Source organism: Mauremys reevesii, linkage group 4, assembly GCF_016161935.1.
Source record: "Mauremys reevesii isolate NIE-2019 linkage group 4, ASM1616193v1, whole genome shotgun sequence".
NCBI lineage: Eukaryota > Metazoa > Chordata > Testudines > Geoemydidae > Mauremys > Mauremys reevesii.
In genome coordinates this window covers 28,262,472-28,501,285 of record NC_052626.1, presented here as the reverse complement: position 1 = coordinate 28,501,285, position 238,814 = coordinate 28,262,472, and the positions used below count along the sequence as shown (strand labels likewise).

At 42.1% G+C, this 238,814-nt stretch overlaps 4 protein-coding genes across 7 annotated transcripts; 1 reads left to right on the top strand and 3 right to left on the bottom strand.

The window, feature by feature from the left end:
• The first annotated feature begins 38,354 nt into the window (after positions 1-38,354).
• On the top strand, positions 38,355-146,970 carry PPP4R4 (protein phosphatase 4 regulatory subunit 4). 4 transcript variants are annotated; one of them, XM_039537868.1, is made up of 25 exons: positions 38,355-39,416; positions 39,906-39,979; positions 76,358-76,460; positions 89,262-89,409; positions 90,376-90,449; positions 91,000-91,106; positions 99,042-99,149; positions 104,660-104,781; positions 112,834-112,956; positions 114,072-114,241; positions 115,981-116,100; positions 118,273-118,350; positions 120,360-120,443; positions 122,332-122,514; positions 125,090-125,195; positions 126,051-126,198; positions 129,015-129,159; positions 132,234-132,275; positions 132,381-132,455; positions 135,911-135,986; positions 136,402-136,482; positions 136,839-136,932; positions 138,610-138,680; positions 140,998-141,148; positions 145,843-146,970. In XM_039537868.1, the coding sequence occupies exons 1-25, from the start codon at positions 39,327-39,329 to the stop codon at positions 145,865-145,867; spliced, it is 2,598 nt and encodes an 865-aa protein (XP_039393802.1). In that variant the 5' UTR covers positions 38,355-39,326; the 3' UTR covers positions 145,868-146,970. The 4 variants fall into 4 exon arrangements, with proteins under 4 accessions (XP_039393802.1, XP_039393805.1, XP_039393803.1 ...); XM_039537871.1 differs by lacking the exon at positions 38,355-39,416 and adding an exon at positions 86,274-86,374 and having other exon boundaries at positions 39,954-39,979; XM_039537869.1 differs by lacking the exons at positions 38,355-39,416; positions 39,906-39,979 and adding an exon at positions 44,022-44,040.
• A 2,454-nt stretch (positions 146,971-149,424) lies between these two features.
• On the bottom strand, positions 149,425-164,466 carry SERPINA10 (serpin family A member 10). Its single transcript, XM_039533474.1, has 5 exons — positions 164,377-164,466; positions 158,378-159,112; positions 154,074-154,347; positions 152,579-152,726; positions 149,425-150,011 (listed from the first exon to the last, which is right to left on the bottom strand). The coding sequence occupies exons 2-5, from the start codon at positions 159,084-159,086 to the stop codon at positions 149,820-149,822; spliced, it is 1,323 nt and encodes a 440-aa protein (XP_039389408.1). The 5' UTR covers positions 159,087-159,112; positions 164,377-164,466; the 3' UTR covers positions 149,425-149,819.
• Positions 164,467-187,559: 23,093 nt separating this feature from the next.
• LOC120404702 (alpha-1-antitrypsin-like) lies at positions 187,560-203,268 on the bottom strand. The gene is made up of 5 exons (XM_039537627.1): positions 203,160-203,268; positions 196,434-197,094; positions 193,358-193,628; positions 190,715-190,862; positions 187,560-188,414 (listed from the first exon to the last, which is right to left on the bottom strand). Exons 2-5 carry the CDS (start codon positions 197,077-197,079, stop codon positions 188,223-188,225), a joined length of 1,257 nt encoding a protein of 418 aa, XP_039393561.1. The 5' UTR covers positions 197,080-197,094; positions 203,160-203,268; the 3' UTR covers positions 187,560-188,222.
• A 23,851-nt stretch (positions 203,269-227,119) lies between these two features.
• On the bottom strand, positions 227,120-237,490 carry LOC120402807 (alpha-1-antitrypsin-like). The gene is made up of 5 exons (XM_039533188.1): positions 237,388-237,490; positions 235,041-235,731; positions 232,450-232,720; positions 230,880-231,027; positions 227,120-227,494 (listed from the first exon to the last, which is right to left on the bottom strand). The coding sequence occupies exons 2-5, from the start codon at positions 235,711-235,713 to the stop codon at positions 227,291-227,293; spliced, it is 1,296 nt and encodes a 431-aa protein (XP_039389122.1). The 5' UTR covers positions 235,714-235,731; positions 237,388-237,490; the 3' UTR covers positions 227,120-227,290.
• Between the last annotated feature and the right edge of the window lie 1,324 nt (positions 237,491-238,814).

Below are 238,814 nucleotides of genomic sequence, written 5' to 3'. Positions count from 1 at the left end.
TAGGAGGTGGCAAGGAAGTGGAGCGAGTGGTAAGAGTTAGTTTGTTCTGCAAAAGGGGTTTGAAGGTGGCCCAGAAATGGGCTGCAGAGATGTTGGTTGCCACTAGGGGCTGCTGGACCAGGGAGAGCCCAGCTCGCAAATAGAAGAAGACAGAGGAGAGGGAGGGAACTGGAGGCTTCCCAGCAGTTGCAGTTCCCAGCACCCCCTGAAGGAAGGAGGTGGGGGTGTGCAGGAAACTCTGTGCAAGCCCAGGATCCAGCATCAGGCTGTTTCTCCTTTAGGGTCTAGGAGGGTAGGATCTGTGTCTGGGGCAGGGGGGGCATGCAGCTGGCCTCTGTGGGGGAGGCAGTCTGAGTGTCTGGGCTGGGGGGGGCATGGCTGGGCTCTGGGGGGAAAGGAAGGAAGTATGAGTGTTTCCCCCCTGGCTGGAGGGGAGGGTGAGGGTGTGGGAGAAGCAGGAACTAAGTTGTCATATGAGGTTTCTTTAACTCTCTATTCCTGGGGGAATTTTTGTGTGTTTGTATTATTACAGATATACTTGCTGACAGGTATTTTGAAATAAATTAGCAAAATAAAGAAACTGGTGTGATTATATAGTGTTATTTTGATAAAATTTGCAGAATTTTAAAATATGATGCATAGAGTTTTTTAATTTTTGGCATGGAATTCTCCCAGGAGTATTTACTCCAAAGATGTCACAGACACACAGCACTGGACTGAGATTCTCAATGCCCACCAGGAATGTAGTTACACAGCTCCCATTAACTTCAGTGGGGACTGTGTGACTAAACCCCTTAGTCAGCTATCACAATCTCAACTGAGAGGCTTGGACCAAATAATGCTTTGTCCTGAGCAGTGAAGAGTTGGTGCAAAGCCTGAACTTGAGTTGAATGTTTGATCTAATGATGCCAACCATAAAGAAATAGGGTTGAGGGTAAGAGTAGAATAAGGGGTCTGGAGAAGTAGCAGGGAAGAAGGGTTCAGGTTGCCTACTTTGCCAGCTGTCGATATGGAAAAATATTATATTGGCAGTAGTTGATATCTTATGCATTCTGATTAATGAATGTGTAGGCAGCCAGTTGTTGGAGAAAGACTCTGGTGGTGTCTGTAGGGCAGGTCAGTTTATAGGCTATGTATATTGATAGCAAAGTCTTTCTGATTCAATAATTTGTAGTTTCAGAGATGCTGTCTACAAGGCATATCCATCTAAAGCGAACAAACATATGGATTATAACAATTACAGAACGTGTGCCGACCTCTTCTGTACTTATGTGAATGCTCTCATATGTGCTCAGAATGAGATTTCCAGTCATTCCTAATTTAGTTAATTACATTTGTACGTGATGGGGTATAAATGTAGATGAGGATTATTTACACACCACCTTTGAAGTTTAGCTCTTTTTAAATGATTGTTTATGTAGGGGTGGGAAAACTTAGTGCAGCTGGTTAAATATTTTTTCCACCTCATCATAACTCAAACAGCTGATAGTATTTTGTAGAGAGGGATCAGTTGTAAAATTTGGACACACATTTAAAAAAAACCCAGAGAGGAGGAGTGAGGGGAAGTTTGAGATCTGAAGTATTGATTCAGCCTATCTTCAGTTTAAATATAAATATCTTCAGTAAAGAAGTGTGACAAGAAAAAATTATGAAAGTTAAATTGATTTTTTTTTAAACTTGCCAGTTATCTTTGAAAGTATTTCCCAGTATGATGGTCTGTGTAGTAGGAGGAGAGCCGGAGACATAAGCCCTTGTAGTAGAAGCCTAGTATGAGGCAGGACCTGCTCACAGAATTTGGCAAGAACAGAGCTGATATTGCAGAAATACGTATTCCCAAGAAGTGCTAGTCACAGAGTGCTCATGCAAACACATCCCAATATCAAGGATGGTACAAAAACATTCCTCAAGGATAACAGAAACACACGGACCCCTCCTAAAAGATAAGGTCAGGATGATACTACATAGTAGAGAGATTTTCATCAAGCCAACATGTACAAAATGATGGATAATAACTAGCAATGGCAGGAGGTGGTAACTAACTATGTCAAAGAGGTAGTACTAACTTGTTTGTATCAGGGTATAAAAATGTATTTCAGAGGGAATATCTTTGGGCTTAGGGAGGAATGGAAAGTCCCACAATTCACTGAGTTGGTCCGTTGTTATGGGAATACATGTATTAGTGGTCCACTAAAGTCTGCAGGATAATAGTACTATACTTTGTCAACAATAAACCTGTCTGGGTGGCTTCATTCCTTCACAGGTCTTGTGGTCACTGGGTGGTTCGCTTGAGGTCTGCCATGCCAGCTGTCTGTGCAGGGCTGGGGTGGCACACAGAGGGAACACATACATGCAACCAAACATCTATCAGTATCTAACCACAGTCTGAGAGAGGCTATTGTGTAGTCTTGTAGTAACAGGACACATGGGGAAGCGGGTAGAGAGAAACAAAGACAAACATTTTACCCAGGTTATCATTTAAGTGTGGCATACCTGTAAGCCTCTGCACAACACCACATGTAAACTTAAGGCACTTTTAAGAGGGGTGATTTTGTTTTTTTAGTTGACACCTAAAAGTTGCAATTTTTTCCCATCAGGATTTGAGTTAGGGCATTTGGTGGGAAATTAGAAGAAATGTAGTAGTGTAGGCAAACCATAGGCCCCAATTCAGGGAAGCATGTAGGCCTGTGGTTAACTTTCAGCATGTTCTCATAAGCCACTGTCTTCACTGAAAGTTATCAGTCCAGTGGAGAGAATAGGCCAGTGCAACAACAGTACAGGTTTTCCCACACCACTTAACAAATATGCCTTGATCTAGAGCTGAAGAGAATATCTCTGAGTAGAAAAGGACACTTCAGACTCCACGCCTATTCAGTCCTTTGGCTTTTCCACTGAGATTGCCAACAAGACTGCTGGTTAATTTTAGGTGCGATGATGGATTTTGTGATGGGGCACCTGCTTATTGAGTTGAGGCCACCAAATTACTTCACATTGTTGGAGAGTAACAGCTGCTGTTCACTATCAATTTAGGCAAAAGTGAAAAGGAAATATACCATGGAAATGAAACAGCTTGCAATTCAGTCTGTCTTATTTTTAGTAAGAAAGCTAAACTGGGGGCAAGAAAAAGACACCCCCTTTTCTGACCAGGTGCAATCTGCATCTTTCACAAGCCTGTGAGCACCTAAGGTGCTGTCTGCATAAATAAGAAGCTCTGATGCAGTACTGCAATACAGCGGAGGGAGCAATATGCAAATCTGTTTACTTTTGGTATTTTTATTTTGTAAGAAGCTTTTCAAAACCCACAGTGAGAGAGAGAGAGAGTGTGTGTGTGTGTGTGTGTATAATTTAAAAAACCTTCCATCCTCCATTAAGAAAGCATGCATAAAGGGTCCTTTGGATCTAGTATCTAACATCAGCAATACTATGGGTATAAATGTCACCAGAACCGCTTCTGCAACAACAGCCGTGTTATTTGCGCTTACTTTTCTATTACTCAGTTCTTTTCCTATTGTGTTCCATTTAAAAGAGTGTCGTGGACCAAGTAACATGATTTGAAGAAATAACTGTAGATGGAAAGCATACCACAGAGGTCACAGTGTGCTATTTTCTCCCCTATGTGATCAAGTGCTCTTTGCAGGTTGGTAAGGAAAAAGTACTGTATAAATTCTGTTTTAATAATAGAAGATTTTTAGTTCTACTTGAAGATTGGCAGATGGTTGGAACAGCTTCTTTTGCTATGAGACATGCAGGCAGATAGATAGAAAACAGGAGGTTTCTGGGTGAGAGAGACCAGAGCTAGAAAGTGAAGCACAATTATTGCAACGATTGTGATTATTTCCTCTCAGCAGTGTCTGCAGGTGCTTGTTGGCTATGGTGAGAGGACTAGAATACTAGAGGATTATTTTGAATGCATAGTGGCAGAGGGCAGAAGTAAGAGAGGCAAACTCGGTATCTCAAGGACATTTCCAGTTCCAGGGAATCATTGTGTTAGTGGATTTGCAGTTGCACAAGGGGATTGATTTCAATTAGTTTCCTACAGAATAAAAGTATGAAGTGTCAAATTCTGCTTGGCTTGCTCACAGGAGTAGCCTAATTGGAGACAATGGGAGTCCTTGTGTGTGCTAGGTGAACAGGATTTGACCTGATGACTGTAGGGCTTAATCCTGCAAACCTTATACATATGCGACAGTCCTTACTCACAAGTGTAGATACACTGAACTGGGAACTTCTTGGTGGCTTACACATAATTGCAAAGGGGTAGCAGGTGTGGAAGCTGGGGCCCAAATGTGATGGCCCTCCTCATGAGGAGCTTCATTGACTTCAGTGGGACTACATGCATTTGTACGGAACACTTGAGCATTAATGGTTGCAGTGTTGATCTATTGTTTCATTAAAAGGTATCCCTATAGTTTCTGCATCAGAGGGATACCTTCATTAGCTCACGATCTTCTAATTTTAAAGACATAGAACTGGTGTTTTTTAATTTAGTCACATTTTACATTCTTGAACTTCCTATTATGGCAGCAAATGAGAGAGATGAATTGATGAGCCAAATCATCAACTGACACTGCCAACAGGAATCATAGGACTGAAAGGGACCTCAAGAGGTCATCTAGTCCAGTCCTCTGCACTCATTACAGGACTAAGTATTATCTAGAGTCTAGACCATCCCTGACAGGTGTTTGTCTAACTGCTCTTAAAAATCTCCATGATGGAGAATCCACAACCTCCCTAGGCAATTTATTCCTGTTCTTAACCACCCTGACCTAATGTCCAACCTAAACCTCCCTTGTTGCAATTTAAGCCCATTGCTTCTTGTCCTATCCTCAGAGGTTAAGAAGAATAATTTTTCTCCCTCCTCCTTGTAACAACCTTTTATGTACTTGAAAACTGTTATCATGTCCCCTCTCAGTCTTCTCTTCTCCAGACTAAACAAGCCCAGTTTTTTCAATCTTCCCTCATAGGTCATGTTTTCTAGACCTTTAATCATTTTTGTTGCTCTTCTCTGGACTTTCTCCAATTTGTCTACATCTTTCCTGAAATGTGGCTCTCAGAACTGGACACAATACTCCAATTGAGGCCTAATCAGTGCGGTGTAGAGCAGAAGAATTACTTCCTGTGTCTTGCGTACAACACATCCCAGAATGATATTCGCTTTTTTTGCAACACTGCTTTTTTTTTTGTTACACTGTCGACTCATATTTAGATTGTGGTCTGCTGTGACCCCCCAGAATCCCTTTGCAGAGTACTCCTTCCTAGGCAGTTATTTCCCATTTCGTATGTGTGCAACTGCTTGTTCCTTCCTAAGTGGGATACTTTGCATTTGTCCTTATTGAATTTCATCCTGTTTACTTCAGACCATTTTTCCAGTTTGTCTAGGTCGTTTTGAATTATAATCCTATCCTCCAAAGCACTTGCAACCCCCTCTCAGCTTGGTATTGTATGCAAACTTTATAAATGTGCTCTCTATGCCATTGTCTAAATCATTGATGAAGATATTGAACAGAACCCAGAACTGATCCCTGCAGGATCCCACTCGTTATGCCCTTCCAGGATGACTGTGAACCACTGATGGCTACTCTCTGGGAATGGTTTTCCAACCAGTTTTGCACCCACCTTATAGTAGCACCATCTAGGTAGCATTTTCCTAGTTTGTTTATGAGAAGGTCATACGAAACAGTATCAAAAGCTTTACTAAAGTCAGGATATACCACATCTACTGCTTCCCCCCCAGCCACAAGGCTTGTTACCCTGTCAAAGAAAGCTATCAGGTTGGTTTGACACAATTTGTTCTTGACAAATCCATGCTGACTGTTACTTATCACCTTATTATCTTGTAGCTGTTTGCAAATTCATTGATTTATTATTTGCTCCATTATCTTTCCAGGTACAGAAGTTAAGATGACTGGTCTGTAATTCCCCAGGTTATCCTTATTTTCCTTTTTATAGATTGGCACCATATTTGCCTTCTTCCAGTCTTCTGGAATCTCTCCATTCTTCCATGACTTTTCAAAGATAATGGCTCAGATATCTCCTCAGTCAGCTCCTTGAATATTCTAGGATGCATTTCATCAGGCCCTGGTGCCTTGAAGACATATAACTTGTCTAAGTAATTTTTAACTTGTTCTTTTCCTATTTTAGCCTCTGATCCTACCTCATTTTCACTGGCATTCACTATGTTAGACGTCCAATCACCACCAACCTTCTTGGTGAAAAATGAAAAAAAAAAAAGTCATTTAGCACTTACGCCATTTCCACATTTTCTGTTATTGTTTATCCCCCCTCATTGAGTAATGGGCCTACCCTGTCCTTGGTCTTCCTCTTGCCTCTGATGTATTTGCAGAATGTTTTCCTGTTACCCTTTATGTCTCTAGCTAGTTTGATCTCATTTTGTGCCTTGGCCTTTCTAATTTTGTCCCTACATACTTGTGTTATGTGTTAGGAAGGAGACAAGTAAAAAGACAGAATCATGCTACAACATTATCAGCATTTTAACTCCATAAAATGATCAGTTTAAACACTAGGGTATGACTGTTCTCAGGGAACCCAGGACTGAGAGTCACTTTTTATCCCCTGACAGTAGCCTTGCCCATATGGCTGGGTGTTAGCTCACCAACACCACCAGCCTGTCAGCCACACAAGCACTTTCTGGGCTATGCCAGCCCTGTCTTCGCTTTTTAGGGTAACAGTATGTGCACTCCAGTCTGAGTCTCTGAAGCCTTCCCCTGTGATATCCAGCCAGACACTGGCTACTCACAGAAATCCCAAATTCTCTGCCCCCTTGTCACCAGGGCCACTGCTGCCCCTGTTTCCAAGCATACACTGCTAGACCCAACCCCAGTCAAGGAGGTTTATTCTTTTATAACAAAGGTTAAAGATATAGAAGACAGTCTTAAGTCAATACCTGGCTCCCAGGCTTCTGGGCCACTGCTCCCAGGGCTCTCTGGCTCTCCAGCTCCTGGTAGCATCTTTGCCTCCTCCAGTTCTGCTTCCCACTTGGAGCCACAGCCACGGAGTTGCTTCCTTGAGCTCCAGTGACCCACCACAGGAGTTAGCTCGATTCCACTGTAGCCTCTGTTGACCAGGGATCAGCCTACTTCAGTTCTTCCTCCCCTCAGCTGCCTACTACTTTCTAGGCCCAGGTGTAGCCCAGCTATCTTTAGTTAGCTGGATTAGGCTCACCAGGTCCAGGGAAGCTGGGCTCATCTGTCCACAGACACCAGCTACCCTGTGACACGCCAAAGTAGCAGTGTACCCCAATTTACTAGTGTTACCTTAAATCGCTACTCCTGTATAACACACAGCATCTGCGGGCACTTTTAATAAAACAAAAGTAGGTTTATTTAAGAAAGAATAAAGATTTAAATAGAAACAAGAGAGAATGGTGGAAACAAATTATTACAATATAAAACAAAATCCTAAAACACAAACTAGGGCCTAGGCTTAATTGTTACCTTTCTATCTAATGAAGTAGGTTTTTCTCCCCAAAGTTCAGTCTGTTGCAGAGCTGGCTGGTTTTACAGGAACCAGGATCCAAAGTTTCATGAGAATATTCCCACACCATGGTATGTTTACTCAGTGAATGGATCCAGATTGCCTCTCCCCATTCTGCTATACTGAAACAATCTATTGTCATAGACAGGGCTATCCCCTTCCTCTTGTAAAGTTCCTTTTTTCCGCCAAATAGTTTGATTGTTTGCAGTTGTTTCTGATAGTTTTCCATTGATAGTCCAGGGATGGAACAAGGGTAGACAACTGAGCCTTGCCTTATATCGCTGGTTAACCAGAGGGGTTACTCCCTACTCCATCCTGCTTGAATGGGCCATTGCTGAGACATAACCCTTGATGACCAACTTTTACTCCAACACCATAAAGCATACATTCAATATAGTTACATTATTCCTTAAATATTACCCTGGACATACATCCCACAATGACTAAGTCTTGATAAGTTATGAGCTTTCTATAGGTACTTTACATATTAACTTTTATGGATAAATGCCCTCCAAGATGAGTTTGGTGTAGTGAGTTTTTCATGTCTGAGACAAGAGTTATTTGCAAAGAATAGGATCCTTTGCCAAAGGGCCTCTGTGTCACAAACGGTATTATTAAATATTTGTATTTTGGCAAAGTACAGAGACCCTGATGAGAACTGGGGCACTGTTGACATAGGTGCTGCTGTAAAAACACTGGGGTAAGGCACTACTGCCTCTCTGTTTGTGTAACATCTAGCCCATCAGTCCCCAACGCGGTGCCCGTGGGGGCATCTAAATGTGCCCGCGTCCTGGCCAGCAGTCGAGCATCCGCCGAAATGCCGCCCAAATTCAGCGGCATTTTGGCAGATGCTCGACCGCCGCCACGGTCCTTCGTCTGGTGCCCGCCAGACGAAAAGGTTGGGGACCACTGATCTAGCCCAACAGGGCCCCTATCCTGACTGTGGTTTTGGGTGGTACAACAAGATAATGGTACTATTATTATTTTACATTAGTTAATAATACTGTTGTGAGGTTCAAATAGATCATTTTTAGGGCAAAAACACTGTTAATGCTGTTTTACCTCATTCTAAAATTATTAATAATGCACAGAGAATCCATGTTTAAAAATCCTCAAAATTAAAAGGAAATTTTGAAACAAAAAGTCACCTTCAATTCAGGAAAAAAAATCAAAATGTTTCATTTTGACAATTTTTCAGTTTGTTTTTAGTTTCTTTTCCAACCAAAACAAATCTAGAAAACTGACACGAATTCATGAAATGTTAGTATTACCGAAACTTCCAGTTTTTGCTGAAAAAAGTTTGAGTTGAAACATTTTGCTCAGCTTTACCTGGAACCTTTTATTGACACTAAAACTTTGGGTTCAGTCCTTCGCTCACAGAAATGGCTTAGTGTGACACAGACGCTGATTGGTGCCAACTGGCAAAGAGTTCACTGCAACTCCTAACAGGCCTGGTATACTCTCTACACCAGATGTGGGCAAACTTTTTGGCCCGAGGGCCACATCTGGGTATGGAAATTGTATAGTGGGCCATGAATGCTCACGAAATTGGGGTTTGGGTGCAGAAGGGGGTACATGCTCTGGGGTGGGGCCAGAAATGAGCTCAGAATGTGGGCTGGGGCAGAGGGTTGGGGTGGGAAGGGGTGAGGGCTCTGGCTGGGGGTGCGGGCTCTGGAGTGGGGCTGAGAATGAGGGGTTTGGGGTGCAAGAGGGTGCTCTGGGCTGGAATCATGGGGTTTGGAGGGTGGGAGGGGCTCGGGGTGCAGGATCCAGACAGTGCTTACCTCAAGCAACTCCTGGAAGCAGTGGCATGTCCCCCCTTCAGCTTCTACATAGTGGCGCGGCCAGGCGGCTCAGCCCACTGCCTCATCTGCAGGCACCACCCCTGCAGCTCCTATTGGCTACAGTTCCCAGCCAGTGGGAGGTGCAGGGGCAGTGCTTGGGGCAGGGGCAGCATCCAGAGTTCCCTGGTTCCCCCTATGCTTAGGATCCGGAGCGGGGACATACCATTGCTTCCGGGAGCAGCACGGAGCTGTAGCACGCACATGTGGAGTGGCCCCCGGGGCCCCAACCCCCATCCCCGTCTGGAGTGCGGGAGCAGGACAAGCCCCAGACTCCACTCCCCAGCGGGAGCTTGAGAGACGGATTAAATTGGAGACACCCCTTTATTTTGCATTGAGGAAAGTAAACAGACAGCATGTTTACATTCATGAAAATGGGATCCCAACCAGTCATGGTTGAAAACACTGCAAAGGACATTTGGGATGAGATAAGCTTCTTTAGACAGATGGTTAGCCTATTAATGTTTACATTTAGTCTCTAGGAATTATGTTATGATTTTGTTTTATTTGCAACCCTTCTGTTTCCATTATCCTTACTCATTGTCTCTCAAATCTTAATCTTTGATATTAAATTTATTGTTGTTTTCACTATAAACATATCTCAGTGCTGTAATGTTGCGTATGAGCTGACCCTGAGCTGAATCAAACAAGCTGGCTATTCCTTTGGGCACAGCATACCTGGTATTACTGTGAGTGTTCGGTGGATAAGGGGCTGCACACTACAGGGGGATGCTTAAAAGAGGCTAGAGGAATGGGGTACACCTACTGCTAATCTGCAAGGCAAAGTAAGGGCTGGCATAGCCCTGAGGAGATTGTTAGGGAGCTGACACCCCATTAACCATCAGCACCCTCTCTTGTGCTGGAAGCTGAGAATAACAAGGTGATTCACAATCCTGGGCACCTTGAGAATCATCACACTTAGATATAATGGAACTTTCATGTGAATCAACCAACCCTGGCTTTGATTTGGCCTCCTTGGTGCATCTCTTGTTTCTTCTCTTTTGTCAGGGAGTTGTATCTATGCCTCTTAGTTTAAACTGAACCACAAGGGGCTAATAAATCATGTCGTACACAGTGAAATCCCTTTGTATTAATCTTAAAATTTTCTGGCTTGTTTCAGACAGAAAAGACCTAGGCATCCACTGGTCGTTGAAGCCCTGCAAGCCTCCTGTGCTCTGCAGGCTGTAAAGGCTGTCCCCCTTGTGAGTTTCTGTGGAACGGCAGATTAGGCCTATGATGGATTCATAGATTCCAAAGCCAGAAGGGGCCATTGTGATCATCTAGTCTGGATTCCTGTATAATATAGGCCATAGAACTCCCCCAGAATAATTCCTAGAGCACATCTTTTAGGTAAACATCCAATCTTGATTTAAAAATTGTCAGTAACAGAGAATCCACCATGTCCCTTGGTAAATTCTTCCAATGGCTAATTACCCTCACTGTTAAAAATTTATGGCATATTTCCAGTCTGAATTTGTCTAGCTTCAACTTCGAGCTATTGGATCATGTTATATCTTCCTTAGCTAGATTAAAGAGCCTATTATCGAATATTTGTTCCCCTTGTAAGTACTTACATTGTGATCAAATCACCTATTAATCTTCTCTTTAACTTAAATAAATGGAGTTCATTGAATTAATCACTATAAGGCATGTTTTCCAGTCTTCTAATCATTCTCATGTCTCCTTTCTGAACCCTCTCCAATTTATCAACATCCTTCTTGAATTGTGGAAACCATAATTGGACACAGTATTCCAGCAGTGGTTGAACCAGTGCCAAATACAGAGGTAAAATAGCCTCACTACTCCTATGTGTTTTTGCATTCAAGGATTGTATTAGCCCTTTAGGCCACAGAATTGCACTAGGAGCTCATGTTCAACCCCCCGAATCTTTTACAGTCATTGCTTCCCATCCTGCAAGTATGGCTTATATTTGTTGTTCCTATATGTATATGTTTACATTTAGCTGTATTAAACCACACATTTTTTGCTTGCACCCAGCTTACCAAGCAATCCAGATCACTGTGTACCTATCCTCTTCATTACAGACCACTCTTCTAATTGTTGTGTCATCTGCAAACTTTATCAGTGATGATTTTGTTGTTTTTTTCCAGGTCATTGAATACAAAAGTTGAATAGCATATGGCCAAGAACCAATATGTGCATAACTCCACTGGAAACAGATCTGCTTAATGATGATTCTTCATTTAGAATGACATTTGGAGATCTATCAATTAGCCAGTTTTTAATCCATGTACTGTCTGCCATTATAAAAACTAGAATGATGTAAAATTATCATCAAAATGTCATGTGGTACCAAGTCTAAGTATATTACATCAGCACTATTACCTTTACCAAACACACTTGTAATCTCAAACTTGTAGCTCTCTGCCCACTACTGGGGGCATTGGTTCCCTGACACAGCCCCGCTCAAGCCGAAGTACCAGCATGTGCCAAACACACACTGAAAGTAGCTGTCTTTGGTAAAAATGTGCGACACTGCAACATAGCTCAGAGTGAAACTCAACTGCACTTTCACCTTCAACGATCACCTTGAGAAGGTAGCTGTGAAGATAAAAACAAGAGCTAGCAGGTACAACTTGGGGTGCGTCGGCATCAGAGTTGCGAACAGCTGCAATAGCACTTTGTATATTCAATAGCTGAATATTGTGCACCAGTATGGAGCAGACACAGCCACATGTGACTTGTTAACACCCAGCTGAATACAGTAATGTGGTGCATCACAGAAACCCTTAAGTCAGCTCCAACTCTAATACCTATTGTGTCTAACATCGCTCCCCCACCAATACACCGAACTGCTGCGACACTTCGCGAAGCTCAGTGAATCCAGCAAACAGATGTCTTCTTATATAACACTCCCCAACATCTTAAGTACTGCAAGCTTTTCTGGGAACATTCACTTAGCCTCATGTAATCGGGCTACAATCAGAAGGAGGCTTGGAAAGCAGATTGGTCTGAACAAGACTTAAATAAATACCTTGTGGTGGATCTCACGCAGAAGGTCATCTTGGTCAACTCAGAACTGAATCCGAACCAGCCATGGTAGATGCAGACATCTAATGCACATATGGAAAATCAAGGAATCCCTGGCATGTGAGTGTGGTTTCCCATGACAGACCATCGAACATATCACCACCTACTGCATAATTTATAAATATGAAGGAGGCATTATAAGAACATAAGAACATACGAAAGGCCGTACCGGGTCAGACCAAAGGTCCATCTAGCCCAGTATCTGTCTACCGACAGTGGCCAATGCCAGGTGCCCCAGAGGGAGTGAATCTAACAGGCAATGATCAAGTGATCTCTCTCCTGCCATCCATCTCCATCCTCTGACAAACAGAGGCTAGGGACACCATTCTTACCCATTCTGGCTAATAGCCATTTATGGACTTAGCCACCATGAATTTATCCAGTCCCCTTTTAAACATTGTTATAGTCCTAGCCTTCACAACCTCCTCAGGTAAGGCGTTCCACAAGTTGACTGTGCGCTGCGTGAAGAAGAACTTCCTTTTATTTGTTTTAAACCTGCTGCCTATTAATTTCATTTGGTGACCCCTAGTTCTTGTATTATGGGAATAAGTAAATAACTTTTCCTTATCCACTTTCTCAACATCACTCATGATTTTATATACCTCTATCATGTCCCCCCTTAGTCTTCTCTTTTCCAAGCTGAAGAGTCCTAGCCTCTTTAATCTTTCCTCGTATGGGACCCTCTCTAAACCCCTAATCATTTTAGTTGCCCTTTTCTGAACCTTTTCTAGTGCTAGAATATCTTTTTGGAGGTGAGGAGACCACATCTGTACACAGTATTCGAGATGTGGGCGTACCATGGATTTATATAAGGGCAATAATATATTCTCAGTCTTATTCTCTATCCCCTTTTAATGATTCCTAACATCCTGTTTGCTTTTTTGACCGCCTCTGCACACTGCGTGGACATCTTCAGAGAACTATCCACGATGACGCCAAGATCTTTTTCCTGATTCGTTGTAGCTAAATTAGCCCCCATCATGTTGTATGTATAGTTGGGGTTATTTTTTCCAATGTGCATTACTTTACATTTATCCACATTAAATTTCATTTGCCATTTTGTTGCCCAATCACTTAGTTTTGTGAGATCTTTTTGAAGTTCTTCACAATCTGCTTTGGTCTTAACTATCTTGAGAAGTTTAGTATCATCTGCAAACTTGGCCACCTCACTGTTTACCCCTTTCTCCAGATCATTTATGAATAAATTGAATAGGATTGGTCCGAGGACTGACCCTTGGGGAACACCACTAGTTACCCCTCTCCATTCTGAGAATTTACCATTAATTCCTACCCTTTGTTCCCTGTCCTTTAACCAGTTCTCGATCCATGAAAGGACCTTCCCTTTTATCCCATGACAGCTTAATTTACGTAAGAGCCTTTGGTGAGGGACCTTGTCAAAGGCTTTCTGGAAATCCAAGTACACTATGTCCACCGGATCCCCGTTGTCCACATGTTTGTTGACCCCTTCAAAGAATTCTAATAGATTAGTAAGACATGATTTCCCTTTACAGAAACCATGTTGACTATTGCTCAAGAGTTTGTTTTTCTATGTGTCTGACAATTTTATTCTTTACTATTGTTTCAACTAATTTGCCCGGTACCGACGTTAGACTTACCGGTCTGTAATTGCCGGGATCACCCCTAGAGCCCTTTTTAAATATTGGCGTTACATTAGCTAACTTCCAGTCACTGGGTACCGAAGCCGATTTAAAGGACAGGTTACAAACCTTAGTTAATAGTTCCGCAACTTCACATTTGAGTTCTTTCAGAACTCTTGGGTGAATGCCATCTGGTCCCGGTGACTTGTTAATGTTGAGTTTATCAATTAATTCAAAAACCTCCTCTAGTGACACTTCAATCTGTGACAGTTCCTCAGATTTGTCACCTACAAAAGCCAGCTCAGGTTTGGGAATCTCCCTAACATCCTCAGCCGTGAAGACTGAAGCAAAGAATCCATTTAGTTTCTCCGCAATGACTTTATCGTCTTTAAGCGCTCCTTTTGTATTTTGATCATCAAGGGGCCCCACTGGTTGTTTAGCAGGCTTCCTACTTCTGATGTACTTAAAAAACATTTTGTTATTACCTTTGGAGTTTTTGGCTAGCCGTTCTTCAAACTCCTCTTTGGCTTTTCTTATTACACTCTTGCACTTAAGTTGGCAGTGTTTGTGCTCCTTTCTATTTGCCTCACTAGGATTTGACTTCCACTTTTTAAAGGAAGTCTTTTTATCTCTCACTGCTTCTTTTACATGGTTGTTAAGCCACGGTGGCTCTTTTTTAGTTCTTTTACTGTTTTTCTTAATTTGGGGTATACATTGAAGTTGGGCCTCTATTATGGTGTCTTTAAAAAGGGCCCACGCAACTTGCAGGGATTTCACTTTAGTCACTGTACCTTTTAACTTTTGTCTAACTAACCCCCTCATTTTTGTATAGTTCCCCCTTTTGAAATTAAATGCCACAGTGTTGGGCAGTTGTGTTCTTCCCACCACAGGGATGTTGAATGCTATTGTATTATGGTCACTATTTCCAAGCGGTCCTGTTATAGTTACCTCTTGGACCAGCTCCTGCGCGCCACTCAGGATTAAATCTAGAGTTGCCTCTCCCCTTGTGGGTTCCCATACCAGCTGCTCCATGAAGCAGTCATTTAAAGTATCGAGAAATTTTATCTCTGCATTTCGTCCTGAAGTGAAATGTTCCCAGTCAATATGGGGATAATTGAAATCCCCCACTATTATTGTGTTCTTAATTTTGATAGCCTCTCTAATTTCCCTTAGCATTTCATCATCACTATTACTGTCATGGTCAGGTGGTCGATAATAGATCCCTAATGTTATATTTTTACTAGAGCATGAAATTTCTATCCATAGAGACTCTATGGAACATGTGGATTCGCTTACGATTTTTACTTCATTTGAATCTACACTTTCTTTCACATACAGTGCCACTCCTCCCCCTGCACGACCTGTCCTGTCCTTCCGATATATTTTGTACCCTGGAATGATGGTGTCCCATTGGTTGCTCTCAGTCCACCAGGTTTCTGTGATGCCTATTATATCTATATCCTCCTTTATCACAAGGCACTCTAGTTCACCCATCTTATTATTTAGACTTCTGGCATTTGTGTACAAGCACTTTAAAAACTTGTCCCTGTTTATTAGCCTGCCTTTTTCTGATGTGCCAGATTCTTTTTTATGTGACTGTTTATCATCTGATCCGGCCCTTACATTATACTTTTCAGTCCTCTGCTCCTGACTATAACCTGGAGATTCTCTATCATCAGACTCTCCCCTAAGAGAAGTCTGTGTCCGATCCACACGCTCCTCTGCAGCAGTCGGCTTTCCCCCATCTCCTAGTTTAAAAACTGCTCTACAACCTTTTTAATGTTTAGTGCCATTACTGCAATAAATTCTGCTGCTCCTGATGTAGCCATTTGGCTTGATCAACTTCAGGTGAAGTTGTAGGTGCTGCTTCATGGGTGGTGTGTGAACCGCTGGCTGGGGGAGGCTAGCCTCCAGTCCTGCTGCTTCAGCACCTCGCCCCCACAGGTCCCTACCCCCAAGCTAGCACCCCCAGCCCTAGAGAGCGGGAGGGTGGGTGACGCGGCCCCAGCGCCAGGAGGGAAGGCAGACGGTGCGGCCCCAGCCTCCCTAGTCCTGGAGCGCCGGGAGGGCTGGCGACGTGGCCCCAGCCCCAGAGCGCCAGGAGGGCAAGCAGTGTGGGCCCCGGCCCCACTAGCTCCAGAGCGCTGGGAGGGCAGGCAGCAGCTCCAGTGGTGCGGCCCCAGTGCCAGCCCGAGCCCTAGCTGGGGCCATTGTGACAGCACAGGGACAGGGGAACTGGCAGGAGGAGGCCTGGGGGCAGAGCATGGATGGGGTCACACCTGGCTGTTCGGGAAGACACAGCCTCCCCCAGCCTATGACACTCACCACTCGTGCTGCTTTATGCCAGCCATATGAAAGAAGACGACAACCAGCGAGATTTAGGCCATGTCTACACTACAAACTTTGGTCAAAGCAAGTTATGTTGGCGTAAAGCCATCACGGTTAATATATTGCTTATGTCTATGCATACTTGAGTCCTTGTGTTGGGTGCTGGTTCAACCACTGCTAGACAAAGTTGAAACTAGACATACTCACAAGGAGTGCTTGTGTCGATGTGCAATGCGGTGCCCATGGGTAGGCATTCCAATGTGCAGCTCACAATTGTCTGGTGCACTGTCTTTTGGGAAATGTTGGCAGTGCATGGTGGGTCAGAAATGAGTCACACAAGGGTGACTGGGAACAAGGGGTCAAGTTCCCAGCATGCAGCGTTCTCCATCCCACAACGTCATCCATATCCCATTATTTTTGTGCCTTTTTAAAAAATCCCACAAACCTGTGTGGCACTTCTTGCTGTCTGCCATCTCTGACAGAAGCATGGAACCCACACAGCTCTGCAGTATTGTCATGAGTGTTGCAAACACAGGACGAATGATCTGGTGTTTGCAGAGCTTCAAGAAGAACCCTAGCAGTGGTGGACATGATGATTTTATGGAGGACAGATTGCTATGGGACAGAGCAAAACCTAAGGATGTTCGTGGTGTTCATGGAACAGCTGCAGACAGTGGAGTGCCACCTCAGGCCCCGAGAAACAAGCACTGACTGGTATGATCGTATCATAACACAGGTTTGGAATGATGTGAAAGGCCACATTCCTAAGTCTGTGTACCAAACTCAACTCAGTCCTCCAGCACAGGGACTCTAGAATGAGAGCTGCACTGACAGTGGAGAAGCAAGTGATGATTGCATTGTAGAAGCCTGTAATGCCAGATTAATACTAATCAGCAGAAAATCATTATGGAGTTGGAAAATCCACAGTTGGGACCATTGTCATGCAAGTGTGCAGGACCATTAGTCATCTGCTACACAGGACTGTGACACTCAGTAACATGCAGGACAAGGGGATAGATTTGCAACAATAAAGTTCCCTAACTACAGTGGGGCAGTAGATGGCATGCATTTCCCTGTTTTGGAATTGTGTGGCCCAAAGCCCATCAATAGGAAAGGCTACTTTTCTATGGCGTTGCAAGCACTGAGAGATTACCGGGGATGCTTCACTGACATCAGTGTTTGGCGGGTCAAGGAAGGTGCATATGATGCTTGCACTATTAAGAACACAGGACTGTTCAGAAAGCTGCAAGCAGGGACATTATTTCCTGACAGCTGAATTAGCATTGGTGATGTTGAAATGCCACTAGTGATCCTGGGGGACCCAGCCTACTCTTTGCTCCCCTGGCTTATGAAGCTGAATACCAGCCAGCTCAACGGCACCAAGGAAAGATTTAAGTACCAGCTCACCAGGTGCAGAATGACAGCTGAATGTGCTTTTGGTAGATTGAAGAGATGCTGGCGTTGGTAATCATCAGATTGGATCTCTGTGAGAAAAATATGTCTGTGGTTATAGCTGCCAGTTCTGTTCTGCATAATACCTATGAAGCAAATGTTGCAGCAATGTGGAAAGCTGAGGTTTGAACAACCAGACCAGACAAAAGGATTATTAGTAGAGCTCAACGCAGAGCTGTGTGACTGAAGGAGACCTTGAAAGAGCATGTCACTGTCTGCATTTACTCACAGCGGTGGGCTGTGCTGTACCTGGCCCTAAAGTTTTGGGTGGCTGTTAGAAATTGTGTGGTGCTTGCTGTCTGTTAATGCAGCTATTGATTGTGTGGTGCCTACAGTACGTGTATAATAATTACGTATTTGTCACTGATCCTATGAGCTCTGTTGCCCTGGACAATAACAAGTAGTGGGCCCTTTCAGTAGTGCTTGGCATTCTGCACCATATGATGTAATAGAGATTTATTATTGTCCCCTAAAAAAAGGATTTTTATTTCATACCAAAACCAGTACTCTTCCATTTGGAGTATCTTTCCACCTCATTTGCTCTCCATCTATTTTTAAGCCTAATCTAAAAACATCCTTTCTCCTTTGCCTGTACCTCTTACTTTCTTTCTCCCTACTTTTGTTCTTTGTTTTATTTTTGCAACTAAGTTATTTATTTAACTTGGTAAAGCATGTTGGGATACAGATCTCTTTGTTAAAGATTCAACATGCTGCCTCCTTTAGCTAATGGCTGAGAAAGTTCCCAATCTACTTCTCTGTAGGCCTGATTCTGTACCATTGAACTCATTGGACTTTCACTATTGACTTCAACAGGAGCAGAATCAAACCTCTCGGTCAGGGGTAGGCAACCTATGGCACGCGAGCTGATTTTCAGTGGCACACTCACGCCTGGGTCCTGACCACTGGTCCAGGGGGCTCTGCATTTTAATTTAATTTTAAATGAAGTTTCTTAAACATTTTAAAAACCTTATTTACTATACATACAACAATAGTTTAGTTATATATAATAGACTTATAGAAAGAGACCTTCTAAAAATGTTAAAATGTATTACTGGCACGCAAAACCTTAAATTAGAGTGAATAAATGAAGACTTGTCACACCACTTCTAAAAGGCTGCCAACCCCTGCCTTAGGTTCTGCAAGGGAGAGCTCCAGCAAAAACAGGAAAGACAATAGTTGACATTTATATTATATCTAAAGAAAAAATATGCCATTAAAACAAGAAACAACCTTCTTTATACTGGTATGTTTTAAATAGGTAAACAAGGATTTCCCTCCCTTCTTTTGCAGGTGATTTTTTTAAGTAAGAGTTATAATTTCACCAGGACTTTATTCAAGTAATCTGATGATAGATCCTTAGAGATACCATAATCAAGCAAGCAAACAAAACCCCCAAAGAAACATTTTATGAAATGAAATGAAAAGAAATTGTTTGGCATTTTCTGTGCTAGTATAAACAATCTTTTCGTTAACATCTTTCCTCTTTCATGTTATATTAGAGGGTACTAGACTATAGAACAGCAAACAGCAAGCCAACAGTACAGGTGATGAAAATTTAAATTATATGTTCCGTTACTTTCCATTATGTTCATTCTAATTATGCTGTTATAATGAGCTAACACAAAATGGCAAAGGAACAACCAGAATTCTGCAAATGACAATAAAACTTTGAAGCAGCAGTTTCTTAGCAACAAACTGGAAACTGTGTTAAGTAGTATTTTTATTTTTATCGAGATGTGTGTGTACTAGCTTCCAGGTATTTTTCTAATATATATGCAGAAATTTCTATATGTTGTTTTCTTCTAGTTTAACATCCCGAATATCTATTTTATTCTGTTGTATGGAATGTAATGTGAAAACCCAAGGGCTCAAATCTGCTCCCATTCATGGATTCCAAGGCCAGAAGGGACCATTGTGATCATCTAGTCTGGACTCCTGTATAATATAGGCCATAGAACTTCCCCAAAATAATTCCTAAAGCATAGTTTTTAGAAAACCATCCAATCTTGATTTAAAAATTGGAGTCAAAGGATAGAGTGAATAGTGACATGGTGACTGGGAGAGGTGGCTCAGGACAAAAGGTCAAGAGAGAAGACAAGGGGAAGGAGGTGAGGCTTAATGAGAACTTTAAAGCAAAAGTCAGACAACGAGGAAGATGGATTGTAAGAAGACAGAGACAGGTGTCAAAATCAGAGGAGAGAGGCAGGGGAAAAGTCCGGGAGAGTTAGGTGGCAGAAGACAGCTGTCACAGGCGTGGCTGTGGTTTCAGTCACCCTCAGGTTACAATCACAAGGATATGAACAAAACAAAGGGAATTCATAAACCGACCTAAACAAATGCCCCCAAACTGTCACCAGTTGGGAAATCTCATGTAGTGTGTCTTGGAAGAAGAAAATGTCTGGAAAGGATGAGGAGCAGGAAGGAAGTGCGAAGCCTCCCTGCAGTCCTGTGGGGACAATTCAAGGTGAAGGAGTGAGAAGAGGACAGACCATTAAGGGAGAAAGTGACTGAAGAGTGAATATCAGATGGGGAAATGCTGTTTTGTTTTGTTTTTGTTTCTGATTTTAAATTAGAGGTTTTGGAACAAAATGTGGAAGCTTCACTGTTATATCTGGCAAATGTACAGAGTTTTCATTCAGAATAACAACATAAGAATGGCCCTACCGTGTCAGACCAAAGGTCCATCTAGCCCCATATCCTGCCTTCCAACAGTGGCCAATGCCAGGTGCCCCAGAGGGAATGAACAGAACAGGTAATCATCAAGTGATCCATTCTCTTTCACCCATTCCCAGCTTCTCGCAAACAGAGGCTAGGGATATCATCCTTGCCCATCCTGGCTAATAGCCATTGATAGACCTATCCTCCATGAATTTATCTAGTTCTTTTTTGAACCTTGTTATAGTCTTTGCCTTCACAACATCCTCTGGCAAAAAGTTCCACAGGTTGACTGTACATTGTGTGAAGAAATACTTCCTTTTGTTTGTTTCAAACCTGCTGCCTATTAATTTCATTTGGTGATCCCTAGTTTGTGTGTTATGAGAAGGAGTAAATAACACTTCCTTATTTACGTTCTCCACACCAGTCATGCTTTTATAGACCACTATCATATCCCCTCTTAATCATCTCTTTTCCAAGCTGAAAAGTCCCAGTCTTCTTAATCTCTCCTCATACGGAAGCTGTTCCATACCCCTAATCATTTTTGTTGCCCTCTTCTCAATCTTTTCCAATTCCAATATTTATTTATTTTTTGAGATGGGGCAACCACATCTGCACACAGTGTTCAAGAGGTGGGAATACCATGGATTTATGTAGAGGCAATATGATATTTTCTATCTTATTATCTATCCCTTTCTTAATGATTCTCACCATTCTGTTTGCTTTTTTGACTGCCGCTGCACATTCAGTGGATGTTTTCAGAGAACTATCCACAATGACTCCAAGATCTCTTTCTTGAGTGGTAACAGCTAATTTGGACCCCATCATTTTCTATGTATAGTTGGGATTATGTTTTCCTATGTGGATTACTTTGCATTTATCAGCATTGAATTTCATCTGCCATTTTGTTGCCCAGTCACCCAATTTTGGGAGAGCCTTTTGTAGCTCTTCGCAGTCTGCCTGAGATTTAACTATCCTGAGAATGAGAGAGATGTATCAACTGTGGCCAAGCTAAAGCATTCTTAGGCCTGGTCTACACTAGGACTTTAATTCGAATTTATCAGCGTTAATTCGAACTAACCGCTCAACCATCCACACCAGGAAGCCATTTAATTCGAACTAGAGGGCTCTTTAGTTCGAATTTGGTACTCCACCCCGGCAGGTGGAGTAACGCTAAATTCGACATGGCTAGCTCGAATTAGGCTTGGTGTGGATGCTAATCGAACTTAGTAGCTCCGGGAGCTATCCCACACTGCACCACTCTGTTGACGCTCTGGACAGCAGTCCGAGCTTGGATTCTCTGGCCAGCCACACAGGAAATGACCCGCGAAAATTTGAATTCATTTTCCTGTCTGGGCGGTTTGAATCTGACGTTCTGGTTGCACATCGGGGCGAGCTCCGCAGCACCTGCAACGATGCAGAGCTCTCCAGCAGAGGAGTCAGGGCAATCCCAGAATAGAAAGAGGTCCCCAGCATGGACTGACAGGGAAGTCATGGATCTGATCGCTGTCTGGGGCGAGGAGTCTGTGCTCTCGGAGCTGCGCTCCAGCAAGCGGAACGCGAAGACCTTCGAGAAGGTCTCGAAAGCCATGAAAGAGAAAGGATACAGCCGGGATGCGATGCAGTGCCGCGTGAAAGTGAAGGACCTAAGACAAGGGTATCAAAAAGTCAGAGCGGCAAACGGACGCTCCGGAGCCCAGCCCCAGACATGCCGCTTCTACGAGGCACTGCATGCCATTCTAGGTGGGTCTGCCACAACTGCCCCAACAGTGACGGTGGACTCCGAGGACGGAATAGTGTACCGGGACAGTTCCTCCTCGATGTTCGCCGATGGGGAAGATGAGGAAGGGTCTTTTGAGGACGGCGCAGGCGACAGCGAACCCACTCCCGCTTTCCCTGACAGCCAGGATCTCTTCATCACCCTCACAGAGATCCCCTACCAACCGTCCCCGCCCGTTAACCCGGACTCGGAATCAGGGGAAGGATCAGGCAGTAAGTGCAACACACGTATAAACATTTATTTTTTATAACATTGTTATAGAAAAAATAGAAACAGTATTTACAAAATTCTAAATATTAAACTATAATATATATTAAATTATATGAAGAGAAGGTCCACACAAATGGACTTTAAAAAATTCTAAATATTTACAATTTAAAACATTCTAAATATTAAACTATAATATATATTAAACTATATAAAGAGAAGATCCACACAAATGGGGATAGAAAAATAGTCCTCTAGTGACATTTCCACGAAGGTGTCATTCAGTTCCTCGCAAAGCCTCCGCATAAGGTTCGTCGGAAGAGGTGCCTTGTTGAGCGCTCCGTGGAAGCAGACTCTTCCACACCAGGACATCCGAATATAGAGTGGAACCATTGCCTCGACTAGCATTGCTGCATATGGTCTTGGTCTGTGCAGTGCGTCCCGTAACATGCGGTCTTTCTGGGCACGAGTGACCCGCCTCAGGGTGATCTCGTTGTGCAAATACTGCATCTAAGTAGGGCAATTAGTGTAGTGTTACTATTGTTAATGGTTTACAATTAGGTTTCATAACAATGACCCTCGCCTAACAGCCACGTGCGAGAGGCCACAGAGAACAAGCATCCATTGATCGTTCCCGTGCACTGGCGGGAGGGGCTGCAAAAGGCTCATCCTTTCTGCTTTGCACATTGCCTTTAGCAGGAGAGCACAGCTAACCACTAACTGATAAGCAGTATGTACTGTAAGGCTTACCAGGACTTTGTGCAAGAGGGATGCAGCTGTTTTCCTCTCTTGTGCGCTCTCCAGTGCAATGGCGCCGCCAATGAGAGCGTATTCCGAAATCTCGGACTAGTTCTGAGATCTCCTGAGACTTGGTTCCCTCTTTGGTCTTGTTAACTGAAACTGACTAGACTGTGTTTACTGTTGGCAAACATGTATGTGTTCAAGGAAATCACCTACTTTTTCGCATCACACAGCTTCGGCTCTTTCCCGGACTGCCCCGGCATCCCCCTCGCAGAGGCTGGCTCAGATTAGACGCCGAAAGAAAAAGACTAGGGACGACATGTTCCAGGAACTGATGGCCTGCTCCAGAGCGGAGGCGGCAGAGCAGAGACAGTGGAGGGAGACCCTGTGTCAGCAGCATCGCACACACATGGAACGGGAGGATAGGTGGCGGCAGGAAGACCAGCAGGCGACTCAAACGCTGCTTGGTCTAATGAGGGAGCAAACGGACACGCTCCGGCGCCTTGTAGATGTTCTGCAAGACCGCAGGCAGGAGGAGAGAGCCCCCCTGCAGTGCATCTGCAACCGCCCTCCAACGCCAAGAAGTCCTGTCCCCCCCTCACCCAAAGTTACAAGAAGGAGGGGCGGTAGGGGCCGTGAGAACTGTCCCTGCACCGCAGCAGACCGCTAATGTTCGAGACAACTCTCGCGCTGTAAATTTGTACAAGTTCTTTCCTTACAGCATCAACCAGTCCCAACTCCAAGTTTAAACCCCCCACTGTGTACTACATTATTAAAAGCGGTTTGGTGTTACTCACTGTTTCCGTCACATTTCTCGTGTCAGAAGACTTTCTGTGGGTGTGTGTGTGGGGGGGGAATTGTAATTGCAGTGCATAGCCCACAGTGCCATGGTACAGACTTGGGTGCAGGGTCAACTGCAGGGCACACACAGACTGCAGTCACCAGGCACCAGGGACAGTCTGTGTGGTGTATGCTGCCCCGGGTCTTTCCTTGATGTGTATGCTTGTCCAGGGTCCTGGTGCCTGCCATCCCCGAATGTAAAGGCAGGCTTCCCTTCACATGCACTTCGACCGTAGCCACGATCCTCCCCGGTGCCCTGAGCCCCAAAAAGAGCCCTCATCCAGGGGCAGATACTGACCCTTCCCCCACACCCCTCACCCCTTCCAACGCCCAAACCCACAGCCCACAGCCGTCATGTAAACCCCTATCCAAAGACGGCACCCCTCGCCCCTTCCTGCAAACCCACCCATTCCTGCAACCCTCCCCCTACATGCACAACCACCGTAAACCGTCCCCCACCCCACAGACCTATGTAGGAGCAGGAGGCTCTCCGTCCTCTTTTGGACAAGTGGTCTGTACATCAGTGCACACCTTACCCAGCACAGAATGCTTCCATGTTTCAACCAAGAAACAGAAATGCAAAGTCAACGAAAGATTTATTATTAATTCCTGAAACATTTCCTTAGTTTTAAAACGTCCTTTGGAAGTGGGGGAAACTTGGTTTGTGATCAGGCTCTCTTAAAATCAAGTGGACAGTCACAGGTTACCCTGCTCTGCGAGGAAACTCGCTTTCAAAGCCTCCCTGATGCACATCGCTTCCCGCTGGGATATTCTCTCGGCATGGGTGTCTGGCTGATCGTAAACAGCAGCCAGGCGATTTGCCTCAACCTCCCAAGCGGCCAAAAAGGTCTCGCCCTTGCTCTCACATAGATTGTGGAGCACACAGCAAGCAGCAATAACTACGGGGATATTCTTTTCGCTGATGTCCGAGCGAGTCAGTAAGCTCTGCCATCTCCCCTTGAGATGTCCGAAAGCACACTCCACCACCATTCTGCACTTGCTCAGCCGGTAGTTGAAGAGTTCCTTCTCACTGTCCAAGGCGCCTGTATAGGGCTTCATGAGCCAGGGCATTAGCGGGTAGGCCGGGTCCCCGAGGATCACTGTAGGCATCTGCACATCCCCAACCATTATTTTGTGGTCCGGGAAGAAAGTACCTGCCTGGAGGCGTCTAAACAGACCAGAGTTCCTGAATACACGCGCGTCATGAACCTTGCCCGCCCACCCGACGTTGATGTTGGTAAAACGTCCCCTATGGTCCACCACAGCTTGCAGCACCATTGAAAAGTAGCCCTTTCGGTTAATGTACTCGCTGGCCTGGTGGGCTGGTGCCAGGATAGGGATGTGAGTCCCATCTATAGCCCCACCGCAGTTTGGGAATCCCATCGCGGCGAAGCCATCTATGATGACCTGGACATTTCCGAGAGTCACTACCTTTGAGAGCAGTTGCTCAACGATTGCGTGGGCTACTTGAATGACAGCAATCCCCACGGTAGATTTTCCCACGCCAAAGTGGTTCGCTACTGACCGGTAGCTGTCTGGCGTGGCAAGTTTCCAGAGGGCTATGGCCACTCGCTTCTGCACACTCAGGGCTGCTCGCATCCGTGTGTCCTGGCGCTTCAGGGCAGGGGACAGCAAGTCACACAGTTCAAGGAAAGTGCCCTTACGCATCCTGAAGTTTCGCAGCCACTCTGTGTCATCCCAGACCTGCAGCACTATGCGGTCCCACCAGTCTGTGCTTGTTTCCCGGGCCCAGAATCGCCATTCCACACCATGAACGTGACCCATTGCCACCATGATCTCCACTGCCCGGCGTACCCTGTTTCTGAGAGGTCTGTGCCACTCTCCTCACCGCGCTGCCGGAGCCTCCTCGCCCGGTTTCTCAGCAGCTGACTGTGGAAGAGGTGGACGATAAGGTGCGAGGAGTTGACAACGGCCATAAGTGCAGCGATGATCGCAGCGGGCTCCATGCTCGCAGTGCTGTGGCGTCCGCGCTGTAACCGACCAGACAAGGGCGCGAACAGATTTCCCGCCGGCGCTTTCAAGGAAGAGAGGGAGGGCGTGATTGACGGTTCAATGACGACACTAACCCAAAACCACCCTCGACACATTTTTTCCCCCAGCAGGCATTGCGAGCTCTACCCAGCATTCCAATGGGCAGCGGGGACTGCGGGAACTGTGGGATAGCTTCCCACAGTGCACCGCTTCCAAAGTCGACGCTGGCCCCGTGAATGTGGACTCAGAAGTTCGAATTTGTGTATTTAGTATGGATACACAAATTCGACTTCATAAGGTCGAATCCACAAATTCGACTTAAGTAGATTCGAAATAGTCCTGTAGTGTAGACAAGGCCTTAGATGACCATTGTGGCTGGTATTTATTTTACTATGTTATTTCATCATAAGAAGTTCTATTATACTCTCTCACCTACTGGATGTTCATACAGTCCTGTGGAAAAAAACCTATTCATTCTAAAGTTAATGGGAATTATAGTTGCATAAAGTTTATAGGACTTGACCTTTAGGGCCAGATTTTAAGAGGTATTTAGGCACCTAAAGATGCAGATAAGCGTTTTTGCAAATTTCACTAGACACGACACTTTGAGATAGGCATCTCTCTGCGTCTTTAGGTGCCTTAATGCATTTAAACAGCTGGCCCTTAGTGTCTCATAACATTTTATAATAAAAGTAAATTGAAAAGTCAACCACATTATACATTTTAAAACTTTGGTCTTTAATTCAGTCTTGAAAACTGGGTTTTGAAATGCCAAATATTAAAAGGCTGCAAGTTCCAAAAAGGGAATAGTCTTAGTCTCAGAGTAATCTTTATAAGCTGAAATAACTGAAACTTGGCTGTGAAAGAGCTTACAAAAGGAGTTTCTTAATTAATTAGGACTGGACTCTGAAGATACTTTTCTAATACTTTATCATCAGCAGAAGCCTGGATGTCAGAATCCTCAAAATTTGGGAACAGAACATTTCATGTAATTTATTTTCTTTCATTGGCTAATTAATGAGCTACACTGCAAAGGACTTAAATTAGGTGCACCTGTATTATATTTGATGTTATTAATTTTCCTTACTTAAAAGGACCCCATCAAGGAATTTTTTCAAACACCATCAAAAAAATTTTCAATTTTTTTCTAAAGGAATGTTCTTTATTATACTGCCTTGTAACCATGACATTGAAATCTGTATCCCTGTTGGATGGTTTGGTCGTCTGCTGCAGCTACACAATTGTTTATTATTTTATTTTTGCTGATAAGTGCTTGAGATGTGGGCATCGGGCCAGAATCTCATCTCAGTTACCCTGGTGTAACTTTTGAAGTCAGTGAAGTTATTCCAGATTTTTACTGGAGTAACCGAGAGAAGAATTTGGTCCATTTATTTTATACAGAGAGCCAAGAAGCACTGTGGGTTTTTTTGTTTGTTTGTTTGTTTTAAATAAATACAGAATTACATACAGAAGAACACACAAGATAAAAAGTAGATCAGATTTTGAGCAACACACTTTCACACTTATTAGAACATAAAACACCAATAGATTCTTGGGAATTATTGTCACATTTTTCTTATATTAAACAAAATCTAACAGATGGTACCTTTGTTTTCAAAGTAATAGTAAAGTATTATCAACCATTCAGTTGTTGGTAGGTAGAGCTTTGTGCAGTATCTTAAAAAATGTTTTTCATTCCGATCGCCATTGGCTGTTTGGATCATATGAATTCTTTGTAACTGTTAAGACAGTTACACTGAAGTCAATGGGACTAATCGGGTTAGCAAGTATTGCACCCAGTAGTAAGTGTATGCAGAATCTTGCCCTCAATACATATCCTATCCCTATCAACTGTATATAAAACACATTTTATCATATGAAAATAATTTTTAAAAGACATTTTTCTGTAACTCAGACTGATAGACTTTAAGGCCAAAAGGGACCATCATGATCATTAGTCTAACCTGCATACTGCAGGCCACAGAACCTCACCCACCCACACCTGCAATAGGACCACAACCTACAGCTGAGTTCCTGAAGTCTTCAAATCTTAATTTAAAGTCTTCAAGTTACAGTGAATGCAGCATTTACTTTGGTTTAAACCAGCAAGTGACCCATGCCCCATGCGGTAGAGGAAGGCAAAACCCACCCAGGGTCTCTGCCAATTTGACCTGGGAGAAAATTCCTTCCCAATCTCAAACATGGTGATCAGTTAGACCCTAAACATGTGGGCAAGACCTACCAGCCAGACATCTGGGAAAGAATTCTCTGTGGTAACTCAGAACCCTCCCCATCTAGTCCCCCATATCAGGTTGTTGGAGATATTTGCTAATAGCAGGTGTGAAAGGGCCACTACTATTGTAGGCAACCTCTTTGTACCATCTCCTCCATAAACGTATCAAACTCTGTCTTGAAACAAGTTAGGTTTTTGACCACACTACTCACCTTGGAAGGCTGTTCCAGAACTTCATTCCTCTGATGGTTAGAAACCTTCATCCAATTTCAAGCTTAAACTTGTTGATGGCCAGTTTATATTCATTTGTTCTTGTGCCAACATTTGCTCTTAATGTAATTAACTCCTTTCTTTCCCTGGTGTTTATCCCTCTGATATATTTATAGAGCGCAATCGTATCTCCCCTCAGCTTTCATTTTGTTAGGCTAAACAAGACAAGCTCCTTAAGTCTTCTCGTAAGACAGGTTCTCCATTACTCTGATCATCCTAGTAACCCTTTTCTGCACCTGTTTCAGTTTGAATTAATCTTTCTTGAACATGGGAGACCAGAATTGCACATACTGTTCCAGCTGAGGTCTCAGCAGTGTCTTGTATAATGGTAATAACACTTCCCTATCTCTACTGGAAATAACTCACTTAGTGCTTCCTAGGATTGTATTAGCCTTTTTTCACAGCCGCATCACATTGTTGGCTCATAGTCATCCTCGATGGACCAATACACCAACATCTTTCTCCTCTTCGGCTTCCAACCGGTAAGTCCACAGCTTATAGTAAAATCTCTTGTTAAGACCCACAATGCATGACTGCACTGTTAAATTCATCCCATTTATATTACTCCAGTTTTCAGGGTTGTCCAAATCTTCTCGTATGATATTCTGGTCCTCCTCAGTATTGGCAATAGTGCCTAACTTTGTGTCATCCACGGATTTTATTAGCCAACTCTCACTTTTTGTGTTAAGGTCATTAATGAAAATTAGGGGTGGTGATTAATCACAGTTAACTCACACGATTAACTCAAAAAAATTAATTGCGATACAAAAATTCATTGCACTGTTAAACAATAGAATGCCAATTGAAATTTATTTAATATTTTGGATGTTTTTCTACATTTTCAAATATGGTATATTGATTTCTATTACAACACAGAATACAAAGTGTACAGTGCTCACTTTATAGTCTTATTTTTTTATTTCAAATAATTGCACTGTAAAAATGATAAAAGAAATAGTATTTTTCAATTCACCTCATACAAGCACGGTAGTACAATCTCTTTATCATGAAAGTGTAACTTACAAATATAGATTTTTTTTTATGTAACTGCACTCAAAAACAAAACAACGTAAAATTTTAGCGCCTACAAATCCACTCAGTTCTACTTCTTATTCTGCCAATCACTAAGACAAACAAGTTTGTTTACACATACGGGAGATACTGCTGCCTGCTTCTTATTTACAGTGTCACCTGAAAATGAGAACAAGTGTTCACATGACACTTTTGTAGGTGGCATTGCAAGGTATGTACGTGCCAGATATGCTAAACATTCGTATGCTCCTTTATGCTTCGGCCACCATTCCAGAGGACATGCTTCCATGCCGATGATGCTCGTTAAAAAAATAATGCTTTCATTAAATTTGTGACTGAACTCCTTGGGAGAGAATTGTATGTCTCTTGTTCTGTTTTACCTGCATTCTGCCATATATTTCATGTTATAGCAGTCTCGGATTATGACCCAGCACATGTTCATTTTAAGAACACTTTCACTGCAGATTTGACAAAATGCACAGAAGATACCAATGTGAGATTTCTAAAGATAGCTACAGCACTCGACCCGAGGTTTAAGAATCTGAAGTGCCATCCAAAATCTGAGAGGGACAAGGTGTGGAGCATGCTTTCAGAAGTGTTTAAAAGAGCAACACTCTGATGTGGAAACTACAGAACCCGAACCACCAAAAAAAGAAAATCAACTTTCTGCTGGTGACATCTGACTCAGATAATGAAAATGAACGTATGTCGGTCTGCACTGCTTTGGATTGTTATTGAGCAGAACCCGTCATCAGCATGGAAGCATGTCCTCTGGAATGGTGGTTGAAGCATGAAAGGACATAAGAATCTTTAGCACATCTGGCACGTAAATAACTTGTGACGCCGGCGACAACAGTGCCATGCAAACGCCTGTTCTCACTTTCAGCTGACATTGTAAACAAGAAGCAGGCAGCATTATCTCCTGCAAATGTAAACAAACTTGTTTGTCTGAGCGATTGGACGAACAAGAATTAGGACTGTGTGGACTTGTAGGCTCTAAAGTCTTACATTGTTTTATTTTTGAATGCAGTTATTTTTTGTACACAACTCTACATTTGTAAGTTCAACTTTCATGATAAAGAGATTGCACTATAATATTGTATTAGAGTAATTGAAAAATACTATTTCTTTTGGTTTTTACTGTGCAAATATTTGTAATAAATATAATTATAAAGTGAGTGCTGTAAACTTCATATTCTGTGTTGTAATTGAAATCAATATATTTGAAAATGTAGAAAACATCAAAAATATTTTGGTTTTTCTTCCCTATGAGGAGCATCTTATAGTTGTCTTTGTTGAATTTCATTGTGTTGTCTACAGACCATGTGATGGGTTCTCCCCAAGGTGCCACTTGGAACTGGGGTACCACTGAGCCCACCTGACCCACCAGCCTGGGTTCCCATTGCACTGTATTGCTGAGGCTAGCCAGCCAAGCCCTCCCTCAGGCTTCAGACTGCACTTTACCAGCACACATACAGGTAGGGACACACCCAGCTGCAGCTATACATACAGATGCTGAGATCAGCCCTGCTGCATGGGAAGGCTCAGCTAAGGAATTTCCCAGAACTCAAGTGCACTCCCCCTGTGGAGTGCAAACCCAAAATTGTACTGTCTGGCACTGCACATAGAACTATACAGCATAAGCTCATGAACTTTGCCCCCTCCCTCAGTGTGGAGGAAGATATGCAAAACATTTGCCTCCCAGTTATGAATTCCACAAACTACTTTTAGAGAAAACAAAAACAAGTTTATTAACTATAAAAGATAGATTTTAAGTGATTATAAGGGTTAGCAAACAGATCAAAGTAGATTACTTAGCAAATGAAACAAACATGCAATCTAAGCTTAAGATATTAAAGAAACTGGTTACAAGTAGTAATTTTTCACCCTAAAAGTTGTTTTAGACAGATTGCAGAGATTTTTGAAGTCCTGCTGTACTTGCTTGCAGCTTAAAACTTCAGATATTTCTTTCACAGGCTAGACAACCTTCCAGACTGGGCTCAGTCCTTCTCCCCTTGCTCAGTCTTTGTTTCTTAGCTGTTTCCAGCAGTCATCTTGGGCAGGGATTCAGTGAAGAATGACCAAGATGACGTCACTCTCCTGCCTTAAATAGTTTTTGCATATAGCGGGAATCTTTTGTCTCTGTGTGATTCCCACGCCTGGTCAGTGGAAAAATACTAATATTACCATGGAGTCCAGTACCAGGTGACTTGATCACATGACCCTGCAGTGTCAGAGCAGCCATGAGACAGAGGCTGGTTGTAAGGTCCACAGAAAGCCTCCCCTGCTGGAGATAAACATCTTCTAAGACCTATTGTTCTCTCTAATGGCCCTTCCCAGCCAGCCAGCTAGTCTGGTAGTCTTTTGCCTAGTGGGTGTTCACCAGGTGAAAACACTTTTGTAACACAGATGTATAGTCAATATTTCTAACATCAGATACAACAATGATGCATGCATACAAATAGGATAATCATATTCAGTAAATCATAACCTTTCCAATTATATCTCATATGACCCATCTTGCATAAAACATATCTTAGTTATACCATAATCATATAGTATTTCTATGAAGAATATGGGGTGTAATGTCACAGACCAGTTCTCCAATTTATCAAGATTCCTCTTAATTTTAGCTTTATCCTCCAAGGTTTTGGCAACCCACCTTGCTTTGTGTCTTCTGCAAACTTGATCAGTATGCTCTCCATAACTACATCCAGGTCATTAATAAAGATGTTAAACAACACCAGACCCAGAACAGATCCCTGTGGAACCCCTCTCCAATCTGACATCATTCCATTAATACTCTTTGTTTGTAGTTGTTAACCAATTATGTATCCACTTAATGGTCATTCTGTTGAGCCTGCATTTCTCCAGCTCACTTATCAGAATGTCATGTGGGACTGACAAAAGCCTTGCTGAAGTCCAGGTATATTATGTCCACCGCCTTCACCCATCCACCAAATCAGTTACCCTGTCAAAGAAAGAAATCAAGCTGATTTGGCATGATTTGTTCTTGGTAAATCCATGCTGGCTGCTAGTGATTACCCCTTCATCCTCCAGGTATTTGCAAATTGAATGTTTGATACATTGCTTTAGTGGCTAACCAGGAATCAAAGTAAGTCTGACTATAGTTCCCCGGCTCCTCCTTCCCCCTCCCCCTTTTAAAGATGGGCACTGTGTCAGCTCTTTTCTAGTCTTCCAGGACCTCTCCTGTCATCCATGAGTTGGTAAATATTATTTCCAGTGGCTCCAAGATTTCTTCAGCTAATTCCTTCAGTACTCTCAGATGAATAGCATATGGCCCCACTGATTTGAATTCATTCAAATTGGTCAGAAGATCTCTGACGTGTTCTTTACTTATCCCAATCTGCATCCTTTGCCCTTTATTGTCTAAGGTAACCTTGCTAGTCGTCCGGTCACGTGTTATTTTTTGTGAGAAGACTGAAGTAAAGTAGCATTGAGCAGCTCTGCCTTTCTGTCATCTGTCATCAGCTCACCTTCTCCATTGAGCAGCAGACCCACGCCATCTTTGATATTTCTTTTTTGGCTGACATATTTGAAGAATGCCTTCCTGTTGTCTCTAACATTTCTTGCCAGCTGTAACTCATTCTTTGCCTTGGCTTTCCTGATTTTGTCTGTACATGCTCGTGCTATTCCCATGTATACTTCCTTGGTGATATGCCCCTCCTTCTATTTCCTGTATGTATCCCTTTTGGTTTTTAGATAGCTAAAAACTCCTTGTGCAGCCACATTGGCCTCCTGTAGCTCGTCTTATTTTTCTTCTGCTACAGAATAGCTTGATGTTGAGCCTCTAGTATTACATCTTTTAAGAACTGCCAGTCCCCTTTGATTCCTTTTCTTCCTAATTGGTCTTTCCATGGGACATTGCCTACCATTTCTCTGAGTCGGTTGAAATCTGTCTTTCTGAAGTCCAATGTCCTTGTTTTGCTGTTCTCATGTCCTCCTTTCCATAGGATATTGAATTCTATCAGATCATGATCACTTTTTCCCATGTTCCCGACCAACTTCACGTTCGCAACTAATTCATCCCTCTCAGTTAAAACCAGATCCAAAATGGACGATCTCCTACTTGTTTCCTCAACTTTCTGAATCAGAAAGCTGTCCCCTACACACGCTAAGAATTTGCAGGATGTATTATGTTTTGCTGCAATAGTATTTCAACAGATATCAGGGAAATATACTTCCGGGGGAATTCTGTGCCACTGTGCTTGTGCAGAATTCATGTCCCCCACAGATTTCTTTGTTTCCCTGCAAAAAAAATGACTTTCTGATTGGAAAGCAAAAGGAACCCAAAAGAGCAGTCAGACACCCCTCCCCATTAACAGCTGCCAGAGAGGTAAATCAGTGGGGGGCGGCAGGACTGGGATGCTCCGGCCAATGGCTCCTACCCTTCATCGGGCTCAGCTGCAGTCTTGGCTGGACTGGGGGTGGGGAAGGACAAGACTTCCTTTTTCCTTGCAAGGAGCGGCAGGAGCTGGGTCAGACCCACCCCAGAAACCTCCCCTAGCTGTAAGAAGCTCTGCACTTCCCCCCGCCCCCCGACTTCCTGCCCTCATCGCTCCTCAGCTATGGAGGGGAGGGGTCACTGTATGGAGAGCTGCTCCCCCATCCGCCCAACTCCCGGGCATCTGGACACCTCAGACCCAGACCTCCCACACTGAGTCTCACCCTCCTGCATCCAGAAATCCCCCACTGTACCAAGCCCCATCCCCTGCACCCAGAACCCTCCTGCTGAGCCCCAATGGTCTGCACCCAGACCACCCCCTGCTGAGTGCCCCTCACTCAAACTCCAACCCCAACAAGCCTCAACCAGCTGCACCTGGACCCCCACCAAGCCCCACACCCCCAGCACCCTCCTGTTAAAACCCAAAAGGAAAATCCCTCCTGGCAAGCCCCAAACACCTTCACCTGGCCCCCCTGGCAGAATCCCATTGCCCCTGCACCTGGAACTCTGCACTGAGCCCCTGTGCATCCAGATCCCTCCCATACCCAGACCCCCGCATCAAGCTGCCCACAACCAGATTGCCCCACACTGAAGCCTCTCACCCCCACTAAGCCCCTCCACTCTTGGATCCTGCTAGGCTGAACTTGCCTGCCTACACCTGGTGCACCTGTCGCAGGGGGGCAAGGCCACAGGGTATTTCTGGGGCAGGCTTGGCCTTTGCGCTGTGTCAGTGTCGGGTGCAGCCTCACCTCTGAATCTGTGTCCTGGTGGGAGGGCTGCAGGGTGATCTCTCACCTTTGTGCAGCCAGTGGCCTGTGCTCCCCACTATCATGCTGGAGCCTCCACATTTATTTATTGACAAATAAAATTTGCAGAATTTTGCAGAATTTTTAAATACTGTGTGCAGAACTTTTATTTTTTTGGGGCAGAATTTCCTCAGGAGTAATTCATACTAGCTCATGTGTGTTAGCTAATCTTGTTACCTGCTTGTAGAATGGCTATAACAGACCCCCACCATAATGTTGCTACTATTCTTTTCCCTTGTTATCCTCACCCAGAGACTATCAGTAGGTCTGTTGCACACTTCTCCTTGGACCGTGGAGCAAGTGTATACATTCTTGATGTCAGCACAACACCTCCTGCTTTTTTCCCCACACCAATCCTTTCAGAACAAGGCTAGATCCCTCAGTACTGATACTCCAATTATGGGAGTTGTGCCACCAAGTCTCTATGATGCCAATTAAGTCATAATTTTCTTCATATACCATGACTTTCAGTTCATCCTGCTTGTTCCCCATACTCCTTGCATTTGTGTACAGGCATCAAAGATATTTTGCAGACTGCCCTGGAATACCTGTATTCTAGTCATGACTACTATTCCACCATATTTCCATTCTACCTATAATATCTGATTTCATTTCCTGCACTACAAGTTCTAGTTCCTCCATTTTGTGGCCTACGCTCCTTGCAGTGGTATACAAACATCTTTGTTGGTTCTGCTTGGCCTCACCCAGATTCCTGGCTAGATTAGGACAGTTATTTTACTGCCAGTATTGCCTACCTGACTGTTTCTGTCATTGGTACTATCTTTCCTCCTATAGTCCATTCTGCTACATTCTGTAATTCCTTTCTCCACTTCTGTATACTCTGACTTGCTTTTTCTTCTGCTCAATATTAGAGTCAGACATGGAGATTACAAGAGCATCTGTCAGTCATCCCCCCCCCTCCAGTTTCCTAGTTTAAAGCTCTTGTAATCATTATGCCAACCTGCATCCCAGATGTCTATTATCCTTCCTACTCAATTCAGATGGAGTGCATCCCATGAGAACAGTCCTCTATCATGAATGCCTCCTTGTGATCGAACGTCCCAGAGCCCTCCTTATAGCACTATTGTCTGAGCCATCTGTTGGTCATCATAATCTTGTCTTGCTTTGCTCTCCTTCTCTAGTGACAGGTAGAATCCCACTGATGTTCACCTGGGCCTCTGTTACTTTAAGCATCTTTCCCAGCCTGGTGTAGTCTTCCTTGATGTATCCCAGTGAGAATGTAGCAGTATCATTTGTTTCCATGTGAAGGACAAACAGTGGTTCTTAGGATCTTATTCAGCATCAGGTCCTCATCCTATATTTTAGATACCGGCAGACAACACACCCTTCTGTTCTTTGGCACAGCTCTGGTGACAGGTCTATCTGCACTTTGTAGTAGAGAGTCCCCAATTACATCAACTTGTGATTCTCAAGCCTTCCCACTTCTCTTATAAAAATCAAGTGGTACAATAATAAACTCTGCCTTATTATTTTATGATTAAATATGAACAGAATCTAACCAGAGCCAAGGGGAAAAATTAAATAAGGAGCTGAATAGTACAAGGTATTATTACTGGAGATCCCTTCCATTCTCCATTGCAGACCCGGTGCCAAGTCCCGTTTATCTGAAGATAAATTTCTTGAATAGAGATTAATTTTAAGGGAGCTTTTAAAAGTTTCTAGCATAAAAGGAATTTGCTGCATATTTCATATTTCATATTTGCTGGGGGATGTGAGGGGTGCTGGGGAGGGGCAGTAGACCGCGGCTACTCCAGTCAGTGGGCCAGCTGGCTTGGGACCGCTGCCCGTGCCAGCGGCCAGCAGCTGCTTTGGCTGGCTGAGGACCACTGCTCGGGCCAGCGGATCGTGGCTGCTCTGGCTGGCCAGCCAGAGACCCCTGTAGGGGGCCGCCAGAGCAGCAGCTGGTGTGGCTGTCCACTGGACCACTCCAGCAGTGGCTGATGTGACTGTCCCAGGGGCCACCTGAGCAGCTGGCCCCAGAGTCAGCCAGACTGGCCCTGCAGAAGTCACGGAGGTTGTGGAAGTGACAGATTCTGTGATTTCCATGACTTCTGTGACAGACACACAGGGGCAGCTCCAGGCACCAGCGCAGCAAGCACATGCCTGGGGTGGCAAGCCACGGGGGGTGGGCTAACAATTGCTGTGAGGGCGACAGTCAGGCAGCCTTTAGCAGTGTTTCTGTGGGAGGTCCGCCGGTCCTGTGGTTTCGGCAGCAATTAAGCGGTGGGTACAACGAAGGCGCGGGACTGGCAGATCACCCGCAGAACTGCCACTGAATCCGTGTGACTGGCGGACCTCCTGCAGAAATGCTGCTGAAGGCTGCCTGACTGCCGTGCTTGGGGTGGCAAAAAACATAGAGCCGCCCCTGCAGACACGGAGCCCTACTTGTGAGGAACACTCTGATGTTGAACAAAAGAATGACCATACTGGGTCAGACCAATGATCTAGCTAGCTCAGTATCCTGCCTTCCAACAGTGGCTGGTGCTAGATTCTTCAGAGGGAATGGACAGAACAGGGAAATGTATTGAGTGATCCAGTCCCTATGGTCCTGCCCCAGCTTCTGGCAGTCCAAGATTTAGGGACACCCAGAGCATGGGACACTAGGTGTGTGATGGAGGAGTACTGCCATTGGGGGGAAGAGGGGTATGATGGGTCAGAGCCCTGCCATTGAGGACATGAGTCCTATTGCTGGTGGTGGAGTGATCTATAAGATAGGACAGCCCTGATGCTCTATGTGTATATGTGTGTTGGAGGAGAGAGCCCGGATGTGTTCTGTGTATAAGTGTGGGAAGAGAGCACTCACACTGGTGTGTGTGTGTGTGTGTGATGGAAGAGAGAGCTCTCACTGTGAGTGTGTGTATGTGAAAGAGAGATGGAGGAAAGAGCTTTGACACTGGATATGGGTGGGTGTGTGTGTGACATGGAGGAGAGCCGTGAAATAGGCGTTTGTGATGGTGGAGAGCTCTGTCATTATTTGTGGGTGGTTGTGAGGTGTGTGATGGGGGTGAGAGCTCTGACACTGTGTGTGTGTGTGTGTGTGTGTGTGTGTGTGTGAGTGAGAGAGAGAGGTGGGGGTGGGAGGAGGAAAGAGCCCTTACATTTTTCTTGGGGGGAAGGAGGGAGAACCTAGACAATATGTGGGGGAAGGAGGATGGGACCGAAGGAGGAAAGAGCCCTGACACGGTGTGTGTGTGAATGTGAGATGGCGGAGAGAGCTCTGCCACTGGGGTGGTGAGGGAGAAGAACCCAGACACAGGTGTGTGTGGGTGTGCGATAGAGGAGAGCCCCGTCATCGGGTGTGGGTGGCATGGAGGCGAGCCCTGACACAGGGCTGGGGGGTGGGTGAGTGTGAGAGAGACGAGCGCTCTGCCATCGGGTGTGAGGAGAGCCGTGACACGGGGCTGTGTGAGACAAGCGTGAGCCCCGCTCCTGGCCGCCTCGCTCCTAGAGATCGAGCCCTCGCATTCCGGGGTGACCTGCGGCGGGGTCGTGCCGCCGGCGCCCCTCCCCGTATCCCCCAGCGCGTTCGGATATTGCCGTGCTCGGGCAACTCTTTTGCCCCGCGAAGGCTGCTGTAGCGGCGCGTTGCCCCGGCGACCAGCTCCGCGGTGCTGGGGGCGGCTCCTGCCCTGCTCTCGGTAGTTGAGCGGCGGCTCTGCGCTTCGCGGAGGCCTCGCCGGAGAAGGGAGCGCAGCCCGGCGCCTGGAAAGCCACTGTCCTGCCCGAGGGCCGTCCCGGGGCGATTGCACCGCATCCCCCTCACTGGTAACCTACCCTGGCGGATAACGACCCGGGGATGCGCAAGGGGAGCGGGGCCTAACCGCGCCCGCCAACACCTCCTCTTGCAGGAACTGCTCCCCGTCCACCGCTCTTGGGGGGCCTGCGGCAGAAGGACCCACTGCCCCCCAACCTAGCCGTTTAGGGGACTTGCCCCCATCTGCCCCCTTTACACAGAGGCTCCACAAACAACTGCGCCCTTCAGCCCGATCCCTTGAGGGGGCGACACCCACGGGCTGCTGCCTACCGGAGGAGAGGGGCCGCCGCCCCCGATACAGCTTGCCTCCTCCTCCGCCTCCCCCCGCCTGAAGACACGAGCATCGCTTCTGCGTGGAGGAGAAAGCCGAAGCAACCGCCCCCCTTCCACCTACAGCAGGGCACGCGGAGCGAAGGGTGGGAGTGCTGGTGCCTGCCGCTGCCTGCAGACGCTGGAGGGACTAAGGGAAGTAAAGCAGCTGGAGAAAGTTTCCTTCCAGGAGGTTGTGTTCAGAGTCGAGTGATGCTCACCGAGAAGCAGCAGTAGGTTGTGCCGGTGCCGCATTGTGTTTGCTGAGGCCCCTCCTGGGTGGTGTGGGCTCAGCGGCTTCCTATGAGGAAGAGGCAGTCACTGCTCGACACTCAAGTGCATCGGTGGAAGGGGTGTTGTGTGGACTCCTCTCCTACTGAATGCAATGTGAGGCTTGGATGGATCATGGTTTGCCAAGGGCTGTAGTTATTACGTGCATCCTTTAATCATCTCCTCCAAAATGGATTTTAGTCAGAACAATTTATTTGGATACATAGAAGACCTGCAGGAACTTACTATTATAGAAAGGCCGGTGCGCAGGAGTTTAAAGGTATAGACTTTAAAACCAGAATGATGCTTTAAAATCCTGTTAGAATTATTTCAGGCTTGTATTTATGCATAGCTGGCTGCTCTGGGAGCACCTTATTTTTAAAAATTGTTTTCAGTTGTGGTGAAATTAACATTCTTGAATTCTGTTTAGTTAATGTTTCTAGGTATAAACAAAAACGTAAGTAAGAAAACATAGAGAAAAGGTAGTTGATGTTTACAGTAACTTTCATATGTCTATGTTAATTATAAATATATATGAAATATATTATAAGAATAAATGTTAAAACAGAATCTTATTAGAATCACTAACATATTTCTGGCTAAAGATTTATCTGACTGAATTTGAAGCCTTATTTGAAATGTTAAGGGTTAAATTCCTATTAACCATGTAATTATCTCTGGAGGTTGGGAGAAAGGGTTATTATAAGGCAACTAAAACAGGGAAATAGTAATGTATTTAAAATCATATTTTGTATTTCACACTTGATAGACACCAGAAGAAATAGAGAGATTGACAGTTGATGAAGAACTCAACGATATTGAAAGAGCTGTGTATCTACTCAGGTATGACCTAAAATATTGTTGTGAGATGTTGCTGTCCATATTGACAATGTCCAGTTTTTATTTTAGTACCCCTATTTCTGTTACCTTGTGTTTTCTGTCTCTAACATTTCTTGGTTTTATTCTTCTTACTGTTTGGATGATTACAAATAGAGGCAAGATAAAATAGGTGTGTTGCCCTATCATTTTGTTAAACTTACACAAACTGGCATTGGATAGTATACCGCTATAGACCTACAAGTGTTTATTTGCTGAGTATGTTCCTGAGATGTCCCTCTCCATTAAGGAGTTGTACCTCATTTTTTTTTCCTTGTAATTGGTTTTGCAAGGTTCACTGAGCTGAGTGTTGGTATTAAAGAGAGCCATCAGTGACTAACTTCATATTCACTCCATAGCAAGAGCAATGATTATGCAGACATGGAACAGAGCTGTTTGAGTGTATTGCATGCTTCTCGGCAGTATAAAGAGGGGGACTGTTTGAGAGATCAATCTCACAGTCCTAAGAAAATAGTGTGTAACAGATTATTTTAATATTTAACTATGTTCTTGTTTCTCATTTTACCCTCCTCTTCCAGTTCCCTAAAGTGTCTAGTTACTGTTGCTTAATTGTTTTAAATTATAATTGTTTCAAACCCAGATCTCTTTTGACTCTACTGCAGATGTCAACTTTGAGGGGATAAGTGTTCTGAAGGATTTTGATTTGAATATATACTTTTATACAATACTCAGTAATTGGAGAGCCAGCTGCTAGCTTCCTCACAATTTATCTATCAGCTATCTTTAGTGCTCTCTGAATCCATGCTTGTTTTCAAAATTTTCAGTATGTTTTTTAGTTCCCTATTTTTTTTTTTTTGGTCTAGTCTGCTTGGCAGTATTGGTAGGCCTGCATTTTTGGCCATCTGCTGTACTTTTGGTAATAAATTTTAGCTATGGCTTATTTTTTTATTTTGAATGTTCTAATTATTAAAGGTCTGATTTTGCAATGTTTACTAATGCAATTATATGAGTAGTCATATTGATTCCAATGGAAGTACAAGAGAATAGGGATATTTAAACAATCACTAGTTTCTTTTCTGCATGATGGCAATTTTTTTTCATCCTTTCCTGATTAAAGATCGTGTTTCCAACAATATGTCATTATTGGAACACTGTCTGGCTAAAGGGTAAAGAAGGAGCCTAATTGTCATATCTTTCATTTTGCTAGTTGCTTTTCAACCTGGCCTTGGACTCTTCTTGACTTTCTTATCTCCTTTCTCTGTGACCTGCCCAGCTGTGCAAGGCAAAAAAATATGCCCCTGGAAAAGATGTTTGTATGTCTATCTAATTGTAGTCCTTATATTGTTGAAAGTAACTTTCATCTATACTTGATAAGCTTTTTTATGAAATGGTTTCTCATTGTAATAAAACTGTCTGGGGTATACATGTTAATCCAGTGGAAGCTTTTGTCATTTGATACCATGGAAGAAATTTCCTCTCTCATGCTGGGTGGGCTGTAAGTGGGGAAAAAAGGAGCTGGAATGGCACCCAGCCTGTAGCAGAAGTGGTATCCTGTCTATATCACACAATGATGTATTTTTGTCTCCAATATTCTTATCTATTATATCACATTGTCTCCCTCCCTCCCCTGTCCGCACCTATTCCTCTTTGCCAGTGATGTCAGCTTCTTACCCCGAGGTCTATGTACCTTCTTCCATGCTGGTCCTTGTGCATGCTGGTCCTTGTGCACTGATACCTATGAAAAATTGATCAATTTATTGAGGACTGGGTTGAGTTCCAGATGGAGAAAGTTGTTGCTTTGTCTGTTCATAATAATTTAAGAAATTCCATTTTTATGTGTGTATATATGTAAAAGTATATTTTATATTATGGTTGTATCCCACTTGCTCTATCTTTCCTATTGTCAACTTATCATCTTAGGGCCCTGATCCAGCAAACATATATGGATGCTTAACTTTATTAAAGTGAGTAGTTCTTGGTCCTTAAAGTAGTAATGTGTTTGTACAACACCTAGCACAATAGGGCTCCGATGCTGCCTGAGGCATTTAGATGCTGCAGTAATATAAATATTTGATAATAATAAAAAGCACCTGAAAGCGAGAGTCCTGTCTGAATCCTCACATTACAACATACCTTAGTCTCTTAAAACAAAACAAACAATATTTTAATATTATTTCCTACATGCTAATGTAATTTTTGTTGTGCTCAGAGTTATTTTTCTCAAGTCTTTTGCTACTGAATCACTAGTCTGCAGTTAGATGTTGTCACCTTTCTTGTGGAGAACAGTAGTAACATTTTAGTTGTCTGAGATTTTTGATGCATGAATTACTTTGTTTTCTTCTACTGAATTTCCTCGCATACTCTATGATGATGTCTTAATTCCTCAGCTTTCTTATCTATCTCATCAATCAGTGCCTATTTTTCAGGTCTTGTACTTGCTCTCTTCATATTTTAGGCAGAACTGATAGGGGTAACATTAATATGGGTTTCAAGTGCAGAACTGATGTTGGACTGTAAAAGCCAGGATTGATTTTTCGGGTGCAATTAATCATGTAGATGTGTGGTTAATGAGACACTCCACACACTTTTTTTCAGGCCTCTTTCAGCGCTGATTGTGTGTATATAGTGTATAATATACTGGAGCCCCAATCCTTGATTGGAGCCTCTAGGTGCTACCGCAATTCAAATAACACTGATCTGCTTTTGGTGATGTATTACTTTCATGAGGATCTTGTTTTATTTTAATTCTAGTTTGATCACTGCCTGTGAACAGATTTTTGTTTTGTTGACTCAATAATACTGGGTTGTTGTTTTTTTGTGTGTAACTTTGATTGTCTTGTCCACATTGTTTCTACACAGGGAAAACTTGTGCTCTAAATTTATATATATATATTTATATTTGCAGGTAAATCCTCCCTTACCCAAGTGACTTTTGAGAACGGTCAAATTTTGAAAAATGAAATTCTGGTGTTAAGCGGATGTTTTATAATTTCAGATAATCAGTGTTTTGGAGAACTGGGTTTGAATAACTGGTGCAATAATTGAAAGGCAGCATGGTCTAGTGCAGACATGGGCAAACTATGGCCCACCGGCCACATCCGGCCCACAGGACTGTCTTGCCCGGCCCTTGAGCTCCCAGCTGGGGAGGCTAGCCCCCGGCCCCTCCCCCGCAGCCTGAGCTCTCTGTTCCGCCAGTGCTCTGGGCGGTGGGGCTGCCAGCTTCTGTATGTAGTATATTAAATTGCTCCCCATAGGAATGTGCTACTTACAGTGTACAACTTACAACTGCCAGTCCTGGTGCTCCGTAAGTATCACATTTCTACGGAGCGCAATTTAATACACTACAGCCTGGGTAGGGAAGGCTGATCCTCCCCAAACAGCCAGGCCCCCACCCCCTCCCACTTCCCGCCCCCGACTGCCCCCCTCAGAACCGCAACCTGTCCATCCCACCTGCTCATTGTTCCTTGATCGCCCCCTCCCGGGACACCCCACCCCCCTCCACCCCCCCACGGCCTCGGACTGCCCCGACCCCTATCCACAACCCCACCCCCTGACAATACAGTTTCGGAACCCGATGTGGCCCTCAGGCCAAAAAGTTTGCCCACCCTTGGTCTAGTGGAACGATCATGTGGCTCCAAATCAGGAAGTCATTAATTGTAATAACATCTGACACTGATTCCCTTTGGGCAAGTCATTTAACTCCCCAGTCTAAGTTTGCACACCTGTAAAATGGGGGAAATAAAACTTGTCTGTCTCACAGCGGTGTTGGCAGCTAAGTAACATCCTTAATTACTTTGGGGCATAATGTCAGTAGCAAAATGATGATAATTATTATTTATTGTTTGTATTATTGTAGCAGTTAGAAGCCCTAAACATGGACCAAGACCCCCTTGTGCTAGGTGCTGTACAAACACAGAACAAAAAGACTGGCCCTACCCTAAGGAGCTTACAATCTAAGTTTGATACAAGAGACAACAGATGGATATAGACAGACAAGAGAGCCCAGCTAAACAATGAGACCGTATTGGTCAGCATGATATGCAGTGATGGATTATGACTGTTAAAAGGTACATATTATTTGTTGCAAAGATATTTGATTTGGTATTGGGATAGTATCTATCACTGGCATGCACGCTGTTCTGTGATTATTTTCTGAAGCCTTCTGTGATAAATTTCCCTAGTGGTCTTACTTGCATGTATAGCAGGGGTAGGCAACCTATGGCACGTGTGCCGAAGGTGGCACGTGAGCTGATTTTCAGTGGCACTCACACTGCCTGTGGCCTGGCCACCAGTCCGGGGGGCTCTACATTTTAAATTATTTTTAAATGAAGCTTCTTAAATATTTAGAAACCTTATTTACTTTACATACAACAACAGTTTAGTTATATATTATAGACTTATAGAAAGAGACATTCTAAAAAGGTTAAAATGTATTACTGGCACGTGAAACCTTAAATTAGAGTGAATAAATGAAGACTCGGCACACAACTTCTGAAAGGTTGCTGACCCCTGATGTATAGTATTGTATTCCGCTACTCTGGTTTGTTTCTTTATGCTTGCTTATTTTTGAAAGCTTCCAGGACTTGCCATTTCTGTTGTACTGAAAATGACAGAGGAATAATATGTTATCAAGTTAGAAGGTTCAATTATTCACCGTTTTGGGAACATGCTTTGTAGTAGGAAGCATCTTGTCTCACAGTTTTAAAAAAATCACTATATTTTAGCAAAGCATTTAACACTGAAGATTATTGTAGACTAAGTAAAACCTGTTATAGATATGAAAGAATGCAACTCTTAGAACCTTAGCATGTTTATATAAGCACAATAACTGCAGAAACACTACCTTATCACAGACATCTTAGATCAACTGGTGTATTTGCAAATTTTAGTGAACTTTTATAAATTTACATTGTTGCTAACATCAAGCAGTTAAAAATCATGAGATTTTACTAATAATAAATCTTGGGTTTTTTGTTTGCCTTCTTTTTGTTGTAGATGAGAGCTGAGATTTTCATTTAAGTGTACAACTCCAGGAGCTGAAGTTTTTAAGATAATTTCATTGCAAGTCTTGCAGAATTTGAGGTTATGAGAACTGCTAAAACTGCTTCAAAACATAGGACTTCACATTTTGTGGCCATGGTGCCTACGCAGGATTTTGAAATATCCAATTGTTGTATTCAGCAGTGTAGCAAAATAGTTTTTTATCTGCATCATTAAGTTGCAAATATTAACATAACGAACAAGACTTTCTTTCTCTTCACTTTTCTTTTATGTTCTTAGGCATGCTTGTGATTGTAGCTTAACAGCTTTTTGTTCTTATTTTGTAAACTGCAATATTGAAGTTGCATTATTGATCCATTTATTTGCATAAATTAGTTGTCTGACATTGTTTCTGTTATGCAAATAAATTCACTGATAAGAAATTAGTGAAGCAAAAAATCCAAAAAGAGAACTTTTCCTGAGTGCTAAATAGCTTTTTATTAAATTCAGTTCTGCGAAAATATTATCTTTGCTTATATTGACTACTTTAAAATATTTTAAATGCAACAAACGAGTCTGTAAAAAGTCAAAGGTAATTAAACATTTGTCATATCTGAACGTTGAAAGGTAGTTGAGAGTGACTCAGCTATACAGAGTGGAGGGTAGCACCATGCTCCTGAGAAGCCTCTTAACCCTGAGGACAGGGAAGAGGTAAAACTGTTGCAGACTCCCCCGGTTCACACAGACATTGGATGGCCTTCTGTACAATCAGGAACTGGTGAGATGGAGTGGGGAAGATGGGGCAGCAGCTGCTCTGTACGCCACTAAACCCCTTGAGAGAGAGAAGCTTTCCAGGCTTGAGAGATAAAAGAGCGTCTAATAAAAAAATTAATGCTGCAGTGACATCTTTAGCAAAAGATATGGTTATTCCCTCAGAGGAAGACTTGTACAAATACCATATTGAATGGAAGGTAGAAAAAGAACTTGGCATCTAGATGCCACTGTGATGGGAGCACTAGAAATGTGTAAAACTCTGCAATGTTATTTCCCAAAGTTAACATTTTAGTGGCATTCTAAATTTAGATTTCAGAGCTCTTTCAAAACATACTCATTTTTCCATATCAGCCTTTGCATAGAACTTGCCAGTCTGAGACCTAGCCTATGTTCTTCAGTACTTAGCCTTGCCAGTCTTTGGAAATATGGGACTACTGAGTCAAATGTCTCAATTTATTAAAACTTGCTTTCTTATGGCTGTCATGTGCAACAGAGTTTATGAAATCACTGCTCTCGCTATAACTAACTCTGCTGTATCGTCCATAAGAAGATCATTTTAAGAACACACCTTTGCCATTTATTTGCCATTGAATGCTAACTGTGGGTACAAAGAGTAATTTAAATTGTGTTGAATGTCAAGTAATTCCCCTCCCCCAAAATGCTCAAAATATTTAGTCTAGAGAAACAATACACTGAAATAGACTCTTAACATCTGGCTGAGTTACTGAAGTCCTCAAAATAGAGACTTCAAGTTGCAGAGAATTCACCATTTACACTAGTTTAAACCTGCAAGTGACCTGTGCCCCATGCTGCAAAAGAAGGCGAAACCCCCCTAGGGTCTCTGCCAATCTGATACAGGGAAATTCCTTCCTGACCCCAAATATGGGAATCAGTTAGACCCTGAGCATGTGGGCATGACCCACCAGACAGATAACTGGGAAAGAATTTTCTGTACTAACTCAGAGCCTCCCCATCTAGTGTCCCATCTCCAGCCACTGGGGATTTTTGCTACTGGCAGATGCCGATGGGCCACATGCCATCATAGGCAGTCCCTTCATACCATTCCCTCCATAAACTAATCAAGCTCAGTCTTGAAGCTAGTTAGGTTTTTTGCCCCACTGCTTCCCTTGGAAGGCTGTCCCAGAACTTCACTCCTCTGATAGTTAGAAACTTTCTCTTAATTTCAAGCCTGAAGTTGTTGATGGCCAGTTTATAGCCATTTGCTCTTATTTATACATTAGTACTTAATTTAAATAACTCCTCTCTGTGATGGGTTTCTCTCCCACCCCTCCCCAGGGTGCCACTTGGAACTGGGGTACCACTGAGCCCACCTGATCCACCAGCCTGGGTTCCCTTTATACTGCACTGCTATGCAGCTTGTCAAGGCCTTTCCCAGGCTTCAGACTGCACTTTAACAGCACACGTACAGGTAGCGACACATCCAGGTGCAGCTATACACACAGATGCTGAGATCAGCTCTGCATGGGACAACTTAGCTAAGGAATTGCCCAATACTCAAGTGCACACACCTCTCTAGATGGTAAACCCAAAATTGTACTGTCTTGCATTACACAGAGAACTGTACAGCATAAGCTCATGAAATTTGCCCCCTTTCCTCAATGTGGAGAGGGATATACACAGCATTCTGCCCCAGTGTATGATTTCCACACACATTGGTTTTAGAAAAAAACAAAACAAGTTTATTAATTACAAGAGATATTTTTAAGTGATTGTAAGGGATAGCAAACAGATCAAATAAAACAAATATGCAATTTAAGCTTAGTCTACTAAAGAAACAGGTTATAAGTAGCAAATTCTTACCCTAAATGTTGTTTTAGGTAGATTGCAGAGATTCTTGAAGCCGAGCTGCACTGGCTTGCAGCTTAAAACTCCAGATATTCCTTTCACAGGCGAGACAACCCTCTTGCCTGGGCTCAGCCCTTCTCCCCTAGTCCAGTTTTTCTCTTCTCAGGTATTTCCCACAGGTGTTTCTTGGCTGGTGAGTCAATGAAGAATGAACCACGATGATGTCAATCCCCTGCCTTAAATAGTTTTTATATATGGCGGGAATCCTTTGTCTTCCAGTGTGATTTCCACCCCCAGTCGGTGGAAAAATACTAATATTATCATGGAGTCCATGGAGACCAGGTGACTTGGTCACATGTCCCTGAAGCCATAACTCAGAGGCTGTTTGTAGCGTCCCCAGGAAGACTTCCTGGTGGGAAATTAGCATCTTCAATGACTTATTGTTTTCCCTAATGGCCCTTCCCAACCGGCTATCCAGACTGATTTCATTCTGTCTAGTGGGTGTTCCCCAGGTGTAAACACATTTGTAATAGATGCATAGACAATATTCCTAACTTGAGATGCAAAAATGGTCCATGCATACAAATAGGTTAATCATATTCAGTAAATCATATCCTTTCCAATGATATCTCGTATGACCCACCTTGCATAAAATACATCTTAGTTATGCCATAATCATATCATAACCATATTTCTATGAAGAATATGGGGTGTAGTGTCACTCTCTCCTTCCCTGGTATTTATCCCTCTTATGTATTTATATAGAGCAATCATATTTCACCTCATCCTTCTTTTGGTTAGGCTAAACAAGCCAAGTTCTTTGAGTATCCTCTCATAAGTTAGTTTTTCCATTCCTAGTAGCCCTTCTCCTCACCTTTTCCACTTTGAATTAATCTTTCTTAAACATGGGAGACCAGAATTGTACACAGTATTCCAGATGAGGTCTCACCAGTGCCTTATATAAGGTTACTAGCACTTCTCTATCTCTGCTGAAATACCTTGCCTGATGCATCCTAGGACAGCATTAGGCTTTTTCCCGAATCACATTGACGGATCATAGTCATACTGTGATCAGCCAATACACCCAGATCTTTCTCCTCTCCTGTTGCTTCCAACTGATAAGTTCCTAGCTTATAGAAAAAAATCTTGTTGTTCGTCCCTAAATGCATGACCTTGCACTTTGTACTATTAAATTTCATCCCATTTCTATTACTCCAGTTTACAAGATCATCCAGTTCTTCTTGTATGATATTCTGGTTCTCCTCCTTATTGGCTATACCTCTCAACTTTGTGTCATCCGCAAATTTTATTAGCACACTCACACTTTTTGTGTCAAGGTTATTAATGACAGTGTTAAATAAGATTGGTCCCAAGACTGGTTCTTGAGGAATTCCACTAGTAACCTCTCTCCAGCCTGACAATTCATCTTTCAGTATGACCCATTGTAGTTTCCCCTTTAACTAATTTCTTATCTACCTTTCAGTTCTCATATTAATCCCCATCTTTTCCAATTTAACTAATAATTTTCCACGTGGAACTGTATCAGATACCTTACTGAAATCCAGGTAGATGAGATCTACTGCATTTCCTTTGTCTAAAAAATCAGTTATCTTCTCAAAGAAGGAAATCAGGTTGGTCTGGCGTGTTCTACCTTTTGTAAAACCATGTTGTATTTTATCTCGAATACTGTTCACTACTTTCTCTTTCAAACTTTGTTCCAAGATCTTTCATACAACGGAGGTCAAACTAACAGGCCTGTAGTTTGCTGGATCACTTTTTTCCCCTTTCTTAAGCATAGGAACTATATTGGCAATTCTTCAGTCATAGGGTACAACCCCCGAGTTTATAGATTCCTTGAAAATCCTTGCTATTGGGCTTCCAATTTCATGTGCCAGTTCCTTTAATATTCTTGGATGGAGATTATCCAGGCCCCCTGATTAGTCCCATTAAACAGTTTGAGTTTGACTTTAATCTCAGATGTGGTAATTTATATCTCCATATCCTTGTTACCATTAGCCACCCTGCCACTACTCCAAGCTCTTCATTAGCCTCATTAAAAACTGAGGGGAAGTATTTGCTTAGGTGTTGGGCCATGCCTAGATAATCTTTAATCTGCACCCCATCCTTAGTGTTTAGGGGATACTGTGATTGAAAGCAAATAAAATAATCACCGTTTGGGCTATTTTATTAATATTATATTAAAGAAAGAAAAATAAACATTAAACAACATAAATAACAGAACACAAATGATTAGTTACTTTGGTTACAATCTCTTTTTTGTGTTTCTCTGCGGAGAGCTTTTCACGTGGATTACACCTTTGAGAATGGGCCTGCTTTTGGTGGAGCACTTCTTTCTTGGTAAATCGAAACCAAAGTCTTATTTCCCAAAATTATTGAGAATAAATAGCCTTAAATAGAATATTTATAAATAGAATATTTATTGAGAAATAAATAGCCTTATTTCACAGATAAGAAGGCTATTTATGGGTAAGCAAAATAATTGTTTAAGAACATGTGGATCATGTTGGTTAATTATTAATAACCAGAGAGTTTATAGGTGGGCAAGGTAAGCAATCTTAACTAAATTGTATGAAATTGAAAAAAAATATTTCAGTCATTTATTTTAGAAGAAGCTATTTAAAGAGCTGTCTTAAGAAAGGCCAATTAATAAAGGAATCATAAATCAAAATAAATCTCACTATTCTCTGTTTAGTAGTGTTTAGTCCCTGTCTCCTTTCATATTTAGCTCCTCTGTGCTGTCCTCGCATACAGGTCTAAACATTTGGTGATTAACAACAGTTAATATTATTACACTGACTGGAGTGGCTCACAGCTGTGAGTTCCTACCTCAGGGCAGATTTTCAGAAACAGAGCATATATCCCAAACTGATGTGTTCTATAATTTGATTTCACCAAGCCACTACCAAATGTGAACTCCTGGATCACTATACCATTCTTACCATGGAGTAACAGACAGTCCCCTTAGGCTGTCCATCCTATCTTGCCATTCAGAGAAACTGGATTTTGTGATAAAAAAACTTAAGCCAAAAATTACACAACATCATGTTTCTCCCAGTCTCAAGAGACCAGTCACTTACCCAGATTAATTGGTACTCCAGATCTTACACCAGATAATACTAGTAAACTAACTAAAGATTTATTAGCTAAGAGAAGGAAATGAGAGTGATTGAGAGATTAAAGCAGGTAAAATATATATACAGGTGAATCACAGTTTGTAATTCCAAATGATGGCAGAGATGTAATAAACTGCCAGCTTCCCCAAAGTCTTTACAGGGTACCCAGATTGTCTCTGGGGATCTCCGCTTTGCATCTGGTACGCACCCCTGTAAGAGTCCAAACAGTTCAGAGATAAAGGATCTTTCTTTGAATCTCTTCTTATAGCTTCTTCTCACAGAAAAGAAGCTGACAGTCTTTCTCTAGCCACGTGGGCTTTTCCTTTGATAATGGTGAGCGAGGAGTGCACTTTGTGAGTGATGGCCATTTGCTTTGGAATTAGCACTTTTTCTGATAAAGTCCTTCATTAACATACCACAAGGCTTCTTTGATGTCTGATGGTATTTAGTTACAGGGGTATTTATAATGTAAATATTTGCTATTACATTATGACAGGACACAGTTAAGTAAAAACAATGCATATAACATCTGTGACACATCATGTGCCAGCAGTGCCCCTCTGCCGTGTACATTGGCCAAACCAGACACTCTCTACATGAAAGAATAAATGGACACAAATCAGACATCATGAATGGTAACATACAAAAGCCAGTAGGAGAACACTTCAATCTCCCTGGACATTCAATAATGGATTTAAAAGTAGCCATCCTGCAACAAAAAAATGTCATAAACAGACTTTAAAGAGAAACTGCAGAGCTACTGTTCATTTGCAAACTTAACACCATTAATTTGGGCTTGAATAGGAACTGGGAGTGGCTGGCTCACTACAAAAGCAATTTTCCCTCTCTTGGTATTGACACCTCCTCATCAATTATTGGGAGTGGACCACATCCACCCTGATTGAAATTGGTCTTGTCATCACTGGTTCTCCACTTGTAAAGTAACTCTCTTCTCTTCATGCGCCAGTATATTTATGCTTGTATCTGTAATTTTCATTCCATGCATCTGAAGAAGTGGTTTTGTACCCCCAAAATTTATGCCCAAATAAATCTGTTAGTCTTTAAGGTGCCACCAGACTCCTTGCTTTTTTTGTGGATACAGACTATCACGGCTGCTCCTCTGATACTTGACAATGAATACTGTTCCTTAGTCATTGCATCACTGCAAAAGGATTGGAAAACATGCCTTATGGTGATAGACTCAAGGAGCTCAATCTGTTTAGCTTAACAAAGAGAAGATTAAGGGGTAACTTGATCACAATCTATAAGTACCTACGTGGGGAACATATATTTGATAGTGAGCTCTTCAGTCTAGCAGATAGAGGTATAACAATGCAATGGCTGGAAGTTGTAGCTAGATAAATTCAGACTGGAAATAAGGTGTATGTTTTTAACAGTGAGAGTAATCAACCATTGGAACAATTTAACAAAGATCATGATGGATTCTCCATTACTGACAATTTTTCAATCAAGATTGGATGTTTTTCTAAAAGGTATAATCTAGGAATTATTTTTGGGAAGTTATATGATTTGTGCTCTACAGGAGGTTGGACTAGATCGGAGTAGGCAACCTATGGCATGCGTGCTGAAGGCAGCACGTGAGGTGATTTTCAGTGGTACGCACACTTCTGGGGTCCTGGCCACCAGTCCGGGGGGCTCTACATTTTAATTTAATTTTAAATGAAGCTTCTTAAACATTTTAAAATCCATATTTACTTTACATACAACAATAGTTTAGTTATATATTATAGACTTATAGAAAGAGACCTTCTAAAAACATTAAAATGTATTACTGGCACGCGAAACCTTAAATTAGAGTGAATAAATGAAGACTCAGCACATCACTTCTGAAAGGTTGCCAACCCCTGGACTAGATGATCACAATGGTCCCTTCTCACCTTAGAATCTGTGAAAGCCACACTGTGAGTGTTCATAGGAACATGGTACAGTGTGGATTTAATACTAAAATTAAAAAGTAATATTGTATAATGCTCTTTGTTCATCTCTAACTTTTACTCTTCTTTCTAGCTAGAGGGCATGGAACATCAGATTCAAGCCTGATGCAAACTAATTCACATGAACAGAGTTGTACCTACTTAGAGGAGGTCTGGGTCCATAGGATAAAGACTATTACTAGATATCTTGTAGCGAAACGTCCAGTTTTGTTCTTAGTTTAGCTAGGAAATTGTTTGCACTTGTGCAGACCTTTTCTTTCACTTTCTTTTATTTGAGTTATGTATTCTTAGGTATCCATCACTATGGAATCTAAATAACTTGCAAAAACTAGGGAGCATTTACTACACCCTCAGAGGGTGGTAATCTCATTCTCTCCTTTCCCATCTTATTATTTTTTGGGAGGGATGGGGACGGGAAAGGAGAGGAGTTATTTATCCATCCTTCTGTCTTCTTCTCCGCCCCGCTCTCATGGATCTGCTAGTTCAGGTAGACCATTTGTTCTCATTTTGCAAATTGGTCTCTGTAGCCAGTTTTCTTTCAGTGAAGCCTGTTTGTCATTGACTTTTGGAGGCAAGCCACCCATCTCAGAATGGATATGCTTCCCAGACTATTTCCCAGTTCCTCTTTACTCAGAAGCATGTCATAAAGGTTTTTGGGTATTTTTGTTGTTGTTTTTTTTGAGTAGAGATGCACTAAAAATTTTTTTTGGGGGGGAAACTACATTTGAAGCTGCTATAGTGAGTACTCACTTCTAGTGCAAGTTCAAATTACTGTTTTGTTCCTTTCATGTTGGAAAGAGAGACAGTTAGTGTTAGTTGACCACAGTTGTTTGGCCTGGGTGTGCTTGGACCAATGGTAATGTAATACTTGTTGTGTCTCCTTGGGACACTGTAGGACAAGTTCAGAAAACAGGTGACTTATAACCACTCTGGCTAGTGGCTTTAGCTCTAATCATTCTATATGTCGCCTGAATATTTACTGAGAAACAGCCATGAATTTTTTCCAAAGGAGAATCTTCAAGTAAGCATAGATGATACACCTTTACCAACAATAACTCGGGGATATTGGAAAGTTTTCTTTTGTGGATTTAACCTGGTGAGAAATAACTCCAGCTCAGATTCTTTTTCAGAGAAAAAAGAGAACTCTGTGGATGCATCTTAAAAACCCACCTTGTCAAGACAGTAAAAAATATAAAAAATACTTCAAATATTTAAATCTTGAGGATTTACATAGAAAGAGTTCTAGGAATCTGGTTTATGAAAAAAGAACATATCTCCTGGTGTGTCTTCAGCTAACTTAAGCAAACATCCCTCCAAGAGAGGCAGAAGTGCCATGATATGGGAAATATGTGAATGTTTCTGTTAATAATAATAAAAAATAGTAATACTCTTTCTGTAATTTTATTAAATAGCTCATTTTAGATTAGGGAACACAGCTCCTTACCATATCAGGAGCTGGAAGAGTTATTTAGATTATAAAATCTTCAAGGCAGGGATGTCTGTTTTTTGTGGTTTTGGTTGGGATTTTTTTTTGGACTAGATCAAGCACAGTCTGTGCTAAATAAATACATAACAGAGAAAAGGAAGATGACAGTTTAAATAGGGGTTTTAATCTGTTCTGTGTCTTTGTGTAACTATATGGTATGCATCTCATATTATCTTTATCTCCAGATTAAAAACCTCACTGTAACTGCTTTTTAAAGGTGCACTGCAAGTTTTTAGACCTCACATGTTTATAGTATTCTACAAGAAAACAACACTTATAACATGATTTCATAATGGATTATCCGGTGGATTTAAGCATGGGCCACATTGCTATGGGCAGACATAATATAGTCCTTGCACTTTTATCTCTTAATATTTCAGCCATTTGAAATGAAGTTTTCCAAGAGTAGTTTGTTGTTAGGGTAAGAGAATGGTAATTAGGATTCCTGGATTTTATTCTTTGCTGTTTCACTGTATCTCTCTTTGATCTAGCGTAAATTACAAAAGTTCTCTTTGCCTTGATTTACCTGTCTGTAAAATGGGGATGATGATCGTCCTTATAATGGTATTGGGAGGTTTTCTTCATATTATTAACAATTCTTTCAGATCTTTGATGAATGATATTTTGTAAGTGTAAAGAATCCATTGTTATCCTATTGCTCAGGCTCTACAGAGAATATTAATGTTCTTTTCCTAAACTCTGTTCCTTCACTGACTACTGCTTAATTGTTGTTTTTCCTTTCTCTCTGTCACCTGAGCACTTCCCTCTGCTAGTGAGTTTGGTTAAGCTGATGCTGTTCAAAGCAGTACCTACAAAATGCTAGTTATAGGACAGTGTGGAGAACCCTTTCTGTCAAGTCTCATGGCTATAACAGCACAAATAAATATTTTATAAATAAATGAAGGTCTCTTCAATGCACACATGGAACTCTGGAGCTCTCTATGCATTGAAATAAGACTAGACCACGAAGTACAGTATGTCACTTCTGAGTTAAATCCTGCCTCAGAAAGTCCACCGGCAAGCGTGCCTAGTCAGATCCCAAATACAAGTTTTCTGCATTACAGCATTTCTCAGTCCTGAATATGTATCATTGTGCTGTCTCAGTGGCTGTTTTACTGGATTCTCTCCTTTTTTCAGTGCTGTTTTTCCTCCTATAGACAGATGTTGATATTAGCACACTGAATATGTGGGCCAGATCTTCAGGTGGTTTAAACTGGCATAACTCCATTGAAATCAATGGAGTTGCACCCAGCAGAGGATTTGGTCCACTGAACTTTATCATGATGCATCCAAAGGAAAGATGCAATCCTTTTAAAGAAAATGTCCATCTAATTTTAGTATATGTGGGTGAGAGTACGGTCTATGCTTTATTTATTCTTTCCACTGTAAAATGTCACGCTCCTTTTAGGATAATCATACTGTTAGGAATAATTTAAAATAAGGCATGTGAGAGGAAAATAGTTTCACAAAAGACCATTTAAGATCAGTGTAGTTGACATGTGGATCACACTCAAGACCAGGGCCTGAGATTAGGACTGTTTAAACTTGGTTGGTGCTAGACAGATTCTGGCATTGTGTTCATCACCACTGTGGATGGGCTTAATGGCAGAAAAGTTATATACATTTCTATTTCATATTCTTTTAGGTGAAGCTCCTCAAGGGAGAGATGGGAAGTTAAAGTATATTTGCTTGTTCCACTGAATTTCTGTCTGTTCATTCTGTTACCTGCTTTGCGGCCTGATCCCAAGTCCAGTGAAATCAATGGGAAGACTCTTGTTAACTTCAATGGGCTTTGGATCAGGCTGTTGCACCATCTGACTTCCAGAGTGAATATGTATCAGGCACCCCACTCTTTCTTTTTGAGCTAACATGAATCAGCTGCAGCAGGAAATGGAAGTAATTGTAAATGATTCACACTTTCCTGAGGAAAAGCTGTCCTTGATCTATGTGCTTCTGACAGATGAGGGAACATAATTGCAATCAGCTGTTTGATACAGTGTATCTATTTCTCACTGCTTGAACCTGACCTGGGTAGCTAAGACTATTGAAATGATTTGAATAACAATTAGAGGATGAGAAAGTCGTCTTATTTACATTCTGCTTAGCAGGTAGTTTATGCAAGATCCAAGTTCACAATTTTTCAAAATTCCGAGCCCCTTTTTGGTTTTGGGATCACTATAAAGACAACATATTGTACCTGTAATCCTCAGGAGCTGTTTCTGGGTTCAAAACCCTTGGAAGTCCTATCCAATTCTCTGAATAAAGGTTGTTTCACTCCACCATCTCTAGGGCCAGAGTTTCAAAAACAGCCTTTAAAATGGCAAGGCTCTGTTTTCAATACCCAAGTTTTTGCGCCCACAATTTTGGAATTTAGATTGAGATCAGTGTTCCCTCTAATACTTATTTTCTCCTGTGTGGAGGGGGAAAATGGCTGTCCGAGCTCAAGTTTTTAAACTTCTGAGTACAGTCTCTACCTCTTCCATTCTTTTCCCCTCCTTACTTTAACCCTCCCTTCATTTAACCTACCTCTTCATTCACTCATTGACCTGCTGTCTCTCTTCATTCATTCCATACAAAATATCCATTATTGCTGCCTTACCATTCACTTTCACTTTTTCACATTTTCTTCCCCTTTCTCCCTCTCTTTTGCAGCAGTGAAAACAGGATGTCCAAGTGTGTGCAGGCGACATTTGGATACAGTACTCATGTTGTTATGCACTGTGTCAGCCACCACAACCTATTCTGGATTGTAAAAATATGTTCTCTATCTTAAACTGTAACATTTCAAAGCATCGTTCAAAACTCATCCATACATTTTAGGTCCCAAAAAATAGTGTCGGTATCAAGCTCTGGTTGTTGCCCTTGAGGTTACTGTCATATGTTTTGGAGATATCTTCTATATGCACTGGGTTGTTCATCAGGCCAGTGAAATCTTTGGAAAGACAAGTAACAGTGGAAGCCTGTTGGTCCAGTGTGTATAATGGCTCACATTTGTGCAGTGCCTTGAATTGAAAAGGACCCTAAAATATATTTAGCAAGCTATAGTGATTTTGTTTCATTCATGACTGAAATGGAGCCACCTCTGTGGATAAACTTATTGGTATAACCATTTGGACAACAAGTGAAAACAGATGCTTTATGTAACTCATTCTGCAAGATGAAATTTATGTGCAGAATATATTCACTGCTGCTAGAATTTGTGTATGAGCAGGGATGCAACCAGAATTTTCCTAAGGAGCGGTCCCAGAGCACTTCCTCCCTGGGCCTGAACCAAGCCTCAAGCTCTCTCCCCCTGCTCCCAGGCCTGCATTCCCTCCACTGTTGCCTCTGTGCCCAGCCCTACACTCTCCCCTCTGCACCCAACTCTACACGTCTTCCTTTTCTTGTGCCCCACACCCAGCCTCACAGTCCTCTTTCCCCCTACCCCACACATATAGTCTTGCACCCAGTTCTGAGCTCTCTTCCCCCTGCAACTAGCTCCATGGTCTCCCTGCCCCACATCCAACCCCAAGCTCTTACCCAGAAAGGTGTTCAGTCTGAAGGGCACTATCCTCACCGAGGGACAAATGGCTATTGGAGTCCCAGACCTCATCCTCTGGCATCTCCTCTTCCCCAGGAAGCACCCAAAGCCCAGATCCAATCCTCCCACTATCCTGGGGACTGAGGTTCCTGGTGCTTCCACTCTGCTTCTCTCCAGTGGCTGGGGGTGCTTGGTTCCAGGGGTGCTGGAAGGACTATACGGGTGGGGGGAACAAGCAGGCTCACAGGGTTGCAGAGCCAATCAGATTTGCTGACAGAGGGGCAGCCAGGCTAAATTTGAGTGAGTGGCATTGCGACTTGCCATGTGTGTCCTTTTCTACACATTCACATTTATGATCCTGAAGGTTTTTCTAAATTACAAGTTTTTGAAATGTTACCCCATAGTAATTAATGTTTAAAGTTAGTTAAAGAAATTCATGACTCTTAGAAGAATGAGGTTACTGTAGTACATTTGTTTTGGCAGGGTCACAAAATGGTCACTTGTCTGAATTATAATTCCTTTTGGCAATTCTTCAATAAGAAAACGAAATAAGAATGTTCAATTGAGCAAACTGATCTTGGTAAACATGGTTACTATGAATACATAGCTACAATATTATCCAGTTAAGTATTGTTTTCTAATCATATTTAAACTCCATTGGATTGTTCATATTTAGTAACACAAGTTAAATTAACCAAGGCACTGAAAGTTAGTTGACTCATTTATTTTTTCATAGTTTAAAGTCAATGTAGATTTTATCAAGATTCCCTGTAAAACAACCCAGAGGCACATTTAGTGGAAGAAGTAGACGAGCAGGAAGGGAAAGTGTTTTTGGAAAACCAGATATTCCATGGAAAAAGGGTTGCAAATTCAAATGTAAAAAGGCAAACATGGCTATCATAATTGGGACATCTGTGTTTCTTATAATAGAGCTCAACTATAGTTTATAGTTTCAGATTTTTTGTTGTCTCTTATTTACAACACCATTTTAGAAGCTTAAAAATACAAGTCCAGATTCTTTTGTCCAGCTGAGCTTCTCATGGGAGGACAAGGTGGCTTTACACCATTTTAGTAACATAACAATCCTGGGGCTAGCTGGAGACATGTTTGGGCCTCAACCCTGGAAATACTTGTGTGTTCTTAACATTGTGCATTTGGGTAGTTCCAAGTTAATGGGACTACTTGCATGCATAAAGATAAGTGTGTGTAAGTATATGCAGAAATGGGCCCTTGGCTCCTGGAGTAACTTAAAGCAGCTTTAAGGGTGCTTTAAATTATAATTGGCTGTTGATGGCCCCAAAGGACTGTTCTGGAAGCTAGGAATCGCTGCAGTGCCAAGGTGATCTGATTCTGCCTTCTGTCTTATGAGCACACTCCTAATGCCAGGGAAGCTGGATCTCAGGGGCCCATATATTTAATACAGAAGTATAATATCTCTTAAATTTGATACCAATTTTATATGAAGACAGAGTCTCTTCTATTTCTTTACTATCATTTACCATCAGAAAATTCTGTAATTTGATAGATATATTGACATCTGTCTTTTTAATAATTTGCTCCCAAATCTCATGTATAGCCTCACTTTCAAAATCTATCAAAAATTCTTATTAAATTCCCTTTTTGTCGGGGTTGTTTTTCTTCTATCCCCAGATGTCTATTTAGTATCACGGTACAGCTTGTGACATGGTAGGGCATAACCCACTTACTAGTTTCCTTCAAGAGCTGTATTGTCTGTAGAGTCTCCCTGGTAAAGGGTGTGTTTAATTTAGCAACTCAATTTGTAGTTCTGCTTCTTCTCATTCTTTGCCCAACTTGTGGTCTTAAGGTGAAGTGATTGTATCAGAATGATAGTTCCTTCTATGGGGTTGGGTCCAGTTTTCATATAGTTATTACAATGTCAGCTAAGTAAATTATTAGATACTTTTATTTCTGTTGTTACATAATAACTTCTATTTATAGCACTATAATTAAAATGTGAGCATAGTTAACGTTTCCTGACATGAAAGCAAGAACTACTGCATATCAGATATGCATTGCGGTGGTGGAAGGAACAGATGTCTCTTCTACAGAAAAGATCATTTTCTTATGTTAAAGGAACACTAGAAATCTAGTCTTTTGTTAAAAATAGTCTAAAGCACCACATCTGTCAATAACTGCAGGCTGATGACAAGCATATTTTCCTACTTTTTAAAAAGTTTTTCTTTCCGCTATTAAAAATAAACAATGTCAAAAAAAACCTTCTACTAGTTAAGTAATGTTAGATGTTACTTGTAATAATAGTAGGTTTAAAAATTAGACAGAAGTGTAATGATTTTTAAATCATTGTAAATGTTATATCAAAATTTTAAAATTAAAAGTAAATGAAGACTACATAGAATCATAGATTAATTTTACATAACTAGTAACTAATCCTTGTACTGCATGAGGAAGCTTTGTTGACCATGCGGTTGCTATTATTGACAGTGATATTTATCTGCTTTTGTTGTTTGCCTTGGCAACCAGTGTACTTTACAGGAGGAGAATTGAAAACTTGGAAAGGGAGTTGATGTTCAGTAATCCCTATAAGGGCTGAATCCTGCAAGGTACTGAGCCCTCTCAATTTCCCATTTTTATAAAAACAGAAGTCAAAGGGGTTCAGCACCTTGCAGGATTTGGCCCTTAAATCCTAACACCTGGAACAAAGTAGAAATTATGATGAAGGGATCATATAGCAGGATACACAGTCATAACGAAAGCTGTACGTACAGCACCCCTTGAATGCATTGAGGCACTAACACTGGAGCACAATTCTTTAAAATAATTTTACATGTAAATGTTAGCACTTGAATGGTGACAGATCAACAGCCGTGGAGACTTAATGTCCTACATGTATACACAAAACAGACACAGTGTTCTACCCATGTCCTCACCCTTGAACTGGGTTGGCCACCGTTCAGTGTACAAGAATAGTTGAAGTTCATTCTCCATGCCCATTCTGTTAAGGATTGCCAGTTGTGATGGTGTATGGGGTTTTTTTTTGTTTACTTTCTCTCTTCTTTAGTGGATGCTTGTCTACCAGCAATTTGACTGAGACCACCAAACTCATTTCCGATATGCCACTGAGCAGCCATCAGAAAAAAATACAACTTTTGGTTACTACCTGCTGTTTAACAATGTCTTCCTTTACAGGTGAGGAGTCAAAGCAGATCTCGTGCCCTCCTTATGTTGAGAACTATAGTTTTGGGCCCTAAACAAACAAGGCAGGCCTCTGGATCATGCCCCATTACTCTTTCTACCACCTTCCTCAAGCCTACTTCTGTCATTTCTCTTTCCCGTATAGCCAACCCTGTCCCTAAGTTTCTTCAACACAGGAGTAAAGACACAGTTCCATAAGGTTTCTTCCCTCTTGGTACAGAGTAAATAAAATGCACAATAAAGCTCCCTTTCCTCAAAGTTCAGAGGTAGACCAGGTCATAGTCATTCCAAAAGACATCCCTCCAACGATGGCTTTCCTCCCTCCTCATATTGGTCTGGCTGTCTAGCCACATCTATATCCAGGATCTTCCAAGTCTCTGGGCTTGATTTACACAAATAGCCCCCAGCTGTCTTTCTATTTCTCTTTTAATATTGTTCAGGCTTGTTCCCTGTAGGCGTGTCTGATCTTTACATCTTCACCCCCTTCTTTCCACAAAAAGACTGGACCAGGATCTCTGGTCTCCCTGGCAGGCTCTAGATGACACTGTGTACCCCTGCTTGGATTTGAACTGGTGTTTTAGAGACAAAAGGTGTGAGTGTTTACAGTTTGACACAGTTTTTACAAATTGAGTAGAACTGTCAATCAGTAGGCATGCTTGCAAATTGCACTATGCTGTCATAACTGGTTGATTTGCCAGTATCAGATTCCTTCACATTCAATGCTTCTTTTGCAGAAGTGCAAATTAAATAACCAGGACACAAAATACACAACACATGGCTTCAGAGTCTTCCAAACATGATATTCTCTCATCCAAGGCACTGAATCACTATTACAGGCTACACGCGCATTTGTTAAAGCCTGTGGGTTTATAAGGGTTACTAAATTTAAGAAATAACAATAGACGTTCAGCACAAAGTAATTCATCCGTAACCAGCTGACAAATCTTTTGAGCTAGGTTGCAGCATTTAGCCACAGTCCTAAGTAAGGGGCAGTATGCAGTTGCACTGGCTAAGTATGAGCTTCGAGACATTGTGCATCATCATTCTCTGGTATGCAGCATAAAGCAGAATGCACCGCACTCTTCAGGCCAGTGCAGAAGGGAGGTAGGGTCATGGACCTGCCCTCACTTTATCTATCTTTCTGCTTTAGGGTAATATGTACCTCTTGGGGAGCGTATGGGGAGCAGTTCTTGGCCTTTGCATGATGCCCAAGAGAGAGATTTTGCACCCTCTCCTCCTTGCGAGAGACACGTGTACCTGAATGAGGGCCAGGGACTATCAGACTATTAATTTCTTTAAAAAAAATTCTGAATGCACTTTAAGTATATTTTAAAAGATTAACAATACAATTAATATAGGACTGATTGCTGCAAACCTTCTCTCATGTGGGAGAGGACTACTCCCCATAGGAAAGATTTGTTGGATCTGGCCCAAATTTCCAAAGATTAATACAATATGCACACTAAATGTCTACAGGGGCTGATATTTAGTAGTACTGTATTAGTAGATACAAATATTTAATAGTTCTGATGTTCATTTTCTAGATAACAGGTGCATTTAGTTTCTCTAAAGACTTTATTTCCTTTAAGTTTATGCCCAGGTTTGCTGTTTATTTTTGGTTAAACACTAACAGTGTATTCAACACTATTCAAGACACGAAAGAAAACATATTTTGTGCCCTGAGGGGCTTCCATAGTAAAGGTCCAAACCTGGAAACACTTAGTATGAGTGTAGACTATGATTTCAATGGGACTACTCAGGTTAAAAGCGGTTATTTTTTATGTCCAGTAGAAAGTGTTTGTAGCATCTGGCCTCAAATAGATAACATAGAAAATACATGGAGACCCAGCAGAGGTTGTCTTACTTTTTAAAAAGCAATGTATTTGGTGATGGGTGATTACCTTTTTTTTATTATTAACATTCACATTTGGGGGAATCACAGGAGAAGTGTGAGTTAAATCTTGATTTTGTTTTGATTTTTGTGAACTATAAATATATGAACATATTAGATATTCTAGATTCAGTTTCTTAGCCTTTAGTACAGGACATGGTGAAGAATGTACTGGTTATCTGCAGTATACAGTGGTAATCCACAATTATTAATGAGCTTCCTATGTAATTTTGCTTTTCTTATTTTCTTTCTTATTTAGGGCCAGATTCTGAAACCCTTACTCACATCAATAGGATTTTCTTGTGTGGTTAAATACTGTTCAGCATTAATAAGGGTTATAGATCTGGCCTTTGATAATCTGACTCTTCTAGATGTTTATTTTCCTTAAGCTGCTTCTTTAAAAATTTCATATCACTTGCTGTCATGTCAGGAACTTTTTCAATCTTTTCAGTAAAAAAGAGCCCTATCTCTTAAGTTCTCCCTGTTGACTTCAACTGGAGTTCCATGTGAGGTGGGCTTGCAGGATTGGATTCAAAGTTCTTCTGCACATGTCCCAAGTAGTAACAATACAATAGTTTCAAGTTCTAAACATTTTCTGTAATTTTGTTTCTCTAAAATACATGGTGAAACAAAACAGATGATGTGATAGAAAGATTTTTATCGTTACTTTTGATCATTATATTTATCATTACTGAAGTGATGTCATTCCAAACTCAGACTAATAATAATATTATTCACACAGTCACATTATGTTATATACACATAAGGCTGTACAGTTGTGCCAAGTTTAAATTTGGCCATATTTTCTGTCTGCACAATCTGCATGCAGGATTTTTTTTATTTATGTTCCCAACATTATATTTTGAAGATGCAAATTTAGAGATTTTTTTTTTGAAAATGTGACCCACAATGTTGTGAATATGTCCATGATTACAAACTGAAGAAAGATGGGAAAAATACCCAAAGATTTAGTTCTGAATTTTTGTACATAAATGATATTGTCTGCATGAAATTTGCTCACAAAAAAAGGGTGATCTAAATTGCCTTAAAGTATAGGGCTCTGGCAGAGCTTTTCTGCAGTTAGTGCTATTAATAAAGGAACAGTTTCTCTATAACATTGCATTTACTGTGACCTCTGAAGGAAATAACTATGTAGCATTTATTTTGGTACATCATACAGTATTAAAACTGTCTTAATCTGAACATTTAGAGATAATTCACTTTAATTCTGGAGACCTGAGTAGCTAAAGAAAAGCATCCACAATGCTACTGCTTCAGTAGTAATATAAGAAAAATCTTCCACAGTTGGAAAATTACAGGCTGTGTGGAGGTGTTGAAATGCCTCCAGCTTCAAATTCTAAATTGGCTGTGAGCCAGTCACTATGAGCAGTTCTCATTTAAAGGGGAAGGCACTCCTTTTCTTTAAATTTCTTATTCACAAAGCTGATTGTATTTTGTCATAGTATCTGTTGATTAAGATGTACCATTAAATTCCATTTTGCTGAATTTCAGAAAGCAAATCACTGTCCTTCAGCCAGGTAATGCTTTTGTTTCTCTAAGATTTTGTGGGAATTGTGCAAGTAATGTGATTAGCATGTGAGCCTTCGAAGAAGTATTAAACAAATCACTAACATGCACATAATGAACGTTAGATGCATTAGTGTTATTGCTTGAAATAAAATAATGAAATATTGATGTTTGATTTAAAAAAAACCCCAAAGCAACAAACCACATCCATCACAAAATAACTAATCATTTAATGTAAACTCATTCATGGTAACTGAGTTAATAACATCCTTTCATTCAGTTTTAAATAGAGGTTTAAAAACATGTTCTAGAAACTTGTAAAATTGTACTTAAATTTTCTGTTCTCTAATCTAGTTCACCCTAATTTTGAATGGTTTAAAAAAAAAGATTTGGATTTAGCTGTGAGCTGTTGAAACTGGCTAACATAACTGTGTTTGTGGACAACGTTTTTAAAGCAGGGAACACTAGTGCAGATGAGACACTTAATGAGACCTCCTGCCTTCTACTGGAGCATTATGTATTTAACAGTGATATGATAATTAGCCGTACAAGTGGGTTGTAATATTTTAAAGAATGCCATCCTAATTTCAGTTAGGGAAGTAGCCTAGTTATCTTAATAGATGTATTTTTTTAAAAAGCCCAAAATGTTGATGCACTTCTCAAGTTGGATGTTATTGTAAACTACAGTTTCATTCTTGGTAAAATTACAGTCTATATTCTTGAGATAAGGTAGAAAGAAAAAAAGAGGGAATGAGAGAGGAAGAGAAAAGGAGAAGAGTTGGATAGCCAACATGCAAAATCTTTATCATGTATGTTATTTTTCTATATCTTATTTGTTAAACTATCTCTATTAGCGTTTAGACTAATTTGGCTCCAAAAGAGTTTGCAGATGTCACTAAAACTGTCTGTTATTCTGAAGATTAATTGTCAACCTTTAATGTGATAACATTTTAGTTAATATTCTCGTCTATACTCATGTTGTGGAATTTCAGTGTCCTTTGTATGTATTTCAATGTGGTATTCTGAAAGATCAGAAGATGAAAAAAAATATATACAACTGAATATTGTAAAATAAAGTTTTAAATTACAATCAACATTCTTAAACCTGCTGCTGTGAGAGGAAAGTGACATGATGGACTCATAGAATCATAGAATATCAGGGTTGGAAGGGACCTCAGGAGGTCATCTAGTCCAAACCCCTGCTCAAAGCAGGACCAATCCCCAACTAAATCATCCCAGCCAGGGCTTTGTCAAGCCTGACCTTAAAAACCTCTAAGGAGGAGATTCCACGACCTCCCTAGGTAACCCATTCCAGTGCTTCACCACCCTCTCAGTGAAAAAGGTTTTCCTAATATTCAACTTAAATCTCCCCCACTGCAACTTGAGACCATTACTCCTTGTTCTGTCATCTGCTACCACTATGAACAGTCTAGATCCATCCTCTTTGGCAGGGGCGGCTCTAGACACCAGCGCGCCAAGCAGGCGCTTGGGGCGGCCGTTTCCCGGGGGGGCGGCATTTGGCTCTGGTGGAGCTCCCGCCGGCATGCCTGCGGCGGGTCCCGTCTTCCCGCGGCTCCGGTTGAGCTCCCGCAGGCATGACTGCGGCAGGTCCGCTCGTCCCGGGCTCCGGTGGACCTGCCGCAGGCATGCCGGCAGGAGCTCAACCGGAGCCGCGGGAAGAGGGGACCCGCCGCGGGACCGGGGAAGGGCGGCGCAGCGCTGCTTGGGGCAGCCCGATTTCTAGAGCCGCCCCTGCTCTTTGGAACCCCCTTTCAGGTTGTTGAAAGCAGCCATCAAATCCCCCTTCATTCTTCTCTTCTGCAGACTAAACAATCCCAGTTCCCTCAGCCTCTCCTCATAAGTCATGTGCTCCAGCCCCCGAATCATTTTTGTTGCTCTCCTCTGGACTCTTTCCAATTTTTCCACATCCTTCTTGTAGTGTGGGGCCCAAAACTGGACACAGTACTCCAGATGAGGCCTCACCAATGTCGAATAGAGGGGAATGATCACATCCCTCGATCTGCTGGCAATGCCCCTACTTATACAGCCCAAAATACCGTTAGCCTTCTTGGCAACAAGGGCACACTGTCAACTCATATCCAGCTTCTCGTCCACTGTAACTCCTAGGTCCTTTCCTGCAGAACTGCTGCCTAGCCATTCGGTCCCTAGTCTGTAGCAGTGCATGGGATTCTTCTGTCCTAAGTGCAGGACTCTGCACTTGTCCTTGTTGAACCTCATCAGATTTCTTTTGGCCCTATCTTCTAATTTGTCTAGGTCCCTCTGTATCCTATCCCTACCCTCCAGCATATCTACCACTCCTCCCAGTTTAGTGTCATCTGCAAACTTGCTGAGAGTGCAGTCCACACCATCCTCCAGATCATTAATGAAGATATTGAACAAAACCGGCCCCAGGACCAACCCTTGGGGCACTCCACTTGATACCGGCTGCCAACTAGACATTGAGCCATTCATCACTACCCATTGAGCCCGACGATCTAGCCAGCTTTCTATCCACCTTATAGTCTATTCATCCAGGCCATACTTCTTTACCTTGCTGGCAAGAATACAGTGGGAGACCATATCAAAAGCTTTGCTAAAGTCAAGGAATAACAACACATCCACTGCTTTCCCCTTATCCACAGACCCAGTTATCTCCTCATAGAAGGCAATGAGGTTAGTCAGGCATGACTTGCCCTTGGTGAATCCATGCTGACTGTTCCTGATCACCTTCCTCTCCTCTAAGTGCTTCAGAATTGATTCCTTGAGGATCTGTTCCATGATTTTTCCAGGGACTGAGGTGAGACTGATTGGCTTGTAGTTCCCCGGATCCTCCTCCTTCCCTTTTTTAAAGATGGGCACTACATTAGCCTTTTTCCAGTCATCCAGGACCTCCCCCAATCACCATGAATTTTCAAAGATAATGGTCAATGGCTCTCTAATCACATCTGCCAACTCCTTTAGCACCCTCGGATGCAGCACATATGGCCCCATGGACTTGTGCTCGTCCAGCTTTTCTAAATAGTCCTGAACCACTTCTTTCTCCACAGAGGGCTGGTCACCTCCTCCCCATGCTGTGCTGCCCAGTGCAGTAGTCTGGGAGCTGACTTTGTTGGTGAAGAGAGAGGCAAAAAAGCATTGAGTACATTAGCTTTTTCCACATCCTCTGTCACTAGTTTGCTTCCCCCATTCAGTAAGGGTCCCACACTTTCCTTGATCTCCTTCTTGTTGCTAACATACCTGAAGAAACCCTTCTTGTTACTCTTAACATCCCTTGCTAGCTGCAACTCCAAGTGTGATTTGGCCTTCCTGATATCGCTCCTGCATGCCTGAGCAATATTTTTATACTCCTCTCTGGTCATTTGTCCAATCTTCCACTTCTTGTAAGCTTCTTTTTTGTGTTTAAGATCAGCAAGGATTTCACTGTTAAGCCAAGCTGGTCGCCTGCCATATTTACTATTCTTTCTACACATTGGGATGGTTTGTTCCTGCAACCTCAATAAGGAGTCTTTAAAACACAGCCAGCTCTCCTGGACTCCTTTCCCCATCATGTTATTCTCCCAGGGGATCTTGCCCATCAGTTCCCTGAGGGAGTCAAAGTCTGCTTTTCTGAGGTCCAGGGTCTGTATTCTGCTGCTCTCCTTTCTTCCTTGTGTCAGGATCCTGAACTCGACCATCTCATGGTCACTGCCTCATAGACTTTAAGGTCAGAAGGGGCCATTATGATCTTCTAGTCTGACCTCCTGCACAACGCAGGCCACAGAATCTCACCCACTCACTCCTGTAACAAACCCCTGACCTATGTCTGACCTACTGAAGTCCTCAACTTGTGGTTTAAAGACTTCAGGGTGCAGAGAATCCTCCAGCAAGTGACCTGTGCCCCACGCTGCAGAGGAAGGCGAAACCCCCCCAGGGCCTCTGCCAGTCTGTTTATAAGTATTGAAGACCTTCCAGGTTCCTATCCACTTTTGCTTCCCCTACTAATTCTTCCCTGTTTGTGAGCAGCAGGTCTAGAAGAGCTCTGCCCCTAGTTGGTTCCTCCAGCGCTTGCACCAGGAAATTGTCCCCTACACTTTCCAAAAACTTCCTGGATTGTCTGTGCATCGCTGTATTGCTCTCCCAGCAGATTTTAGGGTGATTGAAGTCTCCCATGAGAACCAGGGCCTGTGATCTAGTAACTTCTGTTAGTTGCGGGAAGAAAGCCTCACCCACCTCATCCCTCTGGTCTGGTGGTCTATAGCAGACTCCCACCACGACATCACCCTTATTGCTCACACTTCTAAACTTAATCCAGAGACTCTCAGGTTTTTCTGCAGTCAAGTCAAGTCAAGCTGTATGCTGTTCTGATCTCAGGATTTGCTGGATCTCAACCCTGTGATCATTGCTTCAGGTCTTGCTGTCTCTGCCAATCAGAAGAAGAAATTTAAGCAATTTGTTAAAATATGAAATAATCATCTTTAACAGAAAAAGTCACCTATAGATTGTTACTATTGCAGCCATAACTCAACTTTATTTAATAATTTTGGATCTATATGTATCTCCATCCCCAACAAATCATAAAATCTGAGAAAATGCAGGGCTGTAATCTCCCATTGACTTTTCTGTTCCTCAGTATTACCCTCCCAAGAGTCACAGATCAAATCTAAGAGTCCCATGACCTGTCTCCCATACAAGAGATCAAAGGGAGCAAACCCTGTGAATTCTTGGGGTACACTATACGTGAACAGTAAATATGGGAGTAACACATCCCAGTCGCCCTCATGCCTGGAAACATTCATTTCAAGCAAGGTTTTTAGAGTTCCACTGAATCTTTCTACAAGTCCACTAGTTTCAGGGTGGTATAGTGTAGCTTTCAAATGCTTTACCCCCACAACTCCCATAACATCTCAAAAACTACAGATATAAAATTAGTACCATAGTCTGTTAAAATTTCGTTGAGAAAACCTACTTTGCTAAAGATAGTGAACAAAGCTGTGGCCATGGTCTCAGCTTCAAAGTTAGACAATGCTACACCTTAGGGTACCTAGTAGCAAAATCTACTACCACAAGAATATATTTCTTTGCATTCCTGGAAGGTTTAGTGAGAGGTCCAACAATATCTGCAGACACTCTGGCAAATGCCTCCCCTTTAATGGGTAAAGGCTGCAAGGATACTTTTCTAGGTCCCTTAAATCCTTTGCGCTTCTGACACAACTCACAGCTCCTACAGTAGGCCCTCATTGTGTCATACATAAGTGGCCAATAGGAGTTTTGCTTCAACCTGTCACATGTTCTTTCTGTTCCCAAATGACCTCCAAAATGACATGTCATGGGCTAACTGGAGCAGATCTCTCCTATATCCTTAGGGTATAACTATTTGCTGACACACTTCATTAGGAAGCCTCTTTTTCCCTAAATAATAGGGCTGTTGATTCATCACAGTTAATTCATGCGATTAACTCAAAAAATTAATTGCAAATAAAAATTAATTGTGATTAATCACAGTTTTAATTGCACTGTTAAATGTAATATCAACTGAAATGGATTAAATATTTTGACTGTTTTTCTACATTTTCATATATATTGTATTCTGTGTTGGAATTGAAATCAAAATATATTTTTTTGTTATAAATATTTGCACTGTAAAAATGATAAAAGAAATAGTATTTTTCAGTTCACCTCAGACAAGTGCTGTAGTGCATTGTCTTTGTCATGAAAGTGCAACTGACAAATGTAGATTTTTTTTTGGTTACATAACTGCACTCAAAAACAAAACAGTCTAAAGCCTACAAGTCCACTCAGTCCTACTTTTTGTAGCCAACCGCTAAGACAAACAAGTTTGTTTACATTTACAGGAGATAATGCTGCCCTCTTCTTATTTACAGTGTCACCAAAAAGTGAGAACAGGCATTTGCATGGCACATTTGTAGCCAGCACTGCAAGGTATTCACATGCTAGATATGCTAAACATTCGTATGCCCCTTCATGCTGCGGCCACCATTCCAGAGGACATGCTTCCCTGCTGATGATGCTCGTTTAAAAAAATAATGCATTAATTAAATTTGTGACTGGACTCCTTGAGGGAGAATTGTATGTTCCCTGCTCTGTTTTACCATTATTCTTCCATGTATTTCATGTTAGCAGTCTTGGATGATGACCCAGCACATGTTCATTTTAAGAACACTTTCACTACAGATTTGACAAAACGCAAAGAAGGTACCAATGTGAGATTTCTAAAGATAGCAACAGCACTTGACCCAAGGTTTAAGAATTTGAAGTGCCTTTCAAAAATCTGAGAGGGACGAGGTGTGAAGCATGCTTTCAGAAGTCTTAAAAGAGCAACACTCCAATGTGGAAACTACACAGCCCAAACCACCAAAAAAGAAAATCAGCCTTCTGCTGGTGGCATCTGACTCAGATAATGAAAATGAACATGTGTCAATCTGCACTGCTTTGCATTGTTATTGAGCAGAACCCGTCATCAGCATGGACACATGTCCTCTGGAATGGTGGTTGAAGCATGAAGGGACATATGAATTTTTAGCGCATCTGGCACGTAAATATCTTGTGAAGCCACCTACAACAGTGTCATGAGAACAGCTGTTCTCACTTTCAGCTGACGTTGTAAACAAGAAGCGGGCAGCATTATTTCCTGCAAATGTAAACAAACTTGTTTGTCTGAGCAATTGTCTGAACAAGAAGTAGGACTGAGTGGACTTTGCAGGCTCTAAAATTTAAATTATTTTAATTTTTGAAGGCAGTTATTTTTGTACAAAATTCTACATTTGTAAATTCAACTTTCATGATAAACAGATTGCACTACAGTACTTGTATTAGGTGAATTGAAAAATATTATTTCTTTTTATCATTTTTACATTGCAAATATTTAATCAAAAATACAGACGCTCTCTGACATACGCAAGGCGTTCCGTTCCAGAATGCCTTGCATAACTCAAATTTTGCATAAGTCGGAAACATATACCTGACCATTACACACTCAAAAATAAATAAATAAATAAATTAAATAAAAAACCCAGACAAAAAACTCCCCACTCCTATTTCTAGTTTACGGAACTTTTTCCATAAATGCGGATTTGCGTAAATTGGGTTTGCATAACCAGGGGGCGTCTGTAAGAATATAAAGTGAACACTGTATACTTTGTATTCTGTGTTGTAATAGAAATCAATATATTTGAAAATGTAGAAAACATCAAAAATATTTAAATTAATGGTATTCTATTGTTTAACAGTGTGATTAATTGCGTGATTAATCACAATTAATTTTTTTATTGCTTGACAGCCCTACTAAATAACATTCCCTTTTTCACAAAAGATCTTCCCCGTCCTTCCCCAGTTAGGGGCATTATTCTGCTCATTAGCCCTGGCCTGCTTTAATGAAATATCACTCTGTTGAGCGACAATAAATTTCTTCTGAGTTTTACTTGAATCCAGAATTTCCTCTGGTGCATCCATTTGCCTGCAATGAGCCTTTTCCTCAGCAGTGCATCCCACCGTTACATGCACCTCCTATGCTCCTCCTTTTCCATCTCAGCAATCTTTTGCTTCTCCCTTAACTGAAGTTCTGTCATTTCTTTTTCATGCTCAAGATGCTGCTTGTCTTTCACTGTTTGCATTCTGACTGCTTCTGCTGTAGCTGCATCTGGGGCAGGTGAAGACGGAGGCCCTGAGCAAATTTTTCAGTTCTTGATCTGTGGCTTTCTTCTTAAAGGATAACGCCCTTTGTGAGCACAAATCTTCAAGGGCTTTTCTGTCAAGATCCTATTATGTTCATGGCTCACTCATTGTAACTAATCTTTAACCCTTAAAACTCTCAATATCAAAATTAAATTTAGATTAGTATGAGGGTTCTGATCCAAACTCATTTAATCTGTGGTAATATGTGTCCTAACCAGACTACACCAAATGTGTCTGGGTGACTGCATGAGCCACACTGAGAATGCCACACTCAGGGAAGACTACAAGGAGTAGGGCAGGCAATCCCCCAAACTGGTTGTTCATTCTATAATTAGGTACATCAAGCCAGTAACAAATCTGTAGTACCATACTGGTTAACAAGAAGCCAAACACAGTCCCCTTCAGGCATTCCAGCCCTTGGCTCCCATCTAGACAACCAAGTGAGGGGTTTCTGAAAACTCTGTTCACCATGCTTAAATTTATACCTATCCCAAAGTATTGGACACTTACCCTCAGGTCAATATGAATTTCAGATCTTACCCAAATATCACACTGTCAGCCATCCTTAGTAAACTACCTAAAAATTATTAATAAAGGAAAAGAAGAGAGTTATTAATGGCTAAGAAATCATATACATACAAGTGATTTTCAGTGTTAAGAACATAAGAAAGGCCGTACCGGGTCAGACCAAAGGTCCATCTAGCCCAGTATCTGTCTACCGACAGTGGCCAATGCCAGGTGCCCCTGAGGGAGTGAACCTAACAGGCAATGATCAAGTGATCTCTCTCCTGCCATCCATCTCCATCCTCTGACGAACAGAGGCTAGGGACACCATTCTTACCCATCCTGGCTAATAGCCATTTATGGACTTAGCCACCATGAATTTATCCAGTCCCCTTTTAAACATTGTTATAGTCCTAGCCTTCACAACCTCCTCAGGTAAGGAGTTCCACAAGTTGACTGTGCACTGCGTGAAGAAGAACTTCCTTTTATTTGTTTTAAACCTGCTGCCTATTAATTTCATTTGGTAACCCCTAGTTCTTGTATTATGGGAATAAGTAAATAACTTTTCCTTATCCACTTTATCAACATCACTCATGATTTTATATACCTCTATCATGACCCCCCTTAGTCTCCTCTTTTCCAAACTGAAGAGTCCTAGCCTCTTTAATCTTTCCTCATATGGGACCCTCATATAGTGTTCATATAGCAGTGATGTTATATATGCTGGCTTGCAAAAGTTTCTTTGAAATTATTCCAACAGGTCAAAATCCAAAAGCAGCTATATGTAAAGTGTATTAAAGTCTTTCCATACTATTTTCCAGGGTATTCAAAATAAATATTTGGAAGATCTCAGACCAAAGCTTAAACTTTCCCTGTTCAAAGTTCAGCAGACTAGAGATGCAGGATGAGGCCCGAGGTTCCCTTTTTTATAGCTGAAGCTGAAGCATGCTGGCAAGCTGAGAGGCAACTTCACTTGTGGACTGGGAAGAAAAGCATATGCTGATAATCTGTGATCTTTATTCAATGGCCATTCAAAGATAATGCCCTTTGCAAGAGCCATTTAAACTACTTAAATAGTTTACAGGTGTTTCATAATCATAAGTTTCAAAGAGACATGACAATAACATTATTACTTCCAAAGCTTCACTTAAATGTTAATATCCCTCTTGATATAGGGACAATTGAGTATAGTAATAATAGTATTACAAGACATGAAAAAGAATTAGCATCTACAAGCTAATTTGGTTTCTTCTAACAGGACATAGGTAAACCGCAGACAAATACACTTAGCAAGTATGTTTTGATCCTTATCAATACAAAGTGAACAAGTTGGGGATTGCTAGCCTAATTAAGATTTCTTTGATAACCATACAAGTCGATTGTCTTGATTACAATTGCAATGCCTCTTGTTAAGCTGATCAGACACTGGTTGACTAGTCTGCCAGTATCACAAATGTATTTGAGTTGCTGGGCACTAACAAATTAATTCTGTAGAAGCAGCAAAGAATCCTGTGGCACCTTATAGACTAATAGACGTTTTGCAGCATGAGCTTTCGTGGGTGAATACCCACTTCTTCGGATGCAAGTAGTGGAAATTTCCAGGGGCAGGTATATATAAGCAAGCAAGAAGCAAGCTAGAGATAACGAGGTTAGATCAATCAGGGAGGATGAGGCCGTGTTCTAGCAGTGGAGGTGTGAAAACCAAGGGAGGAGAAACTGGTTCTTTAATTGGCAAGCCATTCACAGTCTTTGTTTAATCCTGAGCTGATGGTGTCAAATTTGCAGATGAACTGGAGCTCAGCAGTTTCTCTTTGAAGTCTGGTCCTAAAGTTTTTTTGCTGCAGGATAGCCACCTTAAGATCTGCTATTGTGTGGCCAGGGAGGTTGAAGTGTTCTCCTACAGGTTTTTGTATATTGCCATTCCTAATGTCTGATTTGTGTTAATTAATTAACACAAATCAGAAATTAATTCTGATGATCAGCTAATTCCTTCTTAAATGTTTCTACTGGTGCACCATACCGTTTTCTATGCACAGAAAAAGGAAAATCTTTCCTGTAACATGTTCCAGTGTTTCAATGTAGACATTCTAGACTCCATTGAATATAACCACAATAATTACATTTGTTTCCAGCTTATTGTAGAAACTTTTATCAGGTAGATATCTGTTTTTAAAGGCATTGTGGTATTCATTTAACAGAATAGAGTTAAATTGGATTAGTTATCTGTAGCTGAATATAGCAACTAATTTATATTTGTTCCTCAAAAAGGTTAAATGTTGATAGGTGAAATTAGAAATTATAGTGGAACTCTTGAAGATCTTTTCAGCTCTAACTGCTGCAATAATAGTTTGACTTTTAACTTCAGTACTCTATGGAACTATTGGAACCACTTAGAAACAAAACTGTAAATTCAAGCCAAAACAAAAAGTTTATTAAGATCATTATATTTGCTAAATGGTTGCTTGTTTAATCCAGCTCATGTTTTTAAATAAAGCAACTTTTACCCGTACCCGAATGATCATCTGGACAGGGTATGGTATATAGAAGTATTTTAGGTAATTAAGACTTTGTATGAATTACTTTTTAAAAATATTTATTCATATTATGAATTAAATGATAATGCATTGCAAATGAATTGTTGTAGTGCCCCAAGGCAGCTGCTTGTGTGCTTTGTGTGCCTATGTATGATTGGGCTTTTTAGCCACTTAAAACAAGTTTTGATTTGTTCAGCATAACAGGTTATAAAACTTTGAAGTACCAATGGTTAGTATGAGTTACAGCTTTTAATTTGGTGGTTGTCATTAGATGCCCAGGTGTCCCTTGTTCTTTCTCATATGGGAGATTCCAGCATTTTAGGAGTCTCTTTCAACAACTCATGCTCCTGCTGGATAGTTCTTGTATTTCCATCCCATGCCCTTCCTTCACTGTTTCTTTATCCCAATCTCCACTCTTGGATCTTCTGTAATTTCTTTTCCCCCTTTCCTACCCGCGTGTGTCTCATAAGGGTAACTTTTCCAACTGCAAGAGATAAAAGTATACTCTAACCTAGTTTTCCCTGTGGTGGTGACATCTGTTTAATCCTGGCTGGTAGTATGGAAATGAATCTGATATTTTTAAACACAAAATAATAAGTTTATGTCAGAATATAAAGATTTTAGTTTAGTTTCCATACTTAATATTTTTCACTATCCTAACTTTCCCCTCCTCCCAATCTCTGCTGCTGTCTTTCCTGCTTATCTATGACATCTTAAGAAAGGAACGTGTTATTTCAGCTGTGCTACTAAGGTGCATTGTCTTCCTTTTTATGAAAGCTGTGAGCTTGAGGTCAGCTCATGTTACACAATTTTAAATGTATGTATTTTTTGTAAGGTCTTATCAAGATATCCAAGGAAAAAGTGTGACTGTGCAGACAGCGGTCAAATGTACTGACTGTCTTGCTAGTGATGTATAATGGTGAAAAGAGAAAGCTGCAGTTTGATTAAGAGAGATATCTTAATATCTAGTATTTATAATGATACTACATTATATCTAGAGTAAAGTTATCATCTGTCTGCTTTATCATCTGCATTCTGTTATGCTAACAAGCCACTTAAAGAAATCTCCGTTAGGGTGACGCCTTGACTTTCCAGAGTGAAATAATTTTTCTTTTAAATGATTTATATTTTTTCTAGATATATATGCTTAGAACATTTCACATTAGAAACAGCATATTTGTGATTTTATATTTATCATGAAAGTTATGCTTTACATTATTTTAATGCAGTTTTTTTGTGTGTAACTTATCTTCAACTATCTTCTTAAAACTAAAAAATACCTTCTTCAGGATATCTATATCTATATATATCTATATATAGATATATATAAAATAGTTGTTATATGAGTAGTCATTGTCCTCACTATGAAATCTGTGACCTGAGGACAGCTTGTAGTATAATACTTAAAATGTGTGTGTTTTTTGTAAGTTCTGGTCAAGACATCCAAGGAACAAGTGTGGTTGCAAATCTTCCAGTCCTGATGCAACAGAATCCTGCAGAGACACTTCGGAGGGTTTTGCCAAAAATCAGAGTAAGTTACTAAATGTGAAGTTATGAATATAGCCTTTTTCCTAATAAAATATTGCAATAAAGTCAACAAGAGAAACAACTGCTTTTGTAAGTATGATTTAAAGATCATGTTGTATCAATATGAGTTAGAAGGGGATGTTCCTTATTGATCTTCCACACCAATTCATTGTATACATGGAACATGTATTTTAATGGTTAATTATCACAATTAGTATATTTTTTCCAGAAAGATGTTCTGCATTCTTCTGTAAAAATCTTGGTACTATAAAGTTTACCATTCTCTGCCAGCCTATGGAGAAATCTTTAGCCAGTCAGTCTTAATGGTACAAATTGGCAGGCATCATTTCCTCAGCCTCATTCCATCTTCTGTGAGAGAAACATTGAGGTTTTTATGCTACCATCCAGAATTATATATTTTGCGTTTAGTTTTCCATGGTGTATGTGATGCCCACAAAAGTTTAATCAGCTATTACTAGTTGTTTGGTGAATTCCCTGTGTGCATGGTCGTCAACCAATATGGGTATTTCTTAATGGGCAAAAAAGGTGTTTGTTAGTTCAATTGAGTTAGCTTAACATGTTTGAGACGCTCCATTAAGGTGTGGGTTAACACATTTGTAGCCATGTATGGCTACAACACAGCCAGGTTCCATGGCTTCAAATGCATTGGTCTGCATTTTGCTGCTCTTTTCAATCGAGTTAAAGTAACTCAGTTGAACTAACACTATTAAACAACACATCATTTTTGCCCATCAAGAGAGGGCCTAAGAATTTATTTTGAATGATGGGATGTTTCTGGTGTTTCATTGGTTCAGTGTGTTGTCATTCAGCTGAAGTTGTAGAGTAAGCCAGAACTTTAATTCAATTTCACAAAAAGCAAAGAACAAATATGTTTTAGTAGTCAGAGCTTTCAGATTAGCCTCTGGTCTTTTAAATGCTGTTCCTTCAAACATATTTCCATCTGTTTTTGTTGCTGCATTTTTCTGCATTATTTATTTATTTATTTATTTTTAAAGTCCAACAATAACTAGTGGCTGCTCATCGCTATTTAGACTTTGTGATAAGTAATACTTAAATTGGACTACTGCTGCCTCTGACTCAAAGGAAATACTCAGATCAAAGGGAACTGATTGCTAGCAATAAATAAGTTCTTGCAACAACCTAAGACCAGCAGTGCTGATAGTTTTAGTCCTGTAAAGAATGCAATAGATAACAATATTACTGACTCAGCTCTTTCAAAGATCTCAGGCTCTCTCAAGCTCTTGCTGATGTAACCCTTCTGCCCGTCTGAGTTGGCAGCAACAAGGGCCGGGTTCAGTATCTAGGGGTTCCGTTTCAATAACACAGTGCAAAACGAGCTCGAGCCCCCACCTAGTGACCTGGGACAATTACATACCACCCCCCGGGTGCCTCTAAGAGGCAATACAAGCACGGAGTCTGAGTGTAGCAAAATCCTTTTAATAAAGGAGGGAAACAGTGCGGCATTATGTTGGGGAAACAACACAAACAGGATTCATAACACAAACCATGAGCAAAAGACCCACCCCCAAGTAAGTTTGGCAGTGTACTTTTCCCCTCAGGGTCTTAAGTCCAGCAACCCCAGAATCACTCAAAAGTCCAACAGCCCAAAAGCCTCTGTCCCTGGTCAGGGCAGTCCCAGAGGTCAAAAGTTTATCTGCAGAGTTTTACCTCCCAGCCTGGGGGAGCACGGGGGTGCTAAGGGGCACCTTATGTGGTCCAAGGCCAACTGCCCTGCCCCTCCGTGGGGGTCTGCTGCAGCCTTCACCGCAAGCCACTCTACCAGCCACTCTGCTCCACTAGCTGTCCTGTGAACCACTCCAGCTGTTCCGTGAACTGCTCTACTCCGCCAGCCGCTCCACTCCACCAGCCGCCCCATGAGCCGCTCCAGCCGTCCTGCAAACTGCTCCGCTCTGCCAGCCGCTCAGCAACATATCTTCCACCCCTTGCCCCCCTCCAACACTCAGTGATTTCAGCTTGTAGTAGGGGAGCCTCAGTGCTAGTGCACCATTGGCCCAAAGTGAATTCAGCTCAGCAGCCTGTAACTAGACTCCTAATGGAATCAAAATTAGCTCTGATGTTCCACAGTGGAGAGAGAAGGAGGAGGTCGTGGTGCAATTAGTGTTTCAGGCCCTCAAAAGGAGTCCATACCATCAAGTACAAATGCCTGTCCCCAGCCTCTCTCAATTCACTGGGTTTTGGAACCCATGTCCCTTGTCTAGCGAGTGCTACTTAGTTAATGGCAAGTCCCTCTGTCATAAAACAGTTCCACTGTCCTTGATTCACATAATCAGGGTAACATTTTATTCTTCCTGCCCCAATAACAGAGAAACTGGGGATCCCACAGCAGCCCAAGTGACCATTTGGGCTGCTGTGGGCACATGCTGGGCAGGGCGGGTGTGCCTATGCAAACAAGATCAGCCCCTGAAGTTCGTTTCCACAGCTCACCACAGTTCACCAGCAGATATCAGGATAGAGCTCATCCTGACTCTGCTTACATCGAAATAAAGGTAGGAGGAGTTTCAACTTGCTCAGTCTGAAACATGTTTTGAACCTGTTTTAACATGGCCTAAACAGTCTCTCCTCAGGTAGATTTTTTTTTAACTTAAATAATCTGTTAGTATGCACAGTATTTAGTATCTGTTCTTTAACAGGGGTACTTCAGAGCTCCTTCTAAGAGTCTATTATAACTAAATCCCAGTATAAGTTGTACTCCTATGTCTGTGAAGATAAGGATCCCACTCTAAGAAAAGTGAATGTATCAGAAGAGGAAAAAGCTGATGATTCACCTAGAATTTTCACATCACAAAATGTGTTGTTTCAGTTCATGATGGTTTGAAAATGTTTAAGATCAGTTACGAACCTAGAGGTTGATCTGTCCTTCACTTACCTGTTTCCGGTGTTTACCTGATGGTTAAGGCAGTGAAGAACATTGACAGAACGTGAGAGAAACTAGACCACAGGTCACCTTTGTCTAGGTCCATTGTACAGCCTCTCACTAAAAAGCAGTCTGAATTGGTCTATAATTAGTAGGGTGGTTATGTCTGTACTGGACATAAAGAAATGCAACACTAACTTAAAGACTGCTGCTTGAAAATTTAGTTCTGAAGAGCTGATTTGTGGCATATTTAGTGATTTTGAGGACAGCTTCATTTTCAACATCATTGCAACAGCTCTTTTTCAATGTGTATAATTTAATGCTTGAGTAAGGTGCCAGACTGAAAGTCATGGAGACTGAAGTGCTATATCCATGGAGTGCCTTGGTGCCTGGGGATTAGAAATTAAGTTTCTGCCAGTTTCTTTGACAATATGACTCATCCATCCGTGGTTTGAAGGGGACCATGTGTAGAAATGAAGTTTCTCCTTGAAATCTTTGTTTTTAGCTGAATCTGCCAACATATGCGTCATTTTGATGGTGATCTTCATGATATGGACAACTGTCTTCTAAGGAATGGATTGATATCACTTATTTCAGACTGTTGGATACAAATTTGGCTCGTTACTGACCTGAGCTGTATTTGAATCACTGACCTCCAGTAGATATGAAAAGTTTCATGTTCCATTAAGAACATTCTGAGCAATCCAATCCCAGAAACCTTTAGAAATGAGGTGAAAAAAATGATTGTAACAGTTGCAAACTGTTTTCTTTCTTGAATTTTTCCTTATATTCTCAGTGACGGGGTAAGGTAGTGGGCAATATAGAAAGACTGGCATGGCTGAGGCTCACAGGTTTTCTTATATTTTCATGATAGTTTTTTCTGTACAACAAGGATGTATTAAAAAGGGTTGATGTCACAAGTTGACTCTGACCTTTTAAGAGGGAGCAGGGCCAGTGCACCTGTGCTTCAACAGCTCATTCCATCTGGGTTTAAAGAGGGCACCTGGACCCAGTAGGGGGAGACTCAGTGAGAGAGAGACTTGGTGAGTCAGAACTGCCTGAGAGCAGAAACTGGAGAAGCTAGGAAATGGGTAAGTGAGAGCTTCTTGGGAAAGACAGTTTGTAGAGAGTGGAAATCTCTGTAGGCCTTTCTTGGGAGGATGGAGGAATTGGCTACGGTGAGAGCAGGGAGGATAGTTTGGTGACTGTTCTGGGCTAGAAGGGCTAATACTTGGAGGCTGAGAGCTAGGAGCCACCAAAAGGGGCTAGCCTGCTGACCTTCCTTAGTCAGAGAGACAGTGATGGGAGGCTGAAAAGGGCTGAGGGCTAGTAGACCAGCAGAGGGGCTAGTTTTAGTACCTTCCTAAGCTGAATAGTCAGTACAGGGAGGTGGAACTGACTTGATAGACTGTGATTTAGACAGAAGAATCATGGGGTTGGTCACTCTCAGGATGATGGCCTGGAGGTGTGGGGGCCTGGAACAAGGGCAGAAGAAAACTGGAAACAGTACTATGAACTCACTATCAAGGAGCTTGGAAAATCACTGTACATTTCTATGTTTTATTATGGGAATTGGGAGAATGGTTTTTACTGTGAGGGTTCTATGTATTATTGTATGTGTATCTCAGTAAATTATACCAAAGATGGGATTTTGAGTGGAGACTGGGAAAGACTGTTCTTTTTATGGCTGGACCTAGGAGAAACTGAGGTAGGTGCATGTGTCATGCCATGGACTACTATAGAAGGGTGCTCCAAACAGGGCTGCCTTCTTATAATCGGTTTCTATTCTAGAACATCTGACCAGTTCAAAATAGGATTTTTTCCCTCTAGAGATGACTGGATATTAGCAAAATGGTCCTTCATTTCTTTTTTTCAACTATATATATATATATTTGTATTTCACTCCTCTCATTATTTTATTTTTGCAGAGACTAGCTATTTATACTAACATACTATGTTTATAGCCTTCCCTTCAGCTTTATCTGGTTTTCAGTCCACCTGTTTTATACTTGGGCCTGATCTACACTTGGGAGGAGGGGGAGGAATTGATCTAAGATAAGCAACTTCAGCTACGAGAATAGCGTAGCTGAAGTCGACGTATCTTAGATCAACTTAGATTGACTTACTTCGTGTCCTCACGGGATCGACGGCCGCTGCTCCCCCGTCGACTCTGCTTCTGCCTCTCACCCTAGTGGAGTTCCGGAGTCGACGGGGAGCGCGTTCAGGGATCGATGTATCGCGTCTAGACGAGACGTGATACATCGATCCCCGATAGATCGATCACTACCCACCGATCCAGCGGGTAGTGTAGACATACCCTTAAGGTGTTAACAAAAGTATTCCAGGAAAACATAGACCAGGGAGCAAGACAGTACTCATAACAAATTACTACTTTCATATTCTATAATAATAATTGGAGATATACCAATCTCCTAGAACTGGAAGGGACCTTGAAAGGTCATTGAGTCCAGCCCCCTGCCTTCACTAGCAGGACCAATTTTTGCCCCAAATCCCTAAGTGGTCCCCTCAAGGATTGAACTCTCAACCCTGGGTTTAGCAGGCCAGTGCTCAAACCACTGTGCTATCCCTCCCCCCTAATTCTATCAAATTGCTCAAGGAAATAGTCTCATAGTGTGTACTCTTTTTTCCAGTCTACTAAAATAAGAGGCTGTTTGAGAGACAATACAATATTTGTTAGAAATTAAAGCAATTTCATTTTGAATCTGTGACGCACCTATTCCATCTAGTTCATTACGAGCTGTTGGATTAAAAGTGCAAGAACAAATATATCAGCAAGCCTCCTGCTCTGTAGTATATGCAATCCAGCAATGTGATTACTTGGAAGGTATTGTGCTCTAGGGTACTTAAATGCATGTTCCAGTACACCCTTGTAATCAGAAGTGCCTTTGGTGCCATATTGCAGAGATGCATTTATTATATTGAGCATCATGGGTCAACTTGGTCTTGTCTTCGTGGGCTTTTATAAAAGAGCTGTTTTTCTCTTCTTTGATCTGAACAAATGGCTACAGAACAAGAGGTGTTCAGAACTGAGGAATAAAATGAACTGACACATTGTTTAAAAAACAGCTGAGTCAATTCCATTATCAGATTCGGTGATGTTAAGGCCAGTTCAATAGACCTTTTTTATAAAAATATGCAAATAGCTTTGGGAAAACACAAACTAAGTGGCTTGAGGATGCAAAATTATTAAAAATTCATTAACTTTAACTCTAGTTTTACCCCTTTCTAAACTAACTTGCTGACTTGAAGAATTTCTGGAATTTGCTGCTTAAAATACTGAATCCAGTTACATCTGAGATGTTCTTGATGCTATGCTATGCTTTGGTAGAGAGAGACTTCTTGAAATGAAGGTGCACTAAAAATCAGCAACTTAGATTTATTTTTTTTCTTAAATTGTGTGACACTTGAAAGTTGAGATTCTCACTTCCAGAAAGGCCATTTTCTACATTAAATATTGCTGGCCTGTTGGTTGCTGGTACTACTTACTTACTTTCTGGCAATATATAGCAAAAAGGAGATTTTGTTCTTATAAATGTAGGGGTCATAGTGGATAAGCAATTATTGTGAGCTCCCAATGCAGTGCTGTGGTGAAAATGGCTAATGTGATCTTTGGATGTATAAAGGGGAGTAGTGATTGTACCTCTGTATATGGCATTTGGTAAGATTGATAACAGAACACTGCATACAGTTCTGGTGTCTGCATTTTTAGGAGTATGTTTAAAAATTTGGAGAGGGTTCAGAAAAGAGCCACAACAATGATTCAAGGGCTGGAGAAAATGCCTTTACAGTGAGAGACTTAAAGTACTCAGTCTGTTCAATTTATCAAAAAGAGGTTTGAGAAGTGACTTGGTTACAGTGTATAAATACCTTTGCAGGGAGAAAATACTGGGCTCTAGCAGAGAAAGGCATAACAAGAACCAATGGCTGGAAGCCAAAACCAGACACATTCAAATTTGAAATTTAGTCTCAGATTATTAATAGTGAGGGTGATTAACCACTACAACAAACTATTAAAGAAAGTGGTGAATCCCTTGACTTCTTTAGATCAAGACTGGATGCCCTTCTGGATGATATGCTTTAGTCAAACACAAGTTATTGGGCTCAATGCAGAGGTAACTGGGTGAAATGTTATGGCCTTTGGTAAACAGGAGGTAACAGTAGATGATCTCATGGTCCCTTCTGGCCTTAAACCCTATTAAACTCTGTGAAATACTTGTGAGTTTTGTTAATGTCTATAGACATTAGTATAAGCCATTCCTCTAACAGTTGCTTTACTATCTGTTTACTTTCATTAAGAGCTTGTCTAGATGGAGAAAAAACAATGAGGCGTCCCTGTGGCACCTTAGAGACTAACAAATTTATTTGGGCATAAGCTTTCATGGGCTAGAACCCACTTCATCAGATGCATGGAGTGGAAAATACAGTAGCAGGTATAAATACACAGTACATGAAAAGATGGGAGTAGCCTTACTAAGTGGCTGTGTGGACCATGGACTGCATGCTGGAAGTTCCCTAGTGTGCTTTGACCTACTGCTGTTTGAAACAAGAGATGGTCAAAGCACACTAGGAAATTTTTATCGCACAGTAGCAAGGTCCACGCAGTCAGTTAGTGGGCCGCACACTAGTGCACTGTAGACTTACACCCCAGCTTGCCATGCACTAACTCTTCATCTAGACAAGCCCTAACAGAGGAATAGTTGTATTTTCCTATTTTTGCTGGGTGGGTTGATAAATGCTCTTATTGGTTTTGATTGCAAATATTTTTTAGCATTGACAGGCTTTTGTTATGTTTGATTTTTGTTTCTGTCTGTTGAAGAAATACTACTGCTGATGAACTGACCAGTACCTGGAAATTTTGTATAGCTGTCACTTGATCTAATTCCCATTGAAAATAGTGGGAGTTGTCTCACTTCAAAGGGAATTGAATTGTCTGTTAATCTCTCTCTACCTCTGTTTCCCGTATGTGAGATGGAATGATGTTCACCCACTTTTGTAAATTTGTATCTACAACTGTAAAGTGAAAGACATAGTAATTGCTATGTGTTTCTGCAGCTTTTTATCACCATGAGCTAATTGGGTAGTAAACTCATCTTCCTCATTTGGTGTTTGAATGTATTCGCAGAACTCACAGGTAAGAACAAATGCTCCTTTTGTCAATGCTGTGCATAAAATAGACTGAAGAAAAGGTAATTGAAAGACATTATGACTGTCTGGATTAAGAATTTTATCTCTACTTGTTGGCAGAAATTGGTAAATGAAACCTGGTAATCTTGCCTGTGCAATTGCAGAAATTATACAGAAAGGAAAAATTTTCCATTGAAATTTTATATTTGTCATTTTTAATATTCAGAACAAAACAACAACTAAATAAACCCTGAAACAAAAAACTTTCACCTTTTACCATACAGATTTTAAGATTGGGATAAACAAGATTAAATTTCAGACCCTTTTAATATAACTCAGAGAAAGTATGGTCAAGTTTGAGCATCAATACTGTGTTATATTGGTTAAATCAGCTATGATATACATAGTTCAGAAATTAAAATAAAATCATGTATATGAAATTTTTGTACATTCTCTACAGTTGAAAAACACTGATGTCTTGTTATGGGTTCTCCTACGTAGATCCCCCACCATCTGGATATCTGCATGCACCTCCTCATGAACCTTGGTAATCACTGAAATGCAGATTCATAGGCAGCTTAGATATATTCCTCAGTGTATGTTCTGTGCACCTAATGACTCCTTTGTATTTGGCATTGATAGCTCCTTTCCTTTTTGATCTCCATGGTTTGGTGGATCTCAGTGCCACCAGAATGAGGTTTTTTGAAGGCCTTTATTTAGCTGAATTTTCTTTATTAAGAGCTATTTTTCCAAATGTTGTGGCGTCAGAATAAAATTCAATTAATTTTGATCTAGAGCTGCAGTCGGTCACCTAACATGATAAGTGTCTACATCCTTCTAAGGAAAGGGAGCCCACAAGCTTACAATACTCTGGCTTCTCAAAATTGTGAATGTCTTTGTTTCTTACTTCAGTTATATATTATTTGGCTCCTACACATCAGGCCCTTTCCCTGTGCTATCCGATCCATTCTAAAGCCATTTTCAAAACAAATTATTTTGTAATCTATGAAACTATTTTTTTAATTTGCTATCCACCAATTTGTCAACTTTGTAAGCTGCAGTTGCTATTGACAAATTATCTTACTGTTTCCACAAGGTTAGGAAATGATAGTGATGGTGCTCTTAACCCTTGCTTACACTCTAAAGTGACTTTGGGTTCAAATCTAATCAGTTTTCTTTTCTTTTCTTTTCTTTTCTTTTCTTTTCTTCATCAAAAGGTTATGCCATATTAACACAAATACAAAGTTGATAAACTGCAGCATTCTTTCAAGGAAAATCTATTCCAAAGGGACATAAATCACATTTCACTAGAGATGAAATTTCATCTGTTCCAATTGAAGAAATCTGCAGTGCTTTCTACATTTTGGAGCTATAGCTGCCTGAACTTAACTGCTAGACCTTAGCCTTTTTCAATAGGGCAGTTCACCAAAACCAGCTAGTTTTTTTGACATCACACTGAATCCCTCTGAGTTTGCTGGTTAGTGCTTTTTTGCCACTGGAGAGTGGGAATCTGTGAAGGAGATCTCATGACTAGAAAAGAAGTTACTTACCCATAATCATAATTCTCCAAATGGGTATCCTCCTCGACAGATCTACACTCACAAACCTGATGTCTTTTGTCATACATTTTTATGTCCAACTTAAGGTCTATGGAACTGAAGTGGGGATGGGAGCCAGACACATTTTAATAGGTGGAACTCTGCAGTTCTCAGTGCAGACATCAATGCAGGCACATGTTTAAGCAATCTAGAAATTTACATTTCAATGTCTCCCGAGGTCCATGAGGAGGCACATCCAGAGAATGTGGCTCTCACACATGATTATCCAGAGAGTGTGGATCTGTGGAGGAGCTACCCATTTGGAACCTTGAGTTGTTGGTAAGTAACCCTATTTATGTTGTGTACCCAGTGAACATATTTAAAATTGAAATCAGATGCTTTCTATTCCTACATAATCTATGTTGATTTTTTTAACTTCAGCTTAACATTGCAGAAACGTACATCTCCAAAGTGCCAATTCAGCCCACAATTTAAAAACCTATTAAGTTTGGAAAGTGTGTCAGATAGATAAAATCAACAATACCACGTTCTGTATTGCACTGTTTGCAGTTAGCCCTTTTGTAGTTAGAATGTACTAACAATCTTGTCTTTCACCTAAATCTTAGCACAAGGGGCAGGAGGTGAGATGGGAGCTTCTTCATAAATAACTCTAAAAAGGGGCCAGAATTATCTGTGCTGTCTTTAGAGCCTATCTGTATCCTGGAACTCATGTTTTGATTCATGCTCTTTAGGTCCAGTTTCTTCTGCCCTCTTTCTTAATTGTTTGGTAAAGTCCTCCTCTTTTTTTTTTTTTTTTTTTTGAATGACTGTAAGAGGTGTAGTTCGAGAACCAGATGTTTATGTGCTTGCTTATTCTGATCCCCAATACCATTCTGTTATAAGACCATAGGCTGACCTTGTTCCTTGGCAATACTCCCAATAGTGTTGATGGAAGTTGTACAACGGCAGTATACGGTATGACCCTTAATGATAAAAAAATGCAACCTATCCTTATTAAGGAATATGAACATTTTATTATACTGGTAGTTGGTAAGCTGCCCAGCACAGCTTAATTTTACTTGGATAATGGGCATCCTGGTAGAAACATCCACAGCTATAAACGCCCACAGCCAGCTCTTGAGATGAATAACAGTTTTCCTTTAGCTCAACTACTTTGGAAAAGGGTACTTGCACATACAGTCTGACTGGTTGACATTTCTGTACTGAGACTTCATTATTGTTCACCTCTTATTACGTAAATGATAAATGCACTAATCATCACATGACAGTTGTAAGCAAGTCATAAGCCAGGATTATCTTTTGTCTGTCACGTTTATGCCTGTAATTTGTGTGTGGTTTTTTTTTTTTTAAGAAAGTCTGTTGGAGGCTTATTTTTGGTTTTTACTAAAGAGTTAGATAATATTCTTTGCTCTTTCATTAAATATAATTTGTCTCCCAATATGTATGTTAAAAAAGAACCAAATAAGCATCTGTGAAAAATATCAACTGACAGGTTGAGCTTGAACAGTCTAGAGAGAAAACTAAGTATTACCAAGGTTGGATTCACAAGTAAAACATGCATCATATTTTAATAGCAAATTAGGCAGTAAAACCACTTAAAAATGTCATTCTAGTAATATCCAGCAAAATGTACATATTGGTAGTGAGTAGTGTGACTCATACAGGTTACACATAGCAGATGTTATGATGTGTCTAAATGACTTTGAAAGATCTAGTTAGATATGGCCTTTAATTTTCATTCTGACAACGGGGGTTGGATTAGATGATCTCCTGAGGTCCCTTCCAACCCTAATAATCTATGAACTGTCTACAGATGAACACCTGTTCACATTTTCGCTACCATATCATCATCATTAGGGCCCTACCAAATTCACAGCCATGAAAAACGCGTCACGGACTGTGAAATCTGGTCTTTTGTGTGCTTTTACTCTCTACTATACAGATTTCACGGGGGAGACCAGCGTTTCTCAAATTGGGGGTCCTGATCCAAAAGGGAGTTGCAGGGGGGTGATCACAAGGTTATTTTAGGGGGTGTAATGGTATTGCCACCCTCACTTTTGCGCTGCCTTCAGAGCTGGGCAGCCGGAGACTGGTGGCAGTTGGCTGGGCACCCAGCTCTGAAAGCAGCGCTCCTTCTCCCCTCCCTCCCCCCAGCAGTAGCGCAGAAGTAAAGATGGCAATACCATACCGTGCCATTCTTACTTCTGCGCTGCTGCTGGTGGTGGCGCTGCCTTCAGAGATGGACTCCCAGTCAGCAGCCACTGCTGTCCAGCTACCCAGCTCTGAAGGTAGTGCCGCCTCCAGTAGCAGCGCAGAAGTAAGGGTAGCAGTACTGCAACCCCCCTTACAATAACCTTGCGACTCCCCCCACAACTCCTTTTTGGGTCAGGACTCCTACAATTACAACACCATGAAATTTCAGATTTAAATAGGTGAAATCATTAAATGTGTTTATTTAAAAAATCCTATGACTGTATTATTGACCAGAATAGACCGTGAATTTGGTAGGGCCCTAATCATCATTATTATTAATATTTGACTTTGGAATAGGCACTCTGAATGAGTTTCTAATAAATGAGGTTGGTTCATGATAAAGTTGAGTATCTATAAATAGAGAAGTGTTTAAATAAATAACATAATTTATCTTTGGCTGTTTTTATTAAGAGGCTGTACTATAAAATTTTATGTATGTTCGATATCAATTGGTGATGGAAATTTAAATAACTTTGTGCAATTTGGTATCCCTTCCCAGGTGTACAAAATATTTATCTCTCTAAGCCATGAATAACTGAAATGAATGCTGGCTGGTTTGTTATGACTTTTTCTTACTATACATAAAGAAAGCATCTACCCCTAAACACAGAAATAATTGAACAAGACCCACAACTAAAAAGCGTAGTAAAATTGTAATGTGTGCTACATTTTTTCCTTGCTAATCAATGTCAAACATTATGATTCACTTTAATTTATTTGTCTTGAAAGCTTCATATTATTATGATTTGTAAGACACATGAATTTGTGAAGATGTAGTTTAAAAGAGATTAGAGTATCTCTAAATGATTGCTGTTAAGAGGAAGTGATTTAAGGGTAGTTTTGTATCTAACTTCTTATATACTGGTTCCTAGGATCTGAATAAACATGGGAATTTTCTTTTAATGTATTTCTGGCTCATCCTTTTAAATAAATACCCTTTCTGATTATACAGGAGGTCCTGCATGTTGCAGGGGTGGAAATGCAGTTAACAGCTGCTGTTGCATTTTTGACTATTCAGCAAGAGGAGTCAGTGTCCATTCATACTTATTCCCACTCCTTCCTACACATCATTCTACAGAATCTGGAACACAGGGATGCAGGTCAGGATCATGATGCTATGCTGATAACTGATTGGTTCTTTGTGATTTATGTTCCCTTAGTGGCTGTACAGTACTATTTAAAATAATACATGCAATCTATACCAATTTGTGAGTTTATTAATTGATGATGTTTTTTTGGACTGGCTTGCTGTATGTAAGGTTTTCTATATATTGACCTTCCTGCAGACTGTTATTTTGCTGAAAGTTTCCTTCAATTTGAATAAAACAAATACATACATTTCTGTTTGGTGCATGAAATCCTGCGGTCCTTAGTCTAAACTTCCAGTGGATTAATTGGAATCTGTGCCTAAGCAAGCACAAGTACGGACTACAGTATTTTCTTCATAATGTTAAGACTTTCTTTTAACTTCTTGAAAATTATTTTCTTAATACAGGAAAAATAAAAAATGACTCTTGCAGCAAAAATAGAAAGTGTTACATAAGTAAATTAAAGAAAATAGCATGTTATTTCTAAGTGGAGGAAACTGTCATCTTCAAACAGTTGTCCAAAACCAAGTAATAGAATAATTCTCCCCTCCCCAAAATGCAGGCAAAACCTGCTTTTCTAATGAAATATATGCAAACAGATAGAAGTGTGTAACTATTTTGGAATGTAACTATGTCATTTAGAAGTATAGTTCATTGAAGAGCTGACTGCACCAAATCAGAAGTTGTTTCATATAACTGACCTATAATAGCAGCAAAGAGTCCTGTGGCACCTTATAGACTAACAGACGTTTTGGAGCATGAGCTTTCGTGGGTGAATACCCACTTCGTCGGATGCATGTAGTGGCTACATGCATCCAACGAAGTGGGTATTCACCCGCGAAAGCTCATGCTCCAAAACGTCTGTTAGTCTATAAGGTGCCACAGGACGCTCTGCTGCTTTTACAGATCCAGACTAACACGGCTACCCCTCTGATACTTGACCTATAATATAACATATAGTCCATTTGTGTCTAACAGGTGTCAGTAATGCGTGGCTAGAAACTCTTCTTGCTGTAATAGAAGTCTTGCCAAAAGAAACTATCAGACATGAGGTAATGTTATTTTTTCCTGGAAACATTAATGGAGAATAGATTAAAGATTTTTATGAATAATGATCTGATTTTCAAAAGCTTGGAGTACCTGCAATTCCTATTTGCTTCAACAGGAGTAACGAATCCCTGGAGAAAAATTGGCAAGAAGAGATTCATACTATTTCTTTTCCCTCCTCCTCCTCTGGGTTTTTCCAAGCAAGGGACCCTTTGTGTGAAAATTCCTCAAATAATATCTATAAATATGCTTATAGAATTTATTCTCTAAATAAAAACACAAGAAGATAGATGTAATGTTGCTAAGGTGTAATGGCTATAACTGTGATGTGAATCATAAACTAGAATTTGGGCTGAGATACATTTTGTATTTACTATAGTTGGCACTTAATATTAAAATGCAAGGTTCTTAGTAGTCTTAATGTGTGCATTATTATGATCACAACCTAATTTTGTGGAAAAAGTAATTGACATTTGTATTGTGTACTTCTAGACTTTTTAACAACAGGAATACATTTTTTACTGTTAAATGTTTCCTCTCATTTTTTCCATATAGATCCTGAATCCACTTGTTTCCAAGGCACAGCTTTCCCAAACACTTCAGTCTCGCTTAGTTAGCTGTAAAATATTGGGAAAATTAGCTAACAAGTTTGAAACTCATATGTGAGTAGTTTGTGTGTATGTGTTTCAGATTTAATGTTTATCATGATGTCTTTGCCAGTGGATAATATTACAAGAAGTAGATTTACATAATTGTCTCTATTGTACAAAAATTGAATGCTTTTGTTCTTACAGATCCATCCATCATAATACTAATTAACTATAAGCGATGTTCATTAGGTAGGTCACAGTACTCAGCATGTTCAAACATTGCTGTTGTCGTCAGATTTCAACTTCCCTGTGTACATTCTTTGACCCAGTCAAGAGGTTACCTTGGGAGCACCATTTTTCATGTCATTTCTCCAGATTATCGTTCTGTGTAGGAAGGTCCACAGATCTAAAAAATGTTTTTTCAGCCTGCTTGCAGCTTTTGGAGGCATAACCATGCGTGCCTATCAAAAACAACAGGAGAGCATCCCCATTCCTGATGAGCCTGACAGTTTAATTCTGTCTCCTCACATGCAATCAGACTCTTCCAAGCCTTCCTGATGTATTTCATTAAAATCTATTTTAAAATCTCCAGTAAAGGAATTAGTAAACTTAAAACTCTCTTGTCTTAAAGGCAAAATCTTGTTTCTAAATTTTGAGTTGTGTGGCCAGATTTCAGAATTCTTTGCTTGGGATTTTCTTCTTGTCATAACTGCATGGGGGACACAGCAGTAGCCAACTGCTGTTGACCTGATCTCCTCCACTTCCAAGACTGAAAGTCAGTGATTTGGACAGCAGTGCAGAACCAAGAAATACCTAACAGGAGTAGAAGTCCTAGAAGCTATCTGCACCACAACATCCATACTACCTTATTTACCTTCTACCATCAGTTTAATCAGCCCTGTATTAAATAGGCCCTTTTCAGCTAGCTTTTCCTGTGCAGGCAATATTAATAACCATGCCTCAGGATTGTCTAGCTGAGACATTAGTGTCCTCAGAGCCTTCTCAGGGTCTTATCAGACTCCCAGAGTCTCCAGGTTCAAGAAAAGGGTTCCCTTGAGATTACCATTCTGGGCCAAGTTTCAGACCCCAGGTCCCTCTACAGCAAGGATCTCAAACTCAGATCACCACGAGGGCCACATGAGCACTAGTACATTGGCCCGAGGGCTGCACTGACACTGACACCTTTTCATATACAGGTACAAAAGCCCGCTGCCCCCGGCCCTGCCCCCACTCCACCCCTTCCATGAGGCCCCGCCCCTGCTCCACCTCTTCCGACATAAAACTTGCTTAAGTGGGCAGCTGAGTGTTCCCTGTTGTAGGGGAATTTTTAGATGGCATAAGGTTGGTATAGCTGACTCTATGTGACCCCTCATTGCTGTACCTGTCACTGGGATGTGGGTGGAATCTTTTCTTGGGGATAGTTGCAGAGCACAGCAGTTGCACTTCCTCCAAGAGTGGAATGTATAAAGGTGGCCTTTGACTCCTGCTTAGGTTCTACACTAAGCATAGTTTGTGATGACCTGATGATTGTGCAGTTGGGAGGGCTACTTATACTTTGACAATTGGCTGATTTCTGGTCTAAACTTTTATTTTACCAGAGCCAGTTAGGACTGGGTAAAAGAAATGGGAATGATTACCTTTACCAAGCTGTTGTTTTTTCCGTGAAAAAGGAAATCTAAATAGTGTGTGCATTGGCCTTGGCCTTTTTTTGTGAGGCTGCTTTTAATCTAGCCAAGATGTTACAACTTAGCATACCATAAAAGGTAAACAAGTGGGCCATGTGGCGATGTACTTGAAGTGAACTGCTGTAAATTATGCCTAATTTCGTTCTGTTAAATGAAGTTATTTGGAAGACTAGATGCAACCATAGAGAAAACTTCCAACCTCAGAAGAACCTTCACTTGTACATAGAACAGAATGGGGCTTTCTGTCGTACTGTAAGCATGCACAGACCGTGGCTTACAGAGGATCTAAATCTGATTCCTGGAAATCTGAAATCTTAGAAAGATCAAGTAAAGCAGCTCATAACTCCAGCTGCAAGTAAAGAATTGGACATCAGAATCCTTACGTGAAGGGGAGGGAAGCTCCTATGGTTCCAGAATGACCAAAATTTTTTATTACCATTAATAATAGTTGACTTGGTATGGATGCTGGGTCAATCTGCAAATAATCAATTTGCAAGATTGAAGCCTTTGGGTACGTCTACACTACGGGACTATTCCGAATTTGCATAAACCGGTTTTGTAAAACAGATTTTATAAAATCGAGTGCGCGCGGCCACACTAAACACATTAAATCGGTGGTGTGCGTCCATGGTCCGAGGCTAGCGTCGATTTCTGGAGCGTTGCACTGTGGGTAGCTATCCCGTAGCTATCCCATAGTTCCCGCAGCCTCCCCCGCCCCTTGGCATTTCCGGGTTGAGATCCCAGTGCCTGATGGGGCAAAAATCATTGTCGCGGGTGGTTCTGGGTACAGCCTCACCCCTCCCTCCCTGACAGCGGCAGACAACCGTTTCGCGCCTTTTTTGCTTTGCTTGGTGAACCGTGCAGACGCCATAGCACAGCAAGCATGGACCCTGCTCAGCTCCATACCGCAATCGTGGATGTTTTAAACACCTCGCGCACTCTCGTGCAGTATATGCTGAACCAGGACCTTCGAACCGAGGCGAGTAAGAGGCGGATACGGCAGCGCGGCGATGACAGTGATGAGGACGTGGACACAGAATTCTCTCAAACCGCGGGCCCCTGCGCTTTGGAGATCCTGATGGTAATGGGGCAGATTCTATCCATTGAACGCCGATTTTGGGCCCGGGAAACAAGCACTGACTGGTGGGACCGCATTGTGTTGCAGGTGTGGGACGATTCCCAGTGGCTGCGAAACTTTCGCATGCGTAAGGGCACTTTCATGGAACTTTGTGACTTGCTTGCCCCTGCCCTGAAACGCCATAATACCAAGATGAGAGCAGCCCTCACAGTAGAGAAGCGAGTGGCGATAGCCCTGTGGAAGCTTGCAACGCCAGACAGCTACCGGTCAGTCGGGAATCAATTTGGAGTTGGAAAATCTACTGTGGGGCTGCTGTGATGCAAGTAGCCAAAGCAATCACTAAGCTGCTGCTACAAAGGTTGTGACTCTGGGAAACGTGCAGGCCATAGTGGATGGCTTTGCTGCAATGGGATTCCCTAACTGTGGGGCGATAGATGGAACCCATATCCCTATCTTGGCACCGCAGCACCAGGGCACCCAGTACGTAAACCGGAAGGGTACTTTTCAATGGTGCTGCAAGCACTGGTGGCTCACAAGGGACGTTTCACAAACATCCACGTGGGATGGCCAGGGAGGGTTCATGACGCTCGCGTATTCAGAAGCACTACTCTGTTTAAACGGCTGCAGCAAGGGACTTACTTCCCAGACCAGAAAATAACAGTTGGGGATGTTGAAATGCCTGTCGTTATCCTGGGGGACCCAGCCTACCCCTTGATGCCATGGCTCATGAAGCCATACACAGGCAGCCTGGACAGTGGTCAGGATCTGTTCAATTACAGGCTGAGCAAGTGCAGAATGGTGTTGGAATGTGCATTTGGCCGTTTAAAGGCTCGCTGGCGCACATTACTGACTCGCTCAGACCTCAGCCACAACAATGTACCCTATGTTATTGCTGCTTGCTGTATTCTCCATAATCTCTGTGAGAGTAAGGGGAGACCTTTATGGCGGGGTGGGAGGCTGAGGCAAATCACCTGGCCGCTGATTACGCGCAGCCAGACACCAGGGAGATTAGAAGAGCACACCAGGAAGCGGTGCGCATCAGAGAAGCTTTGAAAACGAGCTTCATCAATGGCCAGGGTACACTGTGACTGCTGTGTTTGTTGATGAACACCCAACCCCCTTGATTGACTCAGTCCCTGTAAGCACCTCCCCCTCCCCCTTCGAGTACAGCTTACTTATGCAAATAAAGTCACTTATATTTAAAAAGCATGAATTCTTTATTGATTCATTATAAAACGAGGGAGAGAAGTAAGGGTGTGCTTTGGGAGGAGGAAAGGAGGGATGGAGAAGGCCATTAAAAAAATTCAGAGTAACGGCATCCTTCTGGTTGGGCTGTCCACAGGGGTGGAGTGGGCGGGTGCAGAGCCTCCCCACGCGTTCTTACGTCTGGGTGAGGAGGCTAAGGAACATGGTGAGGGGGGAGGGTGGTTATACAGGGGCTGCAGCGGCACTCTGTGATCCTGCTGCCGTTCCTGAAGCTCCACAAGACGCCGGAGCATGTCAGTTTGATCACGCAGCAGCCCCAGAGTTGCATCCCGCCACCGCTGATCTTCCTGCCGCCACCGCTGATTTTCCTGCCGGTCTTCCTGTCGCCACCTCTCATCTCGGTTGTCCCTCCTGTCCTCACGTTCACTGGCCTCTTTCCTGTAATTTGAAACCACGTCCTTCCATTCATTCAGATGAGCTCTTTCATTGCGTGTAACTTCCATAATATCCGAGAACATCTCATCTCGTCTTCTTTTTCCTCCGCCTTATCTGTGCTAGCCTTTGGGATGGAGGAGGGATGGTTGAAAAATTTGCAGCTGCATGAGGGAGATAAATATTTAGAAAGATACATTTTACAGAACAATGGTTATACTGTTTCACAGTGAACATCACTATTCACCTAGCACATGTGATTTCCCTACAAGGTCGCATTTTTCATCTTAATAGTGACCGCTTGCAGCTCTGGGTTTACAGATCTCACAGACACATCAGGTCCAGGCATCAGAATTCAGCTTGCATGCAGCCATGGTAAGCCACTGTCTCAGTGATTTACCCCTCCCCCCCAACGCATGGCTAATACCACGCTAGCTCCCTGCTAATCACCCACCTTCCCCTCCCCACCCACGGTGACCAAACAGAAAAGATCATCGGCATTTCACTCCTCCCCTCCCCGCCGCTACGTGGAGGAAAGTGTCTTTTTTAAGCTGCTGCATTCCACGAAACCAGTAGAAAAATGGCCACCCCCCTTACTTAAATTCCTGATTTTTAACCAGGTTATCCTGAACGATATCACTTTGCTGAGGATAACAGAACAAGATAAAGAGCGGATGCTTCTTGAATGCCAGCAGTCCCCGGGACCATACGCTGCGATGCTTTGCCACGCAATGATACCTGATTACTTGCTACATGCATGGCATGGTAAAGTGTCCTACCATGGTGGGCGGAACAAGGATGCCTTGCCCAGAAACCTTCTGCAAAGGCTTCTGGAGTACCTACAGGAGCGCTTCATCGAGATGTCCCTGGAGGATTTCCTCTCAATCCCCGGACATGTTAACAAACTTTTCTAAGTAACTATACTGTCTGCGAATGTATCCCAAGTCCTCAGGGCAAATCAATCATTAAAAAAGGCTTGCTTAAAAAACACTGTTTGCTATTTGCAAAGGTACACTCACCAGAGCTCCCTTCCAGGGCGTCATTCTCTGGAATAGTTGCTTGTGAGGGCTGGGAGCAGGGTAATTCCGTCAGGGTGATAAAAAGCTCCTGGCTGCTGGGGTTCACGGAGTGCTGTGTGCTCTCTGCGAGGTCTTCCTCTTCTTCTTCCTCTTCATCTTCCCCGTCTGCATAATCCTCAGACATGGCAGAGATTACAACCCCCACCTCGGAATCCACGGTCAGGGGTGGGGTACTTGTGGCGCAGCCCCCTAAAATTGCGTGCAGCTCAGCATAGAAGCGGCATGTTTTTCGACCTGCCCCAGACCTTCCGTTTGCTTCTTTGGTTTTCTGGTAGGCTTGTCTGAGCTCCTTAACTTTCACTCTGCACTGCACGGAGTCCCTGCTGTGGCCTTTATCCGTCTTAGAAATTCTTTCAAATACTTTTTCATTTCGTCTTTTGGAACGCAGTTCTGTTAGCACTGAATCATCTCCCCATATAGCGATCAGATCCATTACCTCCCGAGCGGTCCATGCTGGGGCTCTTTTTCGATTCTCAGGAGACAGCATTGTTAACTGTGCTGATGAGCTGTGCGTGGTCACCTGTGATGATGAGCTCTCCACGCTGTCGAAGCAGGAAATGAATTTCAAAAGTTTGCGGGGCTTTTCCTGTCTACCTGGCCAGTGCATCCGAGTTGAGAATGCTGTCCAGAGCGGTCAGTGGTGCACTGTGGGATAGCTCCCGGAGGCCAATACCGTCGATTGCGGCCACACTAACCCTATTCCGATATGTTAATACCGATATTAGCGCTACTCCTCTCGTCGGGCAGGAGTACAGAAACCGATTTAAAGAGCCATTAAAATCGATATAAGGTGCCTCCTAGTGTGGACGGTTGTGGCGTTAAATCGGTTTTACGCTCCTAAAACCGATTTAAACGCCTAGTGTAGACCAGGCCTTTGTAATGTATGTGTTTGTATAGTGCTATGAATATCTATGTTGCTGTTTTAAATAATAATTACAATATTCATGAATAGAGTCTATCTAGTGTTAGACTTCTTATTGTTTCCAGAAATCTGACTTTGATTGTAACCTTTCTGAAGACTAAACGGAATTGTTCTATTTCAATTTATTCCATTTCAAACATCCCTTCTTGGAAATACTTTCTTGGCTAGAAGAGCTTGGATACTAGAAACCCTTGAGCAGGTCTCCTTTTTTTATTTTATTTTATTGTCTGTATTGTGATAGTGTCCAAGGTCCCACTCAGGATTGATGCCCTGTTAATGTTAGATGCTGTGCAACCACAGGATGACTTGGACCTCACCTTGCATAAAGACAAGTTCATCTTCAAGATTTTCTTCCCAAAGTGGGCACAAGGTTTCCATATCAGCCTGGAGAGTCCCTGTCCTTCTGTATTCTAAGAAGTTTTTCAAGAGTCCTTAAATTCTATCTGGACTAAAATAAGAATTTTTTAAATTATAAATTCTGCTGTTTGAAACCTCCTCCAAAGAAGGGCCAAAGAGCATCCAGGACTATGTAGGTCAGGTCTTGCAACAGAGGTCCAGTGTGCACTTATTCCTACTTCATTGGGGCCTCTTCCACCTTAAAGAGTGAAAGAGATGGAAGACATAGCTGCACAAACCAGTTATTCTGATATTTTGGAAATCCATTCCTTCGACTCTGCACTTGGTAGGTCTTAGAATATCTTAACAGCCATGTTTTATTATGGACAGGACAAGTGGTTGGCAAATGGGGTGAACTGCTCAATAGTCCCTTCAGATTAGATTGATGGATCTGCAAAAACAAATTTAAAAAACCCTGTTTATCTTACAAATTAAGCTTCTGTGTTTCGCGCCCACAGTTGGGATAATGCTATCCTGTTGAGTCCATTCACATTGTGTGGACTGTATTTTTTTAGGAAAGAGCTGTCTGTATGCTGTAGCAGAATCTGTTAGAATGTAATAGAGGACTGGCCAACAACAAAGTGTATAAATGCTGATTTGGAGGGTCTTGTTTGATTTACTGGATACTGGAACAGATCAGTCTAATGTCTGGATTAGTGGACTTAAGTTATTTGCACCCTAGTTTTTAATTTTATAAAACAGCCATTTACATTAAAATTCCTATTTTGTTATGTTTGCAAGCAGCTGATGATGACAAACATAACTAGGACTTTCATTTCAATTTATACAATATATATGTATTCATACAGCAGCTGTCCAAATATTGTACTGAAGTTGGTTATTATTAAAAGTAACACTATACTTAAACAATGTTTTCAAAGGTTTGAAAATCCTTCAAATGAAATATTAACAAACTGCAGTGAATATGGATAATACTCTTCTGTGAAAATTCCATTTTGTATTTTAGTTTAGTTATAAAAATATGCTGTAAAATTCTATACTATTTATAATTATAAGCTTCAGAATTGTCAGTTGTACTTTATCACCCTGCCCTACAACACCTGCTCATAAAGGTTATAAATATGAAATGTTGCTGTATGAAGGGTCAAGTTAAGATTACTGTGAACCATTTAGAATCAGATGTGCTCATTAAATAGAGTTTACACATACTTAGTTTTTCATATTAATTTAAAATGTTCAATTTTTTAGCATTAAAAGGGAAATTCTTCCACTGGTAAAATCGCTCTGCCAAGATGTAGAATATGAAGTTCGATCCTGCATGTGTCGGCAACTGGAACATATAGCTCAAGGAATAGGGTGAGTATAACTTGAAAAATGTACTACAAAATGTAAAATATAGCTCTCAAGTATTTAGTAGTAATCTAAAAACTCTTCAAAATTTAAAACGTGTATCCCTGCATGTTAAATTATTTGATATTCAAGGCGTATTGCAGTCTCTCAATTAATTGTCCACAGCTTTCACCCACTTATGCTTTATGTAATTCAGGAATATATTTTTGTAACTGCCATGTGAACAAAAAACATTTTTCTGAAAAGGGTCTAATTCAAAGCCCCTTGAAATCAATGGGAAGATTCAGCTGATATCAGTTGTTTAATGTGTAGGTACACAAAGATGGAAGACAATCTGGAAGGAGTCCATATTTCTTAAAACTAACTGCCACTCTATGCAAAAGGATGATAAACATGTTTTGATTACTTATAGTAAATGTGAATTCTGTGGCAGCTGTTTATATAAGCTTGAAAGCTGCATTTTTTTAAAGTTATAAATATAGCACTAGAGAAGGCTCTGTTGAACTTATAGACAAGTTAAAACTTATAGTGTCTTGTCTTGATCATACACCATATAAGGTACCACAGAATCAGGGCCACAAAGATTAATTTTTTTACCCTCTGAAATTCCTATCATAAACACAGATGTAGCTGTCTCCCCCTCGGTTCTTGTCTAGGAGTTATGAACAGTACATAACATTATGGGCTTGATGCACAAGTTACTGGGTGAGTTTCGCTGGCTTTTGTTATGCAGAGAGGGGTCATATGAGATCAGGGGAGGGCAAACTACAGCCCTCAGGCCAGATCTGGCCCATCAGCGCTTTCAATCCGTCTCACAGGATTGCCAGCCCCATGGTGCAGCAGGGCTAAGGCAGGCCCCCTGCCTGTCCTGGCCCCGTGTGGCTCCTAGCCGCAGCCGGCACCAAGTCCCTGTGGCCCCGGGGCGAGGGCAGAGGGCTCTGTGCACTGCCCTTGCCTGCAGGCACCACCCCCCACAGCTCCCATTGACCAGGAAAGGAGAACCGTGGCCAGTGGGAGCTTCGGGGATGGTACCCACAGGCAAGGGCAGTGTGTGGTGGAGCCGCCTTCCCCCCCCCCTCCGCCCCCTAGGAGCCACTGCTGGACAGGCTGGCCACTTCCGGAAGTGGTGCGGGGCCAGGGCAGGTAGGGAGCCTGCCTTAGCCCTGCTGTGCGCTGCTGCCACCTCGGAGCTGCTTGAGGTAAGTGGTGCCGGGCTGGAGCCCACACCCTGAACCCCTCCTGCACCCTGAACCCTAACTCCCTGCCCTGAGCCCCCTATCCTCCTGTCTTGAGCCCCCTCCTGCACTCTGCATCCCCTCCTGCACCCCAGCCCCTTGCCCTGAGCCCCTTCCAGCACACCGCACCCCCTCCCACACTTCTAACTCCTTCCCACACCATAACCCCCTGTCCCAGCAATACATTGATGGACCTACATGCAATTTCCCCACCCAGATGTGGCCCTTGGACCAAAAAGTTTGCTCACCCCAGGACTAGATGATCATAAATGGTCCCTTTTGGCATTAAAATATATGAACAGCACTAAGGGAGGGGATGAAATTAAAGCCTATCTTTGAAAGGTACTGTACAAATGCAGTTTGTTTTTGTTTTTTTTGGAGTACCAACGTGTGTGGGAATGATTCTTCTTTGTGTCTTTAACCCTTTTGAAGTTGGGTGTGATGAACTGGGCTGTGTAACTACTAAGCGGTTAAAGCAAAAGATAAGTATTAGTAGGATGGTTAAATTAACACTATTTCAATAAAACCATGCAGTAAAGGGACTGCCAGATTGATTTGCCAGTTACCTTTTATTTGAGATAGGAAATAAAATTAACTAGAAGTGCTTTGAATAGTTGCTGTGCAAGGGCTTTGTCCTGCAAACATTTAAGCACATGAGTAACTTTAGAAGACATTGAGCTTATTCAAATTACTCACTTGCTTAAGTGATCAGGTCCTGTGTTATCCCCTTACCACCCTCCACCTCAAAAGACAGTTTAGCATAAGTAAGTAGTTACAATGTTTTATATTAAAATAAATATTGTTTTAATATATTTTATTGGACCAGCTTCTGCTGGTGGAAAAGATAAGCTTTCAAGCATTAATTGGTCACTTAATTTTTAAGTGGTTTCTTGCAACAAGCATTAATGGTTTATGCTTAACAATCTATCCTAACTTGTATTTTGCTATGACACTCTACTTACCTTTTCCAGACCTGAAGAAAAGCTCTATTAAGCTTGAACCTTGTCTCTTCTGCCAATAGAAGTTGGTCCAGTAAAAAATATTACCTTACCCACTTTGTTTATCTCAATACCGAATGTAAATTTTAAGATCATTTTATTATAGTCCACTCTGATTATGTTATATATCAATATATGTATATCTATTAAGAGTAAAAATTGCATGGAAAATGTACGGATTGGTACAACACATTGGTAGCGGCATCATCTTTTGGAAATGACATGGTTTTATCACAAATTTATAAACAACTGATTCTTTTTTCTAGTTGTCATATTTGTTTTAAATCTTTGTCGAAAATTAAATATATCTTTAATGTTTCCAAAATGGAAATCCACAGAAACACATTTTGGAAATGTCTGTTTCAGCTTTCTTCCTGTTCCCCATCAGCTTGTGATTTCATTTTCTCTCTTCCTGCCTGCCTTCCTGGGTTTCATTTGGAATGCATTTTTACCCCCCACTCCTCACCATATGTTCACTTATTTCCTTCTTAATGCACTCTTCCACCTGTTTGTTGATATTTCTTTCCTTTGGGATTCAATCTATTGTTTCCAGTAATTTTCTCACTGAATTTCTTTGGCTCCATCAGCAGGTAGGATGCCATTATGATGCATTTGGTGTTGACAATAACGTATAAGTAACACACACTATTGTAAAATGTTATTTCCTTTGTGGGAGGGTGGATTATAAAATAATCCAATATAATATCAGTAAAATGAATTCTGATTTATGATATGTGTGGAAAGGAGGTTACATGGCAACATGTAACAAAGTCCATCAAATAATCTGTTTTATTTATTAAAATGTATGACACTACAGTGGCTATATCACGCTCTCAGAATCTCTCATTTGCTGTGACAACCTATAGAGAGGAGGCAAAAAATAAAGTTGCTAATGACTTTTTTGTGGAAGCGAAAAGTGGCTCCTATAAAGTGACCTAAAAAAGTAGGAGGATATATGGAAGAGTGTAGAAGATTTATTTCCATTCTTTTCTTTTAAATCCAAGTTAGCTATAATAGGTCCTGATGAAAAGGAGAGAAGGAAAATATGGACCTTTATCTTCTCTTCCCTCACAAAAAAAGTTCAAGGCCGATACAAGGCTGAAGAAGGAAAAATGCTGTTCTCTTTTTATCAAAAATGGCTTGCTCTTGTATTACAAAATCATACTCTGAGAAAGGAAATGAAGAAAAGTTCATCATCTTGTGGTCTCATTTTTAGCCCAAGCAGGAACAAATACACTATAAATGGAAAAACTGAAGTTTGCATAAAGTGATAGATTCTACACCAAAGCCAATTGGTAAGAGATAACAGCGTCACTAGTGGCTAACAGTCTGCACAAAGGCAGTTTAATAAAGAAGGAAAAACATTTAATAAATAATTATCAGCTGTTGAACAGTTGTTTCTTTCTCTCTTCCCCCACCTCCTTTGTTGCTTGTGTATCTGTATCCGTAAGCTGTGCTCTATGTCTAAGAGTATCTCTTCCTGGTCCCCTCTCCTGCTTTCTCCATGACTTAGACTACACTGTAAGCTCTCTAATGTAGCGCCTGTAAGCCGATGGGAGAGAACTCTCCTGTTCGCTTAACTGCTCCAGCCCCTGCGAATGAGGATAGCACAGTTGCCAACTTTCACACAGTAAATAAGCACCCCAACTTTCACAATAAGCCAAAAATCAAGCTAATCTCATTTCAAAACAAGGCCAAACCAAGCCAGTCCCTAAGAACCACAACACTTTATGTGACTAAATCCCCCCGGCTTGCAGTCTGGGACTGTGATGGGCCCACTGTGCACCCCGACACGCTCTCCCCTTCTTGCCCCTGCTTGCTTACCCTTGCCCCTGCTTGCCAGGAGCCGATCAAAAAAAAAAAAGAAGCAACAAGCTGCAACAAGCTACAAGCCAAAAACTAGCCAAAAAACAACTCTCAAGCCAATTAAGCCAAAAAGAAGCCCAATTTCTGGGGGTTTTTTTGTTTGTTTGTTTGTTTGTTATTTTTTTGCAGGTTTGGCATGTCTAGAGGATAGCTATGTTGGCAGGAGAAGCTCTTCCACCGACATAGTGCTGACCACACTGATTATGTCAATGTAACTTATGTTGCTCTGGTTGGTTGTTTATTCACACCTCTGAGCAACATAAATAATGCCGATATAAGATGTATTGTAGACATGACTTCAGTTGTCGTCATCTTTAATCTCACAGGATCTAGTTAAGAGTGTGTGTATTTACGGAGAGTAAACTGTAGCAGTGATCTGTGTTTATGGCTTAAGAAGTAGTGGAATCAAGGCACTGCTAACAAGATATATCATTGCATTTATGTAAATATTGCAGCCATGCATGACATCATTCCTTTTCTTTACTATGTACTGATGCTCACTATTTCATAATCATAAACAATTTCCCAGGCATACCAAATGATGTTGACTACCCCCACTTTAGTGTCATTGTGCAAGGAAATGGATCTCTTCCATTTTGCTCATACTACCTCATCTTTCTGTACAGATTATCTAATTCCATGAAATTCCATGCCATGAAAATGTCTCTCCTTCTTCAATGTTCAAATTGATGAGAGATCAAAATCTCATTCCAGCCCTTCACAGAGCAATCCATAGCAGATGTTGAGACTGAAGTTGCCGAGACTACCTTCAACAGATATTGTTAGCAACTGGGAAAGAAGAATCCCCTTCCCTCACTTCCCTAGAACTGACTTTGAAGAACCCAACACTGATGTTGGGTCAGCCAGTCAGGCAGCCTCACAACTCCTCCAGATAATGGCAGCAGGCCTTCCATATAGAAGGGCTTACCTTTGGCCTGTGCCATCTTATGTAGTGAGGACAAGTTATTCCCATGCATCTTCAGTAGTCATGGCTCATATTTTGTCATTTATATTTAAGACCTTGCTCTTTTGTAGCAGTGAGAGTTTCTGAATACTCTTGCAGAGAACTCTTCTGTGTGACCCATATTAAATCATCATAACTCTTTGCTGTTTGGACATACAGTGCAATCTGGAAAAATCTGTTATTTGAGATAAGCTAAGTAATTTTCTTTAATCATGAGAGGGTATGATTTGTATTTTAAACTTCAGTCAGTTTTTAGCTGGCTACAAAATCTCCGGAGGTTGTTGTGTTTTGTTTTTTACTTTGTTTTGTTTTCCTGCAGCTTTTTTCAGTTTTTCCTAATTAGGAAATTGAAGAGTAACTATACAGCCTTCAGGACAAAGTTATGTTGGGTTTGATGCTATGTAAACATTGTTTTATTATTTGTCTTCCCTAACCATTTTGCTTGCTTTGCAGGACAGAACTAACAAAAAATGTAGTGCTTCCTGAATTAGTAGAACTAGCGAGAGATGAAGGCAGCAGTGTGCGTCTTGCAGCATTTGAGACTTTAGTTAATCTGCTTGAAATGTTTGATGCAGGTAAGGTCAGTTTAGAACTACTGAGCCCAACTCTGCAGCAGTTTTTCTGGATTATAGAATCTGTCTGATTGTATTTCATTGTTTTCATTGTGTAGATGATGATAAAATTATGCTTTAATTTCCATGTTCTGTCCATGTCATTAGGATTTAGTCTCTGACTTTGTTTTATTTAAAACTTTGTTCCTTTCTTTTTGCATGGTCCTTGCCCTGGTTGATTTTGGGCACCTTAACTTTCAAGTAGGAGTGAGCCTGCTGTCGCACCTTATTATCTAATGCTGTGTTGGGGGGTATAAAATGGCTCAATAAAATCTTCAGAGCATCTGATAGGAATGTTGGATAATTATCGTTATTAATTTAATTCCATAAATGCGCTCAACACTGTGCAAAACCTGGAGAAATACATAGTCCTTGCCCCAGGAGCTTACGTTGTTAGGGTCAGATTCTGATATCCTTACTCATGTTGGCTAATACCTTACTTTTTGAGTGCTCCCACTAATTGCATTGGAAGAATTTGAGGAATGAGATACTACTCGCCATGAGTATCTGGCCCTAAATTAGATAATACAGGTTGGGTATGTAATACAGATAATGGGTTCAAAATGGTGTAGGCATATTATTTAATTTTTTCCTTAAACTCACTTCTGTTATTGATGACCTCTCATTCACCAGAAATAGTATGTTTTAGGAGGAACTTCAATGAGGTCAGGGAAGTCATTTGGTACACAATGTAAAGGAGTGAATTCAAGGAATAAAGGCTAGTAAGGAAAGGCAAAAGATGAAAATAGGGAGATTTAAAAGGGATATTAAGTAGAGAGAAGATCAGGTAGAAGGAGTAAAAAAGGGAGGAGCTGAGATGTGTAGACAGTGGCAGAGTTGTACAGAACTGGAATGTGAAGACAAGACATTTGATTTTGCTGCATGGGGAAAGTGGCACATCAAATGTTGATACAGATGGATTTTTGTACCAAATCACAGTCAAGTGTTCCTCTTCAAATATGTGTCAGTGTGGATCCTACTGTAGATGTGAATGCACTTCATGTGCAATGAGATCAGTCTTTTGACTAGCAGTGTCTGTTGGGGCTGTGCCTGTGCCATCTTGTGCTCCTGTAGGAGGGCATAAAGAATGTAGCAGGTGCAGCCTTTCCTGAGTTCCCTTTCATTCCCTGTGGCAGTGAGATGGAACCCAGCAGTGACAATCTGCTACTCTTTTAGTGTTTGCTAACCTTTGTCTTGAAAAGAAAACAGCTGATTGAAGAATTCATTTTTCTGTCTTCAAAAATATACAATCAAATTATACTTTTCAAAAGAAAAAGGAAGGTTCAACAACCGTATGACTGGAGAATTGCTAACATAGTTCCTATTTTTAAGAAAGGGAAAAAAAAGTGATCCGGGTAACTACAGGTCTGTTAGTTTGACATCTGTAGTATGCAAGGTCTTAGAAAATTTTTTGAAGGAGAAAGTAGTTTAAGGACATTGAGGTCAATGGTAATTGGGACAAAATACAACACAGTTTTACAAAAGGTAGATCGTGCCAAACCAACCTGATTTCCTTCTTTGAGAAGGTAACAGATTTCTTAGGCAAAGGAAATTAAGTGGATCTAATTTACCTCGATTTCAGTAAGGCATTTGATACGGTTCCACATGGGGAATTATTAGCTAAATTGGAAAAGATGGGAATCAATATGAAAATAGAAAGATGGATAAGGAACTGGTTGTAGGGGAGACTACAACGGGTCATACTGAAAGGTGAACTGTCAGGTTGGAGGGAGGTTACTAGTGGAGTTCCTAAGGGATCGGTTTTGGAACCAATCTTATTTAATCATTTTATTACTGACCTTTCCACAAAAAATGGGAATGTACTAATAAAGTTTGCGGATGACAGAAAGCTGGGAGGTATTGCCAATACAGAGAAGGACTAGGATATCATACAGGAAGATCTGGATGACCTTGTAAACTGGAATAATAGTAATAGGATGAAATTTAATAGTGAAAAGTGCAAGGTCATGCATTTAGGGATTAATAACAAGAATTTTTGTTACAAGCTGGGGACTCATCAGTTGGAAGTAACAGAAGAGGAGAAGGACCTCAGAGTATTGGTTGATCACAGGACTATGAGCCGCCAATGTGATATGGCCATGAAAAAAGCTAATGCAGTCTTGGGATGCATCAGGCGAGGTATTTCCAGTAGAGATAAGGAGGTGTTAGTACCACCATTATACAAGGCACTGGTGAGAGACCTCATCTGGAATACTGTGTGCAGTTCTGGTCTCCCATGTTTAAGAAGAATGAATTCAAACTGGAACAGGTACAGAGAAGGGCTACTAGGATCATCTGAAGAATGGAAAACCTGTCTTACAAGAGGAGACTCAAAGAGCTTGGCTTGTTTAGCCTAGCCAAAAGAAGGCTGAGGGGAGATATGACTGCTCTCTATAAATATATAAGAGGGATAAATACCAGGGAGGGAGAGGAATTATTTAAGTTCAGTACCAGTGTGGGCACAAGAACAAATGGATATAAACTGGCCATCAGGAAGTTTAGACTTGAAATTAGATGGAGGTTTCTAACAATCAGAGGAGTGAAGTTCTGGAACAGCCTTCCAAAGGGAGCAGTGGGGGCAAAAGACATATCTGGCTTCAAGACTATGCTTGATAAGTTTATGAAGGGGATGGTATAATGGGATAGCCTAATTTTGGCAATTAATTGATCTTTGACTGTTAGTGGTAAATATACCCAATAACCTGTGATGGGATGTTAGATGGGGTGGGATCTGAGTTACAACAGTGAATTCTTTCCTGGGTGTCTGGCTGGTGAGTCTTGCCTACATGCTCAGGGTTTAGCTGATCGCCATATTTGGGTCCTCCAGGGCAGATTGGCAGAGGCCGTGTGGAATTTTCACCTTCCTCTGCAGTGTGGGACATGGGTCACTTGCTGGAGGATTCACTGCACTTTGAAGTGTTTAAACCACGATTTGAGGACTTCAATAGCTCAGTCATAGGTTAGGGCCTCTCACACAAAACCACAACTTTTATTATGCCAAACCACAGATCCTAGTCTCTATTTGGAAACGACATGAATTATTGCACTCCCTAACATAAAATGTAAGGAACAATAATGCCCATTCAGTTACAGTAATTAAAGCAGCTAGATGAATAATACTTATGGGAACTTACTTTCTAGGATGCTTCTTATTTAATTAAAAACACTGCTATGCTGCTAAGTGGCTTTGCTGGCTCTCCCCCACCCTGGCTCTATTCTGGCCATGACCAGGGTCCTTTCCAGATCTTACAAATTTCAGCCAAAGGCTAACTGGAGGGCTAGTTTAAGATTATCAAGCCCAATTTTGTGCAAGATGATTCATGGCCAGGCCCAGATAAACCAATGTGCACCCTCCATTTGAGGAGGACCCCGACAAACAGAGCAAAAAAAATTAACGGTGCTGTAGTGCAATGCCACTCACTTAAATATGGCATAGCTGCCCCTCTGTCCTGACAGAGGAGTAGCCAGCCAAACTTGAGCAGCTCTGTGACCCTTTCCAGTCTGTGTCACAATGCCCTTCACTGAAGTTTGGCCCAGCTGCACCAAACCTGAGCAGCATGTGTGGGTTACATGTGGCTGTGTAAGTGTGGAGCAAGTGGAGCTGAGCAGTCAGGATCAGGAGGAGCCAGCCTAGTCCAGGACAGGAATGGAGTGCTGGGATGGTGGGGTGTCAGTGAGTGGCCAAAAAGGTCCCTGGGGTGGTGGGTGAAGGATTGGGGATGAGAATTGGTGGGCTGTGGGATGAGAGTTTGGGGGAAAGTTAGAGATGTTGAGGGATGGTGGGGTAAGAGTTGGGATGAGTGAGAGATGATGGAGGGCTGATGGAGTTGGGGGTGAGTGGAGAATGTTGGGGGTTGTGGCCGATAAGGGTGAGGTGTTTGGGGCTGGAGTGATGTATGTCAGGTCTGATGGGATGTGTGTGTGTGCTGTCAGGATAAGTGGGGGCCGGTGGATAGTTATACATTTGGGAGCCTGTGTGTGGATTGGGTAGAATGGAGGACTGTATGGGGTGAGGTGTGTGTTGGGGGGAGATGGGCATTAGGAATATCTTGCCTTTCATCTCCCTCACGAGTACCAGACACTTTTTTCAAATACTTACAGCCTGTACTCACCTGTAGAAAAGTGATTCCCATAAACAACTACCACACTTCCATTGCAATAAGAGGATCAAAGTCTCTATTTTGTTTCTAGAATTTTATTTTGTTCTCTCTCCCCTGCTTCCTCTCCATTACTCAAAGTACATTCTAAAGCTTGCACTGATGTAACAGTGAGAAAAAATGAGACCATTGACTAGGTTCAGTCCAGGGTCTGTGCTGACAGAAAGTCTGATTAAGATTGGGGGGATTGCAGTGGCACAAATACTTGCAATCTTCTGTCTGTCAGGGGACCATGCAACAAATCAGTACACTCTAAAAGTAGGTGGTGCTTGCCTGGCAGGCAGGAAGTGTCCAGAGTGGCTGACGGACATACTGAATCAGCACCATTGTCTCGGCAGCCTCTGCTGATGGCACTCCTATAGAGTGTCTGATGAAAATGAAATCTGACCTTGACTGGTGGACAGAGGTGCTGGAACAATTTGTATAGTGGGAGTGCTGAGAGCCATTGAATCAAACTGTAAACCCTGTCTTTAATGAAAATCACTTCAAGCCAAGGGGTGCTGCAGCACTCCCCCACACCGTTAGTTCCAGCACCTATGCTGGTGGAATTCTCTCTGGGATGAAGGAGCCAGGTTGGTCCAAGGATGCACCATTTATAGCTGTAAATGAGCATAACAATTTTTGACATATGATCTTATTCTCATGTATGGCAGATACACTAGGTAAATTATTGAAGCAATACCAAGTCTTGTTCTGTGCTTTATAAAGCATGATATAGATACACAGCACTGTATACACTGGCATTGATTTTAAGTGTTGAGGATCAGCAGCGCCTGTTGACATCGCTTAGATCTGTAGATGCTTGGCACTGTGAAAATCTTTTTCTTCTGGTTACAGAATTAATGCAGGTGTTTTGTATGGCCCTTTAGCATGTGTTTGTGATGGGTTTCCCCCTGTGGTGCAACCTGGAACTGGGATACTGAGTCCTCTGTCTCATTAGCCTGGCTTCCTCTTACTCCGTGATGCTGTGACAAGCTACAATCCCCTCCAGGACTTGTACTCACACAGACACTCACACAGGCAGGGAAACACCCAGCTGCGGTTACATGAAGGCTTTGGCCATTGACTGCATGAAACAACAATAGAGAGGCTGCAGCCAATTCCTCACAGCTCCCTAGCCTAGGACCCCAGAGCTGTACTGTCTTGCCCTGGTCAAAAGCCTGACCAGTATAAATTTATTACCCAGTCCGTCCCTTCCTTGATGTGAAGAGGACAATGCCCCAGCCCCTGTTCCTGAGTAGATTCCCCAAGCACTTCAAGCAAACCACACTGTTTTAGGTAAAATAGAAAACAGATTTATTAACTACAGAAAGATAGATTTTAAGTGATTTATAAGTAATAGCAAACAGATCAAAGTAGATTACCACAAGTAAATCAAAAACACAATCTGAGTTCTTTAAACTGGACAGGATTTGAATCAAGCAGTGTCTCACCCTGTTAGATAGTACAAACAGTCCACCAAGCTTCCATACACAGGCAAGCTTCCTTCTTTCCTGCCTGGGACCCTGCTCCCCCAGTTCAGTCTCCGTTCCTTGGTGTTTCCAGGTGTTGTGTTGTATGGGCAGTGAGGCCCAGTGGTCATGTCAATTCCCCTTTTTATAGATTCTTCCATCTTGCTGGAAAGATATTTTGCCGTGATCTGAGTCAAACAGTTCCCATTGTGTAGTGCTGTCTCTGAGAGATTTCCATTGTTCACAGTTCCTGGGGTAATCCTTGTGAGTGTTTGTATTCTTCTCTATGGGCCATCAATGTTGTTTGGCCTTTTATGGTTGTACCTGAAAGGCTTCTTGTGGGTGTTCCCAACCTCACGTGTTTCAGTGGCACATACATAGTGAAACTTCATAAACAATGATAGCACATACAACTTAACAGGATATTAATGTTCAACAAATTAAGACTTTTAAAATGATACCTCACAAGACATACTTTGTACAGAACATATGATTATATTGTGGGGAGATAGCTCAATGGTTTGAACATTGGCCTGCTAAACTCAGGGTTGTGAGCTCAATCTCTGAGGGGGCCATTTAGGGGTCTGGGGATTGGTCCTGCTTTGAGCAGGGGGTTGGACTAGATGATCTCCTGAGGTCCCTTCCAACCCCTACATTCTATGATTCTATCACCAATGGTGAATATGGGGTGCAGAGTGTCTCTTTGGGGCACATAGTGTCACAGTGTTCATATTTCAGCTTTTCAGGAAAGACATTGTTGAAAAGAATATTGAAATGATATTTTAAATGCAATATTCTTTCCAAGCTGTAGCACGCTTTTCTTCCAGTCAGCACTGCCAAACTTCAGGCTTCTCACAATGTATGGGTATGTGATCCTGTATCTTTAGGAAAGTTGAGCCAGATTCTCTGTTAAGTTCATTTGGCTCAATGTGGGAGCCCAGTTATGCATCCATGATTCTCTTCCCAGCTTTGCCTCAGCAGAAGCTGGAGAGGCTTGAATTACACGTATTCTAGCCGGCAACAATTGGCGTTGTCTCCATGGGAACATCTTGGATAATTGAAGTGCACTGTTTTCAGCCATGTTCCCTATACTGAAGATTGCTGGGGTTAAGGAAAGCAATAGGAGCCAGCTACACTGGCTCTACAGTTGCAGATAATCTCCACTGCTTTTTCACCATCAAAGAGGTACAAAAGATCAAAGTGGACCAGAAACCTGGCCCATAGAGAGTATGCAAAAGTATCCTAACATGTCTGTGTGATGCAGCAGTTGTTATAGTCACTGTTCATTATTTACCAGTTAGTACTGTATATAGTAATATTCTTCAGAGCTGTTCAATTGTTTATCTTCATTAGCAGCCCTGTATTTTGCACAACAGCTCCCACTCCCACTCCTGTTTTTCTGACTTTACTGCACCTTCCTGGTACATAAGAGAGGAGCAAATATTTACTTAACAAGGAGTTGATGACGAATTATCAAAATAATCAACATGTAAAACCATATGGAAAGCTGCATAACTAAAAGCAGATAGTTTGGGGAGAATACCAATGAATGCAATTGGATTGTTTAACAGATAGCATTTGTTGGAATGGGTTACCTCGGAGTGGGGGGGTGAAATCTCCATCCTTAGAGGTTTTCAAGGCCGAGCTTGACAAAGCCCTGGTTGGGATGATTTAGTTGGCGTTGGTCCTGCTTTGAGCAGGAGATTGGACTAGATGACCTCCTGAGGTCTCTTGCAACCCTAATCTTCTATGATTCTATGATTTGTACCATTGGATACAGTAGTAGATTTATTTTCAAACTGTTGAGACTATCAATTTCTCCCTTCTGTTTGAAGTTTTTTACTTACTATTGCTGCAACAGCTGTTTTGGCTGTTGGAGGGGTTAAAGAGTGGTCAGAGGTTATGCACAGCCCTGCAGATAAATAGGAGGGAGCTCAGTAGGTTGAAAAGCTTCATTTCTAGCTGACCTTGAGATCCAAGGTAGCAGAACTCACCCTGTCCCACCTTGACAAGCTCTCCCTTTATCCTCTTGCTCACCGTATATCTTCTCCCTCTTATCTCTTGGCTACTAGGTGTATTGGTGGAGGAGAAGATGGGTATGCTTCTTCACTTACCCACAGACTGCAGGTCAGAGCCTGTTCACGGAGAGCTTTTGTTGTCCCATCCTGTACAGATGAGGGGCCTTCCCTAGAAAAGGGGGGTGACCCATAGAGGCCTCAAAAGCTTGTACATTAAAATAAATAGATTTCACTCAGACTCTTACTTAATTAAAATATGGGTGTCAGCTAAACAAGAATCCCAGCTGCACTTTAAAGGACCTTGACATTTTTATCATGAAAGGGACATATGCTCCTCTTCAAGTGATTGAACACGAACATCTAACTTTACACAATTGTTTTGTTTTTCAGATGACAGAAGTCAAACTGTTCTCCCTTTAGTGAAATCATTCTGTGAAAAATCCTTCAAAGTGGATGAATCGATTCTTGTTTCTTTGTCTTTCCATTTAGGGAAACTATGTAATGGACTATATGGTATGATTTAATTATTATTATAAATTCAGAGTGACTCAATGTATTGTGAAGTATACAGATTAGAAAATGTCCAGATAGCCAAAATTTATCAAGTGGAATGATAATTAGGAGTACAAAAACCCTCTGAAACCATCTGTAACACAAAGTTTAGATTGTTTTTTCTTTTTCATATTTTCTCTACTTTCATTGTTTTGTTTTGATGCCTAGGTTTGTTGCAAGTTTCATCTTGAAGTGAGTGTGTTAGTTGTGGTTAATCTATAAACCTTTGAAAATAGGGCATGATATTATCAGTAAGGTGCTAGATGCTGTGCTATGTCTCCTCAAATACAGTACAAAGGGTTAGCCCAGGAAGAAATGGGAGCAAAGGAGGCTTTATGCCACTTTTGCACCACTTGGATTCCTGGCTGCTCTCGGGGCTGAATATGCAGCTCAGAATCCTCAAAGCAGTGAGCTGTACAAACGCTCCCCTTGCACCACCAGCATGTGTCCTGCACTGAGGCCTATGAGGCTAAGGCAGTGTAGGGCCGCTTAGGTTAGCTCTAAACTGGTCCCATATCATGGGATTTTTTTATGGTCCCTATATACCTATAAACTGGGTAGGGGCTGGATAGAGATCAAAATCCAGCCCACTGATCCTTTAAATGTAAGGTGAAATTCACTGTACTACAGGTGGCCCAGATAAACTCCTCCTACTTAAACCCTTAAGGTCCCAAAGTCTTAATTTGTGCAAAGGGCTTTGCCTGAGCTCAGTGAGAATGGTGGTGGTGTTCAAGGATTTGGAGGCAAGAAGGGGAATAAACGCGACTGTACCACTTTTAAAATATATTCACAATCCTCCCAAATGAAACCCTTAATATTCTAAAAAATATATATTTCTAAAATACAGAAGTGAAGATTTCTTCTTCTATGGGTAGGTTTAATTTTTCTGTAATCACTATTTCACCCTACCACTTGCAATAAGGAAATGATTCCTGTTGGAGTCATTATATGAGAATGAATTGGGGAAATGGTTTATTTGATTGCTCTGGAAATAAACTCAAGTTGTTGGATATTGTTAGCTTTTTCCCTGATATTCTGTAACAAGAAACTTAAGCATTAGTGTTGTATTTTTAAAGGAATTTTTACTCCAGAGCAACACTTGAGATTTTTGGAATTTTACAAGAAACTTTGCACACTGGGTTTACAGCAGGAAAATGGACACAATGATAATCAGATACAACTTCAAACCCTAGAGCAAGAAAAGAAGTATATATCAGTAAGGAAGAACTGTGCTTACAACTTTCCAGTAAGTTAACTGCTATTTTATAAAACTTACATTATACACATTAGCCACAAAACAGGAATAGATGTAAGATGTAAAATCTGTTACCATATAGTATATTGTGAGCCAAATCCGAACTCCTGTGCAAAGCAAAAGTAAATTGACTTAGTGCAGGGATTCTCCAAGAAGGCTTTGCGTAAAGCTAAGTTCTTATCACAGATATTTTAGTAAAAGTCATGGAGAGGTCATGGGCAATAAGCAAAAATTCATGGAAGCCCATGACCTTTGCCAGACTTTCACTAAAAATATCCCTGACAAAAGAGAGAGAGAGTTCAGTACCCATCTCTTCTAGGCTTTGGGGTGCCCTGCCACTGCAGTGCATGGGAGCTCTGGGGTCCCACTGCATGGCAGCTGAGCAGCTTTGGGGGCACCCTGCTGTCTGCAGTGGCAGGATGCTCTGGGGGGATCCTTGCCACCTGCGGTGAGTGGGAGTTCTGGGGTCCCCTGTCACCCATGGGAGCTGAGCTGCTTTGGGGTCTCCTCACCCCCTGCTGCGGCTGGGAGTTCCGAGGGGTCCCTACTGCCCACTGTGGCTGGGAGCTGCAGGGTCCTGTCACTGGGGGGGACTGGGAGCTGCAGGGGGAGCGGGGAGCAGGAGGCTGGCTGGGAGCTCCAGCCCTGGGGCTGAAAATATCACTGGAGGCAATGGAAGTCAGATTCTGTGACTTCTCTTTATCCCCAAATCACAGAAAACCAGTGGTGAGTTTTGACCAAGACGTTCCTATCATCAAAGATCTCTCACATACACTGTTCCCTCAAAGCCTCTTGCACAATGGCATTGAAAGAACAGCTGTTTGTAAGCTCTCCATAGCTGGAACCTCCCCACCCATTCTGCACAACTGGCTTTCCAAGTGGCACAGGATTTAGCTCTGAATGAGCTAGATATGCGTCCAACTCATGTACCCTCATGTATTTGCTAAACAAAGGTCCTTTCACATATATAGAAATGAGGCTTTTATGCCTAAAACTATTGTTTCTATTAATCTGCCTTCTATTTTGAATGTTTACAGGTATCCTTTATATTTAAAGGAACATTTCTTTGTAGTCAACCTTATCAGCCACGTTTTTTAAGTTGGCTTAAAATCTGCACAAAGTACATAATTAGATATCTACTGATTTTCTTGAGCTATTACATGTTTTGTGCATACACAATGTTAGCCAAAATTTCAAAGATTGGCTTTGTTGCTGTCTAAACATGTATTTTATTTATTTGTTTTTAAAATCTCCAATTGAAGGTTTTAGTTGTTTAGAGAATAAGTTAAAATATGTAAAACTAAAAGATCCATATCCACAATACCAAGACTTTTTCCTGTCCTCCTGGAATGGACCCAATCGCTCAGAATATAGATTGCCCGTTAGTTAACTCATCATGAAATAATAGGTTCCTGTGCAAACTATCCTGTATTTCTCAATCTGTCTCTTCAGAAAAAGCCTTGCAGCGTGTCCAAAAGTTAGCTGATCCAAATTGTATCAGACCATGGGGGTAGGAGAGGGTTCCAGAGTTGAGCACGAGTCACAGAAAATGTCCTATCAGCAGCTCCCCCATTTTTAAATCAGCGTGTATTAGCTCAAGTGTCCTGCTGATTACAGCAGCAGTGGTTTCACACAGGGGAAGAGGTGGTCATTCCAGTAGCTGGAATCCCAAACATTTTGGCCCTATATGTGTATATTTGGATTAAAGACTGCATCTTATTTGTCCACAGGCCATGATTGTTTTTGTGGATCCGAAAAACTTCCATTTGGAACTATACTCTACATTTTTCTGTCTTTGTCATGACCCTGAAGTGCCAGTCAGATACACTATGGCTATTGGCTTGTATGAAGTAAGTCCAGAAAGTTTCTTTGTTAGTACTTCAGATTTTTTTTTTTTGGCTTTTTAATATTTTATGTGGTTTTGATACTTGTCTGCTTAAATTGACATTTGTTATATTTTAACTACGGAGTGCCTCAGTGAGAAAGCTTTGGAAAATTTGCTAAAATTCTTCAGTTTATTGAAAGTCTTCTGGTATATAATTATAATCCACTACACACCTTTTAAATATGTTTTAAGGGACTGGAAATTTAACTAGAAGGAGGTTGTCATTGATTTTGGTGAGGGAAGTTTTGGTGTGGTGGATTAGGAGGACAGCAGATAGGAAAGACTCCAGAACAGGAAATTTAAGTAGTGTAAATAAACAGTATGGTCCAAGATTTTGGAGCCAAAGGGCCAGAGGACAGGAATTGGGAGAAATAACTGGGACTAAAGGAAAGAATTCTTCTCCTCCTCGCCCCTCCACCCCCACCATCCCAAATCAGTAGGGAGAGAGTAGATTTAAAAAAAGTGAGAAGGATGGTATGTGAGGGAGACATGAGTGAGAGAAAGCGAGAAAGGAATATGCTGCATTTGATCTGATTCTGCAGTCCTTCTGTAGAACTGTAGGATTTGGGGCTTAGTTGACAGTGTGTGGAAGACACTGTAAGCACCAGTTCTAAGCAAAACACTGACTGAATTTTAATATTAACAGAGTTAGAAAGTTACATAAATGTAACAAGTATGTATATTATAATTAACTGCTTGGTTTTGTATAAGCTGCACTGTACTGCTTTATTAAATATATTAAATGGCTTGGTTTTGTAGGTATTAATGATTTTTAAATTGAACGAATTGCACAAATGAATGTAAAATCCCCTTCCTCAATTTAATAATAATCCATACTCTTCAGATGGTCACTTTCATCCAAGGATTGCAGAGCTTTACTGTAAGCCCCAGAACAACTCAGGGCTCACTCTTATTATCCCCAATTTATAAACGTGGGAGAATGAGGTCGAGAGGTTAAACAGTTTGTTGAAGGTGTTATGGTGAATTTCTAGTAGAGTTAGAAATAAAACCAGTGTGTCTTGACTCCCTGCTTTAACCTCTACACAACATTGCCGTAGAAGGAGATAATTGAAGCTAGTAGTGGATATTGTATAACTAGCATATAATTCTGCAAAATCCTGTACTTTGTGTCTCTACCCCCAGACACCTTTAAAAAGATATTTGAATAAATAAAAGAAAATCATTTAGCCCTGTAAAAAGGACTTATGAGATTACACTTGAAATGCTGTGCACAATTAGGGTATGTTAATGTGTTGTTATCATGTCATCAGTGTAATTAGTCAGCCACATGTCACACAGATATCAAGTAATTTATGATGCTCACCTCTAGTTGGATACATTTTTGATTTAATATGTTCTGTAGCCATGTCCTAAAAGAAATTATATCCTTCCTCTTAGCTGGAGGTAAACAGATTATTAGCATGAGCTAAGTGAAACAAAGAAAATGATTAAAGAGTATCAGTTATTACCAGATTTATCCCACATGGCTGAGAAGTCAGATTTCTTGACACTTTTCTCTTATTTGCTGCCAAATGTTGTTATTGATTGTTTTAACATTGACATCAGGCTTACTGCAGAACTTTAAATGTGACTTGTGAATTCTAATCAAATGTGCCAGCAGCCTTGGAGTTTATGAAGTGAGAGCCTCAAATAGCAAAGGTTAGGGAGGCTTAAGGCCCATAGCTGATGCCAAACCAACCTTTATTTCTTCAATTCAGCTGTCTGACTCTGTTACCTCTGTTACTGGAGCATGCAGCAGACTGTTATAAAAGCCCTGAATGTTTCTCTAAGTATTTGCAGGTCACCTTAAAAAACAACAACCCACCTTTGGAATATAAACATTAGAAAAGGAAGTGCTTGTTAGCCCAGTCTCAATGGCATGTTTAATAGTTATGCAACAGCCCTGGTGTTCATTTTGCATGCTGTTATAAAAGCAATGTTATATGCTAATGGCAGGAAAGTACATAACCTCAACAATTTTACAGTGCAATTTGTGGATGCTAGAGATTTGTTCAGCATCCCTACTTCCATATTTCTAGTCAAACCGTACTGAAAAGTAAATGCAGCTATTTTAACTGTGGTATTTCCATGAAACTAAAGTGTGTTATAGTTTGTTTGTCTTACTGTCATTTTTTAGGTTGCTAAGCTTTTAGATTCGGGTGTGTATGTAATACATAAAGAACTGGTAACACTACTACAGGATGATTCATTGGAGGTAATATATTTGCTCTTTTTTATTTGTTGGTTACATTAATAATGCTTACCAACAATAAAATAACCCAATATAATGAATGATTGAAGTGAAAAGCTTTACTTTTGGTTCACATATTCTATAAAGATTCAAGGAGTCATTTTAGACTCAGATTTATCTTGGTGCCTTTGAAGGTGATGACTGTTGGAAAATAAAAGGGGAAAAATAGGGGGATATTTCAAGTCAATAACCCTCCCCTGTTTTCATCATATTCAAAATTTGGTTGAACATGGTATAATTTATCAGCGGTGGCAGAAGCTCTCTTTGAATGGATACATACATACAGGTACATACAGCAATCTAAGCATACTAAGCATGGAGAATGGGGAGAATCAAGGAGCAGAAGGAAGTCAGAGTGTCAGAGGAAGTCCAGGTAGGTACTCTGTGTGTGGTGGGGCCCACGAAGTTGGGGTAACAGGATGGATGCTCTGCATGGAGAGTGGGGGATAGTTAGAGTGTCCAGGATAGGAGTGGGAGTAGGGTGAGTGCACTCCTGGGGAGTGAGAAGAGCTATGGGGATTTCGCTGGCGTGGAGCAGCTGGCTCTGGGCTGGGAAGCAGGGGCCCAGTGGTTTGCACCAGAAGTGGCTGATCCCAGCCTAATCACCTGGTTTCCTACCTGCGCCCTAGACCAATCCTTGGCACTGCAGCAGCCACTTGAGCCCCTCTGGGTCTCACTCTTTCCTCTGCCCTCTGCAGCCCTGGAGCCCTGCCTGGCTTGAGCTCACAAAACAACTTGCTTAAGAAGGATATGCAGGGTCAGAAACATAGATCACAATAATATTTCCGTTGCAGGGGACTAGCCCTCCCAACCCGGATTCCACTGCCCCTGTAACTTATCTAGACTGATTAATTTATAAAATTGCATGTAAATCCATTCATTTTCAGGATACATAAATTATGGAGAGATTTCAAGTTTTGGGGTTATTTTTTCTTTCTCTGACTGAACAGGGGGTATGATAGTGTTGTGATTAAGGGACAGGACTTGTAGAAAGGAGACCTAGATTTTTGTCCATGGTCTGGCACAGACTTTCTGCATGACTTTGGGCTACTTACCTAAATTTCATGTGCCTCAGTTTCGCCATGTGTAAAATACTTAACCATCTTGCAAAGATGTTGTGAGATTTTGGGTTCTCCATTGAAATGGCCAAATGATTAAATAAGAAAAAAGCAATTCAGTCCCAATGCAGTAAAATACTGAAGGAATTTCAACTCTCATCTTTAACATGTGATTACTCCTTTTGACTTCAGTGGAATTATTTCAATATCTGGACCACTTTGTTTTGTATAAGGTCATTGGCCAAGATATTGAAAAATGAATATGGATTTTGGGTGCCCAGCTTGAGATACCTTAAAAGGGCCTGATTTTCATAGAGCAGGTTCTCAGCACTTCTGAAAATTAGGCCCCTTTAAGATGTCTCAAGTTGAGCACTCAAAAATTGAGGATCTAAAACCATCAGTCATCAATATAGGATTTGTCTCTACAGTATGTTTAATAGTGTTATTTCTAGCCTAGTTTTAAATGCCCCAAGCTTTCAATGACATGTTATTTTGCATTTCCAGTGTATTATATTTTACTGTATCAAGCGCAGTTTTGCTAAAGCTGGATAAAAAAAGAGTTTTAAATTTTGTCTGGCAAAAATTGTCCAAAATATATTTATTTGCTTTTATATCTGATAAAGTTCTTACTAAACTGTCTTGCAAAACTGCAGAGGAACATGGAAAGATATTTACATTTTAATATTTTATATTGTGAATACTTCGGTTTAAAAGATCTGACTGTATTATGGGTATGATCTTAGTAACATTATCAGAACAAATAATGGGACCTGATTCTCCTTTCATTTATATTGGTGTAAAAGAGTAGTAACACCACTGAAGTCAGTAGGGACTTACAAGTGTCACAATTGTGCAAGAGAAGAATCAGGCCAAGTCAATTTACAAACATGATTAATCCAACATTTCTTTAAATAGGTATTAGATGCACTGATAAGTCACCTTCCTGAAATTCTTGAACTTATGACTACTGGAGGAGAAAACAGTGAATCAGAAAGCAAGGTAAGCAACCTGTGTTTTGTAGTTTAGTTCTAAACATGAAGGAGGTTAGTACTGAAGTTGTTTCACATATGTAACGCTCATTGAAATCACTGAGCACTGGTCTACACTATGAGTTTAGGTCGAATTTAGCAGCATTAGATCAATTTAACCCTGCACCCGTCCACATGACGAAGCCATTTTTGTTGATTTAAAGGGCTCTTCAAATCGATTTCTGTACTCCTCCCTGATGAGGGGATAGCGCTGAAATTGACCCTGTTGGGTCGAATTTGGGGTAGTGTGGATGCAATTCGACGGTATTGGCCTCCGGGAGCTATCCCAGAGTGCTCCATTGTGACCACTCTGGACAGCACTCTCAACTAAGATGCACTGGCCAGGTAGACAGGAAAAGCCCCGCGAACTTTTGAATTTCATTTCCTGTTTGGCCAGCATGGCGAGCTGATCAGCACAGGTGACCAGGCAGAAGTCTCCAGCTGGCATGATATTCCAGGCAGGATTGAATCTCCATTAGAAGAATCTTAAAGAAGAGAATGACCTGGAGTCATTCCCATTTTTGTCCAGGCGCCCTCGACCGACCTCACCGAGGCCGGCCAGGAGCACCCATGTCTGCCCAGGTGCCCCTGACCAACCTAACCGAGGTCGGCCAGGAGCACCCACGGGACGACGACGATGGTTAGCAGTTGTATTGCACCATCTGCCATCTGCAAGGCAAGGCAAGGGGATGCTGCTGTGTAGCACTGCAGTACTGTGTCTGCCAGCAGAACCCAGGAGACGTACGGTGACAGTGAGCTGAGCAGGCTCCATGCTTGCCGTGGTATGTCGTCTGCACGAGTAACCCAGGAAAAAAGGCGAGAAATGATTTTTTGCCGTTGCTTTCACGGGGGGCTGATGACATGTACCCAGAATCACCCGCTACAATGTTTTTGCCCCATCAGGCATTGGGAGCTCAACCCAGAATTCCAATGGGCAGCGGAGACTGCGGGAACTGTGGGATAGCTACCACAGTGCAACGCTCCAAAAGTCGACGCTAGCCTTGGTACTATGGACGCACACTGCCAACTTAATGCACTTAGTGGGGACACACACAGTCGACTGTATCAAATCGATTTCTAAAAAATCGACTTCTATTAAATCGACCTAATTTCGTAATGTAGACATACCCTGAGAGGACTATGGGACCAGATCCTGACTCTGATAAAACTGCAAACTGACATTTGTATTTGTTTGTTTATTTATATACATATCTAGAGGGAGAGATAATTATATAGATATAAGGCCCGTCTGTACAATGAAAAAATTTTCAGTTAACACGTGCCTTCTGTCTGAATAAATTAACCACAAAGTTTCCAAAAGGGCTCAAATTTTCAAACATAGTTGCTAAGTTGCATCTAAGTTGTGCAATTGCATCTTTATGGTTTCATAGTCAAAGTGATTTGTATGCACATCTGGGTAACTTTGTGTAGAACTGCCCTTTCAGACAGTTAATCCTTTTAGGAGGAATGATGGCCTTGTGATTAGGGTACTGAACAAGTACTTGGGAAACCTGGGTTCTACTCCCAGCTCTGCCATATACTCCCTCTGTGATCATGGGCAAATGCCTTGGTTTCCCATCTGTAAAATGGGAATGATCCTACCTTATCTCGTGGGCATGCTGCGAGTACAAATTTATTAATGTAGGGAGGTGATCAGCTTGTCCATTGCTGTGGGGCTATATAACAAAATGACTGGATGAATGGATTTTGCATGTGCAAAAACACAGGCTATCATCTTAAAATTGAAACAAATCAGTCTTGTAGAGTTCTAAATTAACATAATTTTAGGCTTCAATTAATACTGTGTCAATAACGACTTGAGATTTTAAATTTTTTATGTTTTTATTTTATATTTTTAGTTATTGACTGTCCCTGACTTGATTCCGGCACTAACGACTGCGGAACAGAGAGCAGCAACTTCTTTAAAATGGAGAACTCATGAGAAGTTACTACAAAAATATGCATGCCTGCCTCATATCATATCAAGTGATCAGATTTATTATCGTTTTTTGCACAGAATGTTGACAATCATTATGACAAATGTGAGCCCCAAGCTCTCTCTATCTCTCTTCTATTGTTTTCATATTTGTTTCTGATGCTTTAGAATGACTAATGCAATATAAATAATACTTTTATGTGCTATTTATCTTATTTAAAATTAGTATTTATTATATTATCTTCTATAGAACAAAGTTAGGTTATTCACCAGTTTTATCACATAAGACTAAGAAAATGCTCAAAGAATCCTCCCTCCCCCCAACACACCTTTCATAGGAAAAGTTGGACTTAATTAACATTTCATGAAATTGTCATGTATTCTTTTCTGGATTTCCCTTCCGATGCCATTGCTGATTCTCAATATGTTTTTTTGTGAATCAAAATTTTCTCCTCTGAAAAATGAATCTTTTGCTTGATCCTTTAGCTTCCTTTATATTACACTCTTTCTTATGTGACATTTAATTCCATGGAGGAAGAGTACTGTAAAAGAGAGCAGTTGTTGTTGTTGTTTATTTAGTGTGCTAAGTGATTTCCAAAAACAGTAGAAAGTTCAGTTCCTATACTGAGGAGCTTAAACACAAAAAAAGTGATGGAGAGAGTAGAGAAAGTTGGTAAACTATATAAAAAAAGGTCAAAGTTGATGGGCCCAATTCACCATTGCATTACTCCAGTTTTACACCAGTGATATGCCAGTGATTTCTGTGGAGTAATGCAATGGTAAATCAGGCCTCATATTGCTTGCTAGCAATAATAGGAGACAAAATGTGCATGACAGTTAAATTATTTTAGTTAAAACTAATATATTTTTAAAATAAAAGGATGTGGGAGCTCTTTATTATTTTCACACACTGGGACATATGAATAAAATAGGAATGGTAAACTTTTTGCAGTGGCATGACCTACTTCAATGTGAATATTTGGTAACTATATAAAAAGCTGACCCATAAACATTGGTTGTCAGAAAATGAATGCAAGAAAAGCAAAATATTTTTAGTTTTCACCCAATAACCAAAATATTTCAATTTGGTATGCTACTGCGCTGCTCCATGAGAGCTGTAGTTCAGTTGCTTCATGCTCCCAGTCTCCTCTCCTGTCCAGGCTCCTTGGTCGGACTACATATCCTGTTATGCACCATTGTCTTCCCTCTTGGTGAGAGGAGGCAGTACATTATGGGAGTCCCACAGCCATGATGTATCATGGATTATGAAGTCCAGCTGGGGAGCTCAGCCACAAGAGGAGAATGAGGACGTGAGACAACTGAAGTACAGCTCCCATGAGGTATTACAGCGTCATATCCGAATCTAGATATTTTGGATTTGGGCTGAAAATGTTTTAGTTTTAAGAATTTTTTTTAACAAAAAAAATCCATTTTTTTTCTGCAGAAAGCTATCACTTTTCATAACTCTTTTTTGTGCATCTTAAAGTTAAGCATGTGCCTAAGTGCTTTACTTGAATAAGGGTAGAATTAAGCACATGCTTAAGTGCTTTGTTGGATCATGGATAAGACTACATTTATGTCACAGAGGTCATGGAAGTCACGGAATCCCTGACTTCCAGAGATCTCCATGACATTCTCTGCTTCAGCCCCAGGGACTGTGGCACTCTGGAGCTGGCAACTAGTGGGGTCTTGACAGGGTTTCAGTGACAGGCCGACAGCGGCAACAGGTGACTGGGGGAGAGAAGCGCTGCAGGGTTCCAGCACAGGTGACAGACTCCTGAGGGGGCCCTCCTCAGGGTTCCAGCGACAGGCAACAGCCTCGTGTGGGGGGTGGGGGACGCCTCGGGTGAGTGGCTGAAGGTGTCCCATTTTTTCTTTGGGAAATGTGGTCACCCTGCAGCTCCTAGCTGCCCTGGGCAGAGGGCCCCCCATCCTGAAGCTTCCAGCTGCCGCAAGTGGAGGGGATCCCCACAGCTCCCAGCTACCATGGTGGCAGGGGAAACCATGGAGCTGCAGCAGCAAAAGTCACAGACGGGTCACAGCTTCCATTAATTTTTGTTTATTGCCTGTGACCTGTCCACGACTTTTATTAAAAATAACCATGACAAAATCTTTGCCTTAATCATGGGCCAAAATTATAGGGCTGTAAATACTACACACATCAGGAGCCATGCAGACCCACAAAAACTGAAATCAAAATGCAATATACAGTAAGTTATAGTCTACATGCGCCTAGAGCACAATACAGGTTCCATGTTAAACATTCAGACCTTTTTAAATATCTGAGTTTGTTCCTAAATTTTATGGAGCCAAATTTTTTCAACCAGCTGTGCCTATAAGTTCTTGTTTGGCTCTTATCAGTCTGAAACGTGACAATTGTTTGAATTAAAGAAGAGGTTTAATTAAATATTAATGGAGTCTATTTGTAAAAATACTTGATCTGAGTAGATATTAAAAAGCATTTCAACTTGAAATGTAATATCTGTTAACCTCAGAGTGAAAAAATAATGTAGAATACATTGCAAGGGGAAAAAAGGAAAATAAAACCACATGCCAACATATCACACTTTCAGAAGGAACCTGATGAGTTGTTGTCCTTTTTTCTGTTGTAGTTGACAGTGTGTCCAGAAGTACCTATACATGCCTTTAGATGTTTAACTGTATTTCCTGTTTCTTTTAAGAATGTTCTCCCTGTCCAAAAAGCAGCTGCTCGAACTCTCTGTGTTTATTTACGCTACAATCGCAAACAAGAACAGAGGCATGAAGTCATTCAGAAATTGATTGAACGTAAGCAGTAATTTTTTCTTAATTACTTTATGAGAAGTAAATTAATTCTGGTAAATGAAAAGGAGATGGTGCTTAGGGTTGTACTCTGTAACCATATTAGCAATGAAGAAACAATATTCAGAAGACATATGGGACCGCCAGTTTGGCCCACAGTGTCATCAGATAACACGTGTGAATATGTACCACAGCTATGCAAAGTACTCAGCAGGAAGAGTCTATGCAGGAAATTTACGATATGCTGAAAGATCCTGTAAAGCACACTGCTGGAATTCAATATTTTTAGTTGAAAGTGCTGTGTTATACAAAGCACAGTTTTTCTTAGAAAATAGAACAGTAGAGGCTGCATTTTAAAAAGTGCTGAATGATACGTTTTCTGAAAAATGAATAATTTATAGAGGATTTAAATAATTTAAAAGCAGCTGACAAGTTTGACCTACTGATCTGTACCGTAGTTCCTCAAAAATTGCACAGAAGGATGAAAAACCCTCATTAATGATCCTTACTGTTTACACAACTCTAACTTCATGCTCCTGATATGTGGCGTGAAATGCATGAGTTTCTGTTCCAGGTACCAGCTGTGTCACTTGGTAGTTCTGATGTTTCAGTGGACTAATCAAACACAGAGGATGAAATCCTGGCCCCCATTGAAATCAGTGGCAAAACTGCACTGTCTTCAGTGGGCTCAGGATTTCAACCAGAGAGTGAATTTGAGATAGGCTGACATGCTGGGGTTTGTGAGTTTATTGACCCCATCACAACCCTTAAAATCACTTTCAATCTCAGGCTAATCTTTGAGACATGATGTATTTCAATCTGAAAACTTTACAGATAACCTTTTTGGGGTTTATTTTCCAGAGCTGGGCCAAGGAAAAAGTTACTGGAACAGACTTCGTTTTTTAGACACTTGTGAATTCATTATGGAACTGTTTTCCAAATCATTCTTCTGTAAATACTTCTTTCTACCTGTGCTTGAGCTTACCCATGATCCAGTAGCAAATGTGAGGTATTGTACCAATTGTTTGAAATCTTATATGAAAAAAACCAACCCTATTCGTTTCATGGTGTATATTAATATAATATTAAATGGCTTCTTTAAATAAGTTGAGTAACAGGGCTAAGATTTTTCTGATAGTTTAAAAGAAAAAGAGGATTATAAAACATCCAGAAGAACATGGTATGATAGGACACAAAAGCATGGTTTTTATAAAGTTAAATCTTGCCTACTAATCTACTACAGCATGTTAACATAATAGTGGTTAGAGGAGGACCATATGATATCATTTATTTGTACTTTTACAAATAACTTTATAGGTCTATTAAAGAAATTAGATGCCTGATTCAAGACCCCTTAAAATGAATGGGAGTCTCTCCCATTGAATTAATTGAACTTTGGATCAGCCCTCAGTTGTCACAGTATGAAGGCTAAAGTACTGATTCAAATTAGAAAATGTATAGGACAGAAAAAAATAGGAATAAATTATCAATTTTCAACATAAAAGATTCACTGTTGGGTGGCTGCAGGTTCTGTGCATGGATCTTTATTGTTTAATAAATTTGTTAATGATCTGGAAGCGAACTGAACAGTGCAGTAGTGAAATTTTGTCAGTCACAAAGTTATTTAAGTTAATCAAGACGAGAGGACTATGAGGAACCTCAGAAGGACTTAACAAAGTTAAGTGTCAGCAGAATGGCAGATAAAAATTATTGATGACAAATACAACTTTTTTTTTTAAAAAAGACACATTCTGTAATACATTGGAATATAAAAATAAAACCTAAATATTAAACGTGAAATAATTTCTCTTTGAATGTTGAGAATATTATTTTTTACATTATGTATAAAGTTCTACACATGTGTACCTAGAGTTGTGTAAAAATTATATTATTCTGATACTATATTGTATATTTGAGAAACGGTGATCATGTAAAAACACTAACTCATTTGAAAAAATACTAACTCCGAATGTATGTGCAAAAGAGGGCACAGTTAAGGTTGCACAAACAGACTTGTCTTTGTCATGTCCAAACTTTAGAGTATTTCACTTTGCAACCTTAATATTCTTTTAATATAGTTTTTGTATGAGAATGGTGTAGTGAAGATAGTGGATCTTCTGTTTACTCTTACCACTAATACAAGAACAAATGGATATTCAGTGGAATTAAAATGCAAGAGATTTACCACTGATAAAAAGGAAATGCATTTTACAGAATGCATCAGTAGCCATTGTCACAAGTTATCAGCATGGCCAAAAGCTTAGCAGGATTCGTAAAAATGAATGTGGATTTTGAGAGCATCCATAGTTGTATCAGTATGCTAAAAATAAACAGTGATTTAAAACCTCATATATCCTGGCATAAATCAGCTACTAACTGATGCGGTTAAGTAAAAACTTCCTCTGTGGACATCTTAATCCATAATTTTCTTCTTGGGGTTTATTTTAACTTTCTCTCAAACATCTGGCACTGGCCATTCCCAGAACCAGACTACTAGACTAGATCGCTCATTGACCAGATCTGATACGGCATTTTTTATATTTCTACTCTCATATTTCAGTACATACACAGTGTTTCAGATTCCACATTTTGTAATAATATAGTATACTATTTTTGTACTGATGGCATTATAGAAAATGCTTTCAGGGTTGTAAATATGTTAGTTTTCTATATCTGAAGATCTGTTTGAAAATAAGGACATTTTGCTTCCTGTATTTATATTTATTTCTTTAATTAAACTGAATTTGTATTACGAAATCAGAGAATCATTGAAGAAAACTGAAAAATATTAAATTTGCTGTTTTGAGAAAATGGCCTCGAAAATTTAGTTTCATAGCTGACAAGGTACAGCTTTGTGTATATGGTTCCATTACAATAAAACTCTTCCTTTAAAGAGTCTCTGCAGGCATTTTCTACTGTGTAAAATTGAGCTTAATTATTTTAGAAATATATTAACTGTTTCATGCAGCATAGTAAGCCATTATGGAGAACAGTACTGGAAAGCCTATTAAATACTTTATAGAATTTTGAATGTTCGGTGATATTGTATCAGGCAATCATAACTTTATCATTTCAGTGTGAGCACCTGCAAAACTGCTAGGAGTCAGAAGTGCAGCCACATTTCATTTTCCCATCCAGAATTACCCTGAATTCTTTAGAGGTTCTCCTCCCCTTCAGCCTTACCTCCACTCTGTAGGCCCTTTCATGTGATCATCAATCTTCAGGTTAGGGAGAGTTTGTTCAGACTAAATCATCTATCAGTGTCACAATACAGAGTACTTCCTCTCCTGCAGTAGCCTGGAAGACCAGAGACCAAGAATAACATTTTGAAAAGTGTCTAAAGTCCCATTTTCAAAAGGGACGTAGGCACTTAGGAGCCTAAATCTCATGGACTTTCAATGAGACTCAGGCTCCTACATGCCAAAGAACCAGACACTTAAGGGAGTTCAGTACCTGCATGCTTTTGAGAATCCCACCAGGCACCTATCTAGACCTTTAGGTGCCTAAATACTTTTTAAAATCTGTTTCTAAGTCACTTTTTTGAAAATAGCAGTCCGGCTCTGAAGTCACTTAGGTGCCTTTGAAAATTTTACCCTGGGACTGGAAATAACTTACATTTTAAGTGTTGCTTTTCACGTTCTTCAGCTTTGCTTTTCATTCTTACCTAGTCAAAGGACTTCATAAAAATCAAGTTTAGAGTTAGGCTGGAAAATAAAAGCAAATATGAAGTGGAGTCAAATTGGCTACTGCTTTTATTAAACAATGGAACCAAGTATTTGCTCACTATCTTCATTAGAAGTTAAATATGAATTTCTTTTCTTACAGAATGAAGCTTTGCTATTTGTTGCCAAAAGTGAAATCTACCCTGAAGGTCCCCACGGATAAACATTTACTTCAGCAGTTAGAGTTGTGTATAAGAAAACTTCTATGTCAGGAAAAAGATAAAGATGTCTTGACTATAGTAAAACGAGTAAGTATTTTTCTAATCAAGGAACATTTTATGTTGCAGCTGTCACTGCAAATTAAGACAACTGACGTCCTGGCTTCAGTCTTTGCTCTTGAGGCTGGGATAGGAGGTCAAGGACTCTGTTATCCTTTTTGTCAGTTTGAACAATTGGAATCAAAGAAAATGTCAGATTGAAAGATATTATATTCTGCTGAATTTAAGACAAAGAGATATTTTCTTGTTTTCTTAAAATACAGTTAACTGCTTGACACTGTGAGTCAGGCTTTCTTGTTTAGTGATTGTCTCAGCCTGCTCCAAGGGTAGCAGTATGAATACAGGTATGGGAAAAAACGTTCACATTGGTAAAAATGAGCAAGAATCCTTGAGATATAAATGTTTTGCTGTTGTTTCTATTCTTTAGTGACAAGATGCATTTTCTTAGTGCTAGATTGTACTTATTCCCAACACAGCCATTCAGGAAAGAGATAGGAAGTAAAAATGCCCTCTTCTCCCAGTGCAGCCAGTTTAGGACTACCTGGATTGCAGTATTTATGGATGCGTGCCAGCTGTTTCCCTCTAAGAGTGTGTGGGCAGGGGATAGATTAAATATAGCTTTGCTTTCTCATATAGGTCATCCAGCAGAATGAGTATACTACATCCCATAAAAGGCTGGGGGTCATCACAAATTACTTTACCTCTCCCCCACTCCTAGTTTAACAGGGGAGCCCCAAGAGGTATTGACAGTGTCTGCATTACTCTTGTGCTCTTTAGCACAGCACAGCTAACTTTAGATCATACATAAATGGCACAATTTAGCCCTTCCTTTGTGAATCAGAGTGGGATTTGGTGAAAAAACAGACCTCTAGGAGTATTTTCTGATTGCAGCATTAACTTCTCAGCATATGAGTTGTTATATAAGCTCATGGAGGATGGGTCCATCAACTGTGGGTCCATCAACTTGGCTATTAGCCAAGATGGTTAGGCACACAAATCCATGCTCTGGGTTTCCCTAAACATGTAACTTCCAGAAGCTGGGACTGAACAACAGGGGATGGATCACTCAATAGTTGCCTCGTTCTGTTCATTCCCTCTGAAGTGTCTGTCACCGGCCACTGTCAGAAAACAGGATACAGGATATAGACCATTGATCTGACCCAGTATGATAATTATTATGTTCTCAACAATACAATAATGTTTCTTCAGTTTTAAAAAAATTCTTACAAATGGAACCCCTATTAAGGTATGTTAGCAACAAGAAGAAGGTTAGGGAAAATGTGGGACCCTTACTGAATGGGGGAGGCAACCTAGTGACAGATGATGTGGAAAAAGCTGAAGTACTCAATGCTTTTTTTGCCTCGGTCTTCACAGACAAGGTCAGCTCCCAGACTTCTGCTCTGGGCAGCTCAGTATGGGGAGGAGGTCCGCAGCCCTTAGTGGTGAAAGAACAGGTTAAGGACTAATTAGAAAAGCTGGACATACACAAGTCCATGGGTCCGGATCTAATGCATCTGAGGGTGCTGAGGGAGTTGGCTGATGTGATTGCAGAGCCATTGAAAATTATACCTGAAAACTCATGACGATTGGGGGAGGTCCTGGATGTTTGGAAAAAGGAAAATATAGTGCCCATCTTTAAAAAGGGGAAAAAGGAGAATCCAGGGAACTACAGTCTCACCTCAGTCCCTGGAAAAATCATGGAGCAGGTTCTCAAGGAATCCATTTTGAAGCACTTGGAGGAGAGGATGGTGATCAGGAACAGTCAGCATGGATTCACCAAGGGCAAGTCATGCCTAACCAACCTGATTGCCTTCTCTGATGAGATAACTGGCTCTGTGGATATGGGGAAAGCAGTGGACGTGATATACTTTGACTTTAGCAAAGCTTTTGATACAGTCTCCCACAGTATTCTTGCCAGCAAGTTTAAGAAGTAGGGATTGGATGAATTGACTATAAGGTGGATAGACAGCTGGCTAAATCGTTGAGTAGTGATCAATGGCTCGATATCTAGCTGGCAGCAAGTATCAAGCAGATTGCCCCAGGGGTCAGTCCTGGGGCTGGTTTTGTTCAACACCTTTTATTAATGATCTGGATGGTGGGATAATTGCACCCTCAGCAAGTTCACAGATGACACTAAACTGTGGGGAGAGGTAGATATGCTGGACAGTAGGGATAAGTCCAGAGGGACCTAGACCAATTGTAGGATTGGGCCAAAAGAAATCTGATGAGGTTCAACAAGGACAAGTGCAGGGTCCTGCACTTAGGATGGAAGAATCTCATGCACTGCTACAGGCTGGGGACCGACTGGCTAAGTGGCAGTTCTGGGGATTACAGTGGACAAGAAGCAGGATATGAGTCAATAGTGTGCCCTTGTTGCCAAGAAGGCTAACGACATATTGGGCTGCATTAGTAGGAGCATTGCCAGCAGATCAAGGGAAGTGATTATTCCCCTCTATTCGGCACTGGTGAGGCCACATCTGGAGTATTGCTTTCAGTTTTGGTCTCCCACTACAGAAAGGAGTTTACCAATTGGAGAGAGTCCAGCAGAGGGCAATGAAAATGATTAGGGGGCTGGGGCACATGACTTGTGAGGAGAGACTGTGGGAAGTGGATTTATTTAATCTGCAGAAGAGAAGAGTGAGGGGGGATTTGATAGCAGCCTTCAACTACCTGAAGGGGGGTTCCAGAGAGGATGGAACTAGGCTGTTCTCAGTGGTGCAGATGACAGAACAAGGAGTAATGGTTTCAAGTTGCAGTGTGGGAGGTCTAGGTTGGATATTAGGAAAAATTATTTCACTAGGAGGGTGGTGAAGCACTGGAATGGGTTACCTAGGGAGGTGGTGGAATTTCCGGTTTTTAAGGCCAGGCATGACAAAGCCCTGGCTGTGATGATTGAGTTGGTGTAGGTCCTGCTTTGATCAGGGGGTTGGACTAGATGAGGTCTCTTCCAACCCTAATCTTCTATGATTCTATGAAGGTGTTGAATGTCAGTATTTTAAGCTTTCCTACCATGACACATTTCCCTTTTAGCTAAAACTTAGCATGTTCTTGGAGTTATTGGACAGCTTAGGGTAAAAATATTATTTTAACTTCTTTTTTTATAGACGGTGTTAGAACTGGACAGAATGGAAATCTCTGTGGATGCTGTAAGTTCCTTCCAACTTTTACACTTGCGAGTGAGAGTTTAAAATGTATGGCATGATATATGATTATTTCTATGACTGTTTTGTTTTATTTTAAACTTTAATCAGTTTCAGAAAAGGTTTTATGAAAATGATTTGTTGGATCAAGAGAAAGAAAGAGAAGAACAGCTCCTGTTGGAAATGGTATGTTTTTTAATATAATATGCCAGCCATAGTTTCCTAGCTTAAAGCTAAATATTAATGTATGCTGTTGGGAAGGTGATTCCAGGGTATGGGTGTGGTGAAGTGTGTATTATGGAGGTAATCTGGGGTCTACGTAATTTCCTTTTCCATTGTAAAGTAGGGTTAAGTCCCTAAAAACAACATAAACCTCCCTCTAATTATTACCTATATTACACAATGTCAGTTAGGAGACTGAATTTTTGAAAAATTTCACACTTGAAAGCCCTGTAGCTTAAAAAATTTTAAGCACTTTAACAACACTCCTTGATGAAATTTTCCAAGAGATCCTCATGTTTTGGCAGACTTTTGTAATGTAATGATCTAAATACTTCAAAATTCGCACTCAGCTTCAGTATGCAAAAAAGCTAATGTCATAACTTTTCTTGTGTGCCAAGAAAGCCAAAGGAGGCTGTGTATCTGCTGTAAGCTTCCTTAATAAGAAAGAAGGGGTTGGAGCCAGTGACAGCTGCAGCCCAGCAGTGGGGAGGCTCAGTGTGGGTTGCATGGAGCACAAGGGGCTGGTAGGCACTCAGGAGTCGCTCAGTGTTGGAAAAGAAGGCAGATAAATGCTATTGCTTCCCTGCTGCTCTGGCTTATGAATCTGCTGTGGTTCACTGGAGCTGTAAGCCTGGCAGAACTCTGCAGCTGGCACTCCCCTGGGTAGAATACCATATCCCTGGATGCTCACACTCCAGCCAGTCAGCTCTCTGTATGCCTACACTGCAATGAGGATATGTCTATACAGCAAATAAAAACCCACAGCTGGCCCGTGGGGCTCAGGCTGCAGGGCTGTGTCACTTCAGTGTAGATGTTTGGACTCAAGCTGCAGCACAGGCTCTTGGATCCTCCCACCTCACAGAGTCATAGTCCCCTGGCTCCAGCCCGAGCACGGAAGCCTACACTGCAATTTCAACAGCCCTTTAACCTGAGCCTCGCAAGCCTGAGTTAGATGGCTTGGGTAAGCTGTGGGTTTTTAATTGCAATGTAGGCAGGTACCAGTTGCTCCCTGACCTGTCTGGCGTGTAAGAGCTGAGGGCCTGATAGGTTTTGGAGGAGGATTGCCTGCTTTAGCACACCACCTCTTGTTCACAGTGGCAGGACTCCTCTCAAACGAGCCATCACAGGTTCAACACTGACCTGGAAATACTACCTTGTCCTTCCAACACTGCTGCAGAGCCCTCATACCTGACCCTCTTTGTTCTCTGCAGACACCACTGAGCCTCTTGTGCTGGGCACTGGCATCCCCAGCTCAGGCTCCACTCACCAACACCTTAGGCAGCCTCTCTGGCCTGCTCAACTTCCTCTGCTGATCTCAAGCTCCAGCCAGATCTAGGTAGCAAGGCTGTCTTGTGAGCTCAGTCAAGGGGTGAGATTGGATCAGTGCCTGGGCAGGAATGCCTAAGGGGCTTATCCAACTAATTTCCGAGCTGACTTCCCACCCCTGCTTTGCAGTTCTATACTCAGTTCAGTTCTGCTGCCCACCTCTACCCAGATTTCTCACATTTGTAACAGGGAAGTAGGAGCTGGCTTGGGCTTGGGTGCTTGTGGACTGGGACTAATTCAGATTCCCCGAGCTCCCTTGTCATGTTTCCCCTTTATATCATGCTCACGTTAGCTTGGCCTTGGCCTGGTGGGGCTAAGCTGCATGCTCCTGACTGCACCTACAGAGCCCCAAACCCTCAACTGCCACAACCCCACACTTGTATGTCCTCACCCTGATGCACCTCTCCCCACTGAGACTCCCATGCCTCCTGGTTGTCCCCTGCCAGAGTCCAGCAGTGTCTTACCTGAAACACACCTTGGCAGTCCCATATTACTACCCCAGGCATATCCTGGCACCTCCAACTGGCCCCAAGCCCGAGCCTCACACTCCCCTCAAAGGTATTTCATGTATCCAATTGCTCAAGCTTAAATCCAGCCTCAGAACACTTTAGTTAGAAGTAACACATTCGACAATAGTTTAGTAAAAATATGAGATGGTGGTGAAATGTCTCAGTCTCACTGAGGCTGGAGTTAAGTTGTGTGTTCTAGCATGGTTTTGAGGAACTTGATGTGTTCGGTGTGCGGTTGCATGCGGAATCTGAGTACATCTGGTCAGTATGAACTAATCTGGTTGTTAATGGTGCATAAATTGGTGAGTTCCTTGATTTCAATTATTTAGTTAATTGGAACTACACTTGAACAATCTTGACCATGATTTAATGAAGTTTTTTTGTGTGGACAGTAACTAGAACTCTAAATCAAAGAAAAAAATAGACCTTTCTAGGTTCAGTTGATGTGTGTATTATGAGATGTAGTACAGGAAAGCAAAGCTAATGTTACATAGCTTGGAGGGGGAAGGATCATGCTTACTCTGTTTGGAAAGCACCAAGCACACTGAAGAAGTTAATAGAAATAATTTGACTGAAATGATATTTCATGCATATATCTATAATTTTGTGTACTATCTGTTATAAAACTAGCTAATAGTACAGATGTGAAAATGGGTTTACTAAAATATGAGAAATTATTATATTTGGTTCAAATACCTTGCTTTTAATAGAGGTTTATTAACTCCAGTAAATACTGTAGATGCTAATTTTAGAGAAAGCATAAAGCTTGAAAAAATACATTCGTTATATCAGTTTGGATTTAAATATTGTCCATCTATGTTGATATTGTATCTTTATGCTGTTCATTAGCCAGACCTTTAAATTTCATATGTAGTCTAGAATCATAGTAGCCACATTGCACAATAGATATAGCATTTCCATTTTAAACGCCCAATTTCTGTGTTACAGCTTCTCCTCTTTCTGGCTAAGATTTCTCTTGTTTGATCTCAGCCTATAAGCATCTTTTTGAAATAGTTTAATAAAAATCAAGACGCATTTGAGTTGTAAGAATCTGAATAAATGGTAATTTTCATCTGTTAAGAAATTTTTCAGAGCCCTTCCTCTGCTTGGTTAATTCAAAAGCAGGTATGCTTTAAAGCTTCGCACTTAGCTTGTTCAAAGTCGTGTATGAGGAATTATATTGTTTTGTTTGGTTTGATTTGGTTTCAAGAAATGTGTTTTTAAAAGAAAACAATACCTTGTAAAAAAATAACATAATAAGCATCAATTAATTACCATTTTTCATGGAGGGGAACATTAAGACCAAATTTCCTAAGTCAACTTTACATTGTGTTACCCTACTCTTTTGTTATGATCTCTACTATAGTAAAACCACACTAGATCATTCAGAGTTTTTGCTGGGTTCCAGCCGATATTCATTAGTGAACACACAACAGTGTTATTGATAGAGGGGGACTATGTTCAAATAATCGAGAGAAGAAATTAATTTGTAGGTTGGTGGGTTGGGAGCATGCTCATTTACAGGAGGCCTTCAACCTGTGTGGAGTGTAAATTCTCATTCTTATGAAATTGTTTCCATAATAGGAACAATTAGAAAAAGAGAAGCAGCAGAATGAGGGAAGGTCTACCAATATCAGTGATAAAATATTTGAAAAGAAGCGTAAGTTTTTTGTTTTTGTGGGTTCTTGTTTTTATTTTAGGGGGGTGATTCTTGGTAAATGAAGTTAATATAGTATTGTTTTAGGAAACATGATGGTGGGTGTTTAACTTAGTAAAGAACTCTTGTTGTTTTATGATTTTTTTTTCTTTAAAAAGGGTAATTTAGAAAAAAATAGTTTTGGTGTGTTACATTGCTTTCATTAATAAAATACATGTCCAATACAATGTTTTCTGCTAAGAAGGTAGTAGTATAATTGTCTGTCTGTCTCTTATTTCTAGGGTACCACTATCATACTATTATAGTATTATTACTGTTTTCCCCAGTATCATACCAGAGATGTATATAATATTTTATATCTTTATGTAAAGTAAGGCTATTTATCAGAGTGCAGTATTTACAATAAACTTTGTTTTAGGTAGAGACAGTAAAACAACATCAACTTTGTCAAAAAGTATATCTCTTTCTGTTTCTGGAAGCTCTTCAAATGCATCAACAAGTAAGAAACAACTCTTTAAAATTTTTATAGGATACTTGTATCTCTCCTGTGTAAGTTTGAAAACAAACAAAGATACCATTGACTCCCCTGGGGCCAGGCTTTCACCTGTTGTGCACATAAGAAAGCATTGCAGTTAGAGAACACATGGTCTTTTTACACTTAAATATTTTCTTGATTGTTGTTTGGTAGTTTATGAGGGGTGATATAAATGAGATTTATTGCTGTATTATCTTCCAGCTCCTTTAATTAGCTTAGACTAAGAAAAAAGTAAGGTAAATAGACATTCTTACTACTGATAAAAGACAAACTGCAATAATTTCTGCACTTTAAATGTATTTGCTGCTTATTTGTTTCAGGCAAAGAAGGGAAGAAATCTAAGTTGGTTCGAAGCCATTCTTTCAGTACGCAAGCACTGCATCCAAAATATGGCAACATAGACAAGTGTTCTAAGTATGTTTTCTTCGAATAGATTCCACTCCTAAGGTCAAATTCTGGCTACTCTTTATAGAAATATATATATATTCTCCAAAACATGGAGAATATACACCCCAAAATGTACGCCTGAATTCTAAGGTGTAACACCCCAAGCCATCTTATAGTTGTGCAAGCAGGACATAACCTGTCCCATCTCAGAACTCTGAATAACCTGTGGGGTATATTATCCATTATCACCTAATACTGGTTTGTACCTATTGCATACCTGCTTTTGGCCACTTTTCCTATGTTGTGCTCTCATTTGCAAACACTTCAGAATATATTTTCCATCTGGCTATTTCCATCCAGGACAATGAATACTCTTTTTGCAGCAATTGCTATCCATTTTATGCAGACACCCTTACTCCTTTTATTGTGCCATACGCTTACATGGACAACATGCCAGACTTCTGTGCAGATGTAGTAAATGGTTAAGGCACTAGGTCAGCAGTATTCTTTAGTGCATGCCTAACTTTAAGCACGAGTCAGTAGAACTGCTCATGTGCTTAATGTTAGGTGCATGCCTAACAGTGGTGCAAGTACAGTAGTACAGTCTGGTACACCGTACCAGTAAGATATTTATAGCTGGTGTGGCATACTGGAAACATACGGGAGTAGCCCGCCCCAGCCCTTCTATGTAGCTGTGTCTCCTGAGTCCTCCTGCCTGGGATCTGTATAGCAGCCCCACCGGAGGACAGGGCTGGCCACGCCAGAGAAACTGCTGGTGTAGGGTCGCTGCTGCAGTTCCCGGGAGAGCACTGAGTTGCAGGGCTATCCCGGGAACCGCAGCGGTGAAAGGAGTAGAGCATGGGGCCACTGCGCGGCCCTGCACTGGCAGCTCCTCTGGCACATCTGTACCATCCCCAGCCCCACCCGCACCCCCCCAGCCCTGTCCTCTGGCAGAGCTGCTGCACAGACCCCAGGCAGAAGGACTCCAGAGACATAGCTGCGTGGAAGGGCTGGGGGTGGGGTCCAGGATGATACAGCAGCTGTGGTGGAGGAGCTGTCAGCATGGGGCCACCAGGAGGCCCCATGTTCTTCTGCTCCTTTCACTGCTGCAGTTCCGGCGAGCCCTGATCTCCCAGGAACCACAACGGTGAAAGGAACAGAATGTGGGGCTGCTGGGCAGCCCCATGCTGGCAGCTCCTTCAGCGCAGCTGTACCACCCCCAGCCCGGCCCCCAGCCCTTCCATGCAGCTGCATCTCCTGAGTCCTCCTGCCTGGGATCTGTACAGAAGAAGTCTCCAGTGCAGCAGGAGGAGGACAGAGCCCCCATCCCCAGGCAAACGTGGGATGAATGTGGATCATGGGAAGGGGACTGGGAGAGCACAGGGGCCCAGGGCTGGGGGTGGGGAGGAATTATGTAGGGGGGCACGTGAGGAGGTCACATGCCCCCCCCTTTGTGTCCCTCCCATAAGTGCAGCATACTGTCAAGAAATGATTTCTACTTGCACCACTTGTTAAATAATGGTCTAAATCAGTGGTTTCTTATAATTGGGAAGGGTGTGAATTTTTTGTATTTGGGTGAAAAAATATAATTTTAATACAAATCTGGACTTATAAATGGCAAACATTTGAAGACCCAGAAACACTGCTTGTGACTTACTTAGTTTAATGTGCAATAGGTAATTTATCACCTAATTATTTTTCTAGTAAAAGTTCTGCAACAGGATATACTTCTTCTATACCAGGAGTGGGAAAGGGTTCTATGCTACCATTTAGTGGTAAGTGTTGTTGTTGTTATATGTATCAAAGTAGCTCCTAGAGGCCCTGGAGAAGATCAGGGCTCCATTGTACTAGATACTGTACCAACACCTACTAAAAGACAGACTCTCTGCTTTAAAACAATAGGATTATAATTGACAAAAGGAAAAGAGCAAGAGAGGAACACTAATAGCAACACCTGGTTACGTAAACTAGCCATCTGATAACTATCAAGTTGCAAATGAAAAAAAAATAAAATTCGATAATCCCTACTGGCCACTATCATTATCAGTTTGGTGTTCTGTTGTAGTCCCAAATGAGACTTGGGAAGAATTTGAACTAATATCGCATAGGATCTTTACAAATTAATTCTGGAAGGGTGTTCCAGGCATAAAGGGCAGCACAAGATAAAGCGCAAAGTGACTGGTTAGAAAAGTAGACAAGCCAGTGATGGAGAGCTCCATAGTTGGTAGACTAGGGAAAGCAAGAAATGATGGTTAACAAGGTTAATCCCAGGAAAGATTAGTTTTCTATTATTTGAAATCTCTCTTTTTTATTTTAGATTGCATATTTTAATTTGTTTATTTTCCAGATATGGAATGATCTTTAAAGATCATTACTACATTAAGCCTAAATTTCTCTCTGGCTATGAACAAGTGGACAAGCATTAATTTGAGTCAGATTGTGGTCAAACCAAAGATTTTTTAAAATAGTAGTTACAGATATTTCCAATGGCAAATGTTTATACAGTACAAAATCTATACAAATAAAAAATGGTTCACCTAAACGTAGTTAACATTAGACTGTTTAAAAATGTCGATGGCACATAACATTTGAGACATCTATATACTAAACCTGCTTCACTTTACTCTCTGAATATAGGTTTGCAGAACTCTTGTAGAAGGAATTCCAGAATTGCCAATCCCAAGCATTCAAAAATCATGAGTCAGACCATTAAAAAACAAATGTAGAGTTCTTTTTATTTGTCTCTGGTGTTGGAAACTTTAGGTTAATGTTGTCAAGCTTTTCTCTGCAGCCACATCGGCTCTAAACTTCATTTTTTTAATTCAAATATGAGATTCTCAAGTAATGAACGATTCCAGCTGTTGGGTGCTTTTTAAAAAATCCAAATGGTGACACTTGAGATAAAATCCTCAGAGTTGGCAGCACTGGAATTCTGTCTAGGTAGAATTGCCTGTTGCAAATGTTCTGTCAGATATAGCTAGGCCTGCTCCAATACCCCTTCCTAGTCAAACAGGCAGAAAGCTAACTGATTTCCCTCTGATAGTCATTTTAATTGGACAATTTAAAAATACCAAATAAAGCTGGTTCATATTGATTTGATTTGATCACCTTGTTCCTCAGAAAGCACCTGTGTTGCCCAGGTTTCAGAGTAGCAGTTGCCCATTTTCACTGAGGACCTTTGAAATTTAATTAGAAGTAATAAATTCTGACATTTCCTCCCTGCCTGTAGAGGTGCTTGACTCATTTATTAACCATTTTCAAATATGCTGGTCTCCGGTGTTCCCAGGTTCTGATTCCACTTGAGGATTTTTTGCATGCAAAGGGAATGAGAGAATGTGTTGCTTTTTCGAGGTTGGACTAAACAAAGACAGTGATCTTGCACTGCTACTCTATATCCTGAACATGGTCTAAACAAGAGGATTTCATTCTCCAAAACCATTAATGTTGTACTTCTTGAATTTTTAATTCTTTTTTATATAAGTTTGTTGATTAGTAATTTGCAAGCATTTAGAGGTGGAATCCTATGGATTAACCAGAAGAAAAGACAGCCTAGCACTCAGTAGATAGAGAAATATGTTCATATTTATGCACTGACCAATTCTTAATATACTTTTTTTTTCATTTTTAGTTGCTTTTCTGTTACACATTTTTCCAAAAAAAAAATTTTTTTTAAGTAGTAGACACTTAAACATGAATTTGGTCATCCCTGACTGGTGTTTTTAAAAGTAGAAATTAGTCCTCTAGATGGCATAAATTGTGCTTGCAATTATTTGCATTCACAAATTTTGTATGTAGAAAGGGAGACCCAGTTTTAAAAAGCTGCCTATAAGACATATATAATATCTGAGACATTTCATATATTAAAATTGATTCATTTTCTGTAGACTTCTCAAAAAGTCTATAAATTATCAGCTATTTTTCAGTACTTCACCACACAATTATTTTTTTAGTAAAAATCTTTAAATTAGCCAAGTTTTTTTTGTAGACAGGACAATTTTATGTTGTTCACCTGTTCAACCTACTGATAGATGTGTTGTCAATGTGTTTCATTCAATTTAATTCCCTGTATAATTGTCTACTGCTTTCTTTCAGATGATTCATTCCGGACTCGTTCCACCAATATTAGTGGGAATGCTGTCTTTTCTTCCACTGCCTCCATAGCAACTTCCTCCCGTAATACAGCTAACTCAGTTGACCAAAAGAACAATGGGACTAAAGACAGTCATTCACGAAAGATGAGCTTGTAAGTGATTGATTTTAGTTATAAGCACCTTAAGGGAGCTATTTACAAATGGAACTCAGCCTGTAAAATTGCAGGGTTTATTTTTGTGTGTGTCCATATCTGTTGCATGCAATTTTCCATTCCCAGATTTGGGGTTCTCAAAAACATTTTTAGGACTATATTTTTCCCCTTTGAACAAGTCTTTTCATACTGTTCCTTAAATGTGTCTTTCCAATGTGTCTGTCTGTTTTTGAGAGTAATGTGTTGATCAGTATTCCCTTGCATATGATTGGTTCAACCAATCACATACTCTGATACTTCGGCTATGTGTAAATATGTGTTGCTAGTTCAGAGGCAGGGCCGGCTCCAGGCACCAGTTTATCAAGCAGATGCTTGGGGCAGCCACTCCGGAGTGGGGCAGCACTTTCAAGGATTCGGCGGCAATTCGGCGGAGGGTCCCTCACTCCTGCTCGGAGCGAAGGACCTCCCGCTGAATTGCCGCAGATCGCAATCGCGGCTTTTTTTTTTTTTGGCTGCTTGGGGCGGCAAAACCCCTAGAGCCGGCCCTGTTCAGAGGTCTTCATTCTAGTTTACAAATACAAAATTACTTATCTAGTCATTTTGTTACCTGAAATTATAATGATCTTCTTAATTGGAAGTGGTATTATATGATTCATACCTTTTGTGTATGCATACAAAAAAACCCTTTCATTGCGAAGCAGTTTTTGGATTGCTATATTTGACATATTTCTACAAATTCACAGAAATGAAAGAAAAGAGAGGCCAGCTAATAGTATATACCCTCTACTCTTCCATCCACAAGAACACACACTATCATTACCACAATTAGCATGCACCAAAAACTGTCATTTATTCTGCCTCCTCTTCCAGCACAATCAACTGCTACACCAAACTTCTACAATTACTAGCTGTTAAGTTAAGCTTCTTAAATATGCTCTGTGTGTAGCAACCCACCCTATCAGCTTCACAGTGAAGTGTTTTGTTTATTATAGGTGGAGCTAGCAGAAACACCTATTATTAAGGTTTTCTGACACTTTTTGCATTATAAAACTCTGATTTCAGTTTCTTACAACTTTGCTAGGCTAACTGTTTGGCTTGAAATTTTCCATGCTAGCTGTGTGCCTCAGGCTGATTTTAATTTCAGCCAAAATAGTTCAGCTGTTTCAGAGAAAGAGATTAGAGGAAGATATATTGTTTTGTCCATGTTAAAAAATTCTGGCCACCTTTTACTTTGACACTCTAATGCTCCTATGCATTGGAGCAGAGGCTTGACGCTGGACAAGGGGCATGCTCTTTGTGTCAGAGATGTGCCTTTTAACTTGCCTGTGAAAATCTGCTCAAATTTGGCCAAGTTACAAGTCTTTGAAAAAATTACAGTTTGCACAAGCAACTAGATGTCCCAGTGATTCCATCCACATTTGGCATTCTCTAGCCCAAGACTGAGCAGAACTTTTCCTTGCAGTTTCAGTTCTGGGGTGCTATGGGCCATGATAGGTCTGGGTATGGTCACCTGAACTAAGAGCAAGTCTGCTGATGGGTATCAGCATGATGCCACATGATGAAATTTCTGTTTTTTCAGGTGTTTTTTTTTTTTAAACCTAGAGAATTACAGAAACAAAACTATGTTCAAAACATTATTCAGGTTGCAGGTGAAGGACTGAAACGATTAGGAAGTGACAGAATCAAGGTTGCCTGTCCCTGGGAGTAAGTCAGGTTTGTGCAGTGAAGGAGGCTGTTTATAGGACCCTAAGCTCATTTGTTGCACAAGCTGGAAGGTTTTATAAATAAGGCAGGGGACTGCAGGAAGAGAAGGGAGTGGGTCTCACAGTTAAGGCAGTTGAATGCTGCCCTGGAAAACTGTATTCTATCCCTGCCTCTGCCACAGAGTTCCTGTGTGATGCTAGGCATGTCTCTTCAACCACACTTTTCACAGATAGACACTAATTACCTGTTCCTCATTTTCTGGGTGCCTGACTTGAGACTATTGGTATGTCTACACTGTAATTAATAACCCATGGCTTGCCTGTGCCAGCTGACTTAGGCTCGCGGGGCTCTAGCTGCAGGGCTGTTTAATTGCAGTGTAGACATCTGGGCTCAGGCTGATGCCTGGGCTCTAGGACCCTGCAAGATGGAAAGGTCCTAGAGCTCAGGCCTGAGCCATAATGTTTATGCTGCACTTAAACAGCCCCTCCCACAAGCCCGAGTCAGCTAGCACAGGCCAGCTGTGGGTGTCTTATTGCAGTGTAGACATACCCTTTGGGGTCTGATTTGAAGAAGTGCTGTGTACTCACTGCTGCATCTGAAATCAATGCTTTGAACATAGAAAGTGCTATGTAATGGTAAGTGCTCTGAAAAAATCAGATCCTAGATGTCTCAACTTGGGCATCCAAAATTAGTGGATACTTTTTACCTTAATCTCTCTGCGCCCCATCTGTAAAATGAGGAAAACAATACTCTCTCCTCTCAGAGAGGTTGTGAAGATAAATTAATGTTTGAGAAGCATTCAGATATTATAATGAAGAGTGCCATAGCAAATCTCATGAGGAAATTAATAGTTCAGTCTTCAGAGCAGGGTTTGAATAGTGTGCAGTAATGAAGGCATGAGGTCACACATTGAACAAGTATAAAATAAAATATTGAATAGCTTCTCCTTAAGTGAGCACCATCCATCCTGTGCACTGAATGAGGCAGGGGAACTATGGAAATAATAGTATATGATCAAGTAATCAGACTCTCTCAATACATATACACAAGGGTATCCAACTTTTGAGGCAACTCTCTGAGGCAAATGAATAGAAGTTCACTGGTAGCATGACCAAAAATGTGAGTGAATCATTTTTATGATTTGTAAATGGAGCCACAATCGTCAAGGGTTTTTCTAATATCCACATGAGGTACTTGGGTGCAGAAATTTGCATTGGTATTTTTACATTAGCAAATGTATGTTTACAAACTTATGTTGGAGCTCAGGTCCCTCTTGGGCCCACATCAGAAATGAACGTAGAGAAAAATGATCCATCTCATTCTTCGAATAATTTACACATCTTAAATTAATCTAATTTAAATCCTTATCCAGTTCTCACAGTAGTTAGTAGAAAGACACTCATTAACTTTAGTGTGATTTGATTGGGCCCTTAGGTAGTTTTCAGGCAGTAGAAATTACATGAGTTGATTATTGTGCTGAAGATGCCTCCTCTTGTATCTATGATGTCTTAATCACAGAAGATATAAGGTTCTGAATTTAAGTATATTTTGGAGTGTGGAAGAATCCCAAAGAACATCAATTAAATGCTTCAGCCCACAAGAGACCTCTCAAGTCAATTTTCAGAGAAAAGCATGTGTAGATCTGATTGTTACTAGCGAATAGACAATATTAGATTATGAGTCATCCTAGAATAGATATTGACATGAATCATAAATGTTAGGAATGGTATAAGAATCCAATCGTATACTATTATGATTAGTTTTATAGTTTTCATATGTGTATTCCCTCATTTTTGAGGATTTTATAAATTTTCTTTTAGCATAAGCATTTTCCTTACTTTAATATAACATGGTAACGGCTTCAAATACAGGAAAGAAAGTAAATATCTGTCTGGGCTCTATAGATGATTCAATATAAATGTTGGCCTGACAGAAAGACAATTTAAGAAATCTGTTTTACTGTAGTACATGTGCATACAGATAATGAGAATTTTGCACTCACTTCAGTGGTTTAGAATCAGGCTCCTAAAGAGCAGGGGTGAAATCCTTGCCCATTGAAGTCAATAACAAAGCTCTCATTAATGTCAAGGGGGCCTGGACTTCACCAAAATCTCAGTAACCAGTTTTCAGGCCATAGATATTGGTGTATGAACCCATAATAATATTGGTTTGCATACATAACTTGATATAGTATCTATCACCCTTTCAGAGGAATAACACTGTTTAATGGGTTGAGCACAAGACTGGGAGTCAGAAGCTCCTGACTTCTGCCCCCTTTCTGCCACTGACTTTCTGTATGGCCTTGAGCAGGTTACATAACTTTCTAATCAATGTTATCCTACTCCCATTTAATGGCAGTATTGAAATCAATGGCAATCAGAGTTGGTTTGGGCCCTGTTTCCCCTCTTATAAAATGGGATAAATGAATACCTTGGTGTCTATATTAGAGTGTCCTAAATATATCTTTGATAGAGAGAAATGCATTTTGATATGATGGGGTACCAAGAATCAGTGTTTGCACAGAGCTCTGAAATTACGTGCTGCTCTTCCAAAGATCTCTGTGCTTTACATGTATTGATGAATTGAGCCTCACAACACTTCTATGCAGTTGGCAAGTAGTATTTTACAGATGGGTAAACAAAGGAAATGATAAGTTGTGACTTGCCTGATTCACATGTTGAAATCAGTGGCAGAACCAGAAATAAAACCCAGGAGACCTTTAACCACTAGCTATATCATTCCCTAGGTGTGTTACAAATTTTACCAACCTAACTTAAGCCTTCTGGAGCAGACTTGCTTAAAAAGTACTCCCCCACTATGAAATATATCCTAAATTATAAGCGAATTGACTTTTTTTTGTAAGGTGTGTTTCCAAGTAGCTCCTGCTTATCACATATGCTTCATATAATGGCACTTTAGTATGAAGATATTACTGAATGCTTGACTATATCAACAATAATTTTTACATATGTTTCTTCTTTTGTATAAAGAAAAAACAGAAAATCAAACTCTTAGATCATCTGACAGAAAAGGAAGCACACCAAAGACTGCTGGAGGCAAAGTGACTTTTGATGATAAAGGTTGGAGCTACAGCTGGGGAATCTGATGACCGGACAGGAGAGACTTAGTGCATCTTGCAATGTTAAAACCTATCTTTTAAGCAAATTCCTAAGTTGTAAAATAACTCCATATAAATAATGTAATGGTTGCAGAATTCCAATGTTGTAGTGAAGTGTTAATGAAATGTAACTTTAGCTATGTGCTTTAACTGCTGCAGCTAAAGAGATAGGGTTTTTGTTCTTCAATTATGCCTTTGTAGTTCAGATTCTTGGATTTAGGATGCAAGTGTCCTACTTAAATGTATTTATTTAGGGATTTAGCCGTTCCTAACATCCATTTGTTATGGAAGAAAAAAAGTAGCTGAAATTGTTCTGTATATGGGATTAACCAAGAAATTAATTTCACCTTTTAAGGACTCTTCAAACTCAATTTAAACTAAAATCCAGAAGTACCACTAAGAAGCCGTCTTGAAGCATAAACTGAAATAAGATTGTGCTGTGAATTGGGATGTGGTATCACTACAAGTACTAACTCAAGTTTATACAAATCCTTTACAAGTTTTCCAGAAATGTTAAGAGCAAATACCTCCAAACAATATCAGAATTATTTCTTTTGTTTCATAGGACAACTTTGTTGTATAAATACATGGTTTCATTTTTAGTATTTCAGATTGTATTTTCTCTTTACCTAATAATTTTAAAATGATGAATCTAGTTTTTAATTAACTGTTATTCCAAGCTATCATGCTTTAGCTTTGTCAACATTTGTTTGTATTAATGTTTCTATCAAAATTTGCCTGTGAAAAACATGCAGTTCTATTTAAAAAGTTCTATTTATGCCAATACTTGAGAGATATTGTATGAAGCTATTGTCAGCTTCTCTATTTCAAAATGCAATCAGCATAACTATATTGATATCAGAAAATATCTGTTTTTTAAATCTATTGGTGTATGATAAAGATGATCTAATTTGTGAATGCATGTGTGTGTGGTTAGTTTTTACCATGTGAAATAATGAATGATTAATTTACTCAAAATAAAACTTAGGATAATGCAGTACTTGCATGTTTCTGGGAAAAAGAGTTATTTTTTTGCAATGTTTATTTTATAATTGAAGAGAAATAAAAGCATTTAACGATAGAAGTTATTTATTTTAAATAACACTGAAGTCAGTTTTATTGCTCTACTGTGAAGATGTGCATTAGCAGCTTGCAATGTGTTGTCATGTAATGTTTAGATTTATTAGCTCCTCATAGTATATTTGAATTTTGGCGAGCCTAGTCACTTTTTTTTTAAATTACTGGCATTGTTTGGACTCTGTGGACATAAAGTATGGTGAGGAGTCAGCTGGAGTCCTGTGTCCAGTTGTGGGCACCAAACTTTAGGAAAGATGTGGACAAACTGGAGAGAGTCCAGAGGAGAGCAACAAAAACAATAAAAGGTTTAGAAAACCTGACCCATGAGGAAAGGTTAAAAAAGTGGACATATTTAGTCTTGAGAAAAGAAGACTGAGGGGGCACTGGATGTGAACTCAAATATGTTAAGGGCTGTTATAAAGAGAACTGTGATAATTGTTCTCCATGTCCATTGAAGTAGGACAGGAAGTAATGGCTTTAATCTGCAGCAAGGGAGATTTGGTTAGAGATTAGGAAAACTTTCTAACTATAAGGGTAGTTAGGCACCGGAATCAGTTTCCAAGTGAGGTTGTGGAATCCCCATCACTGGAGGTTTTAAGAACATGTTGGATAAACACATGTTAGGGATGGTCCAGATTTACTTGATTCTGCCCCAGTGTAGAGGGCTGGACTTGATGACTTGTTGAGGTCCGATCCAGCCCTACATTTCTTTGCTCTATGATTGGTTCAAGTCTGCAGTATTTGTTCTGATGCCTGAGTTAGGCTCTTGTAAATTACATATTCTTTTTGAAAAGTCTGTTCTGAGTTTTCCACTCTGATCAACATTTAATAGTGGTAACAACAACACAAACATCACGAAGCAATATCAGGAGATGGTTGAGCCATGATTATTATGTGGCTTTCCATGACTGATGGCTATGTTCTTCCCTCTCTCCTTTCATCAACGATGCTGCTCTTTGGCAGGAAGATAGTGTTTTCCCTCTATGTCTCTCCCCTTCACCATCCCCTCTTCCTGGCCTTGTGTATTGACCTGTCTGTGTCTGCCTGCCTGTCTGTGGATGAATCTGTCTGTTTACATCTGTGTAGGTACTTTTATGGCTCCCATCATCATAGTAGCTGAGTAATCTTGGAAATGCCTCAGTTGTACTTCGGGCAGCTTTCCGGAAGACCACATGAAGAAGAAGAAGAAGAAGAGTTCCACTTGGATCTGTTAACTTCATGAGAGCCATATGAAGCAATCCAAAGAGCCATATGTGGCTCTACACACACACAGGTAGGGTGTAATTATATAACTAAAACATACTAGTTGAAGGCGAGATACTGCTGTCCTTTTTTCCTTGACTAGTCCCATTGAAATCACTGGGCTTCTTGTTTTGCATTGAGCCCTCAGAAATACACATTTTTAAATGTTTTTTTCCTTTCACTATTTCAGTGCCTCTAGTCTGTGAATGGAGTTATTTTCCCTTACTGAAGCTTGCTGTCTCTTACTACAGGCAGCAATCTACCTGGTTTAGTAGTTATGTAGAAGACTTTTAGATTAATCAATTTATAATGTGCACGTTACCATAGTATCTAGGTGATACAATATGGCAGTGTACTTCAGCAGGGACTCAGTTTTGGTGGTGCAAAATAGAACTGAAAGAGTCAGCTTTCCTAGCTGTTGTTGAAGTTATCTTTTGGAAATATTTTATCATTTGTAAAAAGGCCAGTTTAAATGTGCTTTTATTAGACTACATATGTGTGCTCTGAGAAGCTAAGATGCATTTGATAAAATTGAATAAGCTCACTGAACTGAAAACCTTGATGTAACCTTAATTATAGGCTTGCTATTTCTCCACAGTAAGAAGTAAACAAAATTCTCAAGAATGGTGCCGATAGAACCAATGCTTAAAATTTGACCCTGCTCCCAGTGAAGTAAATGGCAAAATTTCCACTGATGACGGTGGGAGCAGGCCCTTAATTCTTCTCATTGCAGTAGAGAATGTTGTTAGAAAGTAGGCCAAACTGCAGTGTTTGGATGCGAACTTTCTAAATGTTTTGGGATGTTTGGATCCAAGGTTTCCGTTCAGGTTTATCTCTAAATAAAATATATCTGAATTCTATCATTAAAATGTTGAATTTGGGACTTTCAAGTTCATGCTTTTGAGACTTTTAATGATGGTAGCTCTACAAGATGTTATTTTCGAGTTGATAGTATAGCCTATTGGACCATAAGTAAATATTGTCCGCATTTTTTAAATAAACTTTAAATTTTTTGTTTACATTTTGATAATTTTTCTGTAAGAAACTATTTTTTCTGTGAATGTGAAATGTGCAAAATGGTGGCTCTGTTGTACAATGGGGAATTAAACACAAAATTAAACAGAAATTAGCATCTTTTACCTCAAACATTTTATTGAATTTGCACATATACAGAAATATCTAGTTTAGCTCAGAGTAAAATATTTGAACTGATTCTTATAGTATACAATAGGTAATCTTAAACCTACCGTTAGATGGCTGTCAGAAGGAGTACTTTAGGAAATATATAAAATAACATGCAGCTTTTGAACAAATCTCTATTTTGTCACAATTATTGCCTCAACTAGATAATCTTGCCGCTTGGGCATTAACAAAAATAATTTAGTAGGACATGCTGATGATTTGAGATGTGAAATAAATCTGTTTTCATATCTAGCAAGTTTTCAGTTCTAACTAATGCAATGTAATAGTTTCAAGAAAATAAAAAAACTTGGAATATACCAGAAATAGACTAGAAACTATGGTCTTCATTTACAGTTCTGTAGGATTAACCACTCTGCCCATGAACAGCAATGTTTTGAAAGTTTCTTCATAAATCATAAAGAGGAATGGCCGGTTCACTTTGATGGTAGGAGGCATTGAGTATGCAGTAATTTCTGACCCACTAGCAGCTGCTGCCTCAGTTCCTTTCTCATCCACTTCAATTACTGCTCTTTGGATAATCTAATAACACAAAGAGAACAATATTATAAACACCAAAAATGAGACTCCTTATGTGGAGAACAGTCATCAAAGTTCCAAACACCTAATGTGTGGCAGGCCTCTGCCATACAGACCCAGGGATTGAGGGTCACAGTGAGGTTCTGATCTTGCAGTTGATGGCTGCACTCACACAGAGCCTCATTGGCTCCAGTGTGATTGCACAGCTGTCGTAGTCCATCTGAACACTTTGCAGGATCAGAGCCTAAGAAGCTTCCTCGATACATTTCTAGAAACAGTTATACAATTTCTATATGCATAATTTGGCAGGGTAACTTCCTTATAAAAAAAATGAAGACTGAACATTTGATCTTCAAGCCACTTTTCCTAGCCACTCTTTTCCATAACCCAAATCCATGCATAGCCCAGGTTGGCCAGACCACAAAATCTGTTTTACAGTCTTCAGATTTAACTAACAATGTCTAGAATGAGCCTTCAGTTCCTACTCCTGCTGACCCTACATTCTACGTTTCATGATTAAATACGCAGGCAAATGTCTATTAGTGGTTCTGGTTGTTTGTTTCTTTAATTAGCTTGTTTCTGATTAAGTTTAGTTAGTCACAAACATTGAAAGGCTTTACTTGGTTAAATATTGTGCATTCTGAAAGTGTTTATAAAATCATAGAAACATAGGACCCGAAGGGAGATCAAAAGTCATCAAGAAGTCATTTAGTGCATTCCTCCATGCTGAAGCACAATTAAGTATACCTAGACCATCCCTGACAGGTATTTGTCTAACCTGTTCTCAAAAACCGCCAATGACAGATATTCCACAACTTCCCTTTTTAACCTGTTTCAGGCCTTAACTATCCTTATAGTTAGCAAGTTTTTCCTCAACTCCCACCAAAATCACTGGGAATTAAGGACACTCAATACGCTGCAGGATCTGACCCTTTCCCCTTTATTTCTGTAGTTTATGCATCTAGCTATGTCCTCAGTTCTTAAGCCTGTGTCTGCAAGCGTCATGGTTAGTTTATGGTCTAGGACATAAAGACAATTGAAGGTGTTAACATCACCAATACCAAACTCTGATGACTGTGTTCAAGTCCTAAATCTGTTTCTGAACTAATGTAACTCACATAGTAACATTTAGTAATTCTGCAATGGCCCTATGTCAGCTGGCGCATTAATTGCTTTTAAAATCAGTTAACAGCTGCTATTAAAATTAGATTGTTTTATAATAAAATTATTAGCCAACTAATTCTGGATTATACACTTTTTCCTGGTATCTGCGCAAGGGGAAGAGTATGCTGCACATTCTCAACTTGATTTACACACTTTAAATGGTGTAATAGCCCATAAACTAAACATCTGCTATTTTATCTTCTGTATTTTTACTCTTGGGATATGAAATAACCTTTCTGATTAAGGCCAGTGTACAAAGCTATCATAGTTTAAATACTTTTACATTTATATATTTGGCAAGGCAACTACTATGCTCTTTAAAAGGGTGCAACATATGAGAACCACAGTGGTCCATTTGGTATGGAATTGGGTAGGGCTAGGTTCATGTTTTGTCCTCTTTGGCATGTCTCTTACTGCTGGATGGTGATGGATTGTGGTGGTTCTCTGCACAGGTGTACAAAAGAGGCGGAGGAAGTCTCAACCAGAGCTGGGCGAATAATGGACTTGTCAGTTTGCTAGCAATTCCAAAAAATAAAAATGAAAAAACCTGTTTTGGATCAACTTGAGAATGAAAATTTGGTGAAGCACAAAGCCAAAAATAATTTTGTTTTGAGTCTAAACAACCCTTTTTCCAATGTTCACCATTTTTAAAAGTTTCTGATTCTTAAGTACCATTACAGGAAATTTTGAAACTAAAAATTGTTTTGAACTGAAAAACATAAACACTTTCTTTTGAAAATGATGAAGCAAACTGTTTTGATATTTTTCTGATTTTTTTTTTAACTAGAACAATTTGGTGGAGTTGACACACATTTGTGAAAAGTTTTAGTGTCACCAAATCTGTACATTTTGCTGAAATAATGTTTCATGTAAAAGATGATGCCCAGCTGTACTCCAAACTTCCCTCTCCCACTGCTTCCCCCTGCAGATTTGTGCAAGAGAAGTCAAAATGTGGTTCTTAATCAGGGCCGGCTCCAGGGTTTTTGCCACCCCAAGCAGCAAAAAGAAAAAAAAAGCCGCAATCGCAATCTGCAGCACTACTACCGCCGCTTCAGTCTTCGGTGGCTGGTCCTTCGCTCCGAGAGGGAGTGAGGGACCCGCCGCCAAAGAGCTGGACATACCGCCCCTCTCCATTGGCCACTCCAAGCACCTGCTTCTGGGCTGGTGCTTGGAGCCGGCCTTGCTCTTAATGGAGTGAGAGTAAGGCATCCTGGGTTCTATTCCTGGCTCTGCTCTGAGACCTTCAGCAAGTCACCTGATCCTTTGTAAGCTCTTTGAGGCAGGAACTGTTTCTCACACTGTATTTGTACAATACCTACCACAACCAGGTCCTGATTTTGGCTGGGCCATCTAGGCACTAATATAATACAAAAAATAAATAACAAGAAGCAGCTTGTAAGTCTTACCTTTGATACTTTTACAAATCTTTGATCTGTAAGTTGACTCAGGTCTGCCTTCCTTGTGAACAGGTTTTTAATTCCAAGAGCTTGAAGCAGTTCATGCATCTGGTATTTCTGGTCTAATTTGAATTTTGGGAAGAAAATGTCCATTTTTCTGTAACAAACATAAATACTGGTAATATAGTGAAAAAACTGCAAAAGTCCTAATTTTGGAACAAGAAAAATGTCCTTATCACAGGGTTGATTTTTCTCCATGAATTTTGCTTGTCTCATTATCCTAGAATATACTTAGTAATTATTATTAGAAGAGTCATTCAGTAATATTTTGCTCTTCATTAACCTTTCATGAGAGGATCTAAAAATGCCCTATAAAAAGTAGTGCAACTTTCTCGCTTGTATGATGCAGAGCTGGTGTAGCCATATTGCTCCCAGGATACGAGAGACAAAGAGTGGTTAAGGTAATATCTTATCGGGCCGACTTCTGTTGGTGGGAGAGATAAGCTTTTGAGATACATGGAGCTCTTCTTTCAGTCTCAAGCACATGGGACTCAAACTGACATTTTCAGGGGGAGAGAAGTTCTGTTTGAGTCTCGTGTTTGCCTCCAAGTGCTTGATACCTGAAGAAGAGCTCTGTGAAGCTCTTAAAAGCTTGTCTCTCTCACCAACAGGACTTGGTCCAGTAAAAGATATTACCTCACCCACCTTGTCTCTCACTTGTATCAGGCAGACAAGAGATATATAATGGTCACTTCAAGTAATACTGAAATGCAACCAGCTCTGGGATCGAATTCAGCAGTGCACAACATGATACACAACAGTTTAGGGCAAGAACTGAAGAATAGTTGAAATGTAGGGGACTCTAGGTAGACAGAATGTAAATCCCTGTGTAACAACTTGGGAAAGACAGCAGGGCTAATGCTTTCTCTCTTATGAAAAATGTCAGGGCCACAAGGGATCAGAACCTCTAGTTTCCTGCAGCACAGTATCCCCACTTCTATGATGAGGCATTGATTAATTCAATCCTGAATCAGGAGAAAGAGTGTCACCTACTGAATCACATTTCATATGAAGAGATTAATTTATTTTTACATTTTTATAGCTCAACCTATTTAATATATTTGTATTTATGCTTCATTGCCCAAGTAGGAAATCCCTTCATGAGTAAGCTGCACACACTGGTTATCCATGCTATTTTGGCTGGAAGTGCCAAACTGAAGACCACGGTTAGGGCCTAATGTTTGGGCTTGGAAAGGCTGGACTGTGCTTTGTGAGACGTACATTTCTTAGTGGTATAGAGGAGATGAATCAGTCTTAAATGAAGGCTTCTAGTGAGAGCCCTACACCACTCTTATGCACAAAGGTTCTGTTTTGGGGGATTTGGAAAGACCTCGCCTCTGTTAGGATGCCACTCCACAGAGAAACCAGCACATAAGTGGGTTTCTTTTACCTCAGTAAATATGAAATATGTTAGTATCATCAGGATGTCTGTGTGACGCTATACCTGGTCTTCATGTTTCTAAGCCATGATTCCACAAGCTCTGCTGTTATGTGGTCTTCAAGTGAAGCGTAATCTCCCTCCTTTTCCGGCATGGCAATAAGCATGTGTGCACTCCCTCTGTAGGGAAGTTTTAGCACAATGCATCCTAAGTTCTTATCCGAAGTTGAGGCAACCTTGTCTGATTTAAACATCATGGGCACCTGTACGTTCCTATACTTGTCTATATGGAAAGTCTCCAGTTCTGTGAACCTTGTATTAAATGGGTGCAGCCATTTGCCTTAGAAAAGAAAGAAAGAAAATAATTATTCACACTCACACTTCCTCATGGTAACAGTTCTGAAGTTCTTAAAAATATTATCCCATTGTATCCATTGCTATATGGTCATGTAGGATTTGGGGCCCTTTGTGCATAGGATGGCTGGATGACAACTATGATATCTTTAGCCTACATACTTCAAAACTTTTTACAGCAAAGGAGGGCAAAACCACACAAAATAAACAGACCTGGGCTCAAGAGGTATGGAGGGGAAGGAACATGATCAACAAATATTTTCCTCATTGTCCCTTTGTCCAGGTGGTCAATTACCCCCAGGCTCCAAACTAATAAATATTCCTTTATTTTATTGAGTACCATATAATCATCCATTTTTTGCAGAAATGCTACTTGACTCTGCCACCTCCACCTCCACCTCCACCTTCCACCTATTCAGTACTCTCTTTTTAAAGTGATACCTCCATACATTCTCATTCATGGAGCATCAACAGTAGGCTGCCTCCCTTGTGAGTGCTATGACTGTACACTATATATGTTAATGATACTAAGGCTTGCATTTTCTTTCTCCCATTTCCTTTCCATTTCTTTCCTATCTCAATTACTGGCAGAGAAAGGGATCTGGATGAAATCCAGCTGGGGTGAGTTCAGTCAAAATAAGAAACAAGTGATGTCTGTTGATAAAAGATGGTTGGTTGTTGATGGGGAATTGGCAGAAGTGATGAAGGCAACGGGATGGATCACTTGATTACCTGTTCTGTTCATTCCTTCTGGGGCACCTGGCATTGGCTACTTTGGAAGACAGGATACTAGGCTAACTGGACCTTTAGTTTAACCCAGCATGGCCGTTCTTTTATTCTTATGTTCATGCTTTTGTCACCTCAAGGCTAGACTACTACACCATTCTCTACCTGGGATTAGCCTTGTCCATGTGGAAGCGTTGGCCGCCGTAAACAGTACTTGACTTATAGGTATATTATACCTATGTGCTATGCTCTGCACTGGTTAATTCACTTAAAGAATTTAATTCATGGTGCTTGTTGCTATCTGCTGACGCCTAAATTGTCCAGCATGCTGTACTTAGACATGGACTCTGCCAACAAATCTATACAAACTCACTGGAGCTTCTGACAAACTGTTCTCCCTCATGGGCATTCATCCCTGATTTGCTACTGCTAGAAAGCAGTCAAAGCCTGACCTTGCCATTTTTGGAGTCTGGTGTAAATCATAGCACTTTTTCAGGCTTTCTCCCCACTGCATTTCTTTTAGTAACAGGTTGTCTTCTAACTGTCTTTTCCCAAAACTCAATGTCCCAGTGTTGTTACTCTGTCTAGGTTTTTTAATATCTCACTCATTAGTAAATTATCAGGGTATCTCTACTCACATGTAAGTCTAGCCAATCCACTTATTATCTCTGTGTCTTGGGTGGGCTTCATTACATTCTTCTTCAAATAAAAGAAACAGAATTACACACCAGACTCGGACTACGTCCCAATGAGTGTACTAAGCTGTCAGTACAATAACATTGAACTCTTGGGAAATCTCCTTTTAGCCCATTTTACTGATGCTGCTCAGCTGTTCCCCCATCTCAAGGAAAATATGCCTTGTTCTGAGCTATTGGAAGATGAGCCCCCATACCAGACAGCAGAAATCTCTGAACTTCCACCATGGAACATTCTGCTCGGTCTTCTTTGTTTTGTTTTACTTTTAAGTTTGCATCTGTTTTCTTTCTTCAGAAGGAGAGAACTCCCTGTATGCTGCTGTCCTAGAGAGAGAGTGTACTCTGAGCCAGAGGCTTTTCATTCACTCTCATGATCCTGGGACTACTAAGTGCAGCACTTGTCCCCCGGCACAAGTCAGAGTTAAATAGTTTCTCATGACCCAAAGTGGCTGAAACTACTCCTGCGGATTGGGACAGCATAGAGACATTATACTGGCCACACCTCCTTTTCTCTGTCCATGCCACTGAAAACAGCACCAGATGCAAGGCCCAACTAAATCTAGAAACCTCCCTTTGGCATTGTCCCAACTGGCTATTTATATGTCAAGGAGGAAGGAAACCACACTGTGGGGCCATTTTCCTTCCCTCACTTGAGCGTGCACCTAGGTAGTGTTTCCCTTGATCTCTTCTTGGAGCAGTGGGCATGGTCTGGGGTTCTCTGCTCCCCCTTTGCCCTACTCCTATCCCTGCACTCTTGTCTTTTGTCCTGGTCAATTGACCCAACTTCTTGTGTGATTGAGGGGAGTGGACTATCACTATTTTTGTTGTGTGGGGTGTCCTTTAAAAAGACTGGTCCTTCTCAACTAGAATTCAGAGACTACTGACTGCAGGGGGAGGGACACAAGAGCTTCTACACCAGCTGTCCATCAGCAGAGAATTCCCCTGTGTGTCGGAGATGCATTAGCTAATTGCTGTGTGCTCCTTGACCTAGCCAAGGATCTGACCTCTTGTTTCTTCTAGTTCTGCTATTTAACTGGAAACTCGTCCTTCCTCTTCTCTCATGCATATTCTGGGCACCAGGGACAATCTTGGATTATTTTAGTTTTTGCTAGTAGTACAATGTCTTGAATTGACAGCGTATACATTAAAAGTTTCCCTTCTCTGCTCATTCGAAGGACCTGGGGGAGCATTACTGGGGAAAACACCACAATAAAATGCACCCTTGTAAATGGGATTACTGGGCCAGGTTGCAGCATTTTAATGTGAGAGGTGATATTTCAGTGTGCCTTGGAATTCTGGAAAGCTTGAGGTTACTGCTCCAGATCTGATGCAGGTTTACCGTGACCAAAGTTTATCATGTGATAGCTCTGCATACCCATGACCTGCAGAGTCCTCACCATCATAATGCTTCCTATAGGAGTTTCATCCCTAAAAGGACTGGATGACTTCAGAGACCTGAAGGTGGACTGAAAAATCACTGATTTCTCCAGGGGAAACTCCAGCCAGGGCCTCTGGGCCCAGGCTGGCCTCCTTTGGCTAAGTGAAACTGAAAGAAAAGAGCTGAACTCCTGTCCTGGGACAGCTAATTTGCTGTGTAATCAGGGAGCCTTGTTGTGTGACAGGCAGTTGGCTCCCTTCTCATTGAGGGGATAGGAAGTCTCTGCAGAGTCTGCTTCTCCGCAGCCTAGTTGGGTCTGCTACGTGGCCCTAGCCAATAAACTTTGGCATGCTGTGCTTATTTTTCCTAGTTTGATTGCACCTCTCCTGCCAAGCTAAGGACCTTCTAGATTCTGATAATTTCTTTCTGATGCACCAGATCAACATGTGGAAGGTCCTCTCATGGGGTTAGGTGTGGTTCTTTTCCCTGATCACAGAGACTCTTGTATGAAATGGGGAAACTCTGTGTTGCCTTGACCAATGCACTCTATGAGAAATGAACTGGTGCCCTCAGCCCAGTGTCTAGAGTTCATATGCCCATATTACAGCTATCATTACAATGGACGCCACAATGCTGGTTTTCTGATTGGCAGGGAGCCCAGGGATTAAAGGGAGATTGAACAACCTTCTTGGCCCTCAAGATGGACCCTTCAGAGAAGGGTTACGACAAGTTAACATGGTACAGAGAGGAAGTTTTCACTGCCTCTGTCTGTGTTTTAGCTGTTCTGAGAATGGAGCTCTGCAGCATTCAAGGCAGTTCTCAGTACCACTCAAATCATTTACGGTTTAAAAAAATTAATTAAAAAAAGGAAATCTAATGGGGGACAATGGGGAAATACTGTATCTTTGAAAATGCTTTTCCCCAAAGGAGAAGCTCCCAGCCACAATCACTGTATCTGAATTACTAACTCAGTTCTAATGGGTATATGACATATGTGCAGACCCCGTTTGCAGTGAACTCAGTAGCATCGACAGATTTACTTGACTTGCCTGATGCACAAATGTTCTGCACCATATTTTGAGCTCAGTTGCAAATCTAGAGAAGCAACATTTATCCCAGTGGAGTTTTTCTGGAGCGACACTAAAGTAACTGAGAACAGAGTCTTGCCTGTTGTCTTTTTATAAATGATGAACTTGCAGTATAAAATCAATAGTTACCTTTAAAGAGAATGTAATCCACAAAAACCATTTTAGCATGCTGGTCAAGTTTTTCAAAAAACTTTGGGATTTTTCCTTTGGTCTTCTTGTTAATATTCTGATTTATGACATTTTTTGCGTGGGTGGAGTTGTGAAAATCCACACTTAAGAATTCCATATCAAAGTACTGCTTGGATTGATTAAGGAAAGGCTCCTTGAGTCTGAAATTTTTTTGAATAAAAGAAAAACTACCTCTCTGCAGATCAAGCTCTTCATTCTCTGTGATGTTATCTTTCAGTTGTTTAAACAAAGCTGGCAATGGATGAAAATTCTCTTTGTCCTGAAAAAGATGGAGGTTTGTACCCTGAACGATTTGCTTGTAGGTTTCCCCTTCAGCCCCGAGCATGAAGACAGCCATCATAAATGACACAGAGAGCGGGGAGAAGAACATGTTATTGTCATGCTTCAGTGCTATTTTCCTGTAGAGATTGAATCCAAAATCCGTATTCTTTTCAGTGAGGTTGTAAAGAGTGAACTCTAGAGAGTCTTGCTTGGCAAATGGCTCTGCCGTGCTTCTATGCAGAAGTTGGTCCATAGTGCTATGTGCTTTCTCATGATTGGGCCAGCAACTCTTCTCTTTATCTTTCTTTCGATTTCCAGGCTTGCCAAGAGATGTGCTTAATTCAATGCACACTTCACATAAGAGAAGAAGGCAAATCCCTGCTTTCATTTTGGAGTCCAGTAGTGAGCTGCTTTCTAGTCAAGAAAGTGAAAAGAAACAATAAAGTCAATGACAATTTTTCTTTTTTTAATTGAAAATACCTTGCTTCTGGGTTCCAGATAAAGAGGTCATGGATATAGCCAAATGGTTTCAAGTTCCTTCCACCATGTAATTTTCACCAATCCCCCGAACCTCCAAGTTACACACCAACAATGTAAAGTTTGAATGGCCAATGCCCAAATCAAAAGTCAAAGTGAAAGTAATGGAAAGAAAAATCTCCATTCTTTCAAAATGGGTGCAAAAGAGATGTCATGACCTTTAGCAAGGGGCTCACTTCATATGCTAAACAGTTCATGAAAGTCCCTCACTAATCTTCCTATGTTAAATTGAAGCCTATCTTAAAAGAGTAGGTCCAAATTTTCAGATGAGGCATATTCATCTCCACCTGAAGTCAATGAGAGCTACCTATTTTTAATGTGATGAATACAAATGTAGAGAGAGAAATACCTTGTTGACAATGAAAGGGCTAGTGTGTGTAATATGCAGTGTGTATAAAAATACCAGCGTTGAATTTCTGCACAATGTATACTAAAAAAGTCAAACTGTAACCACTAGTTCTGAGTCCCATAAATGAGAAACTCTGAGAGTTGACCATACTTTGAAAAAAATGTGATTGGGAGAATTCAAAAGTTCTATATTTCAAATTGCTTTAGAATCCTTTGAAAAATTACTAGAGGTTTTGCTGAATAACTTAGACCTCCTTTTCTATGGAAAATTAGCCTGAATGACATGTCAGTGTTTTTTCCAATTACATAGAAACTTTCAGTTAGGAGAAAAGCAAAACATGAATAATAAATTTTGAAAGGGCCAGTGGTCCTGGGCCTGATTTTCCTCTGATTGTTTACACCCATGTAAACCAGGAGTAACTCTACTGAAGCCAAAGGAATGATGATTGTGCAAGACTGGTATAAGGCAGAGAAGGCTCCATGCCTCTCTTACTTTTTAATTCAGCCTTGCAAGCGTGTGAAAATGAAATCTTTTGTTTTAGAGACAGGATGGCAATAGCACAAGAAGGAATTAAATATTGATGACCCTTCCAGACACACACCCCTACATCCATCTGGAGGATAATAGAAGACTTATTGTTACCATGGAACCAATGCCAGCTATTTTGTTAAGTAAGGGTACTCTTTCTAGCTGTGAGTACTGACTGTGTTGTGGAATGGCTCTGCCCTAAGAAAACCCCACAGTGAGGAGGGAAAATGACAGGTACTCCAGATTTTCATGATGTCTGTAATAATGCCCCCTCCCTTGTTGAATAGTCACTCTGAATATTGAGCACCTGGTTGGTGGACAGCAAGAGTGAGGTAGCTTTGTGTCTGCTGAGCTATGATGAGATTGTGAGGCCCTGGACTGAGAATCCAATACCATTGCAAACAGGTAAGGAAATTCATCACTCCCTTTCACTTTTCATTCATCTGACATGGATTATTTATTCTTGCGGACAGAGTGGTGCCCAGGCTGTGTGTAGTGTTACCTCTGATTCTTTTACATTTCAGCATTCACTGGATCTTACAAAACAATATTTGATAAGTGAAGTGGGCTTGTGAATGGACTGAGAGGGAGACACTTACTCTATGTTTGGAATATTATTATTCTGTCACATGCAGTGATTTCTAAGCAACATTCATGCAGAGGCATGTTCTGTAAAACCTTGCAATAAGAAAGTTAAATTTTCAAAAAGGCCCCAATTTAACATCCAAATTTGCTCATGCAAAATCCAAAATTTGCATGTGAAAATGGCAGTTGCTTACATAAATCACATAGATGCATAACTTTTCCATCTACATGTGTAATTGCCATTTGTGTATTGAAATCAAAGACACTGAACATGCAAAATAACCAGAGCAAATGTAAAAGCAAAGTGTGAATTGTTTCCCATACAATATAGGATAGAATATCACTTTTATACAATATTTTGAATTTTCTTATTTTCAGACAGGAAATCCCGCCCCCTCCCACTGAAATTAGAAGAGTGTTCCAAACTCTGTTAGGATGGCTAGAAAGAAAAATGACCTGGTGCCCTTTGAAATTTCATTCTGCACCAGTTCCTTTTGTATAAGAGTGATCATAAGAATGAAGAAGAGGTATGAAAAGATTGATTCTGTTAAAAGGGCCATCATTTAAAATAGTAGGCTTTTAGTTAACTAGATGGAAAGAACAGCCCCAATAGACGTTTTGTGGTTAAGGGATATCTGATCTCTAACACCAGAGTATGGTAATTGTATACCTTGGTATTTGTCATATGGCCAGAGAAATATGTGATGGACTAGGTAACCTCTTGAGGTTCCTTCTAGATCTACATTTTTATGATTTTATGTACAAATCTGGCATTATCTGAATGCCATAAATTCAGAGTTCAGCAAACCCTCATTATTGCCTACATCAAGATGTGTAATTGTCTGTGGGCATAAGCCCTGAAAAGGCACTTTCATGTGAGCAGTAAGATATCTGGGCACAAAGTAACAGCACACATTTGGCAGTCAATTCTCTATTGAAATAGTGAGTTACATTCTGTACAAGATGGCAGCCCAGAGGGGCTATAATGAAGGAATCAAGAGACCATGAAATAGTTGAATGTGATGCATCTTCCTAATCACATGTAAAATGTGGAAAATATTTAAAATATACGACTTAAAACCATTTCCACCAATTTTATATTTATTTTAACTATATCTACACTCCCAGTGGAATTCCCTATGCCCATCACACACTGACTAAAGCTGTACTAGGTGTGGGTCATGAAAGCTCCTGCCATTTTATCCTTTTTAAACATTACTAGAATCCCAAATATATAAAATATGAAACCCCTCTCCTAGGTTAGATTGGACTGTCTTGGAGACTGCTTCTTTCCCTCTGCACCATCCCAAGAGTTGAGATCAGCTCTTGCTAATAGTCCTAAGACTGACCTCTGAGAGAGTGGAACAGGAAGGAGTATGACTCCTCCCTTTCTTCTCACACAGGGAGAGCTCACCATGGGGCCCTCAAAAACCCACCAATGCAATTCCTGGATTGCGCAACAGGGGGCTGCATTGTGACTCTCACATCCTGCCTGGGTTGAATATGCTACCTCCACAGCACTTACCTTCCCTACTTGTCCAAGGAGCAGGAACCGTAGTCCTAGAATAGAGTCTATTTCCATAAATGGCTATGCACAGTGCTATCACTGGACCAGGCTATAGAGCATACCTTTTAACTTCACCTTTAAACTAAACATTTATTATGTCTATGACCCATACATAATACTTGGGCTCAGATTTTGCTTTTCATGTGTTATCTGGAGCTCTAATATATCTTAATTGTTGGCAGACTGTCATTTATGGTTAATATAATTAGCTGATGTGATCACATTGCTTCTATCATTTGAATTAAGTGGTTAGGGTGAAATTCACTCTGGTCTAACAAGCGTTCTCAAGACCCTCTGCACAATTCAAATCTCATGTAATCCGAGTGAAGGCCATCTGCACTGGGGAAAATTTCATGAGGAGGTTAAATGCATTATCCAGACAGGATGAATGTATTCTGATCAGTCATCTTCAGACCAAAAGTAAGTCTCCATCTAGGGTACAAATAGTTGGGTGGAAGTTTAATGTTGAAACTGAAAATTGGGCAAAACTTGGTTTTGATACAAGCCTAAAACTTGAGCTAAATTTCCTGAGTCTCCAGTACTGTGGTGGGATTTGTAGTTTGGAGATTATGAAGCCAAAGGTCAAGTAAAAAGTGTGGCAGGGGTGGGGTCGGGGAGAGGGGGAATCCATCACACTAAAAGGTTACTTGAATTCCTGGTAAACCAAACCTCCTGAGTATAGCATGGCCTTAGTTTCTCTTGAAAAGCTTTCTCATCTCACTCTCCCTGCAGTTGTTCGAACCTACTTTATTCTTTACATTAGCAAGGGGCAAACCATGCATCCATGCAAAGCCCAAGAAGCCAAAATGTGCACTGATGAATTTTGTAAGGCTTGGGGAAAGCAATTCTCTTCCAGCTCCCTGTACAGCACTGGTGCTCCTTGGCCACTACTGTAGTTACAGAACGGCCGTACCTCTGCCCCTGCAATGCGCCCCTTACATGGGAAGGAACAGAGTGACTGATCTTCCTAGACTCCTCCCACCTCTGCCCCGTCCTTGGCAACAAAGATAGAGGCCCTTATGGAATTAGACTTTATGATAGGTTTGGTGTATGCTCTCCCTCCATCCAGTCCTGGTATCCTGTTCTTCCTACACCAGATGAATCCTGCCATGTTATGTCATTTCTGTGGTAGGCAGAGAGCCCTCTGCCACTGAGGGGTTGGCAAGATCTGCCTTTTATAAAATGCACAATTAGAAGGACTGATCCTGTTTTCACACAAGTCAATGGCAACAATCCCACTGATGTCAATAGCAATAGGATCAGGCCCAAATGTTTAATAAGCATAGTGGAGAACCAGCTTCTCCTTTACTGCTGAGGCTAGTGTCTAGACTTTTGAATTGCCCTGAGATAAAGTAGCTGATAACAATGCTCCCTGCATTATTTGAAGAGTCTGTAATGTTATTCCAGATTCAGCGCTTGGCAGGGAACTGAAGAGTGAAGTTTTTGCTTGGGGCCTGATCCAAAATCTGCTGAAGTGAAGGGAAAGACTCTCTAGACCTCAAAAAAACAAAACTCCCTCTGACTTGGGAACATTGTTAAAGAGCACACGGCTGGACAATAGTCTATTGCCAGTTTGGGATTTTAGACATATAATTACAAAAGTTTTGCTGTTCAACATCAATAACCATCTGATAAACAAAGCTTTTGGACGGCATAGAAAATATATGAACTTAGCGGAAGAAGCTTTGGAAACAATTATGTATTTGTTGTCTAAATTGTAAAAACAAAAGCTTGCATTTGTACAGAATGTGAAGTTCAAACATTGTTTTGGATTCCCAAAGATCTCAGTTTTTAACACTGCAGAACAGAAGACACATTTCATTACAATTATTAACCATGAAAGCAGGAAAAAGTTGGTATAAACTTTGGATTAGAATGATTTGTAGTACCAACATATCTACAGCAGGAGGTTTCTTGCTTTTTGCTCATACTAAAACGTTTCCCCTTGAAAACATTATAGCATTTTAAATTAAAATAAAATTTCAATATACAGATAAAATCTACTCCTGCTTGAAACACTGCATAATGTAAAGAACATGCAGATATAATTGCCCTCCTCTTCCCCCGCCCCAATACGTATTTAAAATTCTCAGTTAAACAATTCCATCTTACCAACAAGGCAGCTCGTCTGTTACTTTTCTCAATCAACTATACTTAAAAAAAACAAAACAAAGTTAAATGATGACTGTCCAGTGATGAAGGTCATCAGCAAATATTTGGTATTCCAAAGTGTAATGCTCTGATTTTGTAGGTTATATATTAACTGCTGGTACACAGTGAAAGATGAGTGTCCCATAAGTGGAGGGCCATGTTCCAATAAACGTCTTATTGATCGATAAAATAATGACAATACTATTGCACTCTCAAATTAACAGATTTGATTGTCTATCCTGGGACCTGATCTTTGTCTTATTCAGGCAATGGGAGTTTGGCCTGATTTAAGACGAGAGTGCCATAGGGCACGTAGGGCAGTTAGGTACCCAGCTCCCAGTGGGAGTCAATAGATGCTGGGAGCTTTACTCCTATCTGTGCCTTTAGGAAATCTTCCCCTAAAGAAGCAGGCCTCAGATACAGAGAGTAGATTTGGAATTCCAGTTCCCTGGCACTGCATGGAAGAAATCTTCCTCCAGCATAGGAGAGATGGAGGGAGAGGAAAGCAAAGTCACTGTGATATCCTTCTGTACATTTATGTATGTGCGTAATGATGGGTGGTGGTGGGGGAGATGGGATGATGAGGGAGTTGGGTGTGTACAATAGCAAGCCCAGCTTTCATGCAGCACTCTTTCCCCCAACAAAGCTAACACTGGTTTTAGTATTAGGTCAGATCCTGCTGTCTATTCTCCAGGATTCCTACTGCCACTGAAGCCAGTGGGACTTTAGCTTGAGTAAGGGCTGTAGGGCTCAGATTGAGAACAGTTCCCTGCAGGTATTTAATACTCTAAATCTAATCTGCGGGGTATGGTGTGGTTGAAAGGAAAGCTTGAAGAGTCCACAGGGATTTGGATGTATCAGGGAGAGGAAAGCAGGATTAGGTAACTTTTTAATCTTTCTTTTCCTTTCTGGGCCACATGTAACTTGCCAAAGACCATTTTCTTAGAAAAACTGACTGCTGTAAAATGTATTGGCTGTGTTCTGAGTTCAGCTGGATTTGTCTTTCTCCATATTCACATGCAAAACCCCTCCTTAGGCTGAGTAGTCCCTGACACCTCCAGCAGCCCCATTGATTTTGTAGACTTCTGCGGAGCTCCTTAAGGAATACAATGCCACTTGGCACATGAGCAAGGGCTATCACAGACTAGCCTGGGTGACTGAGTTAGTGCATGGTCCTAGTTGCAAAGGGTGAGGTCAAATCCTTGTGGCTCATTGAACTGCCTCTGTGCCAGGGCTCTGGAGAAAAGTTTCGAGATCCCTGGCCCTTGGCAGGTCAAGCAGTGTCCCAGCTCACACAGAATCAACTAACTGCATGTCACTCACAGGCTCATGATCTTCTCTCACATGACCATCATTTCATGTGTTATGTAACCAGGACCTTTTCCTAGTGTGGATGCAGATTAAATCTTTTACCTTGACATAGCTGCTCAAGGCAAACCATTAGCTCCCCCCCCCGCCCCCGGATGGACCTTGATCAGGTAAACTGAGGTAAAGATGTTAATCGAGGGGAAAGGTCAGGGTTAGGTAACGTGTGTGAACTAATCCCAGTCCAACAGCCATATTTGCTGATGAAACAAACCGTTCAAGTAGGGAGGCAGTTATACAACAGATGTCCAGGATGATTGTAAAGATCTAAGCTTTTCTCCCTGAAATGTTAATATGAAAAGTATCTGTAAAATAGACCCATAGCATATAAACCAAAACACACAAACATCCATAAAACTGTTTCTAATACAATCTCTTGAATGTATCCAACCAATTAATCATCTGTAAGGGGGATGCCGTTTCTTCCACTCAAAAGGTATTCTTAGTCTTTTCAACAGCTGGGTACAGACTTCTTAGTGGCTCTGTTGGTATCTTGCTTATAGGCCCCTTCAGTTTTTCAGAGAACTTGAGGTATACAATTATCCAAATTGCCTTAAAACCAATCAGATCCTATTGGCTCTTTTTGAAAGATGTGTATTCACATACAGATGTGGGAGTTTTGCCCATGTAGCAAAAGTTGGCCCTTTGAGCAACATTAAACTATAAGATTTTAGAATTACAGAATAGAGGGGAGAAATATCTCATGCACAGTTTTAACCTGATAGTTTAATGTAGTATAATTGGCCGTGTACACATCAATAACATTGTAATTTTATGCTGGCAACTGATAAAAGTGTCTCATTAAAATCTGACAATGCTTTTCCTGGGAGTAGAAAGGCACGTTACTTTATTCATAGTAATTTATTTGATTAAGCTATGTTCAATTCAATACAAAATTCAGGTGCTGGAGCTGAAGGCAGCTTCCTATTCTTTAAGTCCACATGGAGCTGGCAGTTGTCACTGGAATCCTTATTTCCTAGCTGGGAAGCCCATACAGTTTGGTGTTCTTTGGACTTTTGCCTTTCTCTGCTGTCTTACACAGTATATATTATGAGGCAGAGCTCACACAGGCAGCTCTCTACATGCAGATCTCTCACTAAAGTCAGAGAGTTCCACTCATACAATAGCTGCCAATTCAGGCCCCTGGTTTCAAAGACAGATCTTGGTCAAGATTATTATTATTATTAATTATCTATAGCTCAAAGAGACGTTATGGGCTTGATGCAGGAATCACTTGGTGAAATTCTCTGGCCTACATTATGCAAGAGGTCAGACTACATGATCGTATGGATCCCTTCTGGCCTTTAAATCTATTAAGCATGACCACCCTGGCTGTTCCTGTTCTGTGGATAGCTGGAGCAATTTGGTTTCCAAGGCTATTAATCTGGTAATTTTTTTTGCACACTAAACAGTAGTTATAGTTAATAGGCTTGATTCATCCTGGTTTGAAGCCAGCTTCTGCAAGCTTAACTCAGAATGGAAGGTGGGTGGTAGTAGAAAGTCTAACCGGGGGGGCCGGTGTGGTGCATGGCAGTCACAATCACTGCTCCACCAGTGCTTTGCAGGTAGCCAATGAAAACCAAAACATGGGTGAGGGGACAGCCTGAGAGTGTCCCCTGGGAACACGGGGATTATGCCCTAATTTAGCACATTGTCTGAGCAGCCTCAACCAGCAAGGCTCCTATGAAGACCCAGCTCTAAATTAAACCTGCCTTCCCATGGTGGAACCCACCAAGAGAGGGCAGTGTTGAACACTGCCTGCCCTTCTTTCGGGGGAAGCTACGTGCTTCCCTTGCTGTAATAGCCCCAGCTGGTGTGAAACTTCTACTTCCTCCTGCAGCTGTGTGGGTGAATCAGGTCTGTTAAGCCAATGGAAGCAGAAGCTTTAAAAGTACCTGAGTTTACTGGGTTTCACTAAAACAGAGAGTATGGAACTCATCTGACCTTAGACCCCTGCAGTCTGGCTGATCCCAGGCAGATCAGCATCACTACTAAATATCCATTCCCAGCAGCATCTCTTAATTTCGAGGAGAAGGATATGGAGATTTTGGGGAGATACACATCTAAACGCTATGAAGGACTAAAGTGTGTGTGTGGGGGTCAGGCATGGGGTGGCCCCAGCACTGCCACGAGGGGAATCTTGTGACTAATATCTCACCCTGGAAGTTACCCAACCAATACTGAAAATACATGCATTTAATGAATGCTACGGAACAACAGCCCCATTTCTTGTAGAAAACCTATTTACCAAGCTTTACATACCTATTCCCTTCCCACAATGCCTATTTTTGGGCAAATCATGGACTCGGCAACACACGTGCATTTCCCATTGACTCTGCAGTTATTGTTACTGAGAGTTTTGCCCATGTAGCAAAAGTTGGCCCTTTGAGCAACATTTATACTGGGTATCATACAAAAACAAGGTTAACTTCTGTTTGAACTGCTGTTTTTACAGCATTTCTAATCCTATAAGAGATAAAACAACTTTAGGATTTATTAGGTTAAGTGAAACAGTACACACACAAGACACTAGCTTGCAAGGAATCGAGTTCCTTCTATGGTCTATTCAGCAAAGGAACTTCAATGCCCTTTTGGTATGCTGTACCTTGAAATTTCTAAAATCTTGATCTATCAGCAGAGCAGCCATTTTGTTCTCAGAGCTAAACATAAGAACGGCCATACTCGGTCAGACCAAAGGTCGATCTAGTCCAGTACACTGTCCTCTGACAGCGGCCAATGCCAGGTGTCCCAGAGGGAATGAACAGAACAGTTAATCATCAAGTGATTCATCTCCTGTCATCCATTCCCAGCTTCTGGCAAACAGAGGCTAGGGACACCGTCCTGGCTAATAGCCATTGATGGACCTATCCTCCATGAATGTATCTAGTTCTTTTTTGAACTCTGTTATAGTCTTGGCCCTCACAACATCCCTCTGGCAAAGAGTTCCACAGGGAAGCATCAGCCTCCTCTCTCTCTCTCGTGTGTGTGTGTATGGCATCTGCAGAGCAACATTCTACAGACACAGTTGTGTTCCATAATCCAGTTCAAGGCCGCCTTTGTGACACTGTGAATATGATCCAATTCACCTTGGAATCCATATTTGGGACACTGAATTATGATGTGTTCGATGCTTTGGATGTTCTCACTGCAGTTGCGGGAAGGGGAATCTTTGATTTTCCACTTGTGCATCAAGTAGTTACATTTTTCATGGTTTGTTTGGATGCGGTTCAATGTGCTCTGAACACTCAAGGAGCTGAGTGAGGAGATATCTGAGCCATTAGCGATTATCTTTGAAAACTCATGGAAGACAGAAGAGATTCCAGGAGACTGGAAAAGGGCAAATATAGTGCCAATCTATAAAAAGGGAAATAAGGACAACCCAGGGAATTACAGACCAGTCAGCTTAACTTCTGTACCTGGAAAGATAGTGGAGCAAATAATTAAGCAATCAGTTTGCAAACATCTAGAAGATAATAAGGTGATAAGCAACAGTGAGTATAGATTTGTCAAGAAGAAATCATGTCAAACCAACTGGCTAGCTTTCTCTGACAGGGTAACAAGCCTTTTGTATAGGGAGGAAACAGTAGACATGGTATATTTTGACTTTAGTAAAGCTTTTGGTACTCTCTCGTATGACCGTCTTATAAACTAACTAGGGAAATGCAACCTAGATGGAGCTACTATAAGGTGGGTGCATAACTGTTTGGAAAACCATTCCCAGAGAGTATTTATCAGTGATTCACAGTCATGCTGGAAGGACATAGAGAGTGGGGTCCCAGAGGGATCAGTTCTGGGTCCAGTTCTGTTCAATATCTTCATCAATGATTTAGATAATGGCATAGAGAATGATTTAAATAATGGCATAGAGAGTACACTTATAAAGTTTGCAGACGATACGAAGCTGGAAGGCGTTGCAAGTGCTTTGGAGGATAGGATTAAAATTCAAAATGATCTGGACAAACTGGAGAAATGTTCTGAAGTAAACAGAATTAAATTCAATAAGGACAAATGGAAAGTACTCCATTTAGGAAGGAACAATCAGTTGCATGCATATAAAATGGGAAATGACTGCCTAGGAAGGAGTACTGCGGAAAGGGATCTGGGGCTTATAGTGGACCACAAGCTAAATATGAATCAACACTGTAATGCTGTTGCAAAAAAAAAAAACATCATTCTGGGACGTATTAGCAAGAGTGTTGTAAGCAAGACACAAGAAGTAATTCTGTCACTGTACTCTGTGCTGATTAGGCCTCAACTGGAGTATTGTGTCCAGTTCTGGGCACCACATTTCAGGAAGGATGTGGACAAATTGGAGAAAGTCCAGAGAAGAGCAACAAAAATGATTAAAGGTCTAGAAAACATGACCTATGAGGGACGACTGAAAAAACTGGGTTTGCTTAGTCTGGAGAAGAGAAGACTGAGAGGGGACATAACAGTTTTCAAGTATGTAAAAGGTTGTTACAAGGAGGGGGGAGAAAAATTGTTTTTCTTAACCTCTGAGGATAGGGCAACAAGCAATGGGCTTAAATTGCAGCAAGGGAGATTTAGGTTGGACATTAGGAAAAACTTCCCAACTGTCAGGGTGGTTAAGCACTGGAATAAGTTGCCTAGAGAGGTTGTGGAATCTCCATCATTGGAAATTTTTAAGAACAGGTTAGACAAACACCTCTCAGGGATGGTAAAGATAATATTTAGTCCTGCCATGAGTGCAGGGGACTGGACTAGATGACCTCTCAGCAGGGCCAGCTCTAGACACCAGCGTCCCAAGCATGTGTTTGGGGCAGCACTTTTCAAGGGGTGGCATTCCGGCCCCTCGGGGTGGCATTTTTCACCTTTTATTTTCACCTTTTTTTGCTTCAGCGGTGGCAGTTGGTTTTTTGTTTTGTTTTTGTTTTGCTTGGAGCAGCAAAAAACCTGGAGCCGGCCCTGCCTGTCAGGGTCCCTTCCAGGCCTATGATTCTAAGTCTGTATGGCGGGTCAAAACCAGGAGGGCAGCTTGTTTGATCAGTAATAATGTGCTTGTTTAGAATGGTAGATGAGGTCCAGATGATTTGCCATTCCCTGGTTTTCCAGGCTTTAAGATTGCAGTGACCTTGGCTTCTCTCCACATGCAGAGGTGGAAGATGATGACCTTCATGTGGTCAACCCTGTTAAGTGGGAAACCACGACTAACATAATCAAACTGGTGACAAAATGTCTACTGCTGACCTTCCAATCAGAACAGCAACAAAATCAGCCTGCTATAAAGGTGTTACACACTGTGCTCTCACTGAAAGAGATTATTTTTGTTCTCTGTCATTTTTGAATGATAATTCATGATTTCCTCTTTGTTTAAAAATATAATGCCCTTTCCGGCTTCTTGCAGGATCAGCTTGATAGTAAGTAGCTGAATGATTACTGATGGAAGATGGAATTTCTGTATCTCATTATTCTTTCTTGGGTTAAAACATCTTCCACTTCCTTCATTTTAACTAGTTCTGGCATAATAAGGCCCATGGAAGCATTTGCCCTTACATGAGATTTGCATCACGCTGCACCATAACTCCCAGTCAAACAACATATGGTATCTTCCAACTCAAGACATCATAGGAACTTTTACTATAGTTTTCCACTTCACAAATAAGTAATACTCTTTGGTCAGACCTTTAGCAAACTAATTTTCCCATTCTCCTAAAGACAGAGGGAGGGTTAAGTTGTATATCATATGACAACAGCTAACTCTTATTGCCTAAAGCATGGTGGTTGTATTTTATAAGACCTTGCTCTCACATTAGACAAACTTAAAGCACTAAACAATTAATCAATCCTCCCAACACATATCAAGAAAGTCTCCGTTAGGCCTATCTCAGCAGTTCTTCTCTTCAGTACAATTCTGTCTCCAGACAAATTAAACAAAGACACAGGCTAGAATTGCAATATTATCTCCTCTTTTACTGGTTCACATTCTTTTACTCAGTCGGAAAACAACTGCTCATGTGGATTCCAGGTTAGTCCACATGCATAAAGCTCAGACCTCACTAGCCTTTTAGTTGCTTACTCACATTATTCTATCCTGCAAAGCATACATCTAATGTGGTGGGATGGGAAAATTAGAGGGTCTTCTTCTAGGGTAATGGTTCTCAACCAGGGGTCGCGGGCCCACCAAGGGGCTGCGAGCAGGTTTCAGGAGGTCCTCTAAACATGGTCAGCATAGACTTGCTAGGGTCCAGGGTAGAAAGCTGAAGCCCCACTCCATGGGGCTGAAGCCCAGGGCTCTAAGTCCCGTCACCAGGGGCTGAAGGTGAAGCCTAAGCAATGTAGCTTCACAGGGGCCCCTGTGGCATGGGGCCCCAGTCAATTGCCCTGCTTGCTACCTCTAACGCTGGCCCTGACTTTTAAATGCAGAAAACCAGGTGTTGTGGCACAGGTGGGCCGGGAAGTTTTTATAGCATATTGGGGGAGGCCTCAGAAAGAAAAAGGTTGAGAACCCCTGTTTTTGGGTATGCACCAGTTGGACTAATAAAAAACATAAAATAGAGAGCCAAATTTTCCTCTAGAGAAAGAAACCTATAAAATACAGACCATTACAATTAAAATGGGTTAAAAATAAGAAAGCCAGTTAAGGACTTGTCTACATGTGGAAGTTTCCCCAATTATTCCAGTATAATTGCACCAGTATAATTATATAACATCCCAAGTTGTAGCACCAGTAAAACTCCCAGTGTAGACACCCTTAAATATAATTATACTGTTGTAGTTATGTTAGTAAGTTTTCCTCAGGTAGACAAGCCATAATTACGCTAGTACACTCTTATTCTGGAATGAGTGGTTTTCTTTTCAGGTTAGATTGGACTATACCCAAATTATACCTGTCCAACTATATCAATTAAAATTCACACGTTAGCTTACACCTGTACAACTTCCTCATATAGCAAAGCCCCTGATGTGGATGTGGCTTCATTGCTTTGGCAAAAATAGCATTTTCTGTAGCTTAGCATTCACGATTGTGCATTTTTGGCCAAATGGTCACATGCTGGTGCAACAGATGAGACCTGCAAAATACACATGCTGCACTGCATAAACTGCATTGCACAGTGCAGCTGTATGGACAGTTACCTGATTTACAGAATCAACTGTTGGGTTTTAGTGGTGCAGATGCATTTTACACTGCACACCTTTTGCTCACCACAGCTGTTGCATGAATCTTTGTTAATGTAGCCCATAGGATTGTAAAGCATTTGTGACAATACAACTGAGAAAACCAAATTTCTATGTGACAGATTCACATTTGGATCCAAACTGAGGGAAAAGAGCGAGAGCTGAAAATTAAGGGGCTCCAAGTTAGGGGTGAAATTCACCCTATGCAAAAGGTTAGGCGTATGCACTGTTTGAAGCACACACCTGTCTAGGAGTTTAAATCTGGATTAGAGCTTGGACTACAATTAAGTTTGTTTTTTTACCAGCATAGCTATATTGATTATGGGCGTGATTTATTAATTTATTTTTTACTGGCATAGCTATACTAGTAAAACCATTAGTGTACACATGGTTGGGGAAACCAGCATAAGCTATACCGGTATAAGCACTTTTATACTGATCTAATTGCATCCATATGAGCGTTTTTTGCTGGTTAGGCTATAGCAGGGGTCGTCAACCTTTCAGAAGTGCTGTGCCGAGTCTTCATTTATTCACTCTAGTTTAAGGTTTCGCGTGGCGGTAACGTATTTTAACATTTTTAGAAGGTCTCTTTCTCTAAGTCTATAATATATAACTAAACTATTGTTGTATGTAAAGTAAATAAGGTTTTTAAAATATTTAAGAAGCTTCATGTAAAATTAAATTAAAATGCAGAGCCCCCCGAACCGGAGGCCAGGACCTGGGCAGTGTGAGTGCCACTGAAAATCAGCTCACGTGCTGCCTTTGGCACGCGTGCCATAGGCTGCCTACCCTTGGGCTTATAGCTACACCAATATAACTGCACTGGCAAAACCCTCGGAGTAGAGACAATGTCTGAGTCAGAAATTGGAAATTTAATAATGTATTTCCTTAAGGTTTTGTCTTCATTGGGATGCTTAATAAATTTTGGAAGTGGATTAAAGCTGAAGAGCACAAATACACTCTTAGTGCAGAATAAGAATGTCCACACAGGGTACTAGTGCAGAAAAGCTATTGCACAACAGCTGTCTTGGGGTATTTCCCCATTTAAGAATGAAGAATATTTTTCATCCAGTCTCTATTAAATCGCTGCACTAACAGCAGCTTGCATTTGCAACATTATGCCTTATGCAGGTAAATGCTAGTTTGCATTGTGATGCTGATTTGCTCAGGCAAACTTATGAGCTTGCAATATGTTGGGGGCTGGCCGAAAATTTGGCCCTAAGTGCACAATAAGGAGCAGACTGCTCTTCTTAAATTCAACAGCTCTGTTGAAATGAAAAACAATCTGTACCGTGGAGTCTTTGCTCAGAGAAGTTTTATCTCCTGGATTCATATCAAACAAGTGGGAAAAAAAAGAGGAATGCAAGGTCAATGTGAGGGCTGCAAATTAAACAACAAGGTTATCTTAAATTCACTCCGAGAGAATGGAAAACAAAAATACTCGCAACCGAAGCGTTTTCTTATACAGCTAATATCTGAAGAGGGTATCATGGCGCCAATTATTAATAGACTTGTTTTCTATTCTGTGTATTTATTTACAATATTATTTAATATTTTTTCATCCTAAACCATGCAACAAAAGGCTGATGTTTTGTGTGGGCAGGGAAAGGCGCTGCAGAACTGAAAGTAAATGCAATGGGTAGGCCTGCTTTGAACTCAGCATTCATAAGAGAGATTAGAATCTGATCCAGAAAGCAAGAGGATTTTTATGAAAGAGGAAAAAGGTCCTAGAAATTATTGACCTAATTAGGATGAAAAGGAATTTTGGCAAAAAGGAAAAAGGAGGAGTGGCCTTGGGTCTAGAGCAGAAGTCTGGGAGTTAAGTGATCTGGGTTATATTCCCATCTGTGCCTCAGCTTTTACAGCTGTAAAATGGGGATAATGGTGTTTATCTGCCGTTTGAGGCTATGAACAATAAATCAATATAAGTTAAAAATATTAGCAATATCATTGACCCTGATCTAAATGATGTGCCTCTTCTATAAACAGAGATTGCCAAAACAGATCCTGCCTGGCCTACATGGTGCATAAGGGTAAGCAAGATTCCCCTCTCCCCCTCCCCCACAATATAGCCTCTCCAAGCCTTGGCCATGCCCACGAATTCCTTTCCTGAGCAAACAAAGGAGGGTGTAGGGGTGTGGGGGGGGGACGGGACAGCAGAGCCTTGGGTCTGTCTGCAGATGTGTCAGCTAGTGCTGGGCAGGACCAGCAGCAAATTGCAGCCACCTGGGAACAAGGGTGGGAAGTAGCTAAGGGAAGGAATCATGCCTCAATGAGGAATGATTGAATTCAATGAAACTTTATTGGCATAAGTTACACAAGCATTGCCAAAGCATAAGAAAAAGACAGACCACTGCAAACCCCTCCACAGGAGCGAGTCTCAGAACCTGGGTCAAATGACTCGGGCTCTGGGGGGCCTGACACCCAGCAAGTGGGATGGACCTTAGAGTCCGGGCTCCAACCCAAGCATAGGATGACCGTACATCCCTTTTGGCCCGGACAGTCCCTTTTTTAAGCCCTGTCCTGACTGTCCCGAATTTTTCCAAACGGAAACATTTGTCCCGTTTGCTCTTGCTGACTTGATCAGTTGGCAAGAGCAAACAGGACAAATGCCCACTTTTGTCAAATAGTGCGGTGCAGTGTGGGCGAGTGGAGATGCCAGCCCCAGGGTTGCCAACTTTCTAATTGCACAAAACCAAACAGCCTTGCCCTGCCCCTACCCTGAAGCTTCACTCCTGCCCCATCCTTGTCCAAGGGCCCCTCCCACACTCACCATCCCCTCTCCCTCCGTCGCTCGCTCTTCCCCATTCGCACTCACTTTCGCTGGGCTGGGGCAGGAGGTTGGGGTGCTGGAGGGAGTGAGGGCTCTCGCTGGGGGTGCAGGATCTGGAGCAGGGCTGGGGATGAGGGGATTGGGGTGCAGGAGTGAGCAACAGCCTCACGCAGGGGTGGGAGAGGGTACCAGCGACTGACAACAGCATTGGGGGGCGGTGGCACCGAGGGTGAGTGGCTGAGGGTGTCCCATTTTCTCTTTGGGAAATATGGTCCCCCTACCCAACCAAGAACATCTATGCTGCAATTTTTAGCCCTATAGTGGGAGCCTTGCAAGCCTGACTCGGTTGACTCAAGCTCTGAGGCTTGCTGTTGTGGGTTGGGGTGGGGTTTTTTTCAGTGTAGACATACCCTTAGGCATCAAGGATTCCTTCAGTGCAGCCTCTTATATAGGCACAATTTAACCGGTAGTGCTTTGGTGCTGAGGATAAATGTCCATTAGAAACTACTATTAGAATGTGACCACCAAACTCCTTCCTATTGGTGACTTTAGTTAAGATTTCAGCCCTGGACCCAATCAGTTAAAAATCCGTCCACAATCCCTAGTGCCACCTAGCTTCCTGAACGTATTGCTCACTAAGGCCTAACTGCCATTAGGAAGTTTTTCTTTTTGACCAGAGAAGATTATATTTAATGGAAAAAAATATGTACATGTTATGCACAACGGATATGGAGACACTTCTGAGTCAGCCAGGTTTTTCTGGATGTGGCCCATATGAAGATAACGTGTACTAGGATCACTTTTGCTGTTTACTACAGTTCTGGCTGAGTTGGTTTCCAATGTAAAAATATTCTTCGAGAGAGATATTATTTTCCCAGTAATATTTTATGACCACTACATTTTTTGACCAAGAAAATACAAAAATTAATCCTTACATTTGTATGGGCACTTCTATTTGCCTGGCTTTGGCAAGCGCTTTGAGATCTAACTATTTAAATTGTGAGTGATAAGTACTGTTAGTCTTTTATTTGTGACAATGTAATTATCAAGCATGGCACTTTAATTCAGTGGGCACTTCACTCATGTTGAAAGCTTGGTGCTTCAATCCTTTTTCCAACTATTTGAATACTCTGGCCCTCTGATTATCTCACAGTTTTGGCATGTAACAGATGATGGCTTCTTTATTCGTAGCCTGCGTAGAAGAATAAATAGCCAAACGAGTAAAGGACCATCAAATATAAAATAATAACTAGAACTAGATCAGAGTCCAGGTATTATGTAAAAGTAGCTTTTGGCTTGCTTCATTAACAGCCTTCACTCACAACCTTGCTGACATGGTATTACCAGTAACACACACATACTTGTATACGGTCCAGCAAACAGCATTTTGGAAAATATGACCTATTTTCAGTACTTGAGAAGGACGCAATTAAATTCAAAATGTTGGGGGGATTGTATTTCTAGATTATGACAAAAAAATTAACAATTCTAGATTTTAACAAAAGTTATCATGGACAAACCTGAAGAAGGAAAGCTATAAATGACCAGACAAAAGGGTTTTGTCTGATCTGATTCCAAGTAGTTACAGTAATTTAAGCTTTTTTGAGAAGTTTTTTTTTAATATACCTTTAAATAATCATTGCACACTGTGAAGAGGATAATCTACTTGACGTGTTAGTTTTTTCTTAATATATTCTCAATGAAATATTCCCATGTCATATTATATAATGGTACACGGAGATCTGCTGAGTTCAAGCAAAGGGCTCATTTACCAAAGATAAAGCAGAATAAATAATGATGAAATCCTGTTTCTAATGGATGTGGTTTTTTTTTAATGTTCTTTTTGGTCAAGTTGCAAAACATCTAGTGACTGAGTTCGAGAGTATTGGCATGTCAGAGGTGACCTGACAAGGTAGAGACACAACTCCCTGTCACTTCATAGTTCTGTATGTTCTGAAATCTCCCAGAAGCCTGACTCAGCAGAAATGGAGGCCTGGTTTAGGCAAATTACTAGCAAATGGTAGAGTGCAGAGAGCAATCCTGTACTGGACTCCAGGAGACTAAATAACTATTCAATCCCTCTCATACCTCCAATTCTAGGAGAACACTCCTTCCCAGACTGTGCAGAGGAGGAGAGAGGTGCTACAAAGCCATATGTCTCCGAGAAGGCCTCTACTGTAAATGCATAATACCCACTTAGAAGGAACTCTATTGTCACTAAGGCCACAAAGATTTGTCCTTGGCGGACTTGTCTGGATCTTGTGTTCAGCACATTGTCACCTTAATAGTTGCTTTCTGTCCACCTTAACAAGACGGAGAGAGAACCCTCTGAATTCTCAAGGTTCTCTGCTTTCCCCCCCTGCTTTCCTCTTCTCCTTAGCCCCAGCAGGAACTTTACCTCTAACCTTGGTTCTGCTTTCTTGTGCTTTGCTATTACTCTTAATTTTTTGTGTTACCGTATTGCCTAGGAGCTCCAGTCATGGACCAGGACTGCATTGTGCTAGGTGCTGTACAAACACGGAACAGCAGGACCTGACCCAAGGAGCTTACAGCCTAAGCATAGGACAAGAGACAGACACATGGGGGAGTATAAGGAAGGAATGAGACAATATCGGTCAGCACGGTAGGCAGTGGTCTCAGTGCACCTGCAGCCCAATCATTGTCAAGTATTTTTGTAGCTATCATGGTAAAGGAGATTTTTGAGGAGGGATTTGATGTTGGACAATGAGGCAGCTTTGTGGATGTTTACAGGGAGCTCCTCTCAAGCATGTGGGGCAGCATAGAAAAAGCAAAATGGTGTTTGATTGAAAATTTAACCAATGGGCAGTTCAGGTTGCCACATCTGAGGTCCAAAACCACGACCTCATAAACTCATAAACCTGAACAGCTGGCAGTGTGTCCTGAGCTACCTTGCAGATTTCCTAGGGCAGCCACCTCAAAAAGGGCTGATCCCGGGTAAAGCTGAACAGGTGGCCACCCCATGGATAGTGGAGGCTAGCACCATTGCCCGATTGGAGGCAAGTGCTGGTAGCTTGCTAGCGAACGAGGGAGGATAGCTAAGGTGAGGATTGACTGTGAAGGCAGGGGTGGCTCTAGCTTTTTTGCCGCCCCAAGCATGGCAGTCAGGCAGCCTTCGGCGGCGCGTCTGTGGGAGGTCCCCGGTCCTGCGGATTCGGTGGCTTGCTTGTGGGAGGTCCGCTGGTCCCGTGGCTTCAGCATACCTGCCGCTGAATCCGTGGGACTGGTGGACTTCCCGCAGGAAAGCCACCGAAGGTTGCCTGACTGCCGCTCTCGCAGGGACCGGCAGGCCACCCACCGCGGCTTGCCGCCCCAGGTATGCGCTTGGAGTGCTGGTGCCTGGAGCCACCACTGTGTGAAGGGCCTTGAAAATGAATACCAGCAGCACCTTCTGTCAAGTGAGATCTCTCTAAATTCCCCATCCTTCTGCCACATAGAGAGACTCATGTTTGCCAGCCACCTCCTCTCCTGCTGCTGGATCTGCTGGGCCAGGTCTCTCTACTCTATGAACCAGTGCTGGTTCCTTCCAGCCCCCAGTCTCTGAGGCCTCTCCCCGCCTGACTCCTGGCTGGAAGGACAAGCTGGGATCCAGCAGCAGGCAGCAAGGAAATGGGGCTCATCAAGAGGGCAAGCTTGGGAAGGTTCTGAATGTGGGAAGAGGAGCTTGTCAGGACCCTCACTCCACCAGCATCAGCCTTGTTCTGCCTTCCCCGAGCTCCCCTACATCAGCCTGAAACCCTCCTGCCATAGCAGCGTCCTGCCCTCTGCCCCTTCACCCTTAGGGGAATGACCAGTCCCCAAGGTCCTAAACACCCAGGGATCAGCCACTGTCTTACAGGTCAACAAAAGTGACACATGGGGAGTTTGTGGGGAGAATGGAGGGATGCAATGAAGCATGTGACCCCTTAGCTCTAAAAGGGGGGTATATATTCTCTGTGAAAAGCTGCCCAGAATACCAGCACATCCTTTATTCTTCCCTCTGCAATTCATGGCAGGGGCTCTGTAGGCCTCCCATTCTCCCCTCATCCACAGGCCAGGATCTTTGTGTGTCCTCCTCCCCGATACCCCATTGTCCCCTATGCTCACTTGCATAGCAGGAGCTCTGTGTACCTCTCATTCCCCATGTTCCTCCCATACCAGGTTCCCCAATTTCCCCCTGCTAGGTGGTCTGTGTGTCCTTATTCCCTGCACTTTTTCTCCATGCCAGGATCTCTGTGTGTTCCCTATGCCCTGCCCCCCATATCAGGTTCTCCCATTCTCCTCCCCACATGACGGGGCTCTGTGTGCACCCCTATAGCCCCTTTCCCCTGCACCATTCGTTTGTCTTTTTTTTTGGTCTGACAGATAAATCATACAGCATGCGGCTGTTGTGACACTGGCAGTCCAGGTGCCAGCTCTTGCCAAGTCTATAGACATCAGCTGAGCACTAACAAATTCATAGCTGCAAACTAGACCAGCTCACCTGTTCAGGATAGGTGTTAGATTTGTAAGAATGTGTTTAGATGCTATGAAATGCTTGTAAGTTGCGGCATGCATTAATCTCACTTGTCATGTCTGTATCCCATGCTAGAAGGTGACATGTACATTTTGCTTTAGGCTACACCGCACTTTCGTCGGTAAAACTTTTGTTGGCCGGGATGTGAAAAAAAAAACAACCACAAAAAAAATCCCCAGCCCAACAAAAGTTTTACCTGCCAAAAATGCTGGTGTAGTGAGTGATTTGCCAGTGAGAGAGACTCTCCCGCCGACAAAGTTGCCGCCTCTCATTGGGGGTGGTTTTATTTTGTCGGCAGGCGAGCTCGCTCCTACCAACAAAGAGCGCCTGCACTGCTTACCTCACAACGGCGCGGATATAGCAGCAGAGCTGTGCCATTGTAAGGTGCACAGTGTAGACACAGCCTCATAATTGTAAAATTGCCTGCTCTGAACTGCGAACCCAGGCAGGAGGAGCAGTGTCCTTGCCCATCAAGGACTGTCAAAACTAAATGGGCCATTGTGGACGATCTTGATAGAAAGACTTGGTTAATGGCCCTCTCACACCCATGAATGTTCTGTGTGCAAGAAAGCTCATCTTGCTTTCTGGAGGGAGGAAATAAAAATAGATGACATGACAATTTTTCTCTCTCTTTGCTATTTGGACACTCACAGGGCTGGAGCTCAGAAACAGAAGAGATCCCCAGGGTCAACCTATCTTAGCCCTAAAAGCCATTCAGATTGCTACAACTCTGTCACCTTTTGGAACCACAGACTGTAACTCATCTGTATATGTATGTGTGTGTGTATATATGTATGTGTGTGTTGTGTGTGTATATATAGATATAGCGCTTGCTTTAACTTGTAAATAACTCTCTCATTTCTTTTTCCTAGTTAAGAAATCCTTGATTAGTTTACTATACGATTGGCTACAAGCATTGTCCGTGGTGTGAGATCCGAGGTACAAACTGATCTAAGGTAAGTGACTGGTCTCTTGGGGCTGTCAGTAACCTGAATCTTCTGTGATCTTTAGTGTATGGCCACCAACTAGCACTACGGCCGGCTTGCCTGGGTAGCAGGATATGGTGGAGTGCCCCAGGGGACTGTTTGTGACTCCAGGGTAAGACTGTTATAGTGCTTCGCGAGTTCACACTTGTTACTAGGTTGATGAAATCTAATCATAGAACATTCACCAGTTTGGGGTCTTCCCTACTTTTTGACAATCTGGCCTGAGGTTGACACTCACTGTCAGGAACAACACCAGACAGCGTGACAGACATTTTAAACTACGTTGGGACCATGGGCAGAGATGAGGGATGTTGTTATAATGGAAGACATTAATAGCTGCCATCCACTGATTCTTTGATCTATGGACTATTACATAGGTGGTTGATAGACAAACAGAGAACTGTCCTGAAGTTGAGTGTGGAACCTCACTTCACTCAGGTGATCTACACTAAAAAGTTAGGTTGACCCAGCTATGAAAAATCCACCTCCCCGAGCAACATAGCCAACCCAACCCTGGTGTAGACAATGCTAGTTAATGGAAGATTTCTTCTGCTGACCTAGCTACTGCCTCTTAGAGAGGTGGATTGCCAACCCTGGCAGGAGAACCACTCCCATCGGCATAGGTAGTGTCTACACTGACATGCTACGGCAGTGTAGCTGCAGCGCTGCTGCCATAGCATTTCAAGCATAGACAAGCCCTCAGGCTATGTCTACAGTATAGCTGCAGCTGTGCCGCTGTAGTGTGCAGTTGCTACAACAACAGATGCGGTTTTTCATCACTGTAGTTCATCCATCCTCCCGAGAGGCAGTAGGTCGGTCAACAGAGGAATTCTTCTGTCCACCTAGCAGTGTCTATAGGGGGGATTAGGTTGGCTTAATTATTACTACTACTTTGGTCTCTCAGGGGTGTGGATTTTTACACTCCTGAGCAACATAGTTAGGTCAACCTAAGTTTTATATGTAGAGCAGGTCTCATTCAGTTGCTGGATCCGATGCAGCCTTCTTAATACTCTCCCTCTAGAGAATCAAGCCAATAAAGAGTTTGTTGCTTACTTGCTGCTTAACGTCTCTCTTGTTGCTATTCTTCTTATTTGGCATTACAGCACTTCTGCTGTTGGCTGGAGCCAGGAACAGCAGAGAGACAAGAAGTTGAAAGCATTAACTAAATTGTCTTGAACCTCATAAACAATTCACTTTGGGTTCTGCTGAGGTTTGGGATGAAAGATCTGGGTAGGTTTTTGATTTCTGCAAACTGGCTCACATAAGGGAGCCAGGTTAAACATCCCTGAACATTTATGACTGCGGCAATGATTAGAGATGTTTGACAGCAAGAAAGAGTGTTCCTAACCGTATCTGTGCATCAGTGAAATAGTACCAGGCACCCCCTTTAATCACCATAAGAGGCACATTCTGTTTGCTGTAACAATAATAAATAGCACATCTCACAGAGCTTTACAAAGCAGATCAGTATCATCCCCATTTTACATTAAACTGAGGCACAAAGAGGGGCTGTTACTTGCACAAGGTTACCCAGCAAGCCAGTGGCAGAGCCAGGAACAGAACCCATATCTCCTGAGTCCCAGTGCGGTGCTCTAACCACAAGGCCTCACTGCCTAAAGCACTCCGTGCTATGGCGAAGCTGCCCTCCTCCCCACTACAAACACGTTCTCTTTGTAGAACACCAATTACTGTAATGTGCAAAAAGTTTTGACCTCATAAATACAGAGCAGGAAAGCACACAGTCCCTGGGTCTTCCCTGGGCATGGAGGAGAGTAAGTCGCTGCCCGTCCCCACCTCCCTGCTGGGCTGAGCAAGGGCTTCTCAGATTGTGTCTGGCTCTGGAGGTGAGAGCTGGGCTTGGTCACTTGAAACTCTTCCCTGTAAATGGATGGGGAGTGGAAGGAGGCGTGGCTCTGCCCCAACTCACTGCCTAGCTTAGCTGGCTGGGTTCTTCTGGAGACTAAACTGCACCCCAGAAAGGGGCAAGTAATGTGCTCCTGTCCCTGAAACAAAGGATGAACAGGGCAGGAATTGTGCCTGTCTGAGACAAAATTCCACCCTGGATCTACTCCCTGGCTGGCGCAGCTATTCACTGACCCCTTCTCTCAGCTACCCCTATAATACTACAGGTGTAGGAAATGTGCCTTGTGTTATTGCAAATCAGTTGGCCATTGCTACTGAACTGAAACAATTGGGAGGAGATGCAGAACTTCAGGCCTAGATGGCATTTCCATTTCCCAGCTGTGGGTAATCATGCTGTGATTTAAAGCGAGGCAGGGAAGAAAAGAGCTTGTGTCTGATTCTTTGTAGCCTGAGACCAAGCACACTGTGTGTGTGTGTGTGTGTGTGTGTGTGTGTGTGTGTGTGTGTGTGTGTGTGTGTGTGTGTGTGTATACAAGTGTGATGACTAATGTAGGCTGTGCAGCAGCAAAGGCGAGAGCGCCACCTTCTGCACAAATGGCTTCTTATGGGTGGGAGGAAAGAAGTGTTATAATGCGGGAGTGAGAGTGGGAGGCTGTGAAAAGAACTGGTGCAGAGAGGAAATGCAAAGAACAGATGTAATGAAGTCTGATCTGTGATGTCGCAGCGAGAGATGATGGGAGAGAAGGAGTAAAGGGTGGGGAACAAAGAAAAGAGAGAGATTGTGCAGCTCAGTATGGACATAGGCAGCGAGAGAGAGAACTATTGCTCTTTTCTGCTAGGCGTGATGCCTGTGGGCACTTCAAGCCTGGCTCTCATGAAGAATGCAGTGGAAAATAACAATGAGCTGTCAATAAAGCAGGAGCTGTAGTTGATGACTCTGTGGGTGCTCTGGGGCTGGAGCACCCACAGAAAAAAAATAGTGGGTGCTCAGTACCCACTGGCAGCCCTGTAGATCAACTCCTGCCCCGCAGCCCTCCCATCTGCCAGCAGGCCCCACCAATCAGCTCCTCCCCACCCCTCCCAGTGCCTTCCCCCTGCTGCGATCAGCTGTTCAGCTGCATTCAGGAAGCATTGGGGGTAAGGGGAAGGAGTGGGGGCAGGAAGAGGTGGGGGAGGGGGAAGAACAGGGTGGAAGAGATGCAGCGGGGGCGGAGCAAGGGTGGGAAGAGGCAGGACAGGGATGGGAATTTGGGGGAAAGGATGGAGTGGGGGCAGGGCCTGGGGCAGAGCGGGGGTCGAACAAGTCTGGCAAGCTCATTCTTAGGACTCCACGATCTCAACATTGGCAGGAAATTGGCTGATGTGGTGGCATTCCCCCCTTTACCATTTTGTTCTCTGGTGTCACAGTTTGGAAGCCACAAATTAGCCTCTCCTTCCAATGCCTCTGAAAACTTTGTGAGGCACAAAGGGGTTAATTTAGAAAGAGGCCCAAGTGGAGGTCTTCTGAGCAGATCAGGGCATCATGTGTCTTGGATCCCAACAACATGGTCCAGCCCTGGTTGAGGTCGGACAAGCTTTACCCTAGGTCAGTTTGGAAAGTCCTCCTTGAACTGAAGGTTTTTACAATAGCCATCACTGCAAGCGATGTGTGCTCCAAAAATATAAAAAGAGTGGGATAAACAGGAGATAACCCCATGGACGTGGTCTCAGCTCTTTCTCTGAAGGTGCAGATAGCACCAAGTCTGTTAGGCCTTGACACGTTCCTGGCTATACTTAATAGCCCGATGAACGGTCATTATCCCTCATCCACTCCTGCACATCTCACACATTTCCATTCCCATACATCCTCTCAGCATTTCTAAAATAACAAATCACATCTTCCCTGCAACCATCACCTCATCCCTCTCCCGACCAGGAGCTGGGAACTAACTAGTTGTGGTTTAACTAGGTGAAGGGTACCATTTTACTCGAAGTAGCTTTTAACCTAGAGGCAGAAAGCTGCTTTGGGCCTTGTTCATGGAAATCCCATATAAGATAAAGAAAATTGAAAGTTTCTACATCCCAAGCCCTACTCACAAGCGCCTATTCCCTTCACGGACTGTTCCTCACACACCTCAGCCCCCTGCCCCCACTTATTACATGCATACAGATAGGTTTTGCTAGGATGTTTATATATATGTATTTTCCTTGCTGTATTTTTTACAACAATCATCTGTTCCCGTCCATATAGAAATCTAGATTCAGTCTCATGGAGTATGCAAGAAAGCCTGTTAAATGCTCCAGAAGTTCTGGATCCCACCCTTGAATTGGGCTTAAAATTATTAGAGAGCTGGGATATTGTGGATGAAAGAGAAAAGGCTACCCCAAAACATATGGATTAAAAAATTCTGCAGCAAATAATATGTAAAGTCAAGATCCTCTCATCCTTCAAATCCCTCCTGGAAATTGTGTGGGGAAATCCTTTCTCCTATTATATTTTACTATATACATTGCTTCCTCTGTTCCAGCAAAATGGCTTACAAGGGAGATAACAGTACATAGTTTTATGCACAGCCACAAGTGGCTGGAATTTTGGGGCCTGATTTTCTTCCCACATGCCCTGGAGTAAACAAAAAGTCTCTTCATGAAATCCACTGAGCCAGGTTCTCGGCGGGTGCAAATTGCTGTCGCTTCATTGAAGGCAATGGGACTCTGCTGAACTACCTGGCTGAAGATCTGGCCCAACTGAGGTGCACCTGTGTAAGTGAACAAATAAGTCCTGTGTCTCTGTCTGTTGTCTTTTCTGGTGGCCAGGTTTTTAGCAATGAAATATCAATAGGTGTGATGAAACTGGAAAAGACTGGTGATGTCAGGGCTACAAGTAGAGGTTTCTTTAAAAAAGATACAGTGCTCGCAGCATCATGTGGGCTGCTTTACAAATGGTTGCTGTGTATGCCCTAATGCAAATGATCCTAGCCGGGGTGCCATTCAAACAGATGGGCGTGAGTGAGAGAAGGAACCAACAAGACTGCATAGCATATGTGCATTCATTGTAGGTGTTGCTGGCAGGAATCCTAGTTAGGGATGTTCATATTTGTTGTCTATTTGTAGGTTACACACCTATAGTTAGAGAAACTGTGTCAACCTGGGAAAGTGAGATTTAACAGCTGTTTCTCAGTTAGCTTTCCTGTTGGGAACTTAAAGCTGAAATGTTTCTTGAAGTCCAATTTGCCTAGGTTTACAAACACATTTTCCTGTTCCTTGGAACTGGGAAAGTGGAGGCAGTGCTTTTACTCTCTGTTTCACATCCATAAACAGAGGAATCTCAGCCAGGAGTAGAAAGGTTAGTTTACCTCTAAATTTGGCACTGGTGCAACTGCTGCTGGAATACTGTGTCTGGATCTGGTGCCCACAATTCAAGAAGGATGTTGATAAATTGGAGCGGGTTCAGAGAAGAGCCACGAGAATGTTTAAAATATTAGAAAACAGGCCTCATACTGATAGATTCAATGTGCTCAGTCTATTTAGCTTAATAAAGAGAACTTAGGCGGTGAGTTGATTACAGTTGATAAGTATCTACATGGGAAACACTCTTTGGTTTAGCAGAGAAAGTTATAACATGGTCTAATGGCTTGAAAAGTTGACACTAGACAAATTCAGACTGGAAATAAGTCAAATTTTTAACAATGAGATTAATTAACCATCAGAACAATTTACCAAGGGTGGTGGTGGATTCTCCATCACTGGCTATTTTTAAATCAAGATTGGATGTTTTTCTAAAAGATGTGCTCCAGGAATCATTCTGGGGAAGTTCTGTGGCCTGAGTTATACAGGAGGTCAGACTAGATGATCAAAATGGTTCCTTCTGGTCTTGGAATCTATGCTCCAGATTGATGTCATCTTCATGTTTTCCTCCTCTAAAAACTCATGTTCTATATCCTTGCCCTTATTGAGACTGCCTTGCAAAGTGGGAGTTCCTCCAGTGTCGGGTGATCCCTCCGGGTGTGTGGAGTTGTTAGCATGCTTCCTACTCTACACCCTCGGAGACAACCCTGTTGTCGGGGTTATGGTGGGAGAAAGGGAGTGCGTGTGTGGCTGCTACACCTGTCTGATATTTAATTGCCAGAGCAGCCCTTTGGAGGTTATTACCAGCCACTACAACTTAGAACAGCCCTAAATCTGCATTAAGTTGTGCCTTGGAACTAGGGTGGAATCCAGCAGTGCATATCTGGTTATGAGGATCTGGCCTATTGTGTATATTCATTCCTCAACTCCTTTAAAATGAGTGATTGAAACAGCTGAACTGTGCTGTATCTCCAGATATATCCTTTCTCCAGGTCCACTAGTGGAAGATGAGGACTCCCCACTGCCTGCATAATTACCAGTCAAAACACAGCCCATGCTCAACTAGCTATAACCCTGCACTGACTCATGAGATGGGTGCACCCTTAACAGAGTTTAAGTTCAAATACACACCCAAACTATCCAGGCTTGCTGAATTTATATCATCTTGTGGGAACAACCTTTTAATGGTTTATTATTAGCACTTCCAGTTTCATGTGGAGCTGCACGCTCATTTCAGACCCTAAAGGAAGATTTGGTACCCACTCAATTCTGGTAATGGGAAAAGGCTTGAGGTGGGAGGGAAAAGTTTCTTATGTACTTTTAAAATAGGTTTGCCCATCCCCAATGGTGACCCTAGTAAAAGGCTAGCCTCTTATCTCCCTTATCTTCTCTCCTTCCTTTCCCAACCTCCGGCTCCCTTTACTTCCCAGAACAGTGCTACGTCTCCAGCTATGACAGAATGACACCACTTCTGCTCTGTTAGCAAAATTGTTCATAATTTCATCCAAAGCATGTTAGCTGACAGCCAAAAATTAAATAAGAAGCTTCTATTATGATGCAAATCACCATGGCTGTGTGCTGGAGAATCTGGGAAATCTTACTTAAGTCTCTTAATTCTCAGCCGTCAGAAATGGTTTTTGTTTGCTGTCCTAATTAAAAAATACTTTTTTCTGCCCACATCAGATAACTATGCTGCATAAGCCCAATTTATTGTTTTCAGTACCAGTTGCTATTGGTTCTGATGCTGAGCGAACGTATTCACTAAGAAAGCAAGGAATACTTCTAGCCAGTCAATTCAGGTGGCAAAGCTTCTTTATTTAGTAATAGCCGTCTGAATTGATAGCACTTAAGGTTCAGCAGGGTTATTTATCTTTCCAATGAAGAGTGTGCTCTTGGTAGTTCTATCAAAAATCATCACCAGGAAGGGAATGTTGAATTCAATGTTTACAGGAACAGACATCGGCATTATTTCAATGGCAGTGGCTGCTGCTGCCTCTGTGCCTCTCTCATCAATGTTCAGCACGGCCTTATGGACAACCTGTGGGAGATAAAGCACACATTCCAGTTCTGGGCAGAGAACAGTAGCTTGTAAGTAAAGATGACTCTGATGTTTAGAAAGTCTCCTGGGGAAGAGTGGGCAGATGGACAGGACTGAATGGACACTACAGAAAGAGAGGACGTTTTCTTATTCTAGCCATTGCCACATCTCTGAGAAACAAGATAATCGAATCATAGAAATTCAGGGCTGGAAGAAACCCGAAGAGGTCATCTAGTCCACCCCCCCTGCGCTGAGGCAGGATTAAGTATATCTAGACCATGTCTGACATATCGAAAGGTTAAAATCCATGTGCATTTTATACAACAACCTGGTATATGGATTGTGCCAGCTCTTTTCCAGACCCAAAGTCCAGAGTTTGGTCAGGAGACCAAAGGCCTAGCAAATAGTGATCAGCTAAGAGAAAGCTGGGGTAAACAAGGTTACATTGCCTTTGCTAAGATATGCTTGGTCAGTAGAAATACCAGATGTTGAAGCAATAACTGAATAATTATGTTTCAAATTGAACAAAAGATCCCTGTTCAAATTGTGTCAGTCTCTTAGTCTCTTCTGTAGGGAATGTTCTTCCCACAGATCCAACCTCGAGTTTATGAAAATTGGCATGTCAGTATAAAATATGGCTTCTTTCCACCTCCCTTCCAAGGGACCAATGCCTGCCTTAAGACATAAAGGAAACAATCTGTATTGTCATATACTTTCACTGTTTCTTTGCTTTAACCCCTAGGAATATACCTGTTGAACAATCAAAGGAGTTGCTCCATTCCTATGGACCCCAAATCAGAATTCAATATATATATATTTTATACTAATAACATTTTATCAAAGTATTAATTAAATGTTAACTTGCTAATTTGAGACCATGGGCGGAGACATTATGTAACCTTTTAACCATTGGCTAATGTGCTATCTTGTCTTGCTGCAAAACCTATCCTGGGCTGTGGAACTGCCTACCTCATCATTTTCCCCCACCCATGGAAAATCTATATATTCTATTATAATCAATTAATTGGCAGTGTCTCTGAACCTAATAAGCAAGGTGACACTCCACCAGCGTTGTGTGTAATAAACATCTATGCTTGACCTCTACACGGTGTGGATTTATGTCCTTCACACATGTTCATCAACCTGTTCTTAAAAGCTGCCAATGATGGGTATTCCTCCACCTTCTTAGGCAACCTGTTCCAGTGCTTAACTGTCTTTATAGTTAGAAAGCTTTTCCTACTATCTAACCTAAATCTCCCTTGCTGCAAACTATGCTGATTACTTCTTGATCTACCCTTGGTAGACATGAAAAACAATTGATCAATGAAAAATTTTAGTTATAGGTCTATGCCTCCTTATAGTTATAACATGTTTTTACATATTTGAAGACTATCATTATGTCCCCCACTCTGTCTTCTCTAGACTAAACATGTCCAATATTTTCAACCTTTCCTCATAGGTCAGGTTTTCTATACTTCTTTTCATTGTCTTTGCTCTCCTCTGGACGCCAGTTTGTCCACGTTGCTTAGAGTGTGGTGCCCAAAACTGGACATGATGGATCTGTTTGATCCTCCCCTCTATGAATGAGATTTTTGTTTCAATATACAAAGGACAGTCTCAATCGTAGATCTCCAAGATCTCTGGAAGGGATGGAGAACTGGTTTCTGAGGGATTATGGCTGAAATTCAACTGTGTGCAGAGGACCAGCACAAGGCGTAAGTACCTCTTGTGCCCTCTAAGACCAATAAATATGAGAGAAGCATCTAAATTGCTTTTATTAGTCTCTTTACACGTGGGGGAAAGGAAACAACTGAAGGTATTTGGGCAAACGCATCTAAACAGCTGCTATAAATGAAATCCAGTTAAATTCCAGAAATTAGTCCAAAAACATAGATGCTTATCTGAAGTGTATCCCTTAACCCTGAGATCTTCTCTTCCTTCTCTACGACCCACCCCTTCATGATATCCCCACCTTGAGTTGCCATCTTGTGGGGAATGGGATGCCATTTAGTTTCCTACCCCCTGCCTGCACCTCCTCCAGACTCATTGGGGTGGCCAGCCTGCACTCCAATCCTGCTTTCCTGGGGCAGGAGACTGGGCAGTATCTTCCAGGTACCTTTGGCAGCTTCTGTTGAGAATTCATCCCTGCTGTAAACCCCCTGATCTGAGCAGAGTTAAGCCAGGGATGGATCCATCCCATTATGACTGACAATCAGACATGGTGATGCTCTGCTAAGCAAGGTACCTTTTAACATGGCATTTTGAAAAGGAAAAGAGAACCCCTGCATTTGCAAACTTACTCTTGAAACCTGCAGCTCAGGGTCCCCAGTGATTCCAGACAGATCCGCTTGTTTGGTGAACACATCAGTAATGCCCATTTTGGTGAGATGGTCCTTTAAATCATAGGTAGCAGAGATCGAAAATTTTGGAATGTACAGGTTTGCTGAGCTGTTAGAAGAAGAAACATAACAAGACGCTAAAACATTTCACTTAGGTCAGAATACAGTGTGCAAGCTATTTAGCTTCTGTGACTGTTACAGGAAAACCCCAGGGAGTAGGCATGCTCCTTTGTGTACAGTACTAACTGTCCCTCCGATTTCCAGTGCTTTCAAATGGTGACGCAGCTAATGGGTCAAACTCATCTCTGATGTAATACCTCTGCCTTTGGTGATATTACACTAGGTCTAAAATTGGCCATTTAGTTCATGTGGTCTCTCATATTTTTTGTTGATCTTCAGTGGACTTACACCAATGATGAATTTAGCCCAAGATGCTCCAAAGTATGCAGCTGAGAATTGCAGTAACTTTTTTTTGTCAGTATCACATTGCCAGCTGCTGTCCAATTTACTGTCCGATATCTCTAACTCCTCTGTGACGCTTTATATTTCAGTGTCCTGAGTAACTTCTGCAACACTTCCCCCTTTAGTATCATCTAGCTAATTAGCACCACCAAACCAAATTAGCATGTTTCTTCCACCCTCTTCCAGATTGTCAACCTACTTGTTAAATATGGCCAGGACTAACACTGATCTCTGCCTCAATGGACTCCTGGCCCAGCTTGACTTTGAGAGATTCCAGTTAACTTCAGTAGGCTTTGGATAAGCCTATATTGCTTTTTATCAGCACATTTTGATTACACTCCTTCAACCCATGCCCATATTCAAACCAATGTGAACTAATTTATCTAGTACGATTTTATTAGATGCCGCACCAAATGCTTTACAAAACTGCAGCTATTTTAGCAAACGTAAGAGTTTATTAAAAGAGAGTTCAGGCAGATGTAGTGAGAGCCATGGGTGCAAATAGGCTTATCTTGATTATTAATAGTAAATCAACGGGGAACTCAGAAAATGGGCTGACTTGACCGATGCAACTTCTCTAACGGTTCTAGCATCTCTTCTCTCACCAGCAAGTTGCAGCAGTGGAAAGTTGTAGCTGGTGTTGATTCCAACAGTGGGAGCTAGGAGAACTTCATCAGAACATTATAGCTTGAAAAATAAAAGCCTAGAAAATCAGGAAATCCACAGATAACCATGATCAACAAGAGTTATGGAATTCAATGATCCTTGTAATGTATTGTGACAAAGTTCCTCCTCTACCTTGGTGGGTCCTGCGCTTATTGGCGGATTTGCTCACCTCAGAGATCTTCCTCTCTGGTGGAACCCACAGTCTGGGTCAACTCCTCCTGTGTCTGATCAGGAGTTGGGAGGTTTGGGGGGAACCCAGGCCCGCCCTCTACTCCGGGTTCCAGCCCAGGGCCCTGTGGATTGCAGCTGTCTATAGTGCCTGCTGTAACAGCTGCATGACAGCTACAACTCCCTGGACTACTTCCCCATGGCCTCCTCCAAACACCTTCTTTATCCTCACCACTCCTCACTGAGTACTCCTCAGTCCTCCAGCAGCACACCCTCTCACTCTCAGCTCCTTGCTCCTCTTGCTCCCAGCTCCTCACACACACACCACAAACTGAAGTGAGCTCCTTTTTAAACCCAGGTGCCCTGATTAGCCTGCCTTGATTGATTCTAGCAGCTTCTTGATTGGCTGCAGGTGTTCTAATCAGCCTGTCTGCCTTAATTGTTTCCAGAAAGCTCCTGATTGTTCTGGAACCTTCCCTGTTACCTTACCCAGGGAAAGGGGACCTACTTAACCTGAGGCTAATATATCTGCCTTCTATCACTCTTCTATAGCCATCTGGCCTGACCCTGTCACAGTATATACAAGTCTATAACAAGTATTTCTAGTATTTCTAAATCTTCAGATTTAGAAAATGAATCAGTAATACATTTTGTGCCTGTCATTTCCCCTTTGTCTTCTAGGTGAAAGAGTTTGTCATAATTTTCTTAACTTGTTTCAAAGAATGAGATTCTTGTGGTCTACACAACTATGTGATTGAATTCTCTGTTAGTTGTGATTCTGGTTTATGAAAGGTGTTAATACCACTGGCAATTTGTCAAGATACTTCAAAATGCAATTCTGTCCTGAAAAGTGACTGTGGAAATTGCATCTTCTTGATCAACCAAACTGATTACATTAGTGACTCAAACACACTTTTACTACTTTTTATTCCTGACAGCCCTGCAGAGCTGATGCAGCTCTGGGAGAGAAAGCTGGATTCTATTCCAGCCCATGCACCATTGGAAGAATGATTAAATATATTTCAATTGCAGGATCTTTATTGATGGGAATGCCTGAGCAAAAAAAGAACCCAGCTTGACTCTGAGAGCTCAGGGTGAGTTTACAGGGATGGCAATTAGGAGAAAAAATTGTTAAACTGAGCAGGTCTGATTTGGAGTCACTGAGAGATATAAACATGGAACCCCACAGTGTCATTTTCACAGTTTTACTTTTCAAAGTACATCAGCACTTCAGGTGTGCCATGCCTCCATACTTGAATTGGCGACTCCATAATACTTTGAAATGGTACCTGATTGCCAAAAGATTACCTTAGATGGAGTGCATTTGACCATCTGGTCACAGTTTCTTTCCACAGAGCATCTTCTACCTGCTTCATTTTTCCTTTATTAGGCAGAATAAAAAATGCTGTTGCACTTCCATTGTAATAAAGTTGGACCACTGTGCAAGACAGCTCCGTATCGAAATGGATTTTAAACCTGCCCATTCTGTGCATCATAGGAACTTTAACGATTGTTTCCTCATCCACAAAGAAGTCTCTTTCTTTAGTGTCCTCTGGCAAAAAAGGTTTTTCCCACTTGCCTAACAGAAAGAAAGAGAATGCAGTTGAATATTCTGGCAAAGAGGAATTAGACATACAGTCCAGGTGAACCATGTAAGGTTATGTGTGTATGTAATTTAAAAGCTAATTTTTATTTATAATGGATTATTTGTTTTGCAACATGTATCTATTTGTAGGCCACAGAAATGCCTAATCATAGTGGAAAACCCCAGAAACATTAAGAAATTACAATAAGCGTTACAATGCCTAGGTCACTGCCAAATTCACAGTCCAGTTTGGTCAATTTCACAGTCACAGGATTTTTAAAATAGTAAATTTCACAATTTCAGCTATTTAAATCTGAAATTTTATGGTGTGGTAATTGTAGGGGTCCCAACCCAAAAAGGAGTTGGGGTGGTGGGGTGGCAGGGTTATTGTAGGGAGGGTTGTGGTACTGCTACCCTTGCTTCTGCGCTGCTGCTGGTGGTGCTCCAGCTGCCCAGCTCTGAAGGCAGAGCCACCTCCAGCAGCAGGATGGGAGTCAGGATGGCAAGGTTCAGTATTGCCACCCTTACTTCTGTGTTGCTGCCTGCAGAGCTGAGCCCTCAGTCAGCAGCCGCCACTCTCCGGCCGCCCAGCTCTGAAGGCAGCAGCACAGAAGTAAGGGTGGCATGATATGGGATTGCCACCCTGACTTTTGCACTGCTGCTGGTGGGGCGCTGCCTTCAGAGCTGGGCACCCAGCCAACAGTCGCCGCTCTCTGGCTGCCCAGCTCTGAAGGCAGCAGTGCAGAAGTGAGGGTGGCAATACCATGACCCCACTAAAATAACCTAAAAAGAACAGGAGTACTTGTGGCACCTTAGAGACTAATAAATTTATTTTAGCATGAGCTTTCGTGAGCTACAGCTCACTTCTTCGGATGCATAGAATGGAACACACAGACAGGAGATATTTATACATACAGAGAACATGAAGAGGTGGAAGTATGCATACCAACAGGAAGAGTCTAATCAATTGAGATGAGCTATCATCAGCAGGAGGAAAAAAAACTTTTTGAAGTGATAATTAAGATGACCCATAGAAGGTGTGAGGAGAACTTAACATAGGGAAATAGATTCTGAACCCTAAAATAACCTAGCAATCCCCCTGCAACTCCCTTTTGGGTCTGGACCCCCAAATTGAGAAGTGCTGGTCTCCCCCATGAAATCTGTATAGTAGAGGGTAAAAACACACAAAAGACCAGATTTCACAGGGAGAGACCAGATTTAACAGTCCGTGACGCATTTTCCATAGTTGTGAATTTAGTAGGGCCCTAGCAATGCCCCACTGAGATAGGGAAATATTATTATCCCTATTTCACAGTCAGGGAGGCACAGAGAGGTTAAAAAGCATGGGAACTGGACCAGACTCCTAATCCTGTGCTCTAATCACAAGGCTATTTTTCTTCCTTTATTAGAATAATATAGGGGCATCTCTGTATTGCCCAGACATATAACTTTGAATGAATGGTTAAATGTTTTTAAAACTGTAGTTTTGAGGAAAGAAAAATTACTCTATTTTTGTGGGTTTATGATTAATTGAGGCCAAATTATGTGCTGTAGGGAAGACCAATTGTGGTTTTTTCCCTAGACTTGGGACCTGGTTTACTTTCTTTTGAACCCACTTGAATAATATGGATTTGAATTCAGATGTCACAGGCTCACATTCTCTTGTGGAGACATCCGTAGTTTCACTGTACGGTAAGTGCAACACTTTATATATGAAGCTCACTTTAGCTGTGTTGTGGTCAGAGGGCCTGATCCAAAACTCATTGACTTCAATGGAAAGACTCCTATTGACTTCAGTGGGCTTTGGATCGGGCCTATAACAGGCATTAAAACTCACTTTACTCTGCTTGCACTGACTAGTTTCATTGTACAATGTCATACTGTAGCAGCAGCAATGGTAGTTCTAACAAGGCACAAAACATGTCTGAAAAATATTTGTCTACAGTAGATTGGCCACCCTTGATTCATGCAACCTTTGAAAGAGACAGATAAGAAGGATCAGGTAGTTCATTCATCCCTTAATACTTACAAGCAAAAATGGGGGAGAGGTGAGGGGTGCAACATTGTACTTATTATTAACTCTCTCTAAAGCCAACTCTATTTCCAGATTAATTCTTTACCTGTGGGGGAATAATATGGGCCTCCCTTTGCCCCAAAATTCAGTGATGATGTAAGTTTGCTGTGTGCCTGGTGCTACAGGGTGCAGTTCATGTTTCCTCTCATAGCAGAGTGATCCTGCAGCTGCTGTTCACAGCTAGGAGAACAGGGATGTGGGCATTTGGTTTTCCACCCATTTCTTTCTACATCAACACACTTATTTGAAATCATAACTGAATGACTTGATAACTGTCAAGATAGGTCAGTTTACAAGAATAGCAGTCTGTACAGTTCCCCATAGATTATAAAAAAGAGCTGTAGTTTTCTTGTCTTAGGGCTGGTCTACACTGGGGGGGGATTGATCTAAGATATGCAACTTCAGCTACGTGAATAGCGTAGCTGAAGTCTAAGTACCTTAGATCGAATTACTTACTGTCCTCACGGCACGGGATCGATGTCCGCGGCTCCCCATGTCGACTCCGCTACCACAGTTCGCGTTGGTGGAGTTCCGGAGTCGACAGGAGCGCGTTCGGGGATCGATATATCGTGTCTAGATGAGACGCGATATATCGATCCCCGAGAAATCGATTACTACCCGCCGATACGGCCGGTAGTGAAGACGTACCCTTAGATTCTAAGACCGTTCATACTCAGCCATCTAAAACATATTAAACAGACATCTGTCTGTATATGTCTACTTACCTTTAAAGAAGATATAGCTAACCAAAATCATTGCAGTCTCTGGATCAAGATCCTTGACTAATTCAACAATTTTCCCATGTGTTTTCTTCTCTACATAATCATTGATATGTTTCTGAGCTTCTGCAGTATTCTTGAAGTTGATACTAAAAGCTTCTGCTTCATACAGGTTTTTGATGTCAGCTAAAAACTTCTCTAGTGTTTTCAGTTTTTCTTTTAGAAACAAGGCGTTTCCCATATCGAGTTGGAGCTCACTGTCAGGATGGTTTAGAATGTGGATGAGATTATGGAAACCATCATGAATCTCCTTCTCCTGAAGTTCTGTCAGATTAAAGGCAAGTCCTTCCAGAATCTGAGTCAGAGTGGCTGATTTAGCACCAAGGCCCAGCATTGCAAAGGCAGTAGAGATGCTAATAGGAGAGAAGAAAATGTTCTTCTTAGGGGCTTCTGCGGTAATCTGATTGTAGAGTCTAAATGCAAAATCAGCATTGCTAGAAGATAGTTTGAGGCAGTCACCTACATGATGGTGTTCCTCATGGTCTGTACCTTGATGATGGTCATGTCCATTGTGGTGGCCAGGCAGGTGATCGCAATGGGCAACAGCATGAAGCCCAGCAAGTAACAAACACAGGTAGAGGGTGGGCTTCATCTTCCAGTGGAACTACTGTGTGTGGCAAAAACAAATTGGTTAGTAAGTGTAAAATAAATAAATAAACCTAGTACAAAATTACTCTCTCATCCCCATATAATAGGGGATCCTGTGATTACCTCTTCAATGATTAAATTTTTGTGTGGCCCAACTCTGTTCTTACTGATGCGCTTAGCCTCCCTGCAATTCTCCTACATGATCCTCCTCTGCTCCACCTCCCTCATCCCCATGACCATCCAGTTTTATTGCCAAAAAAGCAAAGGTAGGTCACTGAAGATGCTGTGTATTTAATTTAGGCCAAAGGACATAGAGGGGAGACTACTTTACTCGTATGGACACATGTGCCTGTCTAAAGTATGGCACCTCTAGTGAGCCAAAATACTACAGTGCTGGAGATTGCTTTTGACACTAAGGCCCTAAGACTATTCACAACAGGAGGGCCACTGGGTTAGGAGATCCAGAAATCATGTGAGTCAAGAAAAGGGGAAGAGTTAGGCAGGCAGGAATCACTGTCGAAAGCTGAATACAAGTTGCGGGGACATGTCTGGATTGGTTCTTTTTGCCTCTGAGCTGGTTCCTCCATCACTGCTTTTAAATACCCTAATTATTGTCAGGTTTACAAGATGCTGCATTTCAAAAAAGGATGCCTGGCTTTTTATAGCAAACCCCAAAACTCTTACACTTTGTGTAACAGTGAGATACCTCAGTGAAAAACCCCATCTAGAAAGAATGTGAAATAATGTTCTTCACTTCAGAAACCAGTAAACCCACTGGAATGGGTTCATTTTTTCAACATTGCAAAAAAAATATTTTCTTTTCACGCTCAGGGAGATTTTAGAAGATAATTTCCTTTCACAGGCCTCTTTAACTTCTTGGTCAAGAATAATATTCCAGTTCCCAACATACTGTAGACCTGATAACTAGGGTTGCCAACTCTCCTGGTTTTCCTGGGGTCATCCCTTTTTTTTTAGGTAGCTGTCCCAGGAAATCCAGAAGTCTTCTCAGGACATTAAAAGTCGCATTGCTGTCAGTCACACCCCTGCAGGCTCCCTAAGGCCTAGGGAATGTGGTGGTGGAGCCATGGGGCACCAGTGCATGCACAGAGGTAGCTCTGTCTCCAGAGTGTCTGGGAGCTGCAGGGATGAGTTGGCTTGGGAGCTGCAAGCAGGACAGGAAAAGCTTGGGTCTGGGAGTGGCCAGTTACCACCATGCAGGTACTGTCTGTGGGATTGACCGCAAAGTGACAGCAGGGTGGATTCAGCCAATGCTGTGCCCTGCTTGGTGAGGTCAGTAGCCGTAGCAACCCCAGGAGCAGAAGTTCGTGTGAATTGTGCCATCTCCCATGAGTGGGATGGGCAGGTAGTACCCAGGGTGTATGTGGTAGGAAGGGCAGGAAGATACCCTGGTATTTTGTACCTCAGAGGGCAGATGTCCCAGAATAACATGGGTGAACGATCCAAAACTCGTTGAAGACAATGACATTATTTTCTGTTGACTTCAATGGGTTTAAAATCATACCCATAGAAGTCAACCCATTTCTGTTTGCCTTATTTCCTTCTGGTTGCAGGAAGTACATTATTTTGTCTGCTAACAATTATATAAACCCATCATCAAGTGAGTTTGGAATCTTAATCTGGATGTGAGTATCAGAGCTGAACTCCTTTCTAAACATGAATTTACCTGCAGCTGGGCCAAACAAATAGCACAAGGGTTGTGAATTGGTTTGAGAAATACAGGGCCACATTCACTAAATTTCACTCAGAATGGTGTAAATTGAAGGTCTCTGCCCCAACAGTGGCCTTGCATCCCAGCAGGGACTCAACTCCAAAGAATATTATCAAAGGTATTTGCTCACTGCTGTCTCTTGGCTATCTTTCTGGAGGGAGCAGATTTATTTTATCCCATTAATATCCACTTGCCATGATGGCACAAATAGAAAAATATTGCAATTAGGACTGGGCAAATATTACAGAATATTTTCAGTGAATAATGACACATTTTTAAAGGAATATGCTGCACTTTGTGCCTGTATCTTTTTATTGTCTTTCTGCAAATATTTGATCCCTTGGGTTTTAGAAACATGAATATTTGTAAAAAGCAGACTTCTGTTTGCAAATATTGCAGAAAAGCAGAACATCTGCAAGTGTTCATAGCAATCAAGTTTAAAATTCACATACATATTATTTAAAATGGCTATTCTTGTGTTCTCATCCAGTCAGTACACAGAAACAATACCTCATGACTTATCTGACTAGTTTTACAAAGCTCCTAATTTGAATATTTGGCGCTAACACTCTCCAGACAATATGAATAAAACCATTTGAAAAGAAATCAACTCTCATAACACATGAACCAGAGCTAAGCCTAATCTGTTCACAGATTCTCTTCAAGCCTACGCTTTGGATACGTTTGGATAAATTATTCATTGTGAACTGTTTACTCAGCTCTAGTCACAATTTATCTAGTTATCATTGATATCAATGAATATTTCATTTCACATCAAAGCCACCACTATTCTTCGCTCTCATCTCTTTTAGTGCCTAACACTAAACATACAATTGGAATTTTATATGGACAGATTTATTAGCCAATTCATATTTACTTGGAATGTGAGATACATATTGAGTTTGAATGTCCCTGTTCAAGAAGTCATTTTAGTGGCTCAGACAAGATGTTTCAATTACAGCTGTATTTCAATATCAATTCCAATTTTCTGTATTGTTTTAAATTTTTGATTAGTTTGTCTTGCGCTACAGAACTATACTAGTTTTTTTTTCCCTTGGCTTGGTTGTTTTTGTGGCTGACTGATTAACTTTCATAGAGTTAATCACATTGCATTTCAATTTTCAATTCATAGTCAGAATCTAATATAATATGGGCCTGATTCTGGGCTCATTTACTTTTTTTTTTAAATTGAAATCTGAGATTCTCACATTCATAGAAATGTAGGTCCAGAAGGGACCTTGAGAGGTCATCAAGTCCAGCCCTCTGCACTTAGGAAGGACCAAGTAAACCTAGACCATACCTGACAGGTGTTTGTCCAACCTGTTCTTAAAAACCTGCAATGATGGGGATTCCATCACCTTCCTTGTAAGCACGTTGCAGAGGTTAACTATCCTTATAGTTAAAAAGTGTTTCCTAATATCCAGCTTAACCTCCCATGCATAGATTAATCTCATACTTTCATCTGACTCCAGGAGCCTGGACTTTAAGAAACATACCAAATATTGCAAGACTTACAATAAAATCATGAGAGATACCAACACTGGTTACTCTAGCTTCAGGCTAGTGTGGCTCCATTCTAGTCAGTGAAATTATACCTAAATGAAACTGGTGTAACACAGGAGAGACCCAGGCTGACTGTATCAGAATTGTAGAGGACAAGGCAAGTGGGGGCCTGACCTCTGCAATGAACTCTCTTGAGGCGTGAACCCTGTGTCTGAATGGAGTGCATGACAAAACTAAGGCCCAAAGAATTACAAATTAGGGCATTTTTCAAGCATTCATAATATATTTTAAGGACCTGATTGTGCAAAGTGCTCAATTCCATTAATTTCAGTGGATGAAATGGGGCATTTAGTAACCTTGCAGGATCAGGGTCTTGTGCTAAAACATTGGATAAGTATAACAGCAGAATGTGTTTTCTTAACTATGCTAGAAATACCCTTGGGCACTTAAACAGAAGACCCAGGTCAGCCTGCCATTTCTGTTTTAGGGCTGGTCAAAAATGTTTATGCTCATTTAATATTACAATTATTTTAAAATGTAGGGTTTGGCATTCCTTCCAAAGTCCCGCAGTTTGGAAACCTGGACGGATCTTTAGGAGTAGAAAGAGAAATTCAAATATAATTAAGTTTTTGGACGATAATTCAGTTTTTCAATATTATTGGCCTAATTCTGCACTAAGATACACTGTCTCTGATTCTCTATCAGTCTGTCATTGAGCTGAGCCAAGAACAGAGGTGGGGGCAAAGTTGGCTATTGATTTCAATTTAAAAAAAAATCATTTAAAATGTGAGAGACATAAGGTGGGTGAGGTAATATCTTTTACTGGCCCAACTTCTGTTGACAAAATAGACAAGCTTTTGAGCTACATAGAACTTGTCTTCAGGTTTGCAAAAGGTGATCAGAGTGTCACAACTAAATCCAAGGTGGAACAGATTATTAAGCATAAAGAGTTAACACATGTTGCAAGAGATCATTCAAGATAAAGTGGGAAATTAACACCTCGGCAGTAATTTAAAATCTGACTTTTTGTCCCATAAAAGAAGGATAGTTCCAAGGATATATACTGATTGAAAAGGGACTTTATTTAAGGCATATACAGTATGAGAAGCAAGCCACTTAATGCATTCAGGAATATGATTTTAAAGCTTCATGGATTAAGGGACTAGCTAATGAAACAGTCTTTTTAACAGAATCTTTGCCCTGCAAGCTTTCAGAGTATTTTCCCCCTCAGTAAGACTGGGAGCCTTTGCTTTGGACTTCATATTTGCTGTGGTTGCTGTATTTACCTTTCACAGTTTGCCAGATCAGATAATTATAATGAGCAAGAAACGCTATTTAAATCAGAATGTGTTATAAAGCACAAGCTACAATATCCTACACATACTTTATGATTCAGGGTTTCTGTTACCAAAGACAATTCCTTACAATTTCTTAAAATGCAAATACAATGCAACTTGCACAAAATTAGAATAATATTTCACTATTTTATAGTGCTTTTCATCAGTAGATCTCAGTCTAGTCTAGCCTGGATATAAACACAGGATTCAAAGTGAGGTGTGCCTGAATTCAAGTCCCAGGTCTGTACTGGCTTCCTGTGTAGTCTTAGAGAAATCACTTCACCCCCCCGCCTCAGTTTCCCTCTTGTTCTGTGTTAAGCATTGGCAAAGTGCTGAGGGTTGTAGGAGACGTGGTTCCTGCCATGCAGAACTTTCTGTTGAAACAGACAAATGACACAAGAACATGCTGAGACTCAGAGGATGGCGGTGCTTAGGGCAGTTTGCTTTAATGGGCTTGGTAATCATGTTTGACTGACATAAGTCAGCATTTGTCCTGTCACGCTGATTTTACAGCTGAGAATGGCAGCTCTTGCTTCCCCAGTGGCGTGATGGAGAAAACCCTGAGACTAGCTGGAGCCACCTTATTAAAATCCCACCAGCAAACTGAGAGGAGGGCTGGGGTAAATACCCTGCCTCTGGTGGAACTTGTACCCTGTCTGGATACCACTATCTTACCTGTGCTAGAGGCACTGTCTCTGTGATTCGGAAAAAGACATCCCTGAATACAGTCTTCTGTAGGATAGTTTAAATACTGGCTACTTTAAAAGTCCTACATTGTAGAGGACATATTCTGCATCCTTTACAAGCTCTCCAGAACTCCCAGCTCAAACTACGCAAGGTGAAAACTGCTATACTAGTAATATGCTAAGGCCAAAGGAGAAACACCTCCATCTAATACATAATCTTATTCACCAGATGGTGCTGCTTCCCATCCTTCATTCTGGTTATAAGATAGCAATTTCTAAGAAGGGAAAAATAAAATAAGCAGATTCCCTAGTTCCTGAATGCTCCATTCTTTGAGCACTCCCCTTCTCCAAGGCACAAGATTAATTTCTGCCTTCATAAAAATCAATAGCAGCTTTTCCCTGACTTCAGTGTGATCTGGATTTCACTCATAGAGATCAGCACTGCCTACAAGGGACATTTTTGTGCTAAATCCCTGTTAAATTACTGTCCTGCATCCGAAGAAGTGGGTATTCACCCACGAAAGCTCATGCTGCAAAACGTCTGTTAGTCTATAAGGTGCCACAGGATTCTCTGTCCCCATAAAAATGTTTACCCACCTGCTGTGAAGATTAGTCGATTAGTGTTTTTACAGTGCTCTGATCAGGTAACATGCTATGGGCATTTTAAATATCACCATGGCTATTGCATCGTGGAATGGTTGCTTAAGACAGATTTCCTTGTACCAAACAGAACAAAAGGCACCACCATGTGAATCAAATGGCATAACATAAATTGCATGCAACACTGGTAATACACATTTGAAGTCCCCATGATAAAATGATTACTTACCGCAGGTTCCAAGAATCCTGTGGTGTTCAGCAGGCTGTGCTGTACTTTGCTTTGCTATTTATGCTGCTGAAAAGCCTTATGAAAGCAAAATGTCCTCTAGTAAAGATTAACCAGGTCTGCTAAGGGTTAGTACTTTACTGATTGCACAGAGCAAACAGTGATGATGTTAGTTTTACGGCGCACCCAATTTTGCTGTGTGTGCATGCCCTAAATGTGGGTTTGTGTACATTGGACACAGGCTTCCACCTCACTTCTGTTTATGCTACAGTGAGGAACACTAAAGCCCCAGTCTTGCAACTACTTGCATGCATGAGTAACTTTACTCATTTCGATAATCCCATTGGTTTCAAGTGAGTACTCAAGTGAGTAAAATTACATGTATAGTACTGGCTTGGGGCCTAATGGCAAACCTCAGGTAACTAAGTACTGCCAACAAATTTCTTCTTAATAGTTCAGATTCCTTGTTTCCATCCCTGAAAACTTTGAGTAGCTCTTACACTGTGTATGTAATGCATACAAAACTAACCACCTATTACTTATCTACATTCCCATTGACAAAGCAAGTAACTGGGACCCCCCCCCAAATTTAAATAAAAAGGCATCATTTATGTTTGTAGTGACTATAGGTTGCTATAGGGACTGGCAAATTCCACTGTGTTTGCTATGTTGAATAAAAATGATTAGAACATAGGCTGGTAAATGCAATGTTCAAGTATGTTCTAGTTCTTTTATAATCTCACGTAGGAATCAAGGACAGACTCAGGCCAGACAGTGCAAAACCCAGGATACCAGCAGACTGTTTAACTTATAAAATGATAATTTAAATAAAACAATAGGTTTGCCAGTGTATTTTTGTGATCTCCTTTTTAATGCAAATACTGTGATTTTCATTCAGAACCGGCAGAGCACTGTCTGCTAATGATGGATTCCAGCTCTCAGGTTATTTACAGGCTGGTTTCTGGTGAGGATGGGAAAACCAAGTTAATCACAGATGTTGTGTGTTGTTTGCCATTCTATGGTCAGTGTTTACCTGTCATTACTGCACAATGGACCTGATTTACCCTTCCCTGGCACCCAATGTAGTCATTGGCACATAGGCACAGTGCTACTATTCTGAGCTGATAGTGTCTGACACTCACCTTATACAAATGTCAGTGGCTGCACAAGATGCAAATGGGAGAATCAGGCCCAGTTTAGCTCATGTCCTCAGATTCACACATGAAGGTGGACCCAAGGTGTGTAGATCTCCTCTCTCCAACACGAGGCGGGCGGTTGTCTCTTCAGACTTGTTCCTTCTTTGCCCTCTCCCCCTTACTCTGGATTCCACATTGTGTCTCTTTCGGTCTGGGGAGCTACCTGTAGGGAAAGTAGCAGAGGCTAGATGGGCTGAGGAGTGGAGTAAATGGGCTTGGTGGCCCTCTCTGGCCCAAATGGGCTAACCTAGCAAAGATAGTGCAGCCTGGAGGAGCCTGGTATCACAGCGAACATTGATGGTTGAAATGAGGCTCTGGGCCAACGGGGTGACTGAGAGCCACTAGGAGAGTGTATGATGGGAGAGGCAGGAGTCACCAGCTGGCCCCCTGTGCTGTTGGGGGAAGAGAGGGCTTTAGGTTTAGGGCTTCAGTCCAACAAAGCACGTAAGCATGTGTCTAGGTTTAAGCACAGGTACAGTCCCATTGGAGTGTTAAGTGCTTTGCTGGATCAGGGCCTTAAGAAGCAATGTCAGAGTCTGGGGAGGACTAAGAAGACTAGGAAACCTGAAGAAAGGGATAGCTCTATAGTAGGATTGCAGTTTCTGTGGAGAAAAGTGCATCCTAAATTAAACAGTAATAAGTCACCAGGACCGGATGGTGTTCGCACAAGAGTTCTGAAGGAACTCAAATATGAAATTGCCAAACAAACAACTAACTGTGGTATGTAAACTACCACTTACACCAGCTTCTCTTCCAGATGAATGGAGGATAGCTAATGTGATGCCATTATTATTTTAAAAAAGGCTCCAGAGCCAGTCCTGGCAAGGTGAGCCTAACTTCAGTACCAGGCAAATTGTTTGAAACTAAAGTAAAGAACAGAATTATCAGACATACAGATGAACATAATTTATTGGGGAAGAGTCAACACTTTTGTAAAGGGGTATCTTGTCTCACCAATCACTTAGAATTCTTTGAGGGGGTCAACAAACATGTAAACAAGGGTGATCCAGTGGATACAGTGTACTTGGACTTTCAGAAACCATTTGACAAGGTCCCTCACCAAAGACTCTTACGCAACGTAAACAATCATGTGATAAGAGAGAAGGTCCTCACATGGATCAGTAACTGGATAAAGGGCAGGTAATAAAGGGTAGGACTAAATGGACCATTTTCGGAACAGTGAGAGGTAAATAGCAGGGTCCCCCAAGGATCTGTACTGGGACCTGTACTGTTCAACATAATCATACATGATCTAGACAAAGGGGTAAAATAGTGAGGTGGAAAAGTTTGCAGATGAGAAAAAATTACTCAAGATAGTTAAGTCCAAAGCAGACTGAGAAGAGTTACAAAGGGATCTCATAATAATTGGGTGACTGGGCAACAAAAAGGCAGATGAAATTCAGTGTTGATAAGTAATGCACATTGGAAAACATAGTCCCAAAATGATGGGATCTAAATTAGCTGTTACTACTCAAGAAAGAGATCTTGGAATCATTGTGGCTAGCTTGCTGCAAATAACTGCTCAATGTGCTGTGGCAGTCAAAAAAGCTAATAGAATGCTAGGAACCACTGGGAAAAGGACATATAATAAGGCAGTAAATATCATAATGCCATGATATAAATCGATGGTACAGCCCCCTCCTTCAATACTATGTGGAGTTCTGGTTGCCTCATCTCAAAAAAGATATGTTAGAATTGGAAAAGCTGCAGAGAAGGGCAACATAAAATATTAGTGAAATGGATCCCTGTTTCTGAGCTCCACCCCTGTCTATTGACTCTGGTTCTGACCTTTGGCTTGATTCCTGACTCTGATTCTGGCAATGCCAATGATTCAGAGGGAATTAACAGAACAGGTCAATTATCAAGTGATCCATCCCCTGTCATCCAGTCCTACAATTTGGCAGTTAGAGGCTTAGAGACACTCAGCGCATGGGGTTGCAACCCTAAAGATTTTGGCTGATAGCCATTGAAAGACCCATCCTCCATGAACTTATCTAATTCATTTTTGAACCCAGTTCTACTTTTGACATTTACAATATCCCTTGGCAACAAGTTCCACAGGTTGACTTGCATTGTTTTAAGAAGTACTTCTTTATGTTTGTTTTAAACCTGATGCCTATTAATTTCATCAAGTGACCCTGGGCTCTTGAAGGGGTAAATAATACTTCCTTATACACTTTCTCCACACTATTCATGGCTTTATAGACTTTTATCATATCCCCCCTTAGTCGTCTCTTTTCCAAACTGAACAGTCTGTCTTTTTTTCATCTCTCCTCATATGAAAGTTGTTCCATACCCTGAATCTTTTATGTTGCCCTTCTCTGTACCTTTCCCAATTTTAATATATCTTTTTTGAGATGGGCTCCCAAAATGGTACACAGTATTGAAGGTGTGAGCATACCATGGATTTATATAGTGATATTATGATACTTATTGTCTTATTATCTGTTCCTTTCCTAATGGTTTCTAACATTCTGTTAGCTTTAACTGCCACTTCACACTGACCAGATGTTTTCGGAGAACTGACATAGCTGGGAGAGCAATACTGCGGTGCACAGACAATCCAGGAAGTTTTTGGAGAGTGTTGGGGACAACTTCCTCGTGCAAGTGCTGGAGGAACCAACTAGGGGCCATGTTTCTCTTGACCTGCTGCTCATAAACAGGGAAGAATTGGAAGGGGAAGTAGGAGTGGGTGGCAACCTCGGCAGTGGTGATCATGAGATGGTCGAGTTTAGGATCCTGACAAAAGGAAGAAAGGAGAGCAACAGACTGCGGTCCTTGGACTTCAGAAAAACAGACTTTGACTCCCTCAGGGAACTGATAGGCAGGATCCCCTGGAAGGCTAATATGAGGGGGAAAGTAGTCCAGGAGAGCTGGCTGTATTTTTAAGAAGTCTCATTGAGGGTGCAAGAACAAACCATCCCGATGTGCAGAAGAATAGCAAATATGGCAGGCAACCAGGTTGGCTTAACAGAGAAATCTTCAGTGAACTTAAATACGAAAAGGAAGTCACAAGAAGTGGAAACTTGGACAGTTGACTAGGGAGGATTATAAAAATATTGCTTGAGCATGCAGGAGTGTAAGCACAATTGGAGTTGCAGCTAGCAAGGGATGTGAAGGGTAACAAGAAGGGTTTCTACAGGAATGTTAGCAACAAGAAGGTCAGGGAAAGTGTGGGACCCTTACTGAATGGGGGAGGCAACTTAGTGCCAGATGATGTGGAAAAAGCTGAAGTATTCAATGCTTTTTTTGCCTCCGTCTTCACAGACAAGGTCAGCTCCCAGACTGCTGTACTGGGCAACACAGTATGGAAAGGAGGTGAGCAGCCCTCAGTGGTGAAAGAACAGGTTAAGGACTATTTAGAAAAGCTGGACATGCACAAGTCCAGAGAGCTGGATGTGCTGCATTCGAGGTACTGAGGGAGTTAGTGGATGTGATTGCAGAGTCATTGGCCATTACCTTTGAAAACTCGTGGCAATTGGGTGTGGGTCCTGGATGACTGGAAAAAGGCAAATATAGTGTCCATCTTTAGAAAAGAGAAGAAGGAGAATCCAGGGAACCACAGACTGGTCACCTCAGTCCCTGGAAAAATCATGGAGCAGGTCCTCAAGGAATCCATTTTGAAGCACTTGGAGGAGAGGAAGGTGATCAGGAATAGTTAGCATGGATTCTCCAAGGGCAAGTCATGCCTGATCAACCTGATTGCCTTCTATGATGAGATAACTGGCTCTGTGGATATGGGGAGAGTGGTGGACATGACATACTTTGACTTTAGCAAAGCTTTTGATACAGTCTTCCGCAGTATTCTTGCCAGCAAGTTAGAAAAGGATGGATTGAATGAATGTACTATAAGATGGATAGAAAGTTGTCTAGATCGTCAGGCTCAATGAGTAGTGATCCACGGCTCGATGTCTAGTTGGCAGTGGATATCAAGTGGAATACCCCAGGGTTCACTCCTGGGGCTGGTTTTGTTTAACATCTTCATTAGTGATCTGGATGATGGAATGGATTGCACCCTCAGCAAGTTCGCGGATGACACTAAGCTGGGGGAGAAGTAGATACATTGGAGGATAGCATAGGGCCTAGAGTGACCTAGACAAATTAGAGGACTGGCCAAAAAGAAGTCTGATGAGGTTTAACAGGGACAAGTGCAGCGTCCTGCACTTAGGATGGAAGAATTCTATGCACTGCTACACGCTGGGTACCGACAGACAAAGTGGCAGTTCTCCAGAAAAGGATCTGGGGATTACAGCGGATGAGAAGCAGGATATGAATCAACCGTGTGCCCTTGTTGCCAAGAAGGCTAACAGCATATTGGACTGCACTTGTAGGAGCACTGCCAGCAGATCGAGGGAAGGAAAGTGATTATTCCCCTCTACTCTGCACTGGTGAGGCTGCATTCATAGTATTGTGTCCAGTTTTTGGCCCCCACACTACAGAAAGGATGTTGACAAATTGGAGAGAGTCCAGCCGAGGGCAATGATTAGGGGGCTGGGGCACATGAGGAGAGGCTGAGGGAAATGGGCTTATTTTGTCTGCAGAAAAGAAGAATGAGTGGGGATTTGAAAGAAGACTTCAACTACCTGAAGGGGGTTCCAAACAGGAGTGGTGGCAGATGACAGAACAAGGAGCAATGGTCTCAGGTTGTAGTGGGGGAGGTCTAGGTTGGATATTAGGAAAAACTATTTCTCTACGAGGGTGGTTAAGCACTGCAATGGGTTACCTAGGGAGGTTGTGGAACCTCCGTTCTTAGAGGTTTTTAAGTCCCGACTTGTCAAAGCCCTGGCTGGGATGATTTAGTTAGATCTGTGATGGGATGTTAGATGGGGTGGGATCTGAGTTACTACAGAGAATTCTTTCCTGGGTGCTGGCTGGTGAGTCTTGCCCACATGCTCAGAGTTTAACTGATCACCATATTTGGGGTCAGGAAGGAATTTTCCTCCAGGGCAGATTGGCAGAGGCCCTGGAGGTTTTTCGCCTTCCCCTGCAGCATGGGGCACGGGTCACTTGCTGGGGGATTCTCTGCAGCTTGAGGTCTTCAAACCACGATTTGAGGACTTCAGTGACTTGGACATGGGTTGGGGGTTTGTTGCAGGAGTGGGTGGGTGAGATTCTGTGGCCTGCATTGTGCAGGAAGTCGGACTAGATGATCATGGTGGTCCCTTCTAACCTTCAAGTCTATGAGTCTATGAGTTGGGGTTGGTCCTGCTTTGATCAGGGGATTGGACTAGATGACATCCTGAGGTCCCTTCCAACCCTGATATTCTATGATTCTATGAACTATCCACAATGACTCCAAGATTTCCTTCTTGAGGGGTGTGATGGGTTGCTCTACTCACTGCTGGATGGCGCCACCTTCTGGTGGTTCTGGGGATTAGTTTGGTCAAGCTGACACCCCTTCCAGTGGGTACACCCCATCAGTTTCTCCTCTGCAGCCCCACTTTTACCCCAGAAACTGCTGCATTCTTTTCGTAATTCAGCCAGGTTTCAACTGTGGTTTCTACTTCTGGTTGAAATATGTTTCAGTGTTCCTACTCCCACAGTCTCAGGCCATCTTCTGCTTCACTACCTCACAGTGCCACTCCCACAGTGGCTGACAAGGGTACCCGGGCCTACCCTCTACTCCAGGTTCTGGCTCAGGGAACCTCTACACAGTAGTCACGGTCCATTCCCTGCACCTTGCTGCCTTTCCCTGAGCTGCTTCCATACCTCCTGAACCTGCTCCACTCTTCTGGGTTTGCTGGTCTCTTCGCTTCCTCCTCCCAGGGAGTAACTTTAGGCAACTCATCTCTGTGGCTCCTCAAACACCCCTCCCATCTCCCAGGGAGTGACTGCAGCCTTTCTTCCCTGTAGTCCCCTCTGCTTTCAATTTCCTGTCTTTCATAGACCCCATCCAGTCCCTCACAAGTGGTGATCCCTTGATTCGCTGCCTCTGGCCTAAAGCTGCCCTGTTTGCAGTCTCATTAACTGATTGAGCCCACCTGGCTCATTTCAGCTCTTGCAGGGCCAGTGTGGAGCGTACACCCCATCAGAAGTGGTAACAGCTAATTTAGATCCCATCATTTTGTAAGTATAATTGGGATTATGTTTTCTAACGTACATTAGTTTGCACTTATCAATGCTGAACTTCATCTGCTGTTTTGTTGCCCAGTCGTCCAATTTAGTGAGATCCCTTTGTAATTCTTCGCAGTCTGCTTTGGACTTAACTACCTTGAGTAATTTTGTATCATCTGTAAACTTTGCCATCTCACTGTTTACACCTTTTCTAGTTAATTTATGATTATGTTGAAGAGCACAGGCCCCAGTACAGATCTTCTGTGGGACCCTGCTATTTACCTCACACTATTCTGAAAACTGACCATTTATTCCTACCCTTTGTTTCCTGCCTTTTAACCAGTTACCAATCCATGAGAGGATCTCCCTGCTTATTCCATGATTGCTTACTTTGCTTAGAGCCTTTGGTGTGGGACCTTGTCAGAGGCTTTCTGAAAGTTCAAGTACACTATATCCACTCGATCACCCTTGTCCACATGTTCGTTGACCCCCCTCAAAGAATTCTGGTGACGCATGAGTTCCCTTTAGAAAAGCTGTGTTGACTCTTCCCCAACAAATTGTGTTTATCTATGTCCATACTGATCTGTTCAAAGTTTAAAGAAAATTATCAGTGAGGATGTTTGATCCTTGTTTGCTGTACAAAATTTCTGGATTCGCCTTATCAGCAGACTCTACAGTTCATTAATAGTATTAATTTATTGCTTTAGAATAATGAGAACCTCAAGGAAGCTGTGACACGGAAAATTTTAATGTTGCTAATATCTTAAAATGGCAGTAGTTGATTGAAAGTTACTGAAAAACAATACCACACAAAAGCAAAAAAATTAGACTCAGGCAAGTTCCAGACTCAAAATTTCAGGTCCCAATGTTTCTTTGTTCAGTAACAGTAGTGATAATGCTAGATACCGCAGTTAACAGTGCTACAATTTCATATTTGAGTGTCTTCAGAACTCTTGTGTGAGCACCATCTGGTCCTGGTGACTTACCAGTTGTATGTCTTTTCCATCTGAGAAGTAATACATCGTTAAGTCTGTGAAGTTCTGAAGGATGGCTGGCTACCTATGGTATTCATGAGGATATTTTCATTGACATCTGTGCGCTTTGGATCAAGCTCATAACATCAAAGACTGTGTATCTGTCACTCATTGCTGGAACTCCCTGAGTTTTTATTGCAAAACCATAATATATGATTCTCTCTCACCTTTAGGAAATCGACAATGCGAGCAAAGACATTTCCTTTGAATTTGTGCATGAATTTCCTGTAAAACCGTGTGGCTGGAGGCCAATTTTTTTTTTAAATCAAGGGATAATTCTAAATTAGAGAAATTGAAGGCTTGATTCTCTAGGAGAGTACTGAGAAACGGACAGCCTTCCTTCCCTACTCCCCCCCTTCACATTTCATTATCCTTTTCAATATTTAACTAATTACTCCCAAGGCCATTTAACAATAATCTAGGACATTATTGTTCTGACTATGTCCTATGGAATGCAAGAAGTACCTCCTACAATATCTCTGAGATGAAATGTCAAACAGGTGTTGGGAGGGCTTTGTTGTTCTCTCTGATGTTGGGCTTTGTCTAATCTGCAGAGACCTCTATCTAGCCTTATGTCGCAAGGAGAAATATATTCATGGTTACATAAGTGGTTTGGAAATTACCCAGTGAAGCAAGTTATCGGTAGAGCCAATATAACTATATCAAATGTCTATTATAACTGGTTTGTATAGTTTATACAAACCTAAAGTATCAAACATTTTTCTGGGCTTCACTCTCTCCCTAACATTGGGTATAGTCGCCCTGGTGGACCTGGTAAGTCACAGCTGTGAGGCTGATGCTGCCTCTCGCTTAGTCAGCAAGGTTGCAACTACAACTGAGTCTGCCAAAAGTTTTTCCCATTGTGCTGCACCTTGAGCTTTGCCTGGCACAGGAATGGAACATTTAGTTCAGTTCAAATGGGAGGAAAAATGTAATGGGAGCTCTGCAACTGACCTCAGCGGACATAGGATCTGGCCCCATCTGAATTTCTATCCCCTGGTATGTTGATTTGTGAATGGAATGTTTTAGTTAATTTTCTGTGTTTAAAATATGTGAAAAATGGACAAAAATAGAAGAAAATGTATCTTCTTTCCTGGCTGCTGAGAGTTCTGCTGTCTTTCAAGCTTTCTTTCCCACTAATTTGTTAAAATGGCATCAGACTGATGGAAAGTAATTGAGAAACAAGGGGGTTTTACTCACTTTACTCTAGCCCCAGTCACTTTAATGAGAATAGCTGTGCAGGATGGTGTGCAAGGTGAAGACTCAAAGGGGTGAGATTTTCCAAAATAATCAGAGTTGGCCAAACTCTGCTCCCAATGGAGTCAACAACAAAACCCTGATTGTACAACATGAGTCTCTGTCTGATGACCCCGCAGCAGCTGCCTCTCTGTTCCCAGAGCGATGAGTGACTTACGTCCTGCTGTGGCCATTTGGCCCTCCTCCCCCAGTGGTACGGCTTGAGCCTGCCCTCTCCTAGGCCAAGTGCTTTTTAGCCCCTGCTGTACCGTAATTTAGAGGGGACAGAGGAAAATTGAAACCGCTGATGTGTCATTTTGGATAAGTTGTCTCTGCCTTTTGTTTGCTCCAGGCTGCACTTTCAGGGTTTACAGCCAACATCTGCTTAGCCTTATTTAATCTTTCATGGAGATGTAGCTGGGATAGGCCTGACCCTCAGCTGGGGTGAATCAGTACAGCCCAACTCTGACTCCTATAGTGGGACAACAGATTTATGCCAACCGAGAACCTGTCCCCGTGTTTTTTGAATGCTTAGGCGTAATTTTAAAAAAAACAACCAAACCAACCCCTTCCACCTTGCCCATTCACGGAATCTCCTCTACTAAACAAACAGTAATGGAAATACCTGTCATCTCTAAGCAGTTGTTAGATAAAAGCCCCAACCTTTTGTTCAACTAATTCTGAAAATGTTTCTTGAGATTCACTTCGAAAACCTTATTACAGATGGCTCCGCGGTTGGATTTGAATCACTCCCCTGTATCTGGCTTAGGGACAAAAAGCTCTTCAAAGGATTACTTTGTGTTATTACTGGAAGAGAGTGAAGCAGCAGGTAAATTCACCTCCCTCTCCAGATTCAAACAGCCTCTTTGATTCTTGACAATACTCCTTTGCATAGAAGAAGAGAAGGCTTGGAAAATATCCAAAATATATGCTAATTTATGCTTGGTACATTTCCCTTTTTTTCTCATCTGGGTAGGTTAATAAGTCTTCCTGTGTCACAAAGGTGTACATTGTCTTATTTGTTCCTGTGTGTGATTGGTCTCAGTGATTCTCTTCTGTGAACTGTAAGATGGCAGGGAGTGTTCAGTGATTCTGTTGCTGCTTCAGTCTTGAATGAGGTGCTTTAAACATATTCCTGGGGTAATATTTTTATTTTGATCTCCATTGGTTCTTTCACTAGTCTGGTTGAAGGAAAGCCATGTTGTTCTGGGGGTTTTAAATTTCTCCCTTTGCTTCCCCTCTCCAAACAAAGGCGCTGTATTATCAACAAGAGACATGCCAGGGGAGTGCAAGCTCTGACACCCTTACCATTCCCAAATAAAACATTGTCCTCTTTCAAATTCCTCCTGCAAGCGCACCTCTGCCATGATGCCTACAAATCTCTGCCCAGTGGCTCGGCAGTTCGCACTAGCGCCTTTCCACCTAGTGGAATTCGCAACCCTGAATTAGGCACCCAGGCTCCCTCTGCAATGCGTGGGGAGAGTTAGGTACCTCAAAGAAATGGGTCACAAAAATCAGCAGGCCAGTGTGGCCTAAGACCCCCCTCAAGGGGAGTTAGGAGCCTAAATCCAAGCTGGAGGGAGGCACTTATCTCCATTTTGGATTCTCAGCCGTGACTCTCTCCTGGAGTTCAGCACCCATGCTGGTTTTTACCAGAAGTGCCAGAGAAGGAGGTGCTGTTTCCTTCCGTATTGTCTCTATCCCAGGGGCTAGGGCACTTGCCAGGGCTTGGGGAGACTTGGGTTCAATCCCCACGCTGTCTGATGGGGCTATAGAATTGAAACTTGGGTTTCCTATCTCCTAGGTAAATGCCCTAGCTACTAGGCTACGTGGTATACTGGTATGAAGCTTTCTCAGTCTCTCTTGTTGAAGCTGTGCCACTGTGTATAAATAGTCATTAAAGCAGGAAGAGAGAGCACGAGAGAACGACTCTGCGGGTCAGTGACTAGGATACTCTCTTGCGATGGGAGAGATTCAGCTTCCACACCCTGTGCTAATGGCTGTTTAATTTCTTTGCTGCCTTTTTGGGGGGGGTAAGGGTGGTGTGGCCTTTGAAGGGAGCAAACGGGTGTTCTGGCGACCTTACCTGAGCTTCAGTGTTCCTTACTTTCCTGGCCTCACTCCTTGTTGCAGCCTGGACTCACCGTAGCAGTTCTCTGTGGCCTTTCTGTGGTTCTAGGTCTCTTCTCTGCCTATTTTGCTGCTAGATCTGTGCAGCCTTTGTGCTGTTCTGGCTAGGCCAAAGGGCTTGTTTGTGTTTTTCTGGCTGGCCTTTTCAAAGGGGTGCTTTGTGACCTGCTGAGTCTTTAGTCGATCCTGTTTCTGACACCATGTGGAGAATACAGAGACCCAGGACACAGTATTCAAGGTGAATGCAAGACTCTCCTCATTTCCTGTTTATATAAGGATTATGCGATAAAGTGCCCATCGCAATTATCACCTGAGTTCTCTTTTATGTAACAAATACCGAGTGGGTTCTCTATTGTGTGATACACTGCCTGTCACATGTATTGACTGGGTCCTCTATTACATAATACGGTGCTTATCGCAAATACTGACTGGGCCCTTTTATTATTTATACAGTGCTTGCCACAGGTATCTAGCGGGTCCGTTATTATTTAACAGTGCCTGTTTTACAGTGCCTATACACAGATACTGACTGGGCCTCTAGTCCAGGGGTTCCTAAACTTTTTTCCCTCAGGCCCAGCTGTGCAGCTGCAGTTAACACTATTGGCACTTCTTGAGGGAAATTGTTCATTTTAATTATTACATACATATAAACTATATGTACCACTGGGGGGCCAGTACTCACTGGGGGGCCAGTACTCACTGTGTGTGTGTGTGTGTGTGTGTGTGTGTGTGTGTGCGTGCGCACATATCGTTCCACTCTCCCGACCCTGGCCCTTCAGTGGCCTGAGGGCAGGTGCCACCCTCCTCCCCAAAGGCAGGGCACCCCCATTGATGCCCAGCACCCCTTCCCTTGAAGAGCCAGGGGCAAAAGCCCTGACCTCACCCTCTAAATCATGCAAAAGCTCCATGTCTCCCCACTTACTATAAGCAAGTATCCCTGGTTTCTGAGCCCCCCAGGGGTGCTGGTAGGCAGAGATCCCTTGGGGTTGCCTGTCACCAGTGGCAGGCATGGTACAAAAAAAGGAAGAAGGAGGATCCGGGGAACTATAGGCAAGTCAGCCTAACCTCAGTCCATGGAAAAATCATGGAGCAGGTCCTCAAGGAATCAATTCTGAAGCACTTAGAGGCGAGGAAAGTGATCAGGAACAGTTAGCATGGATTCACCAAGGGCAAGTCATGCCTGACTAACCTCATTGCCTTCTATGAGGAGATAACTGGCTCTGTGGATGAGGGGAAAGCAGTGGATGTGTTATTCCTTGACTTTAGCAAAGCAGTTAATACGGTCTCCCACAGTATTCTTGCCGACAAGTTAAAGAAGTATGGCCTGGATGAATGGACTATAAGGTGGATAGAAAGCTGGCTAAATCATCGGGCTCAACGGGTAGTGATCAATGGCTCCATGACTAGTTGGCAGCCGGTATCAAGTGGAGTGCCCCAAGGGTTGGTCCTAGGGCCAGTTCTGTTCAATATCTTCATTAATGATCTGGAGGATAGTGTGGACTGTACCCTCAGCAAATTCGTGGATGACTCTAAACTGGGAGGCGTGGTAGATATGCTGGAGGGTAGGGATAGGATACAGAGGGACCTAGACAAATTAGAAGATTTGGCCAAAAGAAATCTGATGAGGTTCAACAAGGACAAGTGCAGAGTCCTGCACTTAGGACAGAAGAATCCCCTGCACTGCTACAGACTAGGGACCGAGTGGCTAGGCAGCAGTTCTGCAGAAAAGGACATGGAGATTACAGTGGATGAGAAGCTGAATATGAATCAACAGTGTGCCCTTGTTGCCAAGAATGCTAATGGCATTTTGGGCTGTATAAATAGAGGCATTGCGAGCAGATCGAGGGACGTGATCATTGCCCTCTATTCGGCATTTGTGAGGCCTCATCTGGAGTACTGTGTCCAGTTTTGGGCCCCACACTACAAGAAGGATGTGGAAAAATTGGAAAGAGTCCAGTGGAGGGCAACAAAAATGATTAGCTGGCTGGAGCACATGACTTATGAGAGGCTGAGAGAACTGGGATTGTTAAGTCTGCAGAAGAGAGGAATGAGGGAGGATTTGATAGCTGGTTTCAACTACTTGAAAGAGGGTTCCAAAGAGGATGGAGCTAGGCTGTTCTCAGTGGTGGCAGATGACAGAACAAGGAGTAATGGTCTCAAGTTGCAGTGGGGGAGGTTTAGGTTGGATATTAGGAAAAACATTTTCACTAGGAGGGTGGTGAAGCACTGGAATGGATTACCTACGAAGATGGTGGAATGTCCTTCCTTAGAGGTTTTTAAGGTCAGGCTTGAAGCCCTGGCTGGGATGATTTAGTTGGGGATTGGTCCTGCTTTGAGCTGGGGGTTGGACTAGATGACTTCCTGAGATCCCTTCCAACCCTGATAGTCTATGATTCCACCCAGCCTTGGGACTGCCACAGTTCCAGCTCAGCCCACAGGGCCCAGTTCTCCAGCAGGTGGGTGAATGCCCCCTCAAGCCTGGGAGAGGTGGTAGGGGGCAAAGAAAGGAGACAGAACCTGTTACCCCAGTCAGAGCAGGGGTTGAACCCCAGAGAACCGCAGCCTGACCCTGGGGCAGAGGGGTGATGGGGGCGACACTGAGACCAGTTTGGTCCAAGATGGAGGACACTGGTGGCAGATGGCTCATGGGGATGTGGAGGGGGTGGGGTGGGCTGTGACATATGAGGAGTTAAGGGTGTTTTGGAAGGGGTGGGGCAGCCATGTTGTGGGTGGCTGGGGATGTGGGAAACCCAAGTTTGGAGGGAATGGGGCAGGGGAACCCTGGGTTAGGCAGGAGAGTCCCCAGTCAGCAAAATGGCTGAGCAAGCTCAGCTGTTGGGGACAGGCTGAGGATGCTCCCGCTGGCAGCTTCATGCTCCACTCTAGTGAGGGATGGCTGGCTGGGGAGGGCACAGTGCGCAGCCTGCAATGGGGGATGTATGTATGGCTCCTAGAATGGACAGAGGAGATGAGAGGGGGGAAGGGCCAGGTCAGTGCCATGGGGAGAGGGGTCCCCCCAGCCTCCCACTGCAAAACAGCACACCCACACCCCACTGCCAGCAACCAAGATGGAGGGGACAGCACAGTGCATAGGGGAGGTCCCTGATACTCCCCACTGCAAAATAGCAGCCCTCCTGCCACCTGCAAGCCAGATGCTGAGGAAGGGAGGAGGAAACCTTCCAGCCACCCCTCTGCTACGCCCCCAACCCCAGCTTCCCCCTCCCCAAAAGCCCTCTGTCTCCAGACCCTCCCCCTAAACTACCCCTTACACACACGCTCTTCGTGCAGGCTCTGTAAGGCAGGGCAAGTGGATAGGGCTATGTGCCTTGGAGCTGCACTGAAGGGCAAGGGTTGGGATGGGAGTGGAAAGATGCAGTTTGGAGGGAAAATGCCCCTACATGCCCCCCCCCATCTCCACCCTTGCCAGTGGACCACCTGGGACTGGGTTGCAGCCTGCCTTTGGGCCACAGCCCACAGTTTGGGAACCCCTGCTGTAGTCATTACCATAATTGAAATACTTAAGAGTATTTTGCTAGCCATCCTTTCAATGCTTTATGAAGTATCGAACACTATGTAAAACTCTTTCTCAGAGTCATCACTCTTCAGGGAAGTGCAGGAGGATCCTGGTGCTGAAACTCCTTTTTCTTTTTCTTAAACTCCTTTTCTGTGTATAATGTCTGTATATGTGTACCCCAGACAAATAATTACAAATTGATATGTGTATGGGTTCATCTAATACCCCACTGAGAATTGAACACACACAAATGTGTCTCAGGCTTAGCGGACTTCACTGATCAGTATGATGCTGTGTTTCGAATTCAGATACCATTGAGGATAGTGAGATAAATGTCATTCCCTCTCCCTCCTTATCATTATTTTCCAGGCTATATTTGTCCCTGCACTTGCAGACATTTGTTTAAATTAATAAAATAAAACAGAGAATCCTAATGAGAAGAGTATATGGAAACTCTCTAAAAAGCCAACCCCTGACTAAATTTCAGAAATCAATATTTATTTTATTTCCAGTGAACATTATAACAGGGCAGTTTTCCAATTGGTGTGCAAGCCCCTGGGGGAATCTCACGACAGTCCCTGTGCTGGGGGAAAAGCAATTCTAAATGTTTAGGAACTGTAGTTAATTGCCTTCTTTCCTCTGTTTTATGGGACAGCCCCATAGCTGAGTTGGGTCATGTGAGAAGCAGTGGACTGTTGATTGGAAAAACACCGGCTCTGTCAGAGAGAACCGCACGGGAAGAAAAGACCATGAAAGGACTGGCCTGGTGTTGCTGAATTTCCAGTTCTATGCCAGAAGCAGAAGAAAGGGAAAGGCCTAGTAATTTGTGGAGAATCAAGAGGAACAATGGCAGTTCCAAGGTGGGATAGTCAACATTGTTATTTGGATTCTAAGTGGATAAAACAGGCAAGGAATAACAAAATGTAAGGGCTGAAATCCTGACCTCCCGGAAGTTAATAGCAAAACTCTATAACGGGGCCAGGTTTTCTCCCAAGCATAGACAAACTCCTAAGGAGTCCAGACTTTGCATCTCATGCAAGGACACTGCTGAAGCCTTTTAAAGGATTGCTGCCAAGGGACTCTAGGTGACCTACTATTTATTTGTGAATTACAAAACTGGGAAAAGGCGGGGCTGTGTCTGTGTACTTCGGATTTGTTATAGTTCTTCTTCTTCAACTGATTGCACAAGTGCATTCCACTCTAGGTATGTGCGCGCGCTCAGTACAGTGTCTGGAAATATTCCCCTCAGTGGTACCCGTCAGGGCGGCTCAAGTGCCCTCTGCTGCAGTGCACTGATAGCGCCAGTATAAAGCACCCAGCCAACCTCACACCCCCTCAGTTCCTTCTGACTGTCTGTGATGGTCTCTGAACCTACTATCCTTGCTTCTGCAAGCACTCTCAATGGTCTTCTTCCTCTTTCTGTCCATAGTTAGTTGTAGTTAACTGTAATCCGTTTTACTCAGCTTTAGCTAATTTTAGTGAAGTTCTGTAACTTCATGTTTTAGCAGAGCCTGATAAGACTTTGTGGCAATCCCTGAATCTCTTCTTCCCATGTCAAAAAGGGCTCAATTAAAATACTTTGTTTCTGCCCAGGGTTATGAGTTCCTGTACTCATCACCCTCTTCCCCTCCAAATCCCTGATGATATCCACTGCCAATGAGAGAGAAAGGCAGAGTCATTAGGGTGCAACCTCAAAATCAAAAATCACAGTTCCAGAGGTGAAAAATGAGCCACAGACTCTACAAAGAGAGACTCTTTATGTCTGATTGGAGATCCATCTGGCTGAGGGTAGAATTCAGGCTTTGATTTTGTGGTTTCTGTTCATGTTAGGCCTGGTCCACACTAGGACTTTAATTCGAATTTAGCAGCGTTAATTCAAATTAACCGTGCACCCGTCCACACCATGAAGCTATTTAATTCGACATAGAGGGCTCTTTAGTTCGACTTCTGTACTCCTCCCTGACGAGGGGAGTAGCGCTAAATTCGACATGGCCATGTCGAATTAGGCTAGGTGTGGACGGAAATCTAGTAGCTCCGGGAGCTATCCCACACTGCACCACTCTGTTGACACTCTGGACAGCAGTCTGAGCTTGGATGTTCTGATCAGCCACACAGGAAAACCCCGGGAAAATTTGAATTCCTTTTCCTGTCTGGCCAGTTTGAATCTCATTTCCTGGTTGGACATCGGGGCGAGCTCAGCAGCACCGGCAACGATGCAGAGCTCTCCAGCAGAGGAGTCCAGGCAATCTCTGAATAGAAAGAGGGCCCCAGCATCGACTGACCAGGAAGTCTTGGATCTGATCGGTGTGTGGGGCGAGGAGTCTGTGCTTTCGGAGCTGCGCTCCAACAAATGGAATGCAAAGACCTACGAGAAGGTCTCCAAAGCCATGACAGACAGAGGATACAGCCGGGATGCAACGCAGTGCCGCGTGAAAATCAAGGACCTGAGACAAGGCTACCAGAAGACCAAAGCGGCAAACAGACGCTCCGGAGCCTGCCACCACTGCCCCACCAGTGACCGTGGACTCTGACTATGAGATAGTGTCGACGGCTGGTTCCTCGGCGATGTTCGCGGGCGGGGAAGATGAGGAAGGGTTTGTGGAGGAGGAGGCAGGCGACAGCGATTATAACGCTGGTTTCCCCGACAGCCAGGATCTCTTCATCACCCTCACGAAGATCCCCTACCAACCCTCCCCGGCCGTTAATCCGGACCCTGAATCAGGGGAAGGATCATTCGGTAAGTGCTTTAAACATGTAAACTTTTATTATTAATGGAACAGGAATCTGAACTATGTGAAAAGGAAGTCTCTATATATGGGGATAGAACAGAAATCCTCCTGGGAGATCTCCACGAAGCTCTCCTGGAGGTAATCGAAAAGCCTCCGCAGGAGGTTCCTGGGGAGAGCTGCCTTATTGGGTGCTCCGTGGTAGCACACTTTTCCGCGCCAAGCTTTCAGGAGGTGTTCAGGGAGCATTGCCTCCCCGAGCATGGCTGCATAGGCCCCTGGTTTGTACTGGCTTTCACGCAGCATGTGCTCTCTATCTCCTTCAGTGACCATGCTCAGGGTGATCTCGCTCGGAGACTCCTGCATCTAATTAGGGGAATTACTGTAATGTTACGCCTGGTCCAAAGTATTTTTAAAAAATCTCCAGACAGACGGCGTAGCAGAGACTCAGCGCGCTGCTGCGTGACAAGCGTAACGGAAAGCCAAAGAATCAAATGGACGCTCATGGAGGGAGGGGGGACTGAGGACGCAAGCTATCCCACAGTTCCTGCAGTCTCCGAAAAGCATTTGCATTCTTGGCTGATCTCCCAATACCTGTACGGTCAAACACATTGTCCGCGGCGGTTCAGGGCATAGCTCGTCAATGTACCCCCCTCCCCCACCCCCAGAAGGAAAAGGAAAAAAAATCATCTCTTGACTCTTTTAAAAGTCACCCTATGTGTACTGAATGCTGCTGGTAGACGTGATGCTGCGGCCCTGTACTATAGCATCCTCCACCCCCCGCCTCATGGGTGGCTGACGGTGCAATATGACTGATATCCGTTGTCATCATCATCAGCCTTGCTGTAGATGGTGTAGTGCAATACGACTGGTACCCGTCCTCATCATCAGCCCATAAGTAGACGGCCTGCTAACCGTCTTCATCATAGCAACAGGGGGCTGAGCTCCATCAGCCCCTGCCCTTCATGTGTAAAGAAAAGATTCTGTACTGCCTGGACTGTCATAGCAGCAGGATGCTGTTTTCCTCTCCCCCACACTGCTTAATGTCCTGTCTGGACAATCATAGCAGCTGGAGGCTGCCTTCCCCTCATTTCATTTCAGTAACAAGTCACTGTTTCTTATTCCTGCATTCTTTATTACTTCAGCACACAAATCAGGAGACTCTGCAACGGTAGCCCGGGAAGGCTGGGGGAGGAGGGAAGCAACAGGTGGGGTTGTTGCAGGAGCACCCCCTGTGAATGCCATGCAGCTCATCATTCCTGCATAATCTGACACGGAGCGGCTGTGCTCTCTGGTTCTCTGATACACTGGATCTCTACTACACTTGCCCCATCTTCTATGCAGGAATTATTCTATTTTTAGATACCATAAAGGAGGGATTGACTCAGGGAGTCATTCCCAGTTTTGTCTTTTGCGCCCCCGGCTGATCTTGGCCAGGGGCACCTATGAAAGCAGCAGAAGGTATAATGCAATACGACTGGTAACCATCATCACCTTGCCAATTTACAATGGCATGGTAGATGGTACAATATGGCTGATAACCATCTCTGCTGTCATGCAAAAGCAAATGAATGCTGCTGTGTAGCGCTGCTGAATCGCCTCTGTCCACGGCATCTAGTACACATAGGGTGACAGTGACAAAAGGCAAAACAGGCTCCATGGTTGCCACGCTATGGCGTCTGCCAGGGTAATCCAGGGAAAACGGGTTCGAAATGATTGTCTGCTGTTGCTTTCCCGGAGGAAGGAATGAGAGACTACATGTACCCAGAACCACCTGCGACAATGAAATTTGCCCCATCAGGCACTGGGATCTCAACCCGGAATTCCAAGGGTCGGGGGACACTGCGATGGGGTGGAACAGGGGCAGAGTTTATGCTTTCCGGATTGCCTGCAGCAGGAGTGCGCACGAGATAAGTGCTGTGCATGCTCTTGTTCACAGACACAGACTAGACTGTGTTCATTGTTCGCAAAAATGTATCTTTGCAAGGAATTCACTCCCTTTTTCCCATCACACAGCTTCGACTGTTTCCAGACCTGCCACAGCATCCCCCTCACAGAGGCTGGCAAAGATTAGGCGGCGAAAGAAAAAGACACGGGACGAGATGTTCGCTGAACTTATGGGCTGCTCCCGAGCCGAGGCGGACCAGCAGAGCCAGTGGAGGGAGACCCTCTCTCTGTACCAGCGCTCACACAGCGAACGGGAGGAGAGGTGGTGTGAGGAAGACAAGCAGGCGACTCAAACACTGCTTGGACTAATGAGGGAGCAAACGGACATGCTCCGGCGCCTTGTGCATGTTCTGCAGGACTGCAGGCAGGAGGACAGAGCCCCCCTGCAGTGTATCAGCAACCGCCCTCCCCCGCCACAAAGTCCCATACCCCCCTCACCCAAAATAACCAGAAGGAGGGGCGCCAGGGGGCGTTAAAACTGTCACTGCACCCCAGCAGAGTGCTCAAGTACCCAAAAGCTCTCATACCCTCAATTTTGAGAAGTCCTTCCCTTCCAGACTCACCCAAGCCCCAATCCCAGTTTCATCCCCTAACTGTCTAGTTAATTATTAAAAATACTTTGCTGTTAATTACTGTTTCCGTCATGTTTTTTCACAGAAGACTGTGTTTGAAGGGTGGGGGTGGGGAAGGGGGTTGGTAATTGCATAGGACGGTCACCTTTAGCAGGGTACAGACACGGGGGGCAGGATCAGCAGCAGGTCACACACACAGTGCAGTCAGTAGGCACCCTGGTCGGTATGGGAGGTGGTTTCCAGGTTCTGTGTGGGTGGCGGGGGATGTGACTTTGTAGCGGGGGAGGGCGGTTACAGATCTTATGCAGCGGTCCTTGTCCTGGACCGCAGAGTCACGCAGCAGGGGAATCTGTAACCGTCCTCCCCCGCCGCAAGGTCACATAACCCCTGCACACAGAATCCCAAAAAGGAGGGATGGCAGTCTCCGTTGAAACAACCAGTCCGGCACTGCGGACCGCTCTAGGAGCAGGAGCCTGTCATTCCTCGAGTTCAGAGGCGGTCTTTACATCACCGCACACCCTACCCAGCACAGTCTGCGTCCCAGTTTCAACCCTTTAACGCAAAGTCATTAATAAAGAAACCTTTGTTAAGTAACAATGGAACATGTATTTTATTTTTACACGTGTGTTGGAAGTGGGGGGAACGGGGTATGTAACTGCAGAGAAAGAAACAGGGGCAGGTTCAGCTTCTCTGTAAAGAAACTGAACAGTCACAGGTCACGCTGCTCGCTGGTACTTGAAGAGTTCCTTGTTGCTGTCCAAGGCGCCTGTATAGGGCTTCATGAGCCAGGGCATTAGCGGGTAGGCTGGGTCCCCGAGGATCACTATAGGCATCTGCACATCCCCAACAATTATTTTGTGGTCCGGGAAGAAACTACCTTCCTGCAGGTGTCTAAACAGACCACAGTTCCTGAAAACACGTGCGTCATGAACCTTCCCTGGCCACCCGACGTTGATGTTGGTAAAACGTCCCCTATGGTCCACCAGTGCTTGCAGCACCATTGAAAAGTAGCCTGGTTTCTCAGCAGCTGACTGTGGAAGAGGTGGACGATAAGGTGCGAGGAGGTGAAAACGGCCATAACTGCAGCAGGCTCCATGATCGCAGTGCTGTGGTGTCCGCGCTGTCACTGACCAGAAAAGTGCATGAACAGATTGCCCGCAGGCGCTTTCGGGGAGGGAGGGCGTGATTGACGGTTCAATGATGCCAGTTACCCAAAACCACCCTCGACACATTTTTTCCCCCAGCAGGCATTGGGGGCTCTACCCAGCATTCCAATGGGCAGCGGGGACTGCAGGAACTGTGGGATAGCTTCCCACAGTGCACCGCTTCCAAAGTCAATGCTGGCCCCGTTAGTGTGGAATCACAAAGTCGAATTAGTGTCCTTAGTGTGGATACACAAATTCGACTTCGTAAGGTCGATTCCACAAATTCGAATTAAGTTGAATCAAACTACTCTTGTAGTGTAGACATACCCTTAGACACAAGAGTCAATCTTTTGTTAGTATGATTGAAAGGTGGATTACTGGTTTCCTTTACACTCAACCCCTAACACTGGACCTCTTGATTTTATATCAAAACAACCACATGCTGCCCAATTATCAAAGCCTCTATACTGTTCAGACAGGATAAATCATGTGGCACTAATAGGACTATAAGCTAAATAAATAAATTAAAAAGCTGATTTCCCCCCCCCCCCCCCAAGTAAGAATTTGCAGGCTTTGAAATCAGGACTATAGACTAAGAGGCAACTGCCTTGGAAATAGTCTGACGGCATCTCATCACCTACCTGTGATACTGGGATTGCTTGGCTTTTGCATTACCAGATAAGAGGTTGTCCTGTTAGATGGCATCTTCACTGTGTGTCAGACTTGGTCCACTTGATTGTGGAGACCCAGTAGGTGGAGGCTGAGTAGCTGGCCCGCTACCAGGAGGACTGGGCTGAGACAGTGAGTGTGTATGGCTGGCTGGAACATCAGATCCAGAAGATACAATATATATGCCTCCCTCCCTCCCCTCTCATCACAGCCTAACCTCATTGGCCATATACCAATGTAAAGAGTCTAGTCCAGAACAATGCAAGGGAGACACTTTGCATCTTAAACAAAGATCTCACAGAAGCCTTTTGGAATCCTCTGTTGCAGGGGAGTTAGGGTGACTTATGAGTTGCCTGAATTACAACACTGAGAAAAAGTGAAAGTGACTCTGTCTGCCAGGGGTGGCTGGACATGAATGGCTAAAGGAGCTAAACTCAACCAGTAATGCCAGAGCTGTGAGCTATGTTGTGCCGTATGGCTGAAGTACTGCAGGAAGCAGTATCACTTGTCACAGGGATTTCTGTGAGGCTGGATTTCACCTAGCAGCCTTAGGACCTAGGCTTCAGTTCATCTAGCTGCTTTCTGTAATGCTTCTTGCAGTTTCCAGCTCCTAGAGATCCTGCATGAAGCACCTGGGCTACAAGCAATAGAGGGAGGGGGACAGAAGAGATTTCCAGGCTCCTGTGAAGTTTATTCAGAGTAAAGGGCTCCCTACAGCCACAGTCCCTCCCTGCTGACTCTGCTGCTGTTTTTCGGTATCCAGCAGCAACGATGAGTTGAGGCTGGAGGTTCTGGGCATGGGGGTGGGAGTTAGAGTTCTGGAGAAAAGGGGATTGGGAACCTGGTGGTGGCTGTCAGGTTGGAGGGAGGACTCTGACCTCTGGGAAAGGTCTCCATGGGTTTTGTATATTTTTGTGTTCTGACTCAGGCGGTGTTAGTTGGGGGAGAGTTTCAGAGCAGAAAGGGGTTGCTGTGAGCTTGGGAGGGTTTGGTAGGAAGAAGAGGTGTTCTCGGTCTGAAAGGTATGGGTGGGAACGGTGGGAGTTCCTGAGCTGGGGCAGGTTAGAGGGAGCTGAGCAGATCCCAGGCGTGGGAGGCCCAGAATTGGCAAGGCTGAGTGTAAGGGGCAATGGAATCAGTTGGTGAATTGGTGGGGGAGGTGGGCATGATGTAGTGGGGGGAGACTAAATTGGAGGTAGTGGGTTTGGAACTAGGAGAGAACCATGACAGGATCAAAGAGATAAATTCAGTCTTCTTCCATCCCACTGTTTAGCTGTGAAATGCCCCAGCTTTTCATTCTGAATAGGGTAAGGGGTGGGACAGCAGAGAGGATCAAGCAGCTTGTTTTACTTCTGACATCTCCACCAACCTCCTTTATGCTTCCAAACCAGCTCCCTGTGACCTCCCCTGTCCCCACCTCAGTGTCTCTTTTGTCAGTTAGAAAATATGATTAACACACAGAGGGGGATGCAATGTAGGAGGCTGGGGGGAGGGTATCTTGTACTCTGCAGCCCCCACTAGTTATTATCAGCATCATCTACAAGTAGGGTGACCAGATGTTCTGATTTTATAGGGACCCTCCCAATTTTGGCGGCTTTTTCTTATATAGGCACCTATTACCAGCACCCCTGTTCCGATTTTTCACACTTGCTATCTGGTCACCTAGTTACAAGGACTTTCTTTCACATTTACCTGAGACATTTACTAATGCATGCCCAATTCACAGAAATACCAGGCTGTTTGTTTGTAGGCAAGGAGTTACCATACTCATGTTTTATTTGTTTAGAATTTATGTCAATTGCAATTTAGTTACAGCCATGGACACCAAGTGGTCTGTGGTACGTGCACATACTCCTGGGCATTTAAAAACAACTCCTTTGAAGCACTGGGACATGTGCAGTGAGCATCCAATTATTTTTCTGTAGGATTTACGATTTTCCCCATGAAGAGGATGCTGCTGGTATTTTTATCAATAATCAGAATCAGGAAAGGCCGGTTAAACTTAATGGTAGGAGGAGGAGGGATGGGAAGAGACAGCAATGTAATTTCCACGATAGTGACTGCCGCAGCCTCGGTACCATTCTCATTAACATCCACCATGGCCTTGTGAACAGCCTATGAGGAAATGAAGTAGAGATCACAGTGTGAGCATAAAACAAGGAGCAACATCTGGAGATGAATTTGCTCATATTTAAACCACAGCTATTAAGAAAGAAGAACCTAATGAGTACAGGATTGCCAACACAAAACATAACCCAACCCTACATTCCCAACACAGGCAAAACTATCTTTGATTTCAGTAGGTGTTTTGCCTATGAATCTTTGGAATGTTCAGGCCCAACAATATGAATAGATTAAATTGCATGTATCAAATCCCTTGTTCACTCATCCACAAAGAGGGGGACTCCCTTAATAAATTGTTTAACATTATAGAAGAATTGTTTCATCATCACAAACAACTCTAGTACCTTTATGCATCAGAGAGTTACTTTGCAGCAGAAAACAGAAGACAATTCAAGATGAATGGTAACAAGCAACACGGGAGGGAAAGAAGCTAGATAAGTGACCTCCCTGGTGTACCTTCGCCTAATATATTTCTCTCTTGGGTACAGTGAAATGGTATTTCACAGTGCAAATGTGAACCAATTTCTTTTACTCTTTGGAGCTACACTAAGAACTAACACTCACTTTGTTCTCCTTAATGCAACTCAGATTAGTATTTCCTTATGTTGTTTGCAGTCTGTAGTTATAGCTTTGCTCCTCCCAGGATATGAGAGAGACAAGGCAGGTGAGAGGTTTCAGAGTGGTATCTGTGTTAGTCTAGATCAGCAAAACAATGAGGAGTCCTTGTGGCACCTTAGAGACTAACACATTTATTTGGGCATAAGCTTTCGTGGGCTAAAACCCACTTCATCAGATGCATGGAGTGAAAAATACAGTAAACAGTATAAATATTACAGCACATGAAAAGATGGGAGTCTTTACGAACAATCTCTATGCAAAAGAATAAATGATCACAAATCAGACATCAAGTATTGTAACATTCAAAAACCAGTAGGAGAGCACTTCAGTCTCTCTGGACACGCAATAACAGACTTAAAAGTGGCCATTCTTCAACAAAAATCTTCAAAAACAGACTTCAACGAGAAACTGCAGAGCTGGAATTAATTTGCAAACTGGACACCATCAAATTAGGCCTGAATAAAGACTGGGAGTGGCTGGGTCACTACAAAAAGTAATTTTCCCTCTGTTGATATTCATCCCTTCTTGTCAGCTGTTGAGAATAGGCCACTTCCACCTTGACTGAACTGACCTCGTTAGCACTGAGCCCCCACTTAGTAAGGCAACTCCTGTCTTTTCATGTGCTGTAATATATACACTGCTTATTGTATTTTTCACTCCATGCATTTGATGAAGTGGGTTTTAGCCCATGAAAGCTTATGCCCAAATACATTTGTTAGTCTCTAAGGTGCCACTAGGACTCCTCGTTGTTAAGGCAGGTGAGGTAAATAGTATTTATTGGATCAACTTCTGCTGGTAGAAGGGACAAGCTTTTGAACTCCACCAAACTCTTTGTCAGGTCTGGAGAAGATAACCAGAGTGTCACAGCTAAATACAAGGTGGGAGAGATTGTTAAGCATAAATACATACATATGCTGTAGCAGACCACTTAAAATGAAGTGGGCAATTAAGGAGAAGCAAGCAGCAGGGTGTGTTCAAAGTGTTAAATTGATTTTATTGCTTAATTCATCTGTAAGTCCATAGTTCTTAGTATCCAGCAAACTTATGAATTTAATTTCCCAGGCTTGTCTTTTGAAGGTGCTGGGCAGGTTTCCTTTGAGCATGAGGGCTGAGAGGTCAGATATGGAGTGATCCCTTTGTGTTTGCCCCTGGGGGAAAAGGTGTTTTTGTCTTTTTTTATAATTTCAAGATCCATGGGTCCTAAGCATGTCTATCACAATATATACTATACCTGCCTCATTACAACAGTGTCTATCACACCCTGCTGCTTGCTAGCCCTTAATTACTCACTTCATTTTAAGTGGTCTCCTACAGCATGTGTGTACCCTTATGCTTAATTTGTCCCACCTTGAATTTGTCCAACCTTGTCTGGACCTTATCCAGACCTGAGGCAGAGCTGCGTCAAACTTGAAAGCTTTCCTCCTCCACCAGCAGAAGTTGGTTCAAAGAAAGATATTACCTCATCAACCTTGTTTCTCTTATTTCCCTCTACTGTTTCATGATGAAATTCTGATACTTACTCAGTGACACCATAGTCAATCTGCCGACTCATTGTATAAGGCACTACTCAGTCAGTGTAAGCGTATTGGGAAGGATGTTGCCACAGACCTCCTGTGTGCCCTTGGAGCAAGTCACTCAGCCTCTCTGTGCTTCATTTCTCATCTGTGAAATAGGTGTAAATCCCTACTTCACAGGCAGGGGCGGCTCTAGACGAGCACGCCAAGCGCGGCGCGGCGCGCTGGCCGGGGGCGGCATTTGGCTGCTCCGGCCGTCGCGCTCGCGCGGGGCGATGTCCCGGGCCCGCCGGGAAGCGGAGGCGGGCGCGCGCGCGCATGTGGCGGCGCGGTCCCCTTCTCCCGGCTCCGAGCTGCCGCCGCGGCGCGGGGGCGCAGGTCTCGCTCCTTCGGGCTCCGGTGGACCTGCATGCCAAGCAGGCAGGAGCTCAGCAACCGGGGAAGAGGGGACCGCCGCGGACGAGAAAGGCGGCGCGGCCGCGGCGCTGCTTGGGGCAGCGTCATTTCTAGAGCCGCCCCTGTTCACAGGGGTATTGTGGGGATAAATACATTAATATTTTGAGACACTTAGCTACTAAGCAACGAGGGGTCATATAAATACCTATTGTAGAATAAGTCTCCCTATTTGCAAACTCTTGCCATACCATTTTACATATTAATTATTTTATGTTAACAAATAGTTACAATGTATCAGAGGGGTAGCCGTGTTAGTCTGGATCTGTAAAAGCAGCAAAGAGTCCTGTGGCACCTTATAGACTAACAGAAGTTTTGGAGCATGAGCTTTCGTGGGTGAATACCCACTTCGTGGGATGCATGTCACATGGGTATTCACGATGAAGTGGGTATTCACCCACGAAAGCTCATGCTCCAAAATTTCTGTTAGTCTATAAGGTGCCACAGGACTCTTTGCTGCTTTTACAATAGTTTACAATAGTTACAATTGCATTTTCCCAGTCCTTTTGTCCTTTTCCCTATCTGATGGTACTGACTTCTAAAGGACATTCCAGAAGGTCAAGTAAGCTTGGAGAGCCTCTGTATTAATTATAGTAAGCAAATTAATGCTTAATTTGAGGAAAGACTAAGTGCTAATCTGTGGGTCTGTCCTCCTTATGCTGCAACTCTGCCTCACCTGTCCGTGCTGGCTGAGCATTTTACCAGTGACCTGACCAGAAGCAGGAATGGGTCATTTCAAAAGAAAATAACAGACAAATCCATTTAGCACCATCTGTGTTCTACAAACTTACTTTTGACACCTTCAGGTTAGAGTGCCCAGTGATTCCAGAGAGATCAGCTTTGTCAGTGAACACATCGACCACACCCATTTTCTCAAACAGCTCTTTGACATCATAGGTACCAGATACAGAGAATATTGGAATGTACAGGTAGATTTTTCTGTTAAAAAAGAAACACAAAACTCTGGTAAACTATTGTCAAATGGGTGGATACTTAAATATTTGCAGCTGGGTAATGTATACCACTCAAGGATCTCAGCTACCAATGAATTTGCCTCACAATGCCCCAGTCTGGGAAGTAAATATTATTGTCCCATTGTACAGGTGGGGGATGAAATGGACAGCAAAATTGCAATCCCCTGAGTTTTATTTTTGTTTAGTTACATGTGGCCACTGTGCTGGTTTTAGAAAAATATTGTTTGGATTATTTGATCCAATATAGAGACTAGTAAAATGCATTGTCTTATATAGGACTGGATTGTCCCCACCTCTAACACAGCTGCTCAGGTGAATGCAGGAGAAGTAGGGACATCCGCACCTTCAGTGGCATAGCAGGGGTACTCCCATAAGTGTTCCCAGGGGATTGCATGGGCTACATTGGAGATTCTTCCCTCCCCCTCACTGGCTCCCTGACTCAATTGGACTGGGAGAGCATCACATTCCGGGATGCAATTCAGACCAGTGAGGGGTTCTGTTACCATCTGCCCTGCCACACAATGCTTTGCTATTGTAGCTTCCAACGGGGGTCTCTCACAGTCAGCCTGCCAGCGTGCAGGTCACACTCGGAGTGTCTGTGCAGAGCCACAGCTCTGGTCCAGCAGCTCTGACTCTGGCAGCCTGACAGCAGCATACCAGACATGCTCGGGCTTCCAGCAGCCTAGGTTACTACTTGCAGAGTGACGCACACTCATAGTCCTCCATTTTCCACCAAAAATGTGTGTCCTCCTGGACAGTTCAGATGTATTAGGTCTGTTGCTACTGTAAGGGAACAACCTCCAACAATTTGCTCTCTAAATGGACAGGTTCAGAGTAGCAGCCGTGTTAGTCTGTATCCGCAAAAAGGAACAGGAGTACTTGTGGCACCTTAAAGACTAACAAATTTATTTCAGCATGAGCTTTCGTGGGCTACAGCTCACTTCTTCAGATGCATAGAATGGAACACACAGACAGGAGATATTTATACATACAGAGAACATGAAAAGGTGAAAGTATGCATAGCAACTGGAAGAGTCCAATCAATTGAGATGAGCTATCATCAGCAGGAGGAAAAAAAACCCTTTGAAGTGATAATTAAGATGACCCATAGAAGGTGTGAGTGAGGAGAACTTAACATAGGGAAATAGATTCAATTAGTGTAATGACCCAACCATTCCCAGTCTCTGTTTAAGCCTGAGTTAATTGTATCTAATTTGCATATTAATTCGAGTTCAGCAGTCTCTCTTTGGAGGACCTCTCTAACCACTCAGTGACAGACTTGAAGGTGGCAATTTGCAACAAAAAAACCTTTAAAAACAGACTCCAAAGAGAGACTGCTGAACTCAGATTAGGACGTATGTGCATGTAGCAGCAGTTACAAGGTTACCTTTGTTGAAGTGATTGTGCCCATTTAGCTACAGTATCTGTCAACAGAGCATCCTCCACCTGCTCCATTTTCCCTTCATCAGGCAGAATAAATAGCGCAGCAGCATTTCCTTTGTATGGGATTTCAACCACCCAGCAAGACAGCTCCTCGTCATGGTGTGTGTTATACGTTTTGTCACTGTTCATCATATTAACTTTGACAGATGTTTTTGCATCCACAAAAAAGTCGTCTTCCTTGGTCAACAAACTACTGAAAGGATTTTCCCAATGAGCTGATGACAAAAAGAAAGAATGCCTTTGAATATACAGGGAAAGAGACATTTCGAACATAGATCAGACTAATTTAAATGTAAGAAGTTTATATTTGAAGTTTAAGTCAACTGCAAGCTTGTTTGAAAAATAGGACATTTGCCTTGCAGCTGGTTAGCCAGTCAATTTCAATAGCATACAGCATCTCTGTTGGATGAGGATTTATAGTGATTTACTGTAGTCCTGACGAAAGCCAAACAAGTGAAGTGAACTGATACTGTGGTTTTCTTTAAATCTGTAGCTTTGAGAAAAGAATAGTGACCAAGTATTATAACTTTCTGTGCTGTTAAACTGAGGCCCTTCAATCTGATAGAGCTCCAGATTAATTAATAAATCCAACTTCTTTTTCATGTTACCTAAATTTCTTCTACTCACTCCTTGCAGTCTAAGTTTCGAGACACGGGACTGTCAGAGGGAGCAGAATTGAAAGTTTGTTTGTTTAATTTCCTTTCCTTCTCTGTTGCTTGTAAAATGTTAGCACAGGTGATGCAGCTCACTAGCAACAAATGAACGGATGGGAAAGCACGTGCTTTCCAAGCTGCTGAAAAGGATCTGTTTTTATAAAGAGTTGGCTGAAATTAACCAAAGTTCAAAATGTTACGGTAGGACCTACCCCACAACTCTGCTAGTTCCAGCCTGCTTCTAGGCATTATCAGCCCGATCCTGCATTGCTCTAGTCAGTGGTATGGCACCCATTGATTTCTGTGGCACAGGATCACTGCCTATTGCCTTTCTTAGACACTGCCTCACCAGAGTGCCACATGACCACTTTCTCTTCAGTTAAATAGCTGTCTATTTTGGCAAGAAATTTTCCAGGTCTGAATGACACCCTTTTGTGGCTCCTGGATACCACTGGTAGAATATATTGCCTTCAGTTATAATATTTCAATGAGTATCAGGGAAATAAATGGGCAAAGATCAACCATTTTCCATTCTGGGAACATTCCAGGGACAACAAAACAGCAAAGAAAAAGATGTTTCTACTCCTAATGTAATCTGTAGAATTCTGGATTTTTCTTTCCTTTTTTATCTCCATGTTTAGGAAGTACAATTAAACTGACCTGCATTGCAGGGGTGGTGAGCACCTATAACTCCCATGCAATAAGTGCTCGGCATGCCTAATAACATAATTATTATCTTATTCTGGTGACTAAATATGGATTTAGGTCACCAGAACTGGTGGTGGGGGAGCCTGGCCACCCCACTTTGTAACATGGGCATAGTTTGGGGGAAGCAGTGCTGGTAGGGGCTGTGTTTTGCAGCAGAGGAGCTGATCTTGGTGCTGTAGGTGCCGGAAAGCAGCTGGTGGGAAGGGTAGAAGGAGGATGGGCTGTGCGACTGGTTCCCATTGACCCACATGCAGCCACTGGAGGTAGGAGACCGGCAGCACCAAGTGCCATAGGCGCAGGGCCTCCCAGAGGGGGGGGGCAAGTGGGGCAATTTGCCCCAGGCCCCGGGCCCAGCAGGGGCCCCAACAAGAGTTTTTTGGGGGCCCTGGAGCGGGGTCCTTCACTCGCTCCGGGGTCCCCGGAAAACTCTCGCAGGGCCCGGGCCCCCGGAGCTTCTTCGCTCCCGGTCTTCGCTGGCTGGGGGTCCTTCCTCTCCGGGATAGAAGGACCCCCCCTCCGCCGAATTACCACCGAAGCGGGACCCGCCGCCGGAGTGCAGCCGGGTCTTCAGTGGTAAGTCATCAGTGGGGGGTCCTTCCGGTCCGGGACCCGCCGCTGAAGTGCCCCGAAGACCCGTGGTGGGGGGCTGCACTTTGGCGGCGGGTCCTGCTTCGGCGGTAATTTGGTGGCAGGGGGTCCCCGCCATGGGGCTTTGGGGCACTTTGGCGGCGGGTCCCAGAAAGAAAGGACCCCCCGCTGCCGACTTACCGCCAAAGCGGGAATCCCCTGCCGCCAAAGACCCTGGGCCCCCGGAATCCTCTGGGTGGCCCTGCATAGGCCTGGGGGGTGCTATGTGAGGAGGGGACTAGGGCCATGAGGGAGTGTGAGATTAGGGGAGAAGGGCCACAGGAATCCACTTTGGCCTTCCCTCCCATCCCTTCTACAAGGTTCCAGTGCCCTTGATTTAGGTGCTTTATTATAACCGAAATTTCCTATTAGGATGACTATACGTTTCGTGGAAATGCCTAAAAAAGTTAATAAGGCATCAGTCTGAAGTTGGGTAATCTCATAGACCTGACAATCAGTTGACAAAAAACAGTTTATTTGTCTTAGACCACTATCAGAATTCCATAGCTTGTATGTGCTACATGTACCTGTCTGTAGAGCATCTTACCTTTAAAGAAAAGATAGTTGACAAGAACCACTACAGTGAGTGGATCAAGGTCCTTGACCAAGTTGGCAATTTTCCCATGGGTTTTATTCTCTATGTAATCATTGATCTGTTTCTCAGCCACTGCAGAATTCTGGAAGTTGCTTAGAAGAGCTTCAGATTCATACAGAGTTTTGACATCTTCCAAAAACTTATCTAGTACTGTCAGTTGATGATCTATAAAAAGAGCATTTCCCATATTCAACTGGATCTCACTATCAGGCCGGTTTAACATGTGGATGAGATGATGAAAACCTTCATGTATCTCCCTCTCCTCAATCTCTGTCAGGTTAAAGGCGAGTCCTTTGTGAATTTGACTCAGCGTGGTTGACTTGGCACCTAATGACAGCATTGCAAAGGCAGTGGCGATGCTTAGAGGAGAGAAGAAAATGTTCTTGTCAGCTGCTCCTGATTTAATCTGCTTGTAGAATCTAAATGCAAAGTCAGCATTGCTAGGAGCTAGTTGTAGAAAGGTCATGTTTTCAGTTACGACATTGCCTGCAACTGGGGTAAGCTGCTGTGGGGGATTAATATCTGTCTGACCAGCCTGGTCATCGTGATAGTCAGGTACATGTTGAGACAAGACAACAGCATGAAGACCAGCAAGTAACACACAGAGACAGAGGATGGACTTCATTCTCCTTTGGAACTATTCCTTTAAAAAAAAGAGAATGGAATAGTCATTAGTCATGGAAATGTTCCCACCTTCCCTGTGCTATTTGTGATCCAATGGTTATTTTTCTCTCTCCCCTCATGGCAAGTTCTCCTCCCTCTAGACAACTGGGAGATTATGGGGGGAAAGAGAGTGGGGTTGATGGGAGAGTCTCTGGGGTTGGAAGCGCAGGCCGTGTTGGGAATCAGAGGAAGGAAAAAGGAAGAGGTGGTAGGAGGAGACTATGGGCTGGATTCTTCAGTTAGCACCATCCACTTTACCACTCAGCCATCCTAGAGTAGTGGTGTTTTGTAGAATGAAAGCGCATGAAAGGGAGTCAGGTGAGAGTAGGCTGGGAGAGATTTTAGCAAAATGGAGCTCCAATGTGATGATCGTCCACTGCGTCCTTAGGGTAAATTAGGGACCTTATGCCAGTGGCACAAATAGGAGCTGCATTTTTGCAGCTCTAACTTCTGCTAAGGCTTGACAGCATCAAATCAGGGAACTGCAGCTGGCTCCTTGATGCTCCATTCCCCTTCCCCTCCTGCCTTGTTCTCACATTTCCCTGTGTTGCAGTGGAATCTGGATTCAAATGAGAAGTGGGTCCACTGTTTAAAGCTGAACAAACGTTATAGGCCCTGTCTGGAACATCATAACTAAGTCACCCATCCCTGATTTTCAATACTGTAATTATGATGAGCTTTAGCAAAAGGGAATAACAAATGGTGCTGAGCTTCCTGTAGCATCATAACTACAGGAATAAATCCAATGAAGGAATCTAAAGGTTCTTTACATGTCAGTAAATTTGCCCTTTTTGCTTTTTATGCTTATCTGTCTCTCTCTGTCTCTTAGGCTACAACTCTACAAGCTAAAGAATTACCTGTTTTGTTAATGCTAGAGTTTTAAAACATGTTAGCGTATTTGCTAAAGTTGGGTGAAAATTTTGGGATGGACCATTTTTCTGCCACAAAATGCAGATTTAGCAGAACAGGAAAATTCCAGGGATTATGTCAACTCTGATGACATTTCATTTAGAAAATAAATCAAGTGATTTTATATTTCTTTTCTCTTATGCTCTTAAAGTTATTTTTTATTATTATATTTTCATATTTTATAAAATAAAATAGTGTAATATAAAAACAATATAAAAGAAACTAAAAATGCAAAACTGAACCGTTATCAAAATTAAACATTTCAGTTTATTGAAAAGAATTTTTGGGGGAGAAGGAGAATTTTGTTTCAAAGGAAAATTCAAACTTGTTTTCTTGTTCTGATTCAGAATGATTTTTTTCAATGTCAGAATATTCTGCAGAATGGAAAGTCCTGCTTTCAACCAGATCCAACATTGGCTAACCCATTCTAGAAAATCCCACACATTTCGGTGTAGCCAGGCCATATCTTAAAGCATTAGATTACTCTAGCCCCTAGGTTTCCCACTAATTTTTTTAAAAATGCCCTCATTCAAAGAACATTTTCACTAGAGTATCAATGTCTGCTGGATCATTGGGGTCTTCAGAAAGGCTCCACTGACAGAATAAATTGTAACAGATATAGTGAACAGAGTCACCCATACTAGATTGAAATCCTATAAAAGAAATTGCATATCAGACAGCTAATGTGAGTTCAAAGCCTCTTTGGATAAAATATGGCAGTACTTACAGTACAATCACCAGGATCCTGCTGGAAGCATCTAATCTACACAGCTCCTCACCTTTTATTTATATTGCATTAACATTGTTAAGCAGATTTTCCACTATTAAATATTAAACAGATCAAACAGAAGTTATATGCAGAGCAAACAGTGATGAAACTGCTTTTCTGGACATGTAAGGTCAAATGTCCACTGTCCACCCACATGGTGGAGAATAGAGCCAAAACCTATAGAAGAAGATAGCAGGGGGCCATAGGGAGGGTTCTAGTAGCTGTGCTGTTTGCTCGCCCCTCCCACCTCCAAACTTGTGGAAACCTCTGTATGGAAAGACTTCATGATTAGTGCACCAATAGAAAAGAGGGACATCTGTGCCAAGGGAGAGCTGCTCTACACAATAATAGCAGCAAAGAGTCTTGTGGCACCTTACAGACTTACGTTTTGGAGCATGAGCTTTTGTGGATGAATACCCACTTCGTCGGATGCATGTAGTGGAAATTTCCAGGGGCAGGTATATATAAGTAAGCAAGAAGCAGGCTAGAGATAACGAGGTTAGTTCAATCAGGGAGGATGAGGCCCTGTTCTAGCAGCTGAGATGTGAAAACCAAGAGAGGAGAAACTGGTTTTGTAGTTGGCAAGCCATTCACAGTTTTTGTTTAATCCTGAGCTGATGGTGTCAAATTTGCAGATGAACTGAAGCTCAGCAGTTTCTCTCTGAAGTCTGGTCCTGAAGTTTTTTTGCTGCAGGATGGCCACCTTAAGATCTGCTATTGTGTGGCCAGGGAGGTTGAAGTGTTCTCCTACAGGTTTTTGTATATTGCCATTCCTAATATCTGATTTGTGTCCATTTAGCCTTTTCCGTAGAGACTGTCCAGTTTGGCCGATGTACATAGCAGAGGGGCTATCTACACCAGCGACACCATCAGAGGACCTAACCAGATCAGCCACACCATCACCGGTTCATTCACCTGCACGTCCACTAATGTAATATACGCCAACATATGCCAGCAATGCCCCTCTGCTATGTACAGATCCAGACTAACACGGCTACCCCTCTGATACTACACAATAATGTAGCATTTCATTATATTTAAAGAAAATTTAGAGTTGTTGTATTACACCACCATGTGTTTGGCTCTGGTTGCTACAGTTTCAAACTCAACAACGTGAAATTGCCTCTGGTGCTCCTCTCAGATTTGGAGGCTCTAGGACAGGGGTTCTCAAACTTTTCTACTGTGACCCCTTTCACACAGCAAGACTCTGAGTGCGACCCCTGTAGCCCTGAGGATTAATCTGTTGGTCTGTATAAAATGTCTTTTTAATAAAAATGTGTAGGCTGCATAGATTAATAGAATTATTTACAATAAGCTGTAATGCAAGATACCTAGAAGCTTCTAGGCCAGACATCCTGGCCTATTTCCTCTGTGATGCTGAAAGC

What these genes read in the sequence shown, in the direction of transcription:
- PPP4R4 (XM_039537868.1), top strand. Translation starts at nt 39,327, where the DNA reads ATGGATTTTAGTCAGAACAATTTATTTGGATACATAGAAGACCTGCAG. An exon ending in ACAGTGAATCAGAAAGCAAG is followed by an intron (nt 120,444 to 122,331) that starts GTAAGCAACCTG and finishes TTATATTTTTAG; the next exon opens with TTATTGACTGTCCCTGACTT. An exon ending in AACAGCTCCTGTTGGAAATG is followed by an intron (nt 132,456 to 135,910) that starts GTATGTTTTTTA and finishes TTTCCATAATAG; the next exon opens with GAACAATTAGAAAAAGAGAA.
- SERPINA10 (XM_039533474.1), bottom strand. Translation starts at nt 159,086, where the DNA reads ATGAAAGCAGGGATTTGCCTTCTTCTCTTATGTGAAGTGTGCATTGAA. An exon ending in CTTAGAAACATGAAGACCAG is followed by an intron (nt 152,727 to 154,073) that starts GTATAGCGTCAC and finishes TGTTTGTTACAG; the next exon opens with AAAAATGGACATTTTCTTCC. An exon ending in GATTTGTAAAAGTATCAAAG is followed by an intron (nt 150,012 to 152,578) that starts GTAAGACTTACA and finishes TTGTGTTATTAG; the next exon opens with ATTATCCAAAGAGCAGTAAT.
- LOC120404702 (XM_039537627.1), bottom strand. Translation starts at nt 197,079, where the DNA reads ATGAAGCCCACCCTCTACCTGTGTTTGTTACTTGCTGGGCTTCATGCT. An exon ending in TCAAATGCACTCCATCTAAG is followed by an intron (nt 190,863 to 193,357) that starts GTAATCTTTTGG and finishes TTCTTCTAACAG; the next exon opens with CTCAGCAAACCTGTACATTC. An exon ending in CTGAGCTGCAGGTTTCAAGA is followed by an intron (nt 188,415 to 190,714) that starts GTAAGTTTGCAA and finishes TATCTCCCACAG; the next exon opens with GTTGTCCATAAGGCCGTGCT.
- LOC120402807 (XM_039533188.1), bottom strand. Translation starts at nt 235,713, where the DNA reads ATGAAGTCCATCCTCTGTCTCTGTGTGTTACTTGCTGGTCTTCATGCT. An exon ending in GCACAATCACTTCAACAAAG is followed by an intron (nt 231,028 to 232,449) that starts GTAACCTTGTAA and finishes CTTTTTTAACAG; the next exon opens with AAAAATCTACCTGTACATTC. An exon ending in CTAACCTGAAGGTGTCAAAA is followed by an intron (nt 227,495 to 230,879) that starts GTAAGTTTGTAG and finishes ATTTCCTCATAG; the next exon opens with GCTGTTCACAAGGCCATGGT.